The sequence below is a fragment of the Podarcis melisellensis genome (genome assembly GCF_964234715.1).
Source record: "Podarcis melisellensis genome assembly, chromosome: 16".
Lineage (NCBI taxonomy): Eukaryota > Metazoa > Chordata > Lepidosauria > Squamata > Lacertidae > Podarcis > Podarcis melisellensis.
Genome location: NC_138533.1, coordinates 7,910,914 through 8,144,446, shown reverse-complemented (window position 1 = coordinate 8,144,446; position 233,533 = coordinate 7,910,914). Strand labels below are relative to the sequence as shown.

Here is a 233,533-nt window from a genome sequence, read left to right as displayed (position 1 = left end):
AGGACTCAGCTATACAGCAGCAAATAAAACGTTTGCAGTGTGTTTTAAGCACAATATACAAGGTGACACTAGATGGCAATGGTCAGCCTTATGGAAAATTCAATGTATTTTTAAAAACGCTTTTTAAAAAAAGCATTTTCAGAATTTTTTTAATACATATGTAGATTCTACCAGAGGGCAGGAAGCGATGGTGGGTGCAGAATCCCATATCCCGAGAATCTCACGGTTTTGTTTCAAATGCAAGTTTCTAGTCGAGAGCAGTACATGTGAAAAGGATCTAGGAGTCTTGGTTGACCACAAACTTGACATGAGCCAACAGTGTGACGCGGCAGCTTAAAAAGCCAATGCAATTCTGGGCTGCATCAATAGGAGTATAGCATCTAGATCAAGGGAAGTAATAGTGCCACTGTATTCTGCTCTGGTCAGACCTCACCTGGAGTACTGTGTCCAGTTCTGGGCACCACAGTTCAAGAAGGACACTGACAAACTGGAAGGTGTCCAGAGGAGGGCAACCAAAATGGTCAAAGGCCTGGAAACGATGCCTTATGAGGAACGGCTAAGGGAGCTGGGCATGTTTAGCCTGGAGAAGAGGAGGTTAAGGGGTGATATGATAGCCATGTTCAAATATATAAAAGGATGTCACATAGAGGAGGGAGAAAGGTTGTTTTCTGCTGCTCCAGAGAAGCGGACACAGAGCAATGGATCCAAACTACAAGAAGATTCCACCTAAACATTAGGAAGAACTTCCTGGCAGTAAGAGCTGTTTGACAGTGGAATTTGCTGCCAAGGAGTGTGGTGGAGTCTCCTTCTTTGGAGGTCTTTAAGCAGAGGCTTGACAACCATATGTCAGGAGTGCTCTGATGGTGTTTCCTGCTTGGCAGGGGGTTGGACTCGATGGCCCTTGTGGTCTCTTCCAACTCTATGATTCTATGAGTCTAGTCTTTAAGGGAAGAGTTTAAAATGCGTGTACAGGCTGGAGAAATCGGAAAAGGTGGAGAAGCGGCCAGACTAAGTGACCTCCCGGCTTTTTCTCGCAATGCAGGATCATGGAAGAGGGAGAGGCTGTAGAACACAAGACTTGTGGGCAGAGGATTCAATCCCCAGGCAAGCAGGTCTGGTTAAACTGATTGGGCATCAGGTGATAGGAAAGGCCCTCAGGAACAGCCTGTATCGGGGTTGATGGGCAAACAATCTGGTATTAGGCAGTTTCCCCCCATCCTCCCATCAGGTTAATCTGCATTACATACAGGTTGCAGGATTGTTAGTGCAGAATCTGAGTCTCTGTGGAACAGAATGATTGCTTTTAATGTGTGTTCCCCACCTACCACTTTAAAGGGGTTGTTTCTTATTAATCATTTGGAACAGAATGGTTCCCCCCCCCCTTCTAACGTAGCTCTCCCCACCTGTATTGTTGCATTAATTTCTCGCCTTTGCTCTGAGGAGCTCAAGGGGGCATTTCATCCTCACAACAGCCACGTATTAATATATAGGGGGTAGTGCCAAACAGCCACAGCCCACAGATTCCAGCAGGGCTTAAGCTACGCAAAAAAAGTCGTAGCAACAGATTTAAACTGCAATATATATACCGTATTTTTCGCTCTATAAGACGCACCAGACCACAAGACGCACGTAGTTTTTGGAGGAGAAAAACAAGAAAGAAAAAAATTCTGAATCTCAGAAGTCAGAACAGCAAGAGGGATCGCTGCGCAGTTAAAGCAGCAATCCCTCTTGCTGTTCTGGCTTCTGGGATAGCTGTGCAGGCTGCATTCGCTCCATAAGATGCACACACATTTCCCCTTACTTTTTAGGAGGGAAAAAGTGAGTCTTATAGAGCAAAAAATACGGTGTGTATATATATATATATATATATATGCAGGGTTTGGTGTCCTCGGGTGTCTTCCCGTGTAAAAGTTGGGGTGTCTAGGCGACGTTTCGACGAGGTCTCACTCGTCATCTTCAGGCTGGTGCTTTCGGCTTCTTGTTACTGGAACAGAGCAGGATCTCAGTGTTTGAGTTCCTATAAATACTGTTGAGGGGGTGTGGTGTATAGCCTCCAATGTTCTGGGCAGAGAGGAAGTTCCCAGGCTAGTGTGCCTTTTCTTCTTTTGTTCCTTAATTACTTGAGGGATATCCTGAGTGATTTCTTGAGTGATATCCTGAGTACCACTTAGGTGGGTCATTAGGTGTGGATTAGTTGCTAAAGTCTTTGTGTCTTGACCTCTTGAACTTTGTGAAGAGTTTTTCTGAGAAGATGGCTGTACTGCACTTAGTTGTGCTCTGGCTTGGCTTCGTGTATAGGGGCGAGCTGTGGTTTTGTGGCTTGTGTCAGCCAGATCTGTGTAGGGATTGCAGGGGGGTGCAGCATCCGGAGGTGCCTCCATGGTTTGGCTACTGGATGGTGTCTGTAATTTATCTGTGGAGAGGGTCTGGGTTTGGGTCTGGTGTGGTTGATTGGTGATGGCGTTCTGTGTGCCTCTGGATCTGGTGTCAGTTTTTTTGCGATGACCGGTGAGAGGGGTGATCCCATAGGTGCTCCTTCTATCTGTTTGTATCTTTGTCCATCTTGGACCTGACCAACCACTGCCTAACCAACACGTACTTCATCCACAATGGACAAAGATACAAACAGATAGAAGGAGCACCTATGGGATCACCCCTCTCACCGGTCATCGCAAACCTGTACATGGAACACTTTGAAACCAATGCTTTAGACAAGTCAGAACACAAACCCAAACTTTGGCTCAGATATGTTGACGACACCTTTGTAATTTGGCCACACGGGAAGGAAAAACTGGATAGCTTCCTCACACATCTCAACAGCCTACACCCCAAAATACAATTCACTATGGAAATAGAAGCCAACAACCAACTTCCCTTCCTTGACGTCCTAATCTACAAAAAACCGGATGGCTCCCTAGGACACACTATCTACCGGAAAAAAACACACACCAACCGCTACCTACATGCACAATCACACCACCACCCTGCACAAATAAACTCCGTAGCCAAGACTCTCATCTCCAGAACCAAACGCCTGGCTGACAAAGACCACTTGACAACTGAGTTACAGAATCTCTCAAATGTGTTAATTGCCAATGGATACCAGCAAAACAGGGTTACGAAGCTAATCCAAAAAGAAACACCCCCCAAAAACCAAGACACAGAAGAAAACAATGGCATGGCCCTCCTTCCTTATATCAAGGGCACTACAGATAAAATTAGCAAAATCCTCCATAAACACAATATCAAAACAGCCTTTTGCACCAACCAAAAAATAGCCAATATCCTCAGAAACCCCAAGGATAAAATCCAGTTGGAAAACCAAGGGGTCTATGAAATACCCTGCAAAGTCTGCCCAGCCACGTACATTGGACAAACAAACAGACGAATAAATGCACGTATCGCAGAACACAAGAATGCCGTCAAAAAAGAAGAAAAAACTTCCTCTCTTTTCCAACACATGAAAGAAACAGGACACGAAATTAATTTTGCAGATTCCAAATTGCTCTTTAACATGGAACATCACCACAAGAGAATAATCATGGAAGCCATCGAGATAGAGAAACACCCTCACAACATGAACAAGCGTGACGACACATCCCGCTTGCCAGACATCTGGAAATTAGCCCTCCCCACAAAAACTGACACCAGATCCAGAGGCACACAGAACGCCATCACCAATCAACCACACCAGACCCAAACCCAGACCCTCTCCACAGATAAATTACAGACACCATCCAGTAGCCAAACCATGGAGGCACCTCCGGATGCTGCACCCCCCTGCAATCCCTACACAGATCTGGCTGACACAAGCCACAAAACCACAGCTCGCCCCTATACACGAAGCCAAGCCAGAGCACAACTAAGTGCAGTACAGCCATCTTCTCAGAAAAACTCTTCACAAAGTTCAAGAGGTCAAGACACAAAGACTTTAGCAACTAATCCACACCTAATGACCCACCTAAGTGGTACTCAGGATATCACTCAAGAAATCACTCAGGATATCCCTCAAGTAATTAAGGAACAAAAGAAGAAAAGGCACACTAGCCTGGGAACTTCCTCTCTGCCCAGAACATTGGAGGCTATACACCACACCCCCTCAACAGTATTTATAGGAACTCAAACACTGAGATCCTGCTCTGTTCCAGTAACAAGAAGCCGAAAGCACCAGCCTGAAGATGACGAGTGAGACCTCGTCGAAACGTCGCCTAGACACCCCAACTTTTACACGGGAAGACACCCGAGGACACCAAAACCTGCATTCCTGTACCCGTGAAAATCTACGAAAGCAAATATATATATATATATATATATATATATATATATATATATATATATATATATATATATATATATATATATATATACATATATATATATATGTATATATATATGGACTGCACCGAGAATCCCACAGCGTTCATAAAAGCCGACTTATTTCCAGTCTGAGTAAAGAATGATACATGCAGCAAGTTAAGTCACCCGCCAAAAAAAGTGCAACCCTCTCTCTATGTTCTACTTTAAAAAACAACACAACCCTGTTAAAAAAAGTAGCACAAAAGCTTCACAATTAATACATTCCCCTGATGCCTGCAGAAGACTTCATTTCCCACAATCCCACTGACGGCGTTCACGTCCTTCCCTCTGAACCTCTCGCGAGACTTCAGCTATCCCGCCTTCTCCTCCCCCCGCCCTGTTCCTCGGCCGTTCTCTGCCCTCCCGTGATCCTTTGCGGTGTCGCTCTCGCTTCCCTTGACCAAAGTTATCCCGGCAGGCCTTGCGGCGGCCAGTCAGGTCAAGCGCGATGGCGGCGGCAACGACAACAACCACCACAACGACGACGGCGGCGGCGGCGGTTCCTTCGGGTCCGGCGAGCCCGGCTGGCCCCGCGGCCAGAGACCTCTTCGCGGAGGGGCTGCTGGAGTTCCTGCGGCCGGCCGTGCGGCAGCTGGACACGCACGTCCACGCCGTCAGGCAAGTTGCTGCGCGGCAGGCAGAAGTTCTCCAGGTGCAGCTGCTTCGCGCCAGCCCCGCCCCTGCGGAGAGCGGGGAACGCAGCCTTCCCAAAGCGGCTGCCTGGCCCAGAGCCGGCACTTGATAGATGTGCGCCTTGGCAGGCAGAAGTCAGCCAGGTGCAGCTCCTCTACCCTGCCCGGCCCCTGTTGGTAGATCAGTAGGGATGCAGTTTTCTAAAGTGTACAGTGGTACCTCGGGTTACATACGCTTCAGGTTATATACGCTTCAGGTTACAGACTCCGCTAACCCAGAAATAGTACCTCGGGTTAAGAACTTTGCTTCAGGATGAGAACAGAAATTGTGTGCTGGCGGTGCAGCAGCAGCAGCAGGAGGCCCCATTAGCTAAAGCGGTGCTTCAGGTTAAGAACAGTTTCAGGTTAAGTACGGACCTCCGGAACAAATTAAGTACTTAACCCGAGGTACCACTGTATTTCCATCCGTAAGTTTCGCAGCAGCAGAGAACAAGCCCTGCTGCCGTCTTCCGAGGGAGGAAGCCTTTCCCATATCCGAAGACAGGAATTCACAGGATTATACCGTGCAGTCCTGGTTTTACATATAAGCTAAACAAGCTATATCTTAAGGCCCCACACTCTTGGGGGGGGGGAAATTAATGGGGAAAAATGTTTGCATTATTAAGTTTATTAAGAATAAAAAATCATTTTAAGTTAGAGTTTAATAATTATTTCACTATTAATATACTTCTTAATTGTATTTCATGATTCAAATACTTAATTGTATTTCAGTTCAACAATTACTTTGATAAAATACATATTTTGTTATGAGCAAATGGCTTTAGATACCTGTTAGGCCCATAAATTACCTTATAGCATATATTCAACACAAAAAATAGCGACAATTTGTTGTTGATGAAGGACAGCTGGACATATAAAGAGCCCCATTACCTTCCGTAGCTTAGAGCCTCATCAAATCTAAATCCGGCCCTGATTATACGGAGTCCATCTAGCTCAGTATTGTCCACCTGGCTCTCCGGGGCTTCAGACCAGGGAGTCTCTCCCAGTCCTACCTGGAAAATGCAGTTGAACCTGGGAATTTTTGCTTGCAAGGCAGACACTTTTATCAATGAGCTGTGGCTCTTTTCCGAACTCCTTTGATTGGTATTATTTGTGGCCCCCTCATCCACGATTTCCAGAAGCAGGGATTCCCGGTGAGAGGGAACAAACCTCCCTCTGGTATTTTAGTTCATTGTTACTCTTCTAGCCCACTTTTCCTTTGAGGTGGTGCATGTGGTTTTCCATTTTATCCTCACAACAACCCTGTGAGGTAGGTTAGGCTGGGAGAGATGGTGACCGGTCTGAGGTCACCCCAATGAGCTTCCTGGTTGAATGGGGTTTTTGGAGCCCGGTCCTCCGGCATGAATGTTATTTTTTGTGAGCTAGTGAATTTCCATGACATTCCCCCCACCCAACTCCCAGGCTGTTATATTCCTTTCTTGTTTCTCCTTGCAGGGAGAGTCAAGTCGAATTGCGGGAACACATCGACAGCCTGGCCACAGGTAAAAATATCTGCACAGCAGGAAGAATGTTTGATGAGAACATAACTGGGAGGGCAGAAGGAACTGGTTGTTTCTGGGATTTGTTAAATACTTTACCCCTTTTTCTCCCAACCAGGAAGCAACAGCAACTTCAATATTGGTTTGTAAAATATTCCATTCCTTCCTGTATAAGCTCATTGGAATCATATCCAAGGGAACTTAAGCATTGCCCCACCTGCTAGAGAAATGAAACAATGACTGCCCCATATTCACTGAGCAGTAAAGTATCTGCAGTGTCTTGTTAGAAGAGGCCTCTCTGAGCAGCAGTTTCTGTCCTGAAGGGCCAATTTTGTTAAAATTGTTATTTATTCAGTTTAGCTGAAGCTGTTATAAAAGTTAAAATACATTACACAGTTAAAATAATTATTAAAATCAGACATTTTGTCACATAAGAGTTTGCTCCCCTGAATTTAGCTTTTCATGCCCATAAACTTTTCTCTTTAAAATTGCTCTCTAAAGGCAAAACAGACCACTTTTTCAGAGGTGTAGGAGGACCTATCCTATAATAAAAAGTTAATTAAATACCCAATTGATCTAACTGGGAGATTTAAATCTTTGAACGAAGCTGCTCTTAAGTCCTATTAGACTGGGCAAACAAACCAGTAAGTAATGGGGTAAGTCTTCAGGCACATGGGGAAACTCTCTCTTCATAGGGAGATCTGGCAATAGCATCTTTCACCTATGGCAGCGTACATAGACTGGAGCTGCAGAGCTGTAAAGGCTTTTCTCTGTTTGACATTTGTGGTGCTGGTTACGTAGTGAGGGCGAGGGGTCTGAATGGGTAGTTTGGCATACCAGGCAGAAGTGTGATCAGCACAGAAACAATGCTTTAAAATAGATTTCATGTGGTGAGATGCCATCTCAAAGTATAACGAAGTCCAAAGAAAGATCATACTTATCAATAACATGTAGCATTCCCTGATTCCAAGATGGAGTCACCCCTTTAAGACTCAGCATCTCCTTGAAAGCAGAAAGTGCTAAAATGGGCCCTATCCCCTTTTAAAATTTTAGCCAATGCCTGCCTAGCAGTTTGAAAGCACGTCAAAGTGCAAGTAGATAAATAGGTACCTCTCTGGTGGGAAGGTAAACGGCGTTTCCGTGCGCTGCTCTGGTTTGCCAGAAGCGGCTTAGTCATGCTGGCCACATGACCCGGAAGCTGTACGCCGGCTCCCTCGGCCATTAAAGCGAGATGAGCACCACAACCCCAGAGTCGTCCGCGACTGGACCAAATGGTTGGGGTCCCTTTACCTTTACTGGCAAGGATATGCACTCTGGCCTTCAGCAGAGGGCCAATAATACATTATAGTGCTCCTGTAAACAATCTGAGATATTTCCCCACCATACACCTCCAGGGAATAGTGTTAAATCTGTGTGGCATCTTTTATTTTAGGGGAAGGAAAAATGAGGCCCTTCAAATGTCACTGGACTACAACTCCCCATCTACCCCTGTTGGGCCCTGCTGGCTGTGATTGATAGGTACTGGAGGGCACGTTAGTAGCAAACTGGCACTCATATTGAACTCAGGGCCTTTTGATGCCCAAGATGTGTGTTTTCAGGGCCCACCTTATTCCAACAGCTGTAATTTGTTTTACATTCTGAATTTCAAACAGTCGGAACCCACCCTGGTGGGACCTGCTGGTGAAAGGTGGGTAAAATAAATGTTAACAACCAATCCTAGATCTTGCCGTGTAGGCCAGTTGCTGTGGTCTACTCCGCCATGGGCGATGTGGAAATTCATGGTTCAAATCCCTATCGGACTAAAAACCTTTCCCCCTCCTCTCTTCCCCAACTAGAGCTGTGTCGCATCAACGAAGACCAGAAGGTAGCCCTCGACCTGGACCCTTATGTCAAGAAGCTGCTCAATGCCCGGCGCAGAGTTGTCCTTGTTAATAACATCCTGCAAAATGCTCAGGTGTGTGTGAGAGAGAGGGATAGACTTTTTATACCAACCTTCCTCTTATGTCACATATTACAGCTCTTTAAGTTGCTGGAGCTGGCAGCCAGAGTAGGCCCTCACTCCTCTGTGATAGAAAATCTGTCTTGCACGCCTTGTATTTGATCCACAGCATCTTCAGGTAGGTGGAAGGAAAAAAAGGGAGGGGGCTCTTTGCCTGAAACTCCAGAGGGCTGCTGTTAGGGAGAGTAGACAGTATTGAGCCAGATGGACTAGTCATTGGACCTGGTTTAAGGCAGTTTGCTGCATTCCTACCTGGAAACTGAGGACTGTATTTATTAAATTTATATACCACCCTTAGTATCTGAGGGTCACAGGGTGATTTGCAATATAAAAATATTTAACTGTGACAATTGGGACCTAGAGGTTGGGCATTTAGAAGCACATTACACTGATTCTGTTCTAGTTTTGGTTGTTCATTTGCTTCCATGCTCAACATCTCCTATAGTCCTTTTCAGCCCCAGTAATTATAGAAACACGCTGATGTGTCAGTATGTGCTTAGGGAAAAAAAAGGAAGTATTGAAGGTCTCCTTTGTTAACCCACTGCCTTCCAGATATTATGGATAGCCTTTAACACTATGGATTGATTTAACTGCTGTGATACTCTTTTTCCCTTGCCCTTGGACTATAGGACCAGCAGGCAGGCTATTTAGAATGCTGACCTTTCATTTTTTAACTGAGATCTTGTTGGAAGGTGTAAGTCCTGGCTGAAAACCTATCGTACAAAGAGCTGGCAGCACAACAATGTAGCTCTGCCCAGTTGGCGAGGGTCTCCTGCACCTCTAGAACTTGTAAATGGAGCTGTCTTCACTGCTTATGAAACTCTTGCTGAAACCATTTCCTCTCCATTACAGGAGCGCTTGAGAAGGCTCAGCCATGGTATAGCGAAGGAGACTGTCCGCAGAAAAGCCATGCTTGAAGCCGGCGGCAGCTACCCCCAAGGCTCGCCCAGCAAATGAGAGGACCTTTCCTAAGGGAAAAGTGGTGCGATTTCCAGAGCTGCCATTTCCTTACGGATGCTGCCAGCTTCTAAGCACAACACGGAGAAAGATAAAGAGTTGGGCTGTTGGGCACTGGATGGTGCTAGGAAAAGCTCCTGCCCCGCGGACAGGAATTCCTGCATATGGAAGACTCCTCATCTCATAAAGAAAAAGGTTTTGGGCACAAATTTCCTATCATGCTTCCCCCTGCCGAGGTACTCTTTCAGGTGGAGTTGGTGCAATTGGGCCTGCTTATGGCTGCAGAATGTGCACAGAGAACGTGGCCGGGAATGCTGCCTCCTGCTTGTACAATAAAAGTTCACTGCTAGTTAACATGGAACAAGGCCTCCTGTGCTCAGTCTGTTGCACTTTGGGGGTTTCTGAAAGCTGTTGTAGGGAATGCGGGGTTAAGCTGCTAGTCACGGAAACTTTTCATGCAAAGGAAAAGCAAATGAGAACAAAGATGATCCAAGCTAAGGGACATATGTGGGAATAGCAACACGCTGGAGGTCCGCCTTTTAAATAGATTTTCTGCTTTTTGTGAGCATCCCCTGGCCTGAAGTTCCAAGCCTGGTGCTCAGTGCCCAATGAGCTTGGTTTCAGCTCCATTTACTATTTCTTCTGCTAAAAAAAGTCTCCTAGTTCTCACTCTTGATCTAAATAAAGGAAGTCCTGCTGAGAGAGAGCTAAGAGTTTGCAAGAGTTGCTAACCTTTTCATCAAAAAAAGTTGCCATTTTAGGAGCCTGACCACTTTCTGGAGGTCACTTTTGTAACAGATCCTGGTTCTTATCAGTTGATGTAACCAATTGGTAGATCCAGCACCCAGACAGACAGACAGACGAACCAACTAACAGCTTTTAAAAGGAAAACACAATTTTAATAGCAAGAATTTTAAAAAAACAAGACAATTAGAATAACACACAGAAAAGGGAGTCAGGTTTTTCCTTCTTCAGCTGTTCATCCATCAGTAGCAGAGGCAAGGGGAGAGGTCACTGAAAGACAGAAGCAAAACAGCTTTTGAACACCACCTCAGGCAATTTCTCCTCTTCTTTGCTTCTAAATCAGCATTCTAAGCAACACAGGTATTCCACACCATAATTATCCAGGAGTCACTAATCGCTAATCCACCCCACCCCCCACCAGTCAAATAAAACAAGCAGGCACACTTGTTTTCAAGGGGTCCTGGGTAAAAAGTATGACCTAGGAAATTTAACCTCGGCCTTGGAAAGCACACGCAGCTGCAAGAGGGTGTGGGACAGAGTGCCATCTGTAGCTCTCACCACCAGGGCGAACATATCCAGAATAGACACCAAGTCAACGGGCTCAGTGGAAGGGAAGCCAGGAAGAGGAATAAAGGTGGCTGGAGTGGAGGAGGGAGCTCTTGGCATAACCAGCTATCAATCAGGTGTGCTGGGAGAGCTGTGTTACTGTCGGGGGTGAGAGAAACCAGAGAGGGCTGCCCCCCTTGAATCCGCCGCATCACACCTGGCAGGTCACTCTTGGGTTTCCATGCTCTCTTCCTCTTCTCCGGTAGCAGTCTCTTCCTGGTTCTCTTCCTCCTCTTCCCCTTCCTTCTTCTCAGGTGGTTTCTCGTAGGCTTTCTCCGACGGGGTCACAATCACACCTTCCCAGGTAGACATCTCGGTAGCCAGGTCTGCGAAACAAGGAACGTTCCAGGGTGGTGGTGAGTCAGGTAGTTAAGCCTGTACAACCAAAACTGCACTAGAGCAGGAACCTTCGGCCCTCCAGATGTTGCTAAACTACAACTCCCAGCTGTTGACCAGGAATGAGGGGGGTTGTAATTCACCCGCAAGGCCATGGGTTCCAAATACCTGGGCTAAGTGCATCGAGGAACGAGCAGCCGAGGGCCAGCATGCAATCCTATGCTCGTCTTATTCTGAATTTAAGTCACACCAAGTTCAATGGGGCTTACACTCAGGATAAATGTCATTAGGATTGCTGTTTGATGCTGCTGACGAGCCATCTGTCGGCCATAGCACATCTCCCCTAAGGTAACTCTCCTGTTGGATTTTCGCTGCCTATTTCTAAACATCTTTCACCTCAACTACAGCCAAAGGCTGCAATGTAGTAGAACAAAGTGTGGCCTTATTTCTATATGTAGACCATCCGATTCCTCTACAACAAGATTTGGAGCCAATAATATTTTAATACCTGAGGCTGCTGCTGCTCACTTGCCTAGAGGTAAAGACCAGTTACTTCCTTGGTTACAATAACTGAGTGATAATGTGTACCAGTGCCCCGATTCATTGTTTTTATTTATTTAGAATATCTGCACCCTGACTTTTGGCCAAAAAGGTTCCCAGATTGGCTTATGTACAATCAGTTGAAACAAGACAGACCCTGCCTGTATGCTTGCAATTTAAAGGAACGACGCACACAAAGGGAAGGGGGGCCCAAAAAACTTGGGCACTGCTTCTTAAACAGTTGTTTTTATAATGGCTGGGTGGCCCAGTTCAGGGGTAGGAGGCACCTGATGGAACAGAGGAGTGAGTGAGCCCTTCTTCCTATCTCCCATGGAGGCAGTCTGATGAAACACCTGCTCCCAGGTGACAGCTGAAGGAGAGGAGGCCTGATGGAGCAGACCTGTCCCAGCAAAACTGTTTGAGAGAGCCCCACATTCCATCTGTCTTTCCAAGATAGGAACCTGCCTTGTACCCGGTGAGACTCTTGGGTCCATCTAGCTCTATACCTTCTACTCTGACTGACATTCTCCAAGGTTTCTGTCTGGAGTGTGTCCCAGCCCAACAAGGAGATCCCGGACATATGCTCCAGCCACTGAGCCACAGCTCCTTCCAAGAGCTCCTACTTACAGTTGGCATCTCCTTCTTGCCCGAGGATCTTCCGGTATCCGCCATGAGAGAGAATGCGGACCAGGGTTTGGGCTGTGTAGCAGACCATGTCCTAGATGGAAATAGAGAGACCAGTCACACATCGTCCCCTCCCTGCACTTTCAGGACCTCTCTGGGCAACAGCAAGGACACACACGCCTGCCTCTTCAAACAGTGCAGGACACACAGTAGTTGAACTTCATGCTTCCGCAATCTGCAAAGCATCTCAAAGGAGGTGTGAAACCTATGGGTCCAGCTCTGACAATCCTATGCAAGCATTTTAGCCATGAGGATTAGAATTTTTTGTAGGAAGCCAAAATCTGCAGAGAAGCTGGAGGCGTGGTGCTTACCTTGCCCCCAAAGAGTACAGTGGTACCTTGGGTTAAGTACTTAATTTGTTCCGGAGATCCGTTCTTAACCTGAAACTGTTCTTAACCTGAAACACCACTTTAGCTAATGGGGCATCCTGCTGCCGCCGCGCCACCGGAGCACCATTCCTGTTCTCGTCCTGAAGCAAAGTTCTTAACCCGAGGTACTATTTCTGGGTTAGCGGAGCCTGTAACCTGAAGCGTATGTAACCCGAGGTACCACTGTATTTGAATAGTTAACACATCTTTCACAGAGTTTACTTTGAAACAGCCCTGGCAGGCAAGCCAATGTTATTAAGAGTAGAGGTTTGGCTAAAGCCATGTATACCACGTCTGTGGCAGAGGCAAGGGTTTTCAGCTCATGTTTATAGACACTATACTAGCGATGGTCCTCCATGTGGTGTTGAGCTCCCATAAGCCCCAGAAGGGCCAGTGGCTAGGGATAATGTGAGCTGGGAGTCCAGCAGCATTTGGAGGGCCACAGGATCCCGACCCCCTTTCCCAGACACACATCCCAACCAATCAAGGATCACATATCAATGTGCATGCAGATGTAACTGGTGCATGTGTGTGTGGATCACGTGGCCCTGCAGTTGTTGATGGGCTCCCAACTCCCATCAGCCCCAGCCAGCATGGCCAACGGTCAGGGACGATGTTGAGTTGTGGTTCCAACGACACTTGGAGAGCCACAGGTCCTCAACCCCTCTTGTACATTCTTGTACAGATGTCCCCCTCAACCTAAATCCTTGCACTATACGGTATCTCAATTGAAGGAGGGGGATGGGTTACCTGCTGCTCCAGGGTCATAACTGTGTGGACTCTGAAGTTCCCGCTCTCACAGGGGTCAGTGATGCCGACAGAGCCAGGAAGGAAGAGCCCAGCGGCCAAGATCTGAAGGCAGCGCCTGCAAAGAAGCAGCAGGATTAGAAATAATAATACCCCCGCCATGTAGCATTTGGAAGACACAAATTCTCTTCTTCCCCCCTGAATTTTAAAAGTGTTTTGACTATACCTGTAGGCAACATTGAGAGCCAAGGGCTGCCGTGTGGGGTTGTTCATCACAGCATAGTGTCCCTAGAACCAAAGAGAAGAGCAAATAGTAGAGCTCTGTTTTCTCCGTCCTGCTTACCCAGTAACTGGCAATACAATTCTGTCTGTGTTGACTTGGGAAAGGATTCCAACTAAATTCAGTTGGGATTACTGAGAAGACAGTTCAACATTTTATTTCACTGAGCAGCTGGAGCTGCTCAGGAATTTTAGGAAACAAACAAAAGCCAGTCGAGTTTTGAAATCAGTGGTCTGGCAAGGTTCAGTCTACCAACTTGATTCAAAATGGCATCCAACTGGATCCAAAGGTTAGTGAAAAGCTGCTCATTGATGTCAGGAGACAACATGCAGCAAATTGGTTCCACTGCCTAAAGAGGTGCCCAAATGCACAGCACACAACTTTCCAATATATATAGTAAATATGTTGTCACCATTTCCTTCCCTGCAGAATATTTATATTCGAATGGGAAAAAAGTTAAGTTAAGGAGCACCTCAATCTTACGCAATTACCTGCAAATGAAAAACAACCCTTCTAAGTATGCACTACATTATGGATTAAATTATTCAGGAGACTGTCTTTGACCCAATGGAGTCTCCACATTCATTTCCTGTTTCTTCATCGTCTCTGCCTTCCTTAACTGTTTTAAATTCATGATTTTTTTAAAAAAAAGATCTGTCCTAGTTCTGATCTACAACTTCAAAGTGTTGTCACACAGGGAAAAGGGATGCAGATCGCTGGCAAGCTTCTCTCAACCGCAAAAACAGGATGCTTGAATGTTTTGATCAAGAAAGCATAACATGATGCAGCCACCATTAGAGAATCAGCCCACACTGGAAGCCAAGCACCTGCCCTTGATCTCTCCACATACCAGCAGGTCAAGAATCCAGGGTGTGAGGGGTTCAAAGCCTGGGAACCTCATCCTAAGGTCCTTCAGCAGACGGATCAAGACTTTCACTCTGAAAGAAGGTAACAATGTCATCCCCAGAGCATCTATCCTCTATCTATGTATCTATCTATTGTGTTGTTGATACTATCCTTGTTTTAAAATGATAGGTTTTTTGTGTATTTGTTTTGAATTGGCTTGTGGGCTGTAGTCATGTTTTATTTATTTGAACCATGCTTGGGGGGGGGGTGTTTGGATCAAGCAGTTTATAAATTTTCTAAAACAAATGGTGGTGATGGTTTTCTCTAGAATACTGGACTCTATACTGCTAAAGAGGAGGGTGTCCACTGGTGGATTAGCCACAAAAGCTACATGAAACCTCCCTATTTAGAGGCATTTACCTCTGAATGCCATCTGCAAGGGGGCAAAGTGTGTGTTTATGTGTTTGGCATCTGTTTTCATATACTACTTGTGGGCTTCCCAGAGACATCTGGTGAGCCACTCTACAAAACAGGATGCTGGACTAAACTGACATTTTGATTTGATCCAGCAAGGCTACTCTGCTCTTATGCCAGCTTAAGAGATCCAACTGCAAAGGCATGAATCTTGCACAAGCAGCACTAGAAGCGAGCACATCTACACAAAGAATACCTCATCCTTGTGCCTCAACTGCCCCCATGCCAGAGTCCAGAGAATCAGGAGGCTCACTGTGAATAGACATATGCCCCCAAGATATGGGAGTTCTGCCAGGGGTTAGGACCTGGACCAGAGCACCAGAAGCAAGCAGCTGGAGCAAGTCCAAACTCAGAGATGCATCAAAGCCTTGATGTTTCCCAGTGTAAGAGCTAAGGTTGACCCTAGTCTGCCTTAGGTTTTACAGATTGGGGAGCTTCCTCCCCTATGTCCCTCCACAAGGGCAGGAGAACCTTTTTGAGCCTGAAGGCGGCATTCCCTTCTGGTGGGCGGGGGGCAGAGGCAAAATTGGGCATAGGAACAAATGTAAATATAACCGTTATGCCATAGGTTAGTTTCTTGCACACACCTCTCTGTCCTACATGCAGACAGCAAGCGACATTATCAGAGCTCAAGGATAATATATAATATAATATAATATCTTTATTGTCATTGCCCCCTCTCAGGGACAACGAAATTACTTGGCTGCTCCATCCACCCAGATAGGGCACTCCACTCAAAATCAGAACAACTATAAAAACACTAATTAAAACAATATAATATAATACAGCAAGGAAGATTAGATGACTTTCAAAGTCCAGGTTTCCCATTCAGGGCCGAGATCGCTCTGGAGAAGAAGCTGTTCTTGAGACGGCTCGTTCTTGTCATCATCGTCCTGTATCTCCGTCCCGACGGCAGGAGCTCAAAGAGACAGTGACCAGGATGCGATGGATCTTTTACTATGTCCAGTGCCTTCCTATGGCACCTTGTGGCATAAATCTGCTCTAAGGTGGAGAGTGGGCAGCCACACTGCAGGACACACTGCAGTTAGGTGTTTGTTTGTTTTTTTAAAAACCACCTTGGGGGCAAAAGCAAGGCTAGAAGGCTTGGAGGGCCACCTCTGCAGGAGGAGCAAAGGTGGCTCCCCAGGCACAAAGGGAGAGAGACTTATGTGGACTGAACTTACGTGGACTGAGACGCGTTTTCCTCAAACCAGCGAGCATGTCGGATAGCTGCCAGAGCACTCTGAAGCACTTTGATATCCACTGGTGAGTGGAGAGAAGACGACAGAAGTGGCGGCATTAGGGAAACTGTGTTCAGCAAGGAAACACTCCTGCTTTCTATGCTGGGCACACACACCTCAACCCAATTAAAACAGCACACAAGGCCCTCTGGGCAGGTTGCTCTTTTCTACTCTTCTACCAAAAGCACATAAGGGACGCGGGTGGCGCTGTGGAGCCTAGGACTTGCCAATCAGAAGGTTGCTCAGTCCCGTTGCTCAGTCCCTGCTCCTGCCAACCTAGCAGTTCGAAAGCACGTCAAAGTGCAAGTAGGTAAATAGGTACCGCTCCGGAGGGAAGGTAAATGGCGTTTCCATGCACTGCTCTGGTTCGCCAGAAGCGGCTTAGTCATGCTGGCCACATGACCCGGAAGCTGTACGCTGGCTCCCTCGGCCAATAAAGCGAGATGAGCGCTGCAACCCCAGAGTCGGTCACGACTGGACCTAATGGTCAGGGGTCCCTTTACCTTTACCAAAAGCACAACCTATTTAAGCAAGGTCAACCTCCATCCATCCTGCCCTTCCCCCTGCCCCTCCACTGCAGAGAAAACAAACTGCCTGGATTTCCTTACAGTGCAGCTCAGGATCCAGCTTGCGGAGGTTGGGGGGCACAGTGGTTATAAGAATCTTCACTGTTGCATCTGCAGAACTGATTTCGAAGCCAGTCTCATTGGTGAGCATGGTCAGCACTAAGGGGAGAAAAAATCAGGGATGAAATGAGCCAAGAAGTGACTGAAGAGTAGCTACAGATCTCAATGCTAGGTGAGATTTCTCTCTGTATTGTGGACCAAATAGTACTCTGGACCACAGTAGTGAATCTTGCCCAGATCAGTGGTCCTTCAGATGTTGTTGGACTCCAACTCCCAGCAGCCCAAGCATGGTTAATTATAAGAGATGATGGGACTTGCAGTCAAGCAGTATCTGGAATGCCACAGTCTTCCCATCCCAAATCCAGCCAATTGCATTTGAGGCAAAAGACAGGTGCTTTCCCGAGGCGGCTCAAGTGTCCATTTGTTTACTGGCTGTGCCACTAGCATATACCTTTCCCCCTGGGGTTATTTTGCTTAGAATGCTGCACTGAGTGTGCTGATGCATAGAACAGGGCAATGGCAGACAAAAGGAGCAGCTCACCTTCAGCAGGATCCTGCGTCCTCAGGCTTTCCACAACTTTGTTTCCCAAGGCGGCAACAGCTTCCACTGTGGATGGAAGCAGAAGTCAAAATTCATTGCAGAAGGCTCCATTAGAACACACTCCCCACCCCACTCTGCCATTTTCCTTCCCTCTGCAAATACGAAAACTTACATGTGGGCAAGATTTTCAGGATCACAACTAGATCTGCCACATTGTGGCCAGTCATCATGGTTCCTTTCTTGTAGGATCCCACTTGGCGAACCTCTTCAATTTGCTGGTAAGGTGAGAGAGAGATGTACACATAAATATGCTGTTTAGATCTTCCCAAGGTGGCCCACAAAGCCTCCAAGCCCACTGCCCTTCTCTCTTGAAAAGTACATAGAGCTAAAAAAAGGAAGTTAGAAAAGTGACACTCTTTCCCACGTCCTCTTTCAGCTCTATGTATTTTCAAGGCTCAGAGCCTGTCTCTTTTACGGTGACTGATCCAAGGTGTGGGGAGAAATGAAGGGAAGGGGATGGCGCCCACAGCACTTGTTCAAAAATTCAAATGTTAACTTTAAAAAAGCTGTTGCATGTGACACTCTGAAATCTAGGCTAGAGGGACTGATGTGATTTTGTCTGGAGCGGAGATTCTGTTTCAATCCCAGTTTGGCAATTGTGTCTACTGAGAGAAGTCTCAAGCAAACCACAACCCTTCAGATGAAAACACATACTTCCTTGATAAACCCAAGTATTCTACCAATGTCTTCTCAGTGAAGACTGACTCACCACTTCAAATGTTCCTGGAGCCACAATCAAGTTGTCAATCACATTGTTGATCTTGGTCACCAGAGAGAGGATAGAAGCCTAGTACAGAAGGGGGAAATAAAGTAGTACGTGGCTATTTGTTTATTGCCTGATTTATATAGCATATTTTAATGTGCAATTGGCCATTCAAGGCAGCTGTGCAAAATTTAACATATTAATAAATAAAACATCCAATCAAAACCACAAATTACACAACAACAGTTAACTGTATCCTTCGCTCCTCAAGAAAAAGTATGCCCTTCATATTACAATGTCTAAAGTAAAGAAGATAAGAAAGTATCTTTTGTTCCTGTATAGTGAACCAACTGACAAGACTATGTTCATATATCAAGGAAGGACTGCAAAGTAATCTACCAGGAGATTTAGTAACTTTATTATTTTGGGGATAATTTAAGACTTAAATTCAGGAACGTAGCCTATTTTTTGAGAACAGGTGATGAAAGGCCTCAAAGAAATTGTAGACGTTATGACGTCTTTCTCGTGGGGATTACTGTTTTCAGTTCAAAGACCATTGCTGCCTTTTAATTTATTATAGTTCGGTTTATTTTAACTCCTAAACAGAGATCTGACCACCCTTATGTAGGAAAAGTAACTGAATAATTTTATCCAGGGACCCCATCCCACCTCCTTGACAGAAACCTCTTAATTCTACTGGGGAGAGTGCAGCAATCATGCAGGACACACCTGTTCAGCAGAAGTGGGAGCAAGGTCCTGATTTCTCTTTAGCAAGGCTTCGCTGAAGGCAGTCTCATCTGGGGCTGGTTTCACACGGGGGAAAGCCATCTCGCACTGAAGGGAAGAGGACACCTTTATGAAGACTTTGACACACACACACACAGTGCACTATGTTCATCCTCAGTGGTCCCATTTAGGCAGTGTTCATATATCTGCTTTCACCACTCAGCACCACCACACAGCAATCTGTGCATGTGACACAGCCACCACCAACAGGCAGGTATTGAACAAACAGAACAGTTTTTGTTTTTTAAGGCAAGGTAGGGCCTCCAATTTGATCTTACCCATCTCTTCATGTGTACTCATGCGTGGGTCTAAAAGTCTGATTCCTACCGCAAGGCATTACAAAAACTGATGTCAACCCTGGGCACTAGCCTATTTTGAGAGTGGAAGCGCATCATTTTGTGGCTGTATCTGGAGAGCTTCCAAGTTCTCCAATCCCACAGCCTGCTGGGTTGGTTTTTAGTTTCCCAATAAAAACTTCTCAAACTTAATACTTCCAGCCACATTCAAAAGCACCCGTCAGGCCTACTTACCACATAGAAGTCAAAAGGGATGTGAGGCACGAAGGGCCGGAACCTGAAACACAGTTAACATAGGAAGGTGAGCTTTGATTTTGCTCTTGCCAGAGTTTACAATACATTCAAGACCTATGTCACAGTTTTGATCATGTTCTTTAGCTTATCCTGACTTTACTTAGGGGATGTTATAAGGAAGAAGGATGTGAAGCTGACACCAAGAGCCTGTGTGTGACTCAGCCCCAGTATATTCAATGAGTTACTCCCAAGTAGGCACACTTAAGCTTGGGAGGAAGCCACAGCAGCAGAACCAATGAGGCTTCCTGCCTAGAAAACTTGGCCATCTAAACCATAGTGTGTTCTGTCTACTGAGACACACAGTTTCAGTTGTTCCATTTTGGCCTTGTATGGATGGAAATGTCTCCTGTCTGAATGCCTGCCTGCTTCCAGTCATTGCAGGTAAAACTTTGCTAAACAGACCAGTGGGCTTTCTTCAGTATTCCCTGGAGAGAACCCTGCCTGAAACCCTGGACAGCTGCTGCCGTTAGTGGAGACAATACTGAGCAGGTAGATGGACCAATGGCGCTGCACAATATACAGCAGTTTCCTGTTTGTGCTGCTAGAAATGGACAGATGCCTAACTTTCATGTGGGACTTACCCACTGCCAGGACCACCCCGAGAACCAAAGCGTCCGCCACGACCACGGCCTCTGTCACCCCTGAAAGAAATCATGGGGGAAGAAGAGGGAAAAAGTCATAAGTACAATCAACAGCCACAATCTGCTATCGGTTGTTCCCAGAGGTTTGTTTCCTTACACCCTTTCTCCCCATTTACATTAAGCATAGGGCAACTGGTGCCCTCCATCCGGAAGCCCATCATTCATGACTATTGTCCATGTTGGTTGGAGCTGATGAGAGTTGGAGTCTAGCAACATCTGCCGAGCCGCAGGGTCCTCACGTGTGGGGTTGACAATACTAGGTTGGGCAGACCAACGGTTATCTTAAGTTCACTTCCTTCTGCTATCCAGTGAATAAAATAAAATAAATCCTTCCAATAGCACTTTAGAGACCAAGTAAGTTAGTTATTGGTATAACTAACCAATAACTAACTTAGTTGGTCTCTAAGGTTCTACTGGCAGGATTTTTTTTATTTTATTTAGAGACCAACTAAGTTAGTTATTGCTATAACTACCAATAACTAACCAATAACTAACTTAGTTGGTCTCTAAGGTGCTACTGGAAGGAATTTATTTATTTATTTTGTTTTGTTTCAACTACGGCAGACCAACACAGCTACCTACCTGTAACTATCCAGTGAAGCCACATATTTATTTCGAAGCTCAATAACACCCAAGGCCCATGAAGCCCCAAGCCCAACCTGCTCTTGTTGTGAAGTCTATCTCTCCATTATCTGCTGACTGCAGAGAGGTAGACTGCATTCTACCCCTGGAAGCCTCACCTTCAGCTACCTCACCCCTCTCTGTTATCTGATGTAAAGAGGGTAGATTACTTCTGTACATGGAGGTCCACCCTTTGGCTATCCTGTTTCTCCCCACCCATTATCTGACCCTTTCAGAGACCTGGGGGTCCCTCCTTTGGCTGTTGTATCTCTCTCACATAGGAGGGCAGTGGCTATCAAAGTGGATTTGGCAAGTTCCTGGGAGAAGGAAAGTACCCATGGCTACTAGCCATGATGCTTCTGAATGCCAGTGGCCAGAAAGGGAGAGGCAGCTATTTGTGTTTGTGGGGATCTTGCTTGTGTGCTTCCCTTTGGGGCAGCTGTGGGACCAGAATGCTGGACTAAGATGGGCCATTGGGACCTGATCCAACAGCCAGGCTGGATTCACGGAATGATAGTACAGTGATACCTCGGGTTAAGTACTTAATTTGTTCCGGAGGTCCATTCTTAACCTGAAACTGTTCTTAACCTGAGGTACCACTTTAGCTAATGGGGCCTCCCGCTGCATGATTTCTGTTCTCATCCTGAAGCAAAGTTCTTAACCCGAGGTACTATTTCTGGGTTAGCGGAGTCTGTAACCTGAAGCGTCTGCAACCTGAGGCACCACTGTACTGTGGGAGTTGGAAGGGGGCACCAAGGGTCATCTAGTCCGACCCCTGTTGGAATCTCGAGTCCTGCCCTCCAGAGCAGGAGAAAACAATCTCGCTCCGTCTTCCATGCGTCCTTAGGAGGGGGCAAGGGGAATTCCGTCTTTAGCCGTCCTGTCCCTCCCCGTTATATGGCACTTGGCAGGGGGATAGGGCAGGCAGACGACAGCCGGAGGTGGAGCTTCCAAGTGCAGCAGCAGTCTATCTCTCTCTCACGCGCGACATCCCATATTCTGGTAGAAAACTAGACTTCTCTCGTCCCTGGAGGTTCGGGGGTTTCCCTGTCCTGCTTTTTGAGCACAGTTCGCCCCAAATAAGCGCCCTCCTCACAAAAAGTGAGCGCCCGCCTTGACCCCCCAGTCCTTCCATTCCCTTCTCCCTGCCCCCAATTCCCCTCCCCCGCCACGTGCCAGCCCCTCCCCCATTTCTCCCCCCCTCCCTTTACTCGCCTCATGATTCCGACGAGCAATAACCGTCGCTGCTCCTCCGGCGTTAAAAAAAAAAGAAACGGTGCGGCGAATGTGGGGGGAGGGGGCCGAGGAAATATGAAAGAAAAGCCGCCCGGCCTACACTTGCGCCCGCCGCTCTGCGCACCTCGCAACAAGCTGCACCGCTATTGGTCCCCTTAGGCAGTAGCAGCCGCCGTTATTGGCTGCCGCCGCGGCTCCCTTCCTTCAGCCAATCCCGTCCTCGTGCCCCACAGTGGCTTCCCGCCCGCGTCTAAGCTTCCGTCATCTCATTGGTTCCTTTGGAACGTCTGTCATTCGGGAGACTCGCGCACGCCCCGCGAGCGGCGAGCCAATGGCAAAGTTGGCAGCAGGAAGTGTGACCAATAGGGCGGGGCATAGTGGGAGAAGGGAGGGGAGGAGGGACCGCGCAAGGGGAGGTGGGGAAGGCGCATGTGCGGCTTCTGGGCAGCGGAGCTCTTTGGAGACCGCTAGAGGGAGGACGCCGAAAGCAGCGAGCGAAGAGGGAGAGAAATGGTGCTCAGCGCGCATGCGCGGAACATTGTGCGGCACTTATAGAGCATCAATGAAGCATTTTGCTCACAAGCAGCAGAGTGGCGCAGCGGAAGCGTGCTGGGCCCATAACCCAGAGGTCGATGGATCGAAACCATCCTCTGCTAGCCCGATATTTTTAAAATTAGTGCGAGTTGGGTTATTTTAATGAAAATATTTAAATTAATTTTTAAAAAATCTATTGAAGCCAACGCAGCACATTATTTTGCAGCAGTGTGATTACTAAGACCCAGCATGGGTTTATCAAAAACAGACAAATATTCTTAATTTTTTTGATAAGTGTTATGTAGTGTATCTTGATTTCATTAAAGTCCTTCTCTCCTACAATTTTTACCCATATATCAGGAACATGGAAAGCTGCCTTATACTGATTCGGACCATTGGTCAGTCTAGATCTCCTGAGGTCTTTCCCAGCCCTTCCAGAAGATGTCAGCAATTAAACCTGGTGCCTACATGCAAAGTAGATCTCTACCTGTTGAGCTACAGTCTCTTGCATACAGTCCCATTGCAAGATTCCTGCCATGAACATGGGCTGGAACAAGTCCCGTCCCAACTCTACACTTCTACAACTCCCTTTTCTAATTATTAAGATTTTTATTAAATTGACCAATTAATTTCAAACTTCAAATTGTTTATGCATTCGTCTTATAATTTGACCTCCCATCTTCCCTTCTGTGCTGTTTTCATAGCCATCCCTTTTATCTACGGTGTAATATCACAATTTTCACCCGATACATATTCCTCGATTACATCACACATTTCCTCCAATATATTCCTCTATTTCATACATTAACATTTCCCCCCATTGCTCAGTTTTCAAATCCCTTTCAATTGGTTGTTATATTCAATCAATCAACCTTTATCAATCAAAAGTTGTTATATTCTACAACTCTCATTGTGTGTACTTTTCGGCTTGAGCTGGTATATGCTGGAGCAGGCAAGGGAGAAAGGATTCTTCAGTCCTACAGGTGGCAGCGTTGTCCTTCAGATGGCGAAATTCGCACTCCGTGCTCACCTGTTGAGCATAATGCTAGGCCCCTACTTTTGAGGCATGCAGAGAGCAAGGCACTCTGAATGGACTCCCTAAGACCTTTCGGACCCCTCTGCTCCTTACCGGGTCAGTGTTTTCATTATAAAACGGTTTTTTGTATTTAAAAAAAACTTTACAGAAAAGTATGAAGTAGCCCAGACACCAAGGTAGTTTTTATCGAGGTGTTGGTCATGCCTGATTACCGTCTTCCAAAACAACAACTCTATTCCGAACTTAAAAATGGAAAGCGTAATGCTGGTGGTCAACAAAAGAGGTTTAAAGACTCTCTCAAGGCAAATCTTTAAAAAGTAGTATAAACACAGACAACTGGGAAACACTGGCCTGCGAGCGCTCCAGTTGGAGAACAGCCTTTACCAAAGGTGTTGTGGGCTTTGAAGAAACTCGAACTCAGGACGCAAAGGAGAAACGTACTACTAGGAGGAAGGAACACTTGGCAGATCCACACCGTGATCAACTCCCGCCTGGAAACCAATGTCCTCACTGTGGAAGGACGCGTGGATCCAGAACTGGCCTCTACCAGGCATAGGCAAACTCGGCCCGCCAGATGTTTTGGAACTACAGCTCCCATCACCCCGACCACTGGTCCTGTTAGCTAGGGATGATGGGAGTTGTAGTCCCGAAACATCTGGAGGGCCGAGTTTGCCTATGCCTGGCCTCCACAGCCCCTTACATTTGTTGTTTAGTCGTTTAGTCTTGTCCGACTCTTTGTGACCCCCTGGACCAGAGCACACCAGGCACTCCTGTCTTCCACTGCCTCCCACAGTTTGGTCAAACTCATGCTGGTAGCTTCGAGAACACTGTCCAACCATCTCGTCCTCTGTCCTCCCCTTCTCCTTGTGCCCTCCTTCTTTCCCAACATCAGGGTCTTTTCCAGGGAGTCTTCTCTTCTCATGAGGTGGCCAAAATCTTGGAGCCTCAGCTTCAGGATCTGTCCTTCCAGTGAGCACTCAGGGCTGATTTCCTTCAGAATGGAGAGGTTTGATCTTCTTGCAGTCCATGGGACTCTCAAGAGTCTCCTCCAGCACCAGAATTCAAAAGCAACAAGTCTTCGTACTCATTGTTAAAACCGTGTTGACAGAAGACAATCTTAGTCGGCTACGAGAGATCGCCAAAGAAGAAAAAGGTCATGCCCACAGCTTCCTCCGAAGAACCTTGGGAACTGTAGTTTAGAGGATGAGATGACGCCTGGCGTGCGCCGTTCCAACGCTAAAATTCCCCGGATGCCTCCAGGGTGCGCTGCAAAAGGGGAAGGTCAAGGAGGGCACTCGGTTTGTGACTTATCTCCCTGATCAGTGTGTTCGGCTTGGAGACATTCTTTGCCATGTTTACTCAGAGGTAAAGTCAGTTTGCCACAACTTAACTTCCCCAGATAACGGTGCCTAGCAGCGCAGCCCTCTGAAGTTGAGAGCCAGCTTTTCACCCAGTCCTGGAGTGGGAAACTTATTCCAGCCTGAGGGCCAAAACCCCTCCTAGGCAGCTTTCCGGGGGCCGGACCTCGTAGGTGGGTCAATGGGTGTGAACGTCACCTTTGCACAGAAGGCTCTGAAACGTCATGTTTTACGCAGAATTGGATAAAATGACAGGGAGGATTCCAAACCTGCAAGACCAGAGATTTACAGAAGATTGGAAGAAATATACAAACTGTTTGAAGAGCAACTGTAATCAACAAATTACGCTAGCAGGACTCCAATAAGTTTTGCAAGGAGAAATATATGAAATATCGCAAAATAGAGACATTAGTTGTGAGATTTAAATGTAATAGTGAGAGTAAGAAATGCAAATTAATAGACTGGAAAATTTTCAGATGTGATTGATGGAAGTCAAAAAATTGTATAAGATATAAAAGTATGTTTAATTATTGTTGAAAATGATATGTTAAAAAACTAATAAAAATTATATATAAAAGGGGGGGGAGGAATAAATGTCGTGTTTTACATAGAGAGGCTGTGGGGGTGTAGTGCTTAGACTAGGACCCGGGAGAGGCTAGGGTTCAAATCCTGCACTCCACCATGAAGCACTCTGGGTGTGACTTTTGGCCAGTCTCTCTCTCTCTCCTAACCTACTTCACAGGATTGTTGTGAAGAATCATAAAATTGGAAGACACACCGAGGGTCATCTATTTTTTTAAAAAAAGATTTTTATTAAGTTTTCAAAAGTTATATAAAAACAAAACAAAACAAAACAAAACAATAATAAAAGACCAAAAAAAAGACAAGTATAGTTTCAATCCCTTTTTTTCTTATAACTTACTTCCCCGACTTCCTCATACCTCCCCTCTCTGTATTCCAATTTCTAATTTATTAATTCAGCAAATCCTTTCCCTTGTTTTTCATTTAATTTTTAGCCTTTCTATTCATTTTACTTATCCATTACCGCTGGAAACCACGTAATTTCTAAACCAACGTCATTCTAACATACATTAATTTTACAATGTTTCTTAAGATAATCCTTAAATTTCTTCCAATCTTCTTCCGCTGTCTCTCTCCCCTGGTCTCGGATTCTGCCAGTCCCATATAGTCTATCACCTTCATCTGCCATTCTTCCAAGGTGGGTAGATCTTCACACCAAGGGTCATCTAGTCCAACCCCGTGGACTGCAGGAATCTTTTGCACAGCATGGGGCTCGAACCCTCGCCGGGGTCCTTGTGAAGCCCAAAGAAAAAAGAATGGGGGAGAGAAATCACACAGGCAGCCTTGAGCTATTTGGTGGAACAGCAGATAAAAACCTGTAGATGTGAGATCCGACTTGATAAAATAAAACTGCAAATTCCTTGATGCCACTGGCAAGATTTTTCTTCCTCAAAATTACACAGCGCCTGACACTCATTTGGAGTGCTAATAACAAGCATAGTGCATCAACAGTGTTCTTTGATTCGTCCTAAGTTAAAATACTGCTACTAGAAGAATTATTATTATTATTATTATTAATAATAACAACAGTAACTCTTGTTATTACTCTATTTATTATTGAATTTAGGTCTGCACCTTCCTACCTATGGAGCCCAGGGTGGCAAACCTAGATTCACATTTTTTTTTGTGTGTGTGTGTTTTAATAGTTTTTAATCCCCAATAATTTTACTGTTTTATTCCTTTTGCAAACCACTCGGAAGTTTCCCCCACTGCCGAGTGGTATATAAATGTCCACGAAACGAATAAATAAAACGTGCAATTAAAAAGAGAAACCCTAAGGGGCAAGCAGATTGAAACATTTCAGGATATAGTGACATTAAAAAAACTAGCTAAAACAATCTAAAAACTATGGCAATTAATTTAAAAGAGGACGGCTAATAATAACAAGGGGGAAGGATTAAAAAATCTCCTCTCTCCTCTCTCAGGCTGCTTTATTGTTCCTTGATATTTAGCTGAGCTGCTACTGACGTATTTCTTTGCATTCCCGACTCGCAGGTACATCTCCCTTCCTTTAATTCCCCCACTTTAGGTTAAACCGCTCGGGGACTCTGCATATTAAGCGGCATATACCGGTAAATATTGGCAGTTGCCACTGCGATGTCCGGACTTGAAATCCCACAACCCGTCATCGTGGTTCCTTTGCTGGGCGATCTTTGTTTGGAGAAATACCGTGTTCCTGCTTTTAATGGGAAGGAGAGGGGGGTGAGTGAGTCGCGGGCAGGAAGGAGTTAAGGCGCCTTGTCGGTGGTGCTGATGATCACAGCCGCCCTGTCATTGAATGAAGCGAAGAAGGAAAGAAGCAACTCTGGACCCTGCAGTTAGATAAACCTCTGCTCCTCTTTCTCTCTTCACTCCAGGCTGAGTTACGGCAAGGAAGGCGGCAGGCAGCACGGGCAGAGGCGGACGCGAACTCGGGGCGGCACCCCCAACGCCAGGCGGACGAGCTCAGCGAAACTCAACACAACTTCTTAGGGAGCAGGGATTGGCAGAGGACAGCTGTGGGGTGGGTTGTGTTTTGGGTTTTTTTGCACCACTGGAGACGAGAAGAGTTTGCAGAGAGGCGGAAGGGAAAGGGTCAAGGGCCAAAATGCGGGGAGCTGGCACGGTGGGCATAACCGGGCACCCTTGAGAGATTGGCACGCTTTAGCACAGCACCCTGTGCCACCCTCTGTGGGGTTTGGGGCATTGGTTGGGTTTTGAAGGGGTGAGGAAGCTGGGGGCATCGGAGTGGCACCCGGGGCGAGGCCAGGGAATGAAGGCCTGGCATCGTGGCAGCAGCGGGGTGGCCCTCTGCGGGCCGTGGCTCTGCCCGGGGACCCCGCTGAAAGCGGCATCGGCCCACGGCCCGGCGTTCGTGTGGTGGATCCTAGTGGCCCTCTGCCAGCTGGGCCTGGCGGGCGCAGCCAACTTGACCATCGCCGTGGTGCTTCCGGAGCGCAACACCACGTACCCCTGGGCCTGGCCACGGGTGGCACCCGCCATACGGCTTGCCGTCCGCAAGGTCAATGCTCGGCCGGACCTGCTGCCCGGCTACACCGTCCAGCTGGTCTTCGGCACCAGCGAGGACGACCACGGCGTCTGCTCAGACATCCTGGCGCCCATGTCGGCCGTGGACCTTCAGATGAGCGCCAACCCGGACCTGTTTGTGGGGCCCGGTTGCGTCTACACGGCGGCCCCCGTGGCCCGGTTCACCCGGCACTGGGGGCTGCCGCTGGTGACCGCTGGGGCCGAGGCCGTGGGCTTTGCGAACAAGGCCAGCGAGTACGCCTTGACCACCCGCACTGGGCCGAGCCATGGCAAGTTGGGCGAGTTTGCAGCCTACCTGAACCAACACTTCAACTGGACGCGCCATGCCATGCTCCTCTACTGGGACAACAAAAACGACGACCGGCCCTGTTTCTTCGCTGTGGAGGGTCTGTACCTCAGGCTGCCCGCCTTGATGAACATGACGATGGAGGACATTCCTTTCCTGGGGGCGAACTACACCGCGCTGATACGCGACATCAAGCGAAAAGCCCGGAGTAAGTAGAGTCGCTCGGTTATATCCTTGTTCCTCACCTGAGATTTGGTTTTCGTACCTGTAGGACTCACCTGGCGCATTGAGTCCACTTCAGAAGGCAGAGAGATTCCTTGACAGTACGGTGGAGTGGTTAGAGCGTGGGGCCTGGGTTCGAATCCCCGCTCCGCCACAAAGCCCGCCGGGTGGGCCAGTTGCCCGGTCTCAGCCTGGCCTACATCTCGGGGTTGTCGTCAGGGCAGAATGGGGTGGGGGCAGAACGCCATGCTCCTTCCTTGGGCGGGTGGGAATGCAGTGACTGAATAAATCTCCGCATGCCCTCTTTTCAGTCTGTTCTGAGGGGAGCCCAAAATCTTGCAAGGATTTGGGTGAAGCTCTGGGCGCCTCTGTGTCCCGGACACTCTGCTCCCTTGGTTGAGAGATGGACTGCAGAGCCTTTTCCTGGAGCCTCGGAAGTACCCAAAATGAGTGCCTCTGGGCATGTGCAGAGACTGAGAACGTTCACAGCTGCCAGCTCCTTAGGGGGCACATTCCTGTTTAGAAATGGGTTTGCCATTATCTCCTCCCTACTTTAGCAACTGCCCCCCCTCAAGTAAATCATTTTTTGCCACTACAGATCCCCATCAACAAAACAAAACTCCTTGCCCACCTCAGCCCCACTGATTTTCCACCCCAGATTTCCCTATTCAATCTCCCTTTCTCCCTTCCTGGGCAAGAATTCTCACCCTGAGGCAAACACGTCAGGGACATCCTTGACAGAACTGAGCCAACTTCAACTGAGCCAATTTTAAACCCTTCTTTTCCCTTCTAGATTTCCTACCTTCAACCCCCACCACCTCCAAGTTAAACAATTTAGCCTTCCCCTTGTCCTCCCTTCGTACATTTCTTAAAATCCCAGCCACCTTCAAGGAGCTTGGGGTCGCCTGCAAAACCCATACTCCACATTATCCTTGCACAACGGCCTTGTGAGGTATGCTCAGGGTCACCGAGGTCAAGTGAGGGATTGAATCCTGCTCCTCCCTGAGGTGGAGAACCTGCGTCTCCAGATGTTGCTAGACTCAAGTCAGGGCTTACGGGAGTTGGGGATCTAGCAACCTCTGGAGGGCCCCTGCTCTAACCATTACACCACTCTGCTCCTCCAATGCACCGGCTTATTTTGGCGGAATCCACTGCACAGATCCTTTTCCCAATCCTTGGCTAGCTGCGTGGGGGTGGAGGTGAAGTTCCCCTGCGGTTTTTTTCTTTATTTTGAAGCAGACACGCTTGCTCTTTTTTCATAAGCCTGTGCTGGCGTCGTGTCGGGTGGCGGACTAGCTGAGGGTCGGCAAGGGGAGACCTCCGTAGCTCAGTGGCAGGGCCTTTCCCCTTTACAGACGGTTGCGGGTTCAATCCCTGCATCGCCTCCGGGAATCAGATTCTGCTGGAAGATTCAGGGCAGGTAAAAATAGAGTCGTTAAACTGTGGAACTCCTTTCTGCAGGAGACAGCGATGGGCATCAAAGAGGTTTTAGCCACAATGCCTATGCTCTGGTTAGAAGCAATTATGCTTCCGAAAGCCAGTGGCCGGAAGCCGCATTGGGGAGACGGCTCTTGTGTTTGAATCCTGCTCAGGCTTCCTATGGGCATTTGGGTGGCCGCCGCAGGAACAGGACGCTGGACTTGATGGGCCCCTTTGCCCTGATCCTTATGTTCTTAAAGGAGCCTTTTACTGGGTTCGTATTGCTGCTGCACCTAGCTCTCTGTAATCTGTACACTGGCTGGCAGCAACTCTCAGGCAAGGAATCTCTCCCAGCCCGGCTTGGCGACGGTGGGGATTGAACCTGGAACCTTCGGCATGGAAGGGGGAAGCTTTGCCTCTGAACCACATCCCTTCCCCAGCAGCCTTGCTCAGTATAAAGCATTTTCCTCCGTCCCCAAGCAGAGTAATTAATCCAGTCTCCCACGGGGGTCTCCTGCTGTCCCGCTGCGGTAGGTAAGCAAGGAAGGATTTTTTCTCGGAAGAAAACAGCTTCTCCCTGCCTCTTAAATGTGTGCATGTTTAGCGTGCTGATATGAGTCCATTTCAAGAACGCTGACACCCTCCTATAGGATGCGTCTGCTATGGTATTTCTGGGGTCGTTCTTTTCCCTAACCAGAATCCGGCTTTGGGGCCACGCTCCTCTTTTGGCCAACAGCTCCCTCTGCCATCTGAGCCTCTCTGGTATTCGGAGGTAGACTGCCCCTGCAAATGGAGGCTTTATCTGGAGCCAACACTTAGCTATTCAGGGTGATGGATGGAGGTGGGGCCTGCCCTCCGTGGATCTGCGCATCTAAGTGTTTGCAGGGAATGTTTGCTGATTAGCTGCCGTTTGGGCAAGAACCCCGTTGCGTCCAAGAGGCTCACAGTTGGGGGACCTCCACACACTGCCCCCTTGAAAAACCCCCTGATATAATCAGAGGTAGGCTGCTTCGAGGTTCTCTTTGAGGTGACCCTGCCTGATCTCTGCAATTAGATCTCCTACCAGAATGTGCCTAGTTAGTTATATACGCACAGACATATTGTAGCGGTGAGTTCCGCAAGTTAAACCTGCATGGTGCACACGCTTTTTGTCCAGCGAACCTGCGGATATTTCCAGCCCATCCGTTATTTGTTGATGTTTCTGTTCTCCTTTTGGGGGGGGGTCTGAGCTCGCTGCTCTTAATGAAGCCTCACTTTTCCTTTTGTGATGGGTCTGGACTTTCCTTTCCTGTTAAGCAGCTGGACGCACAAATCCAGGAGCACACAGCCTGCAGAGTGGAGGGACGGCTTTGCTCTGACCTCTGTGTGCTTTTCCGCGTTGGAAGTGTGTGTGTGTGTGTGTTTCTGCATGGGAGTGTCAAACAGTGGAATAAATAGGTGAGAGTATTTTGGGTCCGGGGTGAGGGAACAGCTCACGGCTCACTGTGTGTTTAGCTCAGTTGCCGATCCAAGGACAAGGTGTTTTTGTAAGTTCGTACATGCCGAAAAACAGCAAACCGTGCGTGTTAACAAATTTATCTTCACATGAGAGGAAGAGCATTGCAGCCCGTGAGTTGAAGTAGGAGAGATTGAGGTATTTCACTGCAAGACACACACACTCTCACCCAAATAATACACTTATTTGAACGTGGTTCATGTCTGTTTTCGGTAATGGCTGGCGAAACCCAGCCAGAAGAGCAGGGTAGAAATAATAAATTGTTGTTGTTGTTGTGCAAGAACCCTGAATGGCAGGCCCTTGTTCTTATTTATCCCTCCTGTGGGGATGGGGGAGAGGCCATAAAATCCACTTTGCTGCAGCCCTGTGGAATGTTTTGTGTATACATGTTCTGCACTGCTTCACAACGACCCTGGAAGGTAGGCCAACGCTGCCCGGTTTTAGCTCCGTTTTGCAGCAAGGGGAGTGGGCAGCTGAACAGGGCTGCATGAGTGAAGTTGCAGCCAAAGTCATATTTGAACCAGGAAGTTTTCTGGCTCATAGCTCAGGGACGTCACCGCTATGCTCGATGGTAACCTGTTGCTTTTTAAAAAAATTATCCTTTGGTTGTAAGAAGAGGGCAGAGAAAGGGGTCGTGCAAGCTGCTTAGAGATGCATTTATATTTAGATATGTCCAGTCGGTTTGTGTGGCTTAGCGCCAGAGGCCCTAGATACCTGCCGAAGGTCCTGGGTTCAGCCCCCAACTTCTGCACTTGAAACTGCAAAGACTCACTTGCCTGCCAGTGTATACAGTGGTACCTCGGGTTAAGTACTTAATTCGTTCCGGAGGTCCGTACTTAACCTGAAACTGTTCTTAACCTGAGACACCACTTTAGCTAATGGGGCCTCCTGCTGCTGCCGCGCCGCCAGAGCACAATTTCTGTTCTCATGCTGAAGCAAAGTTCTTAAACTGAAGCACTATTTCTGGGTTAGCAAAGTCTGTAACTTGAAGCTTATGTAACCTGAAGTGTATGTAACCCGAGGTACCACTGTATTTGCTTAGATCTGACTTCTGGAAGGCAGCTCCCTACATTGCTCTTGAAAGCAGTCTTTTTATCCAACACCACGAGGACTAGAATCTTACTTAAGTAGGAAAACAGTTCTAGGTGGGTGATAAGACTCTTTGCCTGAGAGACAGACTCTTTGCCTGAAACCCCAGAGAGCTGCTGGCGGCCAGTGCAGGCAATACTGAACTAGATAGACCATGGGTCTGACTCAATATAAGGCAGCTGGCTATGTTCTTTATATATATTCCCTCCCCCCATTGCATTTTATTAAATTTCAAGGTTTTAAACGATCCAATACACAACTGCATTTTTTCTTTTATTTGTGTTGACTTCCCACCCCGCTTTCCATGGAGCTGCTGTTTCCCCTCTGCTGCTGAACCCTGTAAAAGACGATTAAATCATAACCACCATTCTATAATCTAGTGGCTTCTGTTGCTCGTAGTTCAAACCCTTCTCGCAAATTCATTGTGCTGTAGTATCTTAGCAGTCTGGTGGGGGAAAACATCCATTCTTCCACAAAACACTCATCAATGGAGTCTCTTAATTTTGCTGTTGATTTTGCTAATTCCGCATAGCCCATTATCTTGCTTATCCGTCTTTCTTTAGTGGCAACTTCCTCCTTCCATTTCTGCGCATGAAGAATCCAAGCTGCTGTTGTTACACATACATTAAAAACTTTTTTTCCTGCCCCTATAATCCGCAGCTGGCTATGTTCTATTGATCCAAAGGGACGCGCTGGGCTTTTCGTGCTAAAAAATTAAATAAAAACTGGAGTGCTAGAGCGCTGCCTGCAAAGCACCTCTGCAACCCGGCCCCAAACGAGCACTCTGCACGTGTTCTGGAGACCTGCTTCTTAGCCTCCCGTCCGGAAGCCACGGTGGGCCTTCGCTAAAGGGCTGTGCCTCAACTTTTAAGACCTTGGGGGCGTTCACATGAGTGATGATCCCTGACATGGGTGAAAGTTTTTTAAAACGTTGGCAGATTTCGAGAACCGTGGGGGAAGAGGCTCTTTCCACCCCCCTCGCCCCTGCGAGAGCGGAGTTTTAATAGCTACGGGGTCCCGACCTCAGATGGGTGTTAACCGCAGCACGCCTGATAACAGCTGGGAGAGGAACAGGGACGTCTCCGCAGCGGGGTGTGGGTTTTGGAAGGCGTTTGGGGTTTCGAAAGGGGCCTTGTTCGCGGAAGAGCTTGGCTCTGCTATCTTACTTTTCCTGTCAAAGGTGGCGGGTGGAGCGGGGCTGCCCCATAGCAGGAGGGTCAGGGATTCTGGCCAAGGCAAGAGAGCTATGCAAGGAGTAAACCTGACCCTGTGCTTGGCTCTGGCTGTCTGATTTCTCCCTCCTCTCCCAGATTGAGGGTGGGTGGGCTTCATTTGCCCTGGTACCTTTGCATTTACTGTATTTTTCGCTCTATAAGACGCACCAGACCTTAAGATGCACCTAGTTTTTGCAGGGGGAAACAAGAAAAAAAAATATTCTGAATCCCAGATCTGGCTTCTGGGATAGCCTCTTGCTGTTCTGGCTTCTGGGATAGCCGCACGCAGCCTCTTCCGGACAGCGGGATGAAGGCTCCCCCAAGAGACGCACTCCCTTTAAAGAGCATGCAGAGTATGTGGAGGGCTCTTGGAGGGTTTTCCCCGAGGAGGGAGAAGGGCAGCCCCCAAGAGCCGCACACACAAACCACGGGGCTCTTTAAAGGGAGCGCTGAGCAGAGGCTCCCGCCTGTATTAGCTCCATAAGACGAACACACATTTCCCCTTACTTTTTAGGAGGGGAAAAGTGTGTTTTATGGAGCAAAAAATACGGTATATCCCACGCCCTTTTCCCCTCCAATCCTGGAATAGCTCAGTTAGCAGAGCATAAGACTCCTATTTCCATGGTCGTGGGTTCGAGCCAAAGATTCCTTTTTTTAAAAAAAAATAATAATTAAATTTTATTCAAATTTCCAATAACCATTCCATTTATAATTTAACATCCAATTTAACTTATACATCTTTTAGACTTCCATCAGCCTATCTGACAATTTTCATATTTATCACAACTTCTCACATTTCCTAAATTTATGTTGCACTTTAACAATCCTTATTTTCTCTTTTAAGCGACATTCCTATCTATTCTTTTCACAGAGCTTCCTGAAATCCAACAAGCGTTATTTCCTGATCACAGACAGTTTTGATATACTCTGTAAATTTATTCCAGTCCTCAGTGAATCTCTGATCGCGTTGGTTTCGAATTTCCCCCGTTAATTTGTCCATTTCTGCATATTCCATCAGTTTCATTCTCCATTCTTCCCTCGTTGGCATTTCTTCCTGTTTCCATTTTTGGGCCAACAAAATTCTGGCTGCTGTAACTGCATATCTAAATAACTTCACATCTTTCTTTTCAACATCGTTCCCTAATATACCTAGTAACAATGCTTCTGGTTTCTTAACAAAGGTATATCTCAACATTTTTTTCATCTCATTATAAATAATTTCCCATTTTGAGCCAAAGATTCCTGCACTGCTGCGGGTTGGACTTGATGACCCTCGGGGGTCCCTCGACAATTCTATGATTCTAAATCCAGGAAATAAGAAGAGGCTGCTGGATGAGGCCAGTGGCCCGTCCGGCCCGGAGTCCTCTCACCACAGTGGCCAACAAGGTGCCCCAATGGGAACCCACAAGCAGGACTCGAACGCAGGACCCCTCTCCTCCGGGGGTTTCCAGCAGCTAGTATTCAGAAGCGTTATTGCTCCCAACTGCGGAGGCAGAGTACAGCTAGCAGCCACCCATAGTCCTCAGCCGCCATGAATTTGCCTACAGCTCTTTTAAAGTCACCTAGGTTGGTAGTCAAAGGGACGCAGGTGGCACTGTGGTCTAAAGCACTGAGCCTAGGGCTTGCCGATCAGAAGGTCGGCGGTTCGAATCCCCGCGACGGGGTGAGCTGCTGTTGCTCGGTCCCAGCTCCTGCCAACCTAGCAGTTCGAAAGCACGTCAAAGTGCAAGTAGATAAAGAGGTACCACTCCGGCGGGAAGGTAAACGGCGTTTCCGTGCGCTGCTCTGGTCCGCCATTAGCGGCTTAGTCATGCTGGCCACATGACCCAGAAAAACTGTCTGCGGACAAATGCCAGCTCCCTCGGCCAGTAAAGCGAGATGAGTGCCGCAACCCCTGAGTCGTCCACGACTGGACCTAAAGGTAAAGGGACCCCTGACCGTTAGGTCCACTTGTGGCTGACTCTGGGGTTACGGCACTCATCTCGCTTTATTGGCTGCCACATTCTGGATTAGTTGTAGTTTCCGGGTCACCTTCAAAGGCAGCCCCACATAGAGCGCATTGCAGTAGTCCAAGCGAGAACCATCTTGCCCCAAAATGGGAGCCTTTGGTGCCTAACGTATAAATATGAGTTTCTAGCACTGTTCCTGTCACAATGCCTCTTATTCGCTGTGGATTGGGAGGTCTTGCGCCACAGAGATTCTTCCTCTTAAGTTACTGGACTTTTTGCCATAAGGGGAGCGATGGGGAAGCTGCGCAAGAAAGTGTGGGATATAAACTTGCTTTGAGGCAACCTCATCTCACCTCCCTGCCAACAAATCAGAATGAAACCTCCTCCGACAGCTGAGCTCATCCCATCGCCCTGCTCAGAAATGAAGGCGATTGCTGCATAAAGAGGTTGTCTGGAAACCTCTGCTGTCCTGCAAAGAATGGCTATACCAGATGCACATTTACGCTTGCAGTTAATTCCTGCCAGTGGGCTGCATCTGGTCGGCCACTGTGAGAACAGGACGCAGGGCTAGATCCAGCAGGGGTTTTCTGTATGTGACATTTTTTGAAAAGAACTGGGTATGTTTAGCCTGCAGAAGAGAAGATTTAAGAGGGGGCATGTCAGCTGCCTTCAAACAAAGGGCTGTCTCTCACACAGGAGGCAGAGCAGAGAACGTAAGCCGAGCCTTCCTGATAGCCAGATCGGTCGTTGTTGCAATTTGCAATAAGAAGCCTGGTTCTGGTTTTCCTTCTGTGCCTCCTTGTTAAGTTGCAAATGGATGAAGAAGCGAATGTGGCCGGAAAAAGGAAGAGTACAAGATCTTCCAGCCGCAGGGGTGCAGACCATTCAAATATGTCAGACCAGAGACCTCTACCATGTACAGAGTTCCCTGGGAAGCAGGGGATTGGCTGTAAAACTCTGGTAGCTTTGTGAGGGGAGACAGCGTCTCCCGACAACTCTCTCTCTCTCCCTCTCTCTCTTTTTAAAAAATACTTTATTGAAATTCGTATATAACATAGATCAGTGTTTTTCAACCAATGTTCCGCGGTACACTAGTGTGCCGCGAGATGTTGCCTGGTGTGCCGTGGGAAAAATTGAAAAATTCGAAAGATTTAAAAATAAAGTATTTTATAATTTTTCATATTTCTGTTTACTTACTATTTCATAATAAAGTAATTATAAAATACTTGCTTTGTGTTTATTTGATTCCTATTCAAGAGAATTACTTTATATATAGTCAATATAGGCACAGAGTTAATTTTTTTAACATTTTCTAATGGTGGTGTGCCTTGTGATTTTTTTCATGAAACAAGTGTGCCTTTGCCCAAAAAAGGTTGAAAAACACTGACATAGATAATGTACACATTCTTGAGTGAAGAAAAATATAAACAGAACCGTATAAACAAAAACCATATACAAATAGTCTTCTATATGTTTACAAAAGATATATGCTGTCTCTTTTTCATCCTTATCTTTTTACTAGCATAAATTAAAATAAACGAGACTAGACTTCCTATCATTTCCCGGTGCATAATCTTTTTCTGATGATGAATGTACCTATCATTATGAGCTGACTCTTTCCATATTTTCTAATACATTCTTACAATTTGTACCTTTTGTCTTGTTTCTTATCGGTTACTTTAGACGAGGGTCAGTCAAATGCTGCCATAGACATTATACCACTGTTATAGTTTCGTAGATATCTCTTATATTTATCCCGTTTTTGAACAAACACTTGTCTTGTATTACCTCTCAAACTGTTAGTCAATTGCGCCATTTCTGCATATTCCTGTAATTTACATTGCCAATCCGAGAGGGTTGGAACATTTCCACCTTTCCAGTTCTTTGCTACCAGGGTTTGAGCATCCTTAGCAAACTAAAGCTCCCAGGATTTTTGGAAGCCGGGAGAGTCAAAGTGATATCTCAGTGCTCAGAGCCAGGGGAGTGGTGGTGGGACGACAAGGAGTGGTTAGAGGGAGAAAAGGGAGAAGACCGGGAGGAGGAGGTGTTGGAATCTGAAGAGGCAACAGGCTTTAGTGAGCAGGGAGAGTCTGTGGCAGAGAGCAGTGCAGAATCGGAGGCAGAAGCAGAGGCTGGAGAGGAGGGGGCCAAGAGGCTGAGATGAGGCAGGCTGCCGAAGAATCCAGTAGGTCTCCCACTCTGATGGGCAGCTCTCCTCCTGCCCCCTGGTCTCCCAGGACCAGGAGAGGTCTGAAGAGGGCCGAGTACAGGCAGACAAGGCATTTGAGCCTCAGATTGCTTGGGAAGGAACTGGAGGAGAAGGAGACTTAGGGAGCTGTGGGAAGGTGGAGACCTTCAGTCCTCGCAGCTCTACCGGGAAGAGCTGCTGCGCTCACTAGGCCTGGCCTCCAGAGCCGCTTTGTTTCTTTGAATAAGAGGAGAACTTCCCTGGCACTGTGCAAGTTATTGCTAACCTGGCCCTGACAACACGTAGCTTTGGAGCGTGCAGAACAAACTCCTCCTGTGTTTTTCCCACGCACCTTCTCCAGAGTAACCCCGGGAGTGACCATCCTCAGTGGCCGACTCCCCTCCTTCCATTCTGATTGGCCCCAGCCAACACAAAGGGTGAGAAGACTTCTCAGTGGCTGAAAAACTTCCCTTTTATTCAGGAAACTGAGCCTATCGCTCAGTTGGGTTGCAGGTTGGGTTGCTAAAATCTGCCACAGCATCCTTCAAGTGACCTCATTTCCATTTCAAATATTTCAAATATTACTCCTTATAGTTAAGTGTTTTTATTTTACTTGATTTGGGGGGGGGAACAGCTGCCCCCCTGCCTATGCCCATGTGTGGATATGACCTGGACTTTTCACCTTTGGGGTGACCCTTTCTGTTTTGGGGTGGTTCCCTGCAACAAAGGACACGTCTACACCAAACACGTAATGCACATTTAAAAGCACACGTTTCCACTTTCCTGGATCCCGGGAACTGTAGTATAAGGGTGCTGGGAACTGTAGCTCTGTGGCAAGGTACCCAGGATTCTTTTTGGGGAAAGCCGCGTTCTTGGAATGCACTGTGTGGATGCGACCCAAAATGGCTGGGATCCCAGAGGGGCTTGTTTGGCCTTCCCCCTACCCCCCCAGCTCTGGCTCACTTCCACCTCCCCCCCTTTTTGCTCGAGATTGTTTTCTCAGCCTGGTGTAGGTCTTTGTTGTTGTCTAGGGTGGCTGCTATTTCTGGGGTTGTTCTGCGTTCCGTCAGGAATGTTCCCCAGAGTTTCTCACCGCCGAGGGAAACATAGAGCCAGTGCCTCCGGAACGGCAATAAAACGGTTGGCTGGCGCTGCCAGGAAGGGCTCACGAGGCCTTCCTGTTCCTTAGATCGGAGATGAGCCGTAGCTCAGTGAAAGAACATGTGCTTTGAGTGCAGAAGGTCCCGGGTTCGATCCCCAGGCAGAGCTGGGAATGTCCTGTATGAAACCCTGGGCCAGGCTTCCTTAACCTCGGCCCTCCAGATGTTTTGAGACTACAATTCCCATCATCCCTGACCACTGGTCCTGCTAGCTAGGGATCATGGGAGTTGTAGGCCAAAAACATCTGGAGGGCCAAGGTTGAGGAAGCCTGCCCTGGACAGTTGATGGCACTCAGTATGTACACTATTGAGCTGGATCATGGGTAGGCAAACTAAGACCTGGGGGGCTGGATCCGGCCCAATCGCCTTCTAAGTCCGGCCCACAGGGATGATCCGTGAATCAGCGTGTTTTTACATGAGTGGAATGTGTCCTTTTATTAAAAATGCACCTCTGGGTTATTTGTGGAGCCTGCCTGGTGTTTTTACATGAGTAGAATGTGTGCTTTTATTTAAAATGCATTTCTGGGTTATTTGTGGGGCACAGGAATTCGTACATTCCCCCCCCCATATAGTCCGGCCCCCCCACAAGGTCTGAGGGACAGTGGACTGGCCCCCTGCTGAAAAAGGTTTCTGACCCCTGAGATGGATGGACCAAAGGTCTGACTCGGAATAAGGCGGCCTCTATTAGTCCCAAGAACTAACAGGTGACCATCGTCTACAGAACACAGTTCCCCACTTCTGAACTAGCCTCATATGGCCAGCTTTGACCGGCAGGGTCTCTTCAGCATCCCAGGCAGAGAGAGTCTTGTGCCATCGGAGGCCTGTGGCCTTCCAAGGGATGGAACTTGATGGCACATCGCCTGCTTTGCGTGCAGAAGGTCTCGGGTTCAATATCTCCGTTTTGAACAGCTGATAACCTTGTGGAGGACAATCCAGGCTTCTTCTAAAGCTTATCTTTAACCAGAAGAAGAACCAAAGCTCTCCAGTCTTGCCCAGATATAAATAGACGTTTGCTTGCAAACTGCACCACCTATCCCTGGGCCAAAGGTCAGTGCTGGGGGGGGGGCGGTGTCCCTCTTCTCTGAAAACATATTGGTGAAGGCTGTCTTCCACCAGCTGTTTTACTCTGCAATCGTTCTGTTTCCCCACATATCTGGAGGCCAGAAGGACGTGTTGTTGTTGTTTGAAACGAACAGCAGAAAATGGGAGGGGCACACTAGCGATATCCCCCACATCTGAATATGGATGGATGGCGGCTAACAGATTGAGGTTGAATCCTGACAAGACAGAAGTACTGTTATTGGGGGACAGGGGGCAAGCAAGTGTGGAGGACTCCCTGGTCCTGAATGGGGTAACTGTGCCCCTGAAGGACCAGGTGCGCAGCCTGGGAGTCATTCTGGACTCACAGCTGTCCATGGAGGCGCAGGTCAATTCTGTGTCCAGGGCGGCTGTCTACCAGCTCCATCTGGTACGCAGGCTGAGACCCTACCTTCCTGTGGACTGTCTCGTCAGAGTGGTGCATGCTCTGGTTATCTCCCGCTTGGACTACTGCAATGCGCTCTATGTGGGGCTACCTTTGAAGGTGACCCAGAAACCGCAACTATTCCAGAATGCGGCAGCTAGACTGGTGACTGGGAACGACCGCCGAGACCATATAATACTGGTCTCCTAGAACGTTTCCGAGCACAATTCAAAGTGTTGGTGCTGACCTTTAAAGCCCTAAATGGCCTCGGTCCAGTATACCTGAAGGACCTTCTCCACCCCCATCGTTCTACCCGGACACTGAGGTCCAGCGCCGAGGGCCTTCTGGCGATTCCCTCACTGCGAGAAGTGAGATTACAGGGAACCAAGCAGAGGGCCTTCTCAGTAGTGGCACCCGCCCTGTGGAACGCCATCCCATCAGATGTCAAAATAAATAAACAACTATCTGACATTTAGAAGACATCTGAAGGCAGCCCTGTTTAGGGAAGCTTTTAATGACTGACGTTTTAATGTATTTTTAATCTTTTGTTGGAAGCCGCCCAGAGTGGCTGGGGAAACCCAGCCAGATGGGTGGGGTATAAATACTAAATTATTATTGTGAATATCCCCCCGTGTCTGAATGCACCCCAGTAAAGTGGAACGATTGGTATTATTTCATCAATTGCTAAAGTGGAATGTTTGGATGGTGCAAGTCACTGGAGCGACAAGAGACAAGCCTGTGCAAGACATAAGATACTTGAAGGCATCATGTCTCTCTTTAAAAGCTTCGATTCTCCCGGCTATTGAGCACTGGGGACTTCCCCTCTGGGTAGTTTTCTAGTGCCCTCCTTAGAGTCCTGCATTGCATGCGGTCTGGCTAGATGAGCCCTGGGGTCCCCCTTCCAACTCTCCGATTTGATGTGGTGCCCACAGCCGGGCACAGCAAATCCCAGATGCAGCCTGAAAAGTGTGGCACGATTTATTCTCTCTGTTATAAGAAAAAAACTGCTCCTTTTCCCTTACGGGGTACCCAAGAGCCTATATAGAGTCCTTATGTAGGTTCTCTATCGGGAGGAGAAAATAACAGAGGGCAGGCAGAGAATATTGAGAAGCAAAGCGGCTAGTAAGCCTGATCTTTATTGATCTGTTGCAACAGGGTCCTCACTCACCACACGCAGAACAATGGTGTGCAAGTCCTTATATAGACTTTTGAAATTGCCCACCCTCTAGCTCAAGACCACCTCCCCAATACATCATACATACATCACAGAAGAGGCGGTCTACAGCAGAAATAGATCACAGGAGGCAGTCTACAGCAGAAAAAATGTCTGCCAGGGTACCTTGTAATGGTCACTGATTGCATTACTTGGGCAGTCTGGCCATTCATTTGTGATGGTAAATACTCAGTTCCTGAATGCAGGTCACAGGCTCACCTTATTCATACAGAGATACGCCCTTAAGACAGGATTTTGTGAGCAAAGAGACAATGGGGAGGCTTTCTTATTCCCTTCCCCCTTGCAGAGAAAAATTTGAGATCAATTTGGGAGAGTCAAAATGGCTTCACGATTGTTCTCCTATACTATTTCAGACACGTGGTTTATATTTTATATCTTAGACTTTATAATTCTCATAGCACTCTCCAATATTGCGTTTGGGTGTGACTAGATTCTTCAAGCAGAGATGCGTCAGACTGACTCGCCTTTGGGAGAAGGAGCTTCCCTGTTGTGTCTCTGTATGTGTCACTGATCTGGGCTGAATCACTGCTGAGAACAGAAATTCAGACCGAAAATACTAAGTACCAAGGCTCCTCTGAGGCCCAGGTGTCCCCCATTCTCCCATTTGATTGCATTTCAACAAAAATGTTCTTTTTTACAGCCAACATGGTGTCGGGGTTAGAGCAGTGCTTCTCAAAATGTGTGGCAGGAGAAGCTGGGAAAATTCAAGGACAATCACAGAAACATTTAAACATTTCAGTGCAGCGTAGTATAGTATCAATATAAATATATTTTTTATTTGCAGAATGTGGAGAGATATCTTTTGGAAACAAGAGCATCAAAAGATATTGCAAGCTCACACCTCTCATTGTAAGCATGCTTAAGGTACTTACATAAGAGGCTCCTTTATAATTATATTTTGGGAATAACTCGTGTTCTTGTGCAGCTGCGTAGTTTTATCCTTTCTAAATGACTCGTGATCATATTATAAAGCAGTTGTGTTCTATGCTATAACTCAAACCCCACGTTGGGCAAAAAATTCCTGGACTAGACTATGGGTAGGCAAACTAAGGCCCGGGGGCCGGATCCGGCCCAATCGCCTTCTCAATCCGGCCCACGGATTGTCCGGGAATCAGTGTGTTTTTACATGAGTAGAATGTGTCCTTTTATTTAAAATGCATCTCTGGGTTATTTGTGGGGCATAGGAATTCATTCATTTCCCCCCCCCAAAAAAAATATAGTCGTCCCCCCCCCACAAAGTCTGAGGGACCGTGGACCGGCCCCCTGCTGAAAAGGTTTGCTGACCCCTGGACTAGATGACCCTTGCGGTCGGCCTTCCAACTCTTTTTTTAAGAAATGTTTTTTATTAAACATTTTATCGGTTTGCAAAAGTACATGCCTTCCATTCTGTGATTTTACGATGCGAAAAGAGAATGCCGCTGCCGGCCTGAGTAGGCAGCACTATGCGAGGTGGACCTGTGGCCCGACTCGCAAGAATAAGCCAAGGCACAGGAGCCCTTTCCAACTGGGAGAAAAAGGTGGCAGGACTTTCTGTGCCCAACTGAAGGCGGAAGCAGTGGTGGCGAAGGGCAGGGTGTCCGGGGTTTAGCCTGGGCTCCTTTCACTAATTTTCACCCTCTCTTGGGCCCCTGGCCAAGAGACATCCTGTTATTTTCCTGCTGAGCGTCCTTCCCGCCCGAACTCCCCCCCTTCCACCGGCTGCCGAGGTCAAGGGGCGCGTTCTGTCCACGGGGAGGGGTCACAGCCGCAAGCTTGGCCCCCCTGAGCCAGCGTTTTCCTGTTTTGCTGAGTCGCCGTTTCCTGATCCTGGCCGGAGAGAGCGTTTTTTTTCAGAGTGCGGTTCAGTCACCAGGACTGGCAAAGGGAGAAGGTGTGATGGCCTGGGATTCGGATTCAGATGCTGAACCTGAGGAATCCCAGCCTGCAAAGGATTCCCCGTGAAATATACTTGGAGTCGAGCGTGGATTTCATGTTCTTTATTCAGCTCATAGTAGTGAGAAATGAAAGTTCCCTACAATATCTGCTTTATATACATTATTTACACAATGGGCTGCACGTGATTGGCTAGTTCTGGGATTCTCCTGTAGGCCAATCAGATTGCGGATTCACTTCCACCTGGAGCTGGATTGGGTGGCTTCTGTGGACCAATCATACTGCTGCATTGTTCTAGGACCAATCAGGCTGCTGCATTCTGAATCCTATTGCTCTAGGACCAATCAGATTACTGCCTTTTGGATCCTATTCAACTCAGTACATAACACCTCACCTCCAGAACCAGCTGAGCCGGAGCTAGGGGCCTGAGCCTGAAGGGTCCTCACCTGTGCTGGATCCTCAGGTGCAGACATCAGCTGAGTCTGCTCTGGCTCTGGAGATAATTGAGGACCCATTGCCTGCAGGTGCTCCACTCTCAGCCCCGTCAGAGGAAGCTGAGGTTGCCTCTGGGTCCGGTGACCCTCCAGCCTCTCCTGAGCTGCAGAGGCTCAGGGCAGAGAGGCGGAGGGAGCTAAGTTCCCGCAGGAGGAGTGCTCGCCTCCAGGCCAGGAGAGGCGAGTCACCTGAGGATCGGGGCCGCCCTATTCCTCGGGGCAGATAAAAGCCAGCCAGCCCAGTCCCAGGTTGCGGGAGCAATGTTGTTGGTAGCCAGTTCCTGCCTGAACCCTGTCCTGCTTTCCTGCTGGAGCTCCTGACCCGCCCTGGCTCCCTGCTTGCATGCCTGTTCCTAACTTCACCCAACTCCCTGCCCTGCACCCTGATTCAGCTACTACAGACTGCCTCCACGTTGTGCATTTGACCATGGACTGGACTTGGACCTCGCCTCTCGGTTAGCCCACGGGACCAGCACAGAAGGCAAACTTGTGCATATTAGCACCCATCTCAGAGACTCACCTGTTTCCCACTGCCAGCTCCCCAATCTTTTCTCTCTCTGCTGCGGCCTGCAGGTTCATTGACTCCACAGTCAGTTCCCTTCTGGTGATTTATCAGCCCATTTATCCCTTGCTTGTCAGTCTATTATTATTATTAAAGGTAAAGGGACCCCTGACCATGAGGTCCAGTCGTGACCGACTCTGGGGTTGTGGCGTTCATCTCACTTTATTGGCCGAGGGAGCCGGCGTACAGCTTCCGGGTCATGTGGCCAGCATGACTAAGCCGCTTCTGGCGAACCAGAGCAGCGCATGGAAACGCCGTTTACCTTCCCGCCAGAGCGGTACCTATTTATCTACTAGCACTTTGACGTGCTTTCGAACTGCTAGGTTGGCAGGAGCAGGGACCGAGCAACGGGAGCTCACCCCGTCGCGGGGATTCAAACTGCTGACCTTCTGATCGGCAAGTCCTAGGCTCTGTGGTTTAACCCACAGTGCCACCTGCGTCCCTATCATTATTATTATTAGAGTTATTTTTCTTAACAGCAGCAACACAAAAGTTCCAGCATAACAAACAGAAGAGAAATCACGAATCGAAAATTTTAGCCTCGCAGTCCGGAAGGGCGAAAGTACGAAAACAAAGTGCAGCTCCAAAGGGATAATGAAGGATTAACTCCTGCAAAGATCCTTTTAAAAATTAATAGCTAAAAAAAAAAAAAGTGTTGCCCCACCTGTGAGTCCCATCATTGCTGAGAATAAAGCTTCTTTATAGGTTTGCATAGACTGGTCGCCCAGAGGGATCATGCTCCTCAACATTTTGTAGGAGAAATAAAATCATGGCATATATGGAAGGGGAAAAAATGTCATTTGAGCTCTGTTCAGTTTGTGAGATATCTTTTCCAGCTGGGCAATCTGCCAACCCCTTGAATGCCAGCAATCAAAATCATTAATATTAAAGCTCTCCTGGGATTTGGCAATACAGCCTTGTGAGATAAGAGAAATAAGTTATTTGCTTTTCAAAACTGTTTTCCATATAAAGGTAAAAGGACTCCTGACCATTAGGTCCAGTTGTGGCCGACTCTGGGGTTGCGGCGCTCATCTCGCTTTATTGGCCGAGGGAGCCGGCATACAGCTTCCGGGTCATGTGGCCAGCATGACTAAGCCGCTTCTGGTGAACCAGAGCAGCACACGGAAACACCGTTTACCTTCCCACCGGAGTGGTACCTATTTATCTACTTGCACTTTTGATGTGCTTTCAAACTGCTAGGTTGGCAGAAGCTGGGACCGAGCAACAGGAGCTCACTCCATCGCAGGGATTTGAACCGCCGACCTTCTGATCGGCAAGCCCTAGGCTTTGTGGTTTAACCCACAGCGCCACCCGCGTCCAGATACTGGGGTTCCAGAACCCCAAATTTTGCCCTCTTTTCTTGCCTTCATGATAGAACAATCCGGTTGGAGCTGATTGCAGAGGCGTGTGAGAGAATACCTTTCAGAGGCTGAATGAGGGAACGCTGCTCATGCAGAGAGGCAACAGGGAGACCCCCTTGAGGACTAGCGCCTTACATTTATATACCACCTTTATCTTTCTTTTTTTTATAACAATTTTTATTAGTTTTAACATATAAATTATGATACATACCACAAAACGTCACCACTTATACAACGTTTTTGGACTTCCATCAGCACCTCTGATGATCCACCGTTTTAACCACTTCTTATGCATTTCTTAAATTCATATTGCCTTTAATTATCTTAACTAACCATCCTCCCCTTTATCTGTTTTTGCAATAGTTCCAATAATTCTCCTCACAAAACTTCTTGCAAGCCTACAAACGTAGTCTGATCATCACAAATACTTTTCAAATAATCTGTAAATTTACACCAGTCTTAATGTGAATTTCTGGTCCTGCCGATTTCGAATCTTTCCTGTTAGTTTATCTAATTCTGCCTAGTCCATTAATTTCATCCTCCATTCTTCTTTCGTCGGTAGTTCTTCTTGCTTCCATTTTTGTGCCAATAATATTCTTGCTGCTGTTGTTGCATATAAAAACAACTTACATTCCTTTCTATTTATATCACTTCCTACCATGCCCAGTAAAAATGTTTCTGCTTTCTTTATAAATGTATATTTCAACATTTTTTTCATCTCATTATATATCATCTCCCAGAAGTTTTTCACCTTTTTACATTCCCACCACATGTGATAAAATGTTCCTTCTTTTTCTTTACCAAACCACCTTTATCTTTCAAGGATTTCAAGGTGGCGTACATGGGTCCTCCCCCATTTCACCCTCACAACAGCCCTGTGAGGTAGGTTAGGCTAAGAGATGGTGATTGGCCCAAGCTCACACCCAGTACGCTTTCTGGCTGAGTGGAGATTCGAACCCTGCTCTCCCAAGTCCTAGTCCTACCTGTGTGCCCCAAATGCAAATCAGCAAAGGGGAGAGACAGTCTTTTGACGGGTGCCTTATTTGTACTCCTTTCGCTTCAGCTCTCTTCTTTTCCCCCCTCTCCGCCGAGAGCCTGGCAAAAGGAGTAGAATCTGGATTCCTTGGTGCTAATGATCAAGAAATGGGAAGGGCCTTTTTAATGCAGACAGCCAGCTCTCCTTTCGCAACCTCCCGGAGGTGCCAACGGCTCCCAGCGGAGAGGATTTGGCTGACGACTTGGGTGTGCGCAGCCCAGCTTATTTATTTTTTAGGGGGAGCAGGGAGGGTGGAAGAAAAAAGGCTGGTTTTTGTACAGTGGTACCTTGGTTCTCAAACGTCTTGGTACTCAAACAACACCCAAACACTGCAAACCCAGAAGTACCATATTTTTCTGTGTATAAGACTATATTTTTGAAGTTTAAAATAAGGGGTCGTCTTATACACGGATAGTGAATATTGCATTTTCTTAATTTTGAGTCCCCCCAAAATAGGGGGCGTCTTATACACTTGTGTGTGTGTGTGTGTGTTATACACGGAAAAATACGGTAAGTGTTCCGGTTTGTGAACTTTCTTCAGAAGCCGAACATGCTCTGTTTTGAGTCTTATGTTTCCGTTTTAAGTGCCACACTTCCGTTTTGAGTGTTACACTGAGATCTGTTTGTTTTTGCTATTTATTTTGCCTTTTTGTTTTTGCGGCTCTTTTTGTTTTGTTTTTTTTGTGACTGTGGAACTCAGTTCAGCTACTGATTGATTGATTGTGTGACTGCAGTACTGTACATGGTTTATTGCTTTCATTTTGTAGATCAATGGTCTCATTAAATAGTATAATTCACGTTAAATTGCTGTTTTAGAAGTTGTTTTTTAAAAGTCTGGAACGGATTAATCCATTTTGCATTACTTTCTATGGGAAAGCACGCCTTGGTTTGGGGACGCTTTGGTTTTGGAACAGACTTCTGGAACGGATAAAGTTTGAGAACCAAGGTACCACTGTATTTCCAACTCAGCAAGGATGGAAAATTGGGGAAAGTGTGTGCACAACCCCTGAGACGGCGTGGATTTGATCTCTCAGAGTTGGCAGAAAAGTGTATGTGGGGAGGCGACATTCCAGTGTGTTATGATCTGTTTGCAGGCAGTTTTCCAGACCTTTCTATAAAAGAACCTGCCAGGATTATCTTAGATGCGGGATGCAAAATGTGACTTGTTTCACACTGGAAGGCGAACCTGAGTTTCTGAAACAGTTTGAGAACCGAAACCGATTTTGCAGTTTCTCCAGCTAAGTAATGGGTACAGAAATGGATAAAAAGGTAAATGTAAAGGGACCCCTGACCATTAGGTTCAGTTGTGGCCGACCCTGGGGTTGCGACGCTCATCTCGCTTTATTGGCCGAGGGAGCCGGTGTACAGCTTCCGGGTCATGTGGCCAGCATGACTAACCAGAGCAGTGCACGGAAATACCTTTTACCTTCCCACTGGAGCGGTACCTATTTATCTACTAGGACTTTGACGTGCTTTCGAACTGCTAGGTTGGCAGGAGCAGGGACCGAGCAACGGGAGCTCACCCCGTTGCAGGGATTCGAACCGCCGACCTTCTGATCGGCAGGTCCTAGGCTCTGTGGTTTAACCCACAGCGCCACCTGCGTCCCAAGTAATGGGGCAAGGCAGGTGAAAAAATGCACGATGACTTTGCTCTCAGTGCTTCCAAATCCCATATTCTGGAAGCCGCAGGAGGGAGAAAAGTTGCTCCTGCACTTGGGTCTCACTTCCCGGTTTCCCATTGAGGCATCTGGTTCATTCATTCATTCAGAGTGTTTATATCCCATCTTTTCCTCCAAGGAGTTCCAGGTTGAACCATGTTTCTCCATTGTTTAATCCCCACAACAGCCTGGTGAGATAGTGGCTGGCCTGAGGTCTCACCCTGTGAGCTGGGTGAGGGATTTGAACCCGGGTTTCTCCCAGGTCCTAGTCTGACACTCCAACCACTACACCACACTGCCTCTGGTTGGTCACTGCAACTGGTGGGCCATGGGCCTGATCCTGCAGGGCTCTTCTCCTTATGTTCTTGCATTCGTGAAAATAAAACGCTTCCTGCTGGAGGAAATCGCTTCCCAAAAATGTCTCTATTCTATCAAAATGGCTTAGCATTGTTTGTGTGTGTGTGTGTGTGTTTGTGTGTGTCTCCAGAGATATTTGTGCTGAAATGCTGATCAGTTTTCTGGGGTGGGGGGAGAGAGCTTTAAGAATACTGTAAATCAATAAATCAATAGCAAACGCACGTGGCGTTGTGGAGAACAGAAGGCTGGGCGAACACATCTTTCCTCCGAAGCACATCCAAAATACCTTCTTTCCCTCAAAGGATTCTGGGCAATGTATACCTGAAGGAGCGTCTCCACTCCCATCGTTCTGCCCGGACACTGAGGTCCAGCATTGAGGGGCTTCTGGTAGTTCCCTCACTATGAGATGCCAAGTTACAGGGAACCAGGCAGAGGGCCTTCTCGGTAGTGGCACCTGCCCTGTGGAACACCCTCCCACCAGATATCAAAGAGAAAAATAACTACCAGACTTTTAGAAGACACCTGAAGGCAGCCCTGTTTAGGGAAGCTTTTAATGTTTAATACGTTATTGTATTTTAGCGTTCTGTTGGAAGCCACTCAGAGTGGCTGGGGAAACCCAGCCAGATGGGTGGGGTATAAATAAATTAATAATAATAATAATAATAATAATAATAATAATAATAATAATAATAATAATACTGTATGTAGTTTCACCCCTTCGCAGAGTTCCAATTCTCAGCAGCCCCTTAACAAACAGCAGTGCCCAGAATTCTTTGACGGGGTAAACATTATTTAAAAGTATAGTGTGTATACAGCCTGAGACTAAGAAAATGAGAATCTGAAATTGGAGAGGCTTCACCCACCCGCTAGGTTTGGGGGCCAGCGAGGGGTGTGGCCTGGGGAAATGGGGTGTGGCCTGGAGATTCCCAAGGGCCAGGTTTAGAGGTTTGGGGGGGCCGCAGTTGCCTCCTGGGCCTTCTGGATTCGCCTGGCAATAATTTCGCTCGCCAAGTGCTAGAAGGCAGGGATTTGTATCTGCTAAGTGGGGAAATGTCAGGCGCTTGCCTTTTAGCACGTGTTGCAGTGGCCGAGCTACATTTTGAGCTGAAGATAAGCTGTTGTAGAACACTAACTTTCTCCCCCACCCCTTAGAATAAGGGCGACTGGGTCGGCTCAGGTTAGGTCACCCATATCTTCAGCTCGAAATGTAGCCAACCTAACCGGAAGAGTCTGCGACCAGATGGAGGAGGAGTATCAGGAAGAGTGGAATAAATTTAATGATTATTTAGTTAAATTTGCTAAGTTAAACTAACTGAAAACAGCTTGCAGATACTTAATGGGCTTAGGATTTTACTTATGTTAAGTGGTGAATTAATATGTTTAATTCCATAAGGTGAAGATCTAAGGATGTTAAGGTTTAAGTTAAATTTCATAAAAATTGGGATTTGGAAAACCGTTAAAAGGACATGCAATGAAATTCAACTAAGGGGAAGCGAGGAAGTCACTTAACAAAGTTAATAATTGTAATTTTCAATAAGGCTATGATTTTTGTTGTTTGTTTTGTGTGTTTGTTTGTTTATAATATTGTGAAAACTAATAAATTTTTTTTGGGGGGGGAATAGAATAAGGGCGACTGACCTCTAGGTGTTTAAATCACCCGCTGAATAAATGAATAGACCATCTGGAGGAGGCAGCAAAATCTTTGGGTGAATCAGGGTGGAGAAGGCCCTTCCTTGTTTGAGGAACCTCAAAAGATCTCGCTTTTGTTCAGCATCCTGTTCTTAGAGCAGCCAACCAGATTCCCCTATGATTGATGGATTTATTGCATTTAGATCCCACCTTTTTCTCCAAGGATCTCAAAGTGGCCTATATGGTTTCTTGCCTCCTTATTTAATCCCTTCTCCATTTCATTCCCTGAAAGTGACCAACCTAAGCTCACACCCAGTGAGCTATGTGGCCGAGCAGAGATTTGAACTCTGGTCCTTGCCAGGTCTTCGTCTGATGCTCTAACCACTATACCATACTGTACCAAGCAAGACCCAAGCCCATAGACTCCTCTGCCCGCCTCCAAGCCCTGTCAACTGGCATAGAGAGAACACATGTCAACAGTCTCATTTTCGTTGGCAAAAGGTTGGAGGGTGCGAACGCGGTCGTGCTTTGAAATGGCTTCCATCCGCACTTGCAACTGCTACAGGAAATTTTGGGGTTGGCTTTTACAGCCCAACTCTCCACCAAGGAATTCAGTGTCCCCTAAATCAGTTATCTGTCACAGGAAAATGAGTGGAGGCAGGAACCTGCAGAAGAAAAAGCAAGGCAGATCTTTAGTTTTCTATTACAACAGAGGGCCCCCCCAACACCTTGCAAGAAGGTGAGGACCCCCAACAAAATTGTGCGAGAACTTTTAAAGCTTTTCGAAATTGCCCAGCCCCTTAACCAAAGGCCATCCGAAAGCACAGCAGAAAAAGGTGGTGAAATACAACTGAAATTGGAGCGTGTGGTTTGTCTCCTGTTGGTCAAGATACAATGGTCACTGCATTACCTGGGCTATTCTTTGGAGATGATAAATACTTAAGTTCTCGAATCCAGGTCTCAGGCCGACCCTATTCTTACACAAAAGATGCCCTTAAGACAGGAGCTGAAGGATGTGTAAGTGAAAAGAACCATTGGGAGAGGTTTTCCTAAGATATTTCCTTCTGCAGAGGAAATATTTGGGGTCATTAAGAGTCAAGATGGCTTCAGGATTGCTGTTCTATTTCATACATGTGGGTTATGGATGTATTCTTAAAGGTAAAGGTAAAGGGACCCCTGACCGTTAGGTCCAGTCTTGGACGACTCTGGGGTTGCGGCGCTCATCTCGCTTTACTGGCCAAGGGAGCCGGCGTACAGCTTCCGGGTCATGTGGCCAGCATGACTAAGCCGCTTCTGGCGAACCAGAGCAGCACATGGAAACGCCATTTACCTTCCCGCAAGAGCGGTACCTATTTATCTCCTTGCACTTTGACATGCTTTCGAACGGCTAGGTTGGCAGGAGCTGTGCCATTAAAAAAGAAATACTGTACAGTGGTGCCTCGCAAGACGAAATTAATCCGTTCCGTGAGGCTCTTCGTATAGTGGTTTTTTCGTCTTGCGAAGCAAGCCCATTGACAGCTTAGCGGATTAGCACTATGAGTGGTTTAGCGGCTTTTAGCGATCAACTGTTAAGCGGCTTATCAGCGGATCAGCTGATAAGCGGCTTAGCGGCTTAGGAAAAGGGGGGGAAGGGGGGGGAAACCTCAGGAACTCGCAAGACATTTTCGTCTTGTGAAGCAAGCCCATAGGGAAATTTGTTTTGCGAAGCGCCTCCAAAACGGAAAACCCTTTCGTCTAGCGGGTTTTCCATCTTGCGAGGCGTTCGTCTTGCGGGGCACCACTGTATTTTTTGCTCTATAAGACTCACTTTTCCCCCTCCTAAAAAGTAAGGCGAAATGTGTGTGCATCTTATGGAGCGAATGCAGGCTGCGCAGCTATCCCAGAAGCCAGAACAGCAAGAGGGATCGCTGCTTTCACTGCGCAGCGATCCCTCTTGTTGTTCTGGCTTCTGAGATTCAGAATATTTCTTTTCTTGTTTTCCTCCTCCAAAAACTAGGTGCGTCTTATGGTCTGGTGCGTCTCATAGAGCGAAAAATACGGTAGCTAAATTTAAAGAATGATATGAAATGAAATAACCCAACATGTTATTGATTTGCTTTCTCTCGTCCCACAGCGGGGCGCCTCCTTCCACATTTCGAGACGCCTTTGCGACCGTAGCGGCCGCCCTGCTCACAGTCTTCCTTTCTCCGCCTTGCAGTTGTGTTTGTCTGCTGCGCCCCCGACATATTCCGCGAGCTCATGGTCCACGCACATCGCGAGGGGCTCGCCGCGGGCGAATACGCCTTCCTCTACATCGACCTCTTTGGGGCGAGTCTGCAGAGCTCCACATTCCCCGACCGGCAGCTCCCCTGGCGACGGGGCGACGGGAACGACACCGTTGCCCGCGAGGCTTACAAGGTAAGGCTCCCGTGCAGCCGTCAACGCCACCCCTGGCGGGCGGTCCCTTCTCCACCGCACGTGGTTTGAGCTGAAACGACTATGCATTTGGGTGTATTTGACAGAGTTTGTCCATTCTTTCCCCCCCGCAGTGCGGACCTCTGGGTTGTAGGCAATTAAGCCCCTCTCAGAGTGGAAACCCGCTGAGATTAATGGCCATTTTGACACCGTACATTTAAAGCGCTGCGATGTCACTTTAAACCTGGGAAGAGGAATTGATTGTGAAGCCACCTCTGTGAATTGTAGCTCTGTGAAGGGGAATGGGGGAGTCTCCTAGCGACTCTTAGCACCCTTAACAAACTACAGCTCCCAGAATTATTTGGGGGAAGCCGTGGCAATTTAGCCCCACTCAATTAAGACCCATTGAAATTAATGGACTTAATATTCACACATTCACACCATGCATTTAAGAGTGCTTTGATATCACTTTAAACAGCCACCACTCCCCCCTCTTTTTTTTATGAAATATTTATTAAAGTTTTACAAAGACATAAGTACAAAAACACATGAAAAAAAAATACAACATACAAAAGACAAAAAGAAAATAAGAAAAAATTAAAAACAAATCCGTTTTTTATAACATTGAACTCATTTGCTTGTTTCCTTGACCTCCTCTCACCTCCCCTTTTTGTATCCCATTTGCATAATCAAATCAGCAAATCCTTACCCTCATTCATTGTCTTAACTCTATATCTTAACATATTATAACTCTATGTTTCCAACCATTATCAATTCATTTTTGCATATTCTTAATAACTTTGTTGCTAATGCCACTTATTTTCAATCAAACATCATTTTAACATTCATTAATTTTACAGTGTTTCTGCAAATAGTCTTTAAATTTCTTCCAGTCTTCTTCCACCAACTCTTCTCCCAGGTCTCGGATTCTGCCAGTCATTTCCGTGCTCCCCCCTCATTGAATACTGGGAACGGTAGTTTGTTAAAGGGCGCTGGGGGTTTGTTAAAGGAGGCCCCTATTCCCCTCACAGAGCTATAGTTCCCAGAGTTCCCCGGGACTGATGGATAAACCGTGTTGGGAATTGTAGTCTTTTAATAGGTGGTGTGTGGAAAATTGTGACTTTTCTCGGTGTTTCCCTCTGTTCAGTGTCAGGGTCCCATCTGTTGCTCCGCCCACTTTGCCTCTGGCCCCGCCCACGATGGAATGTGGCCCTCGGGCCCTCTCTAACTGGCCCTTGGGCCTCTGTGTGGCATATGCCCCACTACCCATGCTCAGGAAGGGAGACCTCTGGCTGAATATAGCCTTCAGTTACCCTGCCCACCACAGGCATGCGGCCCCTGGAAGGTCACCGATGAGGGGAAGCGGCCCTCGGGCTGGGGAAAAAAGCCAAGCGACGGGCAGAAATTCAACCGGGGAAGCTTCTTCCTGGCAACGGCAGGTGGCAGGGAAAGCTGGACTTCTGGAACTTCTGCCGGTCAGGAAGCCGTTAAAAGGAGCGGATGCTTTGCCAGGAAGTAGCCGCCGAGAGAGAAAGAGAGAAACGTGGCCATTGTGCGAAGAACACCTGGCAGAGGAGGCCTTGTGGAGGTTGCTGTGCTTCCGTGGGGGAACTGCGAGTGCCTGGCAGGGATCCCAGCACCTTGGGAGCATCGGGGACGGGCATGACAATGAGGCTTTGTGACGGTCTTGGAAGCTGCCCTGAGGCCGAGGCGGGCCGAGGTTGGCAGCTGAGCTGGCCATTGTCAAGACTTGCTGAGATCTCAAGTTACTAGGCTGCAGTTCTGCGCTTGGGAATCACAACGCCCTCTTCAGGCACAGAAGGGAGCTGCAGTTCGGGCAGTATCCTGCTGACAAGAGAAAATTAATCAATCAATCTTTATTACGGTCCAGAGACTCAACAAATTGTTACAAAGCAATACACAATTCAGATAGCCTACCTCCAGGTTAAACAAGCATTTTGTTCAGACTTAAAGATAGGGATCGTTGGTTCTTGCAACCATCAATAAAAACTTCGCCACTGCGAATGTTCTAGCGTTTGTCCGGTCTTCCAATAGGAACCTGACATAGTGAGCCTCTGATTTTCCGGGGAAAGATACCAGCAAGGGTAATATCGGTTCAGCCCTGGCTTGCTCATATTTTGCACAGTGCAGCAAAATATGTTTTATAGAATCGATGTCTTGAGCACACGAGCAAAGTCTGTCCTGGTAGGGAACTCCTCTCAACCTGCCAAAGAGAAAAGAGTTGTGTGTATCTGCACCTCAGAATGAAGTTTCCGAGTTGGTCAAGCCTGGCTAGGAATCTTGCAAGGCAGGCTTTGGGCCTTACAGCCGGTCTAAGACACTGCTTGAAACCAGGTGTTTATTCAGAACAATGAGGAGTAGAACCTTACTTAAATCAGGGGAACGACTATAGCTCCTGCTTTGTGTTTAAGAGGCCCCAAGTAGGTCTGGGAAAGGCTCCCTGGGAGCTGCTGCCAGTCAGTGTAGGTAACCCTGCGCTAGCTGGAGCAACGGTCAGTCTGCGTGAGGCAACTTCCTATGGGCACGAAGGCGATGGATTGTATTCTCGGGCCTCGGCAAATTCTTTATTCTTCCTTCCTTCCTTCCTGCCACCCACCCATTTAACTCCTGGAGTACCGGGTTCGAATCCCACCCGGCGCCCCTGTCATGCCTTTTGGGACTGGTTTCCCTCCCTGCACAAGATCCCGTCCGTGGAGAGGGGCGCTGAGGGTGGTTTAGGGTAGAGGGGAAGGGCGATGACTTTGGCCAGACCTGGCCGGCTATGCTTTTCTCCGGCGTGAGAGGAAGGAAGTAAGATAATTCCCCCGGAGTAGTGGGCAAGTTATAGGCTATTAATAGCCCAGGGAGCTGTGAGCCGGCCTGAATATCTATGGGGAGAGGGGCAGGATTCATTGCCTCTCAATGCCTGTTGGCTTAGATTGGTGGTTGGGAGACACACAACTTTGTTTTCAATCTGAGGGCCACATTTATATCAGGGAAACCTTCCGAGGGCCGCACGCCAGAGGTGGGCAAGGCTAGCGGGGAAAGTGAGCGGGGCAACAGGTGGGAATTTCACCTGTGGTTCGGTAGGGCTAATTTCCACACACTTGCGCCCCCGCCCCCAAAAGGCAGGATCTGAATTCGAGGAGAGAGAGAGAGGCTTAGGGGGCCACTTTCAGCTGTTGGGTCCCAAGTTCTCCACCTCTGACTTAGAAGGCTTTAAAAACAGAGGGTTTTCACAAACTGTGAAAAAGATTCTATGAGCTGAATAATGGAGACACTGTATGTATTTTCCCTTGTTTATTTGTTTTGTAACACAAGAAAATCCTGAATACAAACTAGTTTTGTTTTTTGAAGCCCGCTGTTATATCCAGTGTTAAACCCATTTAAATTAACAGCCATGACTACCTTAGGCCCATGAAATTCAGGGGGTCTACTCTGAGTATAACTTAGTTTGACACAACCACCGATGGCCACAGTTTTGCCACCCCTGGGTTAGACTGTTGGTTTCTTGAAACGAGGGGCTTAAGGTATGTTCATGAAAGTCTCTCAATTGCTATAGCAAAATAGCTAAGTGGAAACTCCATAGACAGGAGCAGTGTACCTTCAAGGACCTGATTTTGGGGGGTGAATCACGGAGGGAGAGCTGTTCCCATCGCCCCCTGCTTCTGAACTTCCAAGAGGAGATTCTGGCTAAACATTAGGGAGAACTTTCTGAAGGCAAGAGCTGTTTGACGATGAACAGATGGCGGCGGACTCTCCTTCGTTGGAGGTTATTAAACAGAGGTTGGGTGGCCGACAGTCAGGGGGGTTCCTTAGCTGGGATTCCTCCATTGTGGAGGGGTTGGTCTCTACTGTTCCGTGATGATTCAAAGTGATTTTGAGCGCACGTCTCCCTCTCGCCCTCTGCTAGGCCGTCATGATTATCACGTACGCAGAGCCCACCAACCCGGAATACAGGCCGTTCCTGCAGGAGGTCAAGGAAGGGGCTCAAGCGCAGTTCAATTTCACCATGGAAGACGGGCTGGTAAGGAAGCGGCGCTGGTAGATATGCCTTCCCGGCTCCCCACAGGAGTCAAAGAGGGTCTGGGGGAGGCCTATTGGCTGGGAATCGCTGGAAATATTTAACAGCGTCAACTTAGGGCAACGCGCAATCCATTATTTTGCAACGGTGCGTGTTTTTGTTACTCATTTATTTAAATCAATGCTCTGCCTTTTCCTCCAAGGAGGTGGCGTATGTAGTTTCCCCCTCCCCGTTTCATCCTCACAACAGCCCTGTGAAGTTGTTGTTGTTGTTTAGTTGTTTAGTAGTGTCCGACTCTTCGTGACCCCATGGACCAGAGCACGCCAGGCACTCCTGTCTTCCACTGCCTCCCGCAGTTTGGTCAAACTCATGCTGGTAGCTTCGAGAACACTGTCCAACCATCTCGTCCTCTGTCTTCCCCTTCTCCTTGCGTCCTCCATCTTTCCCAACATCAGGGTCTTTTCCAGGGAGTCTTCTCTTCTCATGAGGTGGCCAAAGTCTTGGAGCCTCAGCTTCCGGATCTGTCCTTCCAGTGAGCACTCAGGGCTGATTTCCTTCAGAATGGAGAGGTTTGATCTTCTTGCAGTCCATGGGACTCTCAAGAGTCTCCTCCAGCACTATAATTCAAAAGCATCAATTCTTTGGCGATCAGCCTTCCTTATGGTCCAGCTCTCACTTCCATACATCACTACTGGGAAAACCATAGCTTTAACTATACGGGCCTTTGTCAGCAAGGTGATGTCTCTGCTTTTAAAGATGCTGTCTAAGTTTGTCATTGCTTTTCTCCCAAGAAGCAGGCGTCTTTTAATTTCGTGACTGTTGCCACCATCTGCAGTGATCGTGGAGCCCAAGAAAGTAAAATCTCTCACTGCCTCCATTTCTTCCCCTTCTAAGAGAGCTTCATGCCCAAGGTCACACCCAGCAAAATTCACGCAGCCAAGCGGGATTCGAACTCTGGCCGCTCCTGGGTTCTAGTACAGCACTCTAACCGCTACACTGCATTCCGTGTGAAAAAAGGACATTTCAGAGATTTCCGTACTAAGGTGATGGTCTCACCCATTGACCCACCTGCACTGACCTCCCCCCTCACTCACTTCCACCTCTGGCCCATCCACCGAAGGCATGCGGTCCCCAGAAAGTTGCCCCGGAGGGGATTTGGCCCTCGGGCTGGGATGAAACAATGATTCTCAACTTCAGAGGGGAAGCAAAGTTGTAGGAAACAGGTTTGACCTCTGGGTAAACAAGCCAAGGAATGTCTCTGAGTTGAGCTGCATGGTTCTCTGCTCCACATTTTCCCCTCATAACAACACTGTTGGGCCAGGGGTCAGCAAGCTTTTTCAGCAGGGGGCCGGTCCACTGTCCCTCAGACTTTGTGGGGGGCCGGACTATATTTTTTTGGGGGGGGATGAACGAATTCCTATGCCCCACAAATAACCCAGAGATGCGTTTTAAATAAAAGGACACATTCTAGTAATATAAAAACACCAAGCAGGCCCCACAAATAACCCAGAGATGCATTTTAAATAAAAAGACACATTCTACTCATGTACAAACACACTGATTCCCAGAATGCCCACGGGCCAGATTTAGAAGATGATTGGGCCGGATCTGGCCCCGGGCCTTTGTTTGCCTACCCATGCACTAGGCCGTTACTGGCTCTCCATTGTTATAAACCACGCTGGCACCCTGTTTATTATAAACCGAACCCCCCAAACCTTTTGACCCAAATACCGCGGTCCCACTGTGAGCGGAGGTATGTACCCCATTGATTCTAACCTCACCGATGAGTTGGCATTCTGAAGTTGGCGCTGTGGCCGGAAAGGACTCCCTCCTGGTCTGGGGGCACTCGCCCTGTTCCTCCCCGCTGGCTGAGTGGCGCAGAGGCAAATCTAACTTTCTTTCCAGAAAAACTTCATCGCTGCTGCATTTCACGATGGGGTGATGCTCTACGCTCAAGCTGCCAGTGAGATGCTGCAGCAGGAGGGATCCTTCTCCAACGCCACCTTGACCACCCGTCAGATGCAGAACCGGACTTTTTATGGTCAGTACCTCTCATCCCTCCCAGGTTTTGTGCTGTTGGGTTCTTTTGTTTAATGTTTCTCCCCTTTTTTGTCCTCCCAACAACCCTGTGAGGTAGGCTTGGCTGAGAGGAAGGGACTTACCCCCAAGGTGAGTTCCGTGGCTGAGTGGGGATTCGAATCCTGGCCTCTCCCAGGTCCTGGTCTAAACTTGGGTCTCTGGCTGTTGTTGGACTACAGTTCCCATCGTTCCTAGCTAGGAGGACAAGTGGATCAGGGAGGATGGGAATTGTAGTCCAAAAACAGCCAGAGACCCAAGTTTAGGAAACCCTACTCAAACTGTTATGCCACCAAACAAAAATGGTTGCTGGTCAGGGACTGTAGTTCAGCGGTAGAACTCCCTTTTCGCATGCAGAGGGGTCGTGGGTTCAATCACCGCCATCTCCTGTTAAAGATTCAGGGTGGGTGAAAGAAAATCCATCTCAGTGCAGCACATAGCTGAGCTGTGGAACTCGCTGCCACAAGATGTGGTGAGGATGGCCACGAACCAGGATGGCTTTAAAAGAGGATTGGAGAAATCCATGGAGAAGATCCGTGGTCAGAGGCAGGGATGTTTCTGAGAGGGCTCTTGTGGTCCAATCCTACTCAAGGGTTTCCTATAGGAATTGGGTGGGCTGCTGTGAGAACACGATGGCCGGACTAGATGGGCCATTGCCCTGATCCAGCTGACTCTCCTTATGTTATTGTGTAGAGCCATTAATTTCAGTGGGTCTCCTCTGAGTAGAACATAGTCAAACACAACCTCATACATTTAAAGCACATTACTTCCTCTGGAATAATCCTGGGAGCTGTAGTTTGTAGGGTGCTGGAAATTGTGGCTTTGCGAGAGGGGAACTACAGTTTCCAGCATTCTTTGTGGGAAGCTACATTCTTTGTGGGAAGCTACATAGAGATGGATTAGGGACACGGGTGGCGCTGTGGGTTAAACTACAGAGCCTAGGACTTGCCAATCAGAAGGCTGGCGGTTCAATCCCTGCAACGGGGTGAGCTCCTGTTGCTCGGTCCCTGCTCCTGCCAACCTAGCAGTACGAAAGCAGGTCAAAAGTGCAAGTAGATAAATAGGTACCGCTCCAGCGGGAAGGTAAACAGCGTTTCTGTGCACTGCTCTGGTTCGCCAGAAGCGGCTTAGTCATCCTGGCCACATGACCCGGAAGCTATACGCCGGCTCCCTCGGCCAATAAAGCGAGATGAGCACTGCAACCCCAGAGTCGGCCACAACTGGACCTCATGTCAGGGGTCCCTTTACCTTTACCTTACATAGTTTATAAATGTATGGCGTGGGTGTGACCACATTGCCTTCTATAGCCAGGAAGCCACATCTGTCCAGTTGTGATGCTTTTCCTTTCGAAAGAAAGACCAAGTCAGAAGAAACGTGAAGGTTTTTGAACAGAGGTTGGATGTGTCAGGATGTACTCAGAGTAGACCCATTAAGATGCGTGTGGCAGATATGTTCACCTCTCCTTAAGGACCAGTATGGGATTGCTGTTTTCCCCCCTCTCCTTCCTTCTTTTGGCAGGGGTCACAGGGACCCTGAAGATCGACGAGAGCGGTGACCGGGAGATGGATTTTTCCCTCTGGGACATGAACCCGACGGAGGGGGAGTTTGAGGTTTGCTCCTTTTGCTGTTTGACTGTCTGTTCTCCCCACAACATGTATTCAAAGGTAGACCCCTCCCTGAACATGGGGGCATCATGGGTAAGAGCCAGTGATGAGACCCCTCACCCACGGAAATCCCCCATCTCTTTTTCAGAGTCATTTAAGCCAGCGATTGTCACCATGCCCTTGTGGCAGTGAGTTCCGCTGGTGGGGCATGCTGTGTGAAGAAGCTCTTCAAAGCTGTCAGACTTGAGGACCTTAACCCACGTCCATAGAGCAGGGGTCCTCCATCATGGGGAACGAATGTGGCCCTGCAGCCTCTTTATTTGGCCCTCGGGACTCTTCCCCAGCCCCACTCTGGAGGCTGCACCCTTTATCATTCCTGCTTTGCAGCCTCCCTCCTTGGGTACTTTTGCCTCTTTGGAGGCAAACTTCAACTCTGACCATGCCATTTGCTTGCCTGGATAGAGGATGCAAAGGTGTGTGTGTTCGAGTTTGTTTTGAATTTTATTTCTAAATTTCAAAAGTTTTCAAGATGATACGTACTTCCAAATACACATCCATTTCACGTTTGACTTCCCCTCAACCCCTCTGTGGATTCCCCTGCAGTTTCTAAATTTGCTGCGTATTACAAATATTCTATATTTTATCTTTTCCACACTCTACCCCGACAAGTATTCAACTGCTGTTATTCATTCAAATCCTACTGAAATATACTCGGAGTCGAGAGTGGATTTCATGCTCTTTATTCAGCTTGTAGTGGTGAGGAGGAATGGAAGTTCCCCCAGATTGTCTGCTTTATATACATTATTTACACAATGGCCCCACGTGATTGGCTAGTTCTGGGATTCTCCTGATGGCCAATCAGGTTGCGGATTCACTTCTACCTGGAGCTGGATTGGGTGGCTCCTGTGGACCAATCAGACTGCTGCATTCTGGATCCTATTGTTCGAGGACCAATCAGACTGCTGCATTTTGGATCCTATTCAACTCAGTACATAATACCTATGTACGTTTTAACATGTTTACAACAATTCTTAAAATATTCCACAAAAGGTTTCCACTCCTCCTTGAAGTCTACCTCTTCTTGATGTGTGTGTGTGTGTGTGCTTGTGTAGTTGTGTGTGTTTGTGTGTAGAAACCAGCCCACTGTCCAAAGACAAAAGTTACATTTGTGGCTCTGCCCCATTTTACTCCTGGCTCCTCCCCCACCAATTCTGTGCGGCCCCCAACATGGTTCCCAGAAAGGAATGCGGCCCTCGGGCTCCTCAACCTCACCAAGGAGGGGAAATGGTACCCTGCCTCCATCTCCTTCTCTTCTCCCTTCTCTCCACCTCCCCCCGACCGACCCCTTTCTTCCCACAGATCGTTGCCACTTACAACGGGATCACCAAGAAGATCAAGATGGTTCCTGGAAAGGATATCCACTGGCCAGGGAATGGCATCCCAAGGGATGTGCCCTTCTGTGGTTTCGAGAACACCAACCCAGCCTGCCAAAAAGGTACTGGAGTATAGCTGTCAACTTACAGGTTTGAAAATAAGGGACCAGCAGCCTTGAAAATAAGGGACCAGCAGCCAAAATATGGGACCTGCAGCCTCACCTGTTCCAGGCACTCCAGTCTTCCTGTCCTCCTGCAGTCTGGTCAAACTCATGCTGGTAGCTTCGAGAACACTGTCCAACCAACTTTGTAACCAGAGGTTCAACTGACTAGAATCTGAATCACATGCACCACCAGGCCTATGCAGCCTCAACTTAAGATGGCTCCCCGGCCTGGCTTTGCACTGCAAAGTTTGCAGCAGCACGTGCAACAAAATGGCGTCCAGCATTCAAAAACCTCCTCAGCTTGCATTAACTAGCTACACACAAGGCATGCAAGCTCCACCCCCCAGTCGTTCTTAGACTTCTTATTGGGTGAGCAACACAACCAAGCAACAGAGTTGGAGCCTCCCTCCTCCTTGGCCGGCAGGAAGGGAGGGAGAGGAGCTGCTTCCTTTGAAATTTAAGGGACATCCCTCAATAAGGGACAGCAGCGGGACATGGCGCTGGAATAAGGGACTGTCCCTTCAAATAAGGGACACTTGAAAGCTATGTACTGGAGGCGATCCCAAGAAGGCCCCTTCTGCTGGCTGTGTGGGTTTTCCAGTGGGGACTGATCCAGTTGGGCTTAACCCAGTGGTTCCCAGGAGGACCGTGGACCCCCTGTTTTTCAGAAGCCAAGAATGTGGCCCTTGGAAGGCTGCTCAGAAGAAGATATCTGGCCCTCAGGCTTTAGGAAAAGGCTCTCCTCCCTAGTTTTAAGGGGAAATGGCTGGCTAATGTTTGTCCTTCCCTCTCCCTTCATTTCCTTCTCTTGGCTACAGCCTCCTTCTCTCTGCTGGAGATCCTGTCCCTCACGATGACCTTGGTCCTGTCCGTCATCATTGTCACAGCTTTCTTTGTGTACAGGTGAGTGGCTGGGCGGAGTTTGTGCACAGGTGTGCCAAAAGTAAGAACGGTTCTGCTGGATTCGACCTGGTGTCCTCCTGTTTGTTTGCTGGCCAGCTACTTGACACAGGCCCTGCTGGAAAGTAATGAGTTGTATTCGGGGGCGAGTCCTACTCAGAGTAGACCCACTTAAATCCATTAACGTGGCTAACTCAGCTCTGTTAATTTCAGTGTATCTACCGTAAGTAGAAGTTAGATGGATGCCACCTGGTGCCTATTCCCCTTCTAACTTGTTTTATCCTCTGTGTCTGACAACTCGCAAACATACAAAAGTAAGGCGGTTCCTAAAAATGGAACTCAATGCAGCTTACAAAAATAAACATGGAAAACAAGGATAAACCAACCTACTGTAATACACAGGAATTTGTGTTTGTGTATAAGATGCAAGGTGGCGCTGTGGGTTAAACCACAGAGCCTAGGACTTGCTGATCAGAAGGTCGGCAGTTCAAATCCCCGCGATGGGGTGAGCTCCCGTTGCTCAGTCCAAGCTCCTGCCAACCTAGCAGTTCGGAAGCACGTCCAAGTGCAAGTAGATAAATAGGTACCGCTCTGGTGGGAAGGTAAACGGTGTTTCCGTGTGCTGCTCTGGTTCTCCAGAAGTGGCTTAGTCATGCTGGCCACATGACTCAGAAGCTGTACGCCGGCTCCCTTGGCCTATAGAGCAAGATGAGCGCCGTAACTTCAGAATCGGCCACGACAGGACCTAATGGTCAGGGGTCCCTTTACCTTTACCTTTTATAAGATGCAAGCCCACTGCACGGCAGAAAATTAAGATCTGGGTGAATATGAATTCCCCCTGGTGCCTAAAACAGATAGTGATGGCACCAGGCATGCTTCCCTGGGGGGAGCATTCCCTAAACAGGGAGCCACCATCGAGAAGGCCTGTTCTTTTAGAAGACATCTGAAGGCAGCCCTGTTTAGGGAAGCTTTTAATGTTCATTAGATAATTGTATTTTAATATTCAGTTGGAAGCCGCCCAGAGTGGCAGGGGAAACCCAGCCAGATGGGCTGGGTATAAATAATAAATTATTATTATTATTATTATTATTATTATTATTATTATTATTATTATTATTATTATTATTATATTACTTGTGTCGCCACCATGGGAGAGGACCCACAGAGCAGGACCTCAGATAAAGAACTCAGTTCTGCAAGGCGATACGTTTGCGATTGTGCATTTGTAGTGATAAAAGAGGAAGGAGGCAGCAGGGTGGGTGGGAAGCTTGCCAGGCCAGAAGTGCGTGATCCCTGACCTCTGCCGCTGCCTTCCCTTCCCAGGAAACTGAAGCTGGAGAAGGAGCTGGCCTCTGAGCTGTGGCGGGTGCAATGGGAGGACGTCCAGTCCAGCAACTTAGAGAAGAACCTCCGCAGCATGGGGAGCAAACTCACTCTCTCCCTGGTGAGTCATCGAATCCTAGAATTGTAGAGTCGGAAGGGACCACAAGGGCCATCTAGTCCAACCCCCTGCAATGTAGGAAATCTTTTGCACAATGTGGGGCTTGAACCCAAGACCTTGGGATTAAGAGTCTCATGCTTTACCGAATGAGCTATCCCCAGGTCCCATCCATCTTCCAGAAGTCCCTTCCTCCTGTTTAAAACCAATATTATTTACCATATTTTTCTGGGTATAAGACTAGGTTTTTTAACCAAAAAATTAGGGTTAAAATTGGGGCTCGTCTTATAAACGGGTAGTGCTAAGGCGGTGTTTTCTTAATTTGGAGTCCCCCAAAATAGGGGGCGTCTTATACATGGGAAAATACGGTATATGCCAAAAAGAAAAAGAACTACCAGACTTTTAGAAGACATCTGAAGGCAGCCCTGTTTAGGGAGGCTTTTAATGTTTGACGCACTATTGTATTTTAATATTTTGTTGGAAGCTGCCCAGAGTGGCTGGGAAAACCCAGCCAGATGGGCAGGATATAAATAAAAACTTATTATTATTATTATTATTATTATTATTATTCATTTCAGTTATATCCCGCCTTTTCCTCCAAGGAGTTCAAGGCAGCATTCGTGGTTCTCTTCCCCATCTCACAACAACCCTTTGAGGCAGGTTAGGCTGAGAGGGAGGGGCCGGCCCAAGAGCTTCATGACTGAGTGGGGATGTGAACCCTGGTCCTTTCCCGGGTCTTCCTCCAGCAGTAACCACTGCACCATGCAGGCTCTGCACTCGGCTTAAACAACTTTGGCGCCATTTTAAACAATCACGGTTTGCCCCAAAGGATTCTGGGAACTCTCATTTGTTAAAGGTATTGAGCATTATCAGGAAAACCTCCCTCCCCTAATTCCTCTTGCAGAGCTGCAATTCCCAAAGATCCCTGCAGAGACGGGTTGGTGGATAAACCTCTCTGGGAATTCGGATCCTCACACCTGAAACGTGCAGGTTTTAATTCTGTTCAGGCTGTCCTTGTCCAGCAAAGGAAGATCTGGGGTGAGGGTGAGAAGGTATTTTGGTTTTTTTTTTTTGCTCTGCCACCAGACATTCCCTCTCTGCTTTCCTTCCTCAGAGAGGCTCGAACTATGGCTCCCTTCTCACCACAGAGGGACAGTTCCAGGTGTATGCCAAGACAGCTTATTATAAGGTAAACCTTGGAAAGAAGAGTCTGTCCTTATTGGAAGACAGGACACGCTGATGTTTATGGGTGGGGATGTTCATTGCAGGTAGGGCCAACCCATAGCGCATGGGTAGGCAAACTAAGGCCCGGGGGCCGGATCCGGCCCAATCGCCTTCTAAATCCAGCCCATGGACGGTTCAGGAATCAGCGTGTTTTTACATGAGTAGAATGTGTCCTTTTATTTAAAATGCATCTCTGGGTTATTTGTGGGGCATAGGAATTCGTTCATTTCCCCTCCCAGAAATATAGTCCGGCCCCCCACAAGGTCTGAGGGACAGTGGACCGGCCCCCTGCTGGAAAAGTTTGCTGACCCCTGCCTCTTGCTCCTCTCGTGGTGGATAAAGTCATCAATGGCCACTAGCCACGATGCCCGTGGTCTGCCTCGGCAGCTGGAGGCAGCAGTTCTTCTGAATTCCAGCTGCTGGAGTTCCAGTAGCTGAAACCCTGGGGCATCTGGTTGGCATCTGTGAGAAAATGATGCTGGACACTGATCTAGCAGCCAGGCTCTCCTGACATCTTTAAACGGCCTCGGTCCAGTATATCTGAAGGAGTGTCTCCACCCCCATCATTCTACCCGGACACTAAGGTCCAGCGCTGAGGGCCTTCTGGTGGTTCCCTCACTGCGAGAAGCCAAGTTACAGGGAACCAGGCAGAGGGCCTTCTCGGTAGTGGCACCTGCCCTGTGGAACACCCTCCCACCAGATGTCAAAGAGAAGAATAACTATCAGACTTTTAGAAGACATCTGAAGGCAGCCCTGTTTAGGGAGGCTTTTAATGTTTGGTGTATTACGGTATTTTAATATTTTTTGGGAAGCCACCTAGAGTGGCTGGGGTATAAATAATAAATAATAATAATAATAATAATAATTATTATTATTATTATTATTATATGGAGCCTCCAGGTCCAGAGGCAGTCTATCTGGATCCCTAGATTCTTTGGGGCATATGGCCACTGTGAGAACACATGTTGGTGAACCTTTCTTAGGTTAACCATTGAGCTGGCCCAGGTGGATGAGTCAATGGGTAGGCAGACGGCTCCCTTGCAAAGCGGCCGAACTGGCCAGTCTTCTTTCCCCCTGCAACCTCAGCAGCACGATTCCCTCTCTCCTCCTCCCTGATTTCTGCGTCTCCTTTCAGGGGAACCTCGTGGCCGTGAAACATGTAAACAGGAAACGGATCGATTTGACGCGGAAGGTGCTTTTCGAGCTGAAACATGTAAGCAACTGGCTGGAATGCCCTTTGAGAGCGTGGCAAAGACTCCAGAACGGCTGGTGGTGGAGGGCCTGGGTGGTGTCTCTGTCCCTCTAGGATGGGGGGGGGGGTTGCTGATGGAGCCGCAAGATTATTGCGATTATTTTGTGCATGCACCAATTCCTTTTCAGCTGAACAAGGTTCTCTAAGCAAACAGCCACACGGTGTGCACAATACTCTTTTACAGTGGTACCTTGGTTCTCAAACTTAATCCGTTCCGGGAGTCCGTTCCAAAACCCAAGCGTTCCAAAACCAAGGTGCACTTTCCCATAGGAAGTAATGCAAAATGGATTAATCCGTTCCAGATTTTTAAAAGCAACCCCTCAAACAGCAACAAGAGCATTGATCCATAAAATGAAAGCAATAAACAATGTACTGCAGTCACACAATCAGTAGCTGAACTGGGTTCTACACAGTCACAAAAACAAAAAGGCAAAATAAGTAGCAAAAACAGACAGGTCTCAGCGTAACACTCAAAACGGAAGTGTGGCACTCACATCGGAAGCATAACACTCAAAACGGAGCATGTGCGACTGTTCACACACCGGAACACTTCTGGGTTTGCAGTGTTTTGAGTACCAAGGCGTTTGAGAACCAAAGTACCACTGTATTAACATTTATCTAAATTGTGATAAGATCTTTTTCTTTTTTTAATCCCTTATCTTCCAAAGCCTGATCCAGCAGGGTATCCTAATGTTCTTATGAAAACCATGATTTCGTCTTTGTGCCTTTATAAATACAGCAACCTGTAACTCTGGACAGCGTGAGACTCCTCTTGTCGTCTAGACCAGCGCTCCAGAAAGTGCATTTCCTTCCATGCTCTGTGTGTGTGTGTGTGTGTGTGTGTGTGTGTGTGTGAAGGGGCATGCCGGAGAGACAGAAAAGGGGGTGGCAAAGAGACAAAGAGTGTTATGGATTCTGGCAAGCCCCTCCCACTTCGGGGCCATGGCCCCGCCCACACCAGGTTTGAGGTTCTTGTATTAATTTATAAGGCCTGTAATAATAATAAAAACAGCCCTCAGTGTTGCAGTGGGTCCGCACGTCTGGCTGTTAAACAGAAGGTTGGTGGTTCGAGCCCAATCAGGGACGGCTGTGAGCAGGATTTGTGCATTGCAGGGGGTTGGACTAGATGACCCTCAATTCTACAGTTCTTTGATTCAAACTTGGGTCTTAAGGGCCAGTGGGGCTCCGGAGGGGGGGGGGTGTGTCACTCTGGCAGTGTGAGCAGCTTGCCTGCCCCGGTCTCCAGCAACCCACGCTATGCCGCTGGTGGTCTCTTCCAGGTCTTAGTATGAAGGGGAAAATGCTTCTCCCCTGTTATTTGGAATTGCTCCCCTCTAAAACCCCTTGCAGAGGGACGCGGGTGGCGCTGTGGGTAAAAGCCTCAGCGCCTAGGGCTTGCCGATCGAAAGGTCAGCGGTTCAAATCCCCGCGGCGGGGTGCGCTCCCGTTGCTCGGTCCCAGCGCCTGCCAACCTAGCAGTTCGAAAGCACCCTCGGGTGCAAGTAGATAAATAGGGACTGCTTTCTAGCGGGAAGGTAAACGGCGTTTCCGTGTGCAGCTCTGGCTCACCAGAGCGGCGATGTCACGCTGGCCACGTGACCCGGAAGTGTCTTCGGACAGCGCTGGCCTCTGGCCTCTTGAGTGAGATGGGCGCACAACCCCAGAGTCTGGCAAGACTGGCCCGTACAGGCAGGGGTACCTTTACCTTTACCTTTTAAAACCCCTTGCATAATAGACACTTATAACAGAAGTAATGTAAACTATGGATTGACCTTGTTCAGGACAAAGGGCATTTGCTTTTGCAAACACAAGGGTGAGCACAGAGTTGTTGATTTAATGCCGCGTCTGCTGGAGAAGCACCGCAAATGGTAGCAAAGGAGCTAATGGGATTAGGAATAAAAAGTCATTAGAGATTGTTAATATTTCAGATAATTCAATGTATGAGCATATATCCTGTTGCTTGATACACGTTCGTTCATATTTGCTAAGCATCGGTTAGCTTGAACCTGATTATTACAAGGAAGAGGTGTAGAGGCCCCTCACTAATGTGTGACTATGCCTATTGAAGAGAAAAGGGTGATAAAAGATTTGCATGTTTCAATTTAAAGAGCAACCTTTGTGTAATCTGCTTTGGTTTGCTGTGACTGTCCTGATCTGAAGTTAGTTTATTGTACCAGCTAATGACCTGTAAAGGAGTTTGACAGTGGCATAGCGTGGGTTGCCGGCCACCACTGAAACGCCCCTTTGCTGGAGCCAAGTGGGGCAGCCCTGCTCCACCTGCCTGTCCACGGACACCCACTCAATGTGGGCCTGAGCTGCTCTGCCCCTTTGCCAGGGTGGGGCAGGGATCCCTGTGGAAGCCAGCACCTGTGTGGGGGCACCTTGTTGTGCCCCCTCAGAATTTTGTGCCTGGGTCCGTGGCCCCCCACCCCGTGCTACGCCACTGGGGTTTGGATCAGAACCTGAATATGTCATGTCGTGGCTGGCTGACGTGGAATGCCCAAGGTGGATCTAGTTATGCAATTAACATGATGTAAGCTCTTTGTAAGGGTGGCGCTGTGGGTTAAACCACAGAGCCTAGGACTTGCAGATCAGAAAGTCAGCGGTTTGAATCCCCGTGACGGGGTGAGCTCCCGTTGCTCGGTCCCTGCTCCTGCCAACCTAGCAGTTCGTAAGCATGTCAAAGTGCAAGTAGATAAATAGGTACTGCTCCGGCGGGAAGGTAAACGGAGTTTCCGTGTAGTGCTCTGGTTCGCCAGAAGCGGCTTAGTCATGCTGGCCACACGACCCGGAAGCTGTCTGTGGACAAATGCCAGCTCCCTCGGCCTATAGAGCGAGATAAGCGCGCAACCCCAGAGTCAGTCACGACTGGACCTGATGGTCAGGGGTCCCTTTACCTTTACGCTGTTTGTGTATAAGTGTTAAACCTGTGCTCACTTTACTGCAGTAAAATTAATATAAGGGCATGGTCTTGTAGGAATCTTGGTTGAGTTACTTATTGAGCTCCCTACCTGGGACCAACCTGAGGGGTGGTTCTAGCCACTCCCTTGCCTAGTCCGACACTCTAGCCTAGCCTTTCTCAATCTTTGGTCTCCCGATGTTGTTGGACAAATGCAGATGGGTCCTTCGTTGTTGTTTTTCTCCTTTCAAGGCAATTTATGTATATTTAGCCTGGAAGAGAAGAGACTGAGAGGAGAGATGTGCTAGCCATCTTCAAATACCTTAAGGCATGGGTAGGCAAACTAAGGCCCGGGGGCCGAATCCGGCCCAATCGCCTACTAAATCCAGCCCGCGGACGGTCCGGGAATCAGTGTGTTTTTACATGAGTAGAATGTGTCCTTTTATTTAAAATGCCTCTCTGGATGATTTGTGGGGCATAGGAATTCATTCATTATTATTTTTTTCCAAAATATAGTCCGGCCCCCCACAAGGTCTGAGGGACAGTGGACTGGCCCCCTGCTGAAAAAGTTTGCTGACCCCTGCCTTAAGGGCAAACAACCTTAAGGGCTGCCCCATGGAGGAGCTTGTTTTCTCCTGATCTGGAGGGTAGGACCCGAACCCATGGCTTCAAGTGACAAGAAAGGGGATTCCAATTAAACATCAGGAAAAACTTTCTGGCAGTAAGAGCCGTTTGACAGTGGAACAGTCCCTCTCGGGAGGTGGTGGGCTCTCTCCTTCCTTGGAGGTTTTTAAGCAGAGTTTGGATGGCCCACTGTCATGGATGCCTTAGTTGAGACCCCTGCATTGCAGGGGGTTGGTCTAGATGAAACCTGGGGTCCCTTCCGACGGTATTCTATGATTTTATGAATTTAGTGGGGCACCAGCAAGGGGCATTGAGCTGCTGGGGTATTGGGGGGGGCGGGTGGCAGATTCATTAGCAGGGAGAGAAAGCGCATAGGGAGCAGGCAGAGAGCGGTGCAGAGTGGCACCCGGGTGCTGCTACAGCAGTGGAGAGAGCTAATGACTCATTAGCGAGGAAGCGGCAAAGAGCCGGCCATCTGCTCCTCCTTAATTAAGAGCCTGAGCAGCTTAAAGCAACAGGAATTTACGTGTGTGCGAAGGAGAAGATAAACAAGGGGTTTGGCTCGTGAAAGGGGCATCTGAGCAAGCAAAGATAATAGCTGGCGAGGAAGAGATATTTGCAACCTGCTTGTTTTTGACATGTCTGTGTGCATGTGTGTGTTTGTGTGTGTGTGTGTCTGAAAGCATGCTTTCCCTCTGGCAAGGCGTCCGCACATCAATCACATGCGCACACTCTGTCATGTGCTCAGCTCCCCACGGCGCAAATTCCTTCCGTCCCAAACTGATGCTTTCCCTGCTTCGTGGAATTGGGATGTTTCTGTCCCAAGTTCCCCCTCTTGGCGCTTATGCCCATGGGTGTCCACTGAGTGGGGGAATTCCTTTCCCTACCACCCCTTTGATGACCCCAAACCCCCGAGATTCTCAGCTGCCTTAAATAAAAAAAGACATAAGTAGCCCGATCTCCCCCTTCCAGTGTTTTATTCCACCTCCCCTGCTGAAAAATTCCTGTGGACTCCTGTTTATGGATTCCTCCAAAGTTTCTATTTTTAAAACCATGTTGCCTGTGTGCCAGGAGAGGTTCCACATGCAGCAACCAATTATTTTATTTGTGGGGAACGGATGGACATCACACTCCCTTGCGAAGTCTCCCATTTGTTTGTTTGCTTATGGTGCCTTCTGGAATCCTGCGCTGGGTTGCTAAACTTGTGGAATCTGTTTGTTTCTTCGTTTATTGCAATCGTATCCCACCTTTTCCTCCCCGGCTGGTGTACATGGTTCTCCCCCTCCTCACAACAACCTTGTGAGGTAGGCTAGACTGGGAGGCAGTGACTGGCCCAAGGCTGAACTTGGTAGCCAAGTGGAGAATTTGAACCCTGGTTTCCCAAGTCATAGTCCAGTACCAACCACACTGGCTCTCTGGTGGGTTTTTGTCTGGCGGGGAGAGCAGAATGTGCTTGCACCAGTTCTGGAAATCCTAGATGGAAAGGACCCCAGGGGCACAAAATCCTTGGCTTTGCCTCCCGTCCCTGAATAAATTACATTGTGCTTTATCGTAGGTCTCACTGTCGGTAAATCTCCTGGATTTAATTTTTCCTCTGCTGCCTGCAGAGTTAAGTCGTGGGGAAAATAAGTCTTCGGTTGTTAATGCTGGACAGGGAGACGGTTCTGTAGGGATGCTGTCAAAATGCGCACTGCCACATCTGCGATTCTATGCGCCATCTCATTGGATCTAGTTAAATGTTCAGGAGTTGCAGCCGAAGGTTCTTGGCCTTCACCCAGCCAGAGGGGTATTAAAATTATGAAGGTGCTCCCATATGATATTTTACAAAAACCTCTGCTTTTGGCCAAAATGTAGAAAAACCTCAATAATTTTGAATGAACGAATCCCCAAAACATGGGATATGCACCTCACATTGGGGCATTTAGCAGCAGTCAGTAGTGATTTCAGAAAAATGTGGCGCTTCTCCTTTTCTTCATACAGGCAGCTCCCCATTTACGGGTACGTTCCAAGACTCCATGCATTTAAGTGAAATTGCGTATTTTGGAAACACCATTGAAAAAGCCTGCACCCTATTCCACCCCTTTTGGTGACATTTTTGGGTCTTTTCCGGGTTCAGCGCAATGTACGCCTGCGCAGTCGCACACATATCAGACCCGCCTAAAACGGTCTGTATAATTTTAACCCTCTGGCTGTATAATTTTAACCCTCTGGCTAGGGTTAAGTAGCTTTTGCAGTGGCTCTCTGTGTGTGTTTATGTGTTGCTTGGGTCCCTGGCAAGATTTGGGCACTTTAACCACACCTCCATGTTCTTTCCAGATGCGGGATGTTCAAAACAAGCACCTGACGCGCTTTATCGGAGCCTGCATTGATCCCCCAAACATCTGCATCTTGACAGAGTATTGCACCCGTGGCAGTCTCCAGGTACGTGAGAGTTGTGGCGAAAAACCATGCCTGGATGTTAACAACTTCTGCCCTGCTCGACTTCTCTCCTTATAGGTGGGTGAGGCCAGTGCTGGATTTACGTATAAGCTAAACAAGCTGTAGCTTAGGGCCCCACTCTCTTGGGGCCCCCCCAAAAAAATTAAAGGAAAAAAACCCCTGAATGTCCATTTCCAAAATATAAGATAAAAAACAAATAAAATAAAACCTACATACAGAAACAGTGTTTTGTGTTGTGTAGGTGCCTGTGATGTAAGTCATGGGCCTCGCCGGCTAGCCTGCTCCCTAAAATATCACTGGTTTGCTCCTTTCTATATGTATGGTGCCTACATTCTGCATGGACTGGTTGCATGGCAACATGCGCAAATGGCTTTAGATACCTATTAGGACCATAAATTACCATGTAGCATATATTCAGCACAAAAAACAGCGACAATTTGTTGTTGACAAAGGACAGCTGGACATATAAAGGGCCCCATTACCTTCAGTAGCCGAGGGCCTCATCAAACCTAAATCCGGACCTGGGTCTTCTAAAAGTCTACCAGACTTTTACAAGACATCTGAAGGCAGCCCTGTTTAGGGAAGCTTTTAATGTTTAGCAGACTAGTGTATTTTAATATTTTGTTGGAAGCCGCCCAGAGTGGCTGGGGAAACCCAGCCAGTCGGTCAGGGTATAAAATAATAATAATAATAATAATAATAATAATAATAATAATAATAATAATACTTCAGAGGTTTTCAACTTTTGGGGGTCCACGGCTCCCTTGACCAACTATATTCTTTCGGCAGCACCCCTGTGGGGCTCAGGAGCCCAGTTATGTCACCCCTCGCCTGCCGAGCTGGTTTCCTCTCTCCCTTTTTTGAACACCCTCCCTTGGGGAGTGTCACCTCAGTCTCCTCTCCTCTCTCCTTGGGAGTCATCTGGGCAGCTGAGGCTACTGCCCCTGGTCTCTGAGCTGCCCCCCTGCCCCAAAGAGAGGTGCCACTGCCCCACAGGGGCCTGGGAAGCACCCCCTGGCCAGCCCCAGAGGCACCATTCGCCTGGGGAGCTTGTAACCAGGGCTGCTGCAACAAACAGCTGCACAAGCCTTTGGGACACAGAGACCCAAGAGGGTATCATGGGAGGGAGGGAAGGAAAGAGGGACAGAGGCCAGTGTTGCCCGCGGCACCCCTGACCATCATTCAAGGCACCCCAAGGTGCCATGACACACTGGTTGAAAACCACTGGGTTACTTAGTTGAACCCACACTCAAGGCGCTTGCTTTTCTTATTACTGCTGCCAGTGAAGACCAGTCTGGCCATTCGCTTGGCAATGGGGCAGCCATCTTGCAGGTCTGAGGAGAGCGTAGTGTCCCTCAGCCTTAATTACTAATGCTACTGGCAGTGGAGGCTAATAATGTGGCCAATCCCTCAGCAAAAGAGCGGCCATTTTGGGAAGCCTTGCACTTAATATCCTTTATTATCGATGGTGCTGGCAATGGAAGATGGTAGGCTGTTCCCTCAGCTACGGATAACCCATCATGTAGACTTGAGGAAAGCTTAGCCTTCATTAACTTTGGTTCTGGAAATGGAGGGCAGCCATCTTGTAGACTTGGAGAGAGCCTAGGCCCTCATTAACGATGGTGCTGGTTGATTTGGCGGGCATACTCTTGAGTAGGTCTGGTGAAATTAATGGGCCCGAGTTATTTGTGTTTGTGGGTCTGCAATGGGTAAGACAAACACTACCCTTTCCCTTGACCACAGGGTGGCCATTTTGTAGGCCTGAGGAGAGTCTGGCGCTCGCTGGCCATCGTTGCTCACACTGCAGACATGAGGGCTGCCACCTAGAGCAGTAAAAGCAACCATGTTTTTAGCTTTGCAAGCCTCCTGTGCCAGCCAGCCTCAATCCTCGGGCATCGCTCTGGTTGTGTGTTGCCAAGCGGCAACCAAATGCGTCTCGCTGGCAGGGATGATGGAGGATTCTGTTGGCAAGAGAAGTGGGAATTGGCACTGTTGGCGTTTTTGTCCCACAACAGGAATAAAAATCAAACCAGGAGATGTAATCAGTATCAATCCAGCGAGTACAATCAGTTGTTGGGTTTTTTTAAAAGCCTCCAACCAATGCGTAATTAATGAGGTTTTTTTTAAAAAAAACACACATCAAAAAAACACAACACCATTATTTTAAGACTTCCTTTACATTGAAATTAGACCTCGGGCCTTACTACTTTGAGATGCTCATTTAAAAAAAAAAAAATTCTTTATAATCAAGTGATATGTGTTTAGAACATTGATGTGAGTTTTAATCTGTTTTTATTGCCGTTTTAACTTTTCAAATGCCCTAAATTATTGTTGTTGGTTTTTTCCTATTGATAATGTTATTGTTTTATCTTTTTCGTAAAGCCCCTTGAGGCTTTTATTCTTTCTGTCTTTATAAAATAAATAAATAAATAAATACAAGCTTTATGAACTGAAATAAATAAACGGATGGGCAACTCCTTGTGTTAAACTCTCAGTTTATGTAAACAATCTACATAGATTGCATAAATAACCAAACAAAGCACGCTAAATGGCGGGCAGCGGGACGAACGGCGTAGCAGGAACCGAACCGCAGCGGAACGGAAAGAGCGTGGATTGCGAGGAGAACGGAAGCCTTATTGCGTGTCTTCTTGTGGAGAACGTCGGCTGCGCACATGCGTGGCCTTGACGTGTGTCAACCGACATGTGGCTATTCCGTGCGGGAATTGTGCTGCAGAGAGCGAGGCTCAGGATCAGGCCTCTTTCGTGTGTGTAGGGCCGGAAAGTCCTCTGGAGTGGCGGCGTTTCTTCCGCACCCGCCACCTCGACCGCAGCCCTGCCGAGGGCTGAGGCGGGGGCAGACGAAACCTTTAATTAAAAGGAGCGCCGAGGGGGTATTGCAGGCCTCTCGGCAGAGCCAGTTCCAAGAGAGATGATTTATAGCGCGGTGGATGAGCGAGAAGAATTGGCGGCGTGCGGGGGGTGGGAGATAGGGAGATTTCGACAGTCCTAGATTCCTGGCTGCCTGCTGAAGATAAGCATTTCCTCTTATAAAAGAGAGGAGGCAGAAACGGGGAGGCAGGAAAGAGGGGGAAGGAAGGAAAGAAAGAAAGAAAGAAAGAAAGAAAGAGCAGAAGGGGAGAAAACGGTCAGGCGGCTGGAACCGGGATGGGCTCCGCATGGGGAGAGGGGCTGGAAGCTGCAGGACAATGTTGTGTAGTGGTTAATAATAATAATAATAATAATAATAATAATAATAATAATAATAATAATAATTTATTATTTATACCCCGCCCATCTGGCTGAGTTTCCCCAGCCACTCTGGGCGGCTCCCAATCAAGTGTTAAAAACATTACAGCGTTAAATATTAAAAACTTCCCTGAACAGGGCTGCCTTTTCTGAATGTCTGAATGTCAGGTAGTTGTTTATCTCTTTGACATCTGATGGGAGGGCGTTCCACAGGGCGGGCGCCACTACCGAGAAGGCCCTCTGCCTGGTTCCCTGTAGCTTTGCTTCTCGCAATGAGGGAACCGCCAGAAGGCCCTCGGAGCTGGACTTCAGTGTCCGGACTGAATGATGGGGGTGGAGACGCTCCTTCAGATATACTGGACCGAGGCCATTTAGGGCTTTAAAGGTCAGCACCAACACTTTGAATTGTGCTCGGAAACGTACTGGGAACCAATGCAGATCTCTCAGAACCGGTGTTATGTGGTCTCGGCGGCCACTCCCAGTCACCAGTCTAGAGCTGGATTAGGACCAGGGAGACCTCAGGTTCAAATTCCACCGTAAACACTTACAGTTCCATAAAGCATTAACTGAACCACTTTGAGCTGGTTGTGCTCTATCCCCAGCTCCCTTGTTCTCTTTCTTTCTTCTTTCTTTCTCTCTCTCTCTCTCTCTCTCTCTCTCTCTCCCCTCTCTTTCTCTCGTTCTCAGCTGCAACCTACCTTACAAGGTTGTGAGGATAAATGGAAAGGTGGGAGAGAACCTTTAGAGTTGTTGTTGTTGATGATGATGATATTGACTCTCCCTCTACCCTGAGGTCCCAGGATGGGCTACAACTTTCAAACACAACCTTTAAAAAAACCACAACATTTTAAAACAACTTACAACCACAAAAATAAACTGGGTTGTCAAGATGCCCTCAGGGCATTTGTACTGAAAGGTGGGGTTATGGGAAATAAAAGATATTCTCAAATTTAATAGAGGGGAATATTTCAATGTGTAGTCTCCTAGCATGTGTGTGCTGAGATTGTTTGAGAAACTGGATGTTGTTGAGACTTGGGTTTCCTGTTTTGTTTTCATAAAAGAAAAAGAAAATTCCCCAAACAAGCAGGATATGTAAAGTGCTGAGTTTGGAAAAATTCACACCAAACGTTTAAAAAATAAATAGACAAACCTAAAATTTCTAAGTGTGCTGTGAAATCAAGGGTTGGACTGTGTAGTCTCAGGTTTAGTTATTTGCAAACGGCGCTAGGTTTTGAATTTGCGGGACAAATGAAGGCCTTAAGCGTATAAAAGCCATGGATTGGGCTGTGTATACAAAAAGAGATTTGTGCCCTCAGCAGTATATCTTTGAGACAGTCCTCCTGAACTTGCGTCAACGCCTCCATCTTTCTAGGCTTCATTCGCACATCACTTCATTCCATTTCTCTGTTTTCCTGTTAATTTCCACATTACATTTGAGTTCTTCTACGCGAGAAATGTCAGCCACTTCTGGAAAATCAGTGGAATACTTCTGGAACCAGTGGCACACATGTTTAGCACTCATTTCCATCTTATTTGATTCCCAGGCGGCGGGGATAACGTTTCCAGCCCTCTTAGCCTTGGAAAGTATGTCGGACTCAAGTGACGAAATTTGGGGTGGTTGTACCAGCATGCGGTTCTTTTTTGCCGTCTTCATGGAGGAATTGTGTGGGGAATGGATGCATGCATTTGCGGAAAGGGACGTCGTCCAGTGACGTTCATCGCTGTGACACCACGCCCTCTGGCCTGAATAACATTTAGCACGACAGGCCAATATTTAGGTCAAAAAATCACCATTCCATAACACAACAGGTCCTGCCCATGGTTGGAAAAGGGAAACAGAAGCGCTGGAGTTATAATCGGGGGAAACTAACCCAATATTCCCCACCTCTGGCTGCACCCTAGGACATCCTGGAGAACGAGAGCATCACCTTGGACTGGATGTTCCGCTATTCGCTCACCAGTGACATCGTCAAGGTAATTTTAAGAATGCCTCCATCTGCCTCTGGGAAGCCCACAAGCAGGGCATGAGCATGGCCATCTCTCCTTCTCCTAGCAACTGGGGCTCAGCGCTTGTCAGGTCTCGGCCTATCTTCAAGAAGGGCTGCCGCTGGGGTCCAGTTGAGGGGCAGGCAGGCGAAATTCAGGAGGGCGGTGGATGCAGGCCACCTACACCTTAAAACCGCGGCCAGACTATTTTGAACGGTCATGGCTCCCCTGCAAGGAATTATGGGAACCGCCATACGCTAAGGATGCTGAGAGCTGTCAGGAGACTCCCATTCCCCTCACAGAGCTACAATTCCCAGTGTTTCCCGTGAAGAGGGGTTGATGGTTAAGCCACTCTGGGAATTGTAGCTCTTCGAGGGGAATGGGAAGCTGGCGTGCGAAGCCTTCAGTTGTCCTTTCCCCTCAACATCTGGTGCTCATCCTGCCTCTGAACGTGAGGGAGGTTACTAGCGGCTATCTCTGCACCAGACCAAAGGGCCAAAATGTCACGAAATGGAGGAAATCCGTGATTTCCCAAGCTTTCTATTTTTAAGTTGAACGCAAACCCTCCTGCTGTGGGGCAAGGGAGGGAGCAGGGGTTGAACCCGTTCTCCCCATTCCATTTCCCTGATCTAAATTTCACACACGCACACACACTCATCCTGCAAACATTCGGACTCTCCAAATCTCGTTTTCTGTACTGGGGGAAACCTACAGATCACCATCCCTTTTTCTCAGGGAGGGTTGCAGCATCTGTGGGGAGCTGTTTTTCAGTAGGAAAATAGCGAAAGAATACCTATTGCGACTGGTAGGGCAGAAGGCAGGGAGGCCAACAGTAGGTGGCGCCAGAGCAACGAATGAGAGACAGAGCCAACTAATTCTAGTATTATCCCCATCCTCTTCCTCCCTCCTTAGTTCTACAAGGGGCAAGATTGAGAATAAGGAGGAAGCTGAGAGGCAGGGTCACCCCCATAGACAAGTAGCAAGTAAGGAGAGGGCTGGGGGAGCAGGGCTGGCTGAAGGCAGAGGTCAGTGGGGCAGTTGACCCTAATGGACCAGCCGCCACTAGAGCTGAGCCAGCTGGGGATGGTGGTAATTGTATACCAACAGCAACAGGGGAGTAGAGATGGAGAATGTTTCAGTTTAGATTCAAAGGAGAACCTACTTAATTCGCACTTTTTCTGAGCCAAAGCACAACTTTCCTACAAAATATTGCAGTCCAGTTCTCCAAGCAAAGCATAGGAAAATGCATATGTGGGAAGCAGTCTTTTCTGTGTGGCTGATTTCTCTGTGTTAGCCTTCCACCAGCAGGATAAGACCTTAATGTCCAGACAGGATTTTGGAAACTCTGGAGCAGATGATGCTGATCACTGGGCTGCTGTCAGGGCAAATTGCATTTTAATTGCAGGGTCTAAATGTCTTCTGATATATTGCAATTATTCTCTTAAACTAGTTCGTTTTTATTACCTTGCATTTTATAATGTTGTTTTTAAATGCAAGCCACCCAGCTTGAGAGAAAGGCAGATTCTAAATACTATGCACATATTAGAGAGAATAAAATACAGAAGTGCATCATATCGAGGGAAGTTGTTTTGCAAGAAAAGTGTGCATATCAGGGGAAACTGCTTACAAATCTGTGTATGTTAGGATGAATTTGCATTGAAAGGCTGAGGAGTTTCCTCCATTAAGAGACACTTTGCAAACTGATGCAGAAATGTGGAGAATTTAAGGCTGGAAAAGATGAAGAAAAGAGAGAAAGGGAAAGTGATGGATTTGCCCGTCCCTAGATTTCGGAATGGAGGTAGAAGACATAGTTCAGTCGCAAAATAGATCAGGCTGTAGAGCACGAGATTCTTAATCTCAGGGTTGTGGGTTTGGGCTCCATGTTGAGTGAAAGATTCCTTCATTGCAAGAGGTTCAGTGTTTCCCAACCTTGGGCCTCCAGCTGTTTTTGAACTACAATTCCCATCATCCCTGACCACTGGTCTTGCTAGCTAGGGATGATGGGAGTTGTAGTCCAAAAACAGCTGGAGGCCCAAGGTTGGGAAACACTGGACTAGATGACCCCGTGAACCCTTCCATCTCTACTATTCTATGATTTTAAATCAGTGTAACACAAAATGCCCATGCAAGATCTGCACTCCTCATTCAGTGGTACCTCGGGTTACATACGCTTCAGGTTACAGACTCCGCTAACCCAGAAATAGTACATTGGGTTAAGAACTTTGCTTCAGGATGAGAACAGAAATTGTCCTCCGGCAGTGCGGCGGCAGCGCAAGGCCCCATTAGCTAAAGTGGTGCTTCAGGTTAAGAACAGCTTCAGGTTAAGAACAGACCTCCGTAACGAATTAAGTACTTAACACAAGGTACCACTGTACTTAGCAGAGTGGGCCTGCTGCCCCACGCAAGCCTCAGGGCTCTTAGACCTCTCTCTCTCCCTCCACTCCAATGTTTCCCCCCCTATTCCTCCAACCAGGGGATGCTTTTCCTCCACAACAGTGTGATAAGCTACCACGGCAACCTGAAGTCCTCCAACTGCGTGGTGGACAGTCGCTTCGTGTTGAAGATCACGGACTACGGGCTGGAGAGCTTCCGTCAGGCGCCCGAGACGGATGATTCCCACGCGCTGTTTGCCAGTGAGGGATACGGCTGGGAGGGGTCAGGTGTGGGGGGGTTAGGGTTTCTGAAATTCTTATTTTTATTAACAAAATGTAGATATCACTTGATTGTAAGTGTGGGGGGTGGGGCTGGGAGGGGAGATCAAAGCGGTTTTTAAGAAGGAAACATAAAAACAGGTATTTTAAAAGCATCTGGGGAAATTGTCAAGCAATAGCTAAACAATTAACTTTTAAAATCACCAGTAAGCTAAGAAGAGATTAAAAATGCACATTGGCATTCTGTAAGCCTGGATAGGCCAACCCTAACATTAAAATGATTTCAGACCCTCCCAGTCTCCCTATTTTCCAGGGACAGCCCCAGATTTACAGAAGCTGTCCTGGTTTCTGATTTGATCCTGGAATGTCCCACTTTTCCTTAAGATGTTCCTATTTACATCAGTGAAATGTTGGAGGGTATGGAGTTATGTGACCTATGAGCCAAGGAGACAAGTAACTGTACAACCTGTAGAAGACGTTTGAGGCACCCCTGTATAGAGAAGTTTTTAAATGTTTTATCATGTTTTTATATACTGTATGTTGGAAGCTGCCCAGAGTGGCTGGGGCAACCCACTCAGATGGATGGGATATTGTGCTGGTCCAGGGGGGAGGTTACTGTGGGGCGAGGTCCAGGACCTGAGTTGAGGGTCGGCAGACAGTCCTCCTCGGGCGAAGCGGGGTCCACAGCGGGAAGCCGGGCAAGGACAGGAACTCTGGGGGAAACAGGACTGGATGCTGGCCGAAACAGCTCATCAACGACGTTGCTCCCGCAACCTGGGACCGGGCTGACTGGCCTTTATCTTCTCTGAGGCCAGGGGCGGTCCCGGCCCCCAGGAGACCCGCCTCTCCCGGCCTTAAGGCAAGCACTCCTCCTGGGAGAAACCAGTTCCCTTCGCCTCTCTGCCCTGAGCCTCTGCAGTTCAGGAGAGGCTGAAGGGTTACTGGGCCCAGGGGGAGACTCACCTGTAGGCACTGAGTCCTCAACCACCTCTGGAGCCAGAGTGGACTCACCTGGTGCCTGCTCCTGAGGATCCAGCACAGGTGCAGGCGCTTCAGATCCAAGGCCCTGCCCCAGTTCAGCCGGCCCTGCAGGCGGGGACTCCTGTGCAGGCTGGGATTCCTCCGGTTCAGCCTCTGAATCGGATTCCCAGGCCATCACAGATATTAATAATAAAATTGTTTTGCTGTTGTTGTTGAATAGGAAGTCCCTATTTTCATCAGAGAAATGTTGGAGGGTGTGAGCTTTTAAGTAGGTACCAAAATCAGTAGGGCAAAGAAGGTCCCTGCATGATGTCAATAGGCAGAGTTCCAAAGTGCAGGTGGCACCGCAGTAAAAGATGGATTTCTTACAAGTGTGTTGCCTGTAACAGATCCACGTGGTCGAGTGGACACATACGGCATAAGGCGATCCTGCAATTTGTATGCAGTGTTACTAGCCCCTTGGAAACTGGTGCATTAAATTCTTTCTTTTTTTAAATAATATTTATTAAAGTTTTGAAAGTTACAAAAGAAAAAGAAAGAGAATTAAACATAAAACAATACAATACAATACAAAAACTAAAATACTACATAAACATAACAAAAACATTTAAGAAAACACATCCAATACTTTCAATATTGTTATCTTTCATTTACTTGTTTCAGCGACTTCCTCACACCTCCCTTTTTTGTATTCCACTTCAATTAATTGTTTCAGCAAATCCTTTCCATCTTCCTCAATTTTCTGTCCTATAATTTATCCTAATACATTCTAACCTTATTTTTCCCTTTAATCCATTTGCAATCTATTGTACTTAATTCTTTATAGCATTTCTGCTAAAGCCATGTAACTTCATTCCAACATCTTTCTAACATTCATTAATTTTGCAATATTTCTGTAAGTAATCTTTAAATTTCTTCCAGTCTTCTTCCACCGACTGGTGCATTAACTTCAGTGGGTCTGTGCTGAGAAGGATTTAGCCCATAGCTTCTGATGCTTGAAAAGCCGTGTGACCTTTTGTAACTGTCCTGGCTCAAAGGCCTGTGGCTTTTGGCCTCCCCAGGCCTACCATGGGTCTCCTTCCAGGTCAAGATTATAGCGACTGACTCCCACTCCCTTGCCCTGCCTGACTCTGCTTCTTCCCACCCCCTTTCCCCCTAGAGAAACTCTGGACGGCCCCCGAACTCCTGCGCATGGAGTCGAACCCATTCCTGGGCACCCAGAAAGGCGACGTCTACAGCTTCGGGATTATCCTGCAGGAGATTGCCCTGCGGAACAGCGTCTTCTACGTGGAAGGCATGGATCTGAGCCCCAAAGGTAAGAAACTGGGTGAACCGAAAATGCCAATTTCCCCTCCAGGTCACAGCCAAGGTGCAGGAAGCTCCAGATGTCATTGGACTCCAATTCCCATCAGCCCTTGCAAGCATGGCCAATGTGTTGATGGGAGATGTTGTTCAGCAACCTCTGGAGGGCCGCAGGTTCCCCACACCTCTGACTTTTGGGATCCAGCCACATTCCTCCACAGCTTCCCCTGCGCAACTGGTAAAGAAGTTGTTTTACACACTTTTCCAGTGTATTTGCTTCATAAAATGTCGAGGGTTGTTTCTTTCAATCAAGCGATATATACATTATAAAGAAAGATGAAACAACAAAATCACCAGTAAGAAAAATTAGCCATAATTTGAGACTTTCAAGGAACGCGGGTGGCGCTGTGGGTTAAACCACAGAGCCTAGGACTTGCTGATCAGAAGGTCGGTGGTTCGAATCCCCGCGACGGGGTGAGCTCCCGTTGCTTGGTCCAAGCTCCTGCCAACCTAGCAGTTCGAAATCATGTAGTACAAGTAGATAAATAGGTACCACTCCGGCGGGAAGGTAAACAGTGTTTCCGTGCGCTGCTCTGGTTCACCAGAAGCGGCTTAGTCATGCTGGCCACATGACCCGGAAGCTGTACAGCGGCTCCCTCGGCCAGTAAAGTGAGATGAGCGCTGCAACCCCAGAGTCATCCGCGACTGGACCTGATGGTCAGGGGTCCCTTTACCTAAGACTTTCAAAAGTAATAGTAGTAGTAATCAGTGCTTTTTTTCTTTAAAATGTTTAGGAGTACTCTCATTTTGACTCAAGAAAATCACCATTTTATAGCTTAAATCAGGAAAAATAAATACAGTAAATGGGCAAAAGTACAAAGATCCACAATATGTTTAGGAGTATGCATACCCCCCGCATCCCCCCCCCGAAAAAAAGCACTGATAATAATGATGATGATGATGATGATGATAATTTGTACACTGCCCATCTGACTTGGTTGCCCCAGCCGCCAGGGGCGTCTTCCAGCATATATAAAAACACAGTAAAACATTAAATCTTAAAATAACAATATGTGAAAGCTTGCATCAATTTTCTGAAGATCTCGGTAGGCTTGTCTAAACAAAAACGTTTTCAGCAGGCGGTGAAGAGTGCAGTGAAGGGAGCTTGTCTGGTAACAATAGGCAGGGAGTTCCAAAGTGCAGGTGTTGCCACATTAAAATGTCTCTTTCTTACCCATGCACGTGTCCCCTGGCTATAATTTCTTTTCGGAACCCCTCTCCCCCGCCCGTGTGCCGTTTTCAGAAATTATCGAGCGAGTAAAGAGCAGCGAGCGCCCCCCCTTCCGCCCCTCGGTGAACTTGCCATCCAACCTCGAGGAGGTGGTCTTACTGATGCAGCGGTGCTGGGCCGAAGACCCCCAGGAACGCCCCGACTTCCACCACATCAAAGGCATGCTGCGGAAATTTGACAGGTACGCGCCCTCACTGCATCCCTCCCCACAAGCACCACCTGGCAGGCGGCCCTCATTACCTGTTTTCACCCCAATGTGCACAGGCGCCTTTTCAGAAAGGAGCCATGTGATTAAATTCATCATTCACCACCCTGATGAAAAGCGGGAAGGCGCAGCCCGAACATCAGGGCATTTACCTGGAAATGTGAAGGAGGGACTTATGATGGGAGTATGCAGCATGCGGCCCTTGACCTGATTTCCTGCGGCCCTCAGCAATCTCTGAGAACAGTGTTGTAAACAAAAATTGCCCTTTTCCCTTATGGGGTATCCAAGAGCCCATATAGAGTTCTTACATAGGTTCCCTATTGGTAGGAGAGAATAACAGAGGCCAACCAGAGAATATTGAGAAGCAAAGCAGCTAGTAAGCTTGATCTTTATTGATCTGTTGCAACAGGGTGCTCCCCCCACACACAGGAGAGGAAGAGGACCCAGAAAAATGGCGCGCAAGGCCTTATAAAGACTTTTGAAATTGCCACCCGGTAGATCAAGACCACCCCTAGAAACATCATAGATACACCACAGAAGGGGTGTAACCTAAGACCACCCCTCAGATACATCATACCTGCATCACAGAAAAGGCGGTCTTAAAACAGAAATTTGAATGTTGTTTTTCTCCTGTCGTTGTTTATCTCCGGTCTGGCAGGTTACTTGATTGGATTGCCTGGGGAGCCTGGCCAGTCTTTTGTAATGATAAATACTTAGTTCCTGGGCCAGGTCACAGGCTCACACCCTATTCATATCTTAAATGTGCCCTTAAGACAGGATTTGTGAGGAAAGACACAATGTGGAGGTTTCCCACTTTGATCTTGTAGAGAAAACATTTACTCAGTTTAGGAATCAAAATGGTTCCAGGTTGGCCTTCCAGTGCTGATCTATGTATGTGCTTGGTTGGTACACTTATGAACATTACCATATATCTAAGACCATAAAATTCCTATCACAACATAATAATAATAATAATAATAATAATAATAATAATAATAATAATAATAATTTATTATTTGTACCCCGCCCATCTGGCTGGGTTTCCCCAGCCACTCTGGGCGGCTTCCAACAAAGATGAAAGATACACTAAAATATCACATATTAAAAACTTCCCTGAACAGGGCTGCCTTCAGATGTCTTCTGAATGTCAGGTAGATGTTTATCGCTTTGACATCTGATGGGAGGGCGTTCCACAGGGCGGGTGCCACCACCGAGAAGGCCCTCTGCCTGGTTCCCTGTAACTTGGCCTCTCGCAGTGAGGGAACCGCCAGAAGGCCCTCGGAGCTAGACCTCAGTGTCCGGGCAGAACGATGGGGGAGGAGACGCTCCTTCAGATATACTGGACCGAGGCTGTTTAGGGCTTTAAAGGTCAGCACCAACACTTTGAATTGTGCTCAGAAACGTACTGGGAAACGTACAACAGTGAAGGGTTGTAGCTGATGCTAGTACTACTCAGAGTGGACCCATTGAAATGAAGGCCCTTTAATTTCTGTGGGCTTACTCTGAATGGAATTAGCATTGGATGCTACCCAAAATGTCCCCCTCCTCCTTCCAGCAAGGGCCCGGGACCTCTGGGGCCAAATGTGTCCTTCCAATCCTCTATAGCCCTCAGAACTGTCTGTAGGCCACACCCCCTCTCCCCAGACCACGCCTCCCGGCATCCCTGCTTTGCACCCTCCTTGAGTGCTTCTGGTTAGCTGAAGGATGGAGAGAGGTTTGGGGATGTATGTGTGGAAACTGACTGACCCATTGGTCAGAAAACTGGGAGGCAGGAGTTGGTTTGCTTCTTAGGGTGTAGGATCCTGCCTCCGCAAAACAGAGGGACTAGAAACTTTGGTTTGTGTTTTCTTCTAAATGAAAGCTGGAAATGCAGAGAAGGGCCCCCCGGAATATCCTCGGCAGAGGTGGTGGCGGCCTAGAATCTCGGTTGCTTTAATCTTTGACTGTCTGTGTGGCAGGGGCAACAGCTGCAACCTCTTGGATACGTTATTGTCACGCATGGAGCAGTACGCCAACAACCTGGAGGAGCTGGTGGAGGAGCGCACACAGGCCTACCTGGAGGAGAAGCGCAAGGCAGAGGCCCTGCTCTACCAGATTCTGCCCCAGTAAGTCTGCGCCACACCAGTCCTCTACCAGTATCTGTTAGCCATGCTCCTTCTGTGGAGCATCCATGTTCAGAAGTGGTATACACAAGAGCCCAGCCAATCAGCGCTCTGCACAGCTGAGCTGTTTCCTGCCTTCCCCAAGGGCCCAGCCAATCAGCACACTGTGCAGCCTGGCTCCGTTCTTTGCCTACCACAAGGGCTCAGCCAATCAGCGCTCTGCACAGCCGAGCTGTTTCCTGCCTTCCCCAAGGACCCAGCCAATGAGCACACTGTGCAGTCTGGCTCCGTTCTTTGCCTACCACAAGGGCCCAGCCAATCAGCGCTCTGCGTGGCCCATCCAATCAGCACTCCACACAGCCCAGCAATTTAAAAAATGTTGTGGGAGCAGGTTTCCTTCGTGACTGATAACAAAGGCCAGCAAAACAGCCCGGTTCTGTGCCCTAAACAAAAATAACTCGTGTTCTGCACAGGTCCCTGCTCTGAGCCCAATCTGCAAAAGAAGGCCTGTATATGCGATAGCTATACAGTGGTGCCCCGCAAGACGAATGCCTCGCAAGACGGAAAACCCGTTAGACGAAAGGGTTTTCGGTTTTGGAGGTGCTTCGCAAAACGAATTTTCTATGGGCTTGCTTCACAAGACGATAATGTATTGCGAGTTCCTGCAGGTTTTTTTTCCTCCCCCCTTTTTCTCAAGCCGCTAAGCCGCTTAACTGCTGATCCGCTAAGCCGCTTAACAGCTGATCTGCTAAGCTGCTTAACAGCTGATCCGCTAAGCCGCTTAACAGCTGATCTGCTAAGCCGCTTATCAGCTGATCCGCTAAGCCGCTAAGCCGCTTAACAGCTGATCCGCTAAGCTGCTTAACAGCTGATCCGCTAAGCCCGCTAAGCTGCTAATAGCGCTAATCCGCTAAGCCGCTAATGAGCTTGCTTCACAAGACGAAAAAACCGCAAGACAAATAGACTCGTGGAACGGATTCTTTTAGTCTTGCGAGGCACCACTGTACAGTGAGCCCCACTTCTCCAGTGGACACAAAATGAATCTGGTCTGCCTTCACTCCTAATTGTGGTTCATCAATCGGTATGTGGAAATGCAGTGATGTGTGTTACTTTCCCTCTGGTGCAGCTCAGTGGCGGAGCAGCTGAAACGCGGGGAGACGGTGCAAGCGGAGGCATTTGACAGCGTCACCATCTATTTCAGTGACATCGTGGGCTTCACTGCCCTGTCGGCAGAGAGCACCCCCATGCAGGTAAATGGGTTGGACCAAGGCAGTGGTTGCAGTTGCGGCGCCGAGAACAGGAGAAGGTGTTTCTAATAGGGACAACAGTTCTTTTCCAATCCTCAATTTTCCAGTCTTCAATTTTATTCTCCCCATTTCCACATCAATCTGCATTTTTTTTAACATATACCGTATATAGAGAAAGAGAGTGAGAGAGGACTTTGCATTTTCTTTTTCTTTTTTGTTTTGTTTTTCATTTAGAATAGTTTTTTTTATTGTATTGTATTATGAAAAAGCGTCAATAAAATCTTATAATGACAGAATAAAAAATAAAAAGGGGCCTGCTACTACCTGCCAAGAGTATGCCCCTTTAAGAAGTGTTGCCACCCAATTTCATCCCTCTCAATCAAATGTTTTTTCTTTTCTTTTCTTTTCTTTTCTTTTCTTTTCTTTTCTTTTCTTTTGTCACACTAAGTTACTCAACACTCTGGCCATAAGAGAGTGTATGCCTTTTCATACACAGTGCTTGCAAAATTCAGAAGTGTGAGAGTGACTCAAAGGATGGCTTTGTTTTGGTTTGTGTACTGTTTCAGAAAGTGGGAGTTAGGTAGGTTCACCTTGAAGTATGAACTGAATTAAACTGCCCACCCCCCATCCCCGCAATACGTAGTTACTGGTATCCTGTCAGGGATCCTGGGTTTCAAACTCTGAAACTGTTAGGCTGAGCTGATGGCCTCCTCTTGGGCGCCTGTGCACAGAAGGGGATGCAACATCAGCACCTGGGGTTCCCCAGAAGTGTGGAGTGTCTGGACTGGATAGGTGACCTGAGGTCTGAGGGTGGCATTTGCCCTTGGCCTGATTTCATGTGGGTGGGGGCAGCATGCAGGATGGGGGCAGTGGGAAGGGGGTGGGGTGAGAAACAGATGCATCAGTCCATTGGGTGAGGAGACAGGGAGGGGAGAGGGGTGGCCGAAAAGAGGGAATGAGATGGGGAGAGAGAAGAGCATGGCAGTTTGGGATGGGGGGTTACCTTCTGCTGGATGCAGCACTGATTTTTTTGGGGGGGGGGGAGTTCCCCATCCCTCAGCTAGGCCTTGTAGAAGTACTAGGAGCCTGGTCTCCTGCCCTCGCTTGATCAACACAACAGGACCTCCTGCCTTTCTGCACTTTTGGCCCCAGCCTCATCCCTCGATAGGCAGAGAGGGGATCAATTAGGTAATCAACGGCTACCGAGCCTTGCCCTCACAGGTGCTGCGGCAACTCAGGTAACCAGGACAACGGCGGTTAGCTCACGGAGGTAACAAGGGAAAGGACAGTGGGTGACCAAAACAGCGAAGCACTGGGAGGCACCAATCACCGGGGAGACGAGCATGTCATGGAAGTGACTGGGTTGAGCAGGAGGGGAACAAATGTTCAGGTAATCTGGGGTGACTGAAAATTTCAGAAACGGAGAGGAACCGAAAAGGACAGTTGCCCATCCCTATTGAAAACAGATTCAATCACCGGCATCCCGCTAAAAGAATCCTGGGAACTGTTTGTTTAGAGGGCTTGGAATTATAGCTCTTTGAGGAGTAAACTACAGTTCCCAGAATTCTTAGGGGGAAGCTACATCCTTTAAAGATATGGTGTGTCCATAGCCACAGTGGCCAACCAGACTCCTGTGGGAAGGCCCCAAGCAGGGCATGTAAAATCATACTTCATTTGAAGCTGCAGAATCGAGAACCTTTTATCCCACCCCCTCCGCCCTTAGCACCATGTAGACCCAGCCCTGTCATTAAGATCAATTCCCTTTTACTTCTCATTCACAGGTTGTCGCTTTGCTCAACGACTTGTACACCTGCTTTGATGCCATCATTGATAACTTTGATGTCTACAAGGTGAGAGGTTCTTGGCCTGGCCAGCTTGAGGTTGCGGGGCAGCAGTGATGTGCAGTGAAATTTTTCATAGGGGAATGGTTAGGACTAGAGGCATCACCTTGTGAGGGAGACTGTGGAGTGGGGACGGACATCATGATGTCATTCATGTGAGCATCATACCTCTCTAAACCAGGCAGAAGCTTCCTGGACCTTGGTAAGGAGGTATTAGGCTTTTATACTGTAATACTCTAATTTGCTGGGAACATCTAAGGGACTAGCCCACATGCCACTGCGGGGCAGGGAGAGTGGTTGGGCAGGGAGGGGATAAGCAAATGGGCTTGGCCATGAAGTCAGCGGATCAGGTGACTGACCTACAGGAGGGGGCATTTGATCTGTGTTGAGTGCACAGAAATGCTTGTCCCTTCCATGAATCCCTCTCTCTGCCATGTCTGCCCAGGTGGAGACCATCGGCGATGCATACATGGTTGTGTCGGGCCTCCCGGTGCGCAACGGACGGCTGCATGCCCGTGAGATTTCCCGCATGTCGCTGGCGCTTCTTGAGACTGTCCGCAACTTCAAGATTCGCCATCGGCCGGACCAGCAGCTCAAACTGCGAATCGGGATCCACAGCGGTGAGAAATGAGTGGGAGTGTGAAAAGAGGGACTTCTTTAAGACACCTTGGTCACAGGCAGGACAGCCATGCTTGCTTCAAAGCTGAGATGGCTTAGGCAAAAACAAACAAACAAACCATGGTTTGTTGTGACGTCTGTTGTAGTGCTGTGATTTGATAAGCCATGGTTTTGAGAACAGACGGTAAAAAAAACAACGGGATCTGAAAGTGGTTTGCAAACCACGGTTTAGGCAGTGTTTGGCTTTACATTCACACTTGGAGGTGTTGCTTCACCCTGATCTTGGGAATGTGTTCCTTTGGGAAGAGAGAAACTGGAATTGCAATGGAATACTTCATTTTGCGTTTTTAACAAAAATGATATACAGTTGTACCTTGGTTGTCAAACACCTTGGTACTCGTACATTTTGGCTCCTGAACGCTGCAAAAAAATTAGCGTTCTGGTTTGCAAATGTTTTTTGGAACCTGAACATCCGCTGTTGCTTCTGCAGCTTCTGATTGAGTGCAGCAGGAATCTCCTGCAGCCAATTGGAAGCCGTGCCTTGGTTTTTGAATGTTTTCGGAAGTTGAACGGACTTCCAGAACGGATCCCGTTTGAAAACCAAGGCACGACTGTATGAGCGAATCAAAGGCTGGCTCGGTTGTCAGTGGGCTGGTTAGGATGTAGCCCGGTTTGATGAACCATGGTTTGCGCAATCTACAGTTCAGATTTGCCTTCCACGTATACAGTCAGAAGCATGGTTCACATGGTTTTGTCGTTAGGTCTGCACAAACTGATTTCCAGGGCGGAGAGGGCCTGATCCTGGCAATTCAGGGGAAAGTGGTGGGAGCGGCTGAGGCTGACCCATTTGGGTGAGGGGGCAGTGCCCCACCAGGCTCAGCCTGTCTCCACCTGCCTGCCTTTCTGCCTAACAGCCAGTCTAGGCTGGCAGCTTCCTCTTCCTCAGTCTCAGTGTAGAACTCAGCAGGGAAGAAGATGCCTGTCATTGGCTCTGGTTCCTTCTGCTATTGGGCTCTTCTGCCCCACCAGTCTTAACGGGCACTAGCCATCACTGGATGGGAGCTGAAAAGCTCCACACTCACGTGTCTTCATCTCACCCCATCCCCAATGACTGCTGTGTTTTGCTCCCCAAGGCCCTGTCTGTGCCGGAGTTGTGGGTCTGAAGATGCCTCGCTACTGCCTCTTTGGGGACACAGTCAACACAGCCTCCCGCATGGAGTCCAACGGGGAAGGTGAGCTGCTATTTTGGGTGGGGTGGGCAGGGGCAGGCGACCTTTGATGGCTTCACGGGCCAGATCCTTTTCACCATCTAGCCCCCGCCCCGTCACACAACTGGGTGTTCTGAATTTGGATTTTGAGATGCTGCGCGCACCTTCCCACCTCACCTTATTTCCCTCACCGATACGCTGTCACAGTGAAACTTTGGAACTTACTCATGCGGTGCTGGATGCCGACTGGGACGGCTTGGCCCTCCCCACCTCACATGTATGCAAAGGTTTGGCTGAAACAGTGCAAACCCGCTAATTTCTGTCTGCACCTTCCAGCTCTGAAGATCCACTTGTCAGGAACCACCAAGTCCATCCTGGAGGAGTTTGGGTGCTTTGATCTGGAGCTCCGTGGGGATGTGGAGATGAAGGTGAGGAACTTGGCAAAGTTCTTCTGTTAACCTTTGCCTTTTCGTCTTTAAAGCTTGAGACCAGTCCGGGTACCCCAATATAGCCTAAACGGGCACCAGCCGCCACTGAGTGTATCTATGCGCCAGATTTCTGTTCTTTGCCCTGGGGCGGCAGGTGGGGACATCGTGGTGGGTTTGGTGTCTGATGTCTGAACAGCCCTCCTGTCTCATCTCTCCAGGGGAAGGGCAAACTCCGGACCTACTGGCTGTTGGGGGAGCGTGTGAGCAGTACACGGGGCTGAAGAGTTGCGGCCTTCCTCCGGGATTCCCAGGAGATCTCCTAATCCTCCTGCTTTCCTGAAGGCGGGTACATCTGTCGTCTCTGCCCTGCCACCAAAGACCCTCTGTTTTCAGGGCACCCTCCGGGGGTCAGGGGGATCCCGGACTGAGCCCCCAGGACCCTACTCCCTTGGAGCACTCCCACCATTCTCCACCTCGGGCCTTTTGAGCAGGTCAGCTGCTCTGACCCAGCTCTGAGCCCCCAAAGACTGGACATCCGTGGCCTGGAGCAGCCATCGCTACGAATGTGTGTCCCCTGTCTCCTTTTTCCCTGTTTCACGTCAGCTCCCTGTTGACCACGTCAACCAGACATAGTTGGGGTCCTTCACGATGCCTGGTAGACTCAACAAACTGCACCAGGCCCTCCCTCTGTGTAAGCTGGTTGGACATCTGACACTCCTTTGTGAATTTGGCATCTGGAGCAAGGACGTCTGAGCATCTCGCAAGACCTCGTGCCTGTATATGACCCGCTGCTGATTTCACACCCCGCCCCCTGAAAAAAGCTCTAGCTTTATAATAAAATGAATGTATGCGTCACTCTCTGCCTTCCCTGAATAACAAGATGCGATCTGTAGAACCGTATTGAAAGTCCTTCCTCTGATGTTGATCTCTCTGCCTCCCGCACCCCCGGATAGATATAATCTGGTTGTGATGACTTTGTCGCGGAGGGGGAATGGCGCTCTGCACATGCTCAGAGGCACTTGTTATTGCTACCTCGCATATCGCTGGGAGTGAAAATAGACTATATTGTTAAAACGGGGCGTTTGTGTGCATGTGTTGAGAGAGAGATAGGGAGGTATGGTTTCTGGAGCGAGTTATGTTAAGCAAGTTATGAAAAGCAGAGATGGGGAGAGAAACAAGGGGAGGGTTGTTTTGTTTTTTGGCTTAACCCTTTGTGCACGCACATTATGGCAAAAAAAAATTCACCTTCCAGATGCCCTTTGCGTTGGAGGAAAAGCTGTTGTTGACACAAATACCAGCTTCCATCCCTAGCAGTGACCATTTAGAAAGAGAGAGAGTTCATCAGATGTTTGGGGAAGCTACTTCCACCCCACTCCTCGCCACGCCCGCCATTTTACAAAACCAATGACGCAGCCGCCTATGATTGTGATAACGGATTCAACCTATTGTGTAGTTCAGCCCTTTATGAACTAACTGGTCAGCATGAAATCCATCCTCTCCACTGGTCATGTGCAAACAGGGGACCGCGGTGGGGGGGGGGATTGTGAGTCTGCCTCCTGAATAACGTAAATAAAGGCTGACATGTGAGTCCTTTCCGCGAGGCAACCTGTTTGGTCTCTTTGTGAGTTCCTGTTCTCCGGCTTCACCTCCTTCTGGGTGTCAAAGCGATAAACATCTACCTGACATTCAGAAGACATCTGAAGGCAGCCCTGTTCAGGGAAGTTTTTAATATGTGACATTTTAGTGTATCTTTCATCTTTGTTGGAAGCCGCCCAGAGTGGCTGGGGAAACCCAGCCAGATGGGCGGGGTACAAATAATAAATTATTATTATTATTATTATTATTACTGGAAGGAACTGCAGGAGCTGGGCCCCGGGAAATGCAGTCTGGCCTTACTACTAAACAACACTCTGAAAAAGCAGATGTTTGTGGGAATTTGGGAGCAAAGTCTCCCAAATTTCACACAGAAAGGAAGCGCCCTCTCCACTCCCGGGGACTGCCAAGACACGAACTGGAAACCAGAACTGGTGCTGGCCCCAGGCATCTTGGGATAACTGTCAGGGCTCACCACTGACAACTGGCCTGGGGGCACTCTCTTTTTCTTTTTCTTTCTTTTAAAAATCAGCCCAGTGCTCTGAGCAACACTGGGAAGCTGGGACTGCCTGGCATTTCAAGTTCCTACAATGACCTCCAAAGACATCAGGAGCATCGGAGGGAATTGAAACTGCAGCCGCACACGTACAATAGCAAAATAAATAATTGTAGGGGAAGGTGGACCAGTCATCTGGCTTGGCCTTCCTGTACTCCTGATTTCCAGTCCCTTGGTGCTGCTTTAGAAGCACAACAACAAAATTAAAAAAATGTCAGGAGATCCAATCTCAAGATTCCTGCATCGCCCGTGCCAGATCTATATGTACAAAGCGTTTCATCACTCGAGACCCTAACATATTTTACGTCAGTCATCCCATCGTACGGTGTGCATGGCAGGGAACTACGTTTTTTTTATTTAAAAAATTCTTTTAATCTCCTGCCTGTTGCCTCCAGGAGAAAAAAAAGCCGGATGTGGCTACGAGGAAAGGGTAATTAACAGATCGGCCTCTCATTTCCTCTGGGCTGCTCACAATCTTACGACTTAGTGTCTTGCATCAAATTTATTTCCCCTTCGTACACGGAAAGAACGGTTGATACCTTAGAACCATGAGTCACAAGCAAGGAGCGTGAAAACGACACAGGCGGCTTGGAAAGGAAAAGACCGATATTTTATTTTGATGGAGCGCCTGCTTCAGTTTTCCTGTGTAAACAACCAAGAGTCCTACAGCACTTTATAAAAAATAGCATGTGAATTATATGGTGCATAATATTGCTTAAGCCCAATTGAACACAAGTAGACATGCATGAGATTGCATTATTAGATATATTTTTTAAATTGCTCGGAAGGAACTGTTGTGGACGTTCTGTGTAAATATGTGTGTGTGTGTGTGTGTGTGTGTGTTGTGCGAACAAAACTGAATTTGAGATCATTGAGATCAGATAAAGGGCTTCTTCACGCAGTGCATAAGCAATGGAACTCGCTTCCACAGGAGGCTGCGATGGGCGCCAGGTTGGTTTTATTTTATTCTAATTATTTTTTATTTTCATCTCCCCATCCCATCTGCGATATTTTTCTCCTTTCATATCATAATCGTAACTCGGTAATCTCTCATTCTTTCTGTGGCTCATAGTTCAAACCCTGCTCGCGAATTCACCATATCATAGCATTTCTTTAAAGTTAAAGGTAAAGGGACCCCTGACCATTAGGTCCAGTCGTGGCCGACTCTGGGGTTGCGGCGCTCATCTCGCTTTACTGGCCGAGGGAGCCGGCGTACAGCTTCTGGGTCATGTGGCCAGCATGACTAAGCCACTTCTGGCGAACCAGAGCAGCGCACGGAAACGCCATTTACCTTCCTGCTGGAGTGGTACCTATTTATCTACTTGCATTTGACGTGCTTTCGAACTGCTAGGTTGGCAGGAGCAGGGACCGAGCAATGGGATCTCACCCCGTCGCGGGGATTCGAACCGCCGACCTTCTGATTGGCAAGTCCCAGGCTCTGTGGTTTAACGCACAGCGCCACCCACGTCCCTCTTTAAAGCATTTCCATTCCTCAATGAAACAATCCTCATTACGCTCTCTTATTTTAGCAGTTAACTTTGCTGATTCAGCACAGTCCATCACTTATCCATTCTTTGGTGGGAGCTTCTTCACCTTTCCGTTTCTGAACGTAAAGAATCCCAGCTGCTGTAGTTACATACATAAACAACTTAACCATCTTTTCTTTGGAACTTCTGTCCCTATAATCCCTAGCAGAAAAACCTTCAGGGTTGTTTTGTCTTTTGTATAGTCACGTCAAACATCTTTTTTTTTTTATCTCATCATATATCGTTTCCCAAAATACCCCTGCTTTCTTACAAGTCCACCAACATGTGGAGAAAAAGAGCCACCCGTTTGTTTGCAATTCCAGCAGTTATTAGGAACCTTCTTATACACTCTAGATAATTTATCAGGGGTTAAATACCATCCATGCATAATTTTCATAGAGTTCTCTTTTAAAGCACAGCAAGTAGTCTAGTATATCTGAAGGAGCGTCTCCACCCCCATCATTCTACCCAGACTCTGAGGTCCAATGCCAAGGGCCTTCTGGCGGTTCCCTCACTGCGAGAAGCCAAGTTACAGGGAACCAGGCAGAGGGCCTTTTCGGTAGTGGCGCCTGCCCTGTAGAACGCCCACCCATCAGATGTCAAAGAGAAAAACAACTGCCAGACTTTTAGAAGACATCTGAAGGCAGCCCTGTTTAGGGAAGCTTTTAATGTTTGATGCATTACTGTAGTTTAATCTTTTGTTGGAAGCCGCCCAGAGTGGCTGGGGAGGCCCGGCCAGATGGGTGGGGTATAAATAAATAATAATAATTGTTGTTATTATTTCCTATCAACCCTCCAAGGTTGGGTGGTTTTAGACAAAAAGTGGATTGGACAAACACAGAGAGGAGAAGGCTATCAACAGCTACTAGTAGCCAATAGTAGCAGCTTGGGTCCTGATTATGAGTTTCCGACAGGTACCTGCTTGGCCCCTGTGAGAACAGGAGGATGGACTACAGTAGAGAGCCAGTGTGGTGTAGTGGTTAAGAGCGGTGGACTCGTAATCTGGTGAACCGGGTTCGCTTCCCCGCTCCTCCACATGCAGCTGCTGGGTGACCTTGGGCCAGTCACACTCCTCCGAAGTCTCTCAGCCCCACTCAGAGTGCTTGTTGTGGGGGAGGAAGGGAAAGGAGAATGTTAGCCGCTTTGAGACTCCTTAGGGTAGTGATAAAGCGGGATATCAAATCCAAACTACTACTACTACTACTATTCTTCTTCTTCTTCTTCTTCTTCTTCTTCCTCCTCCTCCTCCTCTTAGATGAGCCATTGGTCTGACCCAGCAAGCTCTTCTTGTGTTCTTAACATCTGGAGGGTACCAGGTGGGGAAGGCCGATCTGCACATATGTTAAGTGGATAGTGTGTTGGACTAAGAACTTGGCAGACCTGTGTTCAAATTCCTACTCATCTCATGAAGCTGATTGTGTGAGGCCTTGGCCCATCTTACGAACTTTGGAAGAGCTTTCTGGATCATCTAGTGACCAACATCTCACTGCGTCCAACCAGATGCCTGTACAGTGGTACCTCGGGTTACATACGCTTCAGGTTACAGACTCTGCTAACCCAGAAATAGTACCTCAGGTTAAGAACTTTGCTTCAGGATGAGAACAGAAATTGTGCTCCGGCGGCACAGCGGCAGCAGGAGGCCCCATTAGCTAAAGTGATGCTTCAGGTTAAGAACAGTTTCAGGTTAAGAACAGACCTCCGGAACGAATTAAGTATTTAACCCGAGGTACAACTGTATGAAACCCAGGCACAAAGGCACTCCTAAACTCCCTTAAAGGATTGTTGTGAAGATAAAAGAGGAAGGAGCATATACCACTTGAAGGAAACACCTCGCTTATTCGACATCTCGTTTTCTGTTTGGCTTTTAAGCCATGAATGTGGTTTGAATCTGAGACAGAAATATGTCAATCAGGGGTGGCGGCCAAGTTTTATATAACGGTCTCAGACAAAATTATAGCATGCTATGTAAGGATGATAAACGAGTCCTTGCAAATTGGGAAAACTGCCCAGGTTGTGGTCAGAGGCAGTCGTAAAGGTGCTTTCAAAGGAAGGAAAAGTTATGACAATCCCACGGCCTTGCAGGCCAATCTCCCCAGTAAACCGGGATGCAGAAATATGGAGCACTATATTAGCAAAGAGGCTAAATAAACCCAGAGATATGTAGAACGAGACCAAAAGGCTTTATAAGGAACGGAAAACAACGATCAGCATGTCAGGAAAGCTACAGATTGTATCAAGATATGCCCAAAATTGGGTGGTGGGGACCGTCCAATCTTCCTCTTTTTAGGTGCAGAGAAAGCCTTTGACAGAATCAGATTTTTTTTACCAATAATATTTATGGGGTGCTTTTGAAAAAATGGGTTGATATGCTTGCTTTATTCTAACGTTGTGTTCTAGCCTGGAGAAGACTATGAAATGATACAACTTCAGATATATGAAGATCTGTCACATGGATGGTGGAGCAAGCTTGCTTTCAGCTGCTCCAGAGAGTAGAACTCAAATCAATGGATTTAAATGACAAGGATGGAGATTCCGACTAAACGTTGGCAAGAACTTTCTGAGGGTTGGAGCTGTTCAGCTGTGAAGAGTGGAATCTCCTTCCTTGAAGGCTTTTAAACAGAGTTCGGATGCTCACCTGTCAGGGATTCTTCAGCTAAGAGCATCGCAGGGGTTTGAAATAGATGACTCTCAGCTCTACAATTCTGTGATTCTAGTGTATGCCAACAAGATTTAAAGAGGAACAAGGCGTGATGAATGCCCTTTATTGCCATTGTTGTCTGTATTCAGTACGTAGTTACATTATGTAATTTCTTTAATATAATGAGATCTGTAAGAAAGTCACACCACATTTCACGGTAAGTTAGTACACCATTTGTTAGTTTGCTTCGAAAAATTGTGATGATGAAAATCTGCATTATACGCCTATAAGCAGAAGCTGTTTCTGAGCTTATATACAGTATATCTTTTTTGTTGCTATTAAATTATGGTTGCTTCAAGACTGGATTATTGCAATGCGCTCTAAATGGGGCTTCCCTTGTACTTGATACGGAAGCTGCAGCTAGGGCAGAATGCTGACCGGAGCGAGGAACCTTGTCAGGATCTAAAACCTCTGCTCAGAGATCTGCCTTGCCCCATAGCATGCCTGTTATGTACTGAAGTTCTCACCCTGGGCCAGCAAGGGGATACTGTAGATAGTTTTCACTCAGGTCCACATATGCAAATAAGGAATTGAAAGTGACGTTCAGTGATTGGATAGTTACAGAAAGTTGTTACTGTTGCGTTGTAGTGGAGCTCTATATAAGCAGGCTGGCTGAACCCTTCAGTTCAGTTCAGTTCTGGCCTCTGAATAAAGAAGAGCTGTGTCAAGAATCGCCTCTTAATTACCTCGTATGGGTCAGAGAGATGTTATTGTCGGCCATCTTCCAATGCGCCACTTCAATCGGTGCAACTGCCGTTGTTCCACATACCTATTCTGCATCGGTAAGAATCCAGTCTTTTAGTGTGGTGGAGTCTACCCTTTGGAACTCCCTGCCTATTGACACCAGGCAGGCAACTTCACTGTATTCTTTTCGGTACCTGCAAAAAACATTTTTGTTTAGGCAAGCACAAGCCTACCTAAATATCTGCAATGCTAATGTGTTGTTTTTAGCTCATTGCTAGTTTTTTATTTTCTGAATGTTTTTATTATTATAATTTTATTGTTTTATTCTTTCTGCAAACCACTTTGAGGTGTGTGTGTGTTGGGTTTTTAAAAAAAAGAATCAGACAGGATGTGAATATGGTGCAATAAATAAAATAAAAAGATGTCAACTATCAGGTGTGGAGAAACTTTGACCCTCCAGGCGTCGCAGAACTACATCTCCCATCATCCCTTACCATTGGCCACGCTCGCGGGGGCTGATGGGAGTTGTAGTTGAGAAACAACCAGGCGGCCAAACGTTTCCTCACACCTGTGACCTCCGAGCGCAACTTACTCGGGAGTAAGCAGGCACGGCACTCTTTGTGTTCGTGGGGCGTTACTTTGGAGTACTTATATAAAACAGGCCAAGGAGGACGACGAGGCCCAACGGGCGCCCTCAGAGGAAGAGGCGGGGAGGGAGGGGCCTTCGCCGGACAGCGCGGGAAAACCAAGCCGCCGACTCAAGATGCGGAGGGCGCATGCGCGAGGGAGCACTGCGACGGGGTGAGCGCCTCGCTGCTCGAAGCCCGTCCAGAAGCAAGAGCGGGAGGAGGGCCGCTGAGGGCGAGCTACCATTGCGCCTGCGCAAGACGGGAGGGACGCCAAGAGCGCCTTAGGCCTCGAGTCGCGCTGCCGTTGGGCTGCTTTGCCTCGCGCCGCCCCCACCCTTCCTTTCCCCCATATAGACTTAAGAAAATGAAGACTCGAATACACAAGTCCAAGCGTTCTAGCTTCCGGGTTCGCTGTGGATTTTCTTCTGGCTAAATTCTACTGCACTCAGAAAAGCGGATTTATTTTTTGCATGGGGCGGGATTCCCAAACCACCAAATCTACACTAAATTGGGCAGATATTGGGTGTATATATTGCGTGCATAATAATGCCCTATTTTAAAATGCTGTCCAAGCTAGACTTTTAAACATCATCTCCCTTCAGAAGTGGTGGACCTTTTAAGCAGAGGTTAGATGGCCACGGATACTTTAGCAGAGATTCCTGCATTGCAGGGGGTTGGACTAGATGACCCTTGGCTCCCTTCCAGCTCTAAGATTCTATAATTCTGTATAATGACAGCCCTGCAAGGTAGGCCTCATTGAACTCAATGGGACTTAACTTCGGAGTAGGCATGGGAAGGATTGTGTTGCGACTTTCGGGAATACACTGCAAAGTTGTTGTAAGTCTCTCCCTCATATCGTATATGAATGAGGCAACATGACTGGAGTACACACCAGGGTTATTGTCTCAGCCTCACCTGTAACTGCAATATTAACCATGTGGGAACTACCCTGCCAGGCTATCGTCTCTCTCTCTCTTTGGCGCCTTCCACTTTGAACCTATTAAAGGTAAAGGGACCCCTGACCATTAGGTCCAGTCGTAACCGACTCTGGGGTTGCGGCGCTCATCTCACTTCATTGGCCGAGGGAGCCGGCGTACAGCTTCCGGGTCATGTGGCCAGCATGACTAAGCCGCTTCTGGCAAACCAGAGCAGTGCACGGAAACGCCGTTTACCTTCCCACCGGAGTGGTACCTATTTATCTGCTTGCACTTTGATGTGCTTTTGAACTGCTAGGTTGGCAGGAGCTGAGACTGAACAACGGGAGTTCACCCCATCGCGGGGATTCGAACCGCTGACCTTCTGATCGGCAAGTCCTAGGCTCTGTGGTTTAACCCACGGCACCACCCATGTCCCTTGGCAACCACGAAGGGACCTATTACGTGGGAATAATTATAACTATAGGCCTTGGCAGTCTTCAGGACAATTATCCCAAAGTTTCAAAGCGAAAGCCAGGTCAAATTACTATCGAATAGCACGTAAATAAACCCCCACTTATTTATTTATTTCAATGTGTGTACCTGCCCTTTCTTTCTTTGGCACGTGAATGAATGGTCATCGCTGCCTTGTAGCATGAGAACAGAATAAGGCGACAGCTAACATCAGCTATCAGACCTCAAGAGCTGAAGTCAATGGGCACAACCAACTTTGGTCTGTTTGTTTCCATGGGTTTGCTCCACTATGTACATTTAAAGCGCAGCTTCCCCAAGAGTTCGGGGAACTGTAGTTTGCCCACAACAAAGCTACAACTCCCAGCACCCTCAACAAAACCATGGTGCCTGGGACTTTTTTCAGAGGAAGCTATGCTTGTTGAAAACATCATCGTGGTGCTTTAATGGTATGCACACACCATCCTTTTAAAACGGCATTATTTCCTCCAAGTAATCCTGGTAACTATAGTTTTTCAAGGGTGCTGGGAATTGTAGCTCTGTGGGTGGTAAACTACAGTTCTTTTTTGGAGAGGGTGGTTTAAAGCGAAAGGTGTGGGCCTTTATCTTCAGTAGGCCTACTCCGAGTAAGAGGCAGGACATCATAAAAAAAGTCTTCCTTTCTGGCCTTGTGGAAAGGCGGGGCCCAGAAGTGCACCCGGTTGCTGCTGCCCAATAGCAGCCAGGCTACCATTGCCCGGCCGTTCTCCCACCCAATGGACAGAGCGCTTACTTCTTACAAGATCCTTTGAACCAGGAGGCCTCGCAAGAAGCCAACCCGGAAGCGACAAGCAGCCGTGTCACTCTGACCTTTTTTACTAAGTCTTTCCTCCGCTGAGAGGTTGGGGCCGGACTCCAAGCCTCCCCTCCTCCCCCCCCGCCCGAACTCCCAATCATTGGCCCGCTGGGACGGCTCCTGCCATTCACCGGCCTCCCTGGCCCCTGATAGGCCGAGAGCGAAGACGAGGCAGGAGGAGAGGCGGGCCCTTCCGGTTGCGCTGGAGGGCTGCGCTTCTTCCTCCGCCCGTTCCCTTCACACACTCGCTCATCCCAAAGCACCGACTTCCGGTCTTGTGCGGCTGGGTGGTGGGGGGCGAGGAGGCGCGCACGCTCCCCCCTCCCTACCCCCCACCGGAGCAGAGACTCCCCCCCCACCCCTATCTCTATATATATCCCCCCCTCACCTTTTTATTTTTTAAAATTTGTCCCTGAAAGAGAGACACGCCTATAAAAAGAGTGTCACCCCTCGCCTCCACCCTTAGCTGCCCCAAGCCCCGCCCCCTGGGACTCAAGCCCCGCCCCCAGAAGACCCCCTCCCACTCCTTATGCCCCGCCCCTCAGAGCTAGGAGAGGGCCCCCCCCAACTCACCTCCCCACTTAACCCCCACTCAAGTCTGACCACTTTTCCCCCTTTAGAGTTTCATTGGTCAAGCAAAAGTACCCCCTCCAAATTTGGAGCTGCAGGGATCCCCCACTCCCCACAATAGGGTTTTTTCTTGGGGGGGAGACTTAAAAGTCCCCCCCCTCTCCTCACCCCCCCACAAAGTGCTCCCCTTAAATAGTGGGGCACCTATCACAGGTGGTGTGTTGTGGTGGTGACTTTAAATAGAGAGTCGGTTCTACCTGCCCCATAGCTAATCCCCCTGCCCCTTAGCCCCCCTCCCCACATCTGTTTCTCTCCCCCTGCCTCCAAATAGGGCACTGAGGAAAGTCCAGGGGGGGTGAGTGTGGGGCTTCCCCATTGATCTCACCCCCCGCCCCACTTTGGTGAGGGAGAGAGAGAGAGAGAGGGCGCAAGGGGGTGTCTTCCCCACCCCACCCCCACCTGCTATGGAGAAGGGGAAAGGGGGTGCAGCAACCACAGGAGGAGGAGGAGGTGGAGGGAAATTGCTGATCTACACCAGCTTGGATGCCAAGGATGAGTTAGAGGAGGTAGGTGCCCGGGGGGTGAAGGTGAAGGGAGGGTGTGGGTGACTGTGTGGGACAGTGCTTCTCCTTAGAAGGCATACAAATAATAATTTTTAAAATAAAAAGTGGGCCTGCTATGCCTCTGGAGTAAGAAGAGGCATTTGTCTTCCTAGCCCCAGCACCAGGCAAGTGACATAGAAAGTTGCATTTGTCTTCCTAATTGTGCTTTTTTAAAGCCTCGACCAGTTCATGGCTACTAGCCACAATGGCTATGCAACAGTCTCCATAGTCGGTGGCAGTTACGTTTCTGAATATCCCATGCTGGACATCATGGCAGGTGTGAGCACTCTTGTATTTGTGTCCCTATCGTGGGTTTCCCAGCAGCGTCTGGGTGGCCGCTCCGATAACAGGATGCTGTATCTATAAGAAGAGCCTCTTGGGTCAGGCCAGTGACCCACCTAGTCCAGTATGGGCCATTGGCCTGACCCAGCAAGCTCTTCCCATGTGGCCTGGCGGCATCTGGCTGGCGGAATGCAGAATGTGCTCTTCGGTAACCATAAGTTATGGAGCCCTTGTGGGTTATTTCCTGGGTTTGGGGACTGTGGCTATAATTAACATTGACAAAGTGCTGAGAGGTCTGCAGGCTGCTTCCTGAGTCTGCCGGTTCCTCAGTGCAATAGGGGGAATATAGTTCCCATTTCAGAGTTGGGAAGAGTGAGGCTGCAGCAGCTTCTCTGAGGGCTGCCTAGCAGCGGTGGCAGATTTCCTATGGGACTGGTGGGGCAGAAGTGAGAGAGACCAGGAGTCGAGACAATGATGGCCAGAGCTGCCCCCTTACTGGTGATATATGTCAGACCACAGGCAGGTGGGGAATGACTGCGGTCAGTGCCCCATTTGCCCTGATAGGCCAGCTTCCACTCTAAGCTGGTGAGCTGAGGTTGCTGTGCCCAGAGCGGCTTACAAAGATGGCCTGGTGGCTTTTTTTCCTGGCTTGGTAACTTGCAGGGACTTTTTTGGAAAGTTGATGTGGCCCACGCCTTTGCGTGGCTGCAATACTTTTTCCACTGGGCTTCGTAGCCTCTGCACTGCCTGAGGATTGCTCCCGGTGCCAGGAATGGGTCATAGAATTGAAGAATCGCAGAGCTGGGTCCTTGACGGTAGCTCAGTGGAGATGTCGACCCAGTGTGCGTCAGCTGTGGGAAAGGCAAATTCCATGTTGGGAATTGTTAGGAAAGAGGTTGAGAAGAAAGTTGCCGCTACACAGATGCCGTCGTTCCAAGTCTACGGTGTGACTGCTCTTGGAATATTGTGTGCAGTTTGGGACAAGTCAGAAAGGATATTATGGAGTTGCAAAGGGCGGCCAAAATGATCAATCTTGCGGTGTTTGGGGCTTTTTTTAGTTTAGACAAAAGGTGAGTAAGAGGTGCTAGAAGTTTATAACAGTTTGCATGGTTTGGAGAAAATGCATAGAGAAAAAGTTCTGGCCTTCTCCCATAACAACTCTAGAACTTGTGAACACTCAGTGGAGCTGAATGTGGGAAGATTGGGGACAGATAAAAGGAAGGACATCTTCACAAAGTACCATAGTTCAGTGATGACCACCACTTGGATGGTTTTAAGACAGAATTGGACAAATTCATGGAGGCTAAGGTTAAACCACAGAGCCTAGGACTTGCCGATCAGAAGGTCAGCGGTTCGAATCCCAGCAACGGGGTGAGCTCCCGTTGCTCGGTCCCAGCTCCTGCCAACCTAGCATTTCAGAAGCACGAAGTACAAGTAGATAAATAGGTACCGTTCTGGTGGGAAGGTAAACAGCGTTTCCGTGCACTGCCTTGGTTCGCCAGAAGCGGCTTAGACATGCTGGCCACATGACCCGGAAGCTGTACGCCGGCTCCCGCGGCCAGTAAAGCGAGATGACCGCTGCAACCTTGGAATCGTCCGCGACTGGACCTAATGGTCAGGGGTCCCTTTACCTTTAAGGCTGCCTGTGGTTACTAGCCACGATGGTTATTTTCTGTGTTCAGAATGATCAAGTGGTTGCAGGAACTCCTCTACAAAAGATTAAATCTTGTTTTTTATGTTTGGGGGAGCGGGGAAAAGCAAGTAGCAGAGGCCTTGATAGAGATGTATAAGATTCTGCTTCATGTGCAGGGAGATTCTCCCTCATAACAGTAGCACCAGGGTCATCCGATGAAACTTGAGTGCTAGAAGATTCAGGACCGACAGAATAAATTACAACTATACACAATGCATGTTTAGACTGTGAAATTTCCTTTCGAAAAGATGTAGTGATGGCCATCGATTTGGATGGCTTTAGAAGGGCGTTAAACAAATGCATTGAGGATAAGGCTTTCTGTGGCTTCTGGCCACGGTGACTCTGTTCTCCCTCCACTATCAGAGACAATGTGCCTCTGTTGCTTGCAGGTCCTGTTTTCAGGCTTCCCACAGACATCTGGTTGGCCACTGTAAGAACAAGATGCTGACCTCACTGAGTCTTTGACCTGATCCAGCTGGGTTCTTCTCCTGTTCATCCCTGCCCTCACCGATGTTAGGGAATTATATAGTGGCCTGGTTTGCTCATAACATTTAACCATGGTTTCAATAAACCTTAGTTAATGAATCTTGGTTTTGCATAATTTGCTAGCCCAGCACTTTAGCCATGGTTTGTTTATAGGCATAGAATTGTAGAGTTGGGACCCCTAGGTTCATCTAGTCCAACCCTCTGTAATGCAGGACAGCTAAAGCATCCACGACAGATGGCCACCCAACCTCTGCTTAAAAACCTCCAAGGAAGGAGAGTCCCTCACCTTCTAATGTGTCCGTTCCACTTTCGAACAGCTCTTACCATCAGAAAGTGCTTCCTGATGTACAGCTGGAATCTCCTTTCTCGTAACTTAAATCCATTGGTTCTGATCCTACCCTCGGGAGCAGGAGAAAACATGTTTGCCCCATCTCCCATGTGGCAGCCCTTTAGAGATCTGAAGATGGCTATCAAAGCTCCTCTCAGTCTCTCCGAGGCTAAGCATACCCAACTCCCTGTTTCTAATAAGGCTTAATTTCCACACCCTTGACCATCTTAGTTGCCCTCCTTGGTCCACACATATTCCAGCTTGTCAATATCCTTCTTAAATTGCTCAGAACTGGACGCAGGACTTCAGGTGTGGCCTGACCAAGGCAGAACAGAACAGTAATATGACTACCTTTGATTGGGATGCTATACTTCAGTTGATGTAGCCTAGAATAGCATTAGCCTTTTTTTGTGTGCTGCTGCATCACACTGTTGACCTATGTCCAGCTTGTGGTCTACTAAAACCCCTAGATCCTTTTCACGTGTACTACTGGCAAGCCAGGTGTCCGCCATCTTAGATTTGTGTAGCTGGTTCTTCCTGCCTAAGTGCAGAACCTGACATTTGTCCCTCTTGAAATTAATTGTGTTAGTTTTGGCCCATTTCTGCAAGGTCATATTGAATCCTAAAGGTATATGTGTATGTACGTGTGTATGCACATGTACGCACACACACACACACACACAAATGCACACATTTCATCCAAGTCATTTATAAAACCGCCAAACAACAACGAGCCCAGAACACAACCCTGTGGCACCCAGGGTTCTGTTTGGGTTCTTTCAGTCAACCAGCTACAAATCCATCTTGCCCAGTCCACATTTTACCAGATTTCCCACAAGAATATCATGGGGCGTTTACTGCCTTTAACTATGGTTTAGCCCCGTGTGTGATCATAGGCAGTGCATGACTTCTATGCAACTTGTCTGTGCATCTGTCAAGTGTACAGAATTAGTGCCCCTGAGACCAATTCAGCCACCTGCACATGCTCAGAATCCTTTCCGCGTTGCCATGTTTCCTGGGCCCAGATCCAGCATTGGGCCACCTTACCCCCCTCCCCCAGGTGCAGTGTCCGTAAGGGGTGCAGCATGTGTCTCGGTTAACAATTTACCCCCTTGGGAACATTTCCTGGTAAAGCATTTCTCAGACTTCCTTCCCAGTAAAGGCATCTCTGCTAGGAAATGCAATCAGAGGTGTCTTGGCCGCTGCTGGACACCCTCAGCACCTCTTATGTACGAATCAATTATCACCTGAAAGTTCAGCGGTGAGGAAAAGCATGCAAAAAGTCACAGGGCGGCAGAGTCTTGGGTTTGTGCTGTCTTTGGTAGCGGTATTTGTGTGGCCAGTTTTATTCTTCCTGACAACGCCGTCACGAGCCAGATCTGTTATGCTTCTCTAGTGTACCGATGCAGGGGCCCTCCTCTCAATGTGCCATTGAAGATTCCTCGCTGAGCCAGGCAGCAGGAGTGCAGAGAGGGAGAGGCATGCCCAGAGACCCCCGTGCTAGGCCAGCAGTGATGTGACCTGCCAAGCCAAGTGCAGAACAGCAGCCATTGGCTGTGTTCCGTTTTGCCAGGTGATGGACAAACCCCCTTTTGCACCAGTAGGCAGGAAAACCAGGAGGTGTCTTGACTGCAGTTGATCTTGGCGGTGTCGCAAGAAATTTAAGAAATCAGCCAGGTGCGATTTGCGACAGGCGCAGGTCCAATTGCAACCACATGGAGATCTCTGGGTGACTGACATCTCCATCTGGCTGGTCCCTCCAGCTTTCTTTAGCTGGTGAGGAGAAGAGCTTGTCTGTTGCATTGATCTCCCACCCATGGTTCACCCCCCGCCTCAGTTAATCCCTACAACAACCCTGGGAGGTAGGTAAAAAGGAGGCTGGGACTGACTTCAAGGTCACCCAGTGAGCTTCATGGCTGAGCGGGGATTTGAACCCTGGCCTCCTAGTCCGGCACGCTAACCATTATGCCACACACCTAGAGTCCTTATGCTATGGGGCAGCTGTATAAATGAAGTACCGTATTTTTCCGTGTATAAGACGCCCTCATGTATAAGACGTCCCCTATTTGGGGGGGACACCAAATTAAGAAAACACCTCTCAGCACTACCCAAGTATAAGACCAATTTTATACCTAATTTTTTTTTTAGGAAATCTAGTCTTATACACAGAAAAATACGGTAGGTAAATAAATATGGGGAAAGCAATATGCCACTTAGGGAAGGATCTGAAATATTTTCCTTGAAGCTTGAATTTGTTTTATGAAATTGTTTGAATTTGTTTTATTTGGTGTTTCAATGTGTTGTGAAACCGCTATGAGATTCCCCCCCCCCTTAAAATAGAAAGCGCTACAGTGGTACCTCAGGTTAAGTACTTAATTCGTTCTGGAGGTCTGTACTTAACCTGAAACTGTTCTTAACCTGAAGCACCATTTTAGCTAATGGGGCCTCCAGTTGCCACCGCGCCGCCAGAACACAATTTCTGTTCTCATCCTGAAGCAAAGTTCTTAACCTGAGGTAATATTTCTGGGTTAGCAGAGTCTGTAACCTGAAGCGTATGTAACCCAAGGTACCACTGTATATAAATGAAGTTAATAATAAGAATTAGAATAAACTCCTCTGGAAGAAAAATGGTGCCTAGGGATTCCTAGGTTGAAGGTGCCATTCGGTACGTATCTGAGTTTCTAACACTGGGCACAAGTTATTGGAGGAGGAACGTGGGAATCTGCCTCATTACAGAGTCAGACCACCGGTCCATTTAGCTCAGAACGGCCTATGCAGACCGGCAGCTGCTCTCCAGGGGTTTTATAACAGGGTCTGTTTCTCGGCCCTCCCGGAAGATGCCGGGGATTGAAACTGGAAACTTCTGCATTCAAAGCAGATGTTCTGACGCTGAACTGCGGCCCTTCCCTACAATATATTTAGGGAAATAGGAAAATAATAATAATAATAATGATAATAATAATGATGATGATAATAATAATAATTAATAATAATAATTTATTATTTATACCCTGCCCATCTGGCTGGGTTTCCCCAGCCACTTTAAAAGAGGATTAGATAAATTCGTGGGGGATAAGACTGTCAGTGGCTACTAGCCAGGATCGCTATGCTTTGCCTCCACAGCTAGAGGCTTGTGTTTAAGTCTCTCTGCTTAGCCACTGTCAGAACAGGATGCTGGACTAGATGGGCCTTTGGCCTGATCCTGCAGGGCTCTCACTGCAGTATTGCTGTATAAGAAAGGATTTTTTAATAAAAAGTATTGTACAACCTTTTGGAGAGGGAGGATTGTTTGTCTCATGGTCCTGAATTATTTTTTGTTACTTTTAAAAAAAAACAAAAACAAACCCAGGGTACAGTACGACACATTTCGTTCCTAAAATAGTAACAAGATGGACAAACATGGAAAATGATGCAATTCAAGCCACTTAATTTGCCAGAACCTCTGCTGTTGCTTTTCCGCGAGGGCTAGGGGTCCGTTTGCTCATAAATGTCCCGGACTTAACTGCAAGGCTGGCTTGTGTGTACAGCGACCTTGCGAAGTAGGTTAGGCCAGAAAGGGCCATGTCAACACCGTGACTTTCTTCCGTGTAGAATACCAGGCCTCAGCAGTGATTGGTTGTACGATTTGGGGGGTGGGTATATGATTTAGGGTGGGTGGGCTCGGGCTGGTGGTGTCACCAAGTGTGTGTTACTAACCACTGTGCCAACTGAATGTCACCAAGCGGTGACGTTAAGTGGAGGCCGGCTTGCCAGAACAAATGTTTTGAGTCTGGGACTCGGAGATTAGCTCAGGGGAGGCCCAAGTGTAGTGGTTCTGTATTCCCACCCACTTCTGTGTCTGACTTCAGTGTGCTGAATCAAACGGCCTTGGACATCTGCCCTGTCCAGCCCACAGCATATTGGGGCACCGTTATACGGTGGTTCTGCTCCTTCCTCCTGTGCTGTGTCCAAAAAGTGGTGTCAGGGGATGAGTATTCAGACCCCTTGTGGGTTGCCTCAGGGCTCCGTCCTCTTCCCCCATGCATTTAAACATCTATATTGGGTTTCCTCAACCTCGGCCCTCCAGATGTTTTTGGCCTACAACTCCTATGATCCCTAGCTAGCAGGACCAGTGGTCAGGGATGATGGGAAACATATGGAGGGCTGAGGTTCAGGAAGCCTGATCTATATGAAACCCCTGGGAGCAATCACCAGGGGGTTTGGACTGGGTATCCATCAAGATTTGGATGGTACCCAGCTTTGTTTTTCATATAAATCAGAACCAGTGAAAGCGGTGAAGGTCCTGTGTGAGTGCCTGGAGGTGGTTGGAGGATGGATGGCAGCTAACAGATTGAGATTGAATCCTGACAAGACAGAAGTACTTTTTGGGGGGAACAGGGGGCGGGGCGGGTGGGGGGACTCCCTGGTCCTGAATGGGGTAACTGTGCCCCTGAAGGACCAGGAGCGCAGCCTGGGAGTCATTTTAGACTCACAGCTGTCCATGGAGGTGCAGGTCAATTCTGTGTCCAGGGCACCTGTCTACCTGCTCCATCTGGTACGCAGTTTGAGACCCCACCTTCCTGTGGACTGGCTTGCCAGAGTGGTGCATGCTCTCATTATCTCCCGCTTGGACTACTGCAATGCGCTCTACGTGGGGCTACCTTTGAAAGTGACTGGGAAACTACAACTAATCCAGGATGCAAAATTCAAAGTGTTGGTGCTCCCCTTTAAAGCCCCAAGAGGCCCTGTATACCTGAAGGAGCCTCTCCACCCCCATTGTTCAGCCCGGACACTGAGGTTCAGCTCCGAGGGCCCTCTGGCGGTTCCCTCACTGCGAGAAGCAAAGTTACAGGGAACGAGGCAGAGGGCCTTCTCGGTAGTCACACCCGCCCTGTGGAATGTCCTCCCAGCAGATGTCAAAGAGTTATATAATTTTTTCTACATAATCTGAAGGCAGCCCTGTTTTGGGAAGCTTTCAATGTTTGATGTTGTTGTTGTTACTTTCCCTTTTTCCCCGCACGTATTTTTGTTGGAAGCCATCCAGAGTGGCTGGGGCAACCCAGTCAGATGTGAGGGGTATAAGAAATTTGATGATGATTATGATGTCCTTCTGGTGGGCTTCCCAGAGACGTATGGTTGGTGGAAACTGAATGCTGGACTAGATGGGCCTCTGGTCAGATCCAGGAAGGTGGTTCTTGTGTGCAGAATCCAGCTGTCCTGGCTGCCACCCCAGGCTAGAGACCTGTGATAATGGAATGGGTTGGAGGAGGAGGCCCAGAGGCTTATCTTTCCACATCAGCTCACATTCTCTCACCCTCAAACTATGGCCAGGTCTAGCACATGGAAAGCTGCCTTATGTTGAATCAGACTGTTGGTCCATCTAGCTCAGTACTTCCTGCACTGGCTGGCAGTGGCTCTCCAGTTTTTCTCCCAGCTGGGTTTGGAACTGCTGTCGGCTGGTCCTGGAAGGCTCTGCGTGCAAACCATTTGCTCTACCCACCCAGCTTTCCCCCAGTTATCCACTCCTGCCTATCGCTTCCTTTGGGTGACAAGACTCAAGGAAGCTCTGGTCTCTTCTTGACCTTCCTGGACCCGGTGCATTAATAACTTGGCGCGAATGAAAAACAGATGCCTCTGAAGCAGCCGTGGCCCAAAGGCTGCTTGAAAATCTGCCGTGTGGTGTGGAGTGATCAAAACGTGGTCTTCAAAGGGAGGTGGGGTATTTTATCTTTCTCGCTCTCTTTCTCTCCCCCTGGAATTCTCCTGGCCCTGACTCAAGGGGCATAAATGCCACCTCCAGAATCTCAGCGCAGCTTTCCAAAGCGGATGTCAGCTTGGCCTTGGGCTGGCTTGTGGAGATAGACGGAAACGTCAAGGCTCTTGGAACTTCAGAGGGATGGAACCTTGAAACGTCACCAAGGAAGCATTCCCCTTTGCACAGCTGGGGGATGGAGGCATGGAGACCACCAAAGGCTTGCCATGAGTGTGTGCTGACTGGAGAAAGCGTAAGGATCAGGGAAGCTCCAGCCCTCCAGGAGCTGTGGGGCTGCAGCCCCCAGTGGCCAGCATCAGGAGGAGTCATAGGCCGCATTCACCCCATGCAGATAGGTACAGGTAAAGGGACCCCTGACCATTAGGTCCAGTCGTGACTGACTCTGGGGTTGCGGCGCTCATCTTGCTTTATTGGCCGAAGGAGCCCGCGTACAGCTTCCGGGTCATGTGGCCAGGATGACTAAGCCGCTTCTGGCAAACCTTCCTGCTGGAGTGGTACCTATTTATCTACTTGTAGTTTGTGCTTTCAAACTGCTAGGTTGGCAGGAGCAGGGACTGAGCAATGGGATCTCACCTCGTCTCGGGGATTCAAACCGCCGACCTTCTGATCGGCAAGTCCTAGGCTCTGTAGTTTAACCCACAGCACCACCCGCGTCCCTCCATGCAGATAAAGCACCACTTTATAAACCGTCACAGGTTCCCCCAAGGAATTCTGGGAGCTGTAGTTTGTCAAGGCCGCCAAGAGTTGTTACAAGACCCTTATTTCCCCTCCAGAACTACAGTTCTCAGAGTGGTTTAACAGTCAATCCCTCTTCACGGGGAACTATGGGAACTGTAGCTCTGGGAAAGGAACAGGGGTCTCCTTTCAGCACCCTTAACAAACCGCACCTTCCATAATTCTTTGGGGACGAAACCATGGCTGTTTAAAATGATATCATGGCGCTTAAAATGTGACCATTGTTCTGCTCAGTGTGGATAGGTTCGTTGAAATGAATGGACATGACTTCATTGAAATTAACAGACCTAAGTTAGTCATGTCCATTCATTTCAATGGGTCGACTGAGCGGAACCTAGGCTGCATTCAGACCATCCATTTAAAGTGCTGGGATGATACCACTTTCAACAGTTGTGCCTTCCCTTAAGGAATTCTGGGAGTTGTAGTTAAGTGCGCTGAGAGTTGTTCAAAGACCCTTATTTCCCCCCCCCCCGACCTACAATTCACAATGGCTTAAAAATCAATCCCACTTCCCAGGGAACTCTCTGCCCAAGTGTCCGGCTCGCCATTGTGGGAACAGGGTGCCAGACTAGATCAGAGTTTTCTGCCACAGTGGCTGTGCTTTTCCTCCCCTGTCGGAGGCGGTATACCTTTCAGTACCAATCACAGGTGAGGATAACTTTGGTATTGCTTTCCATCGCAGCACCTGGTTGGCCACTGTGATAACAGGATGCTGGACTAGATGGGCCTTTGGCTGTTTCCCAGCTGCAGGGTTGTCCTTGCAATTCTACATTCGAAACAATGCGTATGTCACATGATAGAAGCTTATAAAATTATACACCGCATGGAGAAAGTTGATAGGGAAAAGTTCGTCTCTCTCATAACACTAGCAGCTGAGTGTCGGCAGATTACAGAAAGTCCTTATACACACAGTCCATAACTAAACTGTGGGATTCACTGCCACTGCTAACTTGTGAGGCTTTAAGGGAAGGTTAGACACATCCACAGCAGGCTGGCTAGGTTCTCCTTCCAGAGGCGTGGCATCAGGTTTCGTGTTCCTCCTGGTCTTTTTTGCAAATAACATTCCCTCGTCGTGCACGGCGAGATAGGACATAGAAGCGACTTAAAAGCTTGCAAACACCATCACTCACACAGAGGGGGGTGTCACCCCGTGGTCTGCCCCTGACCCCTTTCCTTGCATGCTCTGACCACGACATGCAGGGCACACACTCTGCAATATTAATGGGCCTGTGTGTGTGTGTGTGTGTGTTGTGTGCAGGCTGGCCAGCTGGGGTGGGAGGCGAAGACTTGCTCGCTGCTCCTTTTCAACAAAGCCGGCAGCCCTACTGTCCCTGGTGAGATTTTTCCGCGCCCCCATCAAAAGGATGAAAGCTGCCTCTGGATGTTAGGAAGTGTGACTCGGAGGAGGGGCCACATTGAAATTACGGCGGCCCCTGGGGTCTCCCGAGGAGGAGACGGCAGGGACTTTGGGTGTCCTCTCTCGTTTCAGCTGTCACAACTTAGGGACATCAAAGGGCGCTTTGATGAGGCCCTTCCAGCAGCAGGAAAAAGATCTATGGGGAAAGACCTTGGATTTGCTACCCCCCCTTCCCAACACAGACACACGGGTGACAAATGACATATGTCTCTAGCTCTTGGCATGCACGTGGTGTTTTCCCTGTCAAACCCACTCCCCCCCAATAGAGAAACTGGCTTGATTCTCAATGGCTGAGATCACAAGGGCTGGGAAAATAGAGTCGCTTCCTCTTCATCCCAGGGAGCAAAAACAAGCAAATGCATTTCTAGGCTGCATCAACAGAAGAAGTAGAGTCTCCAGAGCAAGGAAAATAATAGTACTAGTCTCTTCTGCCTTGGTCAGTTCCCACCTCGAATACTTCATCCATTTCTGGGCAGCATAATATGGGAATTTGCTTTAAAGGGCAAACTAATGCAGGTGGCGCTGTGGGTTAAACCACAGAGCTAGGACTTGCCGATCAGAAGGTCGCAGTTCGAATCCCCATGACAGGGTGAGCTCCCATTGCTCAGTCCCTGCTCCTGCCAACCTAGCAGTTCAAAAGCATGTCAAAGTGGAAGTAGATAAATAGGTACCGCTCCGGCGGGAAGGTAAACGGCGTTTCTGTGCGCTGCTCTGGTTCGCCAGAAGCGGCTTAGTCATGCTGGCCACTGACACGGAAGCTGTACGCCGGCTCCCTCGGCCAGTAAAGCGAGATGAGCGCAGCAACCCCAGAGTCGGCCACGACTGGACCTAATGGTCAGGGGTCCCTTTACCTTTACCCTTTTTAACAGACTGTAGTTGATGCAGCCCTGTAGAGATTCTGCGCGCTCTCTGCCCAGCTGAGTCCAGAGTGTTGGTTCCTGGTGTTGGGTAGCCAAGGCAATTCTGCTGGTTTACTGCCTGCCTGAGCTGACAGCTGTGTTGAGGACTCCCAGACTGCTGGTGTTGGGAGGCTTCCAAGATCCATGCCAAAGCAGTTAGCTCCCAGGTGGCTCAGGACTTCGCGGCAGCCGTGACAACCATGGGGCTATCCCAACACGTCATCAGCCCAACGCATGTGACTCTGGAGCTTGTTTTCTTGGCTGGGCAGGAAGAGGGTGATCTGAAAGTGGGGGGATACAGTGGTACCTCTGGATATGAACGGGATCCGTTCCGGAGCCCTGTTCGCATCCTGAAAGGAATGTAAGACGCGACTGCGCATCTGCGTGTGCGCGGATCGCGTTTCGCGACTTCCGCGCATGACATCATTTTGAGCGTCTGCGCGAGCGGCGAAACCCGGAAGTAACATGTTCCGTTACTTCCCGGGTCACCGCGGAGCGCGACCCGAAAACGCTCAACCTGAAGCGTATTTATCCCAAGGTATGACTGTATTTGCATCAGTCCCTTGTCATGGTCAGATCACTTCCTGTTGAGATTCTGGCTCTGAACACCTTTAACCCTTTGCAGAGGTGGGGAACCTCTGGGGATGGTCCACCCTCAGAGGCTGATGGAGCCATTGGGTTTCCAGATAGCCCTGGGTGATTTCTCAGCTGATACGACTGATGCTGCTTTAAAAACCCTGGCTGACTTGTAGAACATCTAGATGGTTCATGCTGTTGACATGATCCCGCCTGAGCACCCTCTCATTCTTTGTGGAGGGAGCCCACTTGGCTCCCTGGTATACTTCAGAGCTCAGAGTGAGGAAACAAGCTGGGAGGCGGCTTGAACGCGATTGGAGAAAAACTCTGGTTGAATGTAATCAAACACTGGCGAGGGCTCACCATCGAGCCTACCTAGTGGCAGTCAAGGCAGCATATAAGGTGTACTGTGCTCGGTCCAGTATACCTGAAGGAGCGTCTCCACCTCCATCGTTCTGCCCGGAAACTGAGGTCCAGCACTGAGCGCCTTCTGGTGGTTCCCTCGCTACGAGAAGCCAAGTTACAGGGAACCAGGCAGAGGGCCTTCTCGGTAGTGGCACCCGCCCTGTGGAACGCCCTCCCACTAGATGTCAAAGAGAAAAATAACTACCAAACTTTTAGAAGACATCTGAAGGCAGCCCTGTTTAGGGAAGCTTTTAATGTTTGATGCATTACTGTATTTTAATCTTTTGTTGGAAGCTGCCCAGAGTGGCTGGGGAAGCCCAGCTCCGTCTGGCAGAGCTTTTCCGGGTGGTGCGGGGACTTTAACAGTCAGGCCCAAAGGCTTTGACTTGTTTGCGAAGCACTTTGAGGGTAAAATTGCTTGCATCCATCGGGACCTTGACTCTGCTGTTTCAGCAGATGAATCTCAAGGGTGTCTCAAGCACTGTCTGGTCTTGTTGAGTGAGTTTTGATTGGCAAGGCTCAAGTTGTGGACAAGGTGCTTCAATCGGACCGCTTGCGCTCTGAACTCTCACCCCTTTTGGCTGATAAAAACCAGCAGGGAAGGGATAGCTGGCTGGGCCAGGGACATGACTAATTCCTCCTTGCCTGAGGTGGTGGTCCCCTCCCAGTTTGGAGGGGGCAACGAGAAGACCAGTCATTAAGCAGCCCTCCCTGGATTCAGAAAATCTAAGTAATTACTGACCAGTTGCCAGTCTCCCCTTCTTGGGCAGGGTTCTTGAGCAGGTGATCCAGGCACTGTAGGATGAAACTGATTTCCTAGAGCCATTTCAGTTGGGGTTTTGGCCTGGTTTTGTCACAGGAGCTGCTTTGGTTTCTCTGTATGATGACCTCTGTCGGGAGAGAGACAGTGGGATTGTAGGTTAATTCTCCTTGACCTCTCAGCAGCTGCCAATACCATTCATTGACCGTGGTATATTTCTGGGGAGGCTGTCCAAGTTAGGAGTGTGTGGCAGCGCTTTATGGTGATTCCAGCCCTACTGGATGGTCGTTTCCAGAGGGCGATGCTTGGGGAGTGTTCTTCAGCCCTGTGGAGCTTCCAATGTGGGGTTCAGTTTTATCTCCTCTGCTGTTTAACGTCCACATGGAACTGCTGAGCTTTGGAGTATGTTGTCATCAGCAATATGCTGGTGACACACAGCTCTACTTCTCCTTTATAGCTGCAGGTGAGGCAGTGGAAGTGCTGGACCATTGTCTTGCCTCGGTAATGGCCTGGATGAGAGCCAACGAACTGAAGCTCAGTCCAGATAAAACTGAGGCACAGTTAGTGGGTGGTTCCCTAGACCGCATGGGTGGGAGCTTGCCCGCTCTTGATGGAGTTACACTCCCTTTGAAAGTGGGGGTACGTAGCCTGGATCCTTTGCTGTTGCTTGAGACTCAGGCGGCCTCAGTGGCATTGAGTGCCCTCCAGGAGCTTCAGTTGGTGGCCCAGCTTATCTGGAGAGGGATCGTTTAACTTCTGTTTTCTTTGCTCTGGTAAGCTCTAGGCTAGATTACTGCATCTGAAGACAGTATGGAAACTTCAGCCAGTGCAGAATTCATCAGCCAGGTTGCTCACTGTGGCAAATGCCAATCCTGGTCCAACCGCACTAGATGACAGTTTCCAGACCCAAATCAAGTGCTGGCTCTGACATATGAAGCCTTAAATGGCTCAGGACAACAATAGCTCAAGGACCACGTCTCCCCATATGCAACAACCTGACCTGTGATCATCACCTGAGGTCTTTGTCTAGCTCCTCCACAAGAGGACCGGATCGCGTTAAAACGAGAATGGTCCTTCTCTGGGTGGGCTCCCCATTTGTGGAATGCTCTCCCCATCCATATCTTTAGGCACCAGGCAGAGGTGTTCCTCTAGAACCGTTCTATGCGTTTGTGGGAGGGGAATTTGTGGTTTGCTTTTGCTTTATAATGTATTTTGTGTTCTTGTTTTGTATTTTTATGTTGTGAACTGCCCTGTGATCTTCAGATGAAGGGCAGTATGCAAATTTAATTAATAATGATGATGATGATAACCATAACTCAAAGAAGGCTATGGACAGATTCTCTTATTTAACGTGTGTTTTAATAAGTATTTTTTTATTGAATATCTCTTGCAGTTGTTCCCATGGGGTGTGTCTAGGACTTCTTCTTTTCCCTTTAACTCTTCCCTTATACTTGAAAAAACATAAACATTAAAAAATTTAAAAAACCTCCCTGTGTTCATCATTTGTAGCAGCCTAAAAGAACTAACTTTAGATGAAACTTCCCTGTCTGGTTGCTTGGAGACAAGTTTTGCTTGCCCCCAGGTGAGCAGAAGTAGCTGTCTGTAAGAAACAAAAAGGAACCTTCTACCATATGTGGTGGACATGCCCCAAAATTGGGAAATTTTGGAGCATGATCCACGAAGAAATAAAATACTAAGAATATCATATAGTAAAAGGCCAGAGGCATTCCCTTTAGGAATTTTAAATGATGATATTCCAAAAGACAAAACTAAACTTTTCCTATATGCGACGTCTGCAGCAAGAATCCTGGTGGCTAAGTATTGGAAAGGGAATCAGTTACCCACTAGGGGAGAGTGGTTATGTAAGCTTTCAGAATACTTAGAATTAGCCAAATTGACAGACCTAATAAGACAAAAACCAAAAAGAGAAGTAAAAAAAAAAGAATGGGAGTGCCTAAATGAATACCTTAAAAGTCAAGGTTCGAGAACAGAAATCTGGCTGAGTCTGGAATAACCTTGTGAAGGGAAAGGATAAGAAAGAGGGATTTATATCTAGATGTTAGGATAGAGATGATCAGGAAAACAGGGCTGCCCCTGCTGTTCTCCCCCCCCCCCACTCACTTGGGATGACAAACCATTGGTCAACCCCTGGGCTTCTCCATTTACGCTTTTCAACACCTTTCACCCATTTTTTCCTTTATCCATTTTTTCAGAGGCTCGAAAGATGCATGGGCACCGTAACATCGCTGACGGGCGGGGTCTCCGAGAGGGAAGCCAACGACGCCCTGAATGCTCACGTGAGTATCTCAGTGCTGGAGTCACCTTGCAGAGGGTCCGCAAAAGCCCTGCCTCTTGCATCTAAGAGGGGCTGATGGCTGCATTTGCTAACCTTGATGGCTGTGCTCTGCCTCCGCTGTCGAAGGGAGCCTGCCTCTGACTACGAGTTGCCAGGAATCGCCAGTGGGCAGAACTGCTGCTTCTGCTGCGCTCAGGTCTTGCAACTGGGGAGACGAACCTGTGACAACAGGATCATAGAATCATAGAGTTGGAAGAGACCACAAGGGCCATCGAGTCCAACCCCCTGCCAAGCAGGAAACACCATCAGAGCACTCCTGACATATGGTTGTCAAGCCTCTGCTTAAAGACCTCCAAAGAAGGAGACTCCACCACACTCCTTGGCAGCAAATTCCACTGTCGAACAGCTCTTACTGTCAGGAAGTTCTTCCTAATGTTTAGGTGGAATCTTCTTTCTTGTAGTTTGGATCCACTGCTCTGTGTCCGCTTCTCTGGAGCAGCAGAAAACAACCTTTCTCCCTCCTCTATGTGACATCCTTTTATATATTTGAAGATGGCTATCATATCACCCCTTAACCTCCTCTTCTCCAGGCTAAACATGCCCAGCTCCCTTAGCCGTTCCTCATAAGGCATCGTTTCCAGGCCTTTGACCATTTTGGTTGCCCTCCTCTGGACACGTTCCAGGATGTTGGACTAGATGGGCTATTGACCTGATGCAGCTGCAGGCTTCTTGTGTTCTTACCAGATCAGAGAAGTTCGTGGTGGAGGAGAAGGCTGTCCATGGCTTTCAGCCGCAATGGCTGAGTTCTTCTTCCTCTGAATACCAGGTGTTGGGAATCGCAAGGAGGCAGCGCTGCTGCTGCACTCGGGTCCTGCTTACGGGATTCCCATTGGGGAAGCTATTTACGGAGAAACTCTTTACGGAGCCTCCTTAAGGCTTTTTATTTAAAATAATGAAAATTCAGCCAGACTATTTTCAGGGTTGAATATTGTTCCTGCTGCTTTAACAGATGGATTTAATGCGTTCTTAACTGTTTTAGCTTTCCGTTCTGTTTTTAATTTCTCCTCTTTTTTTTGTACCGCCGCCACAATATTTCCAGTTTACAACTTCTTTAAATAAAATAAATGATTGCCACCTTAAAATACGAGAGTATATATAGAACTTGCCAGCATGACAAACAGATTAAGAAATAAAGATGATAAGAATTTGAAAGAAGACAGACATTATATATTTAGATTATATGGAAAAAAAATATTACAACAAGAAAATAAGCGTAACAGGCTGACGAAAAATACTCGGCGGTAGATGTTGCAAAGTGGGATAGTGTAAGGTAATGAAAACAACTTAGTGGAGTAAGAAAAGATAGCATTTGAAAAGATAGCAGATAGGAAACCAAGGAAAGGATGGGAGGGGAGTACAAGTTAAGGTTTATGAGAGTTAAATAAATTATTATTTAAATACGTATGTCTTATATTTATGTTATTTCCGCCTTCTCTTATTATCTTGTGTCTGATTGTAACACAGTAGGTGTTGATTATATGCTCAAACAGAAAAGCAAATAAAAAAAATTATTTAAATAAATAAAAATAAACATTTTGCTTCCAGGCATCCTTAATTGAAGTCAGCTTGGAAGGACTCTGAAAGCATCTTGAATTTATTTTAAATTGTTGCTGCTTTGGGAGTCCTTGCTTGCTCTACGGATTCCTTCCTTCCTCCCTCTCCCCGCACCTTCCCTCTGAGGTTTGGCCTGCCGTTAGATAAACCTTCCGGTCTTGCTCCTCCAGGTGTGCAAAGGAGCCCCTCAGCACGAGGAGATATGCCTGGGCCTTTTCATGCTGATCCTCACGGAGCCTGCTCAAGCGCAGAAGGTAAGGGCCCTCGTTTTTCGCTCTGAAATTCCTTAGGGGGTTGTATCCTATGCCAGTCCTACTCAGAGCAGACCCATGGAACTCAACAGACACGACTGACTTAGCTCCATTGGTTTCAATGGGCCTACTCAATGAGTAGATATTTTAGTTGTGCCCAGAAGGCTGGGAGAGGTGGGAGACAGGATTGGTACCTTTCCGCTTCTGATTCCCTTTTTTTGTTTCACTTCCTTCAAAAGTGATAGTCCAGCCCCACTGTTGCATTTGGGACCCCTGCTCCTCCTTCTGCTGCCCTGATGGCGCCGCTGTGCCGCTGAAGTTAGGGTTTCTGCATATGTCTTTCTTCTTGGTCACCCTGGGAAGGGGCCTGGTTGGGGTTGGGTTGAGCCCCAGAACCTCAAATTTGCTATCCCCTCCTATTTAAAAAAAAAAACAAGAAAAACACCAATACTCTAAAAATGCTTGGACTAGGCTTTCTGCAACTTGGGTCTCCAGCTGTTTCCCCGACTACAACTCCCATCATCCCTAGCTAGCAGGACCAAGTGGTCAGGGCTGATGGGAACTGTAGTCCAAAAAAACAACAACTGGAGACACAAGTTTCGGAAACACTGGTTTAGACGGTGGCTGGAAGCAGCACTGGCAAGATGCCAGTCACCCACATCCACACCAAATACAGAGGTACCTCGGGTTACAGACGCTTCAGGTTACAGACTCCACTAACCCAGAAAAAGTACCTTGGGTTAAGAACCTTGCTTCAGGATGAGAACAGTAGAGTAGCAGCAGCAGAAAAAACCGTTAACTAAAGTGGTACCTCAGGTTAAGAACAGTTTCAGGTTAAGAACGGACCTCCAGTTCTTAACCCAAGGTACCACTGTACACTAGGACACTGTGTTGAAGAGTCACGGCTTCCCCACAAAGAGTCCTGGAAGCTGTGGTTTGTTAAGGATGCTGAGAGTGGTTAGGAGACGCCCCCCCCCATTCCCCTCCCAGAGGTGCACTTCCCAAAGTGGTTTAACAGATCCTGGGAACATTGCAATCAAGATATTGAAGATTATGCGGTGTAAGCCCATTAGTCAAAATGTTTGCATTTCTATGCAGGTAGATGTACAGTGGTGCCTCGCAAGACAAAAAGAATCCGTTCCGCGATTCTCTTCGTCTAGCGGTTTTTTCGTCTTGCGAAGCAAGCCCATTGACAGCTTAGCGGATTAGCGCTACAGCGGTCTAGCGGCTTCTAGCGATCAGCTGTTAAGCGGCTTATCAGCGGATCAGCTGTTAAGCGGCTTAGCGGCTTAGGAAAAGGGGGGGAGCGGAAAAAACCCTAATTGTAGCATTAGAAGGAACTGCAAGGATCATCTTAGCCCAAGGTTTCCCAAACTTGGGTCTCCATCTATTTTTGAACTACAACTCCCCATCACCCCTGACCACTGGTCCTGCTAGCTAGGCATGATGGGAGCTGTAGTCCCAAGTCTGGAGTACCGTGATCTAGTCCAGCCCCTTGCAGTGCAGGAATCTTTCGTCCAACGAGGAGCTTGAACCCACAACCCTGAGATTAAGACTCTCGTGTTCTGCCAACTGAGCTATTCCAACAGCTTGAACAGAGGATTAGGCACAACCTTGGAAGATAAGGCTGTTGAGATGTTGTTGTTGTTGTTATTGTTGTTATTATCCTCCTCCTCCTCCTCCTCCTCATCCTCCGGACGGCCACCGTGAGAGCAGGATGCTGGCCATAGGTGGGCTTCGGGCTGATCCACCAGTCCATGCTCTTCTTACATCCTGTTATTAAATATACCAAGAAAAAAGCACACCCAAAACTCAGGCCAATGTAAGTTTCAATAGTGGGAGTGGTCCCTACTCACAAGTCAATAGTAACAAAAACTAATCCATTCAAAAGTACAGTGGTACCTCGGGTTACATACACTTCAGGTTACAGACTCTTCTAACCCCGAAATATTACCTCGGGTTAAGAACTTTGCTTCAGGATGAGAACAGAAATCGTGCTCTGGCGGTGCAGCGGCAGCAGGAGGCCCCATTAGCTAAAGTGGTGCTTCAGGTTACGAACAGTTTCAGGTTAAGAACGGACCTCCGGAACGAATTAAGTTCTTAACCCGAGGTACCACTGTATGTATTCTGACAAGAATTACAAACTCTAACAGAGATTACAAACTCACACTCATAAACTCTAATCCATAATTGACTTCTGACTTCTGCTCTATGATTGAAACTGAGTCTCCATCTGCAAGCTGATAAATTATAAAGATCAACATTAATGTCGATTGAAAAAGAGAAAATCTTTGTAACGAATTATTGTGTTATACATATCTTTGAGTTTGAGTTTGAGTTTGTAACCTCTATTTGAGTTTGTAATTCTTGTTGGAATACATACTTTTGAATGGATTAGTTTTTGTTACTATTGACTATTGACTTGTGAGTAGGGACCACTCCCACTATTGAAACTTACATTGGCCTGAGTTCTTGGTGTGCTTACTTCTTACATCTTGAGCACTGCCTCTTCTACTAAGAGAAGGGGCACTGCTCTCCCTTAGGGACAGTAGTAGTAGTAGTAATAATAATAATAATAATAATGGTTACAGATAGGTAGCCGTGTTGGTCTGCCATAGTCAAAACAAAACAAAAAAATTCCTTCCAGTAGCACCTTAAAGACCAACTAAGTTAGTTCTTGGTATGAGCTTTCGTGTGCATGCACACTTAAGTTAGTTCTTGGTATGAGCTTTCGTGTGCATGCACACTTCTTCAGATAAAACAAAAAAAATTCCTTCCAGTAGCACCTTAAAGACCAACTAAGTTAGTTCTTGGTATGAGCTTTCGTGTGCATGCACACTTAAGTTAGTTCTTGGTATGAGCTTCCGTGTGCATGCACACTTCTTCAGATAAAACAAAAAAAAATTCCTTCCAGTAGCACCTTAAAGACCAACTAAGTTAGTTCTTGGTATGAGCTTTCGTGTGCATGCACACTTCTTGGTATCTGAAGAAGTGTGCATGCACACGAAAGCTCATACCAAGAACTAACTTAGTTGGTCTTTAAGGTGCTACTGGAAGGAATTTTTTTTGTTTTAATAATATTAATGTATTATTTATACCCTGCCCATCCAGCTGGGTTTCCCCAGCCACTCCGGGAGGCTCCCAACAGAATATTAAAAGCACGATAAAGACATCAAACATTAAAACTTCCCCAAACAGGGCTGCCTTCAGAAGAAGCTGCCTTTTAGCAAAGCAGACAATTTTGCCTCTCTAACTCAGTATCACCCACACTGACAGGCAACAGCTCTCCAGGGCTTCAGGCAGGGGGTCTCTCCCAGAGGCTGCCATTGGGGTTCTTGAACCTGGGACCTTCTGGGCTCAAGTCAGATGCTGTGCCGCTGAGCCGTGTTCCCCCCTTTCGCCCTCCTTGCTCTGGACGCGGATTGGGTCTGCCGAGGAGCCGCCCTCTTCCGAAGCCTCTCAAAGAATGCCTCTCCTAGCCCCCCTCGCAGGAAATTAGCTGCGTGCCGAGCCCGTCCAGCTGTGCGCTGGAGACCCTTGGCTGCGTCGGGGCCGCCGGGGTGACAGCCAGCTGATGAGTGTGCGAGGCGGCTGCCTCCTCCGCTCGGCTGGCTCTTGCTTTTAATTAAAGTTCCCTTCCCAAAGTATGGAGGGAGGGTCTTCTGCTCTCTCCCACCCCCCTTCCAGCTTTTTATCTTTCACCCAGACTTAAAAGCCTCCTGTCTCCTTGACATCTCCCTGCTGCTTGCCTCTTGTGCCCATCTCCGGAGCCTTACACTGGCGGGGTCTGCTGGCGGGTGCTGATTTATTCATTGGCGTGACACATTTTCATCAGGCTGCAGACTCTTTCCTTGTCAGTGACATGGGCCGTGTTGCTAGACGCTTGTTGGGTGTGTTTCGCGGCAAAAATAAGAATGGATTACTGTCAAGTATAAGGAAGCCATGGGACGCGGGTGGCACTGTGGGTTAAACCACAGAGCCTAGGGCTTGCCGTGAGAAGGTCGGCGGTTCGAATCCCCGCACCGGGGTGAGCTCCCGTTGCTTGGTCCCTGCTCCTGCCAACCTAGCAGTTTGAAAGCACGTCAAAGTGCAAGTAGATAAATAGGTACCACTCCGGCGGGAAGGTAAACGGCGTTTCCGTGCACTGCTCTGGTTCGCCAGAAGCGGCTTAGTCCTGCTGGCCACATGACCCAGAAGCTGTGCGGTGGCTCCCTCGGCCAGTAAAGCGAGATGAGCGCTGCAACCCCAGAGTCGTCCGCGACTGGACCTAATGGTCAGGGGTCCCTTTACCTTTATAAGGAAGTCATCTGAGTCCTGCATTGCCTCCCTGGTTCTGCTGCCACCCCAGGTCCCTTCCAGGAGGACAGATTCCAAAAGGTGCCTTAGATCAGGTTTTAATTTGATAGGCACCTCCCCTTCTTCCTATGGGTCCTGCACCCTCCTTCAGCATTCTGCAACCTGGTGTCCTTTAGGTGTTGTTCTGGACTACAACTGCTGGTTGGGGCTGAGGGAGCCAAAAGGCCTGGAGGGCACCAGGTTGGGGACAGCTGAAATAAATGCATAGCATTTTCCTGTACCCTTCCATCTTCCCCCTCTGCCAATCTCCCCCTTTGCTGTGTTATTATATCAGCTGTCTCATTTGCAGTATATTATATGCCAAGCATCTGGGGCCTTAAGATTAGCAAGGGAGGCCCTGTGGGTGGCTGCACCCGGCTGGCATTGACAGGTCCTTCTTGGCACCTTTTCGCTGTTTGTGAAATGCCTCCCAGGTTGGAACCATGAACTGGAGCCCTTCATGTTTTCAACATTTTGTTGCAGGTGTAATGCTATGAATATTGTATGGCATCACAGTGATAAGAATTTGCCTGGGATTGGGTTGGAATGGAGTATCCTGGGAAAGGGCGTAGCTGGTTGGAACCCTGAACTTGAGCACTCCACATCACCAGCATTTTGTCACACTTGTGAATATCGTAATGTGGATAAGAAACTTGTTTGGGCTTGTAAGTTATCCTCCACCAGGGCCAGGGCCTTTTCACTGATGGCTCCAACCTGGTGGAATGCCCTGTCCCATGAGACTAGGGCCCTTCAGGATTTAACCTCCTTCTTTTGGGCCTGTAAGACACAGCTATTCTGCCTGGCCTTTAATTTGAATTCAGCCTGATCTTTTATTTCCCTTCTCTCCCCCCTCCCCTTTATGAAGATCACCCACTCTGAGACCCCACAGCTAATTCTCCCCTGGCCTCCTCGCTGGCCCAAGAAGGACCAATTCAGCCAGCTAGCCCTAGGGATTATCTAATTGATTTTTGATTTTTATTGTTATTCATGTTTTTATACTGTATTTTATGCTGCATTTATATAAGTGTTTTAAATTTGTTGTTAGCTGCCCTGAGCCCGGTTTTTGAACCAGGAAGGGCAGGTTATAAATATTTATTATTATTATTGTTATTGTTATTGTTATTGTGATGGAATGGCACATCCTGGGAAAGGGCTGACTGGCTAGCTAGCTGGCTGGGACCCTGAACAGGAGCACCGTTTTGTTGCAAGGGGCCAGAATTTGAGCCAGGATTCACCTGCAGAACGCCACTGCCTTTACATAGCCTTTTGCAGTTTTGGTGATAATAAGACCCCCCAAACGGAGCACCTCTTATAAACCCCATCGGTTCCTAGGAAAAGAAATAGGAGGCCAAAATCTTGGGGCCTCGGCACTAGCGTCTCTGTCCTTTCAAAACACGGGAGATAAGAGCACCTTCAAACATGGGCAGAGTGCTTTACCTAGCCCTGGAGGGACTGGACCCTTTTGCAGTGACATCCCTTCCTCATCCTCGCCGCTGCCTTCCTCCTGCCCTCTGAAACACCTTCTGTGATCCCCGTTTTGTGGCTTCGGGAGAATTGCCCAGGGCGCCAGGGCGCCTTGGCCCCAATTGTACCACGCGGCACCGGGGCAGGGGTTATTTCACCCCTCCTGCTCGCCGGCCAAGTGCGCCTTTTAACATTTGGAAAGCGCCAAAAGGCCAAGCCTGTTGCGAGCGTGAGGTTGCTGAGTGCTTTGCGAGTTCAATCGAAAGGGCGCTTTCAGGGGCCTCATTAGCCTCTCGGAGGGAGAACGCGGAGAGCAGATCCCTCTTTGCCTCCGCGGCGTGACATTTAGCAGCACAAATTAACATCCGTGCAGAAGTGAGTTAACAGATGATTTCCTGGTTCCTCTCTCCCCTTCCCTCCCTTCTGCCAACCTCACAGGGCAAGAGGGAACAGGCAAGAGATTCTCACCTCTCTTCCACCCCACCCATCTTGCGTCTGAATACTGTCAAACTTCGCAAGAAGCCTCACTATTCATTATTATTTTTATTATTAACTGGACTTGCTAGTTGCTTTTGAAAAATGAAACGTAAACTCATTTTACTATATACCACAAGCATTAAAACCAGTATAAAACTGAAACAAAACGGGAGCTCAAAACACGGATGGATGTAAAAAGGCTGTCTAACAGACCCCATAAAGCAGTTGCAGTATCTAAAACGCTCCCAAGATAAAGGCCAAAAACCTGGCTGAAAAGTAGTGTTACTGCTGGGCTCCTGAAAGTAGCTATTGATGGCACCAGGCAAGCCTCCCTGGGGAGAGCATTCCAAAGTCAGGAAGCCACCACCATAAAGACCCTGTTCTCATGTCATCACACTCCAGACCTCCCATAGAGAAGGACCTTGGATGTTGGTTTTAGGGTCCGGGGTGGTGGGTCATGATCAGCTGATCTGCTCCAAGTCCTCCCAATTCTGAGCCTCTGAGCACTTTCCACTGCCTCCTTCCTCCCCCACATCCCTCCACCGTGCCCCCCAAACTTCTCCCACACCGCCTGCGCTCCCCCAAGCTCTGCCTTTGGCTCCCGAAACATTTGCACGGCCATTCGCAGGCTCCTCTTCCGCAAGCATCTCCTTGCCAGCTTTTTGCAGATTGAGTCCCGGGGGTGGGGGGTTGTTCTCTTGGAACTTGACAAGCGAGCAAAATTTGGACACGGGGAATATATTCTCTGCTTGTACATTTTGGACGAGCCGAGTCCCAGCTGATTTACGACCGTCCGACACACTTGGCCGTACTCTTCGTGTATGTTCTGCATTATGTGTCGCCTGGAATTATTTTCATATGTCAGATGGTTGGGCTTGCGGTGCCATATAGAAACAGCGACCCCTTTCGCTGCTTTCTGGTTACTGATGCATATATATGTCTATTCCTTTCCTTTGGTCGCCAGTGGCGGGGAGCAGCTCACCCCCAAAGCAACCAGTGCTTTGGCTATTCCCGATGTACCACCTTGGCTTCAGGCACTGTCTCCTTCTGTTGTTAGAGCACGGATGGAGAGCCTGTGGCCTCCCAGAGATGTTGGTGGACTACAACTCTCGTCACCCCTGACCAATTGGCCTTGCAGGCTGGGGAAAATGGAAGTTGGAGTCAAACAGCACCTGGATGGCGGCTACGGGTTCTTCATCCCGGCTCTAGGTAATAGAATATTACACCTCTATAAGCGCATTTCATACGTGATCCCTGATTGTTTGGGATGTGTGTCTGGAATAGGGCTGGAGAACCCATGACCCTCTGGAGGGCCTTGTGGACTGCAGCTCCCGTCAGCCCTGACCATTGGCTGCACTGGCTGTGGCTGATGGGAACTACAGTCCTGCTGGAGTCCGGCCAATGGGAGCTAGAGTCCTGCTGGAATCCGGCCAATAGGAGCTAGAGTCCCGCTGGAGTCCGGTCAATGGGAGCTGGAGTCCTGCTGGAGTCGAACCAATGAGAGCTAGAGTCCCGCCGGAGTCCTGCCAATGGAACTAGAGTCCCGCCAGAGTCCAACCAATGGGAGCTAGAGTCCCACTGGAGTCCAGCCAATGGGACTAGAGTCCCGCCGGAGCCCTGCCAATGGGAGCTAGAGTCCCACTGGAGTCCCACCAATGGGACTAGAGTCCCGCTGGAGTCCAACCAATGGGAGCTAGAGTCCCGTTGGAGTCCAGCCAATGGGAGCAGACTTTCTAAGATGCTGTAGGGCTCCTGTATGATGATGGTGATCAGGGTAATGTGAATCAGCCTTCAATGTGCCGAACCAGTTATCCGTTCAACCCAGTGCTGTTAACTGGCCAGCAGCATCTCTCCAGGGAACTGCACTTGGCCCCTGGGATGGAGTCCCCACCCCTGTTTACAGAATCTGTATGCCATCCACCCCCACCCCAGAGCAGTTTCTTTTTAAGTTATATGCTGTGACTGCACTCTGTTCAGCTGACACATTCTCTCATCTCTCCCCTGCCCTCCTCCCTGGCCACAGTGTTACCGGGACCTGGTGCTGGTCAGCCGCGACGGGATGAGTGCCGTGTTGAACAAGATGAACCAGATTCTGATGGAGAAGTACCTGAAGCTGCAGGACACGTGCCGTACGCAGGTGGGCCATGCGCTATGCGCCGCATCTTGCCTATGCGCATTTTCTTTTCCCTGTGTGCCTCCGTACTTTAAAGAACCGTGTGTGTGTGTGTGTGTGTGTGTGTGTGTGTGAAGCAGGAGCTGCGATCAGCCCGCTGTTTGTCTCAAGCCCGGAGTGCAGTGCTGCCAAAGGCATCTCTGTGCGGCACCACATCTGCAAATCTGCAAGCTGGGTTTCAGGGGCATATGTAATGCGGTCTGCAGTTGCGGGTACTTCCTCCCCCCCCCGGCCCCTTGCTCCCAAGCCCCAGTGCCAGAATTAGAATTTTTATACGGAAAAGGTGCATTGAGGCATACGGGGAAAATCAAGGGAAGTACGGTGCTGTAAGCTTGGGGGTGGGTCACGAAACACAAATTTGTGGTAGGTGGGCATGGTAGCTGTGTTTGTAATCCAAACCTTCTACCCTGCTGCTAACCCCGGCAATCCCCGCATAGACACGATTCTATAACTTAAGTGGTGTTTGGGGTTCCCTCCACAACCACGAGGACTAGAAACTTGCAGGATGTTTTTTTTTTTAAAAAAAATGAGAGAGCAGGGAAAAATCCCGATCGCGAGCAGCGAGTTGTTAGGACCATACCATCATCTGGCTGGCGCAAATGCTTGCATGCAATGCCTTTCTTCTGCGTGGACAAGGCGTCAAAGAGGCGGAAGAGGCTGGCTTTGTCCAGGTCATTTGAAGGAGCCCTGAATTCTCTTTTCTCCCACGCTTTAGTTGGTTTGGCTGGTGCGGGAGATAGTGCGGAGCGGGATTCTGGGCATCGAAGGCGTCTGCATGACCTTCATGAAGCAGATTGCAGGTGAGTGCGTTGGGGGGGCAGTATCGCTGGAGAAAATAGCCCCATAAAGCATCCCATAGGAGGTGGAGGAAGGCTGCGTTGATGGCTGCTAGCCTGAGTGAGTGCCTTTTCTCTATCAACCATTCCTCATAAGCAGGGCCAGATTTACCGTATTTTTCGCTCTATAAGACACACCAGACCATAAGACGCACCTAGTTTTCGGAAAAGGAAAACAAGAAAAAAAAATCTGAATCCCAGAAGGGCAGCCCTTCTCCCTCCTCGAGGAAAAGCTCCACTCGGCTCTTTAAAGGGAGTGCTGAGCTGAGCCTCCCTCCCGCATTCGCTCCATAATATGCACACACGTTTCCCCTTACTTTTTAGGAGGGGAAAAGTGCGTCTTAAGGAGCGAAAAATACAGTAGGTTTGATGAGGCCCTTAGCTACTGAAGGTAATGGGGGCCTTTATGTGTCTAGCTGTCCTTTGCCAACAACAACTTGTCACTGTTTTTTGTGTTGAATATATGCTATGTGGTAATTTATGGGCCTCATAAGCCATTTGCACATATCAAAATACGTATTTTATCAAAGTAATCGCTAAAGTGAAATACAATTAAGAAGAAGTATCCAGGGTTTTTCCTCTTTAAATTTTTTGGGGGGCTCCAAGAGAGTGGGGCCCTGAGCTATAGCTTGTTTAGCTTATACGTAAATCCGGCACTGCTCATAAGGCTTGGCTTCTCATAAGGGAGCCAGTGTGGTGTAGTGGTTAAGAGTGGTGGACTCGTATTCTGGTGAACTGGGTTCGCTTCCCTGTTCCTCCACATGCAGCTGCTGGGTGACCTTGGGCCAGTCACACTTCTCTGAAGTCTCTCAGCCCCACTCACCTCACAGAGTGTTTGTTGTGGGGGAGGAAGGGAAAGGAGAATGTTAGCTGCTTTGAGACTCCTTAGGGTAGTGATAAAGTGGGATATCAAACCCAAACTACTACTACTACTACTACTACTACTACTACTACTACTACTCTTCCTCTTCTTCCTCTTCTTCTTCTTCTTCTTCTTCTTCTTCTTCTTCTTCTTCTTCTTCTTCTTCTTCTTCCTCTTAGATGAGCCGTTGGTCTGACCCAGCAAGCTCTTCTTGTGTTCTTAACATCTGGAGGGTACCAGGTGGGGAAGGCTGATCTGCAGATATGTTAAGTGGATAGTGTGTTGGACTAAGAACTTGGCAGACCCGTGTTCAAATTCCTACTCATCTCATGAAGCTGATTGTGTGAGGCCTTGGGCCCATCTTACGAACTTTGGAAGAGCTTTCTGGATCATCTAGTGACCAACATCTCACTGCGTCCAACCAGATGCCTGTATGAAACCCAGGCACAAAGGCACTCCTAAACTCCCTTAAAGGATTGTTGTGAAGATAAAAGAGGAAGGGCATATACCACTTGGAGCTCCTTGAAGGAAACACCTCGCTCCTCCTCCTCTTCTTCTTCTTCTCCTCTGGCGGAGGCAAAAATGCTTCTGAGTACTAGCTGCTGGAAGCTGCCACAGTGGGAGAGCTCTTGGGGGCGTCCCATTGTGGCATCTGGTTGGCCACTGTGAAAACAGGAAGCTGGGCTAGATGCAACCAATATGACTCTAATTTCTTAAGTTGCCCAGTCCTCATCAAGCAACCAGGCCATTCTGAGTAGCCTCCTGAGCATCACTGCTCCCGACCCCATCCCTAAGCTGTTATTTTTGCTGCTGCCTGTGTCTAATGAAGGGAGCATATTGTGGCAGTCAGGGTTTGCCCGTGGTAACACTGGCATGTTCCAAATGAACTGCCTGTCATGTAGAGCTGAGGTGCCGAAGGTCCAGGTTGCCAACAGCTACAGGGAGAGCACTGGTTTAATTGTGTACAGCCGCCTTAAACCGGAGCCAGGCAGGGCGAGGAGAGAGGGAGGGGTGGTTGATGGCAGGAGGGTTGCCCTTTTCAGGTAACGAGGGACAAAATGAGTTGCTCAATTAGCAGCAAGGTATATTGGAGCAGCTCTCTCTAAGCGGGATTGCAGTGGGCGCAGAGTTTCTTTATTCCGCATGTTTTGATTACGCCCAATTTAAAAAATCCCTGGTGTGTTTAGGGTCATTTTATTTTATTTTTGTAGAGAACAACCATTACTCGGGAACATTATTCTGTAATTATATATCCTTTTAAAAAAGGAAGAGTTTTGTAATGCAGCTGCCTTGAATTGTTCATGTGCCATTGCAGATATAGAACGTTGTCCAATTTAATAAAACAGATTTATCCCTAAACCATTTTTTATGCAATTATGGGACACCTGTTTTTGTTTTTAAAAGATGCAATAACTTTTCCAATAACTCTTGGAAGATTTCCTTTTCACTTTACATTAAAGTGTGTGTAAACATTACGCACGTAGGATTTATCTTCCATTTTTAAAGCTATAAAGAAGTCTCGTCGCCAGAGATGAGTTTGTATATAGCAGGACTGAGGAACCAGGGGGTCCTCCAGCTGTGGCTGGACTATAACTCCCATCAGCCCCAGCTTGCACGGCCTACGATTAGGGATGATGGGACTTGTAGTTTGGCAGCATCTGGAGGGTAACAGGTCCCCCACCCCTATCCTGGTCAGACCTCCCAGCCAATCAGGGATCTCTCATTAAATTGCAGTAATAGGATGCCTCTTGGCCAAACAGTCCTCATCTCTCCGCCCTACCAGTTCCTTCCCTACCAAATCAGGTATGGTCTTGATAGGGATCTCGAGAACTTCTGGCACACTTTGGTGCTGGGCTGACATCAGGAATTTGCCGCAGTGGAAAATCTGTCATTTTGTTTTTTTAACCGCCAGCATCTGCAATGTGGAGTTGGGTCTGTATGAGCTCAGAGCTTGCCAGCTCCCGTCCCGCCCCCGCCCCCCGCCTGAAGGACAGGCTCTAAAAGCTATTTGTTGGGGGGGGGTGGGCAGGAAGGACAAAACCATAGTGGACCAGCAAACTACTGTCTTTCTCCTTTGTTTGGCACCCGTGCCAAGTGTTTGCAGACTTCTAACTTACGGGAAACTTCTTTTCCTAAGGTACCTCTGCCGCCCCCTCACCCTGATAAGGTTTTTTCTTCTTCTTTTTACGAGGATTCGGTTGCCATGACTACATCTTTTGAGGGCCCCCCCCACTCCCCTTCTCAAGGACAGGCATCCAAGAATGGCTCAGCCTGACTTTTTAAAGAGTGGAAAAAGGAATTTGTCCCGCAATCCCTCACAGCAACCAGGAATTTACAAGCCTCGGGGCTCTTTGTTAGCTAGCTTGCATGACAGCCTGACCTTGGGTGCCCCTAGTCTAGAGTTGGGGGCCCCCTGCGGCCCTCCAGATCTTACTGGACTCCATCATCCCTAGCCGTTACCCGTGCCAGGGGTGGGGTGGGGGTCTGATGGAAATTGGGGCCCAAGAACGTCTGGTGCGGGATGCGGGTGGCGCTGTGGGTTAAACCACAGAGCCTAGGACTTGCCGATCAGAAGGTCGGCGGTTTGATTCCCCGCGATGGGGTGAGCTCCCGTTGCTCGGTCCCTGCTCCTGCCAACCTAGCAGTTCAAAAGCATGTCCAAGTGCAAGTAGATAAATAGGTACCACTTCGGCGGGAAGGTAAATGGCGTTTCCATGCGCTGCTCTGGTTCGCCAGAAGCGGCTTAGTCATGCTGGCCACATGACCCAGAAGCTTTACGCCCGCTCCCTCAGCCAATAAAGCAAAATGAGTGCCGCAACCCCAGAGTCGGTCACGACTGGACCTAATGGTCAGGGGTCCCTTTACCTTTACCACCTGGTGGGGGAGCTGAGTTAGGGGAGGGTGCCCTGGCCAAATAGCCCTCCTTGCTGTCTTCTGGCTGGCATCACGGGTGGAGAAAGCCCTGCTTGTTGTGCTCAGGCCTTGCTTTCAAAGGTCAAAATTGGGTGTAAATATCCCTTCCGCTGAGCATCTCTCACTCCTCCATTTGGTAGGCCGAGATGACCTCTCGCTTGCTCCCCAATTTTGGCCTCACTGAGTCAGGCCGCTGTGATTTAATTTGGGTCCCTCAGCGCTGCATCAATAATCAATACCAGCTGCTGGAAGCCGCAGGAGGGGAGAGCTCTCTTGTACTTGGGTCCTGCCTTGATTGGTTTCCCTAATGGGCCATTGGCCTGATCTTGGGGTTTGCAGTCAAATTTATGGGGGAGAAGGCGGTCAGTGTCTACTGGCTCTTCCTCCACATTTGAAGGTAGTAAATGCGTCTGAATAAAATCATAGAGTTGGAAGGGACCCTAAGGGTCATCTAAGCCCAACCCCCTGCAATGCCAGAATATGCAGCTGTCCCATGCAGGGGTCAAACCTACAACCTTGGCGTTAATCAGCACCACGCTCTAACCAACGGAGCTGGAGATTGCTGGTGTACTTCTGTTGTGCTCAGGTCTTCCCTGCAGGCTTTTACAGAAGAGGTACCAGGCTGGCTGCTGTGAGAACAGGCAGGCCATTGGCCTGATCCTGCAGGCTCTTTTTACATCCTTATGGGTTACAGGGAGGGAGGGCTCTTGTCTTCACGCCCTGCCTGTTCACCTCCTAGAGGAATCTTGAGTGGCTGGTGTCAAAGGCTTTTGACCTGATCTGGAACGGTTCTTCCAATGTCCGTTTGATCATTGGTTTCCAGAAAGTACCTGAGTTATCCCATTGAGCAAAGGAGGACGGGGTTCTCCTAGGGTGGGTGAGTTTAACGGTGTACTGGGAAAAAACAATAGCAGCAAAAAGTTTGATTAGCTGAAAGGTATCAGGGGGCAGATTGGTGCAAACCTGACGCTGAAGGAAAGTGCAATCCACAGTCTGAACCGGCTTCCTCCCAACCTTCTCGTCACCTGTTTGTCTCTTTGCAGGCGGAGACGTAACGGCAAAGAATATCTGGTTGGCGGAAAACATCCTCGATATGCTTACTGAGCAGAGGTATGTATGCCTGGTTAGTCGGCCATTGCTGGTAGCCAGGGGTCATTGCCTGCTCACAATGGAGCAAACGGACGGCGCTTCCTTAGACTTGCTCTGAAGGCTTGTTCAGGTGGATTCCCTGGCTGGTGGCTTTGTGTTGCCTTTCAGGGGCTCAGCCGTGTCTGACCTTGTCCAGTGTGGACTCTGAAGTTCGTTTTCACGCTACCGAGCCTTGCCAGGGCTGATCAGTCCTGACTTCCCCTGTGACCAAGATGAAGAGAGCCCCGAAGCAGCCCTGCATAGAGACTGCACAATTAATGGGGCATGGCTTTCTGCTGGGCCTTATTGCTAGGAGCGATGAATATTTATTGCCTTGGTACGAACCTTCTCCAGACACCCTCTGCAACAGGCTTGAGTCACCGAGGCTGATCTGACTCTGTTTACACCAAGTCTCGGTTGCCCACGCCGTTCCTTTTCTGTAGCCCCTTTTTCATTGCATCCTGAGTGCATCTGTCATAATATTTCAATGCGCGGTTCCCTCTCTTAGGATGGCATGTGTAGTAGCTGCAATGTCTTTTTGAAATTGCTTATTGCTGTGGTGAACAATCATGTTGTTAAAGCGTTTTACTTCGCGGGGGACGGACGGACACATAAAGAGTTTTTCAAGTGTGCTTATTTCCCTTTGGCAAGGAACAGTTTGATTCCAGCTGCGTTGCCCCACAGTGCCATCTAGTGCGCTCTTCGGAGAGCGAGCACGTTTTCCGTGGCTGGAAGAGCCAGGGGGCTGTAAATCGTTGCTTTCTGCCTGCTGGTTCTTGCCTAGACAGCCTTTACCTAGTAGTTCGTCTTGTTTGTCTTCTGCAATGCCTTACCTGACACAGATCCCTGACAACCCTCATCTTAGGCTTAACACACACAGGGTCAAGTTTCTAGCCCACTTGAAGGCTTCCCTCTCCTTCCTTGGTCTTTGAGTGTGATGTTCCATGCCAAAAGAAGTCCAAATTCTGTGCTCAGAGGAACTTTGCACTTGCAACAGTCTCTCCTGCCTCCCATTTGTTGGGCACATTTGGAATTTATGTTGGCAAGGGGGAAAGAGGAACGGAATGTAGCAAAACTCTGGGCAAGATTGTGTTTCTTGGCCTGTGACTGCCTAGTGGCATCTCGCATACAGAGTTGGGCACCCCGAGTGGTCCAGCAGTTAAGCAAGTACTTAGCCCTTACGATGGTAGAGATGCTGGACTTTCGGTCTGACCGAACAGGAGTCTTCTTATCTCCTTACGAGAGAAATTTTGAAGATTTAGCAGAAGGAGCTGTGGCTTCCAAAGGGCTGCTGCCAGTCAGAGTGGACAATACTGGGTTCGATAGGAACACACAGTGCTGCTGTTTGTCTCCTAGGCGAAATACGGGGAGCCGTACAGATGGCTGGGATGCCGTCTTCATTGCTCTTGAAAGAGAATTGGACAAATCCATGGAGGGGGCTGAGACTGTCAGTGGCTGTAGGCCACAATTCTCCACTGTCGGAGGCAATATGCCTCTGAACCCCAGTTGCTGGGAATCACAGGGGGTGTGGCCTGGGGAGAGGGGGTGTGGCTAAGGAGGGCGTGAAGCAAGACCAGCCAGGGGGCGTGGCTTAGGGAGAGTTGCTGCAATTGCACCGCTCACCTGAGAGCCTGGGATTCCCCAGCCCTGCCTTAAAGAACGTCACCTTTCCAGTTTCTCCTGCGGCTTGTACTGGGCTGTGGGGGATTGATAGGGGGAGAGCCTGGGACATTCCAAGGAGGGGAAGCCTACTCCTCAAAAGCTTAATTCCCCCCACATGGGGGGCTTTGTGCCGCAGCAGAAAAGGCCCTACCCAAAGTCCCAGCCCTCATTGGCAGTGTTGCTCAGGGGTTGACGACGAACGAGGAAACAGGCCCATTCCCCCAGTGTTTCTTAAACTTGGGTCCACAGCTGTTGTTGGACTACCACTCCCATCATCCATAGCTAGCAGGACTAGTGGTCAGGGATGATGGGAGTTGTAGTCCAACAGCAGCCGGGGACCCAAGTTTGAGAAGCACTGACTGCTCTAGGGGGCGGGTCCTGGCCTGGGAATTTCGAGGATTGAGGGGAAAACTCAACTGAGGTTGGCAGAATGGAAAGCGAGGTTTTAATTAAGCATCATAGTTGTGGTTTTTTTTAAAAATGTGAAACCAAAACCCTCCCGCTTTGGCTGCTTTAATTGGGAGCAGAAGGTGTTGTTGCTCAAGCATCCGGATCGGGGGGTGAGCCAAGCCCACCACGTCGCGCGTTGGCCCTTTCCGGCACTCGTGGCGTAACGAGACCGGAGCTGCCTCTGGAACACCCTTAAACCTTTCCTCTGCGTCACCTGCCAGATCAATTACTCCCGAGCTCAAGCTGGAGGGCAGCGTCAGGCACAGACCCTCTGACATCGGCTGCCCCCTCCTTTGCCACTCCTGCCCTTTCGCTGCTGCTGCTGTTGTGCTGCACATCCAGTAAATAGTCCGGAAGCCCTTTTGCTCCGCAAAGACCTTCCTCTTTGAGATATTTTAAAAAGCATAACTAAGACAGATCTCTGCTTAGTAGCCTTGCTAGGGTCAGGATGAGGGGAGGGCAGGATGATCTGACCATGTTGTTGTTGTTTAGTCTTGTCCGACTCTTTGTGACCCCCTGGACCAGAGCACGCCAGGCACTCCTGTCTTCCACTGCCTCACGCACTTTGGTCAAACTCATGCTGGTAGCTTCAAGAACACTGTCCAGCCATCTTGTCCTCTGTCGTCCCCTTCTCCTTGTGCCATCTATCTTTCCCAACATCAGGGTCTTTTCCAGGGAGTCTTCTTTTCTCATGAGGTGGCCAAAGTATTGGAGCCTCAGCTTCAGGATCTGTCCTTCCAGTGAGCGCTCAGGGCTGATTTCATTCAGAATGCATCGGTTTGATCTTCTGGCAGATCTGACCATGGAGGGCATCAAAGCCTCCCCTCTCCCTCCAACCCCCAGTCTGAAATCTTAATTCAGGCTTCCTCCCAGGTTCTTAAGATTTGCCACCTTCAGCAATCAAATACCCGTTGCTGGAAACTGCAGAAGGGGAAGAGGGCTCTTGTGATCGGATCCTGCTTGTGGGTTTTCTGCAGGCATTTGCTTAGCCTCCGTCAAAACAGGACACTGGGCAAAATGATCCAGCAGAGCTCTTTATATTCGTTCAGAACAGAACCTCCATGTCCTAAGGCAGTCTACCTCTCAATGCTCGATGCTGGAGACAAACAACGGGGCTCTTGCCTGGGGGTCTTTCTGGGAGAATCTGACGGGCTGCTGTGAGAACAGGATGCCGGGCCTGATCCCGCGGGGCTACTTGTACATGTTCTCAACGCCCACACTGGTTCTGAGCGGTTGGAAGGGCCAGACGTTTGCACCGTTTTGTGGCATGGAAGTAAATTCTCCCTTCTTTGCAGGGAATGGGTTCTGAAGAGCGCCATGCTCATCGCCATGTCCGTGTACACCTACCTCCGCCTGATCGTCGACCACCATGGCTCGCCTCCCCTGCACGCCCTGAGGCAGAAGGAGGTGGAATTCTGCATCTCCCTGCTCCGCGACCGGGTAAGGGAATCTGGGAAGTATTTAGCTGCCTGAAGGCGTGTGGGCGGGTGCCATCTCTCAGAGGAAGGCACTTGAGGGACAAGTGACAGCCGCTTTCCAGACAGCCTCCTTTGTCGCCGCAGACATGCTCGGCCCCCGCTCTCCTTGTCTTCTCTGTGGGGGCCGACTTCGAAACAACACAGCCCATTGTGAATCCCGCCCGGATGAGCTTCTCTCTTCACGTTTTGTGCCTTTGCTGCTTGTTCCTCTTAAGGAGCTGAAAGCCCAACCAATCAGGGATCACACATTCAAATGCACACAGAGTGAAGCTGGGCTGGGGAGAATTGCAGCCCTTCAAATCTTGCGGGCCTTCAAGACCAAGCAGCCTTGGCCAACATAGCCGATGGTCAGGGGTGATGGGATTTGGAGTCAAGCGACATCTGAAGGGCCACAGGTACCCCATCCTAGTCCGAACCCCTGCCCGTAGCAACACAGGCGACCCAGTACAATAGGATCCCCGTTGAGCTCTGGTTCCAGCAACATCTGGAGGGGCCGCAGGTTGCATGAAAGTCAAGCAGGGAGGAGTAGTTTCATGCATTGCTGTAGAGTTGTGGGGCAGCTGCAGGAAAGGCCCTGCAGTCGGGGAGAGCAAGTTATGCTCACATATTGCCAGAAGCACAGCCAGGAATCTGATCTGACTCTCCAGTGCTGCTAGCAATAGTAGCAGTGTTCATGATTGCACCCCTGTTGCTGTTGGCCATTGAATGCAATTGCACCCCTATTGATGGCGGCCCGTGAATGTGATCACACCCCTGTTGCTGGCGGCCATGGATCCCGATCACCGTTTGCGATGGTGTTGACGGCCAGAGTTAGAAAAGACTCAGCCTTGGCCACTGAGCTTTGAGAAATCCACCTTTTGAGTCTCCCTCCCAGGTCGTGATCGAGGGTCAGCCTCAGAATTTATAGCGCTGCCTGTTTGTTTGTACAACAGCAACCATTTCTTTTTTTAAATTTATTTTATCTTTTTAATGCGGCAGCCGACCTTGCTTGTCACCCTGCCTCTTTGGAACCTGCTATCTTCAAAGGGGGGCAAGACCATCTGCCCGAGGAAAGGCCTTTTCAGCCGACGGGTGGGATGAATCATCCTTTTTTTGGGCTTTGCCAGGGTTTTAGGAACTGAACGTTCCCCAAAGCGCACACTCTGTCCGTATCCCTGTGCCTGAGAACAATAATGACTCTCCCCCCCTCTTCTCCTCCCTCTTCCTCCCTAACCCAAGTTTATGGATTGCCTTATGATTGGCCGAGACCTGGTGAGGCTCCTGCAGAACGTTGCTAGGATACCGGAGTTCGAACAGCTCTGGAAGGACATTATCCACAACCCACAGGTGCTGAGCCCCCAGTTCACAGGTAGGTGATGAAGTTCCGGAACGTTATGGACTAGCTCCTTCCAGAGGCTGAGTGCTTTTTTAAAATTTTCCTGTTATTTGTCAACAGTGAGTTGAATCCAATGTCAGTCCTGCTTGTGGTAGTCCCTTTGAAATACAGTGGTACCCCGCAAGACGAACGCCTCGCGAGACGAAAAACTCGCAAAACGAAAGGTTTTTTCGTTTTCGAGTTGCCTCGCAAGACGAATTTCCCTATGGGCTTGCTTCGCAAAACGAAGCTTGCCCAGGGGACAGCGGGTCTTCTCTTTTGAAGCAAGGGGCAGCGGGGAGAAGCGATCTTCTCCCCGCAGCCCCAGGTCCGGGGACAGCGGGAAGCGCTTCCCGCTGCCCCCGGACCTCTTTTGAAGCAAGGGGCTGTGGGGAGATCGCTTCTCCCCACCGCCCCTTGCTTCAAAAGAGGTCCGGGGACAGCGGGAAGCGCTTTGCGCTGCCCCCGGACCTCTTTTGAAGCAAGGGTTTGCGGGGAAAAGCGATCTCCCCGCAGCCCCTTGCTTCAAAAGAGGTCCGGGGGCAGCGGGAAGCGCAGCGCTTCTTCCCCGCTGCCCCCGGACCTCTTTTGAAGCAAGGGGCTGCGGGGAGATCGCTTCTCCCGCTGCTCCGAAGCGGGGCGGGGGGGCGGGAACACCTGCCCCAGCCGCCCCGCTTCGGAACGCTGCTCCGAAGCGGGGCGGGGGGGCGGGAACACCTGCCCCAGCCGCCCCGCTTCGGAACGCTGCTCCGAAGCGGGGCGGGGGGGCGGGAACACCTGCCCCTGCCGCCCGGCTTCGGAACGCTGCTCCGAAGCGGGGCGGGGGGGCGGGAACACCTGCCCCAGCCGCCCCGCTTCGGAACGCTGCTCCGAAGCGGGGCGGGGGGGCGGGAACACCTGCCCCAGCCGCCCCGCTTCGGAACGCTGCTCCGAAGCGGGGCGGGGGGGCGGGAACACCTGCCCCAGCCGCCCCGCTTCGGAACGCTGCTCCGAAGCGGGGCGGGGGGGCGGGAACACCTGCCCCAGCCGCCCGGCTTCGGAACGCTGCTCCGAAGCGGGGCGGGGGGGGCGGGAACCTTGCACCCCGCCGCCGGGCATCGGAACGATGCCCCGATGCCGGGCGGTGGGGCGGGAACCTCTCCCCCCGCCGCCCGGCATCGGAACGATGCCCCGATGCCGGGCGGTGGGGCGGGAACCTCTCCCCCCGCCGCCCGGCATCGGAACGATGCCCCGATGCCGGGCGGTGGGGCGGGAACCTCTCCCCCCGCCGCCCGGCATCGGAACGATGCCCCGATGCCGGGCGGTGGGGCGGGAACCTCGCACCCTGCCGCCGGGCATCGGAACGAGGTCCTGGACCTCTTCTGAAGGCAGGCGGGGGCAAAAGTCTTTGCTCCCCCCGCCTGCCTTCCCGGGACAGTGGAGACTTCTCCGCTGCCCCGGGCGATCTTAAAATGCTGGTGGGCGGGAGCGAAGCGTTCGCTGCCGACCCCCAGCATTTTAAAATCTCCTCGGGGCAGCGGAGACTTCGCTCCCGCCCGCCAGCATTTTAAAATCGCCCCGGGACAGCAGGGGCTTTTAAAATGCTGGCGGTCGGCAGCAAAGCCCTCCTGTCCCCGGAGCTTGCGGGGCGGGAGGTGGGAAGAAGGGCTTTTCTTCCCACCGCCAGCCTTCAGAACAGCCTTCTGAAGGCTGGCAGTGGGAAGAAAAGCCCTTGTCCCCCCCCCCCCAGCCTTCAGAAGAGGTTGGGGGACAGACTGTCCCCGGACCTGGTCTGAAGGCGGTTTCCCTAGGAACGCATTAATTGATTTTCAATGCATTCCTATGGGAAACCGTGCATCGCAAGACGAAAAAACCGCAAGACGAAGAGACTTGCGGAACGAATTAATTTCGTCTTGCGAGGCACCACTGTAGATGAGCATGACTAGCTCAGGTCCGGTGGGTCTACTCTTGAGTAGAACGTAGTTGGCTCCAACCCGGTGTATCTGTGCTTCCCCGTAACCAAAGTTCTCAGCTGCCCACTGTGCCTTGTTCTGGAAAAGGAGCCCCTACTAGTTTTGAGGGGTTATCAAATTTATGTATTTGTTTCACAAAATTTATGTACCACTTGATTGTAAGGGGGGAGAACAACGACCCTCAAAGAGGTTTTGAAAAAGAGTAAGGAGGAAGGGACGCGGGTGGCGCTTTGGGTTAAACCACAGAGCCTAGGACTTGCTGATCAGAAGGTCGGCAGTTCAAATCCCCGCGACGGGGTGAGCTCCCATTGCTCCGTCCCAGCTCCTGCCAACCTAGCAGTTCGAAAGCACGTCAAAGTGCAAGTAGATAAATAGGTACCACTCTGGTGGGAAGGTAAAGGGCGTTTCCGTGCGCTGCTCTGGTTCGCCAGAAGGGGATTAGTCCTGCTGGCCACATGACCCGGTAGCTGTATGCCGGCTCCCTCGGCCAATAAAGCAAGATGAGCGCCGCAACCCCAGAGTCGGCCACGGCTGGACCTAACGGTCAGGGGTCTCTTTGCCTTTAAGGAGGAAGAAGCTGACAGGCAGTGCCACCCCCTGGAGAATCACAGAAATGTAGAGTTGGAAGGGAACCAAAATTTCATCCGGTCGAAGCCCCCCCTCCCCCAAGCAGGAATCACAGCTGAAGCATCCCTGCCTCCAGGATGGGAGCTGGCAGTGAGGCCTAGTGGGTTGGCCTCACCTGCGCAGGGGACATACAGCTTTTTGGTCTGGCAGATCAGAGTTCAGTGCATCTTTGCTGCACTTCGAAGAGAAGATTCCTCCGAGAGAGAGAGAGAGAGAGAGAGAGAGAGAGAGAGAGAGAGAGAAGGCAATTTAGGCAGCTCCTCCCTTCCACCTCCCGTGGCTGTGGAGAACTTCTTAATCAGCGCCCCAAGGGCCATCAGTTACCTCTAGCAACCATCCGCCCCTGGCTGCCTTTTGGCCTGATTCCAGGCAAATTAAGATGCAAAGCCCTTAGCAGCACTCTCTGAATTGCGCCTCTGGGGGGCTTCTTCGGAGGGCCATATTCAAGACATTCTAGAAGGGGTTGACCCGTGGGAGATGTCACGCCGCGTTCCTCCCGACGGGTGGTTTTTGTTTCTTTCCCCATGGGAGGCGTTTTAACTAAGCAAGTTTTTTAAAGGGGAGGCGGCCGTCCTTCATCCAAGGAGCTCCTTCCCACACGGCCCTCTGTCGACAAGTGGAATGGTTTCAACACCGCCGGTTCGGCTTTGAAGCACGCAGAACTTTCCCCTGCTCTTGACAGCCCTCCCGATGGGAGGCGGGCCCATGTCAAGTCTTGAACGAAACATGGCGCTCCCTTGGACCTGGAGAACTGGGTTTGCAGATTTTGACCCTAACGTGTCGGCTCAGGTCAACTCCCACTGTTTATGTATTGAGCTGGGTGGGAAACGGAGGCGAGCGAAAGACCCTCGTACGAAGGTGAGCGAGGAGAGAGCCATGCATAAAACGATGCACGCTGAGGAGAAAGCGGATAGGGATAGATTCTTCCCATCCCATCCATTGGGGTCATCCAAGGAAACTGGTGGAAAATTCAGGATAGATGAAAGGAATAATAATAATAATAGGTAAAGGTACCCCTGCCCGTACGGGCCAGTCGTGTCCGACTCTAGGGTTGTGCACCCATCTCACTTAAGAGGCCGGGGGCCAGCGCTGTCCGGAGACACTTCTGGGTCACGTGGCCAGCGTGACGAAGCTGCTCTGGCGAGCCAGCACCAGCGCAGCACACGGAAATGTCGTTTACCTTCCCGCTATAAAGCGGTACCTATTTATCTACTTGCACTTTGACATGCTTTCGAACTGCTAGGTGGGCAGGAGCTGGGACCGAATAACGGGAGCTCACCCCGCCTCGGGGATTCGAACCACTGACCATACGATCGGCAAGTCCTAGGCGCTGAGGTTTAACCCACAGCGCCACCCGTGTCACCCGTAATAATAATAAATTTTATTTATACCCCTCCCTCCCCAGCTAAGACCGGGCTCAGGGTGGCTAACAACCAATAATAAAAAAAGTTGATTAAAATACAGTTTAAAAAAACAAGATTAATAAAACAACATTAAAACATTAGGATGCAGCCTCTTCACAGGAGGAGAAAGGAAAAAGAAAGAGGGGGAGGGAATCAAACTGATTCTAAGCCAAAGGCCAGGTGGAACAACTCTGTCTTACAGGAAAGCGTTGGCACAAAGTTAAACTGTGGAATTTGCAACTTTAAACCTGGTTTAGTGATGGCCACTGACTTTGATGTCTTTAAAAGACAAAGCTCATGGAGGATGAAGCGATCGCCGGCTCCTAGCCATGATGACTATAGTGGAACTGCTGGGGGCCTCTGAAGACCAGTCACTGGGGATCACAAGTGGCTGGCCACTGTGGAAACAAGTGGCTGGCTGGATCAGCCTTTGGCCTGATCCTGCAGGGCTCTTCTTATGAGCTTATGACCTGTGTTCTGGGCCTGATCCTTGCGTGTAAAGATGCGTCCCTGGCTGTACGAGACGCCTGCTGATTTAGTAGCTTTTGTGGCTGGCAGTGTGCCGTAAATCTAATTTTCCTTTTCTTTTTTCTCTCCCCACTCCCCCTTCCTGCCTTCCCCAATGCAGGGGTTTTGCAACTCTTGCAGTCTCGGACTTCGCGCAAGTTCCTGGCTTGCCGCCTCACGCCCGACATGGAGACCAAGTTGCTTTTCATGACCTCCCGGGTAACGCCTTTTTGTTGTTGTTGTTGGTTGCACTTTTGGGTATGCAAGCCTCCCAGAACAGTTTATAACAACCCATTATTATTATTATTAATATTTAACACTTACAGAGCAGGGGAAGATCTCAAAAGGGCACCGTAGCGCCCACGGGTGCCACTCTGTCAACCCCTGGCCTTATGTGGTTACCACAAATTCCGTCCCCTCTTATTTCCCTTCCCATCTTCACCCCAACTGAGTTCATGCAGCTTGATGCTTATAGGACAGCCGCTACAGAGGAGTATAGCTCAGTTCTGGAGCACCTCTTTTGCAAACAGAGAGTCTCAGATTCAAATCCCTGGCATCTGTGGTTAAAAGGGGCTTAGGCAGCAGGTGAGGTGGAAGCCAGTCAGAGTAGATAAATAGTAGGCTAAATGGACTAATGGTCTGAGTCAGTATATGGCAGCTTCCTAAAGGCTGCCAATCATCTGCTTCCCCATCTACAGTGTGATAGGAATTTTATGGTCTTAGATATATGGTAATGTTCATAAGTGTACCAACCAAGGACATACATAGATCAGCACAGGAAGGCCAACCTGGAACCATTTTGATTCCTAAACTGAGCAAATCTTTTCTCTGCAAGCTCAAAATGGAAAACCCTCCCCATTGTCTTTTCCTTCACAAATCCTGTCTTAAGGGTATGTCTGTGTTTAAATAGGGTGTGAGCCTGTGACATGGCCCAGGAACTAAGTATTTATCATTACAAAAGACTGGCCAGGCTACCCAGGAAATCCAATCAAATAACCTGCCAGACAGGAGATAAACAACAACAGGAGAAAAACAATATTAAAATTTCTGTTTTAGACCACCTTTTCTGTGATGTAGGTGTGATGTATCTGAGGGGTGGTCTTAGGTTACACCCCTTCTGTGATGTATGTATGGTGTTTCTGGGGGTGGTCTTGATCTACAGGGTGGCAATTTCAAAAGTATAAAGCCTTGCACACCATTTTTCTGGGTCCCTCCTCTCTCCTGCAAGTGAGGGGAGCAGCCTGTTGCAACAGTTCAATAAAGGCCAAGCCTACAGGCTGCTGTTTTGCTCCCAGTAATCCTGGTTGGTGTCTTTGTTTTTGTCCAAGGGAGCCCTCGGATTTTTCCGTTAACAACAGACACCAAAGACAGTTCTGCTGTCGCGTTCACACCGACCAACCAAAAACGGTTGTTTCCAAGCACTGCAGAGAATAAAACAGTGCCGGACATACACTGTTTTTCCAGGGAATAGCTGCAAAATTCCATTTTCCAATAGGCTGTGTGGTGTGTTGTTTTTTTTAAATCAAATTCAAACTTTGTGCAAGTTTCTAGCCCTCATGGCTGGGAACTATTCATGGAATCGTGTGGATTATGCCTGGTGAAAAACCAGGAAACGTAGAAGGATGCCTGAATTAAGAGTTCAGGCGTTGATGGGCCCAATGGCATGGCACCTTCCGACCTCCCTCTCTCACTCTCCTCTCTCCAGGTGCGCTTTGGCCAGCAGAAGCGCTACCAAGACTGGTTCCAGCGGCAGTACCTCTCCACCCCGGACAGCCAGTCCCTGCGCTGCGACCTCATCCGCTATATCTGTGGGGTGGTCCACCCGTCCAACGAGGTGCTGAGCTCCGACATCCTCCCTCGCTGGGCCATCATTGGCTGGCTGCTCACCACCTGCACGGTAAGGAGGCTCACTGGGAACGACAGCGCAGGCAACACCGGAGGGTTTCCTCCCAGGTTTTTCAAGCAGAGCTCTGTCGAACCGGAAGAGCTGCATGTGGGTGTTTGTGAACATTCTGCATCGCCCAGAGAGCACCTGTTGGCTGCCTTGCTGTCCCCAGCATCCTGTTCCCACAGTGGCCGCCCAGGTAGCCCCAGTGGGAAACCCCCAAGCCACCAACCTAGACGTCTCCGAAAGACGATTAGACAAATTCGTGGATGGAAGGGCTCTTGATGACTATGGACTATGCTCTGCCCTCCACAGACAAAAGCACTTCTGAATATCAGTTGCTGGAAACCACAGGTGGAAAGAGCTGCTCTTAAGCTTGAATCTTGCTTGCATGTTTCCTATCGCACCATCCACTTGGCCACTGTGAGAACAGGATGCTGGATTAGATGGGCCCTTTTGGGCCTGATCCTGCAAGGCTGGGTTGCCCCAGCCACTCTGGGAGACTTCCAACACATATAAAAAACAGAATACAGTGGTGCCTCGCAAGACGAAATTAATCCGTTCCGTGAGGCTCTTCGTATAGCGGTTTTTTCGTCTTGCGAAGCAAGCCTATTGACAGCTTAGCGGATTAGCGCTACAGCTGTCAAGCGGCTTCCAGCGATCAGCTGTTAAGCGGCTTATCAGCGGAACAGCTGATAAGCGGCTTAGCGGCTTTAAAAAAGGAAGAAAAAAGCGAAAAAAACCCGCGGGGGGATGCAAGATTTTTTTCGTCTTGCGAAGCAACCCCATAGGGGAATTTGTTTTACGAAGCGCCTCCAAAACGGAAAACCCTTTCGTCTAGCGGGTTTTTCATCTTGCGAGGCGTTCGTCTTGCGGGGCACCACTGTAAAACCCCAGACATTAAAAACTTCCTGATACAGTGCTGCCTTCAGATGTCTTCTAAAAGTTGTGTATGTATTTATTTCCTGGACATCTGATGGGAGGGCATTCCAAAGGGAGGGTGCCAGTACCAAGAAGGCCCTCTGCTTGGTTTCCTGTAACCTCACTTCTCGCAGTGAATGAAACCGCCAGAAGGCCTTCAGAGCCTTCTGAACAGTGGGGGTGGAGACGCTCCTTCAGGTATACAGGGCCGAGGCCATTGGTAGCCTTAACAATGGCAAGAATAGACCTAGCGCTACTCACAGTAGACCCATTGAAATTAATGGACCTGCTTAGCTTAGGCCTATTAAATTTAATGGGCCTACTCTGATTAAAATGTGATTAGCCACAATCCAACACCGTTATTTTTTCTAAAACAACATACATTACTCGGACACCAACCCCTCCTAGCTTTTCTTCAGAATCTCATTCCTCAAGGCGCTCTGGCCGTGATGCCCCAGGAAACGTTTCTGGATCCTGCTACTCGTTTCTGTAATCGCCCTGTTCTTTTAAAGTGAGGTTTGTGTCTGGGAAGCCAAGAACAACACTGTCGAGACCAGGTGCTGCAAAAAATAGTAATAATGTGGTGATAATAATCTCAGCAATAATAGATTTCCAAGAAATTCAAGAGCGGGTATTTTTAGCTCTGCAAATCCAACCGGTGTTATTTATTTGCTTTAACGCAGCAGAGATGTCTAACCTGGGCCTAGCACCTTACAAGGGCTGCATTGATGCCTGCGATGGGGTCTAGCTACAAATGCATCTCTGCCCTCACCTGAACGAGCCACTTTCCATTCAGGGTACACCAGGAAAGCCTTCCTGGATCAGGCCAGGCCCATCTAGTCCAGCGTCCTGTTCTCACCGCAGCAAGCCAAGTGCCCAAATGCAATATTCTCCAGTTTTGGGTTAAACCACAGAGCCTAGGACTTGCCGATCAGAAGGTCGGCGGTTCGAATCCCCGCGACGGGGTGAGCTCCCATTGCTTGGTCCCTGCTCCTGCCAACCTAACAGTTCGAAAGCATGTCAAAGTGCAAGTAGATAAATAGGTACCGCTCCGGCGGGAAGGTAAACGGCGTTTCCATGTCCTGCTCTGGTTCGCCAGAAGCGGCTTAGTCCTGCTGGCCACATGACCCGGAAGCTGTACGCCGGCTCCCTCGGCCAATAAAGCGAGATGAGCGCCGCAACCCCAGAGTCGGTCACGACTGGACCTAATGGTCAGGGGTCCCTTTACCTTTACCTAAGTGCTGTGGACCCCCCTACTTTTGAAAACGTTGATATCTCTGCGGTAGTTTTCGTTACGTCGACGGTGCCGCCGTACCCTTCAACATTTCCCAGAGCAAAACCGGGACATGTGTCTTCCGGGCCTCGCTCCCGCACAAATCACGTGACCCGCACGAGAGCACAGTGCATTTGGGGGCGCCACGATCTCATTTTTGGGGGAGCCCCCCAAAAACATGATGTTCCAGGCAGTTGATGTGTGTGTTGCCCTTGTGGTCTGTGGACCACCAGTTCAAAAGCACTGCCCCTAGTGGGAAGCTCACCGGCGGAATCGAACGCAAGGATTCCTTTCCTTTCGGTGGTTTCCTGCAACCGGCATTCATGGCCACAACATAGCCTCTGGCAGTGGAGATAGAAGATAGCCATCGTGGCCTGTAGCCATTGGCAGCGTTGTCCTCCATGAAGCCGTCCAAGTTGGTAGCCATTGCCGCCTCCTGCGGGCGAGGGGGGCAGGGAGAGACGTGGCCATCACCTGGCTCTGCCGGTGGCAGATCTGTTGTCCTCCCCCCTCGTTCGCTCGCTCTCACACACGCACGCATTAACATTCCCAGCCCCTCTGACTCTGCCGCTTAATTGCCACTGGCTTCCCAGCTAATTAAGGTCTGCAGCCTGGCTTGACTCGCCAACAACGCAGACCACATTTCATTTGCCTGATGGTTATTGGAAGGGACGGAGGCGAGGCAGCTAATGAACAAAGGGAATTAAAAGCTGGGGCTTTGGAACGGCCTCTCTAAACAAGTTTGGCAGGGCGCTGCTTCTAGGGGAGAGGTGAAGACCGCCCAGAGTGGCATGGCCCAACCCAGTCAGATGGGCGGGGTACAAATAATAAAATTATTATTATTATTATTAAGGGGTTTTTTTCTGGAAGCCCCCTTGCAAACCTGTAGAGCTGCGGGGGTTCGTAGAAGGAAGGGAAGGGTCTTGTTTTCCCTGCATAAGGCATTTCCTCGTTTCCTTATCAGGAGGCTAGATATCCCTAATAAACTGCCTCTCTCCCAGGGAAATTAGCGGGTTGGTTTCCTGCTATGTTTATGAGCAGGTTGCCGTTTCTGAGGCTTTGAAATAAGGTTCCCCTCTTCCAAATCAAATCAAATTGGCTGCCGACTTTGGCTGTAGCCTCTTGACCTCGGCCACTCGCTCGAGTCACTTGATGACGATTTAGCCGCAGAAACCTCACGCTCTCCGCTGTTGCAGTCGTCCTGTTCGAGGACACCTGGCACACCTCCCCTCTGCTCTGGATTGCCATCACAGGCCATTTGAGCAGAGTGCACTTTTGGCAGCCCTGCTGGAGGGGAGCTTGCCGATATTCCCTTGGAAGTCCAGGGGTCAAGCCACTGAGCTGCCTGGAAGGGGCTCCATGGCTCCATCTGTGGGGCGTTGCATGACCTTAGAAGGCTCTTAACGATTGGGGACCAGAAAGCCGCAAGGGTCGGCTAACCCCCTCATGTCCCCAGCCGATCTCTGAGGTCGGGTCGTCGTTATTGGCCCCGTACACGGCTCTGATCTGTGTGCTTAGTATTGTGGTCCCACTTTGATGAAACTCCCTTCTAGCTTAGGTCAGGCAGGTCCCCTCTCTCTGTTGAACTTCTGACACCTACTAAACACTTTAAAATTCTTGGTGCAGTGGTACATCAGGTTAAGTACTTAATTCGTTCCGGAGGTCCGTTCTTAACCTGAAACTGTTCTTAACCTGAAGCACCACTTTAGCTAATGGGGCCTCCTGCTGCCGCCGCGCCACCGGAACATAATTTCTGTTCTCATCCTGAAGCAAAGTTCTTAACCTGAAGCGCTATTTCTGGCTTAGCGGATTCTGTAACTTGAAGCGTTTGTAACCTGAAGCGTATGTAACCTGAGGTACCACTGTACCTGTAATCCACTTGGAATCCATTGTGGTTAAGTGGTATATCAGTTGTTTAAATAAAAATAAATAGATTTAGTCACCAGGCAGAGATGTTCTGGCTGATAGTTTTGAACCTTTCCAGCCCTTACAGGCCTCTCTCCTGTCCAGTTTTTGGGGATGAGGCTGCCCTTGATTCCTGCCAACTCTGGTTTTTCTGTGGAAAGCGGCCCAGTTTGCTCAAGAGTAGATTTTTTTCCCCTTGGAAACAAAAGACTCACTTATATGTGAATAGCCACCTTTCTCGGTGCCGTTCGGAGGTGTGTGTCTCCCCTCCTCCAACTCTTATTCCTTCCTGCACTGTTTATTTTACTTCTTCTATTCGGTCGCTTCCCCCCATCCATTGATCCTCTGAGCGGCTTAACAAAACTTCAATAAAACGTATGAGAAATAAATAAATTAGAACAATACCATCCGTAGAAATAACCACATTAAAAAAGTATGAAAAATCGACAGCACAAGCAATGCAGGATCCAGGATCTGTCTGAGACCATGTGAACATGTGTGGTGTGATGTCATGATGCCACAGTGCCTGACGCGATGACATCATCAGACATCGCCTGATGCATTCCCTTGAGCGTTGAGTCAGACTCGGCGACACAGTGTCCTCGCCGAGGGCATTTTAAATAAGTAAAGCTCTTTCCCAACATTGCCGGAAAGGAGAGGGGCGTGTTTTGGCACCACTCATGAAAACTATTAAGCCCTTTGAACATTTTTTACTTTCGCAAACTCTGAAGGTAACTCCAGTGTGGTTTCCCGAGGCCCAGGCTCTGCTTTCTTGGTGGCTGCCCTCTAGGCAACTGGGGCTTAGCTCAGCTGGCAATTGGAGAAGGGTGAATAAGCGGCTGCACATCCTTGTTCCGCAGCAGCATCGCTTATCCTGAAACAGAAACAAGCCCTGTGGGATGTGTGCAAGTGTTGTCCCTGCATCTCCAATAACTAACCGTAAAGTTGGCAGAAATGTACAAAAATCCATCTTAGTTATGCTGGAAATATAAGGATAGCAAAAAGAACAACAACAAACCTATGGTTACGTGAAACATACTCAATAAACACACAAGACGTCAGCAGCTGTACTTTTGAATAAATGAGGTATACTATTCATTGTATCATTTGTAGATATTGGACTCTATGAACAGACAGGTGGAATAGACACTTATACGTGTATGGACCTTATGCATGAACTGACTAGAGAATGAACCGGTCTACTGGGTCTTCTGCTTTTTTCGTTGAACTTTATGAGACTTCCGTTGAGATCTACAATTGATACAATGAACAGTATAGCATATTTATTCAAAAGTACAGCCGGTTATGTCTTGTGTGTTTATTGGAAATGTAAGGATATGTGGTGGTCATGTAAAGGGCTTCTGGGAAATGATATATAATGAATTGAAAAAAGATAACGTTTACTAAAAAACCGGAAGCCTTTTTACTAGGCTTAACAGGAGAAGAAATCCCAAGAGACCGAAACACTGTTCATAATCCAAGTTGTTCATAAACTAAGCTGTTCTTAAACTAAGGTACCACTGTATATGCAAGAAAAGAGGGTAAAATATGGAAACCAGCGGGAGGTGGGGGGAAGTGTGAAGGGTTTGTATAATCCCAGTCCTGTATACATGAAAAATGTTTGGAGTGTATGGAAATAATGTGAATATAAAAAACTGAAAGGGGGAACAAAATAACTAACCGCCTAGCTCTGCAGCCTCTAGCGCTGGCTATAGAGGGGGAATTTAATCTCTGGGACCCAGGATTGCTTCCTGAAGCCCTCCACACTGTGCAGCTGATCTGGCAGGCTCAGGCGAAACAGGTGTTGCAGTTGTCTTCATAGTCTCTCTTTTCTACCCCTTCCAGTCCAACGTAGCTGCATCCAACGCCAAGCTGGCCTTGTTCTACGACTGGCTATTCTTCAACCCCGAGAAGGACAGCATCATGAACATCGGTACAGAGAAGTCCCTTCCTTTCTCTCTTCCTTGCGGCTGCCTGTGTCCCTTCTCCTGTCTCACACAACTAGGTTCCTGCCTCTTTCCAGCCCAATCTAGAACGGGAAGGTTGTTGCAAGTGGCTTCCAAGGGATGCATAGCAAATGTTGTCACCTTCTCTAAATTATCATTATCAACATCATCCTTAAAAACAGCTATTATTATTATTATTATTATTATTATTATTAGGTATTTGTCTCTTTTTCCATAGAAAGCCACCAAAAACAGCTTAAAAAGCCCAGCATGACCCCCAACACACCTGCGCTGTACATTTCAAGCGCTATGGTACCATGTTAACAACCATGACTCCCTTCCCCTGCAAAGAATCCTGGGAATTCTTTGGGTGCTGAGTGTTGGTAGCAGACATGCACCCCGTTCCCCTACAGTTCCCAGAGTTGCCTGGGAAGAGGGTTTGATTGTTAAGCCACTCTCGGAATTGTAGCTCCAGGAAGGGCATATACCATACTTTTCCGTGTATAAGACGAAAAGAATGTTCAAAAATTGAGGTCGTCTTATACATGGATAGTTCAGAGTGGGGACGGGTGATTAGTTGCTGCTGCGAGTAGGAGATTGTCAGTGGTGGTTTTTCTGGTAATTGGTGGCTGCGATTGGCTGTTGTTGTGGCAATTGGTGGGAGATTGGCGGCTTCTGGCGGCGAGCGGGCAGACGTTTTTTGGCTTCTGCTACGTGTGCTAGTGGTATCATTGGCCAGGCGGGTGAGCAATCTTCCCCCCCCCCCAAAAAAAGTTCAACAACCCTGGGCAATCTCACCACATTTTCTTAATTTTGAGTCCCCCCCCCAAAAAAAATATGGGGCGTCTTATACACGGAAAAATACGGTACTTGCTTATCTAGTTCACTATTTTCATTCCATGTTGAAACTGATTATGTCTACCCTGTGCCCTAAATATTGATGTGAGCAAAACTGCCGGCCCTTTGTGCTTCTAATACAGGCAGCGTTGTTCAGAAAAGAATTAAGCCTTTATATTTGACTCCTCAAATGTAACGGTGGCTGTTCTTTTCCTTTGCAGAGCCAGCCATCCTAGTCATGCACCATTCCATGAAACCTCACCCGGCCATCACCGCCACTCTGCTGGACTTCATGTGTCGGGTAAGCCTTCACCCACCCCAGGGCATCTGACGATAGTCAAGGTGATGTGTGGTCCACCCTTGGCTCCATTTCAAAGTCAGATCCCTAGTAAAGCGGTGACCTCCCGATTGGACTACATTTCCCATCAGCCCCAGCCAGCATGGCGAATGGTCAGGGGTGATGGGAGTTGTAGTCCAGCAACACCTGGCGGGCCACAGGTCCCCCATTAAAGCACCCACAGAGGCATCCAATATGTCTCCAGTATATATTTTCTCTTTTGCTGATGATGCTTCTCTTTTATCCTATCCTAATATTTGTTCATCCCGGAGAACAGGGAATCAGGCAGAGGGCCTTCTCGGTAGTGGCACCCTCCCTGCGGAACGCCCTCCCTTCAGGTGTCAAGGAGATAAACAACTATACAACTTTGAGAAGAGTGTCAAGGAGATAAACAACTATACAACTTCTGAAGGCAGCCAGACGGATGGCATATAAATTTATTGTTGTTGTTGCTTTCTGTCCATCTGACTGGGTTGCTCCAGCCACTCCGGGCAGCTTCCAGCAGAATATAAAAAGCACAGCAAAACATCAGACGTTAAAAGTTTCCCAATACAGGGCTGGCTTCAGATGTCTTCTAAAAGTCAGATAGTTGTTTATTTCCTTGACATCTGATGGGAGGGCGTTCCACAGGGAGGGCGCTACTACTACCTACTGCCTGGTTGCCTGTACCTTCGCTTCTCTCAGGCAGGGAACCACCAGAAGTCCCTCAGAGCTGGACCTCAGTGTGCAGGCTGAACAATGGGTGAGGAGACTCCCCTTCAGGTATACAGGGCCGTTGAGGACTTTAAATGCCAGCACCAACACTCTGAATTGCACTCAGAAATGTACTGGGAGCCAATGTAGGCCTTTCAGGACCCGTGTTACATGGTCCCAGCGGCCGCTCCCAGTCACCAGTCTTTGGCCTTTGAGATTTGTGTCGCCTTTGTGACACCACTTCGGTCGTCCACGATTCTACATGCAATCTTTGCTTTGCTTAATTGTTTTAATCAATGGCTGCTGGCCGTGATAGCTGTGCTCTGCCTCCACGGTCAGAGGGAGCGATGCTTTTGAAATAGCAGCAACTGGAAATCCAAGGAGGGGAGAGTTGTTCTTGTGCTCAGGTTCCTGCGTGACGGTTTCTCATCTGGTTGGCCATCGTGAGAACAGGATCCTGGACTAGTTGGGCCCCTGGCCTGGGCTCTTCATACGTTCTTTACTTGGGAGGTTGTAAAAAATCTCGTAAATAAAATGGAATTTTTCTCTCCTTCTTTTCAGATCATTCCTAATTTTTACCCCTCGTTGGAGGCCCACGTGCGGCAAGGAGTCTTCAACTCCCTCACCCACATTGTGGAAAAGCGAGTCCTGGCGTAAGGAGACGGCCAGTTTTCTGAGCTGTTGGCACAGACATGAGACCTCAAACTCCCCGCCAGTCCTCAAGCCACCAGTTCCCTCCAGAGGCAGACTGCCTCTCTCAGCAAGGAACCTTAGGTTTCCACTGGGCCAGGGTTCCAACTGCTCCCTGCCTAACTTAATTAGCCCCTGTGGATAGCTCAGTCGGTAGAGCATGAGATTCCTGATCTTGGGGGCCGTGAGTTCGAGCCCCACGTTCGGCAAAATATTCCTGAGTCATAGCGGGTTGGACTTGATGACCCCTGTGGTCCCTTTCAGTTCCATGATTCTAATGTTTTGCTGCGTTTATTTCTGGCAGGGTGGATTTGATATAAATCAAATCGATTTAAATCACTAGTCAGTAAGACTTCATTTAAATCTTCTTCTTTTTTTACCGAAAGACATACCTGCTGGTATAATCTTAATATTTACAACCAGATGAAGGTTTCCTTTTTCCAGAGTAGTTTTTACAGTTATATCAGAAATTACTGATTTGGTTATACTATTAGAAATACATAGACAGATAATTATGGAATTATTGTGGGGTTTAATAAGTTAACTGTTTATATTTGGACAGCTTTTCTGCTGTACTTCATTGGAAGGAGAAAAACAATAATTTCCTTAATAACAATTTAAACAATTTATTGAACTAAAACAGTAACATTATAGCATATGTATCCATGTTTGTTAACTGATGTGGTTAAACTTTTGTTTAAAAAAAAAACCCAACTTAGACGGAGTTGCAGCACACATGAAAAACAAATCCTTATTTCCTGATGAATAGCCTTTGTCCAAGTGAATTTTTATTGTTTTCCTTACATATTCTTTTCCAACAAATTGTCATAGCACCATACATTCCCTTTGACTCTGCCGAGTCGCGACCCCCCTCCCTCCCCACAACTGGTATATTTATCCTCTTTCCATTACACACATCATTCTCATATTAATACTATTATACATTGGAGGTATTATGTCAATCCTGCTAGTGTCTTGACCTCTTTACAATTCTTCTTTAAATATTAATAAATTTACTCCAGTTATTTTGGTATCTTTGATCTCCCTGGTCCCGGATCCTCCCTGACAGTTTGGCAAGTTCTGCATATTCTGTCAACTTCGCCTGCCACTCCTGAATAGTTGGTATATCTTGTACTTTCCATCTTTGGGCCAGAAGGGTCCTCTTCTGGCCCTCCTGATGAATAGCCTTTGGACTATAACTTAAATAGAAAACTATCTTTAGAAAGATTTTTTCCTCCAAAAGCATTTTATTTTAAATATCCAATTTAAAAAATTGGGTTTTTTGGGGGTTGTTTTTTTAAAAAAAAATCATTGATTTTTATTCACCCTGATTCCTGGGCTCCTTTGGGTGGAAAGGTGGGATATGAACGTACTAAATAAAGCATTGCATATTTCTTCACCACTATCACCCTCCGTTTTTTTGCAGGCACCTGGCTCCTCTTTTTGACAACCCAAAGCTGGATAAAGAGCTCCGGGCCATGCTGAGGGAGAAATTTCCAGAGTTCTGCAGTTCCCCTTCGCCTCCCGTCGAAGGTAGAATCGAGGCAGATGGGTGGAGGGGGTGGGATTGTACGACACCTTCAGGGCTGCCTCAGCATAGCCTATCAGCTCCCTAAGGAATTTCTAAGAAAGGCAGTCCGTCAGGGTTGCAGAGCCCGACTGCCAGCAGGCGACATGCCCAGTGTCTGGGGGATGATGGGAGTTGTAGTCCAGCAACATCCAGTAGGCGTTGAGTTCCCCGGCCAATCAGGGATCACGTATTAGATGTCGGGGATGAAAGTTCCAGGCAGGAGCTATGCGGCTCTGTTGAAGCAAAAGCATGTTGCACTAACCCAGGGGTCAGCGAACTTTTTCAGCAGGGGGCTGATCCACCGTCCCTCAGAGCATGTGGTGGGCTGGACTATATTTTGAAAATAGTGAACGAATTCCTATGCCCCACAAATAATCCAGAGATGCATTTTAAATAAAAGGACACATTCTACTCATGTAAAAATATGCTGATTCCCGGACCTTCCGCTGGTCGGATTTAGAAGGTGATTGGGCCAGATCCGGCCCCGGGACTTTTGTTTGCCTACCCATGCACTAATCCATAGTTTGTTTTAAAGCTGTGGCTTAACTATCAACATCTCTCCCACCTCACTTGTGGTCTTGTGGTGAGCCCAGAGCAGTAGCCCAGGAATAGGCCAAGAACAAACCTCAGTTTATTTCTGGCTTACAACTTCCTTATTTGGCCAATGCAAATCAACCACGTTCCGGATTCACACGACAATACGAGCCATTTAATGCCGGGTCGTGCTGCTTACAACACCCATGGGTGCGAAGGAAAGCCGTCCAGGGGTGGCCCATTCCTGATGAAGGGTAAAACCACCTGCCAAACAGCTGAGAATTGGGGGGGCAGCTTAAGGACAGAACAAATAGATTCATGGCACCTGTTCTTTGTGGTCTAGGGTCCCTGTTTCATTGTGCTGACCTTTAAGGCCCTAAACGGCCTCAGTCCAGTATACCTGAAGGAGCGTCTTCATCCATCCCCATCATTCTGCCCAGACACTGAGGTCCGGCGCCGAGGGCCTTCTGGCGGTTCCCTTGCTGTGAGAAGCCAAGTTACAGGGAACCAGGCAAAGGGCCTTCTCTGTAGTGGCACCCACCCTGTGGAACGCCCTCCCACCAGATGTCAAAGAGAAAAACAACTACCAGACTTTTAGAAGGCATCTGAAGGCAACCCTGTTTAGGGAAGCTTTTAATGTTTAATAGGTTATTGTATTTTAGTGTTTGTTGGAAGCCGCCCAGAGTGGCTGGGGAAACCCAGCAAGATGGGCGGGGTATAAATAATTATTATTATTATTATTATTATTATTATTATTATTATTATTATTATTATTATTTGATGCACAATCTTGGAGGGCTGCTGCCAGCCTGAGTAGACAGCACTGGACTAGGTGGAGCAGTGGTGTGGCTCAGAATTGGGCAAGTGCCTCGGAAAATTACATTGAAGTCGGGGCTGGGGGGAGGGCAGCTTTCCATAGGAGAAGCTGACTTATACTAGGTCTGGCCTTTGGTCCATTCTAGCTCATACTGTCTACACTGACCGGCAGCAGCTGTCCGGGAATTTGGGAGGGATAATTCCTAGTCCTTCCTGGAGATGCCGGGTATTGAAACGGGGACCTTCTGTGTGCAAAGCAGACGCTCTACCATTAAACGAAAGCCTTGCAGTGTGGAACTGGACAAAACAGCTTCTGGGAAGCCAGCCTTCCTTGCCCCGCTCTCAGCCACTTCTCTTTGCGTTCCTCCTAGCAGTGAAAATTGAGGAGCCGGTTTCCATGGAGATGGACAATCACATGTCCGACAAAGATGACAGTTGCTACGACAACGCAGAGGCCGCCTTCAGCGACGACGAAGAGGACTTGAACAGCAAAGGTGAGGAAGTCTTCAGCAAAAGTTGCCCTGCGTCCCCACAACTTTCTTGCTCCCTGGGACACAGTTGTGTGGTCCATGTGGAAAGGTTCTTGCAGATGTAACAGAGGAGGAGCCGCCACGCTCACACACAGTCTTGTTTTTCAAGGAGTCTGTTTCCAGCCAACTGTGGCCCTGGGCAAACACAAGAACAACAGCAACAATGGTTTCTGCAAACTATAGTTTGGGTCTTATCCCAAATGTTGAGTGAATCCCTGGTTTAAGATTCCAAACCACGCCTGTTTCCCAGCGGGCATGTTTAGGGCAGAGAGAAAGAGGAAAAGAAGCCTTATCTAAACCATGGTTTGCTCTGCGCAACACTCAACCATGGTTAACACAAACCAGGGCGTAGGCCAAAGCCATTTGAGAGCCATTTGAGACCTAAACCATGGTTTAGGTGTTCAGAAAGAAATGCATAACCACGGCTAAAGAGGACAAACCTGGTTGAGTGGTTCGCTCTCTCGCATTTTGTGCTGGCTTGCTTGGTGACTCTTGTCTGCGGTTTCTGAGAGGTCTTTCGTGCCTTTCAAGTCCGGCCCCACATATGTGGGGAGGGGTTGTTGTACCAGCAAGAGCTGAAGTCTAAGATCTAAGCCCAAAACATTGAGAATGTCTGACTTCCTTTTGAATGTGTTCTCCCGCTATCCCACTGACAGAATGAGGGCATTCCTTGTTTGGGGTTCGACTCCTTGAATATGCAGGGAGGCAGGATAAGTGCATCAGAAAAGTCTGGCTGTGGGATCAGACCAAACACCTGGTCCAGCATCCTATTGTCACAGGGGCCAGCCTCTGGGAATCCCGCAAGCAAATCTCCCTGCGGAATCCGCCTTTCTGGTTAAGCGAGGCTTAATGTTTCTCGTGTGCATTTCTGTGGCCTCGTTGTCTCTGAACCCGGCTTGGCGTTCCTCCCTCCCTCGCAGGGAAAAAGCGGGAGTTCCGGTTCCACCCGATCAAAGAGGCCGTCGTAGAAGAGCCGGTGGACATCACGCCTTTCCTGGACCAGTTGGACGAGACCCTCAAGGACAAAGTCCTCGTGCTGCAGAAGGGGAGGTCAGTACAGAGGCTGTGGGTCTGAGGACCGTGTGGTTACGTAGGGCAGAGTTGTGGGCAGACACCCAAAAACAGAAGACGAGTCTGCTGGATCCGGCCAGCAGCCCATCCAGCCCAGCACCCTCCTCTTGCTGTCACGGACCAGATCTCTCAATGGGAAGCCCACCTGTGTTTCCTAGAGACTGGTATCTCTGTGTCCTCGTCCCCATGCAGCTGGACTTCAACTCCCAGCAGTCAGTAGAGGTCAGAGGTGATGATGGATGTTGAGGTTCCCTTTCCCAGGTCTAGGGCTTTTTCTCTTAACTCACTAATCAGCTTACTGTATTTTTCGCTCTATAAGACGCACCCGAACATAAGACGCACCTAGTTTTAGAGGAGGAGAACAAGAAAAAAAATATTCTCTCCCTTTCTGCACAGTGCCTCCCCAGTAAAGCGGGAGGAGAAATGGAAGGGGCTCCGTTTCTCCTGCCGCTTTGCTGAAGGGGCGCTGAGCAGCTTTCCCTCTCTGGGCAGCCCCTCTTCAGCAAAGCTTCAGCAACAGCCAGTGGCGTAGCGTGGGTTATCAGCACCCGGGGCAAGGCAAGTAATTTGCGCCCCCTAACCCATGGATTTGCGCCCCCTAACCCGTGGATTTGCGCTCCCTAACCCGTGGATTTCCCTAACCCTCAGATGTTGCGCCCGGTGCAGCTGGCCCCCCCTGCACCCCCCACGCTACGCCACTGGCAAAAGCAACACAATGCCTCCTGAGCGCGATGGGAGGAGCGCTCCCGCTGTGCTCAGGAGGCTTTGCGTGGCTATCGCTGAAGCCAGGAGAGCGAGAGGGATCGGAGCACACCGATTCCTCTCACTCTCCTGGCTTCAGCGATAGCTGTGCAGCCTGCATTCGCCCCATAAGATGCACACACATTTCCCCTTACTTTTTAGGAGGGGAAAAGTGCGTCTTATAGAGCGAAAAATATGGTATTTTGAGAGCGTGTGACTTGCCCGAGTGAGCGTTTGGTGACAAAACATGGATTTTTGAACCCTAAACTGCAGTGCCTCTCTGTCCCTCCCTGTTCCTTTTAAAGCTTATCGCCCTCCCTACATAGGAAGACCACCGAACAGTCTTGCCCCCAAACTTCAATCCTTCCTGCCCTCTCCATCATTTTGTGCGGGAACAAGCCTTCTCCAGCCGGGCCTCTTGGGTGCCATTTCTAGCCTTGATGTGACTTCCCAGTCACTAGTGATGGAATCACATAATTATAGAGTTGGAAGAGACATCTAGTCCAGTGTTTCCCAACCTTGGGTCTCCAGCTGTTTTTTTTTTTAATTCTTTTTATTAAGCTGTTGTTTTTGAAAGAAACACAACATAAACTAAAACACAACCACAAACATACCAAAAAATGACACAAAAACAAAAATACATAAATTAATATCATAGAATAACATTAATTCATAGCATATCGCTAAACTTACATCCCATGCTAGCAAGACCAGTGGTCAGGAATGATGGGAACTGTAGTCCAAAAGCAGCTGGAGACCCAGGGTTGGGAAACACTGATTCTAGTCCAACCTCCTGCAGGGCAGGAATCTCAGCTAAAGCATCCATGACAGACAACCTCTGCTTATAAAAACCTCCCAAGGAAGGAGAGTCCACAACCTCCCGAGGGAGACCATTCCACTGTCAAACAGCTTATTGTCAGTCCTGGGCGTGTATTACTGCTGTTTGTTACTAGGAGTCCCATAGCATTAGTCAGCATTAAAGGCAGGCTCTCTGTGTCAGCCCTTTCCTCCCCTGCCCTCGCGACAACCCTGCGGAGTTGGCTGCTCGGGGAAGCAGCTTTCCGAAGACCACCAAGGCAGGCTGTGTGTGTGTGTGTGTGTTTAATTGTCTCAGCCATGTTTCCCTTCCTTCTCCCCACAAGACCTGGGACCTCCCAGTTTTCTCCTTCCCGGAGTGCCATTCGTAGCTATTGCTCAAGAAGGATGAGTACAGAATCAGTCCACCCTCTCCTTGGAATCGGGCGGCGCACAGCTGGGATTTTGGAGCAAGAGGCTTTTGGCCCTGCACTTCCCATTAATTTTGCATGTCATGACTAAGTGCATTTAATAGGTTTGTTTTCCGCAGAGTCTGCAGGATGCATATTTGTGTTTTTTGGGATTTTTTCTCCTTTCTTTATGGCTGGGTGGGAGGAGGGAGACCCGTGGCAAAGGGCTGGGGCGGGGGGGGGGGGGCGGGGAGAGGCTTGGCTGCTCGCAGGGAGACGTTGGGCCAGATCCCTGCCATCTGCCAATCTCTCCATGCTGCTATGTGCTTCTCGTAGAGATAATTTCACTCCTCAGAATTTTTGGGATAGCAAAACACCCCCGCCCCTCTAGAATCCCTGGTTCGAGAGACCCGTTGCTTGACTGCTGGTCTTGATTAGCATCAGACCCGTTGCAAATGACGAGGCTTCAAGTGAAGACAGAGAGGTCCCATGGATTCCAGTGCCTCTGCTTTTAATCCTGGCTCCCACCACTTACATTTACGCCCTTGCTTTTTAGCCCAAACTGGTTGCAATTAAAATCCACATTAAGGTACAATATAATTAGTCCTCTGTTCGTCTCTGTGTGGCAGGTGGGACAGTTTCTGTTGGCCCCTGGCACTGCTGGTGATGCAGTCTATCTTCAAGGCTCTCGGCTTTCGTATTAAAAAATAAATTATATGTGTTGCCTCCTTTATGGATGCACAGAGGAGCTTTTAAAGTGTGTGGGCAACTTCCTGCGCATGAGATCACCTTGCTCACGCGCTCTTGAGGCTACCCTTACAGGCGCAATTGCTGGAAACATTACTGTTTAATGCTCCCTCCAAGGAAATATGCCTGGCAACATCATTACAGGGCTTTGGGTGCCTGGCTCAGGCATTCCTGTTTTCCCCTGGCTCTTCTTGCTGGATCATAGGTTTGTGTGAATCTGCTGCGGTGTTCATTTTTTCAGTAGGGGTTAGGGCAGGATTTAGCCTTCTCTCATCCTGTTCTTAGATTTCGTTTCGTTTCGCTTTTAATTTGTATGGCACCTTTCTATATTGCTGCTCACGAGCCGGTTTACAAGCTGAAGAAAACGACAAAACAGATAGGCCTGATAACCTGATCCCATACAAAAAAAAATGTCGTAATAAAATGATTACTTTAAAATAAACAACAACAACAAATGTCAGTGCAGCGTGCGACAATACAAAGCGCTACCTTGGTTTTTGAGTGTCTCAGAACCTGAACGTTTCGGAACCCGAACACTGAAAACTCGGAAGTAATTGCTTCTGTTCTTGAACGCGCCTTGGAAGTTGGACGGCGTCGGCTGTGTTTTCCCCCTCTTTTTCTCCACTGACGTTGTTGACCGCCCTCTGCGCCCCAGTTGTTGAACGTTTTGGAAGTCAAATAATCTTCCAGAACGGATTATGTTCGACAACCGAGGTACCACTGTATGAACAACAACCAAAAAACAACAACAACAACCATGAAGAAATATTAAAATGAGTACAAATATGTATTATACAGTGGTACCTCTGGTTACGTACTTAATTCATTCCGGAGGTCCGTTCTTAACCAGAAACTGTTATTAACCTGAAGTACCACTTTAGCTAATGGGGTCTCTTGCTGCCGCTGCACTGCCGCTGCACAATTTCTGTTCTCATCCTGAAGCAAAGTTCTTAACCCAAGGTAATATTTCTGGGTTAGCGGAGTCTGTAACCTGAAGCATCCGTAACCTGAAGCGTATGTAACCCAAGGTACCACTGTACTTAGATGAACGTTTATAGCGGCGGTGGAGAACCTCAGACCCAGGGCCCAGATGCGGCCCTCAAAGCCACTCTGTCAGGCCCCTGGGACTCTGCACACACCTTGCTCTCTGGCTGATGTAAGAAGAGCACGTCAGCTGTTAGTTGGCAGGCCTCAGCAAATCCCTGCTGTGCCTCCAGCTTGAGAGGCGACCCTCCCAAAATCCCAAACAGGACGTCCTCTCCGGGCTCTGGTGAGGGTCTGCTTGCGAGCCAGGTGGACTCTCCAGGGTGCTTCACATTTCGGGGAACCGCTTCCGTGTTCCCAGCAGTGCGCGATCACACGCAGAAGTGGCGCACATAAATGGGGAACAGCCTGTATTTGGACGTATCGCTGCCTCTGGCACCTGCAACTGCGACAGAGAAGGATGTGCAGGACAGGCGAAACCTAAGCAGTGGTTTGCTTCTCGATCCAAGCCGCTTCCTGCCCACATCTCACACCTAGCGTTTCAGGTCCAAAACGCGGGGAGGCGTCTGCCAAAGTGTGGGTTGCCGGCAAGTAGGGCCAAAGCTGCTGGCGCTGAGACCTCCACTTGCTCCCGACTGTGTCTCTCATCGATGATGGGCCTCCAAACCGGAGCCAATAACAACTTGAATGGCTTTTAAAGGAGGATTAGGAAAACTCATGGAGGATCAGGCTGCAAATGGCTTCTAGCCGACGCAGCTGCCTTTCCCCTCCTTTCCCTATCAGCTCCTGAGATCCACATGCGGGGAGAGCACTCCTGTTGCACTCCCAGGTCCTGCTTCCCGTCTGGCCTCTGCGAAAACAGGATGCTGGACTAGACGGGCCTGTGGCCTGATCCAGCAACCAAGCTTTTCTCGTGCCCAGGTTATTAGATCTTATTTTGGTGGAAGATGTTAAAAGCTGGGCAGCTTTCTGCGTCTGTTTTGCTTACGCCGATTGAAGATGCTCTCAGTGTGCTCCGAGCTCGCTTGGCGTACAAAGCCCCAGTGTTTTCCCCTCCCTTGCTATCTCTCACCCTCTCTCCTTTAACCTGGATTTCCTCTTCTTTTCTCGGCCTGCAGCGACACAGAAGCTCAGTGTGAGGTCATGCAGGAAATCGTGGACCAAGTCCTGGAGGTAACAGCTCCCCTCCTCTCGGGGGAAGGGGGAACATTGGGTGGGGTGTTGCTCCTGGAGGGACCCATATAGGGAGTGACAAATGCTAGGTGGGTGCCCTTAATAAGGCCGGTGGCATCCGCCCCTCCAGTCACTAGTTCAGCCCAGGAATTGCCAGGTGAGGTTTGTGGCAGCCGCACTGCGTTGAAGTTTTCTCACTGCTGTCAGAAGAAGGGAGACATTTAAAGCGCTATGATACCACTTTAAACCGGCACAGCTTCCCCTGCAAAGAATCCTGGGAGCTGTAGTTCATTAAGGGTGCTGAAAGTTGCTAGGAGACCACCCCATTCCTCTCCCAGAACTACAATTCCCAGAGTTCCCTGGGAAGAGGGATTGTCTGTTAAGCCATGCTGGGAATTGCAACTCTGTGAGGGGGATAGGGGTCTCCGAACAACTCTTAACAAACAACAGACCCCGGGATTGATCCCAACTGTTGAGAGTGGTATGGCACTTTAAATGTCTGGCCTGACTTGGTCTACATGCCATGCATTCAAAGCCCATTTATGCCCCCTACCCAGAGTATCCTGGGATACTGTAGTTTAAGGGTGGTAGGTAGGAATGGGAGCTCTGAGAGGGGCGAGTTCCCAGGATCCTTTGCAGGGGGAATGGGTGTATTCAGTCTCTAAATTAGCAGATGGGGACTGGTTGCTTTTCTAAAGCGTGCCTGCAACATTTTCTAATGGCACCCCAAACCCATCCACCCTGAGCGCCGGCAGCGAAATGGCTCCTCATCCCAATATTGGGCTAGGCTTTAGTGACACCTGATTGCTGCCGCCGTCCCCCACCCAGTCTGGACAGGCGTCACAGTGGGGGCGGTGGCAGTGCCCTGGCCTGTTGCCAAATTTCACATGGTTCCATTTTCCTCTTCCGCACAGGAGGATTTCGACCAGGAGCAGCTGTCGGTCCTCGCTTCCTGCTTGCAGGAGCTCTTCAAAGTTCACTTCCGCGGAGAGGTCCTGCCGGAAGAAATCACAGAAGAGTAAGCGGTTTGGGGAAAGTGGGGGGGGGGCAGTTTTCTGTTCTTCGGTTGTTCTAGCTGGTCCTTCTGCTCTGCAGGCATGCAAAGGAATTCCTGAAGGACCCAGCCCAGGCATGGAACAAATCGCACCTGGGGACTTCTCATTGTGGGGTATCTGGTTGGCCACTGTGAGAACAGGATTCAGGGCTAGGTGGGCCCCTGGCCTGATCCAGCAGCTGAGATTTTCTTACTTTCTCATGAGTAACAGTGAGGAAGGGCTCTGGCCTCCACATTCTGCCTATGGACATCGTAGAGGTACCTGTCTGGCCATTGACTCCAGCAGCTCGGCTGTTCTGAGGCTATTATTATTATTATTATTATTATTAACATTTTATTTTTATTGATATTCATCAAAAAGATATGCCAAGGTTTATAACCAATACCAGAATAAAAGAAATATTTTAAAAATGTAATTAAAAAGAAGCAGGAGCAGAGAGAAGGAAGAAGGAAAAAGACAAATGAAAGAAAGAAAATGAAGAAAAAAAAGGGTTGGGAAAGGGGAGGGACGAAAAAGGCGGCAAGGCTTCTGATTCCCTGTCAGCTAAATATAATAACCAAAGTATTCACTCAACTTGACATCCAACTGTTTTGTTTTCTACAAACCAATATTTTTTCACTCTTCAAATCCAGTTATTACAAGTTCATTTTCTCTTTCACACAAAAAGTCCATAAGACGTTTCCAATCCTTAATAAATGTCCGTAATGATTTTTCTCTGATTAAACATGTTAACTTTGCCACCTCAGCAAAGTCCAATAATTTTATCATTCCTCCATAGTCGGTAGGCCTGTATCTTTCCATTTTTATTTATGTAACAATCTCACCGCTCTAATCATATATTGAAATAATATTCCATAATTCTTCTTATGGAGTGGGGATTTGAACCCTGGTCTCCCCCAGGTCCTAGTCTGATGCTCTAACCACTACACCACACTGGCTGTGGTTGACCTGGTGTGCCTATTTCTCCTGACACACACGCTCCCTCTCTATTTTCCTGCAGGTCTCTAGAGGAATCCGTGGGGAAGCCACTTTACCTAATATTTAGGTGAGTCTCACGCTTTCTGTCCTCTCCATTCTGATTTTGAAGCCGCCGAGCCCAAGATGGGGGACTAGACAGGCCTTTGGCCTGATCCTGCAGCCAGTCTCTTTTTTAGTTCTCATGTCCCTCAATTTCACTTGACAAAGGGCAGGCAGCAGAAAAGGGCTGCTTCTTCGCGGCCTCTTCATCTGGTTGGTTGCTGTGGGAATTGCGGGTGGATTAGGTGTTGACCTTTGGTCTGACCAGCAGGGGGCTCTTCAGGTGTCCCTTTGACTGGGTACAGGTGGGCTTCCAAGATTGGGGGAGTCCAGGTTCCAGGGGAGACTTGAACACCCCACAGTACTTCATTTTTAAAATAATAATAAAACAAACCAGAGTTTTCTCCAACTTCTTGTGGCCATGATCTCAAAAACGCAAGAGTACCATGGCTTGCTGTTCTTCAAGAGTATCATGGCTAGCTGTTCTTCAAGAGTACCATGGCTTGCTGTTCCTCAAGACTACCATGGCTAGCTGTTCTTCAAGAGTACCATGGCTAGCTGTTCTTCAAGAGTATCATGGCTAGCTGTTCTTCAAGAGTATCATGGCTAGCTGTTCTTCAAGAGAACCATGGTTTGCTGTTCTTCAAGAGTACCATGGCTAGCTGTTCTTCAAAAGTACCATGGCTAGCTGTTCTTCAAGAGTACCATGGCTAGCTGTTCTTCAAGAGAACCATGGCTTGCTGTTCCTCAAGACTACCATGGCTAGCTGTTCTTTCAAGTATACCATGGATAGCTGTTCTTCAAGATTACCATGGCTTGCTGTTCCTCAAGACTACCATGGCTAGCTGTTCTTTCAAGTATACCATGGCTAGCTGTTCTTCAAGATTACCATGGCTTGCTGTTCCTCAAGACTACCATGGCTAGCTGTTCTTTCAAGTATACCATGGATAGCTGTTCTTCAAGAGTACCATGGCTTGCTGTTGTTCCTACTAGTTGCTGCCAAGCGACAGCTATGGGAGAGAAAGCCCAGTCAGCAGAGCTGATGGAGCAGCCCTGCTTCCCTTCTCTCCCATTTCTGCAGCCTGATGGAGAGAGTAGCCCCCGATGGAGCATGGCTGTAGCACACTGTAGCCGATTTCTCTTGGAAGGGCCCTGGGTGCGAGAGTGCAAGGGTCTGGGTGTGAAACTTGCCAGATAGACGTCCCCAGTGCTTAAGGCACAAAATGGCATATCCCTTTGGAATCTCAGCCTGGACTGTAAAAGCACAACACACCCACACATAAACACTGTGGTTGTGGGGTTGTCTTTGATCCTAACCCAGTATAGCATCAGCCTCCCTTCCTGCCCCCTTCCAGGAACCTCTGCCAGATGCAGGAGGATAACAGCAGCTTCTCCGTGCTCCTGGATCTGTTGTCAGAGCTCTACCAGAAGCAGCCCAAGATCGGTTACCACCTTCTCTACTACCTAAAAGCCAGGTGAGAGCACAAACAATCAGCGAGCCTGGAGAAGAGGGAAGTCTTGGGAAACTTCCTAAGTCAGGGATGGGGGACCTTGTATGTAAATGCACAGCACACCCGTTTCCACACATGCACACTCCTCCCTGCCATCCGTCCAGGATAGCAAGAGACTGGCGCCAGAGACAGGGGCATGGCTTGGGGAGAGTTCCGAGGGCCAGACAGAGCGGCCTGGAGGGCCACATTCAACCTCATCTAGTGAGATCGTGGCCGGGACAGGCAGTGGGGAGGAAACCTCACATCTCAACACTTTCCACTGTGAGCCGTCACATCCACACACCATGCATTTAGAGGGTGTGGCTTCCCACACCCCTCCAAAAAATCCTAGGAACCATAGTTTGCCGCTCACAGAGCAACAGTTCTCAGAGTTAGCATACTACAGTTCCCTGGATTCCTTGCAGGGGGGAGGTGTGTGTTTTAATGCATGGTGTGGACGAGACATTTTCCTTTGGCCTGTCATATCGCAGTCCCTGGGCAAAGCCCATACAGCAAACATGGGGTGAACTTCCAACCCTCTAGATGTTGCTGAACCCCCAGCAGCCCAGCAGCTGGTGGCCCAGGGATGATGGTTGTGATGTACTGTATTTTTCGCTCCATAAGACGCACCTAGTTTTTAGAGGGGGAATGCAAGGGAAAAAATATTCTTTAAAGGGAGTGCTGAGCAGAGCATGTATCCCAGACTCTGCTCAGCACTCCCTTTAATGAGCTGCGTGGAGCGTGTGTGCGGCGCTTGCAGGCTTTTCCCCGAGGAGGGAGAAGGGCGGCCCGTCACTGACAGGTTGCTTTTCTCCCTCCTCGGGGAAAAAGCCCCCAAGAGCCGCACACACGCTCCGTGCGGCTCTTTAAATGGAGCACGGCTCTTGCTGGCTTTTGCAGGAGGTGGGGGAAGGGACAGAGTGTGGCTAAGCCAGAAGCTAGAACAGCGAGAGGGAGTGCAGCGCAGCTTCTGGGATAGCTACACAGCCTGCATTCGCTCCATAAGACGCACACACATTCCCCCTTACTTTTTAGGAGGGAAAAAGTGTGTCTTATAGAGCGAAAAATATGGTGTTCCAGCAATGTACAAGAAGCCAAAGGATGCCCTCCACCTGCAGCATGTGGTATCCCTGAATGATACCTAGACGGCGTCGTTCTGCCATTTTGGGAGCAAGGGAGAAGACAAGGTTGGGGTGGAGAGTTCAGAGAGGACCAGAAGTTCGGCAGGCAGGGCTCCACGCAGCTCGGGATCAAGGCTTTGGGGCCACCAGGACAAATTTGGCACAAGAGGAGAAGGGCAGATCTCAGCACCAAGAAAACCAGCTAGAGCTCTTGCGTCTCAGGCACCTGCTCCTTCGGCACAGTGGAACGGGTTCTGCTCCTTTTTTAAAAAAAAAACCATAATTTTTATTAACAGGCCAATCCAATCACATTATTTCCAAATCATATTACTTCCAAATTATACAGCCAGATTTTTAAATTTTGTTGGGGATACCCTTACATCAAGCTCCGAACGAGAATCAAAACATCACTTCTGTTACTGCTTTTATCAAACGATTCTATCCAGCTCCGTCCAGATAGTCTCTTTATTACTTCTTCATCTTCTTGTTGTTATCATGTATTCCTTTCTTTGCAATCTCTGATAATCTTCGCAAGCAGGTTAGGAACAAACAACATCTGCGTGGATTTTGCACACTCCAAAAGTCATATCTCATAAGGACAGCCGCCATTCCTCTCCATCTTCAAAAATTTATCCTCGGTCCGTCCTATTAATTTTCCCAAGCTTGCCACGTATATCACAAAGGGGCTCTGCCAGGTTATCACATTCAATCCATCATCTACATCCCAATGACCCTGGTCGTCCTCCCCTCGTCTTTCTTCGACAAGCCTGTCTTAGCAAGACGCCATTAACAACTGCGTCATAGAATTTTCCTTCCGCACTCCATATTTACCAGCCCTCTCTCCACTCAATCATTCACTCCACACAGCTCTTAAATTCTTGCTTGCGATTAGTGCTCCTTTACTTGCTCACTTGTCTCTTCCCCCTCCATTTTCTTCTCTTAAAAAACATTTCAGCAAAGCAGCGGCCGGCAAGATGAACCTCTACGAGTCCTTTGCCCAGGCCACGCAGCTGGGCGACCTGCACACCTGCCTGATGATGGACATGAAGGCTTGCCAGGAGGACGACGTCCGGCTGCTCTGCTTCCTTACTCCTTCCATATACACTGAGGTGAGGCCCAGAGGGAGAGGTGGCAAAGGCTGCCCTTCTCTGCACCCCTTTTGGAAACTCAGACTGGACTCTGTTCTGCTACCCCGTCATCTCACTCTGGTTGCGCAGCAGGGGAAAAAAGCGAGCTTCATATCACAGATGGATGCGACCAGTTTGGTAACATTCTGCCCCAGGAGCAAGGAGAACCTGTGGCCCTCCAGCTGTTGCTGGACTCCATCTCCCATCATCCCTGACCGTGCTGGTTGGGGCTGATGGGAGATGGTGTTTCAACAATAGCTAGAGGGGGCCACGGTCTCCCCATCCCTGCTTTGCGCCTCTGTAAGTGCATTTAATACGTGATCCCTGATTGGCTTGGACAGGGGTCTAGGAAAGGATGGTGAACCTGTGGCCCTCCACATGTTTCTGGACTCCCATCATCCATGACCATGATGGTTGGGTCTGATGGGAATTGGAGTCTCAGTAACAGCTAGAGAGGGCCATGGTCTCCCCATTGCTACTTTGCACTGTAAGTGCCTCTGTCCAGTATCTCTGAAGGAGCGTCTCCACCCCCATCGTTCTACCCCAGACACTGAGATCTAGCGCCGAGGGCCTTCTGGCGGTTCCCTCACTGCAAGAAGCCAAGTTACAGGGAACCAGGCAGAGGGCCTTCTCAGTAGTGGCACCTGTGGAATGCCCTCCCACCAGATGTCAAAGAGAACAACAACTACCAGACTTTTAGAAGACATCTGAAGGCAGCCCTGTTTAGGGAAGCTTTTAATGTTTGATGCATTGCAGTATTTTAATGTTTTGTTGGAAGCCATCCAGTGTGGCTGGGGAAGCCCAGCCAGATGGGTGGGGTAATAATAATAATAATAATAATATGGGATCCCTGATTGGCTGGTAGAGGTGTCTAGGAGAGGGTGGAGAACCTGTGGACTCCCAACTCCATCATCCCTGACCATTGGCAGCACCGGTTTCTGGGACTGATGGGAGTTGGAGTCCGACAGCATCCAGAGGCCTCCCCAGATAACAGCGACCCCTAGCATCTTTCGTGCTTGCCTTTTCTTTCGAGGCAGGTCTCTTTAAGGCCCCGCCCTCTCCCCTTTCCTCTACCAGGACCTTTGCTTCCCTTCCACCCTCCTACACTGCTTCCCCCGGTGTGTTTTTCTCACAAGCTCCTTGAGCGATCGCATATGCCTCGCAGACCCCGAGCCATCTCTGGACGCAGCCGGGCTCCGGGGAGGTTTTACGCTGCCTGTTCTCCAGGCCGTTAGGTTTAATGAAACGTTTTATTGCTTCCATCGCTCAGCAGCCGACAGGCCATCGGGGTGGGGTGAAGCCCTTGTTTGCCAGAGGTCTTTCCCCCAGAACAACCAAGACCGCATTATCCTCTGCAGCCACTGGCTTTACCCCTTTTCAGCACGGGAACCTTGTTGCCTTTTTCCTTCCTGTTGCCGGTCTATCGCTCTGCTCTCTTTGGTCTTCGGGGGAAGGACCCGTAGCTCAGTGGGAGAGCGTTTGCTTTGGACGCAGAAAGTCCCAGGTTCTGTCCCTGGCATTGCCAGGTAGGGCTGGGAATGTCCCCTGCTGGAAAGTCCTGGAGAGCGGAGACAACAATAATAATAATAATAATAATAATAATAATAATAATAATAATAATAATAATTTATTATTTATACCCCGCCCATCTGGCTGGGCCTCCCCAGCCACTCTGGGCGGCTTCCATAAAAACCAAAAATACAGTAAAATATCACACATTAAAAACTTCCCTGAACAGGGCTGCCTTAAGATGTCTTCTGAATGTCAGGTAGTTGTTTATCTCTTTGACATCTGCTGGAAGGGCGTTCCACAGGGTGGGCGCCACTACCGAGAAGGCCCTCTGCCTGGCTCCCTGTAGCTTTGCTTCTCGCAATGAGGGAACCGCCAGAAGGCCCTCGGCGCTGGACCTCAGCGTCCGGGCAGAATGATGGGGGTGGAGATGCCCCTTCAGGTATACTGGACCGAGGACTGAACTTGATGAACCCAGTGGTCTAAGGTATCTCCCTATCTTCCTCTTGACTAGAAGCTCAGGGTTTGGGTTTCTTTTGGGGCTGTGGCTCCATGGCATCTTAGAATGAATGACTCTCATCCAGCCATGGAGGCAGAGCCTAGCCATTGTGGCAGGTGGCCCTCGATAGCCTCCAGAGATTTGTCCCATCCATTTCCTCCACTTAACCCGAGAGACTTTCCCCCAGGCATTACACAGCACAAAACCTCCAGATTAAAACATGGCGAACCAAAGGCCTATATCGCCTAACAGACTTCTATAAAAATAACAAACCCTTGTCAACACAAGACATACGAGACAAACTAGAGGATACCCAAATGCCCTGGTTAACACATCACCAATGACATGCCCTCTTAAATAACCCAGTAGTAAAATCAGCAGCAACTAGGCCTAACCCTCGAAAACCTCCTCCTAACAACAAAGGGACACGGCAAAGGGATGGTATCCGCAATATACAAAATACTACCCCAAAACCCCACGAACCCCCTAAAAACAATGGGAAGACGACATAGTTCTGCCACTCAAGCTAGAGGGAGAGAACGGCGACCTCTCTGCAAAGCGGGAAGAGTTGTCGCCACATCTATTTTTTTGTCTTTGCGTTGCTGGGGTTGCGCTTCCTGTTTCGAATGGAGTTGGAAGTGTCAAGAGTCCCCTGCCCTCGTCTCTGGCGCCTATTTCACAAAGTGAAGCAGCTTTGCCAACAAATTGTCTTGGGCTCTGCCCTGCACGGTTCTCATTTGTTCTCTCTCTTGCTCTCCCCTGTTGCAATACAAGGTCAAGCCAGCTACACCCAGCCTGTGGCGCCCCCTGCTGTGCATAGTGGACAGGATCACAGGCCTCTGTGTAATCCGGGATTAGGTGCTGTGGCCAGTTTTAACCATTTTAAAATATTGAGAAGCTGGTTTTGCTAGTTCAGGACCTTTTATTTATTCTTCCATTAATATTAATAGTAATTGTTGTTGTTGTTATTTATTATTATTATTTTATTTATACCCCGCCCTCCCCATAAAACATAATGGGGGGGACCCAATTTAAAATACGGGTTAAAATACAATTTAAAATGCTGCCTCATTTTAATAGTAGCTCATAGATCAAAACCATAAGGGGAGGGAAACATAAGGGTCAGACTGTGTCCAAACCAAAGGCCAGGCGGAACAGCTCTGTCTTGCAGGCCCTGCGGAGAGATGTCAAATTCCACAGGGCTCTAGTCTCTTGGGACAGAGCGTTCCACCAAGTCGGGGCCAGTACTGAAAAGGCCCTGGCCCTAGTTGAGACCAGTCTAACCACCTTGCGACTTGGGACCTCCAAAATGTTGTCATTTGTGGACCTTAAGGTCCTCCGCGGGGCATACCAGGAGAGGCGGTCCCGTTAGGTACGTGGGTCCTAGGCCGCATCGGGCTTTGTATCCTCCACAACTGCGAGGAAGTGTTTGTACGTTTTTCAACATTCACGAAAGCAATACAGTGGTGCCTCACAAGACGAAAAGAATCCGTTCTGCGAGTCTCTTCGTCTAGCGGTTATTTTCGTCTTGCGAAGCAAGCCCATTGACGGCTTAGCGGATTAGCGCTATTAGCGGCTTAGCGGATAAGCGGCTTAGAAAAAGAGGGGGAGGGGAAAAAACCCACAGGAATTCGCAAGACATTTTCGTCTTGCGAAGCAAGCCCATAGGAAATTCGTTTTGCGAAGCACCTCCAAAACGGAAAACTCTTTCATCTAGCGAGTTTTCCGTCTTGCGAGGCATTCGTCTTGCGGGGCACCACTGTATCCCTGCCTGAGTTCTGTTGCTTGCATAAGCCGAGCTTCAAAAAGTAGTAATCTGCTGTCTCCTTAGCCTGAAAAGCAGCATTAGGTCTGTTGTCGCTCTCCCCTGATTGCCTCTCCCTCTGTCTCAAGTTTCCAGACGAGACCCTGCGGAGCGGGGAGCTGCTGAACATGATTGTGGCCGTCATTGACTCAGCTCAGGTAAGGCCTCTCCTTGTGGAACGATAGGTCAGAGCTGGGGGAGCCTGTGTGTTTGCTGTCCTTTGCTCCTCCAAGAGCTGCCTCCAGATATTGTGTCACACACTGCATTGTTTCAGAGGCAGAATTGGGAAGAGATCCTCCAAACAGCGATTAGCGGTCAGTCCCATCCTCTCTTCCAAAGCAAGGATGGAGGACATATGGCCTTCTGTATGTGGTTGGACTGTACCTCCCATCATCCTGACCATCAGCCATGCCAGCTGAGGCTGATGATAGCTAGAATCCAATAATATCTGAAAGGCCACACATTCCCTACACCTCTAAGCGCATTTAATATGTGATCCCTGATTGGTTGGGACATGTGTCCTTTGGGATACTGCCAGGGAGACAAAGGCCATCACTGCCTCCACATCGTCTCCGGACGTCCATCGATCTCCCGTAGATACAGTATCAGCAATTAGCGGCATGCATTCCTGGGCTGATGCACACTCTATCAGCAGAATTCACACAGCGAAAGTTGCACAGCAGGAGAGCATATTTACAAGTTTATTCAGCGTTGGTCAGAACAAAGAACAAACATGACCGCCTGCTAGCGTGTTCAGGCACCGAGAGAGAGAAACGAAAGCAACAGCAAACACAAACATCCTGTGAACAGGAAATACGCAGACTCTGACTCACACAGCCTGCTCCCTCTTAAGGTGGAACGGAAATGTCCTAACAGTGTCTAGGAGCCTGTGGGACCCTCTAGATCAGGGTTTCCCAACCTTGGGCCTCCAGCTGTTTTTGGACTACAACTCCCATCATCCCCAGCTAGCAAGACCAGTGGTCAGGGATGATGGGAATTGTAGTTCAAAAACAGCTGGAGGCCCAAGGTTGGGAAACACTGCTCTAGATCAGGGTTTCTCAACCTGTGGGTCCCCAGACGTTGTTGGACTACAACTCCCATCATTCCTAGCCAGCATGACCAGTGCTCAGGGATGATGGGAGTTGTAGTCCGACAACATCTGGGGACCCACAGGTTGAGAACCGCTGCTCTGGATGTTTCTGAACTGCAACTCCCATCATCCACCATCAGCCATGCTGGTTATTGGGCATTGGAGTCAAACAGCGTCTGGAGTACACCAGCTTGCCTCCCCCTGTGGGTGGAGAGACTGATGACTGGGATGGTCCTGTCTTTCTGGGAGTAGATCAGACTAGATTTCCCTCCTCTCTCCCACTCCCAGCCCCGGCCAGCCTCCCGGACCAGTCAGAGGTTGCACGCCTGCTGCGTGGACGGGCAGCGTTTTTTATCCATTCTGTTTATTGCAGTTATTTTCCACCTTTCATTTAAGTAGCTCGAGGTTCTCCCTCCCCAATGTTATCCGCACAAACAACCCTGTTTGTTAGGTTAGGCCGAGAGACCGACTGGCCCAAGATTGCCCCGCATCTTTCATGGCTGAGCGGGGATTCGAACCCTGGGCGCCCGGATCACAGTCTGACACGCTAACCACTATGTTGCTTCTTAGCCTCTGGCTGCGTTCGCAACATAAAAAGCACCCAGGCACACCCCAGCAAGGAATCCTGGGAACTGTAGTTTGCTAAAGGGTGCTGGACCCTTTAACAAGTGACGCAGGTGGCAGGGACGCAGGTGGCGCAGCGGGTTAAACCACAGAGCCTAGGACTTGCCAATCAGAAGGTCGGCGGTTCGAATCCCCGCGACGGGGTGAGCTCCCGTTGCTCGGTCCCTGCTCCTGCCCACCTAGCAGTTCAAAAGCACAAAGTGCAAGTAGATAAATAGGTACCGCTCCGGCAAGAAGGTAAACAGCGTTTCCGTGCGCTGCTCTGGTTCGCCATTAGCGGCTTAGTCATGATGGCCACGCCGGCTCCCTCGGCCAATAAAGTGAAATGAACACCACATCCCCAGAGTCGTCCACGACTGGACCTAATGGTCAGGGGTCCCCTTACCTTTAAGGGGTGCTGGCAGTTGTATGTAAGAGATAGACTACAATTCCCATGATTCTTTGCTGGGGTGTGTGTGGTTGCTTTAAAGGCATGGCGCGAACACAGCCGCAGAGAGAGCCATAGGGAGAGATCTTCTCCTGATGGCGACTCTGGTTCAGCTCTGGGTCAGTCCGGGGCTACACGGGAGCCCTTTCTCCTTACACCCAGAGCATGGCCTTTTCAAAAACAAAGAAAAAAGCGTGGGCCTCTGCACATGCCCCGGGCGCCCTTCTTTTTGCCATGGAGACCCTGCGGCCGACTCTTCTTCCCCCAGCCCTGATCTCCAGGCCAGAGGGCAAGACGTTCACCTTGCAGGCCTCTTCCTCGTTTTCCAGAAATTGTAACAGCGCCAGAGCAGCGTTCTGGGCTAAAGAGCCCCCTGAGAGAGCAGGGCTGGCGTGCGGTGCCAATGCTAATAGGTTGCCATGGTACCCGTTTGGAGTGACCCAAAAATAGCCAAAGTGGGAGAGGTTTTGTGTGTGTGTGTGTGTTGGCAGGCAGTACTTTTGCCTCATGCATGTTGCCTCTGAGCCTGGCTGTTCCCCTCACCCCAAAAATAAACCTTTGTCTCCCCTTCGTTCATCAAGCGCTCTCTTTCCCATGCCAGCTTTGGGACGGCTGGGTCTCTTGGGCAGGTTTTCCTGGCCAGGGCAGACAGCGAGATGGTATCGCATGTGGGAAAGGGTGGATAGGAGCCCCCCCCCACCTGATCTGACCCCTTGCTGGGCTCCTGCCCCATTCCGGATGTTCCCAGCCTAACCCCCGTCCACCTTGGTGCCTTGTCCAGCCCTCGTTTCCATCACTCATCCCTTTCTCTCATTTCCCCCCATCCTGCTTCATTGGTTCCTTGGCTGCATTGTGGGGTGGAAGCAGTGGGGGGGTGTGTGTGCGTGGAAATTAAGGGTTTCAGAAGACTTTGTGGACATTTGGTGTATTCATACTGTAGCATTTTCTCCCTGCTGACGAAGAAGACTTAGGCCGCATTTGCACAGTACAACAACTTTGAGCTGATCCTCAAAAAAACGGGCTTTTTCCCCTTTGCAAGAAAAGCTGCACAACTGTGAGCTGACCCCCCCCCCCCAAATGAGGCTTTCCCCCTCTAAAAACAAGGTGCGTCTTATGGAGCGAAAAATACGGTAGATCCACACTAAAGGAAGCTCGGCTCAGGCAAGGTGGTATGGGCCCCTCGAGTCAAGGTTCCACTTTTAGATGCATGTTTCACTTACCGTATAGGACAGCTTTTAGTTTCTCCCTATCTTCCTAATGCATATTTCACGTTCCTGCGTTTCTCTTCGGCTGCGACCTGCGCCTGCTGGCCTTGTTCATAAATTTGTGAGTCTGACTCCCGCTCTCTGTTCTCCCCAGCTCCAGGAATTGGTCTGCCACGTTATGATGGGGAACTTGGTGATGTTTCGGAAGGACTCCGTCCTCAATATTCTGAGTGAGTTGGGCTCGGCAGGGGAGAGGTGCCAAAAAACAAAGTCTTGGTTAAAAGGGGGGGGGGATAAGGAGTGTGTTTAGATAGACCCTTCCGCTCATTCTATAGTAGTGGTTAGAGTGCTGGGCTAGGACCCGGCAGACCTGGGTTCAAATCCTCCCTCATCCGTGAAGCTCACTGGGAGGACATTGGGGTCCAGTTATCATCTCTGAGCCTCGCAGGGTGGTTCCCAGGGTGGACAGTGGGATTACTTGGGGGGCACAAAGAGGTGAGGGGTGGCAGAGGGCACCAGAAGTGCCAGTGACTTATCAGACTTTGAAAAGCTGGTATCATATAACTGAAGCAAGCTCATCTGGTTTGTTGAATTAAACTAAATCATGTGAATTGGATTTTGAATGAACGCGCAATTAATTGCCCCTGATTCGAATTTCATTGTGTTACCATCTTCCTTAGTGGGACGTGGAAACCCAGAGAATCCTTTTTATAGGATAGGGGGCACGGGGGGTGAGTTTATGGAACCAAGTAGACGGTGGTCCTGCAAAGGTTTGGGAGCCCTGCATTAAATACAGTGGTACCTCTGGATGCGAACGGGATCCGTTCCGGAGCCCTGTTTGCATCCTGAGTAGAACGAAACATGCGTCTGCGCGTGCGCAGGTCATGTTTCGCCGCTTCCGTTCATGCACGTGATATCATTTTGAGCATCTACGCATGCGCGAGCGGCGAAACTCGGAAGTAATGCGTTCTGTTAATTCTGGGTCGCCGCGGAGCGTAACCTGAAAACACTCAACCTGAAGCATATTTAACCCGAGGTATGACTGTAATAATAATAATAATGATGATGATGATGATGATGATGATGTTTGTTTGTTCCTAAAAATATTCATATGCTGCTATTGGTAAAGAAAAAGAAAAAATCAGAGCGGTTACAATTATGCATGAAACAATGCAAGCCAATGTGAACTGAGTTGCCCTGCCACGTTTTTGACAGCCAGGCTCTTTCCTGCCTTCCCTCTTTCCCCCTTGCCCACTTTTTCCAGTTCAGAGCTTGGAGTGGGAGACCTTTGAGCAATACTGCACGTGGCAGCTGTTTCTGGCCCACAACATCCCCTTGGAGACCATCATTCCCATCCTCCAGCATCTCAAGTATAAAGGTGAGCGTGGCACAAACATCCTCTCCACCGGCCATTTCAGGGTTAGGAGGGACACACAGCCGGGCAAAATAGGAATGTTTCCCCACCCCCTTTAAATTCCTCCCGAAAACCAGTAATGAGGGAGGTGGACAGAACTCACCGGGCAGGCTGTTTTGCAAATGTGGGAGGCGCCACTGAGAAGGCCCTGTCACAGGTCAATGCCAACCAGGTTGCTCTCTCACTAATTGCAGGGTCTGAGATGATTGATGTTGGGGGAAGATTCTAGTCCTCATTGAGGAAGGCACTATAGGTACTTGGGTCCTGGGCTTTGCTTATGTAGACCATTTCTGTACCGCTTAGTATAGGAATATCTCTCTAAGCAGCATGTGACAAACGAAAGCAGGAACAGCACAAAACACCCAATAAAACAATTACCGTATTTTTCGCTCGATAAGACACACTTTTCTCCCTCCAAAAATTAAGGGGAAATGTGTGTGCGTCTTATGAAGCGAATGCAGGCTCCGTGGCTTCAGTGAAAGGGGTCAGTGCGCACTGACCCCTCTTGCTCTCCAGGCTTAAGGGATAGCTGCCCGAAGCCTCCGGAGCGCAGCAGGAGCTCCCGCTGTGCTCCGGAGGCTTCGCGTTGCTTTCACTGAAGCCAGGAGAGCAAGAGAGATTGGTGTGCACTGATCCCTCTCGCTCACCTGGCTTGACTTTGCTGGAGAGGCGCTGCACAGCTTTCCCTCTCTGCACAGCGCCCCTTCAGCGAAGCGGGAGGAGAAATGGAAGGGGCTCCGCTTCTCCTGCCGCTTAGCTGAAGGGGCACTGAGCAGAGAGGGAGAGAGATTTTTTTCCTTGTTCTCCCCCTCTAAAACTAGGTGCGTCTTATGGTCGGGTGCGTCTTACAGAGCGAAAAATACGGTAATACAAATTACAAATAAAGCTATACTCCTTTGGACGCACCCCCTCAATCTCCTGGCCTCTTACCCAGGACTCCCTCCACCCTGACTCCACCCACCTGGTGCCCAAACATACTGGCAGAACACCCCCCAAAAAAACTCGCACCCTGGGAGAGTTCCTGGGACCTGCTGGGATCCGTCACTCTGGACTTCCTTTCATGGAGCCCTTTCCTTTCATGTGACCAAGTCCATCGCTGACGATGGTTAACAAGAAGGATGTTGTCACACATTGGAAAACACTGCCCAGTGGCACCAACAAGCGTGTGCCTTTGCCGCTATTTATTCTATTTATTATGTTTTCATACCGAGAGCCAGTGTGGCGTAGTGGTTTTCGGAGGCAGGGCTCAGTTCCAGAATACTTGAAGGAAGAAACGGTTCAGGTTTTCCCTGAGGAGACACTGTGTGTGTTTCTTTCCTCATGCATCCTGATATGTCATGGATTAAGAGCCACAGGTTTCCATATAATGCGGTGTTCCTTTTCAGATCGTCTTGAGTCTCGGCGTCTAGAAATGCATCTCTCCCTAGCTTAATTTCCAGAAACAGAGACATTGCAGGGTCCATGTCTACCTATCTGTCTAATTAAACTCTCTATCCTCTCCCTGGTTAGGACCAGAGGGTCTGGGGTTCGAATCCCCACTCAGCCATAAAACTCACCTTGGGCCAGTCACACTCTTTCTCACAGCCTAACCTAATTCACAAGGTCGTTGTGAGGATATAAATGGAGAGGGGGGAGAAGTGTGTTCACCACTTTGCGTTCTTTGGAGAAAAGGTGGGATATTAATATTAATAATAATAATAATAAATTTTATTTATACCCCACCCTCCCCAGCCAGAGCCAGGCTCAGGGCTGCTAACACCAGTAAAATTACAGTAAAAACATAATGGGGGGGGGGAACCAATTTAAAATACAGGTTAAAATGCAATTTAAAATGCAGCCTCATTTTAAAAGTAGCCCATAGATCAAAACCATAAGGGGAGGGAAACATAAGGGTCAGACTGAGTCCAAACCAAAGGCCAGACGGAACAGCTCTGTCTTGCAGGCCCTGCGGAAAGATGTCAAGTCCCGCAGGGCCCTAGTCTCTTGTGACCGAGCGTTCCACCAAGCCGGGGCCAGTACTGAAAAGGCCCTGACCCTAGTTGAGACCAATCTAACCACCTTGTGACCTGGGACCTCCAAAGTGTTGTCATTTGTGGACCTTAAGGTCCTCCGCGGAGCATACCAGGAGAGGCGGTCCCGTAGGCACATGGGTCCTAGGCCACCCATATGAATGTAAGAATAAATTACAAGAATGCAAATCTGTGTGCTGACACTAACATACTGGGCCCAGGCTGAAGGCCACAGCTCTGCTGATGGAGTGGCAAATATAGAGATATATGCTGCCCAGGAGCTCAGAGCTCTGCATCGGAGTTGGTTAGCAGCTGCTTAACAAACCTCTCTCTGCATTTCAGAACACCCTGAGGCGCTTTCCTGCTTATTGCTGCAGCTGAGACGGGAGAAGTAAGTATCCAAAACGCTGTATGTCACAGTTGCCTCAAGTGCGCTTTGAGCGGAGGTGCCTGGCTTCAGGGCTGCATGGGAAGAAAAGGGTCTCTCAGGGAGATGGCTGGCGCCCGCCCAAATACAGGGGTGGCGAGGCAAGGGATGGAGAGAGAAAGAAATCAGGCAGGAGGAAGGCATCAGTCGGGGCTTTTAACACTTCCCATGTTCCTCCTATGGGATGCGGGTGGTGCTGTGGGTTAAACCACAGAGCCTAGGACTTGCTGATCAGAAGGTCGGCGGTTCGAATCCCCGCGACGGGGTGAGCTCCCGTTGTCCAGTCCCAGCTCCTGCCAACCTAGCAGTTTGAAAGTACAAGTAGATAAATAGGTACCGCTTCGGCGGGAAGGTAAACAGCATTTCCGTGCGCTGCTCTGGTTCGCCAGAAGCGGCTTAGTCATGCTGGCCACATGACCCGGAAGCTGTACACTGGTTCCCTCGGCCAATAAAGCGAGATGAGCACCACAACCCCAGAGTTGGCCACGACTGGACCTAATGGTCAGGGGTCCCTTTACCTTTTCCTATGTTTCTCCTGGGTGTGCTCCTAAGCAGGGGCAAGGAACCAAGGGCCACAAATGGACCTCTACTCTCCACCTGGCCCTCCTAAGGTTCTCCTTTGCAATTTCCAGGATTGTTTTCACCCGACTTAGTCTAGGGCAACTTCCTACATCCCCCCTGTCTCCTGATGCAACTTCTTCCCATGTTGGGAAGAGCTCTCTGAGCCTTCCAGCTTTTAATAAGCCCAAACTTTTGACACACAGCAGCTGAGGGTGGGAAATTAAAGCTATATTTCACAGACACACAGAGCAAATCGCTTCCCTGCCTCCTCTCGCCTCCCCGCTCTATGTAATCGCCCTTTAGGGCTGCGGACGGCATTGCAATGAGTTATGGACAGGGTTCGTGAGGCCACGGCGGCTGGGGAGCTATCAGAAGGCAGAGTGCATTCCCTCCCCGCACCCGACTTGCAATTCCAAAATGTTAATTGGCGATCCAAGCGCCGGGGAAGGTGTGTTATCTCGTTGCTGGTTTGACCTGAGCTGGCTCCCAATTTCCTGCACGGCTGCTCAGATTAAGGCAAGACATCGTCTGCCTGGACCCAGCACACCCGCCCGGAGGCAGCAGCAAACAGCGGTCGAGGGTGTCCATGCCTTTTCCGATGGCCGGCACTGATAATTGCAGCCAGGGGCTTTGTTGGGTCTTCTGCATCCCCTTATGCAGGTTCCAGTGCGGATATCGGAGAACTTCAGTTTCCTTCTGTTGCAAAAACGCCGAGATTTAAAAGCCGGGGCAGCTAACCTTTTTATTTCACCGGGTCACGGTGGATGCGGCATATGTGCCGGCACTCAGCCCCTTTCCTCAGCTGATCCCTGCAAACAAGCTGCAGGTGGGGAGGTTATCGCTCCCCCCCCCCCCGCTCATCTAATGATAGATTTTTGCGGCAGCAAAGGGGCCAGATTGCAAGCCCCTGAGGGGCACCAGGCGGGGCAGAAAGAGTTCTGAAGACCCCCCAAGATGAGCAAAGAACTTGGTTGCTACTTAATTTAGCACTGGGGCCGCTCATAACTGAATTTGAGGTGGCAGGACAAAAGGTGACGATGGGGAGTTATGGGTTGTAGCCAGTGGTGGTCCTACTTGGAGTAGACTCACTGATATGAATCAAGCTCCGTTAATTTCAGAGAGAGGGGGCAAACCATGCAATACAGTGGTACCTCAGGTTACAGTCTCTGCTAACCCAGAAATAATACCTCAGGTTAAGAATTTTGCTTCAGGATGAGAACAGAAATTGCACGGCAACAGCGGGAGGCCCCATTAGCTAAAGTGGGGCTTCAGGTTAAGAACAGTTTCAGGTTAAGAACGGACCTCCGGAACGAATTAAGTACTTAACCCGAGGTACCACTGTACTATAAGCTCTGTCCATTCTGGATTTCTTGGAGCCTCCCAGCGTACGGTTGTTGGAAACAGGATGGTTATTTTTCTTTATTTTTGTCTGATTCAGTAGGGTTTTTTTAGTTGCAATCCCTTCTTCAGGCAGAGGCCAAGCATCCACCAGCGCCTTGCTTTTCCAGCTACTGCCTCTGTGACTTCTCTCCTAAAACTGGCTACTGTTTTGTGCTTCCTCCTCCCCAACTCGGACCCTCAGGGAGGCTGCAATGTCCCAGCGTGACCTTTGCCAATGGCCCCGCAGAGAGCGCCTTAATTTCTATTCATAAGGGGCCTGGAAGGGAGCAGGCTGTCTCTCCTCTCCCTTCCTCTGACCTGCCACGCTGAATGAACCCAGGAAAGGAAGGCAGCGCCCCGGAGCCCAGCGCCTCCTGCTGCCTTGAGGAAAACTCAGGCAGCTCCCCAGCTGCGTGTTCAACAGCAGGGGCATGCTGGGGAAATCCGGCCTCCCTTTGAGGCAGGCTTTGGCTCCGTGGGATATTTTTAAGGGATTTGCGCTGGGCTGGCTCAACTATGACAGCCAGAATACCTGTTGGCTGGCCGGGATCCAGGTCTTAATTCGGCTAAGGCTGCCAGAGGCAGAAGTGGACGGAGCTAACAATAATAATAATAATAATAATAATAATAATAATAATAATAATAATAATAATATTTTTTTATTTATATCCCGCTCTCCCCAGCCGAAGCCGGGCTCAGAGTGCCTAACAACAGTAAAATGACACAACATTCTCAAGTTACAGATAGATAGCCGTGTTGGTCTGCCATAGTCAAAACAAAAAAAATTCTTTCCAGTAGCACCTTAAAGACCAACTAAGTTAGTTCTTGGTATGAGCTTTCGTGTGCATGCATCTGAAGAAGTGTGCATGCACACGAAAGCTCATACCAAGAACTAACTTAGTTGGTCTTTAAGGTGCTACTGGAAAGAATTTTTTTTTGTTTTGACAACATTCTCAAATCATTTCATTATAAAATCAGTTCAAATAAACGCTATCTTTGTACAGTAGGCTGGTTTCTAAGCAGACGCCCCTGTCGGTCTGTCCAGACAAGCGAGAAACATGGATTAGAGTTCCAAGAACAGTAGAAGCCTCTGAGGGGGGCGGAGTCTGGTGAGGGGGCGTGGCCTGCGGAGAACTCCCAGGGGCCAGGCAGAGAGGATTGGAGGGCCACATTCTGCTGCCAAGCCCGAGGCTCTCTTATTAAATCACGACAATGGGACTTCTCCCGTTCTCCTGGTTTTCTTGCCCCTTGGAAAAACAAACAAAAAGCAGGAATAACAATAAGCCATGCATCTTGCCGCAGGCCTAGCGAAGACATGGTGAAGATGGTCCTCAGCCGGCCGTGCCACCCGGACGACCAGTTCACCACTAGCATCCTCCGACACTGGTGCATCAAACACGACGACCTCTTGGCCGAGCACATCAAGTCCCTCCTGATCAAGAACAACAGCCTTCCCCGAAAACGCCAAAGGTAAACATGGGCTGGGAAGGGAGGAGGAGGTCGCTTCAGCCCAGCGGGGAGCAGAAGGTAGATTGGGATCCGCTTCCCGGTTGATCTCCGGGTGATTTTGCAGTAGGTCAGCCGGGGTTTTCCGACAGCAGGAACAAGGCTGTTCCCTCCACCTGGCTCAGGAGAGAGGGGCACTTCGACCCTCCAGGAGTTGCTGCGAACTGCAGCTCCTGTTGGCGTCGTTAAACTGTGGAACTCACCGCCACAAGATGCAGCGACAGCCGCCAACCTTGTCGTAAACTTTATTGCACCATCCGAAAACATCAGCAGTAGCAGGCCGCCAGCCTAGATGGCTTTGAAAGCAGATTGGACTATCCTGACATTGTATATTATGGCCTATGTCTTGTGCCCATTTAATCATTACCGGTTTTACTTCTTCATCTTTGGTTTCCCACTCCAAAAGAACCTTATATGCCTTTTTAAAAATAATTTTGTATTTTCTTCTATCACTTCCTTTTGGAATCTGGAAACCAAAGATAAGAAGCCTTTTTTATTATCCTCCTTAAAGATACCCTTTAGTTGTCTATGATGCAGCCAGCTTTGAAGATGTTCTTTTACTTCGTCATATTCTTTCAAAGTTAACTTTCCCTTTCTTTCAACCTGCAGCTTTCTATATGTTGGCCACTCTCCTTTGTCCCCCTATATTTTAAGAGATAGTGCTTCAGTAGGTGATAGCCACCAGGGTGTTTTTGGTTCTAGTAAATCTTTATATTTCTCCCATACTTTGAACAGGGACCTTCTTATTAAACGGTTGTGGAATCCTTTTTGTACTTTTGCTTTTCCATACCAGAAGTAGGCAGGCCATCTAAACCTTGGAGGAGGAGGAGGAGGCGGCCAACAGTGGCTACTAGCCACAATGGCTATGCTCTTGTCCCGCAGTTGGAGACAGATGTTCCAGCTGCTGGAAGCCACAGGAGGGGAGAACTGCCCTAATACTCAAGGTTCTGCTTTAGGAGTTCCCACTGAGAACAGGAGTCTGGACTTAATGGGCCATTGGCCCTGATCCTGCAAGGCTCTACTTGTGTTAGCTCCAGCAAGCATGGGCAACCTCTGTTCAAGTTCTTCCTCTGTCTGCCTGCCTCCGTGGGGTATTTGGCTGCAGGCCTGATGCTGCTGCAGGCAGAGGCCATCTGCACAATGACAGCTTGCACCTAGAAAAACAGTGTGCCAGGGAAAAGGCACACGTGCTTGAGATGCTAGCTTTCTGCATGCAGGGAGTTTAAAACAAAACAGGAGGGATGTTCAAAAAAGCATCTCTCCCCCCACACTATCCAAAGGGATTTTGCTGCATGTCGGAACTACATATAATTTTATCCTCCATACAACACATGGGTAGAGGTTTTGTTGCAATACATATTTGCCTGTTTCTTGTGTTGCCCTTCTTTCCGAGGATAACAACAAAGGACTGCCCTGTTTTATCCTCACAATGGGCCTGCAAACTGAGTTAGCCTGAGAGAGGGCAACTGAACCAAGAATCACCCAGCGAACGTTTGTTGTTGAGTGGATCAAGAAAAGTATATCGGGCCTAATCGTCTGATGTCACTGTCATAAGGACTCGAAGCTTGCCCCGTTTTTAAAAAAATACTGAAAGCTGTAAACCTCAATCTGCACATGCAAAGAGAGAATATGGGCCGTGGGTGAGGCACCTAAAAGCGGCCACCAGCTTCCTCCGTTGCCACCCCTTCCCCGAGGACAAAAATCACACCTCCTATCATGTTTCTCTTTTCATCGTCTTATCCCGAGAGAGCAGAGAGCTGCTCGCTTTGCTTCTCCTAATTGGACCCACTTCCTTGAGCCGCCTTCACATCTGCATTGCAAACCCAGGGCAATTTATCTGGGAGATTTCCCTGCGGGGGGGGGGGGGCAGCCCAGCGGTGACCGACAGGTCCTGTGCCAGGAACCCAAGCCCAATTAGAGCCAAGTGGAAGTTTTTGCAGGGTGGGGAGGTTTGGAAGGATCCAGAGAGGAGGGCTCTGGGCTCTCTGGGCTACCTGGAGTCGATTTCACCTGCCTTGTGGAGGGGGCAAGGCAGATCTGCTGCTCTCTGCTTGGCTCGAGGGAGGGAGGGGGTCGTGCCCCCCCCCCAGAGCTCCTTCTGCCTCATAGGAGCAACACTTTGGATCTCGTGTCTGCGCTCCCATGCAATGTCTGGAAAAGGAGGGCTCCTTCTTTTTGCTCATCCAAAAGAGGACTCTGATCTCACTCTGCCTGCTCAGAGCCTGGCTACAGGTTGCGTCCCTATCACAGATGCCAAGGGTTCCCTGCGGTGGGGGAGTGCTTCGAGTGCCAGACTAGGACCTGGGAGAGGCCCGGGTTCGAATCCATGCTCAGCCCTGAATTTCAGTGTTTGTGAGCCTGGGGTCAGTCGCTGCCTCTCAGCCTAGCCTTGCCGCACGGGGTTGTAAGGATAAGAAGAGTGGGAGGAGAACCGCAGGTGCCGCCTTGAGCTAGTAGCTGCCCCCACCAAGTCCTCTTTCAAAGCCATCCCAGCTGGTTGCTCCTATCCCATAGGTGCGAGTTCTGCAGTTTGCACGCCCCGTGAAGAAGTCTTTTCACCTGAGCCTTCCACGTCCAGCTTCATCAGATACTCTCTCCTAGTGTTGTTGTTGTTGTTTAGTCGTGTCCGACTCTTCATGACCCCATGGACCAGAGCATTCCAGGCCCTCCTGTCTTCCACTGCCTCCCGCAGTTTGGTCAAACTCATTCTGGTAGCTTCGAGAACACTGTCCCACCATCTCGTCCTCTGTCCTCCCCTTCTCCTTGTGCCCTCCATCTTTCCCAACATCAGGGTCTTTTCCAGGGAGTCTTCTCTTCTCATGAGGTGGCCAAAGTATTGGAGCCTCAGCTTTAGGATCTGTCCTTCCAGTGAGCACTCAGGGCTGATTTCCTTAAGAATGGAGAGGTTTGATCTTCTTGCAGTCCATGGGACTCTCAAGAGTCTTCTCCAGCCCCATAATTCAAAATAATCATTTCTTTGGTCATCAGCCTTCTTTATGGTCCAGCTCTCACTTCCATACATCACTACTGGGAAAACCATAGCTTTAACTATACGGACCTTAGTGTTAGGAGGGAGGAAAACCTTTTCCTCCGCAGCTCAGAGCTAGAACATCGCCTTTGCGTGGTACCAGGCAGCTTCCTAGGTTCATGGCAAGACATTTCCCAAAGCAGGACACACACACACACACACACACACACACACACACACACACACACGGCATGTAGCCATTCATTCAGAGAACAAGGAGATCCTTCTTAACATTCACAGAGTAAGGACGACATCTAGTGGAGTTCCTTCTCCAGCATCCGAGCATCAACGCTAAGCAACTGGACCGGAGATTATTTTTAAAACAGACGGAGCCCTTCCCCCAAACATAAGAAGCCAAAATAAGCAAGTGGGAAAACCACAGACAAGTTGGAAGGCAGATACTCGGAGGACGGCGGCTACTGTTCCTGCCCAGATTTTTTCCTAGCTCCTAAGAATTGAATTGGAGGGATGCAGGTGGCTCTGTGGGTTAAACCACAGAGCCTAGGACTTGCCGATCAGAAGGTCGGCGGTTCGAATCCCCGTGACGGGGTGAGCTCCCGTTGCTCAGTCCCTGCTCCTGCCAACCTAGCAGTTCGAAAGCACGTCAAAGTGCAAGCAGATAAATAGGTACCGCTCTGGCGGGAACGTAAACGGCATTTCTGTGCACTGCTCTGGTTCGCCAGAAGCGGCTTAGTCATGCTGGCTACATGACCCGGAAGCTGTACGCCGGTTCCCTCGGCCAGTAAAGCGAGATGAGCGTCGCAACCCCAGAGTCGACCACGACTGAATCTAATGGTCAGGGGTCCCTTTACCTTTAAGAATCGAAAGTGAGGAGAGTGCTGCTGCTGCTGCTCCTCTCAGGCCCCACTCGCATGCATCCATTGCAGCCCCTGGGTGTCTGCTGTGGGAACAGGCGGCTGGACTAGATGGGCCATCAAAGCCCTTCTTGCGTTCTTAACTCATGCCTTCACGAGGGCTAGATACTTGGTGCGTTCATTGTAAGTTGTAGGAGGGGAAAGCAAGCAGACGCTCCCAGGGTTCTGAGTCTTTGCTGTTGTTTTCCATGCAAAACGTTAGAAGCCCATTTCTAATGACCCTGCCTGCGTTCTCTCTCTTTTCCCCCTTCCTTTCTCTGGCTCTTTGCTTCCAGCTTGCGCAGTTCCAGCAGCAAACTCGCCCAGCTCACCTTGGAACAGATCCTGGAGCACCTAGACAACCTGCGCCTGAACCTCACCAACACCAAACAGAACTGTAAGTGCATCTTTTCCCTTTGGCGATGAGGCCTTAAAGCTCAGTGCCAGAAAGTCCCCAGTGGCATCTGCAGGAAGGGTTTATAAAGACTCTCCCACAGAGAGCTGATGCCAGTCGATGTAGACAAACTCAGCCCTCCAGATGTTTTGGGACTACAGTTCCCATCATCCCTGACCACTGGTCCTGTTAGCTAGGGATGATGAGAGTTGTAGTCCCAAAACATCTGGAGGGCCGAATTTGCATATGCCTGATGTAGAGAGCGCTCAGCTAGGTGGACCAAACACCTGACTCCGTATAAGCCAGCTTCCTGTTTAAACCAGCACTCTTATTTAAGATCATGAGGACTAGACTCTTGTCTGAATTGTAAGTGCAGGACCGTAGCTGAGTGCAGGCAGAAAGTCCCAGGTTTGATTCCCTTTTTAAATATATATATATATGTTTATGCTTTTCAGGTTTGTACATTTCATTAATTTTGCAATCATTTTAACATTTCAAAACTTGACTTCCTTCCCCCCTCTTTCTACAGTTCCTTAAATTTATTTTTAATATCTTCTGCATATCACATGCATTAAGTAGAATAGAAACATCGCCACCCGACCCCGACTCCACCCACCATGCCCCCCACCTCTTTCCCCCTTTTCTTTCTAAGGTAACACTAATGTCTCAACAAATGAAACGGATCTGTAGAAAATGTAACTTGAAAAAAGAGACATTGCACATACTTTTGTAAACCAAGAAATCTTTAATATATATCTATATCTATCTTCTGTATATCCAAATTAACTTAATTTGCTCATTTATTCATCTACTTTAAATATATACTCTTATAAAACTGCAGGTTACTACAGTAATCCTACCAATGTTCATACCTGTTTACAATTTATCTGTAAATATTCCATAACCCATTTCCATTCTTTTATAATAAAAAAGTTTATTATCTTGATTTCTTATTCTTCTGGTAAGTTTTGCCATTTCTGCATATTCCACAAGTTTTTGTATCCATTCTTCCTTTGCTGGGACTTCTGTCATACATGAATAAGCTTCTGTACAGTTTAGGTAGTTCTCATAATTCCCAGAATAAGCTGTGTTTTTTTTAAAACAAACATTATTTTTTAAAAAAAGAATTTCATTGAAGGTTTTTAACACATGGAGCACTAAAATCCAAACACATTTATAAAAAGCAGTAAATCAAAAAAGAAGAAAAAGGAAAAATGTGGAATACTCGTTATCCTTACCAAACACAATTGTATAAAAAAAAGAGAAAGAAAGAACAGAGAAGACATAATTGGGGGGGGGGACCCTTTATCACATTTATATCATATGAATATGATATATAGAATGAATTGATTTTAGAATGCTGTGTTACTTTTATTGTTGTTAGTCGCACTGAGCCCGGCTTCGGCTGGGGAGGGTGGGATATAAATAAAAAATTATTATTATTATTATTATTAAATAAAAAAGAAGGGAAAATAGCTAAAAAGAAAGAAAGTTTCTATTCCCAATGGCATTTCCAGTTAGGACTGGGAGAGACTTCCCATCTGAAACCTCGCAGAGCCGCTGCCCATCCATGTAGACAAGAGTTCCATACCAGGAGTCTGACTCGTCAGAGGGCAGATTGCCTGGGCTCTTACGCATGCAAGCGACTTGGTGTTAAAAAAAACCCCATCTATGCCGTTCATCCTGCAGTCCTCTCAGATGTGCATGTTCCAAGGATGTGAAGCCGCCATGTTTTCTTAAAATTTCATTTCATTGACTTCCTGCTGCTCTTTCCTTCCGATTCCCCGGCAGTTTTCAGCCAAACCCCAATCCTGCAGGCCCTCCAGCACGTCCAGGCCAGCTGCGACGAAGCCCACAAGATGAAGTGAGTGCCCGTCTCTTGTGTTTGAGTTTGTGGGGTGGTGGGCGAAGGCTTTCCTTGGTACTGTATGGGGCTCAGAAAAAAGAGGGCACCCTGCTTTCCAGAGGAGAGCAAGTGAGCAGGAGAGAGATGGAGAAAAAAGTCTCGCCCTGAAGACTGAGCCGAGCAGAGGTTTGCTTGTAGGGCAGGAAGGGAAGGGTGTAGAACTTGCTTCTCTCCCCCAAAAGCAGGGGCAGCATGTGGGGTGGCATCGTTCCACAATCCCGGAGCCCTGCTGCTGCTGCTGTTTCACTCTCCAAGCGAGCAAACCAGAAAAAGGAGCAAGTAATCTTTCACTGTGGCGCTGTGGTCTAAACCACTGAGCCTAGGGCTTGCCGATCAGAAGGTCGGCGGTTCGAATCCCCACGACGGGGTGAGCTCCCGTTGCTCAGTCCCTGCTCCTGCCAACCTAGCAGTTCAAAGGCACGTAGTACAAGTAGATAAATAGGTACCGCTCCGGCGGGAAGGTAAATAGCATTTCCGTACACTGCTCTGGTTCGCCAGAAGCGGCTTAGTCCTGCTGGCCACATGACCCAGAAGCTGTACGCCGGAGTGGTACCTATTTACCTTCCCACCGGAACGGTACCTATTTATCTACTTGCACTTTAACGTGCTTTCGAACTGCTAGGTTGGCAGGAGCTGGGACTGAGCAATGGGAGCTCACCCCGTCGTGGGGATTCGAACCGCCGACCTTCTGATTGGCAAGTCCTAGGCTCTGTGGTTTAACCCAGAGGGCCACCCACGTCCCTCTGTATACTGTATATGTATATGACTGTATACAAACAGCAAATTGACAACCGGTGCGGATCTCTGAGCTGAGGTGCTGAAGGCCTTGCATCTTCCTGCAGCGTTCTCGCTGCAGCTTCCAGGTCGAGGTCAAGGCATTCCCTGACCTGCCGCCACCCCCAAACCTGAAAATGCTCTTGGGTGCAGAGCTTCTTGCACAGCCCGTGGACCCACCCTGTGCCATCTCCCCTCCCCAGGTTCAGCGACCTCTTCTCCCTGGCCGAAGAGTACGAAGACTCCTCCAGCAAGCCTCCAAAGAGCCGCCGGAAAGCCACCGTCTCCAGCCCCCGCAGCCGGAAGAACGCGGCGCAGCCCGCCAACAACGAGGAGGAGTCTGCCTCCAGCAGCGCGTCGGTGAGTGGAGCCTTTGCGGCAGGGACTGGGTTACGTGGGTACATGGGATGTTTTGTAGCTGCATGGTGCCCTGATGCGGCGATGTATATATTGTGGTGTGCAAATGCTTTTCATAAATAAGCATAGCAGCAGTGGGGAACCTCCAGTCCCCAAATGCGGCCCCCAACCTCTCTGTTCCGGCCCTTGGAACTTTCCCGTCACCATCCCCGAGGTCTCTTGCCCGGCTGGAATGTGCCCTTGGCATGTGATCATGCCAGTTATTGCATGGAGAAAGCAGCCTCTATGGATAGAAGCCCCATGACTTTTCCGTGGCTGGAATGCAGATCCAGGATAATTGTATTAAAGCAGTGGAAAGGCTGTTTGCCTCCGAGGGAATGTGAGACTTGGGCTGAAAAGAGTTTCTTTCTCCCACCCCCCTGAAACAAAACTTTCTTTCTTTCTTTCTTTCTTTCTTTCTTTCTTTCTTTCTTTCTTTCTTTCTTTCTTTCTTTCTTTCTTTCTTTCTTTCTTTCTTTCTCTCTCTCTCTCTCTCTCTCTCTCTCTCTCTCTCTCTCTCTCTCTTTCTTTCTTTCTTTCTTTCTTTCTTTCTTTCTTCTCTCTCTCTCTCTCTTTCATATTTATTGATTTTCACAAGTTTTACAAATTTACTTACAATTCAATCTCTGCTTTCTCTCAAATTTTGGCTTCCCACCCTTATTTCCATGATGTCTTTATTCCTATCTTGTTCCTACTGCTTTATATGACATACTTCAATACAATTATCCTCTATCTCACTTTTCCTTGTTTTCATTCCCCTGCTCATAATTCGAACCCTGGCCGCGTTTTCATTTGACTCGTAACAGTTCTTCAAATATTCCGAAAAGGGTTTCCACTCTTCCATGAACAGCTTGCCTCTTTTATCTCTCATTTCTGCATGTCCACCATATTTGGGGGAAAACAGACCTTTGGTAGATAGATAGATAGATAGATAGATAGATAGATAGATAGATAGATAGATATAATTTATTATGGTTGGAGACCAACTTATAAAACACACTTGGAGGTACAATCCCAGAAGGAAAGCAAACATTTAAAACAATGTACAACAATAAATTTAAAATTTATAAATGCCATATGTTTACGCTTCCAACAATTACTTGACACATCCTTGTGCACCTTAGTCAGATTGTTTGGTGTTTAAGATACCACTTACATATCATTGAAACACGGCTTTCTTTGCTCTCAGGAGGAGGAAGACACAAAACCCAAACCCACCAAGCGGAAGAGGAAAGGCTCCTCAGCGGTTGGATCGGACAGTGACTGAGGGGGGCGGGCAAGACCGCCTTGTCGCTAGCGGCTCCCAAGGTGACCGCAGGCAGCGGCAGAGAGCGGATCTGGAGCGGCCGGCCGGAGTCACCATCGGCAGCGAGGACAATGCTCTCTAAAGAGGGGCGCCGGCGGGACTTGGGACGCCTGGGCGCCCCCTCCCCCCCCCACCTTGGCACCGTTACAGCCTCTGCCCCGCTCCCCGTGCCTGCGAGACACTCTCTGCCCCCCGGCGTCGCCACCCATCCTCGCCTGCCCGCCTTTTGTACGGTGGCCGCGGGCGGAGGGGACGACGCGGGTGGTTTTCCTCAGGCCTGTCCTTGGCGGTGCGGGGGCCACTTCATTCCGCGGGCAGCGGCGCCAGAGAGAAGGGTCCCCTCTTCTCTCCGAAATGTAAATAAATGGTGTGAACCGGCGTTACTCCCGTCAGTGCTGCTTCCGGCGGGGAGAACCGGGAGTGGGGCTGGGCTTGGGGGGGCTGGAAATGTGAGGAGGGGCGAGGGGGGTTATCTCGGAGCCGGGCCAGGCTGTTCCTGGCATCGTTCCCCCCCCCCCAAAACGCCAGGGGCCCTTCCTCCCCACCCAACCCCAAGCTTGTTGTGTGTGTGCCCTTCCACCTCCAGAGAGAGAGAGAGAAAAAGAAAGGCCATTTTCTCCACACAGAGAACATTCCGGTTAACCACCCCAAAGCCTCAAACACTCCCCCCACCCCACTTCCCGGGGAGGTTGGGGGGGGGGCAAGGAGGCTTTCCTTTCTGCGGCCTCCCTGCCCTTCCGCGTACGACGGCCAGAGAAGCCTCGCTGCCCCGTTCCTGCCTCAAAACGACACACACACCCCCAGCCATACGAAGAAATGACTGCTAGGCTGTCGGCATGAAGGAAGGTCCCCCCCCCCCGGCCCTGCCCCACATCCTCCTGGCCAGCTTTTTGAGAAGCGGCCCCCCTCCTTCCTGAGAACCCCCTCTCACAGGGTTGGGGGGCGGGAAGGAGAGGCAGTGGTGGTAGTGGTGGGAGCAACCGACTCAGCGACAGGCGAGCGAGACGAGATGGTAGTTATATTTTTAATTCCCCGCCTACCCACTGAGAGATTATCATTTTTAAGTGGTTTTTAAAAGAGACAATAAAAACTGTCAACATGTTTTTTGTACAAGTTCACCTGTTTTGGACTCGTGTTTGTGTGCTGCCAGGTAGGGGTGGGGGGTTGCGGTCTTTGGGCGGGGGCTATCTCAAGTCCTTTTACTGTTTCCAGAGCTGGGTCCCTTTCCCCACATCCAGTCGTCACGGAAGGGGGGGTTATTTGGCTGTCCGGAAGGTGTCTGACTGGTAGGGGGTCGCCCAAGGTTTCAGGCAAAAGTTTCTCCCACCAGAAGTGGATTGAACCCAGCTCAACTCTACCTCTTTGCTCTGTAAAGGTAAAGGGACCCCTGACCATTAGGTCCATTCGTGGCCGACTCTGGGGTTGCAGCGCTCATCTCGATTTATTGGCTGAGGGAGCCGGCGTACAGCTTCCGGGTCATGTGGCCAGCATGACTAAGCCGCTTCTGGCAAACCAGAGCAGCGCACGGAAACGCCCTTTACCTTCCCGCCAGAGTGGTACCTATTTATCTACTTGCACTTTGACGTGCTTTCGAACTGCTAGGTTGGCAGGAGCAGGGACCGAGCAACGGGAGCTCACCCCATCACGGGGATTCGAACCGCCGACCTTCTGATCGGCAAGTCCTAGGCTCTGTGGTTTAACCCACAGCGCCACCCGCGTCCCTTCTTTGCTATGCACCTTCACCTTAAAAACAAAACAAGGACCCAGTCCTCATGGTTCTGATTTAAATCGGGGCATGGGAAGTTGGGCAAGTCAGGCCACTGGCCAATCTAGCCCATTACTGCCTGCACAGGCTGGCAGTGGCTCTCTGGGGTTTTTAGACCTGCTTTCCACCACACCCCCAGCCTTGGAGATGCATGGGATCAAACCGCGGTACCTCCTACGTGCCGTGTGGGAAAATGCTGGAGCGACAGAACTTCTTGTTCGCTTTGCACACCCTCCGACGAGCTCTCGGGTTTGTATCGCCTCACATTCCTGAGGTTTTGGCCCAGAGCGGTTTCTTGGGAGCTGGCTCGGATTCAAGGCCCGATTCGTAAATAAGGCAGGGAGCTTGCCCGCCTACCACATCGCTTCGCAGCTCCCAGCCACAACGGCTGCGTTCCAACTCTGCCGTTGGAAGCAGTGATATGCCTCCGAATATCAGTCGCTGGGACTTGCAAGCCGATGGAGCGTCCCTCTTGTGCCTGGGTCCTGATAATGGGCTTCCGATTGGCGTATCCGTTTGACCGCTTGCGGGAGAAGGGTGCTGAGCTAAGCTGGGCCATTGGCCCGATCCAGCAGTCGGGCTCTTCTGATGCTCTTAGAAACACAGAATCGTAGAATTGGAAGCAACCCCAAAGCTCATCTAGTCCAGCCCCCTGCCATGCAGGAATCTCATCTCAAGTATCCGTGACGGATGGCCTCGAAAACCTCCAAGGGGAAAAGAGTTCACAACCTCCCAAGGGAGTCCATTCTGGGGTCGGACAGCTGTTACGATCAGAAAGCTTTTCCTGATGTGTTCCTTATGGAACCTCCAGCTCCAGAGATAGTCTATCTAAGATTCCTAGGTCCTTAGCAGCATTTGGCCACTGTGAGAGAGCAGGATGCTGGGCTAGGCAGGCCATTGACCTGATCCTGTAGCTGGGCTCTTCCGATGCTCTTATAGAACCTCCAGCTCCAGGGGCAGTCTATCTACATTCCTAGGTCCTTAGGGGCAGGATGCTGGCCTCTTTGGCCAGCCTGGCTCAACCTGCGTTCTTAAATCGGCTGCAGCACCTAATAATAATAATAATAATAATAATAATAATAATAATAATAATATAATTTTTTATTTATATCCCGCCCTCCACAGCCGAAGCCGGGCTCAGGGCGGCTAACAACAATAAAATAATACAACATTCTAAAATCATTTCATTATAAAATCAATTTAACTCAAAATGATGGCAACCATTAGGCTAGAGTTCTATGAGGATCGCCAAAGGAGGGGGTCAGGCTGTGCCTAGCCAAAGGCCTGGTGGAACAGCTCTGTCTTGCAGGCCCTGTGGAAAGATGTCAAGTCCCGCAGGGCCCTAGCCTCTTGTGACAGAGCGTTCCACCAGATTGGAGCCACAGCCAAAAAAGCCCTGGCTCTGGTTGAGGCCAGCCTAACCTCCCAGGACCTCCAAGATGTTTTTGTTTGAAGACCATAAGGTCCTCCGTGGGACATACCAGGAGAGGCGGTCCCGTAGGTACAAGGGTCCTAAGCTGCATACGGCTTTAAAGGTTAAAACCAGTACCTTAAACCTCATCCTGTACCCCACCGGGAGCCAGTGCAGCTGGTATAGCACCGGGTGAATGTGATCCCGCAGAACCTAGAAGATTCTTCTTGTATCTTTTGCTCGAAGTTCCAGCTTTACGGCCGAGGGGGGGGGAAGATTCACACTTTCCGCAGCTTTCCAGTTTCCCAGCGAGTTCTGGCTTGCGCCAAGCAAGTCATTTGTACCAAACGTTCAAGGAATGTCTCCCTCCTGGAAACACCTCGGGAGGCGGCAGGGCAAGGGCGGAAATGTGGGTATTTCTGTTGCGGTTCCTGCTTTCCATTCCTCAAAACATCTGCAACTCATAGTGATGGAGGAAGCTTTGCCCAGAGGCGGCGGGGAAACAAAAAAAACTCCCCCAAAATGCCTTTAAGTAGGGGAAAGGTTAGGGCTGGTTGTTTTCTTCTCGCTGCTGGCAGGTCAGTGAGGAAGCACCGCTGAGCATCTCCTTTGCGTGCAGAAGGTCCTGGGTTCGATTCCCGACCTCTCCGGGTAGGACTGGGAGAGACTTTGGCCTGAAAACATGGAGACGATGCCATTTTGTACACAACACTGAGCTAAGCTGGACTAAGCGCCTGGTTTGGTATAAGGCAGATCCCTCTATTCCTTTTTAAATCGGCCCTTTATCCAGAAATGCGAGGGCCTCGTTGTATCTTTAGGAATGGGCCAAAACTCAGAGGCAGAAGGTTCCAGGTTCAAGCTGCAGATAGGGCTAGGAAGTGACCCCTGCCTGGAACCCCGAAGACCCATTGCCCATTATTCAGAACAACATGAGGACTAGAACCTTACATTCTTTTTCAAGGGAAGGGTCTTGAACCCCTGCTTTGCATGCAGAAGGCCCCGCATTCAATTCCTGGCATCTGCAGGTAGGCTGTGAGAGAGGTTACCTGTCTAAAACTCTGGAGAGCTGTTTGCAGTTAATCTACTGTATCAGGAAGCTCCTTTTCTTCCTGTTTTAAGTCAACCCCGAGGGCTAGAATCTCAATTTTCTTTCTAGGGCACAGGCCAAACGAGACCCAGTGGCAGAACATGTACTTTCTTCGCAAATAAGCCTAAGTTTAATCCCTGGCATCTTCAGGTAGGGGCAAGAAAAGCTCATTACTTTTCCCCCCTCTTTACAGGGAGAGAGCTGGTTTATTCTGACTTTTGCAAACCGTAGAGGTGAGAAGTGCGTGGGGACGAGAGAAGAGGAAGAAGAGTTTGGATTTGATATCCCGCTTTATCACTACCCAAAGGAGTCTCAAAGTGGCTAACATTCTCCTTTCCCTTCCTCCCCCACGACAAACACTCTGTGAGGTGAGTGGGGCTAAGAGACTTCAAAGAAGTGTGACTGGCCCAAGGTCACCCAGCAGCTGCATGTGGAGGAGCGGGGAAGCGAACCCGGTTCACCAGATTACGAGACTACCGCTCTTAACCACTACACCACACTGGCTCTCAGGGGGCGCTTGAACCGAGTGTGCATGTTGCGGGTGAGAGTCCAGCCCAGCTGGGTCCCTCAAAGGGTCCCTGTTGCCCACTCGGTCCTCGTCTTTGTGGCAGTCTCTGAACCCAGTGCCCACCAGCCCATTGACCACCTGAAGTCCGCACAGCGCCAGCTCCCAGAAAAGCTCATTTCTGAAACCCAGATGAGCTGGTACCAGTTAATGTAAGCAGTGCTGAGTGAAATGGACCTGACTCTGTAGATTCCTATTTAAATCAGCCTTTTTTTTTTCTTAGGAGGGGCGGTATCTCTGGTGGGGGACATGTCATATTCAACACCGGTCTTAAAAGACCTACACTGGCTCCCAGTACGTTTCCAAGCACAATTCAAAGTGTTGGTGCTGACCTTTAAAGCCCTAAACAGCCTTGGTCCAGTATACCTGAAGGAGCGTCTCAACCTCCATCGTTCTGCACGGACACTGAGGTCCAGCGCTGAGGGTCTTCTGGTGGTTTCCTCGCTATGAGAAGCCAAGTTACAGGGAACCAGGCAGAGGGCCTTCTCGGTAGTGGCACCCGTCCTGTGGAACACCCTCCCACTAGATGTCAAAGAGAAAAATAACTACCAAACTTTCGGAAGACATCTGAAGGCAGCCCTGTTTAGGGAAGCTTTTAATGTTTGATGCATTACTGTATTTTAATCTTTTGTTGGAAGCCGCCCAGAGTGGCTGGGGAAGCCCAGCCAGATGGGCAGGGTATAAATAAATTGTTGTTGTTGTTGTTGTTGTTGTTGCTTCCGTTGTATCCTCATTGTTCCGTCTAGGGAAGCTTTTAATGTTCAATAGGTTATTGTATTTTAGCGTTTTGTTGGAAGCTGCCCAGAGTGGCTGGGGAAATCCAGCCAGATGGGCGGGGTATAAATAATAATAATAATAATAATAATAATAATAATAATAATAATAATAATTGACAGTTTGTCCACCTTTGGTGCACTCAGCTCTCACCTGTGGCTCCCAGAAGCTGTTGCCATGCAACAGCGCCCACACCCTGGGAAACAGCTTCAACTGGCCGGCTCAACCAGGTGAGCGGAGCCAATGAACCTCAAATCCTCAGTGAGTTAGGGGCTTCCCCTGCATGCGAAGACAGGCAGATTGAGCGAACGAGAGCAATGGTGGGTCCAGCGGTCAAGAAGGCGGGTTTTGCTCGTGCTGTAGAGGGAAGTGAGAGGCAGATGGGGCTCGCTGACCTGGGGAAGTCACCCACCCAGGAGAAGGAAATCTCTGATCATAAACCTCTGCTGCCTTGCGGGATAGTTTCAGGAGAAGCAAAGGCACAGGAGAAAACCCAAAACAACAACAAACCTCTGGTTACGTGAAACATTCAATAAACACACAAAACGTGACCGGCTGTGCATTTGAAAAAATTATATATACTATTCATTGTATAAAGCAGAGACATCACCTTGCCGACAAAGGTCCGTATAGTTAAAGCTCTGGTTTTCCCAGTAGTGATGTATAGAAGTGAGAGCTGGACCATAAAGAAGGCTGATCGCCGAAGAATGGATGCTTTTGAATTCTGGTGCTGGAGGAGACTCTTGAGAGTCCCATGGCGCCAGGGCGGTCCTGGTGGCTCACTGGAAGGACAGATCCGGAAGCTGAGGCTCCACTACTTTGGTCACCTCATGAGAAGAGAAGACTCCCTGGAAAAGACCCTGATGCTGGGAAAGATGGAGGGCACAAGGAGAAGGGGACGACAGAGGACGAGATGGTGGGACAGTGTTCTCGAAGCTACCAGCATGAGTTTGACCAAACTGCGGGAGGCAGTGGAAGACAGGAGGGCCTGGCGTGCTCTGGTAAAGGGGTTCATGAAGAGTCAGACACGACTAAACGACAACAACATTCATTGTATTGAATTGTAGACTTCAACAGAAGTAGCTCATAAAGTTCAATGAAAAAAGTAGAAGACCCAGTGGATCAGTTCATTCTCTAATCAGTTCATGCATACGGTCCATATATGTGTAAGTGTCTATTCCACCTGTTTGTTCATAGTGTCCAACATGCCACACAAATGGTTGTTGCAGTTCCACAGAATCCTTTCACAGAGTCTAAGACAAGGATTTCCGGAATATTAGCCTTGTTTCGCCATCTTAGGCCTCATCAGTAGTACAAACGCATATACGAGCTCACAGGACAGTGGATCTTATGGCATAGTAGTAGCTGCTGTCAGGAGAAAACCCTACACAAATCCAGGGTGGAATCCCTAAGACTGTTGAGCAGCGTCTTGTATACCTCCTTTCGGTAACTCCTGCAGCTGAGCCGGTGCCCAGATATCTTCTTTTGCTTTCCTTTGGACCACATCCGCGAGGCTGAGAGGGGGGTCTTGTCGTTTGGTCAGCCCAGAACCTCCAGACACACTGGCCAGGCTTGTGCCTTGGGGCGGTCACTCATTGCACCAAAAACAACGCAGGAGGCAGCAGTTCTGAGTTACTGGTCTCTGCAACCACAGCAGGCCAAGATTCTCCAGTGGTTAGACTTCACCCCTGGAGGTGCACTCCATTGTCTCTCGAGACAGACAGATGCCAACAATTATTCACGAGGACTGCAATCTTGCTGGATCTTTTAAGCAAAGGCTCATAGCACCAGAGTCTCCATCTGACTCAGTATATAAAAGAGGCGAGTTTCCTTATGTTGTTCAGGCAGTCTGTATAAATAGCCATAGGTTTCTGTAACGCCCTGGCACCACTTTCCATAACCCAGTGCCCTCCATAGGTCTTGGAATGTTCTCCCTGTTGGCGCCAGCCCGTGCTGCTAATGGCCAGGAATTACAGGAGCTGTAGCCCCAAACATCTGCAAACATCTGGGGAAGGGTGCCCTAGATCTCTCTGGCGTGTACCCTCCCTCCCTCCTTTAAAATAAATTGCCACTTGAGAGTTTTTACAGGGCTGCCCTCAGGAACGAATGTTGACATATGCCTCTCCGCAGGTCTAGCTTGGAAACCCGGGGCTTAATTCCACTTTAAACCCAGGGTTGGGTTGTTTTGTCTGGAGCCACAAGGTAGCACCCAATTTCTCTCTCCTCCCACGGATATTGGGTCCTGTCGGCCTACCTTGCAGGCTCGTTGTAAGACTTGCTGAACTGATGCACAGAAGTGGTTTGAATTCTCCAAAGCCAGGGGATGGTGGGAATATTGCGGCCCTCCAGATGTTGCTAGGTTTTTTAAAAAATAAATTTATATCCAACCCCCTCCTCCCAAAGGAGCCCATTCCTGACCACTAGGCATGCTGGCTAGGAGCTGCTGTCTATCACTACCCGGAGGAGTCCCCTGTCCCTCCTCTAAAACATTAGCTACAAATGGCAAGTGGCTTTGAGGAGAGAAGAGGAGGCTTGTTCTTCAAAGGTCCACCTAGTCCAACATTCTACTTCCAACTCAACATGGAAGTCACACCGTTGGTCCATCTATTTTTTTAATATACATTTTTATTAATTTTAACATACAAATTATAAAACGTACCACACAAAGTATTACAAATACACTTTTTTGGACTTCCACCAGCACCTCCAATGATCTTCCGTCCTAACCTCTTTTTATGCATTACTTAATTTTATATTGTCTTTACCTCCCTTAACTTATCATCTCCCCTTTTCCATTTTTACAATATTTCCAACAATACTCCTCACAGAACTTCTTGCAAACCTACAAATGTCGTCTGATCATCACAAATACTTTTCATCTAGTTCGTAAATTTACTCCAGTCTTTGGTAAAATTCTGGTCCCGCTGGTTTCGAATCCTTCCTGTTAATTTGTCTAACTCTGCATAGTCCACACCATTGGTCCATCAAGCTCAGTATTGTCTACACGGACTGGCAGCAGCTCTCTGAGATTTCAGATGGGGTCTCTCCCAACCCTACTGGGAGATGCTGGCATTGAACCTGAAACCTTCTGCATGGAAGGCGGATGACCTACCAATGAGTGACAGTCCTTCCTCTGAAGAGCAAATTCCAGGGTCTCATGGTTGTTATGAAAGCTGCTTTAAATGGGAGCCTAAAGAAGTTGCATTTTGGTCCATTTAAGCTCAGTATTGCCGACATAACCTTGCCAACAAAGGTCCGTATAGTTAAAACTCTGGTTTTTCCAGTAGTGATGTATGGAAGTGAGAGCTGGGCCATAAAGAAGGCTGATCGCCGAAGAATTAATGCTTTTGCATTATGGTGCTGAAGGAGACTCTTGAGAGTCCCATGGACAGCAAGAAGATCAAACCTCTCCATTCTGAAGGAAATCAGCCCTGAGTGCTCACTGGAAGGACAGATCCTGAAGCTGAGGCTCCAATACTTTGGGCACCTCATGAGAAGAGAAGACTCCCTGGAAAAGACCCTGATGTTGGGAAAGATGGAGGACGCAAGGAGAAGGGGAAGACAGAGGACGAGATGGCTGGATAGTGTTCTCGAAGCTACCAGCATGAGTTTGACCAAACTGTGGGAGGCAGTGAAAGACAGAATTGCCTGGCGTGCAATTGCCTGGCGTGGGGTCTCTCAGTCAAACTTGGAGCTTAAACCTGCGACCTTCAGCATCGTGGGCAGAGATGCTCTTCCGTTGAGCTAGAAAGCTCACCAGTAGTAAGTGAAGGCACCCCTGCTCCCCTCTGACCCGTGGAGGTAGACTGCCCCTGAGGCGAGAGGCTCCATTTAGCCATCATTTAGCCCAACTGGCGCTAGACGGACCTCCATGAAATCTATCCGACACGTGTGCTTGATGGTGGTCTCTGGCGGATGATGCTCCGCGTCCAAAAAGCGGAGTAAGGGAACCCCGACGGATCCCACCACAACATCAGCCAGCTTGTGGCATGGAAAGCTCTCCTCGGCCGTGCGCCTTGCCTACTGACTTGCGCGCGCGCGCGAGGGTCCTGGAGAGGCTCCCCTCTGCCGGATCAGCCCTCCCAAAGGAGCCCCGACGGCCAGCCCTCCCGGCTCGCCTTCCCCAGCAGCCACTGCTATGGAGAGGCCCCTTTCTTCCCCGCACCCGGACGGCTTCCAGCTCCGCCTGGCCTGCTTCCTGGCTCTCTCCTCGGGCTGCTTCCACCTCCGGCCGCCGAGGGCGCTTGGTGAGGGGCGGCTGGCGCCCCTCCTTCCCTGGGCCTCGCAGCGGAGGCGGGGCTGGCTGGCTGGCGGCAGAGGCTCCTTCGGCGGTCCGCCCTGGCCCGCCTCCTCCTTCCTCCTCCCGCCGCTCTCCCTCTTCTAGCTCCAGCCATCGCAGCCGCCGCGCCGTCCTCCCCGTCGTCTCCATCCTCCTCCGGCGCGCCACGATGTGGCTCACCTCGGCGCTGGCGCTGGCCGCCGCCGGCTTGCTGGGGCTGCTGCTGGCCGTGCTGCCCGGCCGTCTGCGGCCGCTCGCCTTGGCCGACTTGGCCTTCCTGGTGCGCGCCTGGCGCTGCCGCCGACGGCTCCTGCACGGCAAGGCGGGCGCGCTCAGCCTGGCGCAGCGCTTCGGGCGCCTGTGCCGAGCGCGGCCCCAGCGCGTCTTCCTGCGCTTCGAGGAGCGCAGCTTCACCTACGGCCAAGCCGAGCGCCAGAGCAACCGCGTGGCCAACGCGCTGCTCCGCTTGCCCGACGGGCAGCCGCCGCTCCTGCCCGGCCAGACGGTGGCGCTCTTGGTGGGCAACGAACCCACCTTCATCTGGGCCTGGATCGGCTTGGCCAAGCTGGGCGTCGTGCCGGCTTTCCTGGGCACCGCGCTCCGCCGAGGGGCGCTGCTCCACTGCGTGCGCACTTGCGGCGCCAGGGCGGTCCTGGTGGCGCACGGTGAGTTGTCTACCCCCCACTCCCCACCCCGTCGCGGTTTGTTCTTTCGGGTCTGTAAAAGGGACTTGGGGGTCTGCAGAGGCTGAGATCCAAGGCTCGCGTTACTTGGGAGTAAACCCCTATTAGAGAAGGTAGGGAGGGCTAACTACGGGAGGGCTGGCCGTCGGGGCTCCTTTGGGAGGGCTGATCCGAGCCTCTTCAGGACCCTCGCGCGCGCGCGCAAGTCAGTGGGCAAGGCGCACGGCCGAGGAGAGCTTTCCATGCCACAAGCTGGCTGATGTTGTGGTGGGATCCCAAATCTGGCCGCTGCTCCGTGGGAACGTAGGAAGCTGCCTTAGACCGAATCAGACCCATTGTGGTCCATCTAGCTCAGTACTGTAGACACGGACTGGCAGCAGCTTTCAGGCTGTCGTCTCAAGGGGTTCAAAGGGAGGAAGTGACTCCCTTATAGAGGAAGGTTGGGGTGTTTGGGTCTTCTCAGTGGCGTAGCGTGGGGGGTGCAGGGGGTGCCGGCCGCACCGGGCGCAACATCTGGGGCTTAGGGTTAGGGGGCGCAAATCCACGGGTTAGGGGGTGCAAATTACTTGCCTTGCCCCGGGTGCTGACAACCCACGCTACGCCACTGGGTCTTCTCATTAAAGTGTAGAGTTGGAAGGGACCCCCGCAGGGTTTCCCAAACTTGGGGTCCCCAGCTGTTGTTGGACTACAACTCCCATCATCCCTAGCTAGCAGGGCCGGAGGATGGGAATTGTAGTCCAAAAACAGCTGGGGACCCAGATTTGGGAAACCCTGATCTAGTGCAACTCCTTGCAATGCAGAAATGTCAACACAGCATCCCCTTCCAATTGGAACCCGTACCAGACCCTGCTTAGCTTTGCAAATGCGTGAGCGGTTTTATTGCTGCACCGCAATGGACGTTTATGCAATTATGCACTGCATGGAGAGAACAGATAGAGGAAAAGGCTTTGTTCCTCTTTCCTAGTACTAGAACTCTTGGGCGTCCACCGAAGCCAAACGCTGGAAGTTTCAGGGCAGATAAAAGGAAGTCGTCTTTCAAGCAGCGCAGGGTTGAACTATGGAACTCCCTGCCACAGGAGGCAGTGATGGCCATGGACGGCTTTAAAAGGGAATTGGATTCATGGGGGAGAGGACTAAGACTGGCTACCAGTCACATTGGCTCCGCAGTTGCTTCTGAATGCCAGTTTGCTGGAAAACACAGGCGGGGAGAGGGGTGCTGGGTTCGGATCCTGCTTGCTGGTTTCCCATAGGTATCTGGTGGGCCCTTGCGATAACCAGATGCCAGACTAGATGAGCCATTGGCCTGATCCAGCAGGCACTTCTTATGTTGCAGAGTCAGAGCATTGGTCCATTTAGCTCAGCGCCGCCTCCATCAATTGGCAACAGCTCTCCAGAGAAGAGTCTTTTGTAGCCCCACCCAGAGATGCTGGGGATTGAACCCAGGATCATTCAGCATGCAGGGCAGATGACCTACCATTGTGCTGCTCCCCTCCTTCGTTGAGAATAGCAGGATCGACTTCTCTGCATGTTTGTTCAGGATTACACTAAACATGGGCTGGCTTGCTTGCTTGCTTGCTTGCTTGCTTGCTTGTTAGTGGGTTTTAACCTGGTTTCTGGCTTCCTCTAGGTTGTGTCTCCTGGTTCAAAGCCCACCGTAGGAACCAGTTGTGCGGTGGGCAGCTACTTCCAGGGGAAAATCCTTATTATTTGCCTATTCAATTTTTATTCCACCCTTCATCCAAAGATCACAGGGCGGTTCACAACGTAGCAATACAAAAACGTCTAAATCCTCTGTTTCTGTGTTTGGAATGTTTGAAGTGTTCCAGTCGCTGTTGGATGGTTTCTTTAAGTTTTAGGTTTCGTTATTGTTCCACAAGTATGTCTTTAAGGGCCAGAGCAAATAACATGACCCGGTTTTACAGCTGTGAAGCAGCATAGCAGGTGCTGTTAAGTTGTGTTAATGAAGCTGTTGGGTATAGTATGTAGCTCTCTCAGAGAGCAGCATGTAGCTCTCTCAGTACCCTGGTGGATGGGTTACAGTTATTGATATAATGTAATTTAGTGTAAAGAGAGTTTTTGTTTTGTTATTTGTTATTAAACCAAGCAAAAGTTACTTTTGCGTTTCTTGAAAGTGTAGTCTCCCCAGCACACTTCCCGCAGCCCAACTAATCTGCAAAAAAGCCAACGGTCGCATCGGTTTCAGAATTGCACACATACACACTGAAAGGAAATGAGCCCAGGAAATACAGCTACTCTTACAGAGACGTGGCAGGCGCCCTCTTTGGAGAACAAGTACTCTTTTTTCGCTCTTGCCTTAAGAACGAGAGAATATTCTAACTGTGTGTACAGAGAGAGTGCAATTACTTCCTGTTTTTCTCCTCCACCCGTAGAGACAGTTTGGAAGAAGGTGAGCAGTAACTCAAACAGAGATAGGATAGCCAGCCTCCTCTGACAGCAGGCCATTGTGCTGTGTCTCTGAATTTGGAATGGCTGGAACGTTGAAGAGATGTAGCATTAGCTGTCCCTGATAGGGCCTGATTGCAAGGAGGCGAGCCCAGCGCAGGGACTCACGCAGAGCTGCAACAGGCAGCCTCATTGTGGCTGTTTCACTGGTCTTTCCATTGCTAAGGGTGATAGAATGTTCTGATTATTCAGGAATACAGCCAAGTCAGCCCTGGGCGGCTGTGTCACCTCTACCCCCCAACCCAGGGCGCAATGCAACCAGTTTGGCGACATTCTGCCCCATAGCAAGGAGAATTTGTCACTCTTTGCTTTTCTGTAGGGTGCTGCGTGCGTTGCTCTCTTCTCTAATGCTGGCATGTTGAATGAAAAAAAGAGCCAATAATTTTTTAATATATGTGATCCCTGATTGGCTGGGACATGTGTCTAGGAGAGGGGCAGAGAACCTGTGGCCTCCCAGATGTTGCTGGACTCCAACTCCCATCATGCTTGATAGTTGGCCATGATGGCTGATGGGACTTGGAGTCCCAAGAGCCCCTGGAGGTCCCCCATATCAGCTCCTACGGAGGGCCTTCTTGGTAGTGGCCCCCACCCTTTCGAATGCCCTCCCATCTGATGTCAAGTAGATAAGCAATAATACAGTGGAACCTTGGTTCTCAAACAGCTTAGTTGACCTACAAATCGGCTCCCGAAAACCCAGAAGTAAGTGTTCCGGTTTTTGAAAGTTTTTTGGAAGCCAAACGTCCGATGCGTCTTGGTTTTCAAACTATTTTGGGATTCGGACGGACTCCAGGAACAGATTAGGTTTGAGAACCAAGGTTCCACTGTACAACCTTTAGATGACATCTGAAGGCAGCCCTGTATAGGGAAGTTTTTAAATGTTTAACATTTTATTATGATTTTATAAGTGTTGGAAGCCGCCCAGTGTGGCTGGGGCAACGCAGTCAGAGGGGCAGGGTACAAATAAAACCATTACTTATAAAGGTAATGATAATAATATCTGCTTTAGGAGATGGGTCCCCTTATTATTTTTTAAATTGCACGCAAATATTGGGCAGATTTAGTGATTATTTCTGATCATCTATTAAGGAAGTATAAACATTCCATACAGGATGGTTAGCTAAAGAGAACTTCCAGATGCAGAGGGTGTCTAGCTTAGAATAGCAGTTGTTGGCCGTGCCTTAGTGCCCTTCCCATTAGGGCATCCGACTGATAACTGGGTGAGACAAGAGGCTGGACTGGGCAAGGCACAAACAGCCACCGCCATTAGGAATGGAGCCTCCCTGTTCAGACCCAGTTTATCTCTGAATGCCAGATACCAGGAACACACAACAAGGGAGGGCTGCGCTTCTAGGCTTCCTGGCTGCTGCTCACTGTTGGAGACAGGAGGCTGGTCTTTGCTCTGATCCAGCGAGGCATCACTTATAATGGATTAGATACGAGCAGCTAGCCATCATGATGGCGGAGAAGAGTGGAGCCTCCAGGTTCAGTGTACCTTTGAGTACCAGACACTGGAGGGCAGAGAGCAGGGAAGGATATTATTATTATTATTATTATTATTATTATTATTATTATTATTATTATTATTATTATAATATTGAAATTATCATTATAATTATTTTTTACCCTTTATCCCAGGGCAGGTTGCATCAGCGAGAGTGGTGCAGTTCCAAATAAATTCGGGTTAATTTGCAGCTTTAAAGGCGGTGTCACAATAAATACCTTTCAGCTATCAAAACGCCTCCACGCCCTGTTTGTGGGGTTCCTTGGAGCCTCTGGCCAGGGATTTGGGGGGCGGGGGGAGGAACAGGATGCAAGACGCCATGGACTTTTAATTTTTATCTAGCAGGGTTCTTCATTTACTGTGTGTGTATCTTCCGAGAGCAGCTTGCAAAAGTCAGCGATAAGACCGTCCCGGCTCTCGGGTTTCCGCACCAAGAGCCACGGCACAAAAGGAAAACGGGTTTGGGAGGGGGGAGGAAAAAAGAAATCTCAGACCCAGTTTGATTTGATTGGAATTAATTTTATAATGAAATTATTTTAGAATGTTTTATCGTTTTACTGTTGTTAGCCGCTCTGAGCCTGGGTTCGGCTGGGGAGGGCGGGATATAAATAAAATTTATTATTATTATTATTATTATTATTATTATTATTATTATTATTATTATTAGTGGAGTTCTTGTCATGAATAGCTGAAATGGGGAAGAAAAAATATTTCAAGGAGAGGAGGAGCCAAAAGTTGCTCCTCCTCGGCAGAGGCCCTGCGGTCCAATCTCTTCCTCTCCTATATTAGGCTGATGGAATGGGTACTGATCCGAGTTGAGGGACACAGCCTGATGGAAATTATCGCTTAACGCTAACCCTCCCAAGGGTTGTTTCCCAACTAAGTTCTACTTGGATTCAACCCACTGAAATCATCCAAGTCAGACAAATTGATTAATTTCAATGGGTCTACTCTTGAGATAGGATTATATGTGCATAAAATTGGATTACACATAGAGATATACATACTGCTAGGGGGTGGTCAACTCCCAAGAGTCTGTGATCTACTCACAGAAATAAAAACTGGCAGTGATCTACCCCCTTTTTAGGGGGTTCAGGTCACAGTGTCTGATTTTTTTTAGGGAGGAGGAAAGCCCCGATTTTTGAGAATTCAAGCCTAAGCTCAAGGGAGAAAGGGGAACAGCCACTCATCAACAGATCGCTGCGGAAACACACAGCCTCAATGAGAAAACTCCATCGTGAAACAATGGAGGGCAGGGCAAGGGGGCAGGCTGGATTATATTTTATTAACACTAAGGAAAGAGACCCAGCAATCGACCGTGATCTACCAAAACCTCCCCGGGATCGAACAGTACCGTAGATCACAATCAACCTGTTGGACATCCCTCCCTGTGCTAGATAAATAGATATGGCTATAGGAGCCGCTACTCCTAAATTTTTTTGAAGTCGCCTTAAAACTCTGGAATGTCTCCCACGCCTGTAAATTTCATCTGCTTTGGCCCGAAATAACAGCTTTTACACTACCTGAAATTCTGAATGGGGACTCCACAGAGTTTTAAACAGAGGGTCATTCTCCAATTACGGTAACTTCTGCTCAGAGCAAGCCCATTTAAACGAATTCATCTAAGCTAGTCCTGTCCATTAATTGTAACGGTTCTACTCTGAGTAGGGCTGATGCTGGATGCAACCGCAACAGTTGTTGTTGGACTGGTTTCTTTGTAGCTGATGCTGGCCGTGAAGTTGTTCACCGTAGTTCCTTCTGTAACAATTACAGAGTCAAGGGGGACAGTTAGCCTCCCACCCCCCCTTTTCGTATCCACACATGGGAAAATTCTCTGTTCCAAGATGTGTCTCCAGGCTCATGGCAAATACATTTCCTTAAATACCACAGAAAAGAAGATAAAATGAGGTTACGGCATAAAAACCTTGCAAAGTGCTAGCTTTGCAAATCTAAAATGTTGATACGGTGTTTTTCACCTATAATCAACTGGTATTGATTATTGATGCAGTGCTGAGAAACCCTAATCAAAACATAATTAGCTGAACCAGGAAGGCTAGAGTTGGGTAGCAGGCCAAAGGTCATATGTATCTCCAAACTGGGGGGAGATGCTCAAGAAAAGGATGTTTATACCCATTTTTGAAAGGGATAGGTCAGAATTCAATGATCAAACAAGACTACATTCCACAAAATATTCAGTTTCATGTTGGGGCCTGATATATCATACACCCCAGATGCACCAACGCCTGCCATAATGAAATAATTTTAATAAAACCACATCAATTACAAACAATTGCCTTAAAACGAAGAAGTGTATTTGGATAGAAGTTGCACAGACCTAAATTATATGAGAATGTGTTTGGCTTGCATCTGAACATGTGTAAAGCATCCATGTTAAAAATAGCCTTCGCTGTGAACACGACTTGCTTAACAAGAAGGGACTGACTGAGTCAGGCCAACTCAAGGTTTTCTTTTTATAACGGGAGAGATAAAGGTATCGGTTTGAGATAGCGAGTGGGGAGTTGTGGCCTTCCAGTGTGGTATTCAAGTTTGGCCTGTCTCCGAAGGACGTTGCAATCACAGAAAGATGCCTTGTATTCCCATTTTAATAAATAGGCTGTGTTGGAGTAAGGCAAATCGGCTTATGGGGCCTGTTTCGGTGTGTCTGAAATGGACAGAATGGGTGCAGAAGGGAGAATATTTGCCACAGGTGCTGCTAGGAACCACAAGTTGCTTTTGAACTCAGGTCCTGCTCCCGGGTTTCCCATTAGGGCACCTGGTTGGCCACTGTGAAAACAGGATAATAGAATCATAAGAGTTGGAAGGGACCCCAAGGGTCATCTAGTCCAACCCGCTGCAATGTAGGAATCTTTCGCCCAATTTGGGGCTCAAATCCACAACCCTGAGATTAAGAGTCTTGTGCTCTACCGACTGAGCTATGTTGCAGGTATTTTGTGGTTTTGTATCTTGATTTTATTTTGTGAATCGCCCTGAGACGCCCAGGTACAGGGTGCTGTATACATTCAAGAAACAACAACAACAACAACAACTGGATAGCTCCCTTTGGCCTGCTCCAATCGGCTCAGGGTGGCTTTAAAAGACGACTAGTCAAATTCATGGAAGGGAGGCCTCGCCGGAGGCAAAATGGCTGCCTAGAACCTCCAGCTTCAGAGCAAGTCTACCTCAGTACAAGTGGCTGGGTGGCTGCAGGTGGGGAGAGTTACTGTTGTGCTCAGGTCTTCCTTGTGGACTTGCCAGAAGGCATGAGAGCAGGATGGGTCCTGTTTGGCCGGATCCGGCAGCCTGCTCTTTTGCATGCTTCAGATGCGCTCTCGAGGGATAATAAGGGGATTCAAAACAACAACAACAAACCACTTCCTCGTTTCTCGGTCCTTCTGCAGCGTGAGAAGACTCCCAAGGCTGCTTTTTGAACCACTAATTAATACCCCAACCTGAACCAAAGCCTGCTTCCCACATTGCAGGGAACTGGGAGGCCTTTGTGGGGATTAACGCATCGCTGCTGCTGCTGCCTGCCGGGTTGATTCAATTTGCGGAGGGCTGTCGTCATCTTTGGGGTGGGGGCAGGGGCGGCAGCGGAGACAAAAGGCCGGCGAATGGACCTTCCCCGTGCGTGACTAATGGCTGCGTTCTCCGGCTAGCGAGGGAGGTTGGAGTGGGACCGCCGAAGCCAGCCCAGATTGCCCTCGCTCTCAGTGGGGAAACTGAGGTTAGCTGGCCATATAGAACGCTGCCTTCTGCTGAGCCAGACTTTTGATCCGGCTAGCTCAATATAGCCTGCACTGACTGGCAGCAGCTCTGCAGGCAGGAGACACTTACCAATGCTACTTGGAGACGCCGGGAATCGAACGTGGGACCTTGGGCCTGCAAATTGGGTGCTCTTTTTAATAACAATAATAATAATTTTTTATACCCTGCCCTCCCCAGTCAGGGAAGCTAACAAGCAATAATAAAAACAAGTTGAATGAAAAACAAGATTAAAATACAACAATTAAAATATTGAAACATTAAAATATTAAAATGCAGCCTCATCACAGGAGGAGAAAGGAAAAAGAAAGAGGGGGAGGGAATCAAATTGGCTCCAAGACAAAGGCCAGGCGGAACAACTCTATCTTACAGGCCCTGAGGAAAGAAATCAGATCCTGCAGGGCCCTGGTCTCATGAGACAGAGCGTTCCACCAAGCCGGAGCCAGTGTTGAAAAGGCCCTGGCTCTGGTTGAAGCTAATCTAACTTCCTTAGGGCCCCGTACCTCTAGGGTGTTGCTATTTATGGACCTTAAGGTCCTCCGTGGGGCATACCGGGAGAGGCGGTCCTGTAGGTACGAAGGTCCTAGGCCATGAAGGGCTTTAAATGTCAAAACCAGCACCTTGAACCTGACCCTGTACTCTACTGGGTGGAAAAGCAGCTGGAAAAGCACTGGGTGAATATTCTCCCATGGCAGAGACCCCGTGAGGAGCCTCGCTGCAGCATTCTGCACTCGCTGGAGTTTCTGGGACAGCTTCAAGGGCAGCCCCGCCTAGAGCGAATTACAGTAGTCAAGCCTGGAGGTGACCGTCGCATGGATCACTGTGGCCAGGTGATAAATAAATAAATATTAAAGATAAAAACAGCTACACGCAATCGGAGAGTCGTCTCCGAATGCACTGCAGAACCTCGTCGGAAGTGTATATGCTAAAATCATCGCAATCTTAACAAACACGAAAGGACACCCAATAATCTCGATCGCTTGGACTGTTTTCCTCAAATGAAAAGATATATTGTATCCGCAGCGGCGATGCTCTATAGGGTTTATACAAAGGCAAGAGGGGAGAAAAACAAATACTAATTGAAATGTGTGCTTTGCGCATGCCAAGCTCTGCTGTAGACCATAGGCACCATTCTGCCATATGCCTCATTATTTGTATAATCTATAAAGTCGCCCCAGACTTGCGTAAAAGTTACCATATTTTCCCCGTCCTCTTGCTACCTGCAATTTCCATGTCGGTTTCCCCAAGAATGGTTATGGTAAAGTCGTGGGGTTTAAACTGAATTTAAACAAGACAAAACTATTAGTTAAAATTCTGTCGCCAGATGAAAAAATAATACAAATTAAAATCTACCCCAAAATTATGTATTTAGGAGTATGGATAACACCAAAGAATATTAACTTCTGTGAAGATAATTATACCAATTGTTGGAAAGATATCAAAAGACAGTTGGAGACATGGACTAGGTTAAATTTATCATTCTTGGGCTGTATTTTGGTAATTAAAATGATAGTTTTACCGAAGCGACCAGCTGTATTGATAAGTCGCAGAAAGAAATTTCTAAAATTTTGTGGAGGGGTAAAAGACCAAGAGTAAAGCATAAGATATTAATAGATATTGTAGAAAGAGGTGGCTACAGGTTACTGGGCTTGAAGTTATACTACGAAGTCTCAAGTCTTCTCTGGTTGAAAGATTGGTGTACAGTAAAAAATTGGGATATTTTAGATCTAGAAGGTCATTATACCCAGGAAAATAAAGGCGTATAAGAGCTTTTCAAATCAATAATTGCAGTTATTCTCATGCCCTGGCAATGGTCTTTTTTGCTGCAGTTAACAGATGGGGTACAAATTCTTTGTTTCTAATTTATGGCATATCCTGACAAGGCTGGGCAATATATTGTCCAAAACTGCTTTGAAAGCCATAACATGATACCAGTTTCATCATTTTTGCCGTGGCAAATTGTCATAAATCATTATATGTGTTTGTGTGCTATGGAAAAATCATGATGCGGGAAAAACCGTGAAGCCAGCCAATGCTTAGCTCCATCCTTATTTCAGATATTGTGATATATCAGTATATCGCAATGTTTGGCTGGTGATGTATCACAATGTTGAAAACCAGATATCACCCAGCCCTAATCCCTGACTATACAAGTTAAGCAAAGCCAGTCGTTGGTACTGTCTGCCTTGTGATCAAAGAGATCTCTATAAAAACATTTCCCCAGAACATTTCTGTTTTTGGACACTTCCACCACATGCGTCGATATGTCCCTATAGAGAGACAACCTCTCCAACACAAAGGATAACTGTTTGGGTCTATATAGGCTAGGCGTCAAGGTGTTAACTACCAACCATGCATGATTTTAAGGGCTCTTTCTCTGTCTGTTGCCAATATGGATTTATGCGTTGCTTTTGTCCGCAGTCTGTTCCATTCCTCTTCTTCAATTTCTAAATCCCAATTCAATCCTCACCATTTTCTCAGAGCAAATCAGGTGCTTTTATTCCTGAGCTATGGCCTACCCTTAAAAATAATTATTAAGATTCCAGTCCTCATGATATGAGTAAATAGGAACATATAGGAAGCTGCCATATTGTCAGCCAGACTTTTGGTCCAGCTTATCCAATGTTGTCTACACTGACTGGCAGCATCTCTCCAGCGTTTCATCCTATTTCTTTGTATTATCCAGGAGTTAACAGCCAACTCAAGAGTTCATGAGCCACAGCCAGTCCTTTTCATCCCAGGCTGTGGCTACCATTTTAAATAATACCATTTTAAAACAGTCATGGCTCCCCCACCCTCAATAATTCTGGGAAGTATAGTTTGTGAGGGGTGCCGAGAGTTGTGAGAGACACCCCCACCTTGTCCTCACAGGTTTCCTGAGTGGTTTCACAACCAACCCCTCTTCCCAGGGAATCCTGGGAGTTGTAGTTCCATGAGGGGAACTGGAGAGTCTCCTAACACCACTCAGCACCCATAACAAACTACAGCTCCCAGAACTATTATATTTTTTTGAGGGGGGGAGCCAGGAGTGTTTAAAGTGGTAGCGTAGCACCTAAATGTGTGTACAGAGGAGGCCACAGCCTTAGCTGGGTTAGGCGATTCCTGGTCAGCCAACATTGTATACTGACGCTTACTTGCATCTTTCCGTCTCTCTGTCTCTTTGCAGAGCTTTTTGAAGCTGTGGAGCCCATCCTTCCCAGCTTGGAGGAAATGGGCGTCGCGGTCTGGGTGTTGGGGAAGGGGCCCTATCCTCCCAACGTGACTGGGCTCCAGGATCTGTTGGAGAAAGCGTCTGAGGAGCCCGTCCCCTTTGAACTCTCCACTCCTGGCAGCTTGTCGGATACCTGCCTCTACATCTTCACCTCGGGGACCACAGGTATAGTGGGCAGTTTGTACAGGTAGCAGAAACCTAGGCTATACCACCTCTGGTGTAGCGGTCAAAGTGTCAGGCCAGGACCTGGGAGAGGTCAGGGTTCAAATCCAACCGCTCAGCCGTGAAACTCACCAGGTGTGACCTGGGTCCAGTCACGGCCTCTCAGCCCAGCCAACCTCACAGGCTAATTAACCAACCTATAATAAGGTGTCAGTGGCGTAGCATGGGGGGTGCAGGGGGGGTCGGCCACACCGGGCGCAACATCTGGGGGTTAGGGTTAGGGGGCGCAAATCCACGGGTTAGGGGGCGCAAATCCATGGGTTAGGGGGCGCGAATTACTTGCCTTGCCCCGGGTGCTGACAACCCACGCTACGCCACTGTAAGGTGTCAAGGAGATAAACAACTATTTGACTTTTAGAAAACATCTGAAGGCAGCCCTGTTTAGGAAAGTTTTTAATGTTTGATGTTTTTAATATTTTGTTGGAAGCCACCCAGAGTGGCTGGGGAAACCTAGCCAGATGGGCGGGGTATAAATAAATAAATTTATTATTATTATTATTATTATTATTATTATTATTATTATTAGGGGGCAGTTTGTCCACCTTTGGTGCACTCAGCTCTCACCTTTGGCTCCCAGAAGCTGTTGGCGTGGAATTCAGAAAAGGAAGAACCAAGTACCTTGAGCTCCTTGGAGAAAATGGGGGGTTATCAACACAATAAGTAAATGGTAATCAGTGCATTTGCCCATAAGGAATTTATTCCCCATCTACCCAGTGGAGGGACGCGGGTGGCGCTGTGGGTTAAACCACAGAGCCTAGGACTTGCTGATCAGAAGGTCGGCAGTTCGAATCCCCGCGACGAGGTGAGCTCCCGTTGCTCCTGCTCCTGCCAACCTAGCAGTTCAAAAGCACCTCAAAGTGCAAGTAGATAAATAGGTACCACTCCAGCGGGAAGGTAAACGGCATTTCCGTGCGCTGCTCTGGTTCGCCAGAAGCGGCTTAGTCATGCTGGCCACATGACCTGGAAGCTGTACACCGGCACCCTCGGCCAATCAAGCGAGATGAGCGCCGCAACCCCAGAGTCGGTCATGACTGGACCTAATGGTCAGGGGTCCCTTTACCTTTACCTATCCAGTGGAGGTGGGCTGAAACTAATGGTGTCTCCAGCCCCAAACACACACATGCAGAAGTGGTGCAGTCCAAAAAGTGCCGGACTGTACCACTTCGGTCTGCCTAGCTCAGTATTGTCTATTCTGACTGGCCGCAGCCGTCTGGGATTTCAGATATGGAACAATCCCAGCCCTACTTGCAGATAGTGGGGATCAAACCTGGAACCTTTGGAATGCAAAGCAAATGCTTCCTCCAGCAGCCGATTCATTTGCTTCTGTACTAACAGCGAACTTGTTCTCATATGGATGAGAAGGCAGAACAGAACCATCCATCGGGATGAGCAGGAGGTCCCGGTGGGTTTGAGGGAACCCCAAGGTTTGCAGAATTACGCCCACCAGATAAATGGGGAAATCCCAATGGGGACAGAGCGTGCTCATTGGCCATGGAATGCTGCCTGGATGTCAGAGGAAAGGGGGAATCAGGGTAGCAGGGTCATGGAAGGGAGCATCCGGCAAAAGGGTAGTTTGTCAGCTTTGGAGCACTGACCAGGAACATGTTACACTGCAACATTTCATTGCAGTATCCCAGTTATAACATACTTATCCAAGTATGCAAAAAAGGAGCACTACACCAAATAATAATAATAATAATAATAATAATAATAATAATAATAATATAACAACAGCAACAGTTACAATGTGGAACTTCTGGAGCTTCTGCTTCTGAAATACAGGCGACGCTCGTTCTGAGGATAGTGCCTAAATCGAAAATCCCATATAGTCAAAGCACATAGGGTCCAGTGGATTGCCAAAGTCTCCCCCTCCCGCCAGATGTCCATCCCCTTTCTAATTTTTTAAAAATTGCCAAGCATGTATAAAGCTGAATGTGCGCAAGTTAAATGCATGTAAGTTGTAAGTTACCTGTAATTGAAGAAAATGAGGACCGCCAAAAGGGGAAAATGGAAAATCAAGGGGAGGAGGCTTGTGAGGGGAATATTCAGCAAAAGGGAGTGGCTGGCCAAGAACATTTGACGCTGCAACACTTATTATAAAATAATTATCCAGGTATGCAAAAGAGGATCACCCCAATAATAATAATAGCGATAGCAATAGTAATAATAATAATAATAATAATAATAATAAGAAGAAGAAGAAGAAGAAGAAGAAGAAGAAGGAGAAGGTACAGTAGTACCTCGGTTTATGCACTTAATCCGTTCCGGAAGTCCGTTCTTAAACCAAAGCCGTTCTTAAACCGAGGCGCACTTTCCCTAATGAGGCCTCCTGCCACCAGTGCCCTTCCACCGTTCAGCTTCCGTTCGTAGACTGAGGTAAAATTCGCAAACCAGGACACTACTTCCGGTTTTGTGGAGTTCGTAAACCGAATAGTTCGTAAACAGGGCTGTTCATTAAACCAAGGTACCACTGTACTTCTGAAATTTATGGTTCTGAAATATTGGAGTGCGGGGGGGAGAGGGCAGAAATGACAAAAAGGGAGAGGGAACAGCTGAACTCTTCCTTCCTTCCCTCCTCTCTGCTCCAGGTCTCCCCAAGGCGGCTCGCATTAGCCATCTCAAATCCATCATGTGCCTGGGCTTCTACCAGCTGGTGGGCGCATCCAGTTCGGACGTGATCTATGTGGCCTTGCCCCTCTACCACATGGCGGGGGGTCTTCTGGGGGTCATCGGCACTCTTGGCCTCGGTAGGTTTGGGGGCTTGGTGGAGTGGAGCCCATGGAGTGGCTTTTTTGGGGGGGGAAGCTGGCTTGTGGTTGCAAATGCTGGGTCATTAAGTTCGCAGGTGATACAACGGTGGTTGGTTTAATCACAGCTGGAGAGTGAGAGGCAGTCTGTAGGAAAGAGGTTGAGCAGTTGGGGGAGTGGTGCAGGAAAAACAACTTACTCCTTAACTTAAAGAAAACAAAAGAGATTATTGTGGACTTTAGGAAATGTACGTTGAATATTCAGCCATTCAGAAATTAAAACTGCGTCATCAGCATAGAGAAGGACCGGAAGGGACATATTTGCCAATTTTGGCAGAAGGACTTTCAGTTAGGGAGTTAATATAAAAGTTAAATAAAATGGAGTGCAAGGATGCAGCCTTGCTTTACTCCAGTGTGGGTCTGGATTTCCTTAGTTAAATGCCCCTGCCGATCACATCTGATCTGAAGTCGTGTGTTTTCATGCAAACTACTAATAAGAATCAAGATGCGCCTGTCTATATTTGTATCCCTTAGGTTTTTCCAAAGCCTTTCTCGTGGTATAAGATCAAAGGCAGACTTAAAATTTATAAAACCTGCATAAAGAGACCCTCCTTTTATTGAGGCATACTTTTCCACGAGATGGTGGAGCACCAGTCCGTGATCTGTGGTTGACCCTTTGGCTCTGGAGAGTGAGACTCGGGGAGCTGTCCGTGGTTCTGACCTCCCTGGCCTCTGCTGAAAGTCTTTTTTTTCCAAGTTTTTAATTTTTAATTGGAAATTTTCTTTACAACATAACATAAACCCCCCAGCCCCAATACAGAAATCCACCCTCATTAAACGTGAATATAACATACAATAAGCATAACACACAGCAATACAAACAACCAAATAAAAGACTTCCTTCATCCTGTATCTGGCCTCCTTATTTACTTCTTGTAAGCTGTTTCCTTTATGAATAATTATTAAGATTTTTCTAATTATAACTTAAATATCCACAAAGTCTCCTGCAGACATTAATCAAAACAAGTCCAGGTATGTATTTTAGGGCACTGTTTTGTGAAGTATTCTCTGCATTTTCCCCATGCTTTTTGAAATTCTTGTCTAGTGTGATCTCTAATGGCCTCTGTTAATCTAGCCAGTTCAATGTGCCTCTGCTGAAAGTCTTGACTTCTGGGCTGCTCAGAAGAGACTCAGCCTGACCTCTTTCAAGTCCAAGGAAGCCCCTCCAGGCAAGGCACAGGGGCAATAGGCCTCCGCTGTTCCTTAGCACCACCCCAGCAATCTGGTATCCAGAGGTAGACTGCCCTTGAACCTGCAGGCTCTGTTTTGCTGTCCTGACGAATAGCCACGGCTAGACCTCTGCTTTTTAAACATATGACGCAACAAGCAAATGCAATGAATGACCGGAAACATGATTTAGAGTTGCAAAATAAAAGAAAATTCAATAAATACTTGTTTTAGAATTTAGAAAGGAAAGAAAATGCAATAAATAACGAGGGCTAGAAACTTCCTTTGAAATAAAAAAAATGCAGTAAGTAATAAGGACTAGAAACTTGCTTTAAAATGTAGAAAAAGAAATGACAAAGTGGTGGTGGTGCGAGTTAGGCTTGGGCATCTTGTGGCTCCCAGCTGTTCTCTCTTTCTCAAGGAATCCCATCTCCTTCCAGGGGCCACTTGTGTTCTGAAGAAGAAATTCTCTGCCAGCCAGTTCTGGCCTGACTGCCGGCGCCACCGCGTCACCATCTTCCAGTATATCGGGGAGCTGTGCCGCTACCTGGTCAACCAGCCACAGGTGAGTGCTGGGGGATGGAGGCCCTCTGCTGGTGACAGGAGGGATTGCCACGCAAGCCGGTCATCCCTCTCCTCCAAAATCTGAAGAGAGGTGTGTTAGAAGAGAGGAGTTAGAACTCTTTAAAAAAAGGGGGGGGGGCTTTCAAGAGTTCCCTGGGAAGGATTGATTCTTAAACCACTCTGGGAATTGTAGCTCTATGCAGGCCACCCCAACAACTCTCATGATAATAACTTTTATTAATTTTCTATTACAACCCAGGGATAGCCTCATTAAAACAATACCAAATTACAATACAGTTACTCATACCAATCTTTCAATTACCAAATTAAATAATTTAGGTGCCCCCCCCAGCATGCCAGATCTGATGGTTTGATGGGTGTGTTTTTTAATCTGCGTTCCAACATGTTATTAATTTCATTTAAATTCCAATCATAATAATAACCCCATATACAACAACTGCAATATTTGCGACTTCTATTCGTGTTAATATCCCCAACAACTCTCAGCACCCTTATCAAACTATAGGTCCCAGGATTATTTGATCTTCCATGAACTTGTCTAATTGTCTTCTAAAGCCACTCAAATCAGGGGCCATCATCATCACCTCCCGTGGGATCTGCTAAGCTGTCCCTGCACCCCTTTAACTACTTTTTATTTTATTTTTTGAGATTTGATCCTATTTCTCGTGGCCCCTGGAGCCATTTCCATTTTTTAAAAAAATTGCATTTTAATTATTTGTTAACATTCTTATATTACATCAGTAAACGTTGTCATATTACATTACAGGACTTACTATAATATAATTTCCAACATGTATACAAAAATTATATACAAATTTTATATACCTACAAAGAAAATGAAACAGAAAAAAGAAAGAACAAAGAGAAAAAATGAAAACAAATCCCCCCCAAATCATATACCGTATTTTTCGCTCTATAAGACGCACCAGGCCATAAGACCCACCTAGTTTTTGGAGGAGGAAAACAAAAAAAAATTCTGAATCTCAGAAGCGAGAACAACAAGAGGGATCGCTGCGCAGCGAAAGCAGCAATCCCTCTTGCTGTTCTGGCTTCTGGGATAGCTGCGCAGCCTGCATTCGCTCCATAAGACGCACACACATTTCCCCTTACTTTTTAGGAGGGGGAAAAGTGAGTCTTATAGAGCAAAAAATACGGTACATACCAACACACTAGACTTCCTGTCTTTCCCATTGTATATTCCTTTTTTACAAATGAATGTACCCTGGAGCCATTTCCAAGCATCGGCCGAATTCTCCTCCTTGCTCTCTGCTAATTCCTCCTCCCCCCTCCTTCCCTCCCTCTCAGAGCCCCAGTGACCGGGAGCACACCTTGCGCATGGCTGTGGGTAGCGGCCTTCGCCCGGATGTCTGGCGTGAATTCCTGCGCCGCTTTGGGAACCTGACGATCGTGGAGACCTATGGCATGACGGAAGGGAGCGTCAGCCTCTTCAACTACACAGGGGCCGTGGGGGCCGTGGGCCGTGCCTCTTGGCTCTATAAGGTGATCATTGACAGGGTCTCTGAGAGGAAGCAGGTGGCGTTCACGGAGCAGGTGTGGGGCCTCAGGATGTGGCAAAGAGGATACCTGAGGCCAGGGCCGGATTTAGGTTTATGAGGCCCTAAGCCAGGGGTTGGGACATGGGTGGCGCTGTGGGTTAAACCACAGAGCCTAGGACTTGCCGATCAGAAGGTTGGTGGTTCGAATCCCCGTGACGGGGTGAGCTCCTGTTGCTCGGTCCCTGCTCCTGCCAACCTAGCAGTTCGAAAGCACGTCAAAGTGCAAGTAGATAAATAGGTACCACTCCGGCGGGAAGGTAAACAGCGTTTCCGTGCGCAGCTCTGGTTTGCCAGAAGCGGCTTAGTCATGCTGGCCACATGACCCGGAAGCTGTACGCCGGCTCCCTCGGCCCATAGAGCGAGATGAGCGCCGCAACCCCAGAGTCGGCCACGACTGGACCTAATGGTCAGGGGTCCCTTTACTTTTTTTAAGCCAGGGGTCAGCAAACATGGTCAGCAGGGGCCCTGTCCACTGTCCCTCAGACCTTGTGGGGGGCCAGACTATATTCTTTTGAGGGAAAATGAATGAATTACTATGCCCCACAAATAACCCAGAGATGCATTTTAAATAAAAGCACACATTCTACTCATGGAAAAACAGGGTGAATCCCTGACCGTCCGCGGGCTTGATTTAGAAGGCGATTGGGCCGGATCCGGCCCCCGGGCCTTAGGTTGCCTACCCATGGGACGCTGAGGCCTAGCTCAGACTTCTTTTCACTACAAATGTAACTGTAACCATAAGATTAAAGCCTGCCTTCAGGATCCTACTGCGAACTGAATGTAAGTAAACTTTACCGCTACAGTGGACGCTTGGGTTGCGAATGTGATCCATGCGGGATGCATGTTCACAACCTGCAGCGTTTGTAACCCGAAAAAACACAACCTGAAGCATCTGTAACCCGAGGTATGACTGTACTTTAAACAAGGCTGTCGTGTTGTTCTTATTTATGAGGGAAATAAAGGAGGAATTTTACCAGGAACAATCCAGTCTGGACAAGCCAGGCCGGATTGCTTAACTTAACAAATCCATCAACTTGCTTCTAGCAGTGTGCAAGGGAATGCGCTCTGCTGCTTGCTCACTAGTGTGAACGAGGAGAGATAATATTTAATCAATATATCCTCTCCTACCTTCCTCAACATGAGGATCTCAGAGCCTGGGCAGGTCTGTATGTGAGGATACGGACTTTCAGATAGCCTGGGCCTAAGCTTTGTAGGGACCTCCAGGTAGAGTTGAGCCTGGAGGTGGGAACCTGTGGCCCTCCCAAAATCGCTAGACTCCCAACTCCCATCATCTCTAAAGGCCAGGGGTGATGGCAGGAGCTGAATCCCCTGCTTTAGCCCCCGTACTCATTTCATTGTATTTTTTGAAAGGCTTCACTTGTGCCCCTACTCTCTGCAGAAGTTCGTCCCCTTCGAACTGGTCCGTTACGACGTGCTTCGAGGTGCTCCTTTCCGGGACAAGGCGGGACGCTGCCAGCGTGTCAAGAGAGGTGAGCAAGGTGTTGTCCGTTCAGTCGGGGGCAGAGAGAGAGCCGCCTTCTGTCCCACCGTGGCGCCCCCACCCTTCCAGGTCGGTGACTGTACGTCTCTCTCTGTTTTTGCCTCAGGGGAGCCTGGCCTTCTGATCTCTCCCGTGACCCCGCAGACACCTTTCCAGGGCTACGCCGGAGGGCGTGAGCTGTCGGAATCCAAGCTCCTCCACGGGGTCTTTTCCAACAGGGACACCTATTTCAACACCGGCGACCTGATGGTGCAGGACAAGCGTGGCTTCGTCAGTTTCTGGGACCGCACCGGAGACACATTCCGGTATGTTTCCTCCTCCTCCTTTTCCTCTTGGAAGTTGTGGGTCAGGAACTCCTAGATCTGAAGAGGGTGGCAAAGGCAAGTTTTTATTCCGAAAGTGCGGCCCGGAGGAAAATGTTTGAGAACCGCTGGTTTAGAGAGCGCAGGTCCCTGCCTGTAGGAGCTTACAGTCTAAACTTCGTCAAGAGGAAAGAGGAGGCAAGTTTTTATTCCAAAAGAGAAAAAAGTTTGAGAACCACTGGTTTAGAGAGTGCGGGTCCCTGCCTCTAGGAGCTTACAGTCTAAACTTTGTCAAGAGGATGTCAAGGAGAGACGTGCAGGAGAGCTTTGGGGTTCTGTGGGGTTGGAAGTGAGGAGGCTGGATACACTTCACTCCCTTGCGATGACTTCGCAAGTTTCAAACTGACCTGGAAACTGCCGCAGAAATCTTGTTCCCTGAGTCAAGATACCGTCTCTCCATGCCTCAGTTTCCCTCTAGGTGGAGGGCAGCATTGCACTCAGGTCCTGCTTCTGGGATTTCCAGAAAAAGTATCTGGCTGGCACTGTGAGGGAAGGGTGCTGAACTCTGGCCTGATCCAGCGCCAGAGCTCTTCAGCTGTTCCTCTGTACTTCTCCTCCTCTCTGCCTCAAATTCCTGGCAGGAATCTCCAGCCCTTCCTTTCCCTCTGCCTCGGTTTCCCTTTAGGTGTCTATTTCCTTTCTCCCCCTTTGTTCCCAGTTGCCGGCCGGCCTGCTCTTCTATTCCAAGCTGGCTGGAGGGAGCATTTTCCTCTACATTGAGCTACCCCACCTGGCCACTGGGAAACGTTAAGAACACCCATAGCACCTTCTTTGCTGGCGCTGGGCTTCTCCTGCCCATCAGACTCTCTCCTCTTATTTTAAATCGGCGGCTGCTTTGCATTCTCCTGCTGCCCTGTCTTCTGATGCAAAGGCGCCCCCGTGTGGCCTGACCTACATTTCTCAACTTAAGCCGCTTTCGAAAGCCGGCTCGCCATTTACAACACGGAGCTGGCCACAGGAGGGCGCTCTTTGCTAGAGAAAACTTTCTGGAGGGGGAAACAAGGACAGCCACGAAAGAACATCCCGAAGCAGAGGTGGCCGATGTGGATGTTTTAATAGAATTGTAGAGTCAGAAAGGACCTCAAGGATCATCTAGCCCAACCCCCTGCGATTCAGGAATATGCAGGTGTCCCTTGTGGGGACCGAACCTGCAACCTTGGCATTGTCAGCAGCATGCTAGCCGACTGAGCTATCCAGTTTCGCTGGACTCCAACTCCCATCATTCCTGATGAACCACTGGCTGTGCTGCCTGGGGGCTGATGGGAGTTGGAGTCCAGATTCCTCCATTACAGTGGACACTCGGGTTTTGAGCGTGATCCGTGCGGGATGCACATTCACAAAAAGCAGCGTTCGCAACCCATGTCTGTGCACACACGGCTTGCAATTCGGCACTTCTTTTTTTTAAAGATATTTATTAAAGTTTCAAAAAAGGTTACAAAAAGGTTACAAAATAAGAAAAAGAAGAAAAAAAATACAAAGTACAGAAAAATGAAAAACAGTTAAAAACAAATCAATCTTTTCATATCTTATCTTTCATTTACTTGTTTCCCTGACCTCCTCACACCTCCCTTTTTTGTATTCCAGTTCAGTTAGTTAATTCAGCAAATCCTTTCCCTCCTTGTTTTTATCTTATTCCTCTACCTTGATGTATTATAACTTTACATTCTCACCTGATAACAGTCCATTTTTGCATACTCCTTTATAACATTGCTGCTAGAACCACTTAACTTCATGCCAGCATCATTCTAACATTCATTAATTTTGCAGTATTTATGTAAATAGTCTTTAAATTTCTTCCAATCTTCTTCCACCAACTCTTCTCCCTGGTCTCGGATTCTGCCGGTCATTTCCGCCAATTCCATATAGGCCATAACTTTCATCTGCCATTCTTCCAGAGTGGGTAGATCTTGTGTCTTCCAATACTTTGCGATGAGTATTCTTGCTGCTGTTGTAGCATACATAAAGAAAGTTCTATCCTTCTTTAACACCAATTGGCCGACCATGCCCAGGAGAAAGGCCTCACACGGCTTGCGATTCGGCACTTCTGAGCACTTCTGAGCATGCGCAAAGCATGATTTAGCGCTTCTGTGCATGCGCGACTGCCAAAACCTGGAAGTAACCCGTTCCGGTACTTCTAGGTTTTGGCAGTCTGCAACCTGAAAAAAATGCAACCTGAATTGGCTGTAACCCGAGGTATGACTGTATTATTTTTTATACATTTTTATTAACTTTTTAACATATCATTTCCAACAGTCATTTAACATACATTCTTATCTTATACAATATTTTAGACTTCCGTCCACTACCCATGAAGATTTTCCATTCTTTATCATTTAATCTGCATTTCTTAATTCCTCTTATTACTTTTAATTGTCCTTAAGTAATAATTCTCTTCATAGTCTTCCTTGCAATATTTCACCTAATCCGCCTTACAAAACTTCTTGCAGTCCTACTAGCGTAATCTGTTCATTGCAATTGCTTTTCAAACAATTCAAATATTTACTCCACAGATCCCCCCATTTTGAGAGCAAGAGAAACAGGATCAATGACATAGCAGGCGGTTGGGCTCTGATTTGCTGGGCGGATTTTGAGCAGAATCTGGACAGCCAGCCATCTCCTAGCTCAGAATGTCATGTGTTGGGCAATAAATTGGACTTGATGGTCAGGAAAGAACAATAACCCTCCAACTCTGTGGGTCTGGGAGTCTATATCCTCCACCTTTTTCATCATTATCGTTTTTAATTTTAGCTGTGATGGCTGCTTTGCACGGGGTTGGACTAGATGACCCTTGAGGTCCCTTCAAATTCTGGAATTCTCTGATCGTATTATAATGCTTGCTTTATCCCCTCCCCATGTCTGGGCAAGGAGCCACCTTGCCAGCCTCTGCTCCCGGGACTACGCCCTGCGATTCCCCAGATTCTTCCACACCCCTTTAACTCTTTAATTCTATTTTCTCCCTGCCCTTTCCTAGGTGGAAAGGAGAGAACGTGGCCACGACAGAAGTAGGCGAGATCCTGGGAAGCCTGGACAGCTTGCTGGAGGTCACTGTTTATGGTGTCACGGTTCCAGGTACTCTTGAAATGAGGGGCTCTAGAATGTGTTTTTCAAATTATTATTTTACATATTTATTTGGACGGTTTATATACCACTTTTTAAAAAACAGAACTCTAAGGTTAAAACATCTTAAGCAAAACAGCATTTTTTTAAACTACCAGAGAACATCTACATTCTATAAAACACAATTAACAGCTAAAATGGAGCGTCCTGTAATCAAAATAAACATTAGGCATACAAACCAACAACAAAAATAATGAAATTCTAGGAACCATATTGCAGTGGTACCTTGGTTTACAACTGTAATCTGTTCCAGATTACCAAAACAGGTTGTAAGCCAAGGTGCGCTTTTGCCAATGGGGCCTCCCCTCAAATATTGGTTGTAATCCGGGGGTACATTTGAAGGTGACCCAGAAACTACAACTAATCGAGAATTGCGGCAGCTAGACTGGTGACTGGGAGCAGCTGCCAAGACCACATAACACCAGTCTTGAAAGACCTACATTGGCTCCCTGTATGTTTCTGAGTGAAATTCAATGTATTGGTGCTGACCTTTAAAGCCCTAAACGGCCTCGGTCCTGTATACCTGAAGGAGTGTCTCCACCTCTGAGGTCCAGCACCGAGGGCCTTCTGGCGGTTCCCTCACTATGAGGTTACAGGGAACCAGGCAGAGGGCCTTCTCGGTAGTGGCGCCCGCCCTGTGGAACGCCCTCCCTTCAGATGTCATGGAAATAAACAACTACCAGACGTTTAGAAGACATCTGAAGGCAGCCCTGTTTAGGGAAGCTTTTAATGTTTGATGCATTACTGTATTTTAATATTTTGTTGGAAGCCGCCCAGATGGACGGGGTATAAATAAATTATTATTATTATTATTATTATTATTATTATTATTATTATTATTATTATTATTATATTCTGATGCTTAGGCAGCCCTAACTAGGCCCCTGCCCTCCAGAGGTTCCCATATGGATATACAGTGGTACCTCTGGTTGCGAACAGGATCCATTCCGGAGGCCCGTTCGCAACATGAAAAGAGTGCAACCCGCCGCAGTGCATCTGTGCATGCATGGGTTGCAATTCACTGCTTCTGCGCATGCGTGTGACATCATTTGGCGCGTCTGCGCATGTGTGAGCGGTGAAACCCAGAAGTAACCTTTTCGGTACTTCCGGGTCGCTGCGGGACGTAACCTGACAGAACGTAACATGAAGCAGACGTAACATGAGGCATGACTGTATATCCGCTTGTGGCGCATTCCAGAGTGAGACCTGGGCTTCACCTCTCCCTCTCCCTGTCTCTTCCCCCAGGGCATGAAGGCCGAGCAGGCATGGCGACCGTGGTGCTGAAGCCAGGACAGGAGTTTGACGGTGCCCAGGTCTACACGCACGTGGTGGAGCTCCTGCCGCCCTTTGCCCGCCCTCGATTTCTGCGCATCCAGGTACGAGGAGCCCCTCCATGCAGCCTGCGCCTCTTCCACAGCCATGCAGGAAAGAGGGGTGTGTGTGTGTTGGAGGCTGGGTCCCCAGAGCTGGGAAGCGGTGATGAGCAAGATCTTGTGGCGGAATGCAGCCCCTTGTTGGTCTCAGCGCTTGGGTCTGTAGCGAAAAGAGGCCCTGTTGAGACTTCCCTGCTTGTGATTTTTTTTAGCCGGGTAAAAGCCCAGACTTAGCTTAACTGCACCAGAGTGGCTCCTGTCCACTGTCCTGGTTCCCCCTGGTTCTGCAGCGCCCCCTGGAGGCGACATTTCCCAGGTGGGTGTAGCTTTGCCTGGAGTATAGGAAGCTAAGGGAAGAAACGCCAGAAATTAATAATTAATAATTATTAAAGGTAAAGGGACCCCTGACCATTAGGTCCAGTCGTGGCCGACTTTGGGGTTGCGGCGCTCATCTCCCTTATTGGCCGAGGGAGCCGGCGTACGGTTTCCGGGTCATGTGGCCATCATGACTAAGCCACTTCTGGCGAACCAGAGCAGTGCACGGAAATGCCGTTTACCTTCCCACCAGAGTGGTACCTCTTTATCTACTTTGACACACACTTCCCAGCGGAGAGGTGACGGTGGTTTTCCTTGAGGCTTCGTTTGGCTGCTGGCTGGGCTTTCTGCCTTTGGCTTGGAGGGGCTCAGAAGTTGAACATACCTGTGCCCGGAAAATCCCTTATTTTGGCTATTGATCCCTTATTTTTGAGGCTGCTGGTCCCTTATTTTCAAATCTGTAAGTTGACAGCTATGTACCATATATCTTTAAACAGTCTGAAAAATCCGCTTTTACCAATTCTGCATTGTCCATTACCTTACCCATTCTTCGGGTGGGAGTCAATTTAAGCTTTTGCCTCTGGCCCTCCCCACCGCTGCTATGCGGCCGCCCCCAGAAGGCTGCCTATCCGTCGGAGATGCTGGCAGCTGCAACGTCCCTGCATTCGGCGGGGTGGCCTGGATGACCTCCCGAGGTCCCGACCCCTCAGTTCTGTCCTTTCTCTCTCCTCCCCGCCAGGAACACTTGGAGGTGACGGACACCTTCAAGCAGAAGAAGGTCCGCCTGGCAGACGAAGGCTTCAACCCGACGCTGATCTCGGACCCTCTTTTCTTTCTGGATGACGCTGCGAAGTCATACGTCCCTCTGACCCACAGCGTCTGGGAAGGGATAGCTGCTGGCCACGTCCGGTTATAACCTGCACCCCCTTCTCCTGATTTGTACCCGAACCCCAGTACTCTGAGCTGGCGGCTGCAGGGTGTGCTTGAAGACTCTAGCCTCCTTTGTTTCCACCTCGGCCTTAAAAGGCTCTTGTGCCTCTTTCTACACCCCGGATTTTCTCTCCTAGCTGTGCCCCAGGGTGACCCCACACCTCTGCTAGTGGGGTGCCCCCTTAGTGAGGACTTGACGCCCCCTCCTAGCCCCTCCATGCAAACGAAGAGGGGGGACTTATTCCTGCCCAGATGTTGCTGGACTCAACCTCCGATCGTCCTTGACCCAGTCCATCATCTGAGGGTTACCTCCTTTACACCTCTGTACATGTAGAAATTTATTTTTGCCCAGTGGTGTTTTGCAATCTTGCTGCTGTTAAGCCACTGGGAATCCACCGCCCATACTGATCTACTGCAGATCACCCGGAAATCAACCGGGAGATCCTCGTTTTCGTCCTGTCCTCCCTTGTGGTTGCTCTCTTCCTCTGTAAGAATTTCCCTTCCTGGGTTGGGCTAAGGCAGGGCTGAGGGGGCCTTTCGTTGGACTATAACTCCCATCATCCCTGACCCGCTGGCTGTGGGGGCTGCTGGAAGTTGGAGTCCAAGCCCCTTGTCAAATGACAGCTCCCATCGTTCGTGGCCATTGGCTGTGCTGACCGGGGCTGCTGGGAGTTGCAGTCCTAGAGCATCATGGTTCGACAGCCCCCATTGGTCCTGATGGCTGGCGATGCTGGTTGCAGGGGCTGATGGGAAATTCCTCGGTCCCCATGCTGTGGCCCAGCAGCTAACTTATTCCCAGTAGTGCCCAACCTTGTTGCCTTTGGGAAAACCTGCAAAGCAGATTGCGGAGGCTGACGGGCCGTAGCAGTTAAAACCATGATCCGTCCTCCAGTCCTGGTGTCGAATCAGCCCCATCTGGTGGTTGCCACCCAGCTGCTGTGCCTCAGATACTTTGGTCTCCCATCTGCAATAGGGAGAAACGGAACACCAGCCCACCTTACAAGACTGTTGTGCGAATCGCTGAAATAACAGATGCGGCCCACATGGACTGGACAAACCGCATCAAGTCTTATTTTCACGATGTTCTCTGGGCTGGGACGAGAAGCGGGGTATTTTTGTGAGGGGGCGGTGCTCTTCTGTTCTGCCGATGAGGTGTTTGCAGGCAGTGGGCCTGCTTTTAGGAGTTAGCAGGCCTGGTTTGAGGGTGAGGGGCTTGTGAGGGAACTACGGGTTGGGGTTGTTTTTGCTATTCTTCGTATCAAATAAACTTCCTTTTTTTTTTGTACCAGCCGAACTGTGGTCTTTATTGCTTCAGCAGGAAATCCTCTCACCAACTCTGTCCCAGAAAGAAATCTGTTTTGGGGATGGGGTGGTATAAACCTGCTTTGGGTTTGGGTCTTTGCCTGGATTTTGGCCTAACTTGAGAAGGGAACCCCCACATGGCTAACATGAGGTATCCATCATCAGATGGAGACAAATTTAGGAACGATCAGCTTCATTGAATGTTGGAAGAGGTGGCCCTCCAGGCTTCTCAGTCTGGCCCTTGAGAGACTCTGCAAGCTGCTCCCCTTGAATGCTTTTGCTAGGCAGAAGGGTGGCCTTGGGCTTGGCTGGGACCTGTGTGTGTTTATCAAAACCTCTGACTTTTGTATGACATGGAAGTAGCCTACTGTGCAAAGGCACAGAGTCAAATCTGTTACTCCTCCCCCTTTTTTGCATTTGGTCCTGCCCACCAATGGCATGTGGCCCTCAGAATGTTGCCCCGAGGCGTGTGTGGCCCTCGGGCTGTTTCCCATCCCAGTTGTAGACCATGAGACCATAGCAGATCAGGTGCTGGTATGTGTGTGTGTGTGTGTGAGTGAGAGAGAGAGAGAGAGAGAATATCTTCCTAAAGCTTGAAATGAGGCAGGTTGTGTGTTTGTTTGTGTGTGTGTATTTGTGTTAGCAGCCATGAAGGTTTGCAAACCATCATTAGTGAGGGTCAGTCGGTTTCTCTCCTTTCAGTTTAGCCTGGGTCAAAGGGCTGAATACATTATATTGATCTTTTCTCAATCATCTGAAAGGCTGAGGGTCCTATTAAGCTGTGCCACATTGGGGGCAGGGAACAGGGAGGAAGGAGCTTGGAAACTACAGCACCCCACAAACCCTCCAAGTCTTTATCCCCTACATCTAAGGGGGCGTTATATGAGATGACTGAGTGCACGTAAACTGCCTCCTCACCCTGTTATCTTCTGCTTTGAACCACGATGTAGTTTTTGTTTTATAAAGGAGTAGCAATACTGTTGGCAGCAGCATCTGGAACAACCAGGAACTTGCTTGGGGCTCCTAAGTATTCAGAGAGCCCTCTAGCCTGACCAGAGTCTCCGTGGTCCATTTTCTTGGAGGACTCTGAACTTTACTAAAACGTTGAAGCGTTTCTGCGCTTTCCCTGAGATAATCCCTTGACTACTTTCGGATTCTCCCGTACTCCTGCTTCCCTTCAAACAATCTTACGTACTGTTAACGTTTTATGGTTGCGTTTGGTGGACTGTACAGTGGTACCTCGGGTTAAGAACTTAATTCGTTCTGGAGGTCTGTTCTTAACCTGAAACTGTTCTTAACCTGAAGCACCACTTTAGCTAATGGGGCCTCCCGCTGCCGCCGCACCACCGCTGCGCAATTTCTGTTCTCATCCTGAAGCAAAATTCTTAACCCGAGGTACTATTTCAGGGTTAGCGGAGTCTGTAACCTGAAGCATCTGTAACCTGAAGCATCTGTAACCCGAGGTACCACTGTACATGAATTAGGTAACTCATTTCCAGGGTGGCAGCCTTGTGATTCTCTTGGGGCTTACAACCGGGGTGATGCTTTGGACAGCCACTAGAATCAGGCTGTAGCCCACGAAAGCTTAGGCCGTTGTCTTTAAGGTCTCACAAAATTCTGCCTTTTTGACAGACATGTCTGTCTCACATGTCTGTCTGTCTGTCTGTCTGTCTGTCTCTCTCTCTCTCTCTCTCTCTCTCTCTCTCTCTCTCTCTCTCTCACACACACACACACACACACACACAGAGTCTTCAAGGCCTGACTTGCCCAAATAAATATTTTTTGGGGAGAGATGATGAGCGCCTTCTGTCCCCCTACTGCATCTTTATTCATAAGACAATAATCCTCCCGCGGCAGTCTGGGAGAGGTGGGGGCGGGTAGAGGGTCAAGCCAGCCCTAGCCCATTAAGGTGGGGAAGAATCTCCTCTTCCTAAAAAAAAAGGGGGGAGCAACAACCCAGAAATCATCAACCCAGGAACTTGACTTACACAAACACGCCAGTATCCTGGTGTGTTTGCAAGAGAGCAAAAACAAAATTATTTTTGCTTAGGGACACACACACAGAGCAACTCTGAATCTGAGACGTGGAAGAAATAAAGACGGGGTCCCTTGCGCTACCCACTCTTAAGGGCTCCACCGCCCCCACCACCGTTGCTTTTTGAAATGTCCCCTGTCCCCCACATCCCGAAATGTGTGTTAAAAAGCTTGACAACAGGACCCCACTAAATAAGGCATGGCTGGCTGGGTTGCTGATTCCCGCCCCCCCTGGACAATTGAACCCTGCCCTGGTGCCATTCCCAGCTGCAGTGGGATTTAAGTGCTGAGAAACAAACATAAGATTCTCCATATAACTTCAAGACAGACGGGCATATACATACTTGCAATTAAAGAACAATAAAGCAGAATATTCTAAGTTGATTTCCTGCAGCTCCTTTTTAAAGGGGGCGGAGTTATGGGTATAGGGTGGTATATAAATTCAAACAACAACAACACCCCCTAATGACCATAGCAATGTGCTCAAGCAGCTGTTTGTTTTTAAGGGGGAAAGGCAAGGGGAAATGTTATGCGGTTTCGGAGCATTGCACCCAGAACCATGACTAGATTCAACTCCCTTCCTGGGGGGCTGAGCTAGCTTTTAGCCAGTTGCCATCTTGACCCGCCTCACAGGGCTGTTGTGAGGGTGGAGCGGTGTGTGTGCGTCACTCTGAGCTTTTTGGAGGAGAGAGAGAGTGTGCACACACACTCAGATGATGATAATGTAGTAGTAGTAGTTGTAGTAGTACAGTGGTACCTCGGGTTAGAGATGCTTCAGGTTACAGACACTTCAGGTTACAGACTCCGCTAACCCTGAAATAGTACCTCTGGTTAAGAAATTTGCTTCAGGATCAGAACAGAAATCGTGCTCTGGCGGCGCGGTAGCAGCAGAAGGCACCATTAGCTAAAGTGGTTCTTCAGGTTAAGAACAGTTTCAGGTTAAGAACAGACCTCCAGAACGAATTAAGTTCTTAACCCGAGGTACCACTGTACTAACTGTACTAATTTTTATTTTATTTCACTTTGTGGCTTTGGCCTACTCGGCCTGTTTACACGTTTGGTAATAATAGCTGCTAAGCCTGAATTATAGAGAACAACAAGGCGCAATAATCACACGTGAGATGGATGGGTAGATAGCTGGATAAAACCATTCCGTCAGGTTGTATCAAACTTCAGAATGGATCCATTGAAGCGAATGGCCTTAAGCTATGTGCATTGTTTTACAACTATCAGGGAGTGCCCAGCGCTCCCCAGGAATTTGTAGGAACCAAAAAATGTTGTGATTTTTAAATGTTAAAAGTGTCACTTATGAGTTTGAGCCTGTCATGTCAAACCTTGATGAAGACCACTGCCCCCCCACGCTTAGGATTGCCATACCCCCAGAATTTCCCAGAC

General features: G+C 48.8%; 5 protein-coding genes across 7 annotated transcripts; 4 read left to right on the top strand and 1 right to left on the bottom strand.

The window, feature by feature from the left end:
- Positions 1-4,733: 4,733 nt before the first annotated feature.
- On the top strand, positions 4,734-9,846 carry SNAPIN (SNAP associated protein). Its single transcript, XM_081892054.1, has 4 exons — positions 4,734-4,978; positions 6,487-6,529; positions 8,362-8,480; positions 9,378-9,846. The coding sequence occupies exons 1-4, from the start codon at positions 4,805-4,807 to the stop codon at positions 9,480-9,482; spliced, it is 441 nt and encodes a 146-aa protein (XP_081748180.1). The 5' UTR covers positions 4,734-4,804; the 3' UTR covers positions 9,483-9,846.
- Positions 9,847-10,359: 513 nt separating this feature from the next.
- Positions 10,360-22,293, bottom strand: ILF2 (interleukin enhancer binding factor 2). The gene is made up of 15 exons (XM_081891770.1): positions 22,132-22,293; positions 20,236-20,295; positions 19,595-19,637; positions 19,008-19,112; positions 18,285-18,362; positions 17,688-17,790; positions 17,516-17,581; positions 16,957-17,073; positions 16,292-16,370; positions 14,638-14,725; positions 13,734-13,795; positions 13,511-13,625; positions 12,336-12,426; positions 10,990-11,158; positions 10,360-10,496 (listed from the first exon to the last, which is right to left on the bottom strand). The coding sequence occupies exons 1-14, from the start codon at positions 22,134-22,136 to the stop codon at positions 10,998-11,000; spliced, it is 1,173 nt and encodes a 390-aa protein (XP_081747896.1). The 5' UTR covers positions 22,137-22,293; the 3' UTR covers positions 10,360-10,496; positions 10,990-10,997.
- Positions 22,294-27,401: 5,108 nt separating this feature from the next.
- NPR1 (natriuretic peptide receptor 1) lies at positions 27,402-93,247 on the top strand. Its single transcript, XM_081891360.1, has 22 exons — positions 27,402-28,682; positions 53,073-53,272; positions 57,183-57,296; positions 59,199-59,334; positions 60,888-60,979; positions 62,333-62,468; positions 63,329-63,413; positions 64,734-64,854; positions 65,963-66,037; positions 67,208-67,285; positions 73,164-73,268; positions 78,435-78,506; positions 80,992-81,151; positions 83,310-83,465; positions 84,756-84,924; positions 86,907-87,053; positions 88,177-88,300; positions 90,079-90,147; positions 90,584-90,758; positions 91,890-91,988; positions 92,301-92,392; positions 92,611-93,247. Exons 1-22 carry the CDS (start codon positions 27,914-27,916, stop codon positions 92,671-92,673), a joined length of 3,237 nt encoding a protein of 1,078 aa, XP_081747486.1. The 5' UTR covers positions 27,402-27,913; the 3' UTR covers positions 92,674-93,247.
- Positions 93,248-102,652: 9,405 nt separating this feature from the next.
- Positions 102,653-194,479, top strand: INTS3 (integrator complex subunit 3). 3 transcript variants are annotated; one of them, XM_081891366.1, is made up of 30 exons: positions 102,653-103,434; positions 119,017-119,100; positions 120,884-120,967; positions 129,264-129,377; positions 130,129-130,213; positions 135,068-135,134; positions 138,560-138,704; positions 139,961-140,090; positions 144,707-144,804; positions 146,291-146,482; positions 152,415-152,502; positions 153,574-153,653; positions 154,944-155,035; positions 156,499-156,605; positions 158,367-158,486; positions 159,443-159,572; positions 164,389-164,443; positions 165,358-165,461; positions 166,499-166,543; positions 167,871-167,990; positions 170,082-170,235; positions 174,155-174,223; positions 177,566-177,641; positions 178,676-178,789; positions 181,177-181,225; positions 184,505-184,672; positions 188,887-188,987; positions 190,776-190,848; positions 191,868-192,024; positions 193,250-194,479. In XM_081891366.1, the coding sequence occupies exons 1-30, from the start codon at positions 103,333-103,335 to the stop codon at positions 193,325-193,327; spliced, it is 3,081 nt and encodes a 1,026-aa protein (XP_081747492.1). In that variant the 5' UTR covers positions 102,653-103,332; the 3' UTR covers positions 193,328-194,479. The 3 variants fall into 3 exon arrangements, with proteins under 3 accessions (XP_081747492.1, XP_081747491.1, XP_081747493.1); XM_081891365.1 differs by having other exon boundaries at positions 102,655-103,434; positions 158,364-158,486; XM_081891367.1 differs by lacking the exons at positions 102,653-103,434; positions 119,017-119,100 and adding an exon at positions 128,298-128,449 and having other exon boundaries at positions 158,364-158,486.
- Positions 194,480-202,629: 8,150 nt separating this feature from the next.
- On the top strand, positions 202,630-230,092 carry SLC27A3 (solute carrier family 27 member 3). The gene is given in 12 exon segments (XM_081891445.1): positions 202,630-203,281; positions 203,283-203,337; positions 203,340-203,912; positions 214,823-215,032; positions 217,678-217,836; positions 219,504-219,628; positions 220,954-221,148; positions 222,604-222,694; positions 222,812-223,010; positions 226,039-226,136; positions 227,430-227,560; positions 228,612-230,092. Coding segments are annotated over 12 exon segments (2,337 nt in total). The 5' UTR covers positions 202,630-202,957; the 3' UTR covers positions 228,789-230,092.
- Positions 230,093-233,533: the final 3,441 nt, after the last annotated feature.

Coding starts and splice junctions, on each gene's coding strand:
- NPR1 (XM_081891360.1), top strand. CDS start 27,914: ATGAAGGCCTGGCATCGTGGCAGCAGCGGGGTGGCCCTCTGCGGGCCG. Junction 63,414..64,733: donor ACAGCTTTCTTTGTGTACAG/GTGAGTGGCTGG, acceptor TTCCCTTCCCAG/GAAACTGAAGCTGGAGAAGG. Junction 64,855..65,962: donor GCAAACTCACTCTCTCCCTG/GTGAGTCATCGA, acceptor TTCCTTCCTCAG/AGAGGCTCGAACTATGGCTC.
- INTS3 (XM_081891365.1), top strand. CDS start 103,333: ATGGAGAAGGGGAAAGGGGGTGCAGCAACCACAGGAGGAGGAGGAGGT. Junction 152,503..153,573: donor GGACAGCATCATGAACATCG/GTACAGAGAAGT, acceptor TTTCCTTTGCAG/AGCCAGCCATCCTAGTCATG. Junction 177,642..178,675: donor CTCCGTCCTCAATATTCTGA/GTGAGTTGGGCT, acceptor CACTTTTTCCAG/TTCAGAGCTTGGAGTGGGAG.
- SNAPIN (XM_081892054.1), top strand. CDS start 4,805: ATGGCGGCGGCAACGACAACAACCACCACAACGACGACGGCGGCGGCG. Junction 6,530..8,361: donor CATCGACAGCCTGGCCACAG/GTAAAAATATCT, acceptor TTCCCCAACTAG/AGCTGTGTCGCATCAACGAA. Junction 8,481..9,377: donor ACATCCTGCAAAATGCTCAG/GTGTGTGTGAGA, acceptor TCTCCATTACAG/GAGCGCTTGAGAAGGCTCAG.
- ILF2 (XM_081891770.1), bottom strand. Junction 19,638..20,235: donor CGGGGTGGTCCTGGCAGTGG/GTAAGTCCCACA, acceptor ACTGTGTTTCAG/GTTCCGGCCCTTCGTGCCTC. Junction 17,791..18,284: donor CTCCAGGAACATTTGAAGTG/GTGAGTCAGTCT, acceptor TCACCTTACCAG/CAAATTGAAGAGGTTCGCCA.